We start from the raw sequence: 288,358 nt of genomic DNA on the forward strand, positions 1-288,358 counted from the left end.
CGGGAATGTGACGAAACCTCAATGGTCAAACAGATTCCAGTCGATCATTGCTGTTCTTGGCTTCTCAGTGGGACTTGGCAACCTGTTGAGGTTCCCGTATGTTTGTCAAAAGAATGGAGGTGGTAGGTATCAGGTCATCATTTGGATTGTTCCTTTCAAGTGATGGCTGCATCATATGCAGTTTCCCATGTGCGCTACATAAGTTTATCATAAAGCTACCACTAGTTCAGATTTCTTTTGTCCCTTCGCCGTGGTGCTGGAGGCATGCTTAAACGGCGTAAAAACCTACTCGTTCGATCATAAACATCATGATAGCCATATCATAAGCATTCCATGTTTGTATTCCATCTGAATGTAATATGTAGAATGCAAGCTATCGTAACATGAGACTCACTTAATATTTAACCAGCTGTTATATCACAGCTTTTAACATGGATATGTCCGTGATGCTTCTCTCACCTCAATTACAAATTAAATATGGCAATTTATTAATTTTTTGTAAGCTTTTGTATCCCTATTTCTACACAGGAGCGTTCCTGATTCCTTATGTCATCTCTACTACACTGATAGCTATCCCTCTCTTCATCCTGGAGGTTGCCATCGGTCAGTTTTCTGGCAAAGGCCCCATCAAGGTTTGGGCAATATGTCCGCTCATGAAAGGTAATGACACTCCTACATCTTGGATAAGGCTTTTGTGACTACTAATGTAAGATCTGGCCCCAGAACGGAAATATATTACAACTTGTTTATGACCCACAAACATGGTGCTAAGAAACCTAGAAACATAATCAGAGTGAATCTGCGATTCGAACCCACGATCATAGGTTTCTGGCGCATCTAAGGGACGCAACTCTTCACACTGAATTGCTGCAACCGTGCATTCAAATCCAAACGGCCTTGGTGTATGGCGGTATTACACTTTCTGTTTCATATGTACTTTTTTATAGTGTTATGATTTATGGGATATAGCGATAACCACACGCACGAAACACATTTAGAAACCTTTCTGACACGAGAACGAGAAAAGGCGATTCCGATACATAATATACAAAATTTATGTAGCTACTAAACGGTATGAAAAGAGTAATGTATTTGATGTATTATTCTCCGAAATGCAACTATGTATTCAAAGGAAACGTCGAAAACTGATGAAATCACAATCTAGAGCATATGCATACATACGAGTCAATTGTTTGCTTCTCATAAATATTCATTGAAACGAGTGAGCAGTATCCTTAGGACTATATTACGCAAAATGCACATGTTTCTCTCTACAAATCAGGCTTTTTTCATTACCCTCCCCATGTAGGAAATCTGCTGTCATCTGACAGAACAAGTGTGACAAGTGACAAGGTATCAATATTCTGGTGCTGGAGTTTTGTTTTGGGCAAATTGCGATTCAGTTACTGCTTCAAGACACAACTAAACAATCTGGAGCGGTGGGGAGACACGTTGTTTTCTTTCCGGAATTTACTGGAACAGATCCTCCAACCTCTCGCAGACTATCAAATAGTCGGCCCCTAATGTCAGTCTGAAAGTTGTAAGCGTGCGTCTGGACGATTTGTCTTCTTCTTTGACAATGTTTAACCTATTTATAAAGCGCCAATAATTCTAGGACAAAATGAAGCGTTGAATAGCATCTAGAAGAAACGACGTTGTGGTCATTTTAGTCCAAGAGCGTGTGCTCTTATTTGAAACGTGGTCAAGTTCGGAAACATTAACTTCCTGATTTACCTAATTTGTGTAATATGTTAAGAATAAATTATTGATATTCTCAAAAATTGCATTATTCAGGAAAATCATCTGGGCAACTTCTGAACCAAGGTATTAATGGACAAAGAAGTCTTTGAAAGGTAGTTGGAAGTTAGAAGTTGGAAGAACATGAATACATGACACCTTTTGTGGATAAGAAATTCTTGTATTCCTTGTAACGATGTTTAATAGTTATTTCCTGATGAAGGGCCAAGAGGTAGCACTGAAGCGTCGTAAGTTGTTATCCATAAGAAGTGTCATGCATCATGGGACAGTATATCACTGATCAACTCAACAATCCGTCTGTGATATTTTACGTTACAGTTTCACATTCCACATTTCTAGGTATTGGCGCCTGCATCCTGTCAATTTCGTGCATGGTCATCCCCTGCTACGGCGTGGTGTTTGCCTGGACCCTCTACTACATCTACAACTCCTTCTCCACAGTCCTGCCCTGGACAACCTGTGGCAACTCATGGAACACACCGCGATGTATTGCTGTAGGAGACACACGACGAAACAGCTCCATGTATGCACAGTTAAAACCTGTTCAAGCCATCAACACTACAGAATATCGACATGACGGAATTGGTTATAAGAATATTAACACAACCGAAAGGGTATCAAATGCGTTTGATCATACCTCAACTGAACAGTTTTTTCAGTGAGTATATTTACAATATTATGTACATTCAGGCAGGACATGAATCCATGTTCATGCAATGCTTGCCCTATATTATAATACACACATTCAGGCAGAAAGGGAGCTGATACTCACTAAATACTGACCATGTTTTAAGTTAGTGATTCGTCAAATCAGGCTTATGATTTAGTCGGAATCGTACAATGGAGCGCAAATATTCCTTTTTGTACTGAAATGATTAAAGCGTTAAGAAACGAGTGAGTGAAATAATGTTTGTTTAATGCCGCGCATAGAAATATTGCAGCTATATCACATAAGGTATCGAGTCTGGACCAGGGCCCACTTGCACAAAGCAATCATAGCGCTAAGACTACCGTAAACCTATGTTAAAGTTTGGACGTTACAATCATCTTAGGGCCCAGGTTACAAAATATGCTGACTGCATGAGCATGTGTCCAGGCAGTCGGGATACCATAATATACAACCTGCCTTGTAACACATTGTTACCAACCGATTCTCAGTAGGTAGCGTTTACAGCATCATGAATGCGACCAGAATGCAAACAGGATAATTAGACTATGAACACATCTTTCTGGGAATGCACTTAATCCTCCATCAGTTGAAAGTCTTCGACAATTAATCTGAATGAATAAGAACATGAATAAGAACATCATGCGTTTTTACAAAAAAGGCGTTGACATCACTCAAATCAGGACTGGACAGCACAGTGGTCGAAGGCGACGTGTTTCGCTGTGCTAAGCTGCGTCCACCGGTTGATCCACTGAATAATATATACGAATACACCTTATCCCCAATATCTGTGCTCGTGGTTGTCAAAACTGGTAACGTCTACAGCTGTGCTTTCTTTCACATTACTTGAAATACAGTCACTTAAGGTTGGTCTTTTGATCTAATAAAGTAGAAATGGCAATATTCAAAGTTGTAACTTACAGTACAGTAATGCATTCATTTAAGTTATTGTGACAGCGTGCATCCACGAATCTGCATTAATAGAGTTTGACAGACTCTATGGTTGTTGTGAAATGCTTTGTTCAGCTTTTGTTTAATTTTGGGTCGGCAGAATCAGTCTGTAATTGTGGGAAACAACTTATGTCATCACCTTTTCCTTTTATGTATGTGTGGAGGTGGAATTATTTATCCAGCACATCTTTTGAATTCTTGATATATTTTATTTGTTGTGTTTGTTCTTCTGAATTAGTATAATTCTGTTATACGTCATTCATATTGTTGTAATTCCTTTCCAATTTGACGTTTGAATATTCAATGATAAAGCATTTCAACAGCACAGTTATCCAGACAATGATGTATGTGTCATTATTCTCCAGGTATAAAGCTCTAGGTGTTTCGTCAGGGATAGAAGACCTCGGCTCCATGCAAGCTCATCTCGTCATCTGCTGGTTAATCACGTGTGTTGCCATATTCCTTTGTATCGTAAAGGGAATCAAATCGTTCGGGAAGGTAACAACACATGTTGTACAGTTTGTGATTGTCTTTTGTGTCATACGCATGGACTATTATTTTCAAAACAAAATCCAATTAATTTGGAAACAAATGTTTTAACTGGTCTTCCTTGTTACCAGATTGTCAGCAGCATCTTTGTAAACGTCTGCTCTCTAAATGCATAAATATTCTAGAAATTCAGTCCTTTTTCAGCAGTGATGACGATCCAACCATGAATAGGACCATGTCTGTTGTATTGGGTAAACAATTTGCTCGAATAAGGCAGATATTTTATTCAAGTGAAATGTGGTATACGAGGCTCGACAGATATGCCCCTTTATCTTGTATGTTACATTTTAACGGTGAACATACTCACTCTGCCAGTTTGTGATCATTAGTCTTCCATCTTTGAAGAACCATTATCTGGTATTTGGGCACAGTGTATACCGGCTTAACATTAATCTTGATGACAGCACATGGTAACAGCTTGAAGTTTTAGTTTGATTTGGATTTACTGTCTATTTGGATATTCTGAACAACAAAAGTCAGGGATCATGAATATGTTTTGGGACATTTTTGTAATGAAATTTTGTGCTCTTCACTTTAAAAAACGTATTCCTCCAAATACTGATGACCCCTACCTTTTTCGTGAAGTAAATGTGACTTTGGAACATAAATATGTATAGTGAAATGTAGAATCGACTGCATCTTTCCTTGCATCACTCATGTATGTTAATTTTTTATCAACCGTCTTTACCAATGTCACTGTCTAAATCTTTGTAGTTCAGGTATGCAGCTTATCAGTCATTTGTCCGATCAAGCACTCATCATGATATGTCTTTATTTGTAACTGCCAACAGGTGTTGTATGTAACAGCGTTGATGCCATACGTCCTACTGCTGGTGTTGCTGGTGAGGTCGTGCATGATGCCGGGTGCTGTGGATGGGATTCTCTTCTATCTCACTCCAGATTTCACCCTCCTTCAGCATCCTCAGGTGTGCGGAGGTCACGATTCTACGATGCATGCTTTCATTTGTTTCATGAAATGTTAGATCAATCTTTCAATTTAAATATTTGAAAGCATTTGTTTTACTATTTCTCTGACAGATATACAGAAAGTGCATGCTAAAGTGAAGTAAATAACATCGAATGAGGTCAATAGTCATGTGGAATTTCCTGGCATAAATTAATGCTTAACCACTGTTTAGTGTGGTTGAGGCATTTTAGATATAATCTGTTTGTGGAAATGGTTGAAAACATTCACTACTAACAGGCAATCACGGATACTTGGAAGTAGAATGTGGACAAGGCTTCCGACGTCGGATCAGAAAGTCCGTTTTTCGAACCCCATCACCGGAAGTTTATGGCCACTAAATTGGCCCAGCCTGACGTGGGCAAAATACGTCTCAGTGCCACACTATGCGGCCTTCTGTTGACGGGAAAGTATGTAGCAGGGCGTGGGGTCATCCCACAGATGACCCACTTGTACCTTGTCAGCTTGATAACAGGGGTTAACCTCTTTGGTCATGTGGACAAGGCGTCCGACCTCGGATCAGAAGGTCCGTGGTTCGAATCCAATCATATACGTCAGTTCTTATTCTACTTTCTTTCTGTTTCTTCAGGTGTGGCTTGAAGCTCTGGTTCAAGTGTTCTTCTCAGTTGGTACAACCTGGGGTGTCATTATTGCCATGGCAGGACACAATTGTTTTCATGCAAATGTTATCAGGTACATTTCCTTCTCACTTTGTATGATGCAGGACATGTGAGATGAAACGTACAGGCACATAGTGACCAACGAAGTGAAACACACGAGCAAAGTTGTAGAACAAATATGGAATTTGGAACTCATGTCATGGTTAAAGGACGCAAGCCTGCACAATAAATTGCTCCACGTCAGACGATTAGGCCACCCGTGCCCCAGATTTCAGTGAAGGAGAATATATTAAAATAATCATCAGTATGACAAAGGATCATGGCATTTAACATCACACTGTTACACATCACAAATTTTGAGCTCATGGTACGTTGTAAAAACAAAACAAAAGTGACCTTTCCTTTTTTCACAAAGATAAAGATTCAATGATCATTGTTTTGTCATCAGCCACAATTGGCCAACAAATCTTATACAAATTTTGATCAAATATTTGGTTGTCACCATGAGCAACGATCGTCCTTCAAAGTATGATGCCATACATTCAGCCAGGTCACACAGTTAAACCATCAAACCATTCTTTGCCACTTTTAGTTACAGCCATGGGGTATTGCCGACCATTGCTGCTATGGAATCCTAACCTTGGTCACTCAAGATCATCAAGTGTTCCCTTCACTGGGGGCATACCATCATTATAGATGTAATGCATGTCGTGATAAAACATGCAACGAAATTAAGAAAGTTTTCAAAATACAGGGACCCTATCATCGTGACGGTGATTGGCGAATTGACGAGTGTATTTGCTGGCTTTGTGGTCTTCGCGACAGTTGGGTTCCTGGCTCATGATCTACAACTACCTGTAGCTGACGTCATCACTCCAGGTGAATAAGCCTGGTATATTGACAAAATCGTAATACTCTGAATAATAGCTTTGAATAATGTTACTCACAGTGTACGAAACAGGTCATGACATTGATTCATCATGAAGCTATCAGCTCTTTGAAAGGCATTTAGACGTGATTCACATAAGGAAGAGAATATATGGAAGTCAACTTCTTTATTATGAGGAACACAACGTTTCGGAGTAAATGCTTACTCCTTCATCACCTGATATATACACCGAAACGTTGTGTTCTTCATAATAAAGAAGTTGACATCCATATATTCTCCTCCTTATGATGAGGGTTGTTGGAGACATGATTGTGAAGACTACCAATCACATTTAGGGTTGAATACAATATCTTACTGATGCCTTGAAGGAACTGTTCCAACAAGCACCAGCTCAACAAACCTGGTTAATGAATACATTCCATCAGGATCAAAATGTCATTACAGGGATTTAATTATAATTATGTTAAGAGACATGTTCGTGAAGGTTTCCCTGTTGTTTTTATTCGCGGTTTGTGTTGTAGTTTGAATGTCCAGTACACCGCTTACATGTCTTTGGCATCACGTATGCTGTTCATGCAGGTCCTGGCATTGCCTTCATCATCTACCCAGAAGCAGTTGCACTACTGCCACTACCTCAGCTGTGGTCTGTCCTGTTCTTCACTACAATGCTGATGATGTCCGTCGACTCAGTGGTAACAAACCACAGTAATATATGATAGGCTAACTCTGATAAAGCAATACATAGTCATTTCCCTCTTTAGCTTTATTGGTCCCCACTACCTCGTGCTTGTCGTAGGAACCGACTAAGTGAGTGGTCAGGCTATGTGGTTGCTCTCGTGCCTTGATGATGTGGGTCGATAGTTATGCCCTCAGTCCCTGGTTAACTGGGACGAGGCTCGATCATTTACTTGATGTTGCTGTTGTGGCTGGAATATTGCTGAGATTTGCGTTAACATTATTCACAATTCACTCACATATTCATATCTCTGTAAAACAGCAAGGATATGTTTTTTTTAAAACTAAATAAGCACACGTTTCATTGCTAAGTTGAATACAGTTCATTTGAACTCCCCAATGTGTTATTATTGCTTGCACTGAACCGAAAGGAGATGTGTCTTTCAACAGGCTGGAAACGTCGAAACAGCTATTGATTGCATAGAAGACATTCTGCCACGGCGGTATCACATCAGACCTGTCATCGCTGCTGTCTTCATGGGGGCCATGTTCCTTGCTGGCCTTGTTTTTACCACCAACGTAAGCTTTCTCTTATCAAACAGTACCAGTGCATACATTGGGCATTTATAAAGACAAAACGTCCGCTTTGTTCTGGAGATAAATGGCTAAATTTACATTAAATATCTTGAAACGAAATATTCATATTCATATTTATGTTTCTATAATGGAAACAGGTGAGTTTTTTATAACAGTTCCTGAAATTGCCCATAAGCAAAACTGTATTGTACAATAGTCCATCTGGTAGCTTTCAGAAAATTCGAGTTATATATAAATGAATGATTTTTGGAAAACTTTGGCGTGATGATATGTGTATATATTTAATAATACTGTCGCCCAAAAATAAAGGGAAGTTTAGATGACTTTGCACATATTCCAGGGTGGAGTCTACGTGTTCCAGCTGGTCGACTGGTACATGGGAACAATGGCCTGTTTCGTCATGGCCATTCTTGAATGTGTGATTGTTGGCTGGTGTTACGGTATTTTAAAATCAAATTATTTACACAACCTTTGTCATGTATGTTCACTCGTCAAGCTCAGTGTTAAGCTGTTTAGTGCAATATATGATCTGCTGCCACTGTGACGCTGGCACCTCAAAATGCACCAGTCGGTTTCAAGGAAGTTGCGTGTCAGCTTAATGTGAGAGGAATGCCCGAAGTCATGCAGGTCTCATACGTTTACCACTTCGGTGAAACCCACGAGCACGGATATGGTGCTGACAAACCTAGAAACATAATCGGTGCGAACCGGGATTCGAACCCACAATCATAGGTTTCTGGCGTGCCCAAGGGACACAACACTGCACAGCGAATCGCGGCGTCTTAGACGACCGGGCCACTCGTGCCTCCCGTTTAATAGGAGTAGTGGTAGTAGTAGTGGTAGTAGTAGTAGTGGTAGTAGTAGTGGTAGTAATAGTAGTAGTAGTAGCAGCAGTAGCAGCAGCAGTAGTAGTAGCAGTATTATTATTATTATTAATAGTAGTAGTAGTAGTAGTAGTGGTATGGTACTGGCACGTGCATTGCTATGTCCTGATTGTACATCGTCTGGAGCGTGTTACAAATTCATACATTTTCTTAGTTTCAAAGCATGATAAATGAACACAGATACATTTCTCGCAGTTTCTGTATTATTATTATCATATGTTGTTGACGCTTTATCCCTGTGCATGTTGACAGGTGCTGAACGTTTCTCATCTGACGTGGAGGCCATGATCGGGAAACGCCTGCCTGTAGTCTACAAGATAGTGTGCTTCACCATCCTCCCAGTTGTGTTAACTGTAGGTGTTGGAGGACATTAATATCTCAATAACAACTGTAGGCAACGAATGTACACATTCCTCTTCCAAAGGTTGGATTTGTCATCTAGTCACACAAATATACTGAATCAGAATAAACTGAAGGTTTTGAGCGAATTTGGCTCATGTCTAATATGCAAAGGTTTTTGACATTGAGGAACCTTTATGGTTTTTATGAACTAGGGTTATTTCTTTCAGCACTTCGTGACATAAGAAAGGCAAGGTCTTGGCCACTCAATGAAGAAAATAATATTAAAACTGTATCATGTATTGCCAGTTACTTTTGCACATTTACTGGTACAATCCTTTGATTTGTATTTTGTCATACGACTCTTGCATGTAAGTTGTCTGATCAAGGTTACAACATTCAAGGCCTCAGTAACGGTTTCCAATTTTTTTAGGGTAGACAAATTTGACGCATAAGTGACAAAAATGATACAATTCCCTATTTCTACTTGTATCATGTGTTTCAATGTTTTTACAGGTGTACAATTTACTTGGTACATCACTATTTGATAATGGTTCATAAACACGTGCTCATGATATAGTCGGTATCGTATTCATCAGATATTTGTGATGAATATAGAAAGGGTTTTGTGGCTCTTATTTGCAGGTTTGTTAAGATGTTGAATGGAGGTGTTGGCGAAGGGGCTGCTTCTGTATTCGACAGTACTTGCAGACACATGTTGTGTTGATTTATCTGTGTGACAATTTCATGATCAAGGCAGTCATCATGAACTGACCACATCCTTCAAGGACCCGTGAAGATGCGGGATAGAATAGGTCTTCAGCAACCCATGCTTGCCGTAAAAGGCGACTTTGCTTGTCGTAAGAGGCGACTAAAGGGATCGAGTGGTCAGGCTCGCTGACTTGGTTGATGCATGTCATCGTATCCCAAATGCGTGGATCGATGCATATGATGTCAATAACTGGATCGTCTGGTTCAGAGTCGATTTTTCACAGACCGCCGTCATATAGCTGGAATATTGCTGAGTGCGGCGTTAAACAATATACAAACAAAACATCCTTTCAGGTTGCTTTGGTTTCGACTCTGGCTTCCTACAAGCCGCCAACATATGGCGAGTATGACTACCCCAAGGTCGCTGTTGTCGTCGGCTGGTTTATTGCTCTGGTGACCATCGTTCCTATCCCAGTTACCATGGTGATACAAGTACTCATGAAGGAAGGATCCCTGAGTCAGGTATGTGTCAACCCTTGACACACTTGGAAGTTTAGATGTTGAATGAAAATTGTCACAAAGTTTAAAACAGCAAACAGTGGGTATTTCGTGATTTGCTCAGTTGATTAATTCTACCTCTGGAGTCAAACTCTTCGTACTCAATGCAAACAGTCAAATTAGATTTGCAATGATGATCTCTTAGGGATCACCTCAAGAGGCCAGTAATTTGATAACTTACCTGGGGCAACCGGGTGGGCAACCGGGTTAGTATTGGTTAAAAGCGACTAACGGGATCGGGTAGTCTTAGTGAAGACGATGAAGCATGTCATCGTACCCCAATTGCCTAGATCGATGCTCATGATATCAATCATTATAGAGTCTGGTCCAGACTCGATTATTTAGAGACCACCGCCATGTTGCTGTGGATATTGCGGAGTTTAACAACAAAGGGATGTAGGATATAAAAAAGGGATGTTTGTTCATGACAGAATATGGTATCGGGTTGATATTGACCACAAAAATCGGGGTTGTATCTCTGGAAAGGAAAGCCAAACCAGTTTTGGATCCCACAACGCATTTCTTTTCAAAGCATCCTGCATGACCAGTGACCGATTAATTTTGTATGGTTGAGTCACAGGACAAATTATTGTTTTAAAGAATTTTTGCTAACATCATGAATTTGTTTTTTCAAACGTCTCACTTGAAAATTACGCTTGTTTGCTTTATTATCAGTTTTGTCATTTCAGTAATTTGAATATCAACTGGTTCATAAAGAAATATGTAAAATATATAAACCGCTCTTGGACTGACAGATTGTCATTATGATGAACGTTATCTTCTTACATATATAAGTAATGGTTCTACGAGTTTCAGAGCTAAGGGGGCGGTCGGGTAGCCTAGTGGTTAAAGCGTTCGCTCGTCACACCGAAGATTTCATTTTTGGTGTCCCCCGCCGTGATGTTACTGGAATATTGCCAAAAGCGGCGTAAAACCATACTCACTCACTCCCTTCAGAGCCAAGGAAGCATATGGAATTTACATTACAAGCCGCCGGTCAGGCTGGATACGCTCTGGTCACCTTTTCACGAACATCTGATATCATAACAAGTTTAAAGTGTTTCATAAATACATGCGTAGGATAGTCACTTTTCCTGATGTTTCTCAATTTCATATATTGAACTTTATTCCCATTTCATCCTTCAATGTTTCATTATCTCTTACCTGCTGCAAATGTGTTTCAGCGTGTGAAATCAGCCATGAAGCCAAGCTCTAGTTGGCCAGGCACCAGAGTGCGACATGGGAGGAGGAAGACGATGGAGGCGATGAAGGACAACTTTCTGTTTATTATCGGACTGAAAAAATAACACAGTAGACACCCATATGTATGGTACACGTCGATGTTCCATTTCAACACAGGGCACCATTTCGCTGAGTAAAACAGTGTATAAACTCACATAAACATATCTCAGTTCTAACCTCTAGTATCAAATGCCACGTTCCTTATGACATGTATGATGCATGTGCTCACATCACTATCTGTATTTCGCATTACTTTGTAGTCGGAGTCTGCAGGACTATCGTTTAAAAACTGTATCCACGTTGAACCATCAGTCTACAATATCAAACGACATACGTTTTATAAACGTTAGCAAAACGCTGTGTATATTCTTTTCTAAAAATGAGGACTCAATTTACGTTATATAAACTAAAAAAAACCCGCATTCTTGTGATATTTGAAGGGTGCATTTAATTGGTCATCAGAGAGCAGCTGTATATTAAGATATGATACACGCTACCACATTTGACCCCTATTGCTGGTGTAGACATGGAATGTAAAAGGTCAAAGTCATCTGCAGTCAGTATGGTGGGTGCCCACCTATGGATTCTGACTGCCACACATAGTCTGCCCATGGGTATGAATGAGACCAGAGGGAACGATTGCCCAATCGGGCTGTGGTGGCAGTGAACGCTGTCGCAGTGTCTGCGGTTGTCGTTAACGCTGTCTCTTCCGCCTTTCCCACTCATCCTATAAATGTTCGATAACCTTCAAATCAGGCTTTCGACAGGGCAGGACCAATAATGTTGTTGTTTTGTACTTGTGCCATTGTGAGTCTTGATGTGTGCGGTCTGTCTGGATGCATTGGCCTTCAGTAAAGTGGGAGTGACGCCTGGCTGCAGAATTTCACATGGTACTTTTGTCCGGTGGCGCGAACCATAAATGACCTGCGGTCGCAAGCTAAATTTGTCACTAACCTGTTTTATATTAATTATGATATATGTCACTAACCTTTCCCCATACTTACCTAGCAGGTTATCTTATGTTGGTTTGCACATCCACCTCACCTGTGGTCTGGTGGAACACCCTGGGCGCTGGCACAGCAATCCCTGCAATTGCTGAAGAGGCAGGTCAAGTCCTCTTTACGCACTGTAGTGCATGGGACCTAGCACACACCAGTTCGGAGAAATACCCGTATTGCATTCAAGTTGTTGTATTTCAACAGGTGTGTCGAGATAATAAAAATTACACATCATTAAGCACACGACTTTGGTTGTTCCTGCGACACTGCAATTGAGTTAGATGACACGTAGAACAGGCCGTCTGACCTGCCTCCCGTAGGCGGTTCACCGTCGGGCTGAAGTCCAACACAAACGTGGCATGGCGGATGCTGTGGTGGGTCCGTGTCGTGCGTGACGAAACCGATGAAACGACGGTCCTGGACTATGGTGGTCACATTTGGATACCATGATACCCTATAGAACCAAACCACAATGACATCATTTTGAGATGTGATCCACTATCTGATCCGTATCTGGTGTTTAATGTGAACAGCACAAAATGATTGTTCAGCTATCATGTGCTAAGAAAACACTTTTGGTTAACTATAAATAACGGTTTCGGAATGCCACGGCTATAACAGGAAACACAATATCATGTTTCTGGAGACGTTTTCTACAGCAGTGCAACACTCATAGCGTGCCACGGGCCAGAGGTCCACCAGTTACCTCACGTCAACAAGACAACTGTATACGAGGGGTGCATCTACGGAACCGATGCCAAAGAGTTACATTAACAGCTTGGCCAATTCTCGGCTTGGATCAATTAGTTGCAGAACCGTACGCAACCAGTTAACCCAGCGTTACGCACAATTTTGTTTCCACGTCACTGTCAGGCACGCCTAGACAAGACTGGGACAGTATGCAGTTCACAGATCCAAGTTTTATCGGGGCAGCCTTGATTGTCGTGCTAAGGTCTACAGGCGTCCAGAAGAACGTTTAACGTTTTAGCAACGCTTGGGGGTGTAATGGTATTGGGTGGCATCACAACTCACGGGAGAACACATCCCAGCATTGTTAATGGCATTTGCAATTTCCCCCAAAGAACATGTCTGGAGGAGATGGATCGATGCCTACGACCGAACTAGATCCATCCGGTGACGCCAGCTCAGTCATGCTTACCTCTTTCTCTGATTTTAGTGATCTATTCATATAATTTTCACCGCTATTTCGTTGCTAAGCCCAATGGAGAATCTGTATTGGCAGATAATCGAGACTGGTTGTTCTCTATGGTGTTGACGTTTTATAACTTTTTATATAATATTTTGTTCTGCTGCAATACTGAATTTCATAAGAATTTTAAGGGTCGTGTCATTTATAGACTGTAAAAATGTGGTATGAAACAGGTTTCAAACATTCTTACCTCTAAGCGTGCTTTGGATTTACGTCCCTAAAAGGAACAAGTCTTTGTGTGTTTTACCTCAACACGTTAATGACATGTAACACATGTCAGGGGCTCAAAATCCGAAATAACATCTTTTGAACATAACATGTTCGCGAAAAGTGTTGAATAAAGTTATTGGTGTCATTCATTAGTTACCCCATCCCGCTTGCGAGTCAACACAAGGTATGTTTACATATATCTACTGTCGTAACACTCGTTACATCAAGAATCTAGAAGAGTCAGAAGAGAAATGTCAACCGTTGTGTGTTGTTCAATCGAAACACATTTAAACATTAAATATTTGATTATCTGAATAAATACAGCAACAAGCAAGAGTCTCGCAAGGTTTGTAGAAATGTACATAATTGAACAGACATGTTCAAGCTCTTGCTTGGTGTTGATGTTGTAGTGTAAGCATCGCAGAGCAAGATACACCCAGTACGAAAACTGTTTAAACGGTTAAGAGGGTTAACGAGAAGGATGGGTGGGTTTGTGGAGAGAGCCCACGACTAATACGAAGACAGAGATCATATTAGATGACTAAATGTTAGCTGAGGTAATGATAAGATCTTATGAAAATTATGTGACCTCACATTCTTGTATCACTTAACGACATACTGCTTGGGTCTTAAGCTTCAATAGCGTAATTGTACTGAGCTGAACCAATAGAGACTGGGTATTCTCTGTTATTTGTTTGTAAGTGAAACGGGGCAGGCAGTTGGATACTGGTAATTGTGATCTAGAAGAACATTGTGAAACGTGATATTCTCATGGTAATGTCTGGTTATAATTTCAAAGAAGACAGCTTTCTCAACAGTTGACACATGTTGAAATCTTGCAGAAATTGTCAGTTTGGATTGAACCTCCTAGAAGTGTCTCTAAATTCTGGTAGAGCATTCGTCCTCCTTCTATACATTTACTTTTGAACACCCTTGATGACCTAGTCTATGTCCAGGGTTCCAACACTGGCAGCTACAATGTTCCCACCTACGGAATATGCTTTCTAGCAACACATGTTGAGAGCCATGTTTCAGACGACAATTTGGCTGCAGATACATCACTCATAGTATACCAGTGACAGATCATACGTCGTCTCCAGAAAGTGTCCTTGCATCATGCCTGGACTGCCACGTACTGAACACTGCACCTGCTCTGGTTGCAAGAATGAACACATGATGATGAATCTGAAGGCATAAGTGGCAGTGGCAGTGGCAGTGACTAGATTATTGTATTGGAAAATATTTGTTGATGTAATGAGTTACGGACAAGATTGAAGCAATTGCAAATAAGTGCTCGACATGGACACTTCAAAGTAAGTGAATATCATCAGCAATTATAGTATATAACATCGGCGACAGTTATCTTATATATGGCAATAACACGATAGATGGATTTCCTGGTCGAAACCTAAATTTTGACATTTAAAGTTTTCACACATATTGACGTGAAGACGAAATATTATCATTTTCCTGTATTGGCGGCCATATTGGGAGGCCATTTTGTCCGCCATATTGGATAAATCAAATTTCTCAAGCTCATATATGTAAGATACATAATAGATTCATGTTTTCAAATGAAACAATTTGGTGTACAAGAATGTTAGTGTTGTCATTTTAAATCTTTTAATATGTAATTATATATATTTTTTATTTATAACAGGACAGGGTTGGGATAACGAGTGGTCAACAGTTTGGTGCAGTTGATGGAAAGGTGTTCAGTTCTTAAGAAAAGCAAGCCATTAACTATTTAATACTTAGTACTTATCTTAAAGTAAGAATTAAGTCTTAAATTATTACATCAGTGTAATGCTGCAGAACGTAGGATGTACTTATGGACCGAATTCAAAATATCTAAACAGATCTCAGTTCTAACCTGTAACACGTCCTCACTGCAAGAACGAGAGAGCAATCGGTTCTGTTTCATAACGCGAAACAGTTCAGTAAAGCTACCAAAACAATTAGTACATTTAATGTATGTATGTACAATAGTAGTTTCAGGTGATTGTGTTGAACACTGAGGCTCATATTTTACTTACATTCGTCCCATCTTCTGCTTATTGTTCTCAGCATAGCAAGCAAGGATAAGTGTCATGTAAATATCAATCCTACACCACCATAGCTCACACCACCTCTAGTTATAACACCGAGGGATTAACTCGATGTTGCACTCGCGTTATGATTACAAACAGAAAAAACACATCATACGGATGATCTAGTATTCGGAAATAATTGATCCACTTTAATTCGAAGTTCATAATATATTATGTTAGACAATGCTCAGAATAGATCTCAGTAGGAGCAGTACACGGAGAATGTGTACACAAGTTAAATCTTCATTCATCACATTCAAATAGTAAGGCTAAGATGAGAGCTTCAACACAAACGTAGAATGTGATTTTACCAAATACGGTGAAATGTGCTTACAGGTAAATACACAATGACACATATCACTACACTTAAATCACCCAACAAAAACGTGACTATAGTTTATTGAAAGGAGAATTGTGACATGTTCACTCACATGTAAATACCTTCACCGAATCTAGTGTACACGCGTACACACGACCACGCCCACAAACACACACTCCATGTGGATTCTGGACACCATCCAGCATTGTCAGTATGTTTCTAACAAACTGTCCTGACTCAGTCAGATGGAGGACTCTGTGCAGATGGTAGTCTGTCACCAGGATGTCGCCTGTGCTGGTACTTGTGATACCATGTGGATACGGGTATGCGTCTCCTGTAGGGCGGTAGGTGAACACCTCATCTCCCTCGGGAGTCAGACACACGACATACTTGGATCCACTGTCACACACCAGGATGTTTCCTGTCCTCGTGGTACAGAGGAAGTAGGGATACTTCAAGATGTATCTACTAGGTTTGCCTGGACAAATTGACCTCAGCACGTGTCCCGCCATATCCAGGATATCAACACAGGGAGGGGAGTTGGAACCTGCTGCTAGTGTTGATGGTGTCAGAGACGTTATACCCCAGTACTCTTTGCTGGTTGTGATGGTTGACAGCAGCACCAGGTCAGGATTGACTTGTACTGTTACAATCCGTCTGTTATCTGGCAGAGTGACAACCACCTGGTTGTCCTTTAACTTTGTTATAGCCCACGGACGACAACCCACACTGAGCCTGCTGTGACATGGCTGCTTGTTCCTGTTGTAGAAGGACTTCACACTGTTGTTCAAGTAGTCTGTGACTACCACTGTGTCTGTACCAGTCACCGCTAACACCGTCACGTCATTGGAGTATGCCCCAGATGTATCTCCTGCTACTCTGATGTTAATGGTGTCCTGTAACACAGGAGTAGCCTTCAGGTCCAGCACACACCCATACAGGACGTCTATCTCACCCAGCTGTAGATCGTCCAGTGCTCTACTCAGCTTGTCCGTGTCCTGTCTGAACATGATCCTGGCTATTCTTCCCTTCTCCTTCACGTCTGCGACTCCGACAGCCTCCACATCACCGGCCTCACATCCCTGGTACATCTCATACACACCCATGTCACACTCAGATTGTAGAGTCTGGTCTATCAGCTCTGCCTGTTGTTGGTACACCTGTACTGACATCTCACCTGACTTTATGTCTGCCTTCAGTTCTCCAATGTGTTTGTCAGACATTTCTTTCAGTTCAGCCAAAAGTTTCCGTTCCTTGACTTTGATCATCTCTATTGCTTCGAGACTTGCAGACTTGATATTCGATTCTATTTGTAAGTAAAGTGTTAATGCTTCATAGACTTTGGAGTTTTGTTTACCAATATGTGTTTTCATCTCGTCTTGTTTCTTCAACAAATCCTCTTTATTCCTTCTTAACTCGGTTTTCATTGCAGGAATCTCTGACTCAATTTCAACAACCAGGTCACATTTCTTGTGATGGATTGTGCAGCATGTCTGACAAACTGCTGTTTTACAATCTTTACAAATATATTTGATATTTTCATCTTTGTGAACTTTACACATGACCTTTCTCTTGACCCTAACCTTTGTCTCTCTAGACATATCAACTACGTCATGGTGTCGGGAAGATGGAATTCGTCTGTGTACTCGAATACATAGTTCACAGAGTGCATCGTCACAAACAGAGCACCAAGATGTAGCTGGAGTTGTCTCCCCTTCCTCCTTGCAATAACTGCAGTGAGTCGTATCTGAAATATGAATGTAATCATGTAGAAATAGTAACAGTTCTATATCACAATCTATTACAGAACTTATGTGGCATATCATGTACATCACTCACGTGGGTGAGACAACATGCATCAATAACATCCCAATACGACGTAATGTAAAAATGTATGTAAATAACATTGGATTTGTCTCACTGATAGAAATCGCCATATAGATATAGATTTCAGAAGAAAACAGCGATTGTGTCTGAGATAGACCTAAGACCATCTCCCTTTCAAATCACGTCAGAATAATCGTTGTTACTTGTTAAAACAGTGTACATGATACGAATTCATAGTCTACATACAGCCTACAAAGAACTTAATAAATGACTTTCGATATATTTTGAAACCATACAAAATATTTTCCTCGCTCAACACACATTCCTATAATCCAGTCAGGTGTGGAGTTACCTGTTTAGAAATAACATTTATATTCATACAAACCACAAACGCTCACCTTTATATCCGGGGCCAAACGAGTCCAAGAGTCCCTGGATGACAAAGCTAGGCTTGACGTCATCTGCCCACTCCTCCACTGGTCTCTCAGGGGCAGACACTTTCGTCATCTTGCTGCAGAATGGACACAGGAGAGACTTGGCACTGATGGCTTCTGATCTGGTTTTGGTGTAGTTGACGACACATTTCCGACAGAAGGCGTGATTACATACAAGTGTACAGGGCTTGTCAAACACCTCTGTACATATCGTGCATGTCAGAAAGTGTTCTGTTAACTTCTGTGAGGTCGCCATCTTACCTAGAAAAAGACAAACCAGTCGTGTATTGGCTGTATAAAACATGCACGTCTAATCCACAGCCCGAGCTTAACACTCTTAAACACTAAGGCCGACTTCGGTTGTGATAATTTACTCTCCCGATCAAAAATGTAAAAAAACGATTGTGTATTAACCTATTCCCCAAACTGGAATCTTCCAGATCTTGAAAACATAAACCAATATCCCGTTTAATAAAAACGTCATCGCACACATTTATAGATGAGTCCAACTTTTGCTTACTGTACCTGCGTGTGTGGTTTGTTTTTGTTATGTGTGTATGTGTGTGTGTGTGTGTATGTGTGCGTGTGCGCGTGTGCGCGTGCGCGTGTGTGTTTCTCATCTTTATAGCCACCCGTTCACCAGTCTGTATATATATATATCATCTCACTATGGAAATAAATTAAATATTTTCCGTTTCGTTAAAACCAATCTTCCCGATATTTTATCTGCAAGATATTCGAAGAAAATATATGACTGTAGTTTCGATTCTACACATCTTGTAAGCCCCCCGCCTTTCCCGACTTAAGCATGGATACAGGAACCATTGAACTACCCATATAACACATTAACAATGTCGTCAGTTCATCAAGACATGTACTTCTCGAGATTCATAACCAGTTTTGAACACATGAGGTGGTACCTAAGTAGTTTTGTTTGGTTGTTTGGTTGGTTTTAGTCCGCTTGCTGAAGTTGGAAAATAAGTAAAATATTGATGGCCTGACAGTACGCGTTTGTTATGCAATGCATGTCATGGTGACACCGAGAACTCAGAAACAGTGGCCTCACAATGGCAGCTCGTGTGTGGTGCTTGTCAAATCATTATCACAGGCTGGCTTTACAACATGAGGTGTGTGCACTTGTGAACCGTGTGCAGTGTATCGATCACGTGACATAGTTATGGGGTGACACCAACTCATTACCATATCGAAAGTAGGAGACATTATTACAGTTCACATACTATAGAACCATTTCAGATGTGAAATAATACAGTTATGTGGAGGTATTTTCCCGTATGGTTTACTGAAGCATTTGTCAGAGATTATGTCAGTAACAATAACTGTAACAGACACACGTGATTTATACATTCATATACTTCGGGATCGGTCTCAGTATTGAAGACAAGTGGCCGATCAGAGTATTTAATGACTGTGGATCTTTAAATTATCCCGGTTAGCCTAAATGTTATATTTAATTAGATACCCGGTCATGAGAATCTGGCAGGAGATGACTGTATAGTTAGATGAACCCTTGTGGTGTTACCAGTACAAAGCAGGACAGGTTTGTAGCGTAATAAGTGAAGCAGACACAAGCCTTGTGACAACACACTTACCCGAGACAAGCAGGTTACCGGTGTCCAGGGAAATTGAGCAGCCGATGAGATCTATCCTAGAGGGGTGTGGGCGTGATTCGTTCGTTACCAAATCGAGTCATTGTGGGACAAGCTGCTTGCAGGTCACAGAAATAGGGGCGAGTGGAGGCGAATGGGCGTTTTGTACTTGTTCTAAACACACTGGGTCAAGATTCGATTATTTAAAGGCCGCTTTCATGGAGCTGGAATAATCCCGAGTGCCGCGTAAACAACAAACAAACTTACAGACTGACAGCTGTAATATTGATGACAGGAAAACTACAATTATTTACTCGAGAATATGTTACGATACTCTCTTCTTGCGGGTTTCCTTCACCGGTTTAACGTGATTATTTACCAACATACAGTGGCTAATATCTCTGTAAGCTGCTCGCAAACTAATTCTTTCAAGCTCACTTGGTTGGTGCAATGTACAATAAGCACAAAGTCGTAAATGCTGTATGTTTCTGTACTTTGCATCAAGCATCGATAGCACAACAGTGATTACATTTCCGTGTTATCACACGCAAATCACAAAACATCGCATCACGATTTATTACCATCGAACCGCTCAGTTCCAGAGTGAATTTGGCAATTCCTCCCAACAACAAGAGAGCTATTGGTTCTGTGCTTCACAACACGCCACAGTTTAGTAAATTTAGCAAAAGAATTACTGTAACTATTACTAATGCTTAGCAGCCGTTGTGAACAACTGATCACTAATTTAGTCACCTTCTATGACGTACAGAAATCAGCTGACGGAATTTAAGTAACATTCTAGACTCGTTTGGCTGTTTTCGTGTTCCACGTCATATGATCCGCCTATCTAACTCTGACTTGACTCTCCTGGACCTGAATCCCCGGCAGGACACGTGGCAGAACAGTGGAACTTCAATCCGCATCAGTGTCGTCGGAATAACGTCTTTAAAACTGTAACAAAACAGTGTTGCTCATTTATGTTTTCCAGCATGACGAGCAAGGAATACTGTCTTGTAAAAATATTCATCATACACATACATATCTCACAAGATCTCCAGGATACAGGGTGGAAATAGCTCCATAACAACTGAAATTATGATTACAAACATGTCACATGGATTTATTTTCAGATATAATTCCATATCATATAAATATATAATTTATAGAATCCACATACGTTCAAAATAAGTACGGTCAATATTTAAAATTCCATCACAATTCCATATAAAATTCAGATGTGTTCTACTGTGCGATATGTTCATGTTAGATTCATAAAAGCAGTATGTGAACAGCTGTATCTGGCTATTTAGATTACATATAGATTGTGCAAACAATTACACACCTTGTCCAACTGGATATCTGTTCATATCATTCAAATAGTAAGGCTTGGATGAGAGATTAAATACTTAAGAAAAAAGTGGGAGTTGTTTATCGTACAATAAAACACTGCAGGGAGAATAAACCATGAGGCCAAAACAAGTGGTCAAAAGTTTGGTGCAGTTGATGGAAAGGTATTCAGTTCTTTAGAAAAGCAAGTCATTAACTATTTAATACTTAGTACTTATCTTAAAGTATGAATTCAGTCTTAAATTATTACATCAGTGCAAATCTAGCAGAACGTTGGATGTACTTAAGGACCGAATTCAAAGTATCTAAACATATCTCAGTTCTAACCTCTCGTAACAAATGCGTATCTGTAGGACTCTCGTTTTTAAAACTTTATGTGCGTTGAACCATCAGTCTACAATATCAAACGACAAACGTTTTATAAACACTAGCAAAAAATGTATATTCTTTTCTTAAAATGAGGACTTAATTAATTTCAGGGCTTACAGATACTGTGCATACAGAAGATTCTCAACTTAAAGTCCGGTTTATTAAGGACGTCCCAAAAACGAGGCTGCCAACCCCCATTTTGGTAAGTGGGATTTAGGGGTCTATTTAGAGTGTATTCGGTACTCAGCGATGTGGAAGAGAAGAAGAAGATCGTATTTGGTATGCAGGTTCAACATTAATTCCAAAAAATTGGTGTACGCAAATGTTTTCTTCATATATTTTATATTTGTTTCTATTTTTCAGTAATTTTACTTGAAATCGCACCCTTTTCTCAATGCTTTTGAGATTTGTGATGAGTTTCAGTAATAGGAAAATGAGACTGAAAACGGTATTCAGGACTCAGAAGAGAATGGGGTTGGCACCCTAAAAATGTAGAAAGGTTCATCCACATAACCGTGTCTGGCCCGGAGTGACCTGGAATCCCCACGGAATGTGTTGATATACTTCTAGGGTGTTTATGTAAACCCATTCTTGGCAGAGCTGCATTAGGCGTTGAACAAAGAGGCAAATGTCCATGTTCTTGTTTCAATACCCAAAATACTTCAAACTAGTTTCTAAAAACATCCTTAATAAACGTGGGACGCTGTTCTTACTATCAATCATAGGTTTGTCTGGTCATAGCTGGAATGTTGCGGAGTGCGGCGGAAAACAACAAGCAGCCTATTGAAGGTCTCACCGTGGTGATTCCGGGTTGGTATAGGTATTAGTATAGTCGAGGCGACCAAATGGATGCGATGTTCAGGCTCCACCACTTGGTTGATTCAGTGTCATCGTGACCCAACGACTTGAATGTTGCTTGTGATGTCAATCACTGGTTTCTTGCGTCCATACTCGATTATTTACCGTCATATACATGTAGCTTGAATATTGACCAACGTAGAAATACAGTGGATTCATTTATTTGTAACACACATAAACGGCACACTCTGTGGTAGAATGTTCATAGCTTCAAGTGCATTCGTTCACTGCATTTTATGGCGCTTCAAAAAACATTGCATCACGATTTATCTCCCTTAGACCGATCAACGGCCAAGTGAATATAACACGTCCTCACTGCAGGAACGGGAGAGCAATCGGTTCTGTGTTTCATAACGCGAAACAGTTCAGTAAAGCTACCAAAACAATTAGTACATTTAATGTATATATCTATATACATCTATATCATGTGATTTTGTTGAACACTGATACTCATATTTCACGTATATCCGTCCCATCTTCTGCTTATTGTCCTCAGCATAGCAAGCAAGGATTACTGTCATGTAAATATCCATCCTACACCGCCATAGCTCACACCACCTCTAGTTATAACACAGTAGAAATTAGCTCCGGGTTACACTCGCGTTATGATTACAAACATGAAAAACACATCATACCGACGATCTGGTATTCGGAAATAATGAAACCACTTTTATTCGAAGTTCATAATATATTAAATTAGACAATGCTCAGAATAGATTTTAGTGATACGAGCAGTACACAAAGAGCCATGTCTTGCTACTCAGATAACACATAAAATGTTTACACAAGTTAAATCTTCATTCACAATTCATTCAACGCAAATGTAGAATGTGATTTTACCAAATACAGTGAAATGTGCTTACAGTTAAATACACAATGACACATATCACTGCACATAAATCCCCCAACAAAGACGACTATAGTTTATTGACAGGAGACTTGTCACATGTTCACTCACTTACATGTAAATACCTTCACCGAATCTGGTCTACACAGGTACATGCGGCCACGCCCACCAACACACACTCCACGTGGACTCTGGACACCATCCTGTGATGTCAGCATGTTTCTAACAAACTGTCCTGACTCAGTCAGATGGAGGACTCTGTGTAGAGAGTAGTCTGTCACCAGGATGTCACCTGTGCTGGTGCTTGTGATACCAAGTGGATACTTCATTGATGTGTCTCCTGTAGGGCTGTAGGTGAAGACCTCATCTCCCTCGGGAGTCAGACACACGACACACTTGGATCCACTGTCACACACCAGGATGTTTCCTGTCCTCGTGGTACAGAGGTAGCGGGGATTCTTCAAGATGTATCTACTAGGTTGTCCTGGACAAATTGACCTCAGCACGTGTCCCGTCATACCCAGGATATCAACACAAGGAGGGGAGATGGAACTTGCTGCTAGTGTTGATGGTGTCAGAGACGTTATACCCAAGTACCGTTTGCTGGTTGTGATGGTTGACAGCAGCACTAGGTCAGGGTTGACTTGTACTGTTACAATCTGACTGGAACCCGGCACAGTGACAGCCACCTGGTTGTCCTTCAACATTGTTATACCCCACGGAGCACCACCCAGACTGAGCCTGCTGTGACATGGCTTCTTGTTCCTGGTGTAGAAGGACTTCACACTGTTGTTGTTGTTGTCTGTGACTACCACTGTGTCTGTACCATTCACCACAAACACCTTCACGTCATTGGGGCATGCTCCATGTGTATCTCCTGCTACTCTGACGTTAATGGTGTCCTGTAACACAGGAGTAGCCTTCAGGTCCAGCACGTTAATGGTGTCCTGTAACACAGGAGTAGCCTTCAGGTCCAGCACACCCAGCTGTGTGAGACGTCTATCTCACCCAGCTGTAGATCGTCCAGTGCTCTACTCAGCTTGTCCGTGTCCTGTCTGAACATGATCCTGGCTATTCCCCCCTTCTCTTTTAGCTCTGCGACTCCGACAGCCTCCACATCACCGGCCTCACATCCCTGGTACATCTCATACACACCCATGTCACACTCAGATTGTAGAGTTTGGTCTATCAGCTCAGCCTGTTGTTTGTACATCTGTACTGACATCTCACCTGACTTTATGTCTGCTTTCAGTTCTCCAATGTGTCTGCCAGACATTTCTTTCAGTTCAGCCAAAAGTTTCCGTTCCTTGACTTTGATCGCCTCTATTGCTTTGAGACCTGCAGACTTGATATTCGATTCTATTTGTAAGTAAAGCGTTAATGCGTCATCGACTTTGGAGGTTTGTGTTCTTACATGTGTTTTCATCTCGTTGTGTTTCTTCAACAAATCCTCTTTATTCTTTCTCAGCTCGGTTTTCATTGCAGGAATCTCAGACTCAATTTCAACAACCAAGTCACATTTCCTGTGATGAATAATGCAGCATGTTTGAGAAACAGCTGTTTGACAATCTTTACAAATATATTTGATATTCTCATCTTTGTGAATTTTATACATGACCTTTCTATTGACCCTAACCTTTGTCTCACCAGACAGGTCAACTACGTCATGGTGTCGGGAAGATGGAATTCGTTTGTGTACTCGAATACATCGTTCACAGAGTGCGTCGTCACAAACAGAGCACCAAGTTGTAGCTGGAGTTGTCTCCCCTTCCTCCTTGCAATAACTACAGTGAGTCGTATCTGAAATAGGAATCGATTCATGTAGAGAGATTAACAGTTCTATATCACTATCTATTACAGAACTTGATGTGACATACCACTCACACGGGTAAGACAACATGCATCAGTAACATTCCAATACGTAGGAAAGTGAAATATTATGTAAATAATGTTGGATTTGTCTCACTGATAGAAATCGCCATATAGATATAGATCTCAGAAAAAACAGCGATTGTTTCTGAGATAGACCTTAGACCATCTCCCTTTCGAATCATGTCTGGATAATCATACAAAATATCTTCTCACTCAACACACATTCCTATAATCCAGTCAGGTGTGGAGTTGCCTGCTTAGAAGTAACATTTATATTCATACAAACCACAAACTCTCACCTTTAGATCCGGGGCCAAACGAGTCCAAGAGTCCCTGGATGACAAAGCTAGGCTTGACGTCATCCGCCCACTCCTCCACTGGTCTCTCAGGGGCAGACACTTTCGTCATCTTGCTGCAGAATGGACACAGGAGAGACTTGGCACTGGTGGCTTCTGGTCTGGTTTTGGTGTAGGTGATGACACATTTCCGACAGAAGGTGTGATTACATACAAGTGTACAGGGCTTGTCAAACACCTCTGTACATATGGTGCATGTCAGGAAGTGTTCTGTTAACTTGTGGGAGGTCGCCATCTCACCTACACAAAGATCAACCAGCCGTTGTATTTCCGGTGTACACAAAAGACAAATTTTAGCCACAATCTGACTGGTAGAGCGTCCACCCGGAGAGCCGAAGGTCCGGGGTTCGATCCCCGCCCGCGTCACACAGAAAGACGTTAAAAGATGGTACTTGTTGTTACCCTGTCTGGCGCCCGGCATTAAGGGTGTAAAACAAGGACTGGTCGACTCGGAGTCAGTATACTGTGTCTGAGTGGGGTATTCATGTTAAACTGCGGCATGGTATCTCAGTGAGCTAGCACTATAAATCGGCATCAGTCACACAAACACACACGTACGCACATGCATGTCGCTATATCAGTGCAATAATCTTGAACGTGACGTTAAACCCCATTTTACCTCACCTCACAATCCGAGCGTGCAGTTCTTGAACACTGACACTAAGACCGACTGTAGTAGGGGGACTTATTTACTGTCCCGTTCAAAACTAAGAAAGGGTATATTGTATCCACCCATTCACCGACTGGATCGTCCAGATCTTGAAACAATTAACAAATATCCCGTTTCATAAGACCCATGAAGATTTGGGGTAGAATAGATCTTCAGCAACCTGTGCTTGCAGTCAAAGGCAACTGTGCTTGTCGTAAGAGGCGACTAACGGCATCGGGTGGTTTATGCATGTCATCATATCCCAATTGTGTGGATCAACGCTCATTATGTCAATCACTGGATTGTCTGGTCCAGACTCGATTATTTACAGACCGCCGTCATACAGCTGGAATATTGCTGAGTGCGGCCTTAAACAACAAACAAACAAAAGAAAAGTTATCTCAGATGTATGCATTTCTTATGAACAACCTAACATCCAGCTCTAATAGTGTGTATATATGTGTGTCTGTCTGTGTGGTGTGTGCGTGTTCTCTCTCTCTCTCTCTCTCTCTCTCTCTCTCTCTCTCTCTCTCTCTCTCTCTCTCTCTCTCTCCTCTCATTGTGCAGGTGCATTTACAACATGAAGTGCGTGCACTTGTGAACCGTGTGCAGTGTATCGATCACGTGACATAGTTATGGGGTGACACCAACTCATTACCATATCGAAAGTAGGAGACATTATTACAGTTCACATAATGGTGTTACCAGTAAACAGTAGGACAGGTGTGTAGCGTTATAATTGAAGTAGACGCAAGCCTTGTGACAACACACTTACCTGAGACAAGCAGATAACCGCTGTGGAGGGAAATTGAGCTACCGTCAGTTTCGTTACCAACTCGTGTCAAAGTAGGACAAGCTGCTTGCAGGTCACAGAAATAGGGGCGAGTGGAGGCGAATGGGCGTTTTGTATTTGTTCTAAATACACTGGGTCTAGATTCGATTATTAGATTACGTGTTAGCGGTCATTAAAAAAAAAGAAAAACACAAGAAAACAAAAGTCTTTACGGCCATTTGTCATGCCACGCCTTTCAAATGTGCAACGTGAACGTGCCAACGGCATGTTGCAGACGGGAACGTCCGTAGCTGAAGTCGCAAGGACGATGGGTTGTAGTCCTGTTTATGATTTACAGACGCGTCTACAGCAAACGGGTACCACCGCTGATCGCCCTCGGCCAGGTCTACCACGTGTAACGTCACATGCAGAGGATCGTCAGATTGTCTTACGTCACCTCTGTAACCGATTTTTGACGGCTACATCAACAAGAAACGAACTGTTTAGGGGTAGACTGAGTGCGCAAACCGAAACTGTTCGAAACCGTCTGAGAACTGCTCATCTTCAAGCACGACGGCCATACTGTGGGCCGATTCTGACTCAATTACACAGACGTCAACGTCAATTGTTGGCACAGTGACACTTACGATGGACTCTGAGGAATCAGGAATCAAGTCGTCTTCAGTAATGAATCCCGATTTAATCTTCGATTTGCTGATGGTAGGGCGAGGATGTGGAGGCGCCGTCATGAACGTTACGCCCAGTGTTGTGTACAGGAAGTTGACAGATTTCGAGGCGGAAGTGTCATGGTGTGGGGTGCTTTCTGTGGCAATGCACGTTCCAGGTTTCTTGACATCCGTGGCAACCTCATCGCTGCTGCTTGCCGCGACCGGGTACTAGCACCAGAACTTCTGCCTTTAATGGCAGCACATGGACCCGGTTTGATCTTCCAACACGACAATGCCAGACCCCACACAGCACTCTTGACAAGGAATTTCCTTCAGAATGCGGGAGTCAACGTCATGGACTGGCCGTCAAGGTCTCCCGACCTCAATCACATCGAACACGTCTGGGATGCTCTTGGCAGAAGTCTGCGCACTCTCTAGAACCAACCACAGAATTTGCGACATCTTGGCACCATTTTGCAGCAACAATGGCGTCGTCTTCCCAATCATGTGTTCACAAGCATCACAAGGTCCATGCGGAGGCATTGTGTGGCAGTTGTCAACGCACATGGTGGCCATACACGCTACTGAACTTGTGTGCCAACAGATTCTCGTGCTTGGGACTTGATTTAAACTGTTGATGTTATTACCAAATACCGTAGGTGCTTGGAACAAATTATGGTTACCTTCGTTAATTAAAATCCTTCTTTTGACATTAATGATAAACAATTACCTTCTCTGATACATTTGTCCGTTGTATATTATATATGGGATTACTTTTAAAAATGTCTAAGTTTTTAATTAAACTGGCTTCACAAAACATCGCATCACGATATATTACCCTTAGACCACTCAGTTCCAGAGTGAATTTGGCAATTCCTCCCATCAACGAGAGAGCTATTGGTTCTGTGATTCACAACACGTCACAGTTTAGTAAATTTAGCAAAAGAATTACTGTAACTAATGCTTAGCAGCCGTTGGGACCATCTGATCACCAATTTAGTCACCTTCTATGACGTACAGAAATCAGGCGACAGAATTTAAGTAACATTCTAGACTCGTTTGTCTGTTTTCGTGTTCCACGACATATGATCCGCCTATCTAAGTCTGACTTGACTCTCCTGGACCTGATTCCCCGGCAGGACACGTGGCAGAACAGAGGAACTTCCATCTGCATCAGTGTCGTCGGAATAACGTCTTTGAAACTGTAACAAAACAGTGTTGCTCATTTGTGTTTTCCAGCGTGACGAGCAAGGATTAGTGTCTTGTAAAAATATTCATCATACACATACATATCTCACAACATCTAGAAATAGCTCCTTAACAAACTGAAATTATGATTACAAACATGTCACATGGATTTATTTTCAGATATAATTCCATATAATATAAATATATAATTTATAGAATCCACACACGTTCAAAATGAGTACGGTCAATATTAAAAATTCTATCAAAATTCAATATAAAATTCAGATGTGTTCTACTGTGCGATGTGTTCACGTTACATTCACAAAACCAGTATGTGAACAGCTGTATCTGGCTATTTAGATTACATATAAATTGTGCAAACAATTATACACCTTGTCCAACTGGATATCTATTCATATCATTAAAATAGTAAGGCTTGGGTGAGAGATTAAATACTTAAGAAATAAGTGGGAGTTGTTTATCGTACAATAAAAAACTGCAGGGAGAATAAACCATGTGGCAAAAACGAGTGGTCAAAAGTTTGGTTCAGTTGCTGGAAAGGTGTTCAGTTCTTAAGAAAAGCAAGTCATTAACTATTTAATACTTAGTACTTATCTTAAAGTATGAATTCAGTCTTAAATTATTACATCAGTGCAATCCAGCAGAACGTAGGATGTACTTATGGACCAAATTAAAAATATCTAAACATATCTCAGTTCTAACCTCTCGTATCAAATGCGTATCTGTAGGACTCTCGTTTTAAAACTTTATCCGCGTTGAACCATCAGTCTACAATATCAAACGACAAACGTTTCATAAACCTTAGCAAAAAATGTAGATTCTTTTCTTAAACTGTGGACTCAATTAATTTCAGGGCTCACAGATACTGTGCATACAGTAGATTCTCAACTTTAAGTCCGGTTTATTAAGGACGTCCCAAGAACGAGGCTGCCAACCCCCATTTTGGTAAGTGGGATTTAGGGGTCTATTTAGAGAATATTCGGTACTCAGCGATGTGGACTCCTAGAAGATCGTATTTGGTATGCAGGTTCAACATTTATTCCAAAACATTGGTGTACGCAAATATTTTCTTCATATATTTCTTTTATATTATTTTTCAGTAATTTTACTTGAAATCGCACCCTTTTCCCTATGCTTTTGAGATTTGTGACGAGTAGTATTCTGGTTTCAGGAATAAGAAAATGAGACTGTAAACGTTATTCGGGACTCAGAAGAGGATGGGGTTGGCACCCTAAAAATGTAGAAAGGTTCATCCACGTAACCTTGTCTGGCCCGGAAAGATTAGTGACCTGGAATCCCCACGGAATATGTTGATATACTTCCAGCTTGTTCAGGTAAACCCAGTCTTGGCAGAGCTGTATAAGGCGTTGAACAATGGGGCAAATGTCCATGTTCTTGTTTCAATACCCAAAATACTTCAAACTAGTTTCTAAAAACATCCTTAATAAACGTGGGACGCTGTTCTTACTATCAATCATAGGTTTGTCTGGTCATAGCTCGAATATTGCAGAGTGCGGCGGAAAACTACAAGCAGCCTATTGATTGATGTCCTGGCTCCACCACTTGGTTGATACAGTGTCATCGTGACCAAACGACTTTGGATGTTGCTCGTGATGTCAATCACTGGTTTCTCCCGTCCATACTCGATTATTTACCGTCATATATATGTAGCTTGAATATTGCAGCGTTGACCAACATAGAATTACATTGGATTCATTTATTTGTAACACACATAAACGGCACACTCTGTGATAAAATGTCCATGGCTTCAAGTGCGTTTTCACTGCATTTTATGGCGCTTCAAAGATATTCCATCACGATTTATCACCCATAGACCGATCAACGGCCAAGTGAATGTATCACGTCCTCGCTGCAGGAACGGGAGAGCAATCGGTTCTGTGTTTCATAACGCGAAACAGTTCAGTAAAGCTACCAAAACAATTAGTACATTTAATGTATATATCTATATACATCTATATCATATCATACTCATATTTCACGTATATCCGTCCCATCTTCTGCTTATTGTCCTCAGCATAGCAAGCAAGGATTACTGTCATGTAAATATCCATCCTACACCGCCATAGCTCACACCACCTCTAGTTATAACACAGAAGGATTAGCTCCATGTCTTGCTACTCAGATAACACATAAAATGTTTACACAAGTTAAATCTTCATTCACAATTCATTCAACGCAAATGTAGAATGTGATTTTACCAAATACAGTGAAATGTGCTTACAGTTAAATACACAATGACACATATCACTGCACATAAATCCCCCAACAAAGACGTGACTATAGTTTATTGACAGGAGACTTGTGACATGTTCACTCACTTACATGTAAATACCTTCACCGAATCTGGTCTACACAGGTACATGCGGCCACGCCCACCAACACACACTCCACGTGGATACTGGACACCATCCTGTGATGTCAGCATGTTTCTAACAAACTGTCCTGACTCAGTCAGATGGAGGACTCTGTGTAGATGGTGGTCTGTCACCAGGATGTCGCCTGTGCTGGTGCTGGTGATACCAAGTTGATTCTTCAGTGCTGTGTCCCGTGTAGGGCTGTAGGTGAACACCACGTCTCCCTCGGGAGTCAGACACACGACACACGTGGATCCACTGAAAGACACCAGGATGTGTCCTGTCCTCGTGGTACAGAGGAAGAAGGGATACTCCAAGATGCATCTACTAGGTTGGTCTGGACAAATTGACCTCAGCACGTGTCCCGCCATATCCAGGATATCAACACAGAGAGGGGAGTCGGAACTTGCTGCTAGTGTTGATGGTGTCAGAGACGTTATACCCAAGTACTCTTTGCTGGTTGTGATGGTTGACAGCAGCACCAGGTCAGGGTTGACTTGTACTGTTACAATCTGTCTGGAACCCGGCACAGTGACAGCCACCTGGTTGTCCTTCAACTTTGTTATACCCCGCGGACGACCACCCAGATTGAGCCTGCTGTGACCTGGCTGCTTGTTCCTGGTGTAGAAGGATTTCACACTGTCGTTGCTATAGTCTGTGACTACCACTGTGTCTGTACCATTCACCACAAACACCTTCACGTCATTGGGGCATGCCCCAGATGTATCTCCTGCTACTCTGACGTTAATGGTGTCCTGTAACACAGGAGTAGCCTTCAGGTCCAGCACGTTAATGGTGTCCTGTAACACAGGAGTAGCCTTCAGGTCCAGCACACCCTCATACAGGACGTCTATCTCACCCAGCTGTAGATCGTCCAGTGCTCTACTCAGCTTGTCCGTGTCCTGTCTGAACATGATCCTGGCTATTCTTCCCTTCTCCTTCACGTCTGCGACTCCGACAGCCTCCACATCACCGGCCTCACATCCCTGGTACATCTCATACACACCCATGTCACACTCAGATTGTAGAGTCTGGTCTATCAGCTCAGCCTGTTGTTTGTACATCTGTACTGATATCTCACCTGACTTTATGTCTGCCTTCAGTTCTCCAATGTGTTTGTCAGACATTTCTTTCAGTTCAGCCAAAAGTTTCCGTTCCTTGACTTTGATCATCTTTATTGCTTTGAGACTTGCAGACTTGATATTCGATTCTATTCGTACGCAAAGTGTTAATGCTTCATTGACTTTGGAGTTTTGTTTACCAATATGTGTTTTCATCTCGTCCTGTTTCTTCAACAAATCCTCTTTATTCCTTCTTAACTCGGTTTTCATTGCAGGAATCTCAGACTCAATTTCAACAACCAAGTCACATTTCCTGTGATGGATAGTGCAGCATGTTTGACAAACAGCTTTTTTACAATCTTTACAAATATATTTGATATTCTGATCCTTGTGAACTTTACACATGACCTTTCTCTTGACCCTAACCTTTGTCTCTCCAAACAGGTCAACTACGTCATGGTGACGGGAAGATGGAATTCGTCTGTGTACTCGAATACATCGTTCACAGAGTGCGTCGTCACAAACAGAGCACCAAGATGTAGCCGGAGTTGTCTCCCCTTCCTCCTTGCAATAACTGCAGTGAGTCGTATCTGAAATAGGAATGTAATCATGTAGAGATAGTAACAGTTCTATATCACTACCTACTACAGAACTTCATGTGGCATATCACTCGCACGTGTGAGACAACATGCATCAATAACATCCCAATACGACGTAATGTAAAAAAGTATGTAAATAACGTTGGATTTGTCTCACTGATAGAAATCGCCATATAGATTTCAGAAAAACCAGCGATTGTGTCTGAGATAGACCTGAGACCATCTCCCTTTCGAATCATGTCCGGATAATCGTTGTTACTTGTTAAAACAGTGTACACGATACGATTTCATAGTCTACATACAGCCTACAAACAACTTAATAAATGACTTTCGATATATTTTGAAACCATACAAAATATCTTCTCACTCAACACACATTCCTATAATCCAGTCAGGTGTGGAGTTACCTGCATAGAAATAACATTCATATTCATACAAACCACAACCCACCTTTAGACCCGGGGCCAAACGAGTCCAAAAGTCCCTGGATGACAAAGATAGGCTTGACGTCATCCGCCCACTCCTCCACTGGTCTCTCAGGGGCAGACACTTTCGTCATCTTGCTGCAGAATGGACACAGGAGAGATTTGGCACTGATGGCTTCTGGTCTGGTTTTGGTGTAGTTGACGACACATTTCCGACAGAAGGTGTGATTACATACAAGTGTACAGGCCTTGTCAAACACCTCTGTACATATAGTGCATGTCAGGAAGTGTTCTGTTAACTTCTGGGAGGTCGCCATCTTACCTAGAAAAAGACAAACCAGTCGTGTATTGCCTGTGTACAAAACATGCACGTCTTATCCACAACCCGAACTTGTTTCGATTCTACACATCTTGTAAGCCCCCGGCCTTTCCCGACTTTAGCATGGATACAGGGACCATTGAACTACTCATATAACACATTAATAATGTCGTCAGTTCATCAGGACATGTACTTCTCGAAATTCATAACCAGTTTTGAACACATGAGGTGGTACCTAAGTAGTTTTGTTTCGTTGTTTGGTTGGTTTTAGTTTGCTTGCTGAAGTTGGAAAATAAGTAAAATATTGATGGCCTGACAGTACGCGTTTGTTATGCAATGTATGTCATGGTGACACCGAGAAGCCAGAAACAGTGGCCTCACGATGACGGAGGTTGGTGGTGCTTGTCAAATCAGTCACAGGCTGGCTTTACAACATGAGGTGTGTGCACTTGTGAACCGTGTGCAGTGTATCGATCACGTGACATAAATATGGGGTGACACCCACCTTTTACTATATCGAAAGTAGGAGACATTTTTACAGTTCACATACTACCATATCAGATGTGAAATAATACAGTTATGTGGAATTATGTTCCCGTATGGTTTACTGAAGCATTTGTCAGGGATCATGTCAGTAATAACTGTAACAGACACACGTGATATATACATACACATACATCGGGATCGGTCTCAGTATTGAAGTCAAGTGGCCGATCAGAGTATTTAATGACTGTGGATCTTTGAATTATTCCGGTTAGCCTACATGTTATATTTAATTAGGTGCCCGGTCATGGGAATCTGCCTGGAGATGACTGTATAGTTAGATGAACCCTTGTGGTGTTACCAGTACACAGTAGGACAGGTGTGTAGCGTTATAACTGAAGTAGACGCAAGCCTTGTGACAACACACTTACCTGAGACAAGCAGATAACCGCTGTGGAGGGAAATTGAGCTACCGTGACTTTCGTTACCAACTCGTGTCATAGTAGGACAAACTGCTTGCAGGTCACAGAAATAGGGCCGAGTGGAGGCGAATGGGCGTTTTGTATTTGTTCTAAATACACTGGGTCTAGATTCGATTATTTAAAGGCCGCTTTCATGGAGCTGGAATAATCCTGAGTGCCGCGTAAACAACAAACAAACTTACAGACTGACATACAGCTGTAATATTGATGAGAGGAAAACTACAATTATTTACTCGAGAATAAGTTACGATACTCACTTCTTGCGGGTTTCCTTCACCTGTTTAACATAATTATTTACCAACATACAGTGGCTAATATCTCTGTAAGCTGCTCGCAAACTAATTCTTTCAAGCTCACTTGTTGGGTGCAATGTACAATAAGCACAAAGTCGTAAATGCTGTATCTTTCTGTACTTTGCATCAAGCATCGATAGCACAACAGTGATTACATGTTCGTGTTATCACACGCAAACGTATATGTTCATTGGAATAATTAATGTGGAACATATATCGACAGCACGAACAGTGATGTCCATGTTTTCACATACAACATTCATCCTTGAAGCATGAATACTGAACCAAATTAAAAACTTCACAATCCTAAAATTTTAACATTTTGACCAGTTATCATTGTTGGCCCTTATTGTGTATTTAAACACTAATGGCCACGTATTGTCTTCAGGTAACACTCGTTTTTGTGCAGGTGAATCGATCAAAATCATGTGCACAGCACCATAGTGGAAAAAGTGTTTTTTCACGTGCAACTGGTCACGTGGCCATAACACCGCACGTCTTTTCAGCCATACTTGTTAGCAGTCATTAACACAAAAAAGAAAAACACAAGAAAACAAAAGTCTTTACGGCCATTTGTCATGCCACGCCTTTCAAATGTGCAACGTGAACGTGCCAACGGCATGTTGCAGACGGGAACGTCCGTGGCTGAAGTCGCAAGGACGATGGGTTGTAGTCCTGTTTATGATTTACAGACGCGTCTACAGCTAACGGGTACCACCGCTGATCGCCCTGGGCCAGGTCGACCACATGTGACGTCACATGCAGAGGATCGTCAGATTGTCTTACGTCACCTCTGTAACCGATTTTTGACGGCTACATCAACCAGAAACGAACTGTTTAGGGGTAGACTGAGTGCGCAAACCGAAACTGTTCGAAACCGTCTGAGAACTGCTCATCTTCAAGCACGACGGCCATACTGTGGGCCGATTCTGACTCAATTACACAGACGTCAACGTCAATTGTTGGCACAGTGACACTTACGATGGACTCTGAGGAATTGGAATCAAGTCGTCTTCAGTAATGAATCCCGATTTAATCTTCGATTTGCTGATGGTAGGGCGAGGATGTGGAGGCGCCGTCATGAACGTTACGCCCAGTGTTGTGTACAGGAAGTTGACAGATTTCGAGGCGGAAGTGTCATGGTGTGGGGTGCTTTCTGTGGCAATGCACGTTCCAGGTTTCTTGTCATCCGCGGCAACCTCATCGCTGCTGCTTGCCGCGACCGGGTACTAGCACCAGAACTTCTGCCTTTAATGGCAGCACGGTTTGATCTTCCAACACGACAATGCCAGACCCCACACAGCATTTTTGACGCTACTGAACTTGTGTGCCAACAGATTCTCGTGCTTGGGACTTATGACTTAAACTGTTGATGTTATTACCAAATACCGTAGGTACTTGGAACAAATTATGATTACCTTCGTTAATTAAAATCCGTCTTTTGACATTAATGATTAAAAATTACCTTCTCTGATACATTTGGCCGTTGTATATTATATATGGGATTACTTTTAAAAATGTCTAAGTTTTTAATTTGGCTGGCTTCACAAAACATCGCATCACGATATATTACCCTTAGACCACTCAGTTCCAGAGTGAATTTGGCAATTCCTCCCATCAACGAGAGAGCTATTGGTTCTGTGCTTCACAACACGTCACAGTTTAGTAAATTTAGCAAAAGAATTACTGTAACTAATGCCATCTGATCACCAATTTAGTCACCTTCTATGACGTACAGTAATCAGGCGACGAATTTAAGTAACATTCTAGACTCGTTTGGCTGTTTTCGTGTTTCACGTCATATGATCCTCCTATCTAACTCTGACTTGACCCTCCTGGGCCTGATTCCTCTGCAGAACACGTGGCAGAACAGTGGAACTTCCATCTGCATCAGTGTCGTCGGAATAACGTCTTTGAAGCTGTAACAAAACAGTGTTGCTTATTTGTGTTTTCCAGCGTGACGAGCAAGGATTAGTGTCTTGTAAAAATATTCATCTTACACATACATATCTCACAACATCACCAGGATACAGAGTGGAAATAGCTCCATAACAACTGAAATTATGATTACAAACATGTCACATGGATTTATTTTCATATATAATTCCATATCATATAAATATATAATTTATAGAATCTACATGCGTTCAAAATTAGTACGGTCAATATCTAAAATTCCATCACAATTCCATGTAAAATTCAGATGTGTTCTACTGTGCGATATGTTCATGTTAGATTCACTAAAAGCAATATGTGAACAGCTGTATCGGGCTATTTAGATTAAATATAAATTGTGCAAACAATTACACACCTTGTCCAACTGGATATCTGTTCATATCATTCAAATAGTAAGGCTTGGGTGAGAGATTAAATACTTAAGAAATAAGTGGGAGTTGTTTATCGTACAATAAAAAACTGCAGGGAGAATAAACCATGAGGCCAAAACGAGTGGTCAAAAGTTTGGTGCAGTTGATGGAAAGGTATTCAGTTCTTAAGAAAAACAAGTCATTAACTATTTAATACTTAGTACTTATCTTAAAGTATGAATTCAGTCTTAAATTATTACATCAGTGCAAATCTAGCAGAACGCAGGATGTACTTAAGGACCGAATTCAAAGTATCTAAACATATCTCAGTTCTAACCTCTCGTAACAAATGCGTATCTGTAGGACTCTCGTTTTTAAAACTTTATGTGCATTGAACCATCAGTCTACAATATCAAACGACAAACGTTTTATAAACGCTAGCAAAAAATGAATATTCTTTTCTTAAAATGAGGACTTAATTAATTTCAGGGCTTACAGAAACTGTGCATACAGAAGATTCTCATCTTAAAGTCCGGTTTATTAAGGACGTCCCAAAAACGAGGCTGCCAACCCCCATTTTGGTAAGTGGGATATAGGTGTCTATTTAGAGAATATTCGGTACTCAGCGATGTGGACTCCTAGAAGATCGTATTTGGTATGCAGGTTCAACATTAATTCCCAAAAATTGGTGTACGCAAATGTTTTCTTCATATATTTCTATTTTTCAGTAATTTTACTTGAAATCGCACCCTTTTCTCAATGCTTTTGAGATTTGTGATGAGTTTCAGTAATAGGAAAATGAGACTGAAAACGGTATTCAGGACTCAGGAGAGAATGGGGTTGGCACCCTAAAAATGTAGAAAGGTTCATCCACGTAACGGTGTCTGGCCCGGAGTGACCTGGAATCCCCATGGAATGTGTTGATATACTTCTAGGGTGTTCATGTAAACCCATTCTTGGCAGAGCTGCATTAGGCGTTTAACAAAGAGGCAAATGTCCATGTTCTTGTTTCAATACCCAAAATACTTCAAACTAGTTTCTAAAAACATCCTTAATAAACGTGGGACGCTGTTCTTACTATCAATCATAGGTTTGTCTGGTCACAGCTGGAATGTTGCGGAGTGCGGCGGAAAACAACAAGCAGCCTATTGAAGGTCTCACCGTGGTGATTCCGGGTCAGTATAGGTATTAGTATAGTCAAGGCGACCAAATGGATGCGATGTTCAGGCTCCACCACTTGGTTGAGGCAGTGTCATCGAGACCCAACGACTTTGGATGTATCTCGGGATGTCAATCACTTGTTTCTCGCGTCCATACTCGATTATTTACCGTCATATACATGTAGCTTGAATATCGCGGCTTTGACCAACATAGAATTACAGTGGATTCATTTATTTGTAACGCACATGAACGGCACACTCTGTGATAAAATGTTCATAGCTTCAAGTGCATTCGTTCACTGCATTTTATGGCGCTTCAAAAAACATTGCATCACGATTTATCTCCCTTAGACCGATCAACAGCCAAGTGAATGTAACACGTCCTCACTGCAGGAACGAGAGAGCAATCGGTTCTGTTTCATAAAGCGAAACAGTTCAGTAAAGCTACAATAACAATCAGTACATTTAATGTATAAATGTACAATAGTAGTTTCAGGTGATTCTGTTGAACACTGAGGCTCATATTTTACTTACATTCGTCCCATCTTCTGCTTATTGTTCTCAGCATAGCAAGCAAGGATAAGTGTCATGTAAATATCAATCCAACACCACCATAGCTTACACCACCTCTAGTTATAACACCGAAGGATTAACTCGGTGTTGCACTCACGTTATCATTACAAACAGGAAAAACACATCATACGGATGATCTGGTATTCGGAAATAATTGATCAACTTTAAATCGAAGTATATAATATATAAAATTAGACAATGCTCAGAATAGATCTCAATACGAGCAGTACACGAAGAATGTGTAAACAAGTTAAATCTTCATTCATCACATTCAAATAGTAAGGCTAAGATGCGAGCTTCAACACAAACGTAAAATGTGATTTTACCAAATACAGTGAAAGGTGCTTACAGGTAAATACACAATGACATATATCACTACACTTAAATCCCCCAACAAAGACGTGACTATAGTTTATTGAAAGGAGACTTGTGACATGTTCACTCACTTACATGTAAATACCTTCACTTCATCTGACATACACACGTACATACGGCCACGCCCACCATAACACACTCCACATGGATACTGGACACCATCCTGTGATGTCAGCATGTTTCTAACAAACTGTCCTGACTCAGTCAGATGGAGGACTCTGTGTAGATGGTTGTCTGTCACCAGGATGTCTCCTGTGCTGGTAGTTGTGATACCACGTGGATACTTCAGTGATGTGTTTCCTGTAGTGCTGTAGGTGAACACAACATCTCCCTCGGGAGCCAGACACATGACACACTTGGATCCACTGTCAGACACCAGGATGTTTCCTGTCCTCGTGGTACAGAGGAAGGAGGAATGCTTCAAGATGTATCTACTAGGTTGGCCTGGACAAATTCACCTCAGGACGTGTCCCGTCATATCCAGGATATCAACACAGAGAGGGAAGGCGGAACTTGCTGCTAGTGTTGATGGTGTCACAGACGTTATACCCCAGTACCGTTTGCTGGTTTTGATGGTTGACAGCAGCACCAGGTCAGGGTTGACTTGTACAGATAAAATCTGTCTGGAACCCGGCACAGTGACAGCCACCTGGTTGTCCTTCAACTTTGTTATACCAAACGGAGTACCACACACACTGAGCCTGCTGTGACCTGGCTGCTTGTTCCTGGTGTAGAAGGACTTCACACTGTTGTTGTTGTTGTCTGTGACTACCACTGTGTTTGTACCATTCACAACTAACACCGTCATGTCAATGAGGTTTGCTCCATATGTATCTCCTGCTACTCTGGTGTTAATGGTGTCCTGTAACACAGGAGTAGCCTTCAGGTCCAGCACGTTAATGGTGTCCTGTAACACAGGAGTAGCCTTCAGGTCCAGCACACCCTTATACAGGACGTCTATCTCACCCAGCTGTAGATCGTCCAGTGCTCTACTCAGCTTGTCCGTGTCCTGTCTGAACATGATCCTGGCTATTCTTCCCTTCTCCTTCACGTCTGTGACTCCGACAGCCTCCACATCACCGGCCTCACATCCCTGGTACATCTCATACACACCCATGTCACACTCAGATTGTAGAGTCTGGTCTATCAGCACAGCCTGTTGTTGGTACATCTGTACTGACATCTCACCTGACTTTATGTCTGCTTTCAGTTCTCCAATGTGTCTGCCAGACATTTCTTTCAGTTCAGCCAAAAGTTTCCGTTCCTTGACTTTGATCATCTCTATTGCTTTGAGACTTGCAGACTTGATATTCGATTCTATTTGTAAGTAAAGTGTTAATGCTTCATTGACTTTGGAGTTTTGTTTACCAATATGTGTTTTCATCTCGTCCTGTTTCTTCAACAAATCCTCTTTATTCCTTCTCAACTCGGTTTCCATTGCAGGAATCTCTGACTCAATTTCAACAACCAAGTCACATTTCCTGTGATGGATAGTGCAGCATGTTTGACAAACAGCTGTTTTACAATCTTTACAAATATATTTGATATTTTCATCTTTGTGAATTTTACACATGACCTTTCTCTTGACCCTAACCTTTGTCTCTCTAGACAGGTCAACTACGTCATGGTGTCGGGAAGATGGAATTCGTCTGTGTACTCGAATACATCGTTCACAGAGTGCGTCGTCACAAACAGAGCACCAAGATGTAGCCGGAGTTGTCTCCCCTTCCTCCTTGCAATAACTGCAGTGAGTGGTATCTGAAATATGAATGTAATCATGTAGAGATAGTAACAGTTCTATATCACTATCTATTACAAAACTTCATGTGGCATATCACTCGCACGTGTGAGACAACATGCATCAATAACATCCCAATACGACGTAATGTGAAATATTATGTAAATAACATTGGATTTGTCTCACTGATAGAAATCGCCATATAGATCTCAGAAAAAACAGCGATTGTGTCTGAGATAGACCTTAGACCATCTCTCTTTCGAATCATGTCTGGATAATCGTTGTTACTTGTTAAAACAGTGTACACGAAACGATTTCATGGTCTACATACAGCCTACAAACAACTTAATAAATGACTTTCGATATATTTTGAAACCATACAAAATATCTTCTCACTCAACATACATTCCTATAATCCAGTCAGGTGTGGAGTTGCCTGCTTAGAAGTAACATTTATATTCATACAAACCACAAACTCTCACCTTTAGATCCGGGGCCAAACGAGTCCAAGAGTCCCTGGATGACAAAGCTGGGCTTGACGTCATCCGCCCACTCCTCCACTGGTCTCTCAGGGGCAGACACTTTCGTCATCTAGCTGCAGAATGGACACAGGAGAGATTTGGCACTGATGGCTTCTGGTCTGGTTTTGGTGTAGTTGACGACACATTTCCGACAGAAGGTGTGATTACATACAAGTGTACAGGCCTTGTCAAACACCTCTGTACATATCGTGCATGTCAGGAAGTGTTCTGTTAACTTCTGGGAGGTCGCCATCTTACCTACACAAAGATCAACCAGCCGTTGTATTTCCGGTGTACACAAAAGACAAATTTTAGCCACAATCTGACTGGTAGAGCGTCCACCCGGAGAGCCGAAGGTCCGGGGTTCGATCCCCGCCCGCGTCACACAGAAAGACGTTAAAAGATGGTACTTGTTGTTACCCTGTCTGGCGCCCGGCATTAAGGGTCTAAAACAAGGACTGGTCGACTCGGAGTCAGTATACTGTGTCTGAGTGGGGTATTCATGTTAAACTGCGGCATGGTATCTCAGTGAGCTAGCACTATAAATCGGCATCAGTCACACAAACACACACGTACGCACATGCATGTCGCTATATCAGTGCAATAATCTTGGACGCGACGTTAAACCCCATTTTACCTCACCTCACAATCCGAGCGTACAGTTCTTGAACACTGACACTAAGACACTAAGGGGGACTTATTTACTGTCCCGTTCAAAACTAAGAAAGGGTATATTGTATCCTCCCATTCACCGACTGGATCGTCCAGATCTTGAAACAATTAACAAATATCCCGTTTCATAAGACCCATGAAGATTTGGGGTAGAATAGATCTTCAGCAACCTGTGCTTGCAGTCAAAGGCAACTGTGCTTGTCGTAAGAGGCGACAAACGGGATTGGGTGGTTTATGCATGTCATCATATCCCAATTGTGTGGATCAACGCTCATTATGTCAATCACTGGATTGTCTGGTCCAGACTCGATTATTTACAGACCGCCGTCATACAGCTGGAATATTGCTGAGTGCGGCCTTAAACAACAAACAAACAAAAGAAAAGTTATCTCAGATGTATGCATTTCTTATGAACAACCTAACATCCAGCTCTAATAGTGTGTATATATGTGTGTCTGTCTGTGTGGTGTGTGCGTGTTTCTCTCTCTCTCTCTCTCTCTCTCTCTCTCTCTCTCTCTCTCTCTCTCTCTCTCTCTCTCTCTCCTCTCATTGTGCAGGTGCATTTACAACATGAAGTGCGTGCACTTGTGAACCGTGTGCAGTGTATCGATTACGTGACATAGTTATGGGGTGACACCCACTCATTACCATATCGAAAGTAGGAGACATTATTACAGTTCACATAATAAAGAACCATATCAGATGTGAAATAATACAGTTATGTGGAATTATTTTCCCGTATGGTTTACTGAAGCATTTGTCTGGGATCATGTCAGTAACAACTGTAACAGACACACGTGATATATACATACACGTACATAGGGATCAGTCTCAGTATTGAAGTCAAGTGGCCGATCAGAGTATTTAATGACAGTGGATCTTTAAAGTATTCCGGTGAGCCTACATGTTATATTTAATTAGGTGCCCGGTTATGAGAATCTGCCTGGAGATGACTGTATAGTTAGATGAACCCTTGTGGTGTTACCACTACACAGTAGGACAGGTTTGTAGCGTTAAAAGTGAAGCAGACACAAGCCTTGTGACAACACACTTACCTGAGACAAACGGGTTACCGCTGTGGAGGGAAATTGAGCCATTGTGAGTTTCGTTACCAACTCGTGTCAAAGTAGGACAAGCTGCTTGCAGGTTACAGAAATAGCGGCGAGTGGAGGCGAATGGGCGTTTTGTATTTGTTCTAAATACATTGGGTCTAGATTAGATTAATTAAAAGCCGCTTTCATGGAGCTGGAATAATCCTGAGTGCCGCGACAACAACAAACAAACTTACAGACTGACATGATACAGCTGTAATATTGATGACAGGAAAACTACAAATATTTACTCAAAAATAAGTTACGATACTCACTTCTTCCAGGTTTCCTTCACCTGTTTAACATAATTATTTACCAACATACAGTGGCTAATATCTCTGTAAGCTGCTCTCAAACTAATTGTTTCAAGCTCACTTGGTGGGTACAATGTACAATAAGCACAAAGTCGTAAATGCTGTATCTTTCTGTACTTTGCATCAAGCATCGATAGCACAACAGTGATTACATGTTCGTGTTATCACACGCAAACGTATATGTACATTGGATTAATTAATGTGGAACATATATCGACAGCACGAACAGTGATGTCCATGTTTTCACATACAACATTCATCCTTGAAGCATGTATACTGAACCAAATTAAAAACTTCACAATCCTAAAATTTTAACATTTTGACCAGTTATCATTGTGGGCCCTTATTGTGTCTATAAACACTAATGGCCACGAGTTGTCTTCAGGTAACACCCATTTTTGTGCAGGTGAATCGATCAAACTCAAGTGCACAGCACCATAGTGGAAAAAGTGTTTTTTTCACGTGCAACTGGTCACGCGGCCATAAAACACCGCACGTTTTTTCAGCCATACTTGTTAGCAGTCATTAACAAAAAAAGAAAAACACAGGAAAACAAAAGTCTTTACGGCCATTTGTCATGCCACGCCTTTCAAATGTGCAACGTGAACGTGCCAACGGCATGTTGCAGACGGGAACGTCCGTAGCTGAAGTCGCAAGGACGATGGGTTGTAGTCCTGTTTGTGATTTACAGACGCGTCTACAGCTAACGGGTACCACCGCTGATCGCCCTCGGCCAGGTCGGCCACGTGTGACGTCACATGCAGAGGATCGTCAGATTGTCTTACGTCACCTCTGTAACCGATTTTTGACGGCTACATCAACCAGAAACGAACTGTTTAGGGATAGACTGAGTGCGCAAACTGAAACTGTTCGAAACCGTCTGAGAACTGCTCATCTTCAAGCACGACGGCCATACTGTGGGCCGATTCTGACTCAGACGTCAACGTCAATTGTTGACACAGTGACACTTACGATGGACTCAATTGGAATCAAGTCGTCTTCAGTAATGAATCCCGATTTAATCTTCGATTTTCTGATGGTAGGGCGAGGGTGTGGAGGCGCCGTCATGAACGTTACGCCCAGAGTGTGTACAGGAAGTTGACAGATTTCGAGGCGGAAGTGTCATGGTGTGAGGTGCTTTCTGTGGCAATGCACGTTCCAGGTTTCTTGTCATCCGTGGCAACCTCATCGCTGCTGCTTGCCGCGACCGGGTACTAGCACCAGAACTTCTGCCTTTGATGGCAGCACATGGACCCGGTTTGATCTTCCAACACGACAATGCCAGACCCCACACAGCAATTTTGACGATACTGAACTTGTGTGCCAACAGATTCTCGTGCTTGGGACTTATGACTTAAACTGTTGATGTTATTAGCAAATACCGTAGGTGCTTGGAACAAATTATGGTTACCTTCGTTAATTAAAATCCGTCTTTTGACATTAATGATTAAAAATTACCTTCTCTGATACATTTGGCCGTTGTATATTATATATGGGATTACCTTTAAAAATGTTTAAGTTTATGATTTGACTGGCTTCACAAAACATCGCATCATGATTTATTACCCTTAGATCACTCAGTTCCAGAGTGAATTTGGCAATTCCTCCCAACAACGAGAGAGCTATTGGTTCTGTGCTTCACAACACGCCACAGTTTAGTAAATTTAGCAAAAGAATTACTGTAACTAATGCTTAGCAGCCGTTGGGACCAACTGATCACCAATTTAGTCACCTTCTATGACGTACAGAAATCAGGCGACGAATTTAAGTAACATTCTAGACTCGTTTGGCTGTTTTCGTGTTCGACGTCATATGATCCGCCTATCTAACTCTGACTTGACTCTCCTGGGCCTGAATCCTCTGCAGGACACGTGGCAGAACAGTGGAACTTCCATCCGCATCAGTGTCGTCGGAATAACGTCTTTAAAGCTGTAACAAAACAGTGTTGCTTATTTGTGTTTTCCAGGGTGACGAGCAAGGATTAGTGTCTTGTAAAAATATTCATCTTACACATACATGTCTCACAACATCACCAGGATACAGAGTGGAAATAGCTCCATAACAACTGAAATTATGATAACAAACATGTCACATGGATTTATTTTCATATATAATTCCATATCATATAAATATATAATTTATAGAATCCACATGCGTTCAAAATTAGTACGGTCAATATCTAAAATTACACACCTTGTCCAACTGGATATCTGTTCATATCATTCAAATAGTAAGGCTTGGGTGAGAGATTAAATACTTAAGAAATAAGTGGGAGTTGTTTATCGTACAATAAAAAACTGCAGGGAGAATAAACCATGAGGCCAAAACGAGTGGTCAAAAGTTTGGTGCAGTTGATGGACAGGTGTCCAGTTCTTTAGAAAAGCAAGTCATTAACTATTTAATACTTAGTACTTATCTTAAAGTATGAATTCAGTCTTAAATTATTACATCAGTGCAAATCTAGCAGAACGCAGGATGTACTTATGAACCGAATTCAAAGTATCTAAACATATCTCAGTTCTAACCTCTCGAAATAAATGCGTATCTGTAGGACTCTCGTTTTTAAAACTTTATGTGCGTTCAACCATTAGTCTACAATATCAAACGACAAACGTTTTATAAACGCTAGCAAAAAATGTATATTCTTTTCTTAAAATGAGGACTTAATTAATTTCAGGGCTTACAGATACTGTGCATACAGAAGATTCTCAACTTGAAGTCCGGTTTATTAAGGACGTCCCAAAAACGAGGCTGCCAACCCCCATTTTGGTAAGTGGGATTTAGGGGTCTATTTAGAGCGTATTCTGTACTCAGCGATGTGGACTCCTAGAAGATCGTATTTGGTATGCAGGTTCAACATTAATTCTAAAAAATTGGTGTACGCAAATGTTTTCTTCATATATTTCTTTTTTCTATTTTTCAGTAATTTTACTTGAAATCGCACCCTTTTCTCAATGCTTTTGAGATTTGTGATGAGTTTCAGAAATAGGAAAATGAGATTGTAAACGGTATTCAGGACTCAGAAGAGAATGGGGTTGGCACCCTAAAAATGTAGAAAGGTTCATCCACGTAACGGTGTTTGGCCCGGAGTGACCTGGAATCCCCACGGAATGTGTTGATATACTTCTAGGGTGTTCATGTAAACCCATTCTTGGCAGAGCTGCATTAGGCGTTGAACAAAGAGGCAAATGTCCATGTTCTTGTTTCAATACCCAAAATACTTAAAACTAGTTTCTAAAAACATCCTTAATAAACGTGGGACGCTGTTCTTACTATCAATCAGAGGTTTGTCTGGTCATAGCTGGAATATTGCAGAGTGCGGCGGAAAACAACAAGCAGCCTATTCAAGGTCTCCCCGCCGTAATTCCGGGTCAGTATAGGTCCTCGGCACCCTGTGCTTGTTGTTCGAGGCGACCAAATGGATGCGATTGTCAGACCCCGTCACTTGGTTGATTCAGTGTCATCATGACCCAACGACTTGAATGTTCCTTGTGATGTCAATCACTGGTTTCTTGCGTCCATACTCGATTATTTACCGTCATATACATGTAGCTTGAATATTGCAGCGTTGACCAACGTAGAATTACAGTGGATTCATTTATTTGTAACACACATAAACGGCACACTCTGTGGTAGAATGTTCATAGCTTTAAGTGCATTCGTTCACAGCATTTGATGGCGCTTCAAAAGCATTGCATCACGATTTATCTCCCTTAGACCGATCAACGGCCAAGTGAATGTAACACGTCCTCACTGCAGGAACGGGAGAGCAATCGGTTCTGTGTTTCATAACGCGAAACAGTTAAGTAAAGCTACCAAAACAATTAGTACATTTAATGTATATATCTATATACATCTATATCATGTGATTGTGTTGAACACTGATACCTATATTTCACGTATATCTGTCCCATCTTCTGCTTATTGTCCTCAGCATAGCAAGCAAGGATTACTGTCATGTAAATATCCATCCTACACCGCCATAGCTCACACCACCTTTAGTTATAACACAGAAGGATTAGCTCCGTGTTACACTCGCGTTATGATTACAAACATGAAAAACACATCATACGGACGATCTGGTATTCAGAAATAATGAATCCACTTTTATTCGAAGTTCATAATACATTAAATTAGACAATGCTCAAAATAGATTATAGTGATACGAGCAGTACACGAAAAGCCATGTCTTGCTACTCAGATAACACATAAAATGTTTACACAAGTTAAATCTTCATTCACAATTCATTCAACGCAAATGTAGAATGTGATTTTACCAAATACAGTGAAATGTGCTTACAGTTAAATACACAATGACACATATCACTGCACATAAATCCCCCAACAAAGACGTGACTATAGTTTATTGAAAGGAGACTTGTGACATGTTCACTCACTTACAGCATGTAAATACCTTCACGCTATCTGGTGTACACACGTACATACAGCCACGCCCACCAACACATACTCCACATGGACTCTGGACACCATCCTGTGATGTCAGCATGTTTCTAACAAACTGTCCTGACTCAGTCAGATGGAGGACTCTGTGTAGATGGTAGTCTGTCACCAGGATGTCGCCTGTGCTGGTGCTGGTGATACCAAGTGGATACTTCAGTGATGTGTCTCCTGTAGGGCTGTAGTTGAACACCACATCTCCCTCGGGAGTCAGACACACAACACACATGGATCCCGTGTCACACACCAGGATGTTTCCTGTCCTCGTGGTACAGAGGAAGTAGGGATACTTCAAGATGCATCTACTAGGTTGTCCTGGACAAATTGACTTCAGCACGTGTCCCGCCATATCCAGGATATCAACACAGGGAGGGGAGCTGGAACTTGCTGCTAGTGTTGATGGTGTCAGAGACGTTATACCCCAGTACTGTTTGCTGGTTTTGATGGTTGACAGCAGCATCAGGTCAGGGTTGACTTGTACTGTTACAATCTGACTGGAACCCAGCACAGTGACAGCCACCTGGTTGTCCTTCAACATTGTTATACCTTACGGAGGACCACACACACTGAGCCTGCTGAGACATGGCTGCTTGTTCCTGGTGTAGAAGGACTTCACACTGTTGTTGTTGTTGTCTGTGACTACAACTGTGTCTGTACCATTCACCACAAACACCTTCACGTCAGTGGGGCATGCCCCATATGTATCTCCTGCTACTCTGGTGTTAATGGTGTCCTGTAACACAGGAGTCGCCTTCAGGTCCAGCACGTTAATGGTGTCCTGTAACACAGGAGTAGCCTTCAGGTCCAGTACATCCTCATACAGGACGTCTATCTCACCCAGCTGTAGATCGTCCAGTGCTCTACTCAGCTTGTCCGTGTCCTGTCTGAACATGATCCTGGCTATTCTTCCCTTCTCCTTCATGTCTGCGACTCCGACAGCCTCCACATCACCGGCCTCACATCCCTGGTACATCTCATACACACCCATGTCACACTCAGATTGTAGAGTCTGGTCTATCAGCTCAGCCTGTTGTTGGTACATCTGTACTGACATCTCACCTGACTTTATGTCTGCCTTCAGTTCTTCAATGTGTTTGTCAGACATTTCTTTCAGTTCAGCCAAAAGTTTCCGTTCTTTGATTTTCATCACCTCTATTGCTTTGAGACTTGCAGACTTGATATTCGATTCTATTTGTAAGTAATGCTTTAATGCTTCATCTACTTTGGGGGTTTGTTTACCAATATGTGTTTTCATCTCATCGTGTTTCTTCAACAAATCCTCTTTATTCCTTCTCAGCTCGGTTTTCATGGCAGGAATCTCTGACACAATTTCTACAACCAAGTCACATTTCCTGTGATGGATAGTGCAGCATGTTTGACAAACAGCTGTTTTACAATCTTTACAAATATATTTGATATTTTCATCTTTGTGAATTTTACACATGACCTTTCTCTTGACCTTAACCTTTGTCTCTCTAGACAGGTCAACTACGTCATGGTGACGGGAAGATGGAATTCGTCTGTGTACTCGAATACATCGTTCACAGAGTGCGTCGTCACAAACAGAGCACCAAGATGTAGCCGGAGTTGTCTCCCCTTCCTCCTTGCAATAACTGCAGTGAGTGGTATCTGAAATATGAATGTAATTATGTAGAGATAGCAACAGTTCTATATCACTATCTATTACAAAACTTCATGTGGCATATCACTCACACGTGTGAGACAACATGCATCAATAACATCCCAATACGACGTAATGTGAAATATTATGTAAATAACATTGGATTTGTCTCACTGATAGAAATCGCCATATAGATCTCAGAAAAAACAGCGATTGTGTCTGAGATAGACCTTAGACCATCTCCCTTTCGAATCAGTTCCGGATAATCGTTGTTACTTGTTAAAACAGTGTACACGAAACGATTTCATAGTCTACATACAGCCTACAAACAACTTAATAAATGACTTTCGATATATTTTGAAACCATACAAAATATTTTCTCACTCAACACACATTCCTATAATCCAGTCAGGTGTGGAGTTACCTGCTTAGAAATAACATTTATATTCATACAAACCACAAACTCTCACCTTTAGATCCGGGGCCAAACGAGTCCAAGAGTCCCTGGATGACAAAGCTGGGCTTGACGTCATCCGCCCACTCCTCCACTGGTCTCTCAGGGGCAGACACTTTCGTCATCTTGTTGCAGAATGGACACAGGAGAGACTTGGCACTGATGGCTTCTGGTCTGGTTTTGGTGTAGTTGACGACACATTTCCGACAGAAGGTGTGATTACATACAAGTGTACAGGGCTTGTCAAACACCTCTGTACATATCGTGCTTCTGGGAGGTCGCCATCTCAGCTACAAAAAGACAAAAGCACCTGTTGTATTTCCGGTGTACACAAAAGACAAATTTTAGCCACAATCCGAGTGGTAGATCGTCGACCCGGAGAGCGGAAGGTCCTGGGTTCGATCCCCGCCCGCGTCATACCGAAAGATGTTAAAAGATAGTACTTGTTGTTACTCTGTCTGGCGCTCGGCATTAAGGGTCTAAAACAAGGACTGGTCGACTCGGAGTCAGTATACTGTGTCTGAGTGGGATATTAATGTTAAACTGAGGCATGGTATCTTAGTGAGCTAGCACTATAAATCGGCTTCAGTCCGGACTATTACAAGCAGCTACACAAACAAACACGTACGTACATGCATGTCGCTATAAAACTCCAGTAATGTTGGACGCGACGTTAAACCCCGTTTTATCTCACCTCACCTCACAATCCGAGCGTACAGTTCTTGAACAAGTGACACTAAGACTTGACTGTAGTAGGGGGACTTATTCATTGTCCTGTTCAAAACTAAGAAAGGGTATATTGCATCATCCCATTCACCGACTGGATCATCCAGATCTTGAAACAAGTAACAAATATCCCGTTTCATACTTGACCCGTGAAGATTCGGGATAGAATAGATCTTCAGCAATCCATGCTTGCAGTAAAAGGCGACTATGCTTGTCGTAAGAGGCGACTAACGGGATCGGGTGGTCTGGCTCGCTGACTTGGTTGATGCATGTCATCGTATCCAAATTGTGTGGAACTGGATTGTCTGGTCCAGACTCGATTATTTACAGACCGCCGTCATATAACTGAAATATTGCTGAGTGCGGCGTTAAACAACAAACAAACAAAAGAAAACATTTGATGTATGCATTCCTTATGAACAAGCTAACATCCAGCTTTAATAGTGTGTATATATGTGTGTCAGTCTGTGTGGTGTGTGCGTGTTTCTCATCTCTCTCTCTCTCTCTCTCTCTCTCTCTCTCTCTCTCTCTCTCTCTCTCTCTCTCTCTCTCTCTCTCTCTTGTGCAGGTGGATTTACACCATGAGGTGTGTGCACTTGTGAAACGTGTTCAGTGTTTCGATCACGTGACATAGGTATGGGGGTGACACCAACTCATTACCATATCGAAAGTAGGAGACATTAAGTTCAGACGATATGGAATAATACAGTTATCTAGAAGTATTTTCCTATATTGTTTACTGAGGCATTTGTCAGGGATCATGTCAGTAATAACTGTAAAAGACACACGTGATGTATACATACACATACGCCGGGATCGATCTCTGTATTGAAGTCAAGTGGCCGACTGAAGGAAATAGTGAAAGTGGATCTTTGAAATAGTCTGGTTAGCCTACAGGTTACATTTAATTAGGTCATGAGAATCTGCCTAGTTAGATGAACCCTTGTGGTGTTACCAGTACACAGCAGGACAGGTGTGTAGCGTTTTAAGTGAAGTAGACGCAAGCCTTGTGACAACACACTTACCCGAGACAAGCAGGTTACCGGTGTCGAGGGAAATTGAGCAGCCAGTGAGATCTATCCTAGAGGGGTGTGGGCGTGATTCGTTCGTTACCAACTCGTGTCATTCCGGGACAAGCTGCTTGCAGGTCACAGAAATAGGAGCGAATGGAGGCGAATGGGCGTTTTGTATTTGTTCTAAACACTCTTGGTCTAGATTCGATTATTTAAAGGCCGCTTTCATGGAGCTGGAATAATCCTGAGGGCCGCGTAAACAACAAACAACTTTACAGACTGACATTACAGCTGTAATATTGATGACAGGAAAACTACAATTATTTACTCGAGAATATGTCACGATACTCACTTCTTGCGGGTTTCCTTCACCTGTTTAACATGTTTATTTACCAACATACAGTGGCTAATATCTCTGTAAGCTGCTCGCAAACTAATTCCTTCAAGCTCACTTGGTTGGTGCAAAATACAATAAGCACAAAGTCGTAAATGCTGTATGTTTCTGTACTTTGCATCAAGCGTCGATAGCACAACAGTGATTACATTTCCGTGTTATCACACGCAAATCACAAAACATCGCATCACGATTTATTACCATCGAACAGCTCAGTTCCAGGGTGAATGTGGCAATTCCTCCCAACAACGAGAGAGCTATTGGTTCTGTGCTTCACAACACGTCAAAGTTTAGTAACTTTAGCAAAAGAATTACTGCAACTAATGCTTAGCAGCCGTTGTGAACAACTGATCACCAATTTAGTCACCTTCTATGACGTACAGAAATCAGCTGACGGAATTTAAGTAACATTCTAGAGTCGTTTGGCTGTTTTCGTGTTCCACGTCATATGATCCGCCTATCTTAACTCTGACTTGACTCTCCTGGGCCTGAATCCCCTGCAGGACACGTGGCAGAACAGTGGAACTTCCATCCGCATCAGTGTCGTCGGAATAACGTCTTTAAAGCTGTAACAAAACAGTGTTGCTCATTTGTGTTTTCCTGCGGGACGAGCAAGGATTAGTGTCTTGTAAAAATATTCATCATACACATACATATCTCACAACATCACCAGGATACAGAGTGGAAATAGCTCCTTAACATCTGAAATTATGATTACAAACATGTCACATGGATTTATTTTCAGATATAATTCCATATAATATAAACATATAATTTATAGAATCCACATACGTTCAAAATAAGTACGGTCAATATTTAAAATTCCATCACAATTCCATATAAAATTCAGATGTGTTCTACTGTGCGATATGTTCATGTTAGATTCATAAAAGCAGTGTGTGTACAGCTGTATCTGGCTATTTAGATTACATATAGATTGTGCAAACAATTACACACCTTGTCCAACTGGATATCTGTTCATATCATTCAAATAGTAAGGCTTGGATGAGAGATTAAATACTTATGAAATAAGTGGGAGTTGTTTATCGTACAATAAAACACTGCAGGGAGAATAAACCATGAGGCCAAAACGAGTGGTCAAAAGTTTGGTGCAGTTGATGGACAGGTGTTAAGTTCTTTAGAAAAGCAAGTCATTAACTATTTAATACTTAGTACTTATCTTAAAGTATGAATTCAGTCTTAAATTATTACATCAGTGCAAATCTAGCAGAACGCAGGATGTACTTATGAACCGAATTCAAAATATCTAAACATGTCTCAGTTCTAACCTCTCGTAACAAATGCGTATCTGTAGGACTCTCGTTTTTAAAACTTTATGTGCGTTCAACCATCAGTCTACAATATCAAACGACAAACGTTTTATAAACGCTAGCAAAAAATGTATATTCTTTTCTTAAAATGAGGACTTAATTAATTTCAGGGCTTACAGATACTGTGCATACAAAAGATTCTCAACTTAAAGTCCGGTTTATTAAGGACGTGCCAAAAACGAGGCTGCCAACCCCCATTTTGGTAAGTGGGATTTAGGGGTCTATTTAGAACGTATTCTGTACTCAGCGATGTGGACTCCTAGAAGATCGTATTTGGTATGCAGGTTCAACATTAATTCTAAAAAATTGGTGTTCGCAAATGTTTTCTTCATATATTTCTTTTTTTTCTATTTTTCAGTAATCTTACTTGAAATCGCACCCTTTTCTCAATGCTTTTGAGATTTGTGATGAGTTTCAGAAATAGGAAAATGAGACTGAAAACGGTATTCAGTTACTCAGAAGAGAATGGGGTTGGCGACCTAAAAATGTAGAAAGGTTCATCCACGTAACCGTGTCTGGCCCGGAGTGACCTGGAATCCCCACGGAATGTGTTGATATACTTCTAGGGTGTTCGTGTAAACCCATTCTTGGCAGAGCTGCATTAGGCGTTGAACAAAGAGGCAAATGTCCATGTTCTTGTTTCAATACCCAAAATACTTCAAACTAGTTTCTAAAAACATCCTTAATAAACGTGGGACGCTGTTCTTACTATCAATCATAGGTTTGTCTGGTCATAGCTGGAATGTTGTGGAGTGCGGCGGAAAACAACAAGCAGCCTATTCAAGGTCTCCCCGCTGTAATTCCGGGTCAGTATAGGTCCTCGGCACCCTGTGCTTGTCGTTCGGGGCGACCAAATGGATGCGATGGTCAGACCCCGTCACTTGGTTGATTCAGTGTCATCGTGACCCAACGACTTGGATGTTGCTCGTGATGTCAATCAATGGTTTCTTGCGTCCATACTCGAGTAATTACCGTCATACATGTAGCTTGAATATTGCAGCGTTGACCAACGTAGAATTACAGTGGATTCATTTATTTGTAACACACATAAACGGCACACTCTGTGGTAGAATGTTCATAGCTTCAAGTGCATTCGTTCACTGCATTTGATGGCGCTTCAAAAAACATTGCATCACGATTTATCTCCCTTAGACCGATCAACGGCCAAGTGAATGTAACACGTCCTCACTGCAGGAACGGGAGAGCAATCGGAGTTTAGTGATAAGAGCATTACTCGAAGAGCCATGTCTTGCTACTCAGATAACACATAAAATGTTTACACAAGTTAAATCTTCATTCACAATTCATTCAACGCAAATGTAGAATGTGATTTTACCAAATACAGTGAAATGTGCTTACAGTTAAATACACAATGACACATATCACTGCACATAAATCCCCCAACAAAGACGTGACTATAGTTTATTGAGAGGAGACTTGTGACATGTTCACTCACTTACATGTAAATACCTTCACTCCATCTGGTGTACACACGTACATGCGGCCACGCCCACAAACACACACTCCACGTGGATTCTGGACACCATCCTGTGATGTCAGCATGTTTCTAACAAACTGTCCTGACTCAGTCAGATGGAGGACTCTGTGTAGTTGGTAGTCTGTCACCAGAATGTCGCCTGCGCTGGTGCTGGTGATACCAAGTGGAAACATCAGTGATGTGTCTCCTCTAGGGCTGTAGGTGAACACCACATCTCCCTCGGGAGTCAGACACACGACACACCTGGATCCCCAGTCAGACACCAGGATGTTTCCTGTCCTCGTGGTACAGAGGTAGAGGGGATTCTTCAAGATGCATCTACTAGGTTGTCCTGGACAAATTGACTTCAGCACGTGTCCCGCCATATCCAGGATATCAACACAGGGAGGGAGGCTGGAACTTGCTGCTAGTGTTGATAGTGTCAGAGACGTGATACCCCGGTACTGTTTGCTGGTTGGGATGGCTGACAGCAGCACCAGGTCAGGGTTGACTTGTACTGTTACAATCTGTCTCGTACCTTGCACAGTGACAGCCACCTGGTTGTCCTTCAACATTGTTATACCCCACGGAGGACCACCCAGACTGAGCCTGCTGTGACATGGCTGCTTGTTCCTGGTGTAGAAGGACTTCACACTGTTGTTGTTATAGTCTGTGACTACCACTGTGTCTGTACCATTCACCACTAACATCGTCATGTCATAGGGGTATGTATCTCCTGCTTCTCTGACGTTAATGGTGTCCTGTAACACAGGAGTAGCCTTCAGGTCCAGCACGTTAATGGTGTCCTGTAACACAGGAGTCGCCTTCAGGTCCAGCACATCCTCATACAGGACGTCTATCTCACCCAGCTGTAGATCGTCCAGTGCTCTACTCAGCTTGTCCGTGTCCCGTCTGAACATGATCCTGGCTATTCTTCCCTTCTCCTTCACGTCTGTGACTCCGACAGCCTCCACATCACCGGCCTCACATCCCTGGTACATCTCATACACACCCATGTCACACTCAGATTGTAGAGTCTGGTCTATCAGCTCAGCCTGTTGTTGGTACATCTGTACTGACATCTCACCTGACTTTATGTCTGCCTTCAGTTCTCCAATGTGTTTGTCAGACATTTCTTTCAGTTCAGCCAAAAGTTTCCGTTCCTTGACTTTGATCATCTCTATTGCTTTGAGACTTGAAGACTTGATATTCGATTCTATTTGTAAGTAAAGCGTTAATGCGTCATCGACTTTGGAGGTTTGTGTTCTTACATGTGTTTTCATCTCGTTGTATTTCTTCAACAAATCCTCTTTATTCTTTCTCAGCTCGGTTTTCATTGCAGGAATCTCAGACTCAATTTCAACAACCAAGTCACATTTCCTGTGATGAATAATGCAGCATGTTTGACAAACAGCTGTTTGACAATCTTTACAAATATATTTGATATTTTCATCTTTGTGAACTTTACACATGACCTTTCTCTTGACCTTCACCTTTGTCTCTCCAGACAGGTCAACTACGTCATGGTGTCGGGAAGATGGAATTCGTCTGTGTACTCGAATACATCGTTCACAGAGTGCGTCGTCACAAACAGAGCACCAAGATGTAGCTGGAGTTGTCTCCCCTTCCTCCTTGCAATAACTACAGTGAGTCGTATCTGAAATAGGAATGTGATCATGTAGAGATAGTAACAGTTCTATATCACTACCTACTACAGAACTTCATGTGGCATATCACTCACACGGGTGAGACAACATGCATCAATAACATCCCAATACGTCTTAATGTGAAATATGTAAATAACATTGGATTTGTCTCACTGATAGAAATCGCCATATAGATCTCAGAAAAAACAGCGATTGTGTCTGAGATAGACCTTAGACCATCTCCCTTTCGAATCATGTCTGGATAATCGTTGTTACTTGTAAAAACAGTGTACACGAAACGATTTCATGGTCTACATACAGCCTACAAACAACTTAATAAATGATTTTCGATATATTTTGAAACCATACAAAATATCTTCTCACTAAACATACATTCCTATAATCCAGTCAGGTGTGGAGTTGCCTGCTTAGAAGTAACATTCATATTCATACAAACCACAAACTCTCACCTTTAGATCCGGGGCCAAACGAGTCCAAGAGTCCCTGGATGACAAAGCTGGGCTTGACGTCATCCGCCCACTCCTCCACTGGTCTCTCAGGGGCAGACACTTTCGTCATCTTGCTGCAGAATGGACACAGGAGAGACTTGGCACTGGTGGCTTCTGGTCTGGTTTGGGTGTAGTTGACGACACATTTCCGACAGAAGGTGTGATTACATACAAGTGTACAGGGCTTGTCAAACACCTCTGTACATATCGTGCATGTCAGGAAGTGTTCTGTTAACTTCTGTGAGGTCGCCATCTTACCTAGAAAAAAACAAACCAGTCGAGTATTGCCTGTGTACAAAACATGCACGTCTTATCCACAACCCGAGCTTACCACTCTTAAACACTAAGGCCGACTTCAGTTGTGATAATTTACTCTCCCGATCAAAAATTAAAAAAATATCGATTGTGTATTCACCTATCTTACCTACACAAAGATCAACCAGCCGTTGTATTTCCGGTGTACACAAAAGACAAATTTTAGCCACAATCTGACTGGTAGAGCGTCCACCCGGAGAGCCGAAGGTCCGGGGTTCGATCCCCGCCCACGTCACACCGAAAGACGTTAAAAGGTGGTACTTGTTGTTACCCTGTCTGGCGCCCGGCATTAAGGGTCTAAAACAAGGACTGGTCGACTCAGAGTCAGTATACTGTGTCTGAGTGGGGTATTCATGTTAAACTGCGGCATGGTATCTCAGTGAGCTAGCACTATAAATCGGCATCAGTCACACAAACACACACGTACGCACATGCATGTCGCTATATCAGTGCAATAATCTTGGACGCGACGTTAAACCCCATTTTACCTCACCTCACAATCCGAGCGTACAGTTCTTGAACACTGACACTAAGACCGACTGTAGTAGGGGGACTTATTTACTGTCCCGTTCAAAACTAAGAAAGGGTATATTGTATCCTCCCATTCACCGACTGGATCGTCCAGATCTTGAAACAATTAACAAATATCCCGTTTCATAAGACCCATGAAGATTTGGGGTAGAATAGATCTTCAGCAACCTGTGCTTGCAGTCAAAGGCAACTATGCTTGTCGTAAGAGGCGACTAACGGGATCGGGTGGTTTATGCATGTCATCATATCCCAAGTGTGTGGATCAACGCTCATTATGTCAATCACTGGATTGTCTGGTCCAGACTCGATTATTTACAGACCGCCGTCATACAGCTGGAATATTGCTGAGTGCGGCCTTAAACAACAAACAAACAAAAGAAAAGTTATCTCAGATGTATGCATTTCTTATGAACAACCTAACATCCAGCTCTAATATTGTGTATATATGTGTGTCTGTCTGTGAGGTGTGTGCGTGTTCTCTCTCTCTCTCTCTCTCTCTCTCTCTCTCTCTCTCTCTCTCTCTCTCTCTCTCTCTCTCTCTCTCTCATTGTGCAGGTGCATTTACAACATGAAGTTCGTGCACTTGTGAGCCGTGTGCAGTGTATCGATCACGTGACATAGTTATGGGGTGACACCCACTCATTACCATATCGAAAGTAGGAGACATTATTACAGTTCACATAATAAAGAACCATATCAGATGTGAAATAATACAGTTATGTGGAATTATTTTCCCGTATGGTTTACTGAAGCATTTGTCTGGGATCATGTCAGTAACAACTGTAACAGACACACGTGATATATACATACACGTACATAGGGATCAGTCTCAGTATTGAAGTCAAGTGGCCGATCAGAGTATTTAATGACAGTGGATCTTTAAAGTATTCCGGTGAGCCTACATGTTATATTTAATTAGGTGCCCGGTTATGAGAATCTGCCTGGAGATGACTGTATAGTTAGATGAACCCTTGTGGTGTTACCACTACACAGTAGGACAGGTGTGTAGCGTTATAACTGAAGTAGACGCAAGCCTTGTGACAACACACTCACCTGAGACAAGCAGATAACCGCTGTGGAGGGAAATTGAGCCACCGTGAGTTTCGTTACCAACTCGTGTCAAAGTAGGACAAGCTGCTTGCAGGTCACAGAAATAGCGGCGAGTGGAGGCGAATGGGCGTTTTGTATTTGTTCTAAATACACTGGGTCTAGATTCGATTATTTAAAGGCCGCTTTCATGGAGCTGGAATAATCCTGAGTGCCGCGACAACAACAAACAAACTTACAGACTGACATGATACAGCTGTAATATTGATGACAGGAAAACTATAAATATTTACTCAAAAATAAGTTACGATACTCACTTCTTGTGGGTTTCCTTCACCTGTTTAACATAATTATTTACCAACATACAGTGGCTAATATCTCTGTAAGCTGCTCTCAAACTAATTGTTTCAAGCTCACTTGGTGGGTGCAATGTACAATAAGCACAAAGTCGTAAATGCTGTATCTTTCTGTACTTTGCATCAAGCATCAATAGCATAACAGTGATAACATGTTCGTGTTATCACACACAAACGTATATGTACATTGGAATAATTAATGTGGAACATATATCGACAGCACGAACAGTGATGTCCATGTTTTCACATACAACATTCATCCTTGAAGCATGTATACTGAACCAAATTAAAAACTTCACAATCCTAAAATTTTAACATTTTGACCAGTTATCATTGTGGGCCCCTTATTGTGTATTTAAACTGTAATGGCCACGTATTGTCTTCAGGTAACACTCGTTTTTGTGCAGGTGAATCGATGAAAATCATGTGCACAGCACCATAGTGGAAAAAGTGTTTTTTCACGTGCAACTGGTCACGTGGTCATAACACCGCACGTCTTTTCAGCCATACATGTTAGCAGTCATTAACAAAAAAAGAAAAACACAAGAAAACAAAAGTCTTTATGGCCATTTGTCATGCCACGCCTTTCAAATGTGCAACGTGAACGTGACAACGGCATGTTGCAGACGGGAACGTCCGTGGCTGAAGTCGCAAGGACGATGGGTTGTAGTGCTGTTTATGATTTACAGACGCGTCTACAGCTAACGGGTACCACCGCTGATCGCCCTGGACCAGGTCGACCACGTGTGACGTCACATGCAGAGGATAGTCAGATTGTCTTACGTCACCTCTGTAACCGATTTTTGACGGCTACATCAACCAGAAACGAACTGTTTAGGGATAGACTGAGTGCGCAAACTGAAACTGTTCGAAACCGTCTGAGAACTGCTCATCTTCAAGCACGACGGCCATACTGTGGGCCGATTCTGACTCAATTACACAGACGTCAACGTCAATTGTTGGCACAGTGACACTTACGATGGACTCTGAGGAATTGGAATCAAGTCGTCTTCAGTAATGAATCTTCGATTTTCTGATGGTAGGGCGAGGGTGTGGAGGCGCCGTCATGAACGTTACGCCCAGTGTTGTGTACAGGAAGTTGACAGATTTCGAGGCGGAAGTGTCATGGTGTGAGGTGCTTTCTGTGGCAATGCACGTTCCAGGTTTCTTGTCATCCGTGGCAACCTCATCGCTGTTGCTTGCCGCGACCGGGTACTAGCACCAGAACTTCTGCCTTTGATGGCAGCACATGGACCCGGTTTGATCTTCCAACACGACAATGCCAGACCCCACACAGCAATTTTGACGCTACTGAACTTGTGTGCCAACAGATTCTCGTGCTTGGGACTTATGACTTAAACTGTTGATGTTATTACCAAATACCGTAGGTGCTTGGAACAAATTATGGTTACCTTCGTTAATTAAAATCCTTCTTTTGTCATAAATGATTAAAAATTACCTTCTCTGATACATTTGGCCGTTGTATATTATACCTTGGGATTACCTTTAAAAATGTCTAAGTTTTTAATTTGACTGGCTTCACAAAACATCGCATCACGATTTATTACCCTTAGACCACTCAGTTCCAGAGTGAATTTGGCAATTCCTCCCATCAACGAGAGAGCTATTGGTTCTGTGATTCACAACACGTCACAGTTTAGTAAATTTAGCAAAAGAATTACTGTAACTAATGCCATCTGATCACCAATTTAGTCACCTTCTATGACGTACAGAAATCAGCTGACGGAATTTAAGTAAAATTCTAGACTCGTTTGGCTGTTTTGGTGTTCCACGTCATATGATCCGCCTATCTAACTCTGACTTGACTCTCCTGGGCCTGAATCCCCTGCAGGACACGTTGCAGAACAGTGGAACTTCCATCTGCATCAGTGTCATCGGAATAACGTCTTTAAAACTGTAACAAAACAGTGTTGCTCATTTATGTTTTCCAGCATGACGAGCAAGGAATAGTGTCTTGTAAAAATATTCATCTTACACATACATATCTCACAACATCACCAGGATACAGAGCAGAAAAAGCTCCATAACATACTGAAATTATGATTACAAACATGTCACATGGATTTATTTTCAGATATAATTCCATATCATATAAATATATAATTTATAGAATCCACATACGTTCAAAATAAGTACAGTCAATATTTAAAATTCCATCACAATTCCATATAAAATTCAGGTGTGTTCTATTGTGCGATATGTTCATGTTAGATTCATAAAAGCAGTATGTGAACAGCTGTATCTGGCTATTTAGATTACATATAGATTGTGCAAACAATTACACACCTTGTCCAACTGGATATCTGTTCATATCATTCAAATAGTAAGGCTTGGGTGAGAGATTAAATACTTAAGAAATAAGTGGGAGTTGTTTATCGTACAATAAAACACTGCAGGGAGAATAAACCATGAGGCCAAAACGAGTGGTCAAAAGTTTGGTGCAGTTGATGGACAGGTGTTCAGTTCTTTAGAAAAGCAAGTCATTAACTATTTAATACTTAGTACTTATCTTAAAGTATGAATTCAGTCTTAAATTATTACATCAGTGCAAATCTAGCAGAACGCTGGATGTACTTATGAACCGAATTCAAAATATCTAAACAGATCTCAGTTCTAACCTCTCGTATCAAATGCGTATCTGTAGGACTCTCGTTTCTAAAACTTTATGTGCGTTGAACCATCAGTCTACAATATCAAACGACAAACGTTTTATAAACGTTGGCAAAAAAAGTATATTCTTTTCTTAAAATGAGGACTCAATTAATTTCAGGGCTCACAGATTCTCAACTTTAACTCCGGTTTATTAAGAACGTCCCAAAAACGAGGCTGCCAACCCCCATTTTGGTAAGTGGGATTTAGGGGTCTATTAAGAGTGTATTCGGTACTCAGCGATGTGTACTCATATAAGATCGTATTTGGTATGCAGGTTCAACATTTATTCCCAAAAGTGGTGTACGCAAAGGTTTTCTTCAAATATTTCTTTTTTTTCTGTAATTTTATTTGAAATCGCACCCTTTTCCCAATGCTTTTGAGATTTGTGACGAGTAGCATTCTGGTTTCAGGAATAAGAAAATGAGACTGAAAACGGTATTCGGGACTCAGAAGAGGATGGGGTTGGCACCCTAAAAATGTAGAAAGGTTCATCCACGTAACGGTGTCTGGCCCGGAAAGATTAGTGACCTGGAATCCCTACGGAATATGTTGATATACTTCTAGCTTGTTCAGGTAAACCCAGTCTTGGCAGAGCTGTATTAGGCCCAAAATACTTCAAACTAGTTTCTAAAAACATCCTTAATAAACGTGGGACGCTGTTCTTACTATCAATCATAGGTTTGTCTGGTCATAGCTGGAATGTTGCGGAGTGCGGCGGAAAACAACAAGGCTCCACCACTTGGTTGATACAGTGTCATCGAGACCCAACGACTTTGGATGTATCTCGGGATGTCAATCACTTGTTTCTCGCGTCCATACTCGAATATTTACCGTCATATACATGTAGCTTGAATATCGCGGCTTTGACCAACATAGAATTACAGTGGATTCATTTATTTGTAACGCACATGAACGGCACACTCTGTGATAAAATGTTCATAGCTTCAAGTGCATTCGTTCACTGCATTTTATGGCGCTTCAAAAAACATTGCATCACGATTTATCTCCCTTAGACCGATCAACAGCCAAGTGAATGTCACACGTCCTCACTGCAGGAACGAGAGAGCAATCGGTTCTGTTTCATAAAGCGAAACAGTTCAGTAAAGCTACCAAAACAATCAGTACATTTAATGTATATATGTACAATAGTAGTTTCAGGTGATTCTGTTGAACACTGAGGCTCATATTTTACTTACATTCGTCCCATCTTCTGCTTATTGTTCTCAGCATAGCAAGCAAGGATAAGTGTCATGTAAATATCAATCCTACACAACCATAGCTTACACCACCTCTAGTTATAACACCGAAGGATTAACTCGGTGTTGCACTCGCGTTATGATTACAAACAGGAAAAACACATCATACGGATGATCTGGTATTCTGAAATAATTGATCAACTTTAATCCGAAGTTCATAATATATAAAATTAGACAATGCTCAGAATAGATCTCAATGCGAGCAGTACACGAAGAATGTGTAAACAAGTTAAATCTTCATTCATCACATTCAAATAGTAAGGCTAAGATGAGAGCTTCAACACAAACGTAGAATTTGATTTTACCCAATACAGTGAAAGGTGCTTACAGGTAAATACACAATGACACATATCACTACACTTAAATCCCCCAACAAAGACGTGACTATAGTTTTTTGAAAGGAGAATTGTGACATGTTCACTCACTTACATGTAAATACCTTCACTCCATCTGGTGTACACACGTACATACGGCCACGCCCACCAACACACACTCCACGTGGATACTGGACACCATCCAGTGATGTCAGTATGTTTCTAACAAACTGCCCTGACTCAGTCAGATGGAGGACTCTGTGTAGATGGTGGTCTGTCACCAGGATGTCGCCTGTGCTGGTACTTGTGATACCGTGTGGATACTTCAGTGTTGTGTCTCCTGTAGGGCTGTAGGTGAACACCACGTCTCCCTCGGGAGTCAGACACACGACACACGTGGATCCCCAGTCAGACACCAGGATGTTTCCTGTCCTCGTGGTACAGAGGAAGGTGGGAATCTTCAAGATGTATCTACTTGGTTGGCCTGGACATAATGACTTCAGCACGTGTCCCGTCATACCCAGGATATCAACACAGGGAGGGGAGATGGAACTTGCTGCGAGTGTTGATGGTGTCAGAGACGTTATACCGTAGTAGTGTTTGCTGGTTTTGATGGTTGACAGCAGCACCAGGTCAGGGTTGACTTGTACTGTTACAATCTCTCTGGTATCCGGCACAGTGACAGCCACCTGGTTGTCATTCAACATTGTTATACCCCACGGAGGATCACCCACACTGAGCCTGCTGTGACCTGGCTGCTTGTTCCTGGTGTAGAAGGACTTCACACTGTTGTTGTTATCGTCTGTGACTACCACTGTGTCTGTATCATTCACCACTAACACCGTCACGTCAAAGAGGTTTGCGCCATATGTATCTCCTGCTACTCTGACGTTAATGGTGTCCTGTAACACAGGAGTAGCCTTCAGGTCCAGCACGTTAATGGTGTCCTGTAACACAGGAGTAGCCTTCAGGTCCAGTACGTTAATGGTGTCCTGTAACACAGGAGTAGCCTTCAGGTCCAGCACATCCTCATACAGGACGTCTATCTCACCCAGCTGTAGATCGTCCAGTGCTCTACTCAGCTTGTCCGTGTCCTGTCTGAACATGATCCTGGCTATTTGTCGCTTCTCCTTCACGTCAGCGACTCCGACAGCCTCCACATCACCGGCCTCACATCCCTGGTACATCTCATACACACCCATGTCACACTCAGATTGTAGAGTCTGGTCTATCAGCTCTGCCTGTTGTTGGTACATCTGTACTGACATCTCACCTGACTTTATGTCTGCCTTCAGTTCTCCAATGTGTTTGTCAGACATTTCTTTCAGTTCAGCCAAAAGTTTCTGTTCCTTGACTTTGATCATCTTTATTGCTTTGAGACTTGCAGACTTGATATTCTGCTTCTATTTGTAAGTAAAGTGTTAATGCTTCATTGACTTTGACGTTTTGTTTACCAACATGTGTTTTCATCTCGTCCTGTTTCTTCAACAAATCCTCTTTATTCCTTCTCAGCTCGGTTTTCATGGCAGGAATCTCCGACTCAATTTCTACAACCAAGTCACATTTCCTGTGATGAATAATGCAGCATGTTTGACAAACAGCTGTTTTACAATCTTTACAAATATATTTGATATTCTCATCTTTGTGAATTTTACAGATGACCTTTCTCTTGACCCTAACCTTTGTCTCTACAGACAGGTCAACTACGTCATGGTGTCGGGAAGATGGAATTCGTCTGTGTACTCGAATACACCGTTCACAGAGTGCGTCGTCACAAACAGAGCACCAAGATGTAGCCGGAGTTGTCTCCCCTTCCTCCTTGCAATAACTGCAGTGAGTCGTATCTGAAATATGAATGTAATCATGTAGAGATAGTAACAGTTCTATATCACTATCTATTACAGAACTTCATGTAGCATATCACTCACACGGGTGAGACAACATGCATTAATAACATCCCAATACGACGTAATGTGAAATATTATGTAAATAACATTGGATTTGTCTCACTGATAGAATTCGCCATATAGATCTCAGAAAAAAACCAGCGAATGTGTCTGAGATAGACCTTAGACCATCTCCCTTTCGAATCATGTCTGGATAATCGTTGTTACTTGTAAAAACAGTGTACACGAAACGATTTCATGGTCTACATACAGCCTACAAACAACTTAATAAATGACTTTCGATAAATTTTGAAACCGTACAACATATCTTCTCACTCAACACACATTCCTATAATCCAGTCAGGTGTGGAGTTACCTGTTTAGAAATAACATTTATATTCATACAAACCACAACTCTCACCTTTGGACCCTGGGCCAAACGAGTCCAAGAGTCCCTGGATGACAAAGCTGGGCTTGACGTCATCCGCCCACTCCTCCACTGGTCTCTCAGGGGCAGACACTTTCGTCATCTTGTTGCAGAATGGACACAGGAGAGACTTGGCACTGATGGCTTCTGGTCTGGTTTGGGTGTAGTTGACGACACATTTCCGACAGAAGGTGTGATTACATACAAGTGTACAGGGCTTGTCAAACACCTCTGTACATATCGTGCATGTCAGGAAGTGTTCTGTTAGCTTCTGTGAGGTCGCCATCATACCTAGAAAAAGACAAACCAGTCGAGTATTGCCTGTGTACAAAACATGCACGTCTCATCCTCAGCCCGAGCTTATCACTCTTAAACACTAAGGCCGACTTCAGTTGTGATAATTTACTCTCCCGATCAAAAATGTAAATAAAGGATTGTGTATTAACCTATTCCCCAAACTGGAATCATCCAGATCTTGAAAACATAACCAAATATCCCGTTTAATAAAAACATCATCGCAGACATTTTTAGACGAGTCTCACTTTTGCTTACTGTACCTGTGTGTGTGGTTTGTTTTTGTTTGTTTGTGTGTGTGCGCGTGCGCGCGCGTGTGTGTATGTGTGCGTGTGCGTGTGCGTGCGTGTGTGTGCGCGTGCGCGCGCGTGTGTGTATGTGTGCGTGTGCGTGCGTGTGTGTGTTTCTCATCTTTATAGCCACCCAATCACCAATCTGTATATATATACATATATCATCTCGCATATTTTCCGTTTCATGAAAACCAATCTTCCCGATATTTTAACTGCAGGATATTCGAAGAAAAGATATGACTGTAGTTTCAATTCTACACATCTTGTAAGCCCCCCGCCTTTCCCGACTTTAGCATGGATACAGGGACCATTGAACTACTCATATAACACATTAATAATGTCGTCAGTTCATCAGGACATGTACTTCTCGAAATTCATAACCAGTTTTGAACACATGAGGTGGTACCTCAGTAGTTTTGTTCGGTTGTTTGGTTTGGATTTAGTCCGCTTGCTGAAGTTGGAAAATAAGTAAAATATTGATGGCCTGACAGTACGCGTTTGTTATGCAATGTATGGCATGGTGACACCGAGAACCCAGAAACAGTGGCCTCACGATGACGGAGGTGGGTGGTGCTTGTCAAATCAGTCACAGGCTGGCTTTACAACATGAGGTGTGTGCACTTGTGACCGTGTGCAGTGTATCGATCACGTGACATAGTTATGGGGTGACACCCACTCATTACCATATCGAAAGTACAGTTCACATACTACCATATCAGATGTGAAATAATATGGTCATGTGGACGTATTTTCCCGTATGGTTTACTGTGGCATTTGTCAGGAATCATGTCAGTAACAACTGTAACAGACACACGTGATATACACATACACATACATCGGGATCGGGCTCACTATTGAAGTCAAGTGGCCGATCAGAGTATTTAATGACTGTGGCTCTTTAAATTATCCCGGTTAGCCTACATGTTATATTTAATTAGGTGCCCGATTATGAGAATCTGCCTGGAGATGACTGTATAGTTAGATGAACCCTTGCGGTGTTACCAGTACACAGTAGGACAGGTGTGTAGCGTTAAAAGTGAAGCAGACACAAGCCTTGTGACAACACACTTACCCGAGACAAGCAGGTTACCGGTGTCCAGGGAAATTGAGCAGCCGGTGAGATCTATCCTAGAGGGGTGTGGGCGTGATTCGTTCGTTACCAAATCGTGTCATTCCGGGACAAGCTGCTTGCAGGTCACAGAAATAGGGGCGAGTGGAGGCGAATAGACGTCTTGTACTTGTTCTAAACACACTGGGTCTAGATTCGATTATTTAAAGGCCGCTTTCATGGAGCTGGAATAATCCTGAGTGCCGCGACAACAGCAAACAAACTTACAGACTGACATGAGACAGCTGTAATATTGATGACAGGAAAACTACAATTATTTACTCGAGAATAAGTTATGATACTCCCTTCTTGCGGGTTTCCTTCACCTGTTTAACATAATTATTTACCAACATACAGTGGCTAATATCTCTGTAAGCTGCTCGCAAACTAATTCTTTCAAGCTCACTTGGTTGGTGCAATGTACAATAAGCACAAAGTCGTAAATGCTGTATGTTTCTGTACTTTGCATCAAGCATCGATAGCACAACAGCAATTACATGTTCGTGTTATCACACGCAAACGTTTATGTACATTGGATTAATTAATGTGGAACATATATCGACAGCACGAACAGTGATATCACGATTTATTACCATCGAACCGCTCAGTTCAAGGGTGAATGTGGCAGTTCCTCCCAACAACAAGAGAGCTATTGGTTCTGTGATTCACAACACGCCACAATTTAGTAAATTTAGCAAAACAATTACATTAACTAATGCTGAGCAGCCGTTGTGACCAACTGATCACCAATTTAGTCACCTTCTATGACGTACAGAAATCTGGTGACGAATTTAAGTAACATTCTAGACTCGTTTGGCTGTTTTCGTGTTCCACGTCATATGATCCGCCTATCTAATTTTGACTTGACCCTCCTGGGCCTGATTCCCCTGCAGGACACGTGGCAGAACAGTGGATCTTCCATCTGCACCAGTGTCATCGGAATAACGTCTTTAAAGCTGTAACAAAAAAGTGTTGCTCATTTGTTTTTCCCAGCGTGACGAGCAAGGATTAGTGTCTTGTAAAAATATTCATCTTACACATACATATCTCACAACATCACCAGGATACAGAGCAGAAAAAGCTCCATAACATACTGAAATTATGATTACAAACATGTCACATGGATTTATTTTCAGATATAATTCCATATCATATAAATATATAATTTATAGAATCCACATGCGTTCAAAATTAGTACGGTCAATATCTAAAATTCTATCACAATTCCATGTAAAATTCAGGTGTGTTCTATTGTGCGATATGTTCATGTTAGATTCACAAAAGCAGTATGTGAACAGCTGTATCTGGCTATTTAGATTACATATAAATTGTGTAAACAATTACACACCTTGTCCAACTGGATATCTGTTCATATCATTCAAATAGTAAGGCTTGGATGAGAGATTAAATACTTAAGAAATAAGTGGGAGTTGTTTATCGAACAATAAAACACTGCAGGGAGAATAAACCATGAGGCCAAAACGAGTGGTCAAAAGTTTGGTGCAGTTGATTGAAAGGTGTCCAGTTCTTTAGAAAAGCAAGTCATTAACTATTTAATACTTAGTACTTAGCTTAAAGTATGAATTCAGTCTTAAATTATTACATCAGTGCAAATATAGCAGAACGTTGGAAGTACCCAAAATACTTAAAACTAGTTTCTAAAAACATCCTTAATAAACGTGGGACGCTGTTCTTACTATCAATCATAGGTTTGTCTGGTCATAGCTGGAATGTTGCGGAGTGCGGCGGAAAACAACAAGCAGCCTATTCAAGGTCTCCCCGCTGTAATTCCGGGTCAGTATAGGTCCTCGGCACCCTATGCTTGTCGTTCGGGGCGACCAAATGGATGCGATGGTCAGACCCCGTCACTTGGTTGATTCAGTGTCATCGTGACCAAACGACTTGGATGTTGCTCGTGATGTCAATCACTGGTTTCTTGCTTCCATACTCGAGTAATTATCATATCCATGTAGCTTGAATATTGCAGCGTTGACCAACGTAGAATTACAGTGGATTCATTTATTTGTAACCCACATAAACGGCACACTCTGTGGTAGAATGTTCATGGCTTCTCAAGTGCATTCGTTCACTGCATTTTACGGCGCTTCAAAAAACATTGCATCACGATTTATCTCCCTTAGACCGATCAACGGCCAAGTGAATGTAACACGTCCTCACTGCAGGAACGGGAGAGCAATCGGTTCTGTGTTTCATAACGCGAAACAGTTCAGTAAAGCTACCAAAACAATTAGTACATTTAGTGTATATATCTATATACATCTATATCATGTGATTTTGTTGAACACTGATACTCATATTTCACGTATATCCGTCCCATCTTCTGCTTATTGTCCTCAGCATAGCAAGCAAGGATTACTGTCATGTAAATATCCATCCTACACCTCCATAGCTCACACCACCTATAGTTATAACACAGAAGAATTAGCTCCGTGTTACACTCGCGTTATGATTACAAACATGAAAAACACATCATACGGACGATCTGGTATTCAGAAATAATGAATCCACTTTTATTCGAAGTTCATAATACATTAAATTAGACAATGCTCAGAATAGATTTTAGTGATACGAGCAGTACACGAAGAGCCATGTCTTGCTACTCAGATAACACATAAAATGTTTACACAAGTTATAATCATCATTCACAATTCATTCAACGCAAATGTAGAATGTGATTTTACCAAATACAGTGAAATGTATGGAATACTGTAAGGGACATTCTCGCGATCTCGCATTCTCGCGATCTCGACCTTTGGAAACGAGGTAAATATGCCCAAAACACGAGAATGCGAGATCGCGAGAACGCGAGATTTGGCCAAAATCTCGCGTTCTCGCGATCTCGCATTCTCGTGTTTTTGGTACATAGCACTTTTTGTCATAAGTCGACAACGCGAGAATGCGACATTTGGACATGATGCAAAATCTCGCAATCTCGCAATCTCGACTTGTCAAATTAGGCCACAAAATAACGAAATCGCGAGAACGCGAGAATGCGACATTTCATTTTCTCGCGATCTCGCGTTCTCGTGTTCTCGCGTTTTAGACGCTGTCCGTGCGCATGCGTAATATCACAAGGTCAAGGCCCATGCGCACGTTAGTAGTCCTTTGGTCATGCTTCTTTCATGCTCTTCATTCTCCAAGTAGCATTTAGCAAACTTATGACTTGAGCTTGAAAATGCTATGTAATTTACATACACAAAGTCTGAGTCATCTCCCGTTGTTACAGTTTCCTATGTTCTTTATGATAAAACCCTCAACATGCTCAATATAATTTAACAAAAGAAATTGTGTACATGAATGTCCAATGATGGTGAAAACATAAATGTGTCCGAAAGCTGGAAACAAAACTATTACCGTCAGTGAGTGAGTGAGTAATATTGCTTTAAGCCGCACCAGCAGTACTACAGTTACAGAAATAATCACAGGCCAGTGAGTTTCTCCATGAGGCAATGTTATACACGGCTAGCATATTCATGAAAGGCAAAATTCTCATAGACCAGTTTGAAATACAAAATTAATTATCATATTTTCATCCGCTCCAACCTGACTACAAAACATCCCGCTTTACATTATTTTATAGTTAAAATGGATAAAACTATCATTAAACCGCCCGCATGTTATCATAAATGAGCGGGCCACTGTTAAAGAAATAAACGACGAGTGGGAGTACAATAAAACACTGCAGGGAGAATAAACCATGAGGGGCTAGTGTTTTATTGTACAATAAACAACAACCACGAGTCGTTTAATGATTATATGAGATATCAACATTATGTACAGCCTCTTTAAGGATGTTGATAAAATGTACAAGGTTTAAAAATATTTACCCCTATTTAAGGCGGGTATTTCCCGCATATGCTCACACAATCCTCAGGTCGATTACACGTACCTTTTCTCCCAAACCGATTGTCATATTGTAACCGGGGATTGTGAAGGAAAATACAATTTCAAACATAGGCTACGGGTGTGAGTGTTTATTGCCAGAGTAGATAATGACATCCTTTAATGTACAAAACAATAACATTATAAAAAACAATACTGCATAGGTTTCATACACATACATATTCATACAATCATTCAGTTCATATAAACATACGTTTATATTCTGTACATGAACATAAACTTAATAATCAATGATATACAAAATCATTATCTTAACCCTATAATAAACAAACCATTCATCAAGGGCGATAACTCGATCCCGACATCACTCATAAGATACAATATAAACCTGGTCCATGTTGTAAAATACTCTTAACATTATAAATACAATTACCACTTTCTTGAAACTGCTGTATTTATTCAGTAACTCACCATATATTTGGCACGATACACTATTTACAATTCATATTTCGAGACACGACAAACATGTAAATTACCCGTACCCTGTGGGTGACACTGGGATGTTTATCGTCTTCATGCAGCCGCCATTACGGTAGAAGTGCCACAACATCCATTGAGAGCAAACTGACGGTCACTTCCCTTTCACAATTAACGTCGTCACTCACTGCGTTATAATGTTACAAGATCACAATCGAATCATCAGAAATGAGGTCATGAATAATCGTATAATACATCCCGCTTCGTTCTTCGATGTTCTTAGCGATTAAACGCGTAGTCATCTATAGAGTAAGTGCGAGAGTTGGGTTTAACACTGCTTTTATCAGTATTCCAGTTATATCACAGCGTGTCAGCTTAATATGAGAGGAAAGCCCGAAGTGATGCAGGTCTCAGACGTTTACCTCTTCGATGAAGCCCACGAGAACGGGTATGGTGAAACAAGAAACATAATCAGGGCGAACCGGGATTCGAACCCACAATCATAGGTTTCGGGCGTGCCCAACTGACGCAACTCTGCACAGAGAATCGCGGCGCCTTAGACGACTGGGCCACCCAAATGAGTGTTTATATATTTGATGTCAGACCGCCGTCATATAGCTGGAATATTGCTGAGTGCGGCGTTAACAACAAACAAACAAACAAACAAACTCTTTCTGAAAAATACCATTTGGCATCCATGTTGGTTATTTGACTGTTAGTTGTCAGACAATATTTGTCAAATTCAGTCAGTTCACAGGCAAGAAAGGGAGCGTGTTCTTGACTTTATTATGTTACCAGTCTACATATATATTTCTGTATAATCAAAAGACTTGGAAAATGTGCATTCTGACATTGTCAAAAGTCACGTGATTTTGAGCAGCCATTTTGAAATAAACTGCATTAATTTGCAAAGCAGAAATTTCTATGAACCTTGTGGTTTATTTCGTCGTTTTGATGTCAAAAGACACGAGCGTGAGATTTTATTCATCATCCAACATCATTCTTCCAACTTTTTGAGTTTGTAGACAGTAATAAGCAGTGTCTTAAAGATGTTGGATACAATGGTTTGTGCGCACCTCAGTTCACGCCGTTGCACGCGAGTTTACCGTGACGAATTACCTTACAAAATAGTTACATACAACTGTACAGGCAATTAGCACAAAAACACGAGAACGCGAGATCGCGACACTTGACCAATGTCGCAATCTCGCGTTCTCGCGTTCTCGTGTTTTTGAAAATAGTTACATACAACTGTATAGGCTATAAGCACAAAAACACGAGAACGCGAGATCGCGACACTTGACCAATGTCGCAATCTCGCGTTCTCGCGTTCTCGTGTTTTTGAAAATAGTTACATATAACTGTATAGGCAATTAGCACAAAAACGCGAGAACGCGAGAACGCGAGACTGCGACATTGGTCAAGTGTCGCGATCTCGCGTTCTCGCGTTCTCGTGTTTTTGAAAATAGTTACATATAACTGAATAGGCAATTAGCACAAAAACACGAGAACGCGAGATCGCGAGAATTGACCAATCTCGCAATCTCGCGTTCTCGCGTTCTCGTGTTTTTGAAAATAGTTACATACAACTGTATAGGCTATTAGCACAAAAACACGAGAACGCGAGATCGCGAGATCGCGAGATCGCGACACTTGACCAATCTCGCGTTCTCGCGTTCTCGCGTTCTCGTGTTTTTGAAAATAGTTACATATAACTCTATAGGCAATTAGCACAAAAACACGAGAACGCGAGATTGCGACACTTGTCCAATGTCGCAATCTCGCGTTCTCGTGTTTTTGAAAATAGTTACATACAACTGTATAGGCTATAAGCACAAAAACACGAGAACGCGAGATCGCGACACTTGACCAATGTCGCAATCTCGCGTTCTCGCGTTCTCGTGTTTTTGAAAATAGTTACATATAACTGTATAGGCAATTAGCACAAAAACGCGAGAACGCGAGATTGCCACATTGGTCAAGTGTCGCGATCTCGCGTTCTCGTGTTTTTGAAAATAGTTACATATAACTGAATAGGCAATTAGCACAAAAACACGAGAACGCGAGATCGCGAGAATTGACCAATCTCGCAATCTCGCGTTCTCGCGTTCTCGTGTTTTTGAAAATAGTTACATACAACTGTATAGGCTATAAGCACAAAAACACGAGAACGCGAGATCGCGACACTTGTCCAATGTCGCAATCTCGCGTTCTCGTGTTTTTGAAAATAGTTACATACAACTGTATAGGCTATAAGCACAAAAACACGAGAACGCGAGATCGCGACACTTGACCAATGTCGCAATCTCGCGTTCTCGCGTTCTCGCGTTTTTGTGCTAATTGCCTATACAGTTATATGTAACTATTTTCAAAAACACGAGAACGCGAGAACGCGAGATTGCGACATTGGACAAGTGTCGCGATCTCGCGTTCTCGTGTTTTTGTGCTGATTTCCTATACAGTCATCGTGGGGCTCAGTCGTCTGAGTTGTCGCAATTCGTTGTGTAGAGTTGCGTTCCTTGGATGTGCCAGAAACCTACAATGGAAGGTTTCCTCTCATTTTAAAGGGACATTGATCTACAGAAATGCCCCGAGACTGGTTGTTGCCTTAGTTATTGTCCCCCCTCCCCGCCCCCACCCAACCTCCCCCGTGAGTATCCGGATGATATGGCAGATATCAAGACTAGTTCGCGACCTGTGCTGCGCCATTCGTAAGCGCATGTATCGCTTTTATTGATAGTATTTCATTGTGGGTATATTGTTTAGCCAAAATGTATAAAGTTTCACGAAGGCAATTTTTGCAACGCCTAAATATTCAGTTATTTTACAAATTGACTGAAAATCGGTCAATTTCATCACCCAGTGACTGAAAATGATAGGATTAAAAGAAAACAAAATTCAAAGTACGTTTCTATAGTTTTGGCTTCTAATACTAGCGGGGCGGTCGGGTAGCCTAGTGGTTATTGCTGAAATAGTGCTAAAAGGGGGGGTAAAAACAAACACACTCACTCACTCTAATACTAGGATAAATAGTCTATTTTTAAGCCCTTTTGAACCTCTTAAAAATTGTTAGTCAATCTGGACTTGGATTCAGTCAATTTCTATATTACTGAAATATTTAGACATTTTATAAATTGCCTGAGTGAATCACTTTTTACACATTGAGTGTAATATACATGTATACACGCCTACAGGTACAAGAGAAACAAAACTGATTCTATCCAATGCAACAGCAAATGAATGAAAACAAAATGCAAATATCATAATTACGATCCACCGCAGTTTTATGTATACATTTGGGCAGCTTCCTTGTTCGAGGAATGTATCCGTGAATATTCACATACAGGAACAATATCCCATACGTCTGCTGCTGTACAAATAAACTTATTCGACGTCACATGGCTCTGTTACATTCAAATGTTAAAATATATACATAGAGCGTTTCTGGATATTATAACCCGTGTTCGTTTTGCAACTGATCACTAAGTTTCTTTCAGATGTTTTTACAAAGGTGGCAAGTCTCATCGGTCAGCTAAGATAGCACGTGTGACAATTATGTTCATGATGTCCATGGTGCTTTAAAAATATCCATGGAGTTAGAAAGCAATGAACAATCAATAAACGTATTATCGGCTAATCCTTTGAACCAAGTATGTTGTTTTTACATCGGCACTTCACGCCATGATATGAGTGTATTCTGTATGCTTTAGTAAACCTACACATGTAAACACTTACAAATCCACTGTGCAAGATAACAGTGATTAATCAATGAACGTATTTTCTGTGGAACTTTTGATGGCGAGGAATGATCCGTGTACAAAAAGGTAAATGAACTGATCACTCCTCTTGCTTGGCTGCCACGTGAATATTACATAACATACATTTCACCTCACTTCAAACCTGGATTCAGATGAAATAATTGCCCCAGACACAAGACATGCCAAATGGGAACCGTTGTCAGGTAATCTGAGTAGTGCTACTACTACCTATACCTGTAATAGGTTCATTAACTGAGCTTCTAGTGAATGGCAACAAAGACACTGGTGTAGGGTTATGCCCCAAAACGTGGATGACAACAAGAGATAGCAATCGTATTATCCGCGCAATCCAAAATCCGAAAATGCTTTCACTGCTCGGATACTATAAAAATAAACTGACGGCCAAAAGAAACGTTACCAACGATATTTCTAGGATAAAATATTACCAAAACAAATTGAAGCAGCAATAACAATTGTATTGTAGAAATATATAATTCAGAACAGTAAAATGCGAATTTACTAATTCAACAACAAAGTCCTTGACCTCCAACAGGGACATTTCTTGACAAGGGGTCATTCGTCCAGTATTCGATCAACAACATTGGTTACAACTTTAATGTGACGACGGCCCAGACCGTTCAATACGGGACATGACCTTAATGAGCGGCAATGCATCTTCGAATGCGGCGTCGCACTGAGTAGACAAGCGTCCTCACATCGACTGCAGGTTAACGATTCCATTCCTCACGGAGGGCAACGATCAACGCTTGTCTCGTGAAGGGAGGATGTTGACGTTTCCGAAGACGACGCCCCAGCTGGTCCCAGAGATGTTCTGTGGGTGACAGATCTGGTGTTCGAGCTGGCCACGGCAGGACAGTCACGTTGTTGGCGTTGAGGAAGTCTCTAGTAATACGGGCTTTATGGGGTGTGGCGTTATCTTGTTGGAACACCGTCCGTTGTTGACGCTGGGTGAAAGGAAGAACCACTGGCCGTAAGATATTGTCAATGTAGCGTTGTGCTGTCAGATTGCCTTCGATGATGACAAGTTCCGTCTTCTCGTCTCCGCAAATGTCGCCCCAGACCATCACACTTCCGGCCCCTAAAGGTTCCACCTCCTGGACACAACAAGGAGCCGTACGTTCACCACGTCGTCGATACACTCGCGTCCGCCCATCAGGTTTGAAGAGTTGGAACCTGCTCTCGTCACTAAACAGCACTCGCCGCCATTCCCTTTGTTGCCATCGCTGAGTTGTCTGCACCACGTCAATCTGGCACGTCGATGTTGACGGGTCAAGGTCATGCCTTTGAAAGGGCGATAAGCCCGGAGACCATAATGTCGTAGTCGTCTGGTCACTGTTTGTCTGCTGGCCGGATGTCCTTAGCTGTTGGCATCTGATGACGTCACAGTAAGAAATCTGTTCCTCAGATGACGTACCCGTAAAAAGCGGTCATCCTGCGGGGTCGTGACCTATGGTCTGCCACTCCGTGGTCTGTCTGCGGTTCTGCCAGTCTGTCGGAGACGTGAGACCAGTCTGGTAATGGTCATCTTGGAGCAGTTCATGTTAATGGCAACCGCTCTCTGTGTCGCTCCCATCTGCAGCATACCTATGGCTCTCTCCTTCTGGACAGCGGTCAGTCTTGGCATGTTCGTTGGTGTTAATCATCGCAACCATTGATAGGGAACAGATCCCTGCGTAATTTATACCCGGAAATTGCACGATAATTTGGGGAAGATTGTTTTAAAAAATTGCTGAAAAACACCAATATTTCCAAAAATCCGCAAAGCACGTGCAAAGAACGACAGAGAACATGAAGGCTGTATTCGTGAAATGTGTTCTTTACTGTTTTTGAACAGGTTGGCATCTTTGTTTCAAAGTGGCAAATCAGTTAATGTTGGTAACGTTTCTTTTGGCCCTCAGTTTATAACCATCTGGGCTATTTCCAAATAACGACATCCGATGAGCTTCCATCGTTCTTTTTGTCCGTTTGTTTAGGCTAGAGAAATTAATTAACATGCGCCCTTTGTCTGAGATTCAGAGAGTACAGGTAACCAATCAGTGTTCTTGAACACGGTAGTCCAGTCTCCTGTCACGCTCAGTTGCGTCAGTGAGCAAATCGGCAGATGGTGAGCCCCAGCTGGCAGTGTTAGACAGCCGAGAAGAAGATTAGTGCCCCTTTAAACCGACAAGCCGGGATAGAACTAAAATATACACACTGTTCAAAGCAGTGTTAAGCCAAACTCACTCACTTATTCAGAGTCATGCTGGTCCCCCAGGCTCGATATTGGGGGTACTTTTCCAGTATAAGCATGCCTGTCATTTGAATGTTAAGGCCGCAATAAAATTAATAGTTAGTTTGATTGATTTTTTAAAAACATGGGAGACAGGAGGCATTTTATTTTTAACGTTTTTAATTTGTTCTTATCGACCTACTTTAGGCATATGTGTACAATTGCTGTCGGCGGATGCGATTCGCATGCATCATGTGTGCTCAGTAGGGCTACGTGTACGGAGTATTTTATCAGGTAAAGAAAGTAGGAACACTCATATTAACGATACTTCTATTTCTAGGAATTTGAGGGCAATAGAATAATGTAAGGCAGGATGTTTTGTTGTCAGGCGGGAGCGGATGAAAATCTATTAATTAAAGTAGCGAATATGATATCGTATAAAAAACAACAACAAAAAAACATCGGACAATATCATTTTATCCGAATGCTACAAATTGGTCTGTGAGAATTTTATTTTAATGAATATTCTAGCCGTGTATAAAATTGCCTCATTGAGAAACTCACTGGCTTGTGATTATTTCTGTAACTGACAGTGTAGCCGCGAATAACTGCTGATGCGGCTTTAAGCAATATTACTCACTCACTCACTGACGGTAATAGTTTTGTTTCCAGCTTTCGGACACATTTATGTTTTCACCATCATTGGACATTCATGTACACAATTTCTTTTGTTAAATTATATTGAGCATGTTTAGGGTTTTATTATAAAGTACATAGGAAACTGTAACAACGGGAGATGACTCAGACTTTGTGTATGTAAATTACATAGCATTTTCAAGCTCAAGTCATAAGTTTGCTAAATACTACTTGGAGAATGAAGAGCATGAAAGAAGCATGACCAAAGGACTACTAACGTGCGCATGCGCTTGACCTTATGATATTACGCATGCGCACGGACAGCGTCTAAAACGCGAGAACACGAGAACGCGAGATCGCGAGAAAATGAAATGTCGCATTCTCGCGTTCTCGCGATTTCGTTATTTTGTGGCCTAATTTGACAAGTCGAGATTGCGAGATTGCGAGATTTTGCATCATGTCCAAATGTCGCATTCTCGCGTTGTCGACTTTTGACAAAAAGTGCTATGTACCAAAAACACGAGAATGCGAGATCGCGAGAACGCGAGATTTTGGCCAAATCTCGCGTTCTCGCGATCTCGCATTCTCGTGTTTTGGGCATATTTACCTCGTTTCCAAAGGTCGAGATCGCGAGAATGCGAGATCGCGAGAATGTCCCTTACAGTATTCCATAGAAATGTGCTTACAGTTAAATACACAATGACACATATCACTGCACATAAATTCCCCAACAAAGACGTGACTATAGTTTATTGAAAGGAGACTTGTGACATGTTCACTCACTTACATGTAAATACCTTCACGCTATCTGGTCTACACAGGTACATGCGGCCACGCCCACCAACACACACTCCACGTGGATTCTGGACACCATCCTGTGATGTCAGCATGTTTCTAACAAACTGTCCTGACTCAGTCAGATGGAGGACTCTGTGTAGATGGTAGTCTGTCACCAGAATGTCGCCTGCGCTGGTGCTGGTGATACCAAGTGGAAACATCAGTGATGTGTCTCCTCTAGGGCTGTAGGTGAACACCACATCTCCCTCGGGAGTCAGACACACGACACACCTGGATCCCCAGTCAGACACCAGGATGTTTCCTGTCCTCGTGGTACAGAGGTAGAGGGGACTCTTCAAGATGCATCTAATAGGTTGGCCTGGACCAATTGACTTCAGCACGTGTCCCGCCATACCCAGGATATCAACACAGGGAGGGAGGCTGGAACTTGCTGCTAGTGTTGATGGTGTCAGAGACGTGATACCCCGGTACTGTTTGCTGGTTGGGATGGCTGACAGCAGCACCAGGTCAGGGTTGACTTGTACTGTTACAATCTGTCTGGTACCGTGCACAGTGACAGCCACCTGGTTGTCCTTCAACATTGTTATACCCCACGGAGGACCACCCAGACTGAGCCTGCTGTGACATGGCTGCTTGTTCCTGGTGTAGAAGGACTTCACACTGTGGTTGTTATAGTCTGTGACTACCACTGTGTCTGTACCATTCACCACAAACACCGTCACGTCATAGGGGTATGTATCTCCTGCTACTCTGACGTTAATGGTGTCCTGTAACACAGGAGTAGCCTTCAGGTCCAGCACGTTAATGTTGTCCTGTAACACAGGAGTAGCCTTCAGGTCCAGCACATCCTCATACAGGACGTCTATCTCACCCAGCTGTAGATCGTCCAGTGCTCTACTCAGCTTGTCCGTGTCCTGTCTGAACATGATCCTGGCTATTCTTCCCTTCTCCTTCACGTCTGTGACTCCGACAGCCTCCACATCACCGGCCTCACATCCCTGGTACATCTCATACACACCCATGTCACACTCAGATTGTAGAGTCTGGTCTATCAGCTCAGCCTGTTGTTGGTACATCTGTACTGACATCTCACCTGACTTTATGTCTGCCTTCAGTTCTCCAATGTGTTTGTCAGACATTTCTTTCAGTTCAGCCCAAAGTTTCCGTTCCTTGACTTTGATCGCCTCTATTGCTTTGAGACCTGCAGACTTGATATTCGATTCTATTTGTAAGTAAAGCGTTAATGCGTCATCGACTTTGGAGGTTTGTGTTCTTACATGTGTTTTCATCTCGTTGTGTTTCTTCAACAAATCCTCTTTATTCTTTCTCAGCTCGGTTTTCATTGCAGGAATCTCAGACTCAATTTCAACAACCAAGTCACATTTCCTGTGATGAATAATGCAGCATGTTTGACAAACAGCTGTTTTACAATCTTTACAAATATATTTGATATTTTCATCTTTGTGAACTTTACACATGACCTTTCTCTTGACCTTCACCTTTGTCTCTCCAGACAGGTCAACTACGTCATGGTGTCGGGAAGATGGAATTCGTCTGTGTACTCGAATACATCGTTCACAGAGTGCGTCGTCACAAACAGAGCACCAAGATGAAGCTGGAGTTGTCTCCCCTTCCTCCTTGCAATAACTGCAGTGAGTCGTATCTGAAATAGGAATGTAATCATGTAGAGATATTAACAATGCGATATCACTATGTATTACAGAACTTCATGTGGCATATCACTCACACGGGTGAGACAACATCCATCAATAACATCCCAATACGTCTTAATGTGAAATATTATGTAAATAACATTGGATTTGTCTTACTGATAAGAACTCGCCATATAGATCTCAGAAAAAAAACAGCGAATGTGTCTGAGATAGACCTTAGACCATCTCCCTTTCGAATCATGTCTGGATAATCGTTGTTACTTGTTAAAACAGTGTACACGATACGATTTCATAGCCTCCATACAGCCTACAAACAACTTAATAAATGATTTTCGATATCTTTTGAAACCAAACAAAATATCTTCTCACTCAACACACATTCCTATAATCCAGTCAGGGGTGGAGTTACCTGTTTAGAAATAACATTTATATTCATAGAAACCACAAACTCTCACCTTTAGACCCGGGGCCAAACGAGTCCAAGAGTCCCTGGATAACAAAGATAGGCTTGACGTCATCCGCCCACTCCTCCACTGGTCTCTCAGGGGCAGACACTTTCGTCATCTTGTTGCAGAATGGACACAGGAGAGACTTGGCACTGAGGGCTTCTGGTCTGGTTTTGGTGTAGTTGACGACACATTTCCGACAGAAGGTGTGATTACATACAAGTGTACAGGGCTTGTCAAACACCTCTGTACATATCGTGCATGTCAGGAAGTGTTCTGTTAACTTCTGGGAGGTCGCCATCTTACCTACACAAAGATAAACCAGCCGTTGTATTTCCGGTGTACACAAAAGACAAATTTTAGCCACAATCTGACTGGTAGAGCGTCCACCCGGAGAGCCGAAGGTCCGGGGTTCGATCCCCGCCCGCGTCACACCGAAAGACGTTAAAAGATGGTACTTGTTGTTACCCTGTCTGGCGCCCGGCATTATGGGTCTAAAACAAGGACTGGTCGACTCGGAGTCAGTATACTGTGTCTGAGTGGGGTATTCATGTTAAACTGCGGCATGGTATCTCAGTGAGCTAGCACTATAAATCGGCATCAGTCACACAAACACACACGTACGCACATGCATGTCACTATATCAGTGCAATAATCTTGGACGCGACGTTAAACCCCATTTTACCTCACCTCACAATCCGAGCGTACAGTTCTTGAACACTGACACTAAGACCGACTGTAGTAGGGGGACTTATTTACTGTCCCGTTCAAAACTAAGAAAGGGTATATTGTATCCTCCCATTCACCGACTGGATCGTCCAGATCTTGAAACAATTAACAAATACCCCTTTTCATAAGACCCATGAAGATTTGGGGTAGAATAGATCTTCAGCAACCTGTGCTTGCAGTCAAAGGCAACTATGCTTGTCGTAAGAGGCGACTTACGGGATCGGGTGGTTTATGCATGTCATCATATCCCAATTGTGTGGATCAACGCTCATTATGTCAATCACTGGATTGTCCGGTCCAGACTCGATTATTTACAGACCGCCGTCATACAGCTGGAATGTTGCTGAGTGCGGCCTTAAACAACAAACAAACAAAAGAAAAGTTATCTCAGATGTATGCATTTCTTATGAACAACCTAACATCCAGTTCTAATAGTGTGTATATATGTGTGTCTGTCTGTGTGGTGTGTGCGTGTTTCTCTCTCTCTCTCTCTCTCTCTCTCTCTCTCTCTCTCTCTCTCTTTCTCTCTCTCTCTCTCTCTCTCTCTCCTCTCATTGTGCAGGTGCATTTACAACATGAAGTGCGTGCACTTGTGAACCGTGTGCAGTGTATCGATCACGTGACATAGTTATGGGGTGACACCCACTCATTACCATATCGAAAGTAGGAGACATTATTACAGTTCACATAATAAAGAACCATATCAGATGTGAAATAATACAGTTATGTGGAATTATTTTCCCGTATGGTTTACTGAAGCATTTGTCAGGGTTCATGTCAGTAACAACTGTAACAGACACACGTGATATATACATACACGTACATCGGGATGAGTCTCAGTATTTAAGTCAAGTGGCCGATCAGAGTATTTAATGACAGTGGATCTTTAAAGTATTCCGGTTAGCCTACATGTTATATTTAATTAGGTGCCCGGTTATGAGAATCTGCCTGGAGATGACTGTTTAGTTAGATGAACCCTTGTGGTGTTACCAGTAAACAGTAGGACAGGTGTGTAGCGTTATAACTGAAGTAGACGCAAGCCTTGTGACAACACACTTACCTGAGACAAGCAGATAACCGCTGTGGAGGGAAATTGAGCTACCGTCAGTTTCGTTACCAACTCGTGTCAAAGTAGGACAAGCTGCTTGCAGGTCACCAAAATAGGGCCGAGTGGAGGCGAATGGGCGTTTTGTATTTGTTCTAAATACACTGGGTCTAGATTCGATTATTTAAAGGCCGCTTTCATGGAGCTGGAATAATCCTGAGTGCCGCGACAACAACAAACAAACTTACAGACTGACATGATACAGCTGTAATATTGATGACAGGAAAACTACAATTATTTGCTCGAGAATAAGTTACGATACTCACTTCTTCCGGGTTTCCTTCACCTGTATAACATAATTATTTACCAACATACAGTGGCTAATATGTCTGTAAGCTGCTCTCAAACTAATTGTTTCAAGCTCACTTGGTGGGTGCAATGTACAATAAGCACAAAGTCGTAAATGCTGTATCTTTCTGTACTTTGCATCAAGCATCAATAGCATAACAGTGATAACATGTTCGTGTTATCACACACAAACGTATATGTACATTGGATTAATTAATGTGGAACATATATCGACAGCACGAACAGTGATGTCCATGTTTTCACATACAACATTCATCCTTGAAGCATGTATACTGAACCAAATTAAAAACTTCACAATCCTAAAATTTTAACATTTTGACCAGTTATCATTGTGGGCCCTTATTGTGTATTTAAACTGTAATGGCCACGTATTGTCTTCAGGTAACACTCGTTTTTGTGCAGGTGAATCGATCAAAATCATGTGCACAGCACCATAGTGGAAAAAGTTTTTTTTCACGTGCAACTGGTCACGTCGCCATAACACCGCACGTCTTTTCAGCCACACTTGTTAGCAGTCATTAACAAAATAAGAAAAACACAAGAAAACAAAAGTCTTTACGGCCATTTGTCATGCCACGCCTTTCAAATGTGCAACGTGAACGTGCCAACGGCATGTTGCAGACGGGAACGTCCGTGGCTGAAGTCGCAAGGACGATGGTTTGTAGTCCGGTCTATGATTTACAGACGCGTCTACAGCTAACGGGTACCACCGCTGATCGCCCTGGGCCAGATCGACCACGTGTGACGTCACATGCAGAGGATCGTCAGATTGTCTTACGTCACCTCTGTAACCGATTTTTGACGGCTACATCAACCAGAAACGAACTGTTTAGGGGTAGACTGAGTGCGCAAACTTAAACTGTTCGAAACCGTCTGAGAACTGCTCATCTTCAAGCACGACGGCCATACTGTGGGCCGATTCTGACTCAATTACACAGACGTCAGCGTCAAATGTTGGCACAGTGACACTTACGATGGACTCTGAGGAATTGGAATCAAGTCGTCTTCAGTAATGAATTCCGATTTAATCTTCGATTTGCTGAGTGTATGGCGAGGGTGTGGAGGCGCCGTCATGAACGTTACGCCCAGTGTTGTGTACAGGAAGTTGACAGATTTCGAGGCGGAAGTGTCATGGTGTGAGGTGCTTTCTGTGGCAATGCACGTTCCAGGTTTCTTGTCATCCGTGGCAACCTCATCGCTGCTGCTTGCCGCGACCGGGTACTAGCACCAGAACTTCTGCCTTTAATGGCAGCACATGGACCCGGTTTGATCTTCCAACACGACAATGCCAGACCCCACACAGCAATTTTGACGCTACTGAACTTGTGTGCCAACAGATTCTCGTGCTTGGGACTTATGACTTAAACTGTTGATGTTATTACCGAATACCGTAGGTGCTTGGAACAAATTATGGTTACCTTCGTTAATTAAAATCCGTCTTTTGACATTAATGATTAAAAATTACCTTCTCTGATACATTTGGCCGTTGTATATTATATATGGGATTACTTTTAAAAATGTCTAAGTTTTTAATTTGACTGGCTTCACAAAACATCGCATCACGATATATTACCCTTAGACCACTCAGTTCCAGAGTGAATTTGGCAATTCCTCCCATCAACGAGAGAGCTATTGGTTCTGTGCTTCACAACACGTCACAGTTTAGTAAATTTAGCAAAATAATTACTGTAGCTAATGCCAACTGATCACCAATTTAGTCACCTTCTATGACGTACAGAAATCAGGCGACGAATTTAAGTAATATTCTAGACTCGTTTGGCTGTTTTCGTGTTCCACGTCATATGATCCGCCTATCTAACTCTGACTTGACCCTCCTGGGCCTGATTCCTCTGCAGGACACGTGGCAGAACAGTGGAACTTCCATCTGCATCAGTGTCGTCGGAACAACGTCTTTGAAGCTGTAACAAAACAGTGTTGCTCATTTGTGTTTTCCAGCCTGACGAGCAAGGATTAGTGTCTTGTAAAAATATTCATCATACACATACATATCTCACAACATCACCAGGATACAGAGTGGAAATAGCTCCATAACAACTGAAGTTATGATTACAAACATGTCACATGGATTTATTTTCAGATATAATTCCATATCATATAAATATATAATTTATAGAATCTACATACGTTCAAAATTAGTACAGTCAATATCTAAAATTCTATCACAATTCCATGTAAAATTCAGATGTGTTCTACTGTGCGATATGTTCATGTTAGATTCACAAAAGCAGTATGTGAACAGCTGTATCTGGCTATTTAGATTACATATAGATTGTGCAAACAATTACACACCTTGTCCAACTGGATATCTGTTCATATCATTCAAATAGTAAGGCTTGGGTGAGAGATTAAATACTTAAGAAATAAGTGGGAGTTGTTTATCGTACAATAAAACACTGCAGGGAGAATAAACCATGAGGCCAAAACGAGTGGTCAAAAGTTTGGTGCAGTTGATGGACAGGTGTTCAGTTCTTTAGAAAAGCAAGTCATTAACTATTTAATACTTAGTACTTATCTTAAAGTATGAATTCAGTCTTAAATTATTACATCAGTGCAAATCTAGCAGAACGCTGGATGTACTTATGAACCGAATTCAAAATATCTAAACAGATCTCAGTTCTAACCTCTCGTATCAAATGCGTATCTGTAGGACTCTCGTTTCTAAAACTTTATGTGCGTTGAACCATCAGTCTACAATATCAAACGACAAACGTTTTATAAACGTTGGCAAAAAAAGTATATTCTTTTCTTAAAATGAGGACTCAATTAATTTCAGGGCTCACAGATTCTCAACTTTAACTCCGGTTTATTAAGAACGTCCCAAAAACGAGGCTGCCAACCCCCATTTTGGTAAGTGGGATTTAGGGGTCTATTAAGAGTGTATTCGGTACTCAGCGATGTGTACTCATATAAGATCGTATTTGGTATGCAGGTTCAACATTTATTCCCAAAAGTGGTGTACGCAAAGGTTTTCTTCAAATATTTCTTTTTTTTCTGTAATTTTATTTGAAATCGCACCCTTTTCCCAATGCTTTTGAGATTTGTGACGAGTAGCATTCTGGTTTCAGGAATAAGAAAATGAGACTGAAAACGGTATTCGGGACTCAGAAGAGGATGGGGTTGGCACCCTAAAAATGTAGAAAGGTTCATCCACGTAACGGTGTCTGGCCCGGAAAGATTAGTGACCTGGAATCCCTACGGAATATGTTGATATACTTCTAGCTTGTTCAGGTAAACCCAGTCTTGGCAGAGCTGTATTAGGCCCAAAATACTTCAAACTAGTTTCTAAAAACATCCTTAATAAACGTGGGACGCTGTTCTTACTATCAATCATAGGTTTGTCTGGTCATAGCTGGAATGTTGCGGAGTGCGGCGGAAAACAACAAGGCTCCACCACTTGGTTGATACAGTGTCATCGAGACCCAACGACTTTGGATGTATCTCGGGATGTCAATCACTTGTTTCTCGCGTCCATACTCGAATATTTACCGTCATATACATGTAGCTTGAATATCGCGGCTTTGACCAACATAGAATTACAGTGGATTCATTTATTTGTAACGCACATGAACGGCACACTCTGTGATAAAATGTTCATAGCTTCAAGTGCATTCGTTCACTGCATTTTATGGCGCTTCAAAAAACATTGCATCACGATTTATCTCCCTTAGACCGATCAACAGCCAAGTGAATGTCACACGTCCTCACTGCAGGAACGAGAGAGCAATCGGTTCTGTTTCATAAAGCGAAACAGTTCAGTAAAGCTACCAAAACAATCAGTACATTTAATGTATATATGTACAATAGTAGTTTCAGGTGATTCTGTTGAACACTGAGGCTCATATTTTACTTACATTCGTCCCATCTTCTGCTTATTGTTCTCAGCATAGCAAGCAAGGATAAGTGTCATGTAAATATCAATCCTACACAACCATAGCTTACACCACCTCTAGTTATAACACCGAAGGATTAACTCGGTGTTGCACTCGCGTTATGATTACAAACAGGAAAAACACATCATACGGATGATCTGGTATTCTGAAATAATTGATCAACTTTAATCCGAAGTTCATAATATATAAAATTAGACAATGCTCAGAATAGATCTCAATGCGAGCAGTACACGAAGAATGTGTAAACAAGTTAAATCTTCATTCATCACATTCAAATAGTAAGGCTAAGATGAGAGCTTCAACACAAACGTAGAATTTGATTTTACCCAATACAGTGAAAGGTGCTTACAGGTAAATACACAATGACACATATCACTACACTTAAATCCCCCAACAAAGACGTGACTATAGTTTTTTGAAAGGAGAATTGTGACATGTTCACTCACTTACATGTAAATACCTTCACTCCATCTGGTGTACACACGTACATACGGCCACGCCCACCAACACACACTCCACGTGGATACTGGACACCATCCAGTGATGTCAGTATGTTTCTAACAAACTGCCCTGACTCAGTCAGATGGAGGACTCTGTGTAGATGGTGGTCTGTCACCAGGATGTCGCCTGTGCTGGTACTTGTGATACCGTGTGGATACTTCAGTGTTGTGTCTCCTGTAGGGCTGTAGGTGAACACCACGTCTCCCTCGGGAGTCAGACACACGACACACGTGGATCCCCAGTCAGACACCAGGATGTTTCCTGTCCTCGTGGTACAGAGGAAGGTGGGAATCTTCAAGATGTATCTACTTGGTTGGCCTGGACATAATGACTTCAGCACGTGTCCCGTCATACCCAGGATATCAACACAGGGAGGGGAGATGGAACTTGCTGCGAGTGTTGATGGTGTCAGAGACGTTATACCGTAGTAGTGTTTGCTGGTTTTGATGGTTGACAGCAGCACCAGGTCAGGGTTGACTTGTACTGTTACAATCTCTCTGGTATCCGGCACAGTGACAGCCACCTGGTTGTCATTCAACATTGTTATACCCCACGGAGGATCACCCACACTGAGCCTGCTGTGACCTGGCTGCTTGTTCCTGGTGTAGAAGGACTTCACACTGTTGTTGTTATCGTCTGTGACTACCACTGTGTCTGTATCATTCACCACTAACACCGTCACGTCAAAGAGGTTTGCGCCATATGTATCTCCTGCTACTCTGACGTTAATGGTGTCCTGTAACACAGGAGTAGCCTTCAGGTCCAGCACGTTAATGGTGTCCTGTAACACAGGAGTAGCCTTCAGGTCCAGTACGTTAATGGTGTCCTGTAACACAGGAGTAGCCTTCAGGTCCAGCACATCCTCATACAGGACGTCTATCTCACCCAGCTGTAGATCGTCCAGTGCTCTACTCAGCTTGTCCGTGTCCTGTCTGAACATGATCCTGGCTATTTGTCGCTTCTCCTTCACGTCAGCGACTCCGACAGCCTCCACATCACCGGCCTCACATCCCTGGTACATCTCATACACACCCATGTCACACTCAGATTGTAGAGTCTGGTCTATCAGCTCTGCCTGTTGTTGGTACATCTGTACTGACATCTCACCTGACTTTATGTCTGCCTTCAGTTCTCCAATGTGTTTGTCAGACATTTCTTTCAGTTCAGCCAAAAGTTTCTGTTCCTTGACTTTGATCATCTTTATTGCTTTGAGACTTGCAGACTTGATATTCTGCTTCTATTTGTAAGTAAAGTGTTAATGCTTCATTGACTTTGACGTTTTGTTTACCAACATGTGTTTTCATCTCGTCCTGTTTCTTCAACAAATCCTCTTTATTCCTTCTCAGCTCGGTTTTCATGGCAGGAATCTCCGACTCAATTTCTACAACCAAGTCACATTTCCTGTGATGAATAATGCAGCATGTTTGACAAACAGCTGTTTTACAATCTTTACAAATATATTTGATATTCTCATCTTTGTGAATTTTACAGATGACCTTTCTCTTGACCCTAACCTTTGTCTCTACAGACAGGTCAACTACGTCATGGTGTCGGGAAGATGGAATTCGTCTGTGTACTCGAATACACCGTTCACAGAGTGCGTCGTCACAAACAGAGCACCAAGATGTAGCCGGAGTTGTCTCCCCTTCCTCCTTGCAATAACTGCAGTGAGTCGTATCTGAAATATGAATGTAATCATGTAGAGATAGTAACAGTTCTATATCACTATCTATTACAGAACTTCATGTAGCATATCACTCACACGGGTGAGACAACATGCATTAATAACATCCCAATACGACGTAATGTGAAATATTATGTAAATAACATTGGATTTGTCTCACTGATAGAATTCGCCATATAGATCTCAGAAAAAAACCAGCGAATGTGTCTGAGATAGACCTTAGACCATCTCCCTTTCGAATCATGTCTGGATAATCGTTGTTACTTGTAAAAACAGTGTACACGAAACGATTTCATGGTCTACATACAGCCTACAAACAACTTAATAAATGACTTTCGATAAATTTTGAAACCGTACAACATATCTTCTCACTCAACACACATTCCTATAATCCAGTCAGGTGTGGAGTTACCTGTTTAGAAATAACATTTATATTCATACAAACCACAACTCTCACCTTTGGACCCTGGGCCAAACGAGTCCAAGAGTCCCTGGATGACAAAGCTGGGCTTGACGTCATCCGCCCACTCCTCCACTGGTCTCTCAGGGGCAGACACTTTCGTCATCTTGTTGCAGAATGGACACAGGAGAGACTTGGCACTGATGGCTTCTGGTCTGGTTTGGGTGTAGTTGACGACACATTTCCGACAGAAGGTGTGATTACATACAAGTGTACAGGGCTTGTCAAACACCTCTGTACATATCGTGCATGTCAGGAAGTGTTCTGTTAGCTTCTGTGAGGTCGCCATCATACCTAGAAAAAGACAAACCAGTCGAGTATTGCCTGTGTACAAAACATGCACGTCTCATCCTCAGCCCGAGCTTATCACTCTTAAACACTAAGGCCGACTTCAGTTGTGATAATTTACTCTCCCGATCAAAAATGTAAATAAAGGATTGTGTATTAACCTATTCCCCAAACTGGAATCATCCAGATCTTGAAAACATAACCAAATATCCCGTTTAATAAAAACATCATCGCAGACATTTTTAGACGAGTCTCACTTTTGCTTACTGTACCTGTGTGTGTGGTTTGTTTTTGTTTGTTTGTGTGTGTGCGCGTGCGCGCGCGTGTGTGTATGTGTGCGTGTGCGTGTGCGTGCGTGTGTGTGCGCGTGCGCGCGCGTGTGTGTATGTGTGCGTGTGCGTGCGTGTGTGTGTTTCTCATCTTTATAGCCACCCAATCACCAATCTGTATATATATACATATATCATCTCGCATATTTTCCGTTTCATGAAAACCAATCTTCCCGATATTTTAACTGCAGGATATTCGAAGAAAAGATATGACTGTAGTTTCAATTCTACACATCTTGTAAGCCCCCCGCCTTTCCCGACTTTAGCATGGATACAGGGACCATTGAACTACTCATATAACACATTAATAATGTCGTCAGTTCATCAGGACATGTACTTCTCGAAATTCATAACCAGTTTTGAACACATGAGGTGGTACCTCAGTAGTTTTGTTCGGTTGTTTGGTTTGGATTTAGTCCGCTTGCTGAAGTTGGAAAATAAGTAAAATATTGATGGCCTGACAGTACGCGTTTGTTATGCAATGTATGGCATGGTGACACCGAGAACCCAGAAACAGTGGCCTCACGATGACGGAGGTGGGTGGTGCTTGTCAAATCAGTCACAGGCTGGCTTTACAACATGAGGTGTGTGCACTTGTGACCGTGTGCAGTGTATCGATCACGTGACATAGTTATGGGGTGACACCCACTCATTACCATATCGAAAGTACAGTTCACATACTACCATATCAGATGTGAAATAATATGGTCATGTGGACGTATTTTCCCGTATGGTTTACTGTGGCATTTGTCAGGAATCATGTCAGTAACAACTGTAACAGACACACGTGATATACACATACACATACATCGGGATCGGGCTCACTATTGAAGTCAAGTGGCCGATCAGAGTATTTAATGACTGTGGCTCTTTAAATTATCCCGGTTAGCCTACATGTTATATTTAATTAGGTGCCCGATTATGAGAATCTGCCTGGAGATGACTGTATAGTTAGATGAACCCTTGCGGTGTTACCAGTACACAGTAGGACAGGTGTGTAGCGTTAAAAGTGAAGCAGACACAAGCCTTGTGACAACACACTTACCCGAGACAAGCAGGTTACCGGTGTCCAGGGAAATTGAGCAGCCGGTGAGATCTATCCTAGAGGGGTGTGGGCGTGATTCGTTCGTTACCAAATCGTGTCATTCCGGGACAAGCTGCTTGCAGGTCACAGAAATAGGGGCGAGTGGAGGCGAATAGACGTCTTGTACTTGTTCTAAACACACTGGGTCTAGATTCGATTATTTAAAGGCCGCTTTCATGGAGCTGGAATAATCCTGAGTGCCGCGACAACAGCAAACAAACTTACAGACTGACATGAGACAGCTGTAATATTGATGACAGGAAAACTACAATTATTTACTCGAGAATAAGTTATGATACTCCCTTCTTGCGGGTTTCCTTCACCTGTTTAACATAATTATTTACCAACATACAGTGGCTAATATCTCTGTAAGCTGCTCGCAAACTAATTCTTTCAAGCTCACTTGGTTGGTGCAATGTACAATAAGCACAAAGTCGTAAATGCTGTATGTTTCTGTACTTTGCATCAAGCATCGATAGCACAACAGCAATTACATGTTCGTGTTATCACACGCAAACGTTTATGTACATTGGATTAATTAATGTGGAACATATATCGACAGCACGAACAGTGATATCACGATTTATTACCATCGAACCGCTCAGTTCCAGGGTGAATGTGGCAGTTCCTCCCAACAACAAGAGAGCTATTGGTTCTGTGATTCACAACACGCCACAATTTAGTAAATTTAGCAAAACAATTACATTAACTAATGCTGAGCAGCCGTTGTGACCAACTGATCACCAATTTAGTCACCTTCTATGACGTACAGAAATCTGGTGACGAATTTAAGTAACATTCTAGACTCGTTTGGCTGTTTTCGTGTTCCACGTCATATGATCCGCCTATCTAATTTTGACTTGACCCTCCTGGGCCTGATTCCCCTGCAGGACACGTGGCAGAACAGTGGATCTTCCATCTGCACCAGTGTCATCGGAATAACGTCTTTAAAGCTGTAACAAAAAAGTGTTGCTCATTTGTTTTTCCCAGCGTGACGAGCAAGGATTAGTGTCTTGTAAAAATATTCATCTTACACATACATATCTCACAACATCACCAGGATACAGAGCAGAAAAAGCTCCATAACATACTGAAATTATGATTACAAACATGTCACATGGATTTATTTTCAGATATAATTCCATATCATATAAATATATAATTTATAGAATCCACATGCGTTCAAAATTAGTACGGTCAATATCTAAAATTCTATCACAATTCCATGTAAAATTCAGGTGTGTTCTATTGTGCGATATGTTCATGTTAGATTCACAAAAGCAGTATGTGAACAGCTGTATCTGGCTATTTAGATTACATATAAATTGTGTAAACAATTACACACCTTGTCCAACTGGATATCTGTTCATATCATTCAAATAGTAAGGCTTGGATGAGAGATTAAATACTTAAGAAATAAGTGGGAGTTGTTTATCGAACAATAAAACACTGCAGGGAGAATAAACCATGAGGCCAAAACGAGTGGTCAAAAGTTTGGTGCAGTTGATTGAAAGGTGTCCAGTTCTTTAGAAAAGCAAGTCATTAACTATTTAATACTTAGTACTTAGCTTAAAGTATGAATTCAGTCTTAAATTATTACATCAGTGCAAATATAGCAGAACGTTGGAAGTACCCAAAATACTTAAAACTAGTTTCTAAAAACATCCTTAATAAACGTGGGACGCTGTTCTTACTATCAATCATAGGTTTGTCTGGTCATAGCTGGAATGTTGCGGAGTGCGGCGGAAAACAACAAGCAGCCTATTCAAGGTCTCCCCGCTGTAATTCCGGGTCAGTATAGGTCCTCGGCACCCTATGCTTGTCGTTCGGGGCGACCAAATGGATGCGATGGTCAGACCCCGTCACTTGGTTGATTCAGTGTCATCGTGACCAAACGACTTGGATGTTGCTCGTGATGTCAATCACTGGTTTCTTGCTTCCATACTCGAGTAATTATCATATCCATGTAGCTTGAATATTGCAGCGTTGACCAACGTAGAATTACAGTGGATTCATTTATTTGTAACCCACATAAACGGCACACTCTGTGGTAGAATGTTCATGGCTTCTCAAGTGCATTCGTTCACTGCATTTTACGGCGCTTCAAAAAACATTGCATCACGATTTATCTCCCTTAGACCGATCAACGGCCAAGTGAATGTAACACGTCCTCACTGCAGGAACGGGAGAGCAATCGGTTCTGTGTTTCATAACGCGAAACAGTTCAGTAAAGCTACCAAAACAATTAGTACATTTAGTGTATATATCTATATACATCTATATCATGTGATTTTGTTGAACACTGATACTCATATTTCACGTATATCCGTCCCATCTTCTGCTTATTGTCCTCAGCATAGCAAGCAAGGATTACTGTCATGTAAATATCCATCCTACACCTCCATAGCTCACACCACCTATAGTTATAACACAGAAGAATTAGCTCCGTGTTACACTCGCGTTATGATTACAAACATGAAAAACACATCATACGGACGATCTGGTATTCAGAAATAATGAATCCACTTTTATTCGAAGTTCATAATACATTAAATTAGACAATGCTCAGAATAGATTTTAGTGATACGAGCAGTACACGAAGAGCCATGTCTTGCTACTCAGATAACACATAAAATGTTTACACAAGTTATAATCATCATTCACAATTCATTCAACGCAAATGTAGAATGTGATTTTACCAAATACAGTGAAATGTATGGAATACTGTAAGGGACATTCTCGCGATCTCGCATTCTCGCGATCTCGACCTTTGGAAACGAGGTAAATATGCCCAAAACACGAGAATGCGAGATCGCGAGAACGCGAGATTTGGCCAAAATCTCGCGTTCTCGCGATCTCGCATTCTCGTGTTTTTGGTACATAGCACTTTTTGTCATAAGTCGACAACGCGAGAATGCGACATTTGGACATGATGCAAAATCTCGCAATCTCGCAATCTCGACTTGTCAAATTAGGCCACAAAATAACGAAATCGCGAGAACGCGAGAATGCGACATTTCATTTTCTCGCGATCTCGCGTTCTCGTGTTCTCGCGTTTTAGACGCTGTCCGTGCGCATGCGTAATATCACAAGGTCAAGGCCCATGCGCACGTTAGTAGTCCTTTGGTCATGCTTCTTTCATGCTCTTCATTCTCCAAGTAGCATTTAGCAAACTTATGACTTGAGCTTGAAAATGCTATGTAATTTACATACACAAAGTCTGAGTCATCTCCCGTTGTTACAGTTTCCTATGTTCTTTATGATAAAACCCTCAACATGCTCAATATAATTTAACAAAAGAAATTGTGTACATGAATGTCCAATGATGGTGAAAACATAAATGTGTCCGAAAGCTGGAAACAAAACTATTACCGTCAGTGAGTGAGTGAGTAATATTGCTTTAAGCCGCACCAGCAGTACTACAGTTACAGAAATAATCACAGGCCAGTGAGTTTCTCCATGAGGCAATGTTATACACGGCTAGCATATTCATGAAAGGCAAAATTCTCATAGACCAGTTTGAAATACAAAATTAATTATCATATTTTCATCCGCTCCAACCTGACTACAAAACATCCCGCTTTACATTATTTTATAGTTAAAATGGATAAAACTATCATTAAACCGCCCGCATGTTATCATAAATGAGCGGGCCACTGTTAAAGAAATAAACGACGAGTGGGAGTACAATAAAACACTGCAGGGAGAATAAACCATGAGGGGCTAGTGTTTTATTGTACAATAAACAACAACCACGAGTCGTTTAATGATTATATGAGATATCAACATTATGTACAGCCTCTTTAAGGATGTTGATAAAATGTACAAGGTTTAAAAATATTTACCCCTATTTAAGGCGGGTATTTCCCGCATATGCTCACACAATCCTCAGGTCGATTACACGTACCTTTTCTCCCAAACCGATTGTCATATTGTAACCGGGGATTGTGAAGGAAAATACAATTTCAAACATAGGCTACGGGTGTGAGTGTTTATTGCCAGAGTAGATAATGACATCCTTTAATGTACAAAACAATAACATTATAAAAAACAATACTGCATAGGTTTCATACACATACATATTCATACAATCATTCAGTTCATATAAACATACGTTTATATTCTGTACATGAACATAAACTTAATAATCAATGATATACAAAATCATTATCTTAACCCTATAATAAACAAACCATTCATCAAGGGCGATAACTCGATCCCGACATCACTCATAAGATACAATATAAACCTGGTCCATGTTGTAAAATACTCTTAACATTATAAATACAATTACCACTTTCTTGAAACTGCTGTATTTATTCAGTAACTCACCATATATTTGGCACGATACACTATTTACAATTCATATTTCGAGACACGACAAACATGTAAATTACCCGTACCCTGTGGGTGACACTGGGATGTTTATCGTCTTCATGCAGCCGCCATTACGGTAGAAGTGCCACAACATCCATTGAGAGCAAACTGACGGTCACTTCCCTTTCACAATTAACGTCGTCACTCACTGCGTTATAATGTTACAAGATCACAATCGAATCATCAGAAATGAGGTCATGAATAATCGTATAATACATCCCGCTTCGTTCTTCGATGTTCTTAGCGATTAAACGCGTAGTCATCTATAGAGTAAGTGCGAGAGTTGGGTTTAACACTGCTTTTATCAGTATTCCAGTTATATCACAGCGTGTCAGCTTAATATGAGAGGAAAGCCCGAAGTGATGCAGGTCTCAGACGTTTACCTCTTCGATGAAGCCCACGAGAACGGGTATGGTGAAACAAGAAACATAATCAGGGCGAACCGGGATTCGAACCCACAATCATAGGTTTCGGGCGTGCCCAACTGACGCAACTCTGCACAGAGAATCGCGGCGCCTTAGACGACTGGGCCACCCAAATGAGTGTTTATATATTTGATGTCAGACCGCCGTCATATAGCTGGAATATTGCTGAGTGCGGCGTTAACAACAAACAAACAAACAAACAAACTCTTTCTGAAAAATACCATTTGGCATCCATGTTGGTTATTTGACTGTTAGTTGTCAGACAATATTTGTCAAATTCAGTCAGTTCACAGGCAAGAAAGGGAGCGTGTTCTTGACTTTATTATGTTACCAGTCTACATATATATTTCTGTATAATCAAAAGACTTGGAAAATGTGCATTCTGACATTGTCAAAAGTCACGTGATTTTGAGCAGCCATTTTGAAATAAACTGCATTAATTTGCAAAGCAGAAATTTCTATGAACCTTGTGGTTTATTTCGTCGTTTTGATGTCAAAAGACACGAGCGTGAGATTTTATTCATCATCCAACATCATTCTTCCAACTTTTTGAGTTTGTAGACAGTAATAAGCAGTGTCTTAAAGATGTTGGATACAATGGTTTGTGCGCACCTCAGTTCACGCCGTTGCACGCGAGTTTACCGTGACGAATTACCTTACAAAATAGTTACATACAACTGTACAGGCAATTAGCACAAAAACACGAGAACGCGAGATCGCGACACTTGACCAATGTCGCAATCTCGCGTTCTCGCGTTCTCGTGTTTTTGAAAATAGTTACATACAACTGTATAGGCTATAAGCACAAAAACACGAGAACGCGAGATCGCGACACTTGACCAATGTCGCAATCTCGCGTTCTCGCGTTCTCGTGTTTTTGAAAATAGTTACATATAACTGTATAGGCAATTAGCACAAAAACGCGAGAACGCGAGAACGCGAGACTGCGACATTGGTCAAGTGTCGCGATCTCGCGTTCTCGCGTTCTCGTGTTTTTGAAAATAGTTACATATAACTGAATAGGCAATTAGCACAAAAACACGAGAACGCGAGATCGCGAGAATTGACCAATCTCGCAATCTCGCGTTCTCGCGTTCTCGTGTTTTTGAAAATAGTTACATACAACTGTATAGGCTATTAGCACAAAAACACGAGAACGCGAGATCGCGAGATCGCGAGATCGCGACACTTGACCAATCTCGCGTTCTCGCGTTCTCGCGTTCTCGTGTTTTTGAAAATAGTTACATATAACTCTATAGGCAATTAGCACAAAAACACGAGAACGCGAGATTGCGACACTTGTCCAATGTCGCAATCTCGCGTTCTCGTGTTTTTGAAAATAGTTACATACAACTGTATAGGCTATAAGCACAAAAACACGAGAACGCGAGATCGCGACACTTGACCAATGTCGCAATCTCGCGTTCTCGCGTTCTCGTGTTTTTGAAAATAGTTACATATAACTGTATAGGCAATTAGCACAAAAACGCGAGAACGCGAGATTGCCACATTGGTCAAGTGTCGCGATCTCGCGTTCTCGTGTTTTTGAAAATAGTTACATATAACTGAATAGGCAATTAGCACAAAAACACGAGAACGCGAGATCGCGAGAATTGACCAATCTCGCAATCTCGCGTTCTCGCGTTCTCGTGTTTTTGAAAATAGTTACATACAACTGTATAGGCTATAAGCACAAAAACACGAGAACGCGAGATCGCGACACTTGTCCAATGTCGCAATCTCGCGTTCTCGTGTTTTTGAAAATAGTTACATACAACTGTATAGGCTATAAGCACAAAAACACGAGAACGCGAGATCGCGACACTTGACCAATGTCGCAATCTCGCGTTCTCGCGTTCTCGCGTTTTTGTGCTAATTGCCTATACAGTTATATGTAACTATTTTCAAAAACACGAGAACGCGAGAACGCGAGATTGCGACATTGGACAAGTGTCGCGATCTCGCGTTCTCGTGTTTTTGTGCTGATTTCCTATACAGTCATCGTGGGGCTCAGTCGTCTGAGTTGTCGCAATTCGTTGTGTAGAGTTGCGTTCCTTGGATGTGCCAGAAACCTACAATGGAAGGTTTCCTCTCATTTTAAAGGGACATTGATCTACAGAAATGCCCCGAGACTGGTTGTTGCCTTAGTTATTGTCCCCCCTCCCCGCCCCCACCCAACCTCCCCCGTGAGTATCCGGATGATATGGCAGATATCAAGACTAGTTCGCGACCTGTGCTGCGCCATTCGTAAGCGCATGTATCGCTTTTATTGATAGTATTTCATTGTGGGTATATTGTTTAGCCAAAATGTATAAAGTTTCACGAAGGCAATTTTTGCAACGCCTAAATATTCAGTTATTTTACAAATTGACTGAAAATCGGTCAATTTCATCACCCAGTGACTGAAAATGATAGGATTAAAAGAAAACAAAATTCAAAGTACGTTTCTATAGTTTTGGCTTCTAATACTAGCGGGGCGGTCGGGTAGCCTAGTGGTTATTGCTGAAATAGTGCTAAAAGGGGGGGTAAAAACAAACACACTCACTCACTCTAATACTAGGATAAATAGTCTATTTTTAAGCCCTTTTGAACCTCTTAAAAATTGTTAGTCAATCTGGACTTGGATTCAGTCAATTTCTATATTACTGAAATATTTAGACATTTTATAAATTGCCTGAGTGAATCACTTTTTACACATTGAGTGTAATATACATGTATACACGCCTACAGGTACAAGAGAAACAAAACTGATTCTATCCAATGCAACAGCAAATGAATGAAAACAAAATGCAAATATCATAATTACGATCCACCGCAGTTTTATGTATACATTTGGGCAGCTTCCTTGTTCGAGGAATGTATCCGTGAATATTCACATACAGGAACAATATCCCATACGTCTGCTGCTGTACAAATAAACTTATTCGACGTCACATGGCTCTGTTACATTCAAATGTTAAAATATATACATAGAGCGTTTCTGGATATTATAACCCGTGTTCGTTTTGCAACTGATCACTAAGTTTCTTTCAGATGTTTTTACAAAGGTGGCAAGTCTCATCGGTCAGCTAAGATAGCACGTGTGACAATTATGTTCATGATGTCCATGGTGCTTTAAAAATATCCATGGAGTTAGAAAGCAATGAACAATCAATAAACGTATTATCGGCTAATCCTTTGAACCAAGTATGTTGTTTTTACATCGGCACTTCACGCCATGATATGAGTGTATTCTGTATGCTTTAGTAAACCTACACATGTAAACACTTACAAATCCACTGTGCAAGATAACAGTGATTAATCAATGAACGTATTTTCTGTGGAACTTTTGATGGCGAGGAATGATCCGTGTACAAAAAGGTAAATGAACTGATCACTCCTCTTGCTTGGCTGCCACGTGAATATTACATAACATACATTTCACCTCACTTCAAACCTGGATTCAGATGAAATAATTGCCCCAGACACAAGACATGCCAAATGGGAACCGTTGTCAGGTAATCTGAGTAGTGCTACTACTACCTATACCTGTAATAGGTTCATTAACTGAGCTTCTAGTGAATGGCAACAAAGACACTGGTGTAGGGTTATGCCCCAAAACGTGGATGACAACAAGAGATAGCAATCGTATTATCCGCGCAATCCAAAATCCGAAAATGCTTTCACTGCTCGGATACTATAAAAATAAACTGACGGCCAAAAGAAACGTTACCAACGATATTTCTAGGATAAAATATTACCAAAACAAATTGAAGCAGCAATAACAATTGTATTGTAGAAATATATAATTCAGAACAGTAAAATGCGAATTTACTAATTCAACAACAAAGTCCTTGACCTCCAACAGGGACATTTCTTGACAAGGGGTCATTCGTCCAGTATTCGATCAACAACATTGGTTACAACTTTAATGTGACGACGGCCCAGACCGTTCAATACGGGACATGACCTTAATGAGCGGCAATGCATCTTCGAATGCGGCGTCGCACTGAGTAGACAAGCGTCCTCACATCGACTGCAGGTTAACGATTCCATTCCTCACGGAGGGCAACGATCAACGCTTGTCTCGTGAAGGGAGGATGTTGACGTTTCCGAAGACGACGCCCCAGCTGGTCCCAGAGATGTTCTGTGGGTGACAGATCTGGTGTTCGAGCTGGCCACGGCAGGACAGTCACGTTGTTGGCGTTGAGGAAGTCTCTAGTAATACGGGCTTTATGGGGTGTGGCGTTATCTTGTTGGAACACCGTCCGTTGTTGACGCTGGGTGAAAGGAAGAACCACTGGCCGTAAGATATTGTCAATGTAGCGTTGTGCTGTCAGATTGCCTTCGATGATGACAAGTTCCGTCTTCTCGTCTCCGCAAATGTCGCCCCAGACCATCACACTTCCGGCCCCTAAAGGTTCCACCTCCTGGACACAACAAGGAGCCGTACGTTCACCACGTCGTCGATACACTCGCGTCCGCCCATCAGGTTTGAAGAGTTGGAACCTGCTCTCGTCACTAAACAGCACTCGCCGCCATTCCCTTTGTTGCCATCGCTGAGTTGTCTGCACCACGTCAATCTGGCACGTCGATGTTGACGGGTCAAGGTCATGCCTTTGAAAGGGCGATAAGCCCGGAGACCATAATGTCGTAGTCGTCTGGTCACTGTTTGTCTGCTGGCCGGATGTCCTTAGCTGTTGGCATCTGATGACGTCACAGTAAGAAATCTGTTCCTCAGATGACGTACCCGTAAAAAGCGGTCATCCTGCGGGGTCGTGACCTATGGTCTGCCACTCCGTGGTCTGTCTGCGGTTCTGCCAGTCTGTCGGAGACGTGAGACCAGTCTGGTAATGGTCATCTTGGAGCAGTTCATGTTAATGGCAACCGCTCTCTGTGTCGCTCCCATCTGCAGCATACCTATGGCTCTCTCCTTCTGGACAGCGGTCAGTCTTGGCATGTTCGTTGGTGTTAATCATCGCAACCATTGATAGGGAACAGATCCCTGCGTAATTTATACCCGGAAATTGCACGATAATTTGGGGAAGATTGTTTTAAAAAATTGCTGAAAAACACCAATATTTCCAAAAATCCGCAAAGCACGTGCAAAGAACGACAGAGAACATGAAGGCTGTATTCGTGAAATGTGTTCTTTACTGTTTTTGAACAGGTTGGCATCTTTGTTTCAAAGTGGCAAATCAGTTAATGTTGGTAACGTTTCTTTTGGCCCTCAGTTTATAACCATCTGGGCTATTTCCAAATAACGACATCCGATGAGCTTCCATCGTTCTTTTTGTCCGTTTGTTTAGGCTAGAGAAATTAATTAACATGCGCCCTTTGTCTGAGATTCAGAGAGTACAGGTAACCAATCAGTGTTCTTGAACACGGTAGTCCAGTCTCCTGTCACGCTCAGTTGCGTCAGTGAGCAAATCGGCAGATGGTGAGCCCCAGCTGGCAGTGTTAGACAGCCGAGAAGAAGATTAGTGCCCCTTTAAACCGACAAGCCGGGATAGAACTAAAATATACACACTGTTCAAAGCAGTGTTAAGCCAAACTCACTCACTTATTCAGAGTCATGCTGGTCCCCCAGGCTCGATATTGGGGGTACTTTTCCAGTATAAGCATGCCTGTCATTTGAATGTTAAGGCCGCAATAAAATTAATAGTTAGTTTGATTGATTTTTTAAAAACATGGGAGACAGGAGGCATTTTATTTTTAACGTTTTTAATTTGTTCTTATCGACCTACTTTAGGCATATGTGTACAATTGCTGTCGGCGGATGCGATTCGCATGCATCATGTGTGCTCAGTAGGGCTACGTGTACGGAGTATTTTATCAGGTAAAGAAAGTAGGAACACTCATATTAACGATACTTCTATTTCTAGGAATTTGAGGGCAATAGAATAATGTAAGGCAGGATGTTTTGTTGTCAGGCGGGAGCGGATGAAAATCTATTAATTAAAGTAGCGAATATGATATCGTATAAAAAACAACAACAAAAAAACATCGGACAATATCATTTTATCCGAATGCTACAAATTGGTCTGTGAGAATTTTATTTTAATGAATATTCTAGCCGTGTATAAAATTGCCTCATTGAGAAACTCACTGGCTTGTGATTATTTCTGTAACTGACAGTGTAGCCGCGAATAACTGCTGATGCGGCTTTAAGCAATATTACTCACTCACTCACTGACGGTAATAGTTTTGTTTCCAGCTTTCGGACACATTTATGTTTTCACCATCATTGGACATTCATGTACACAATTTCTTTTGTTAAATTATATTGAGCATGTTTAGGGTTTTATTATAAAGTACATAGGAAACTGTAACAACGGGAGATGACTCAGACTTTGTGTATGTAAATTACATAGCATTTTCAAGCTCAAGTCATAAGTTTGCTAAATACTACTTGGAGAATGAAGAGCATGAAAGAAGCATGACCAAAGGACTACTAACGTGCGCATGCGCTTGACCTTATGATATTACGCATGCGCACGGACAGCGTCTAAAACGCGAGAACACGAGAACGCGAGATCGCGAGAAAATGAAATGTCGCATTCTCGCGTTCTCGCGATTTCGTTATTTTGTGGCCTAATTTGACAAGTCGAGATTGCGAGATTGCGAGATTTTGCATCATGTCCAAATGTCGCATTCTCGCGTTGTCGACTTTTGACAAAAAGTGCTATGTACCAAAAACACGAGAATGCGAGATCGCGAGAACGCGAGATTTTGGCCAAATCTCGCGTTCTCGCGATCTCGCATTCTCGTGTTTTGGGCATATTTACCTCGTTTCCAAAGGTCGAGATCGCGAGAATGCGAGATCGCGAGAATGTCCCTTACAGTATTCCATAGAAATGTGCTTACAGTTAAATACACAATGACACATATCACTGCACATAAATTCCCCAACAAAGACGTGACTATAGTTTATTGAAAGGAGACTTGTGACATGTTCACTCACTTACATGTAAATACCTTCACGCTATCTGGTCTACACAGGTACATGCGGCCACGCCCACCAACACACACTCCACGTGGATTCTGGACACCATCCTGTGATGTCAGCATGTTTCTAACAAACTGTCCTGACTCAGTCAGATGGAGGACTCTGTGTAGATGGTAGTCTGTCACCAGAATGTCGCCTGCGCTGGTGCTGGTGATACCAAGTGGAAACATCAGTGATGTGTCTCCTCTAGGGCTGTAGGTGAACACCACATCTCCCTCGGGAGTCAGACACACGACACACCTGGATCCCCAGTCAGACACCAGGATGTTTCCTGTCCTCGTGGTACAGAGGTAGAGGGGACTCTTCAAGATGCATCTAATAGGTTGGCCTGGACCAATTGACTTCAGCACGTGTCCCGCCATACCCAGGATATCAACACAGGGAGGGAGGCTGGAACTTGCTGCTAGTGTTGATGGTGTCAGAGACGTGATACCCCGGTACTGTTTGCTGGTTGGGATGGCTGACAGCAGCACCAGGTCAGGGTTGACTTGTACTGTTACAATCTGTCTGGTACCGTGCACAGTGACAGCCACCTGGTTGTCCTTCAACATTGTTATACCCCACGGAGGACCACCCAGACTGAGCCTGCTGTGACATGGCTGCTTGTTCCTGGTGTAGAAGGACTTCACACTGTGGTTGTTATAGTCTGTGACTACCACTGTGTCTGTACCATTCACCACAAACACCGTCACGTCATAGGGGTATGTATCTCCTGCTACTCTGACGTTAATGGTGTCCTGTAACACAGGAGTAGCCTTCAGGTCCAGCACGTTAATGTTGTCCTGTAACACAGGAGTAGCCTTCAGGTCCAGCACATCCTCATACAGGACGTCTATCTCACCCAGCTGTAGATCGTCCAGTGCTCTACTCAGCTTGTCCGTGTCCTGTCTGAACATGATCCTGGCTATTCTTCCCTTCTCCTTCACGTCTGTGACTCCGACAGCCTCCACATCACCGGCCTCACATCCCTGGTACATCTCATACACACCCATGTCACACTCAGATTGTAGAGTCTGGTCTATCAGCTCAGCCTGTTGTTGGTACATCTGTACTGACATCTCACCTGACTTTATGTCTGCCTTCAGTTCTCCAATGTGTTTGTCAGACATTTCTTTCAGTTCAGCCCAAAGTTTCCGTTCCTTGACTTTGATCGCCTCTATTGCTTTGAGACCTGCAGACTTGATATTCGATTCTATTTGTAAGTAAAGCGTTAATGCGTCATCGACTTTGGAGGTTTGTGTTCTTACATGTGTTTTCATCTCGTTGTGTTTCTTCAACAAATCCTCTTTATTCTTTCTCAGCTCGGTTTTCATTGCAGGAATCTCAGACTCAATTTCAACAACCAAGTCACATTTCCTGTGATGAATAATGCAGCATGTTTGACAAACAGCTGTTTTACAATCTTTACAAATATATTTGATATTTTCATCTTTGTGAACTTTACACATGACCTTTCTCTTGACCTTCACCTTTGTCTCTCCAGACAGGTCAACTACGTCATGGTGTCGGGAAGATGGAATTCGTCTGTGTACTCGAATACATCGTTCACAGAGTGCGTCGTCACAAACAGAGCACCAAGATGAAGCTGGAGTTGTCTCCCCTTCCTCCTTGCAATAACTGCAGTGAGTCGTATCTGAAATAGGAATGTAATCATGTAGAGATATTAACAATGCGATATCACTATGTATTACAGAACTTCATGTGGCATATCACTCACACGGGTGAGACAACATCCATCAATAACATCCCAATACGTCTTAATGTGAAATATTATGTAAATAACATTGGATTTGTCTTACTGATAAGAACTCGCCATATAGATCTCAGAAAAAAAACAGCGAATGTGTCTGAGATAGACCTTAGACCATCTCCCTTTCGAATCATGTCTGGATAATCGTTGTTACTTGTTAAAACAGTGTACACGATACGATTTCATAGCCTCCATACAGCCTACAAACAACTTAATAAATGATTTTCGATATCTTTTGAAACCAAACAAAATATCTTCTCACTCAACACACATTCCTATAATCCAGTCAGGGGTGGAGTTACCTGTTTAGAAATAACATTTATATTCATAGAAACCACAAACTCTCACCTTTAGACCCGGGGCCAAACGAGTCCAAGAGTCCCTGGATAACAAAGATAGGCTTGACGTCATCCGCCCACTCCTCCACTGGTCTCTCAGGGGCAGACACTTTCGTCATCTTGTTGCAGAATGGACACAGGAGAGACTTGGCACTGAGGGCTTCTGGTCTGGTTTTGGTGTAGTTGACGACACATTTCCGACAGAAGGTGTGATTACATACAAGTGTACAGGGCTTGTCAAACACCTCTGTACATATCGTGCATGTCAGGAAGTGTTCTGTTAACTTCTGGGAGGTCGCCATCTTACCTACACAAAGATAAACCAGCCGTTGTATTTCCGGTGTACACAAAAGACAAATTTTAGCCACAATCTGACTGGTAGAGCGTCCACCCGGAGAGCCGAAGGTCCGGGGTTCGATCCCCGCCCGCGTCACACCGAAAGACGTTAAAAGATGGTACTTGTTGTTACCCTGTCTGGCGCCCGGCATTATGGGTCTAAAACAAGGACTGGTCGACTCGGAGTCAGTATACTGTGTCTGAGTGGGGTATTCATGTTAAACTGCGGCATGGTATCTCAGTGAGCTAGCACTATAAATCGGCATCAGTCACACAAACACACACGTACGCACATGCATGTCACTATATCAGTGCAATAATCTTGGACGCGACGTTAAACCCCATTTTACCTCACCTCACAATCCGAGCGTACAGTTCTTGAACACTGACACTAAGACCGACTGTAGTAGGGGGACTTATTTACTGTCCCGTTCAAAACTAAGAAAGGGTATATTGTATCCTCCCATTCACCGACTGGATCGTCCAGATCTTGAAACAATTAACAAATACCCCTTTTCATAAGACCCATGAAGATTTGGGGTAGAATAGATCTTCAGCAACCTGTGCTTGCAGTCAAAGGCAACTATGCTTGTCGTAAGAGGCGACTTACGGGATCGGGTGGTTTATGCATGTCATCATATCCCAATTGTGTGGATCAACGCTCATTATGTCAATCACTGGATTGTCCGGTCCAGACTCGATTATTTACAGACCGCCGTCATACAGCTGGAATGTTGCTGAGTGCGGCCTTAAACAACAAACAAACAAAAGAAAAGTTATCTCAGATGTATGCATTTCTTATGAACAACCTAACATCCAGTTCTAATAGTGTGTATATATGTGTGTCTGTCTGTGTGGTGTGTGCGTGTTTCTCTCTCTCTCTCTCTCTCTCTCTCTCTCTCTCTCTCTCTCTTTCTCTCTCTCTCTCTCTCTCTCTCTCCTCTCATTGTGCAGGTGCATTTACAACATGAAGTGCGTGCACTTGTGAACCGTGTGCAGTGTATCGATCACGTGACATAGTTATGGGGTGACACCCACTCATTACCATATCGAAAGTAGGAGACATTATTACAGTTCACATAATAAAGAACCATATCAGATGTGAAATAATACAGTTATGTGGAATTATTTTCCCGTATGGTTTACTGAAGCATTTGTCAGGGTTCATGTCAGTAACAACTGTAACAGACACACGTGATATATACATACACGTACATCGGGATGAGTCTCAGTATTTAAGTCAAGTGGCCGATCAGAGTATTTAATGACAGTGGATCTTTAAAGTATTCCGGTTAGCCTACATGTTATATTTAATTAGGTGCCCGGTTATGAGAATCTGCCTGGAGATGACTGTTTAGTTAGATGAACCCTTGTGGTGTTACCAGTAAACAGTAGGACAGGTGTGTAGCGTTATAACTGAAGTAGACGCAAGCCTTGTGACAACACACTTACCTGAGACAAGCAGATAACCGCTGTGGAGGGAAATTGAGCTACCGTCAGTTTCGTTACCAACTCGTGTCAAAGTAGGACAAGCTGCTTGCAGGTCACCAAAATAGGGCCGAGTGGAGGCGAATGGGCGTTTTGTATTTGTTCTAAATACACTGGGTCTAGATTCGATTATTTAAAGGCCGCTTTCATGGAGCTGGAATAATCCTGAGTGCCGCGACAACAACAAACAAACTTACAGACTGACATGATACAGCTGTAATATTGATGACAGGAAAACTACAATTATTTGCTCGAGAATAAGTTACGATACTCACTTCTTCCGGGTTTCCTTCACCTGTATAACATAATTATTTACCAACATACAGTGGCTAATATGTCTGTAAGCTGCTCTCAAACTAATTGTTTCAAGCTCACTTGGTGGGTGCAATGTACAATAAGCACAAAGTCGTAAATGCTGTATCTTTCTGTACTTTGCATCAAGCATCAATAGCATAACAGTGATAACATGTTCGTGTTATCACACACAAACGTATATGTACATTGGATTAATTAATGTGGAACATATATCGACAGCACGAACAGTGATGTCCATGTTTTCACATACAACATTCATCCTTGAAGCATGTATACTGAACCAAATTAAAAACTTCACAATCCTAAAATTTTAACATTTTGACCAGTTATCATTGTGGGCCCTTATTGTGTATTTAAACTGTAATGGCCACGTATTGTCTTCAGGTAACACTCGTTTTTGTGCAGGTGAATCGATCAAAATCATGTGCACAGCACCATAGTGGAAAAAGTTTTTTTTCACGTGCAACTGGTCACGTCGCCATAACACCGCACGTCTTTTCAGCCACACTTGTTAGCAGTCATTAACAAAATAAGAAAAACACAAGAAAACAAAAGTCTTTACGGCCATTTGTCATGCCACGCCTTTCAAATGTGCAACGTGAACGTGCCAACGGCATGTTGCAGACGGGAACGTCCGTGGCTGAAGTCGCAAGGACGATGGTTTGTAGTCCGGTCTATGATTTACAGACGCGTCTACAGCTAACGGGTACCACCGCTGATCGCCCTGGGCCAGATCGACCACGTGTGACGTCACATGCAGAGGATCGTCAGATTGTCTTACGTCACCTCTGTAACCGATTTTTGACGGCTACATCAACCAGAAACGAACTGTTTAGGGGTAGACTGAGTGCGCAAACTTAAACTGTTCGAAACCGTCTGAGAACTGCTCATCTTCAAGCACGACGGCCATACTGTGGGCCGATTCTGACTCAATTACACAGACGTCAGCGTCAAATGTTGGCACAGTGACACTTACGATGGACTCTGAGGAATTGGAATCAAGTCGTCTTCAGTAATGAATTCCGATTTAATCTTCGATTTGCTGAGTGTATGGCGAGGGTGTGGAGGCGCCGTCATGAACGTTACGCCCAGTGTTGTGTACAGGAAGTTGACAGATTTCGAGGCGGAAGTGTCATGGTGTGAGGTGCTTTCTGTGGCAATGCACGTTCCAGGTTTCTTGTCATCCGTGGCAACCTCATCGCTGCTGCTTGCCGCGACCGGGTACTAGCACCAGAACTTCTGCCTTTAATGGCAGCACATGGACCCGGTTTGATCTTCCAACACGACAATGCCAGACCCCACACAGCAATTTTGACGCTACTGAACTTGTGTGCCAACAGATTCTCGTGCTTGGGACTTATGACTTAAACTGTTGATGTTATTACCGAATACCGTAGGTGCTTGGAACAAATTATGGTTACCTTCGTTAATTAAAATCCGTCTTTTGACATTAATGATTAAAAATTACCTTCTCTGATACATTTGGCCGTTGTATATTATATATGGGATTACTTTTAAAAATGTCTAAGTTTTTAATTTGACTGGCTTCACAAAACATCGCATCACGATATATTACCCTTAGACCACTCAGTTCCAGAGTGAATTTGGCAATTCCTCCCATCAACGAGAGAGCTATTGGTTCTGTGCTTCACAACACGTCACAGTTTAGTAAATTTAGCAAAATAATTACTGTAGCTAATGCCAACTGATCACCAATTTAGTCACCTTCTATGACGTACAGAAATCAGGCGACGAATTTAAGTAATATTCTAGACTCGTTTGGCTGTTTTCGTGTTCCACGTCATATGATCCGCCTATCTAACTCTGACTTGACCCTCCTGGGCCTGATTCCTCTGCAGGACACGTGGCAGAACAGTGGAACTTCCATCTGCATCAGTGTCGTCGGAACAACGTCTTTGAAGCTGTAACAAAACAGTGTTGCTCATTTGTGTTTTCCAGCCTGACGAGCAAGGATTAGTGTCTTGTAAAAATATTCATCATACACATACATATCTCACAACATCACCAGGATACAGAGTGGAAATAGCTCCATAACAACTGAAGTTATGATTACAAACATGTCACATGGATTTATTTTCAGATATAATTCCATATCATATAAATATATAATTTATAGAATCTACATACGTTCAAAATTAGTACAGTCAATATCTAAAATTCTATCACAATTCCATGTAAAATTCAGATGTGTTCTACTGTGCGATATGTTCATGTTAGATTCACAAAAGCAGTATGTGAACAGCTGTATCTGGCTATTTATATTAAATATAAATTGTGCAAACAATTACACACCTTGTCCAACTGGATATCTGTTCATATCATTCAAATAGTAAGGCTTGGGTGAGAGATACAATACTTAAGAAATAAGTGGGAGTTGTTTATCGTACAATAAAACACTGCAGGGAGAATAAACCATGAGGCAAAAACGAGTGGTCAAAAGTTTGGTGCAGTTGATGGAAAGGTGTCCAGTTCTTTAGAAAAGCAAGTCATTAACTATTTAATACTTAGTACTTATCTTAAAGTATGAATTCAGTCTTAAATTATTACGACAGTGCAAATCTAGCAGAACGTTGGATGTACTTATGGACCGAATTCAAAATATCTAAACATATCTCAGTTCTAACCTCTCGTAACAAATGCGTATCTGTAGGACTCTCGTTTTTAAAACTTTATGTGCGTTCAACCATCAGTCTACAATATCAAACGACAAACGTTTTATAAACGCTAGCAAAAAATGTATATTCTTTTCTTAAAATGAGGACTTAATTAATTTCAGGGCTTACAGATACTGTGCATACAGAAGATTCTCAACTTTAAGTCCGGTTTATTAAGGACGTCCCAAAAACGAGGCTGCCAACCCCCATTTTGGTAAGTGGGATTTAGGGGTCTATTTGGAGTGTATTCGGTACTCAGCGATGTGGACTCCTAGAAGATCGTATTTGGTATGCAGGTTCAACATTTATTCCAAAAAATTGGTGTATGCAAATGTTTTCTTCATATGTTTCTTTTTTTCTTCTATTTTTTAGTAATTTTACTTGAAATCGCACCCTTTTCTCAATGCTTTTGAGATTTGTGATGAGTTTCAGTAATAGGAAAATGAGACTGAAAACGGTATTCAGGAGAGAATGGGGTTGGCACCCTAAAAATGTAGAAAGCTTCATCCACGTAACCGTGTCTGGCCCGGAGTGACCTGGAGTGAGTGAGTGAGTGAGTGAGTTTGGTTTTACGCCGCTTTTAGCAATATTCCAGCAATACCACGGCGGGGGACACCAGAAATGGGCTTCACACATTGTACCCATGTCGGGATTCGAACCCGGGTCTTCGGCGTGACGAGGGAACGCTTTAACCACTAGGCTACCCGACCCCCCGGAGTGACCTGGAATCCCCACGGAATGTGTTCATATACTTCTAGCGTGTTCATGTAAACCCATTCTTGGCAGAGCTGCATTAGGCGTTGAACAAAGAGGCAAATGTCCATGTTCTTGTTTCAATACCCAAAATACTTAAAACTAGTTTCTAAAAACATCCTTAATAAACGTGGGACGCTGTTCTTACTATCAATCATAGGTTTGTCTGGTCATAGCTGGAATGCTGCGGAGTGCGGCGGAAAACAACAAGCAGCCTATTGAAGGTCTCCCCGCCGTAATTCCGGGTCAGTATAGGTCCTCGGCACCCTATGCTTGCCGTTCGGGGCGACCAAATGGATGCGATGGTCAGACCCCGTCACTTGGTTGATTCAGTGTCATCGTGACCAAACGACTTGGATGTTGCTCGTGATGTCAATCACTGGTTTCTTGCTTCCATACTCGAGTAATTATCATATCCATGTAGCTTGAATATTGCAGCGTTGACCAACGTAGAATTACAGTGGATTCATTTATTTGTAACACACATAAACGGCACACTCTGTGGTAGAATGTTCATGGCTTCAAGTGCATTCGTTCAGTGCATTTTATGGCGCTTCTAAAAATATTGCATCACGATTTATCTCCCTTAGACCGATCAACGGCCAAGTGAATGTAACACGTCCTCACTGCAGGAACGAGAGAGCAATCGGTTCTGTGTTTCATAACGCGAAACAGTTCAGTAAAGCTACCAAAACAATTAGTACATTTAATGTATATATCTATTTACATCTATATCATGTGATTGTGTTGAACACTGATACTCATATTTCACGTATATCCGTCCCATCTTCTGCTTATTGTCCTCAGCATAGCAAGCAAGGATAACTGTCATGTAAATATCCATCCTACACCGTCATAGCTCACACAACCTATAGTTATAACACAGAAGGATTAGCTCCGTGTTACACTCGCGTTATGATTACAAACATGAAAAACACATCATACGGACGATCTGGTATTCAGAAATAATGAATCCACTTTTATTCGAAGTTCATAATACATTAAATTAGACAATGCTCAGAATAGATTTTAGTGATACGAGCAGTACACGAAGAGCCATGTCTTACTACTCAGATAACACATAAAATGTTTACACAAGTTAAATCTTCATTCACAATTCATTCAACGCAAATGTAGAATGTGATTTTACCAAATACAGTGAAATGTGCTTACAGTCAAATACATAATGACACATATCACTGCACATAAATCCCCCAACAAAGACGTGACTATAGTTTATTGAAAGGAGAATTGTTACATGTTCACTCACTTACATGTAAATACCTTCACGCTATCTGGTCTACACACGTACATACGACCACGCCCGACAACACACACTCCACGTGGATACTGGACACCATCCTGTGATGTCAGTATGTTTCTAACAAACTGCCCTGACTCAGTCAGATGGAGGACTCTGTGTCGATGGTAGTCTGTCACCAGAATGTCGCCTGTGCTGGTGCTGGTGATACCAAGTGGATACTTCAGTGATGTGTCTCCTGTAGTGTTGTAGTTGAACACCACGTCTCCCTCGGGAGTCAGACACACGACACACGTGGATCCACTGTCACACACCAGGATGTTTCCTGTCTTCGTGGTACAGAGGAAGTAGGGATTCTTCAACATGTATCTACTAGGTTGGCCTGGACAAACTGACTTCAGCACGTGTCCCGTCATACCCAGGATATCAACACAGGGAGGGGAGATGGAACTTGCTGCTAGTGTTGATGGTGTCAGAGACGTTATACCCCAGTACTGTTTGCTGGTTGTGATGGTTGACGGCAGCACCAGGTCAGGGTTGACTTGTACTGTTACAATCTGTCTGGTATCTTGCACAGTGACAGCCACCTGGTTGTCCTTCAACATTGTTATACCCCACGGAGCACCACCCAGACTGAGCCTGCTGTGACATGGCTTCTTGTTCCTGGTGTAGAAGGACTTCACACTGTTGTTGCTATAGTCTGTCACTACCACTGTGTCTGTACCATTCACCACAAACACCTTCACATCATTGGGGCATGCCCCATGTGTATCTCCTGCTACTCTGACGTTAATGGTGCCCTGTAACACAGGAGTAACCTTCAGGTCCAGCACGTTAATGGTGTCCTGTAACACAGGAGTAGCCTTCAGGTCCAGCACATCCTCATACAGGACGTCTATCTCACCCAGCTGTAGATCGTCCAGTGCTCTACTCAGCTTGTCCGTGTCCTGTCTGAACATGATCCTGGCTATTCTTCCCTTCTCCTTCACGTCTGCGACTCCGACAGCCTCCACATCACCGGCCTCACATCCCTGGTACATCTCACACACACCCATTTCACACTCAGATTGTAGAGTCTGGTCTATCAGCTCAGCCTGTTGTTGGTACATCTGTACTGACATCTCACCTGACTTTATGTCTGCCTTCAGTTCTCCAATGTGTTTGTCAGACATCTCTTTCAGTTCAGCCAAATATTTCCGTTCCTTGACTTTGATCACCTGTATTGCTTTGAGACTTGCAGACTTGATATTCGATTCTATTTGTAAGTAATGCGTTAATGCTTCATCGACTTACGGGATTTGTTTTCTAATATGTGTTTTCATCTCATCGTGTTTCTTCAAAAATACCTCTTTACTCCTTCTCAGCTCGGTTTTCATGGAAGGAATCTCAGACTCAATTTCAACAACCAGGTCACATTTCCTGTGATGGATATTGCAGCATGTTTGACAAACAGCTGTTTTACAATCTTTACAAATATATTTGATATATTCATCTTTGTGAACTTTACAGATGACCTTTCTCTTGACCCTAACCTTTGTCTCTACAGACAGGTCAACTACGTCATGGTGACGGGAAGATGGGATTCGTTTGTGCATCCGTGCATCATCACAAACAGAGCACCAAGATGAAGCAGGAGTTGTCTCCCCTTCCTCCTTGCAATAACTACAGTAGGTTGTATCTGAAATATGAATGTAATCATGTAGAGATATTACCAATGCATCAATAACATCCCAATGCATCTTAATGTGAAATATTATGTAAATAACATTGGATTTGTCTCACTGATAGAATTCGCCATATAGATCACACTTTTAATTCTGAGATAAACCGTAGATCATGTCACCTTTAGAATCATGTCTGGAGGATTGATGTGTACACAATAGGATTTCATATTCTACATAAAACCTACAAACAACTTTATAAATGACTTTCGATATAGCACAGAAACCATACAAAAAGTCTTCTCACTCAACACACGTTCCTATCAAATCAAGTGTTGAGTTATCTGCTTAGAAATAACATTTATATTCATACAAACTAGGGCTGGGTAACTCGGGTACTCAAGTCGAGTGGGTCCTGAGTTGGACCCGGGTACCCACAAGACTACCCGGACCCGTGGTTAGTCACGTAACATATTGTTTAATGACAAAAATTATCTAAAACTCTACGGTTACACTACAAGTCACTGATATTCCCATTTATTTCTGACTATGCACCCATTCCTGACTATTATATATTTAAATTAAGATAAAACTTCATGCAGTAATCTTCAGTGTATGCATGACCAGATCTTTACAGGTGTATCAAAATACATTTTGAAAGGGCTACGGTCAAACTTTTCCAAATCGGACAGTTTGTACCTATCTCTAGATATCTACAGCGGGTATCCGGGTAGGGTTGGGTAATAGGGTAATGGGTACCCGGGTAGTAAATTTGGACTCGTTCCAGCCCAAATACAAACCACAAACTCTCACCTTTAGATCCGGGGCCAAACGAGTCCAAAAGACCCTGGATGACAAAGCTGGGCTTGACGTCATCCGCCCACTCCTCCACTGGTCTCTCAGGGGCAGACACTTTCGTCATCTTCCTGCAGAATGGACACAGGAGAGACTTGGCACTGATGGCTTCTGGTCTGGTTTTGGTGTAGCTGACCACACATTTCCGACAGAAGGTGTGATTACATACAAGTGTACAGGGCTTGTCAAACACCTCTGTACATATCGTGCATGTCAGGAAGTGTTCTGTTAACTTCTGGGAGGTTGTCATCTTATCTCCACAAAGACAAAATCAGCCCTTGTATACTCTGTATCTGTAACAGACACACCTGATGTATACAAACGAATACATCAGGATCGGTCTCAGTATCAAAGTCAAGTGGCCGAGCGGCGTAAATAGGGGAGACCGGGGTGCTTCGGGACACAGGGTGCTTTGGGACACGGGGTGCATTGGGACACCCCCCAAAACTGCTATTTATAGGTGTACAATCACATGACTATTTATACTAAAGGAATTGACATCATACACTGGCACTTTTTGTAGCAGGGGTGGAAGCAGCACCTGCTGACAGAAATCAAATGTATTTTTTGCACTTCATTGTAAAACTCAGACCCCTATTGTTGAAGCTTTATATGCCAAAGTGTTCGACCTTTCAGTTGATGTATGAGTTTTATTCAAAACAGTGATATCTCAAAAGTATTCTGCCAAGAGATGAATTTCATTTTGTCACATGATTATGTCATGCAGCCATTAAAAACATGTGATTCTAAATGACCAGCATATAATCATGATTATGAATTGAAAATGTACAAATTACTTTGACATTTGCTTTGGATTTGTTTCTTGAACTTTGATGAAATATCAATGAAAGATACTTTTCTAGTAGGTTCAATGACTGGTCCCCTGCCTGGGGTGCATTGAGACGAATTTCTTTTCTTTTTTAAATCACTGTGTTTCAGTTAATTTCATGTTTGTGAAATATTTGTTTGTTCAGTGATTCATTATTAAAGTGTTGATTAGAAGATGTGTCTATTTCTTTATGAATCCATTTCAAGTGGGATATGGACTGGATAATACAAATTTTGTCCCAATGCACGCCGGTCTCCCCTAATGAAAGCGGATCTTTGAAATATTCTGTTTTGCTTTAATAAAATTTAATTAGGTGCCCGCAGAGACCATAAAATAGAGCATGGAATCTGCCTGGAGATGACTGTTTAGTTAGGTGAACACTTGTGTTGTTACCAGTACACAATAGGACAGGTGTGTAGCGTTCTAACTGAAGCAGACACAGGCCTTGTGACAACACCCTTAACGGCCGGTGTCGGGGGAAATTGAGCACCGGAAGTGATAGATCCAGGGGCGTTGACGACTGTGTTTTCTAGTCACTCTGAATGCATGCACGCGGGGTGTCTGTGGTGACCATATATCTTGTGGCTGCTAGGTTTTTTTACGTTACAATTCCCTGTGGAATTTTATTCTACTTCAAAGTGAGGGTTGAAGAGGAGGGACATATAGGGCGCAGGCGAAAACGGCACGAACGACTTATGTAGATCTTGTAGTATATATGCTTTATTTACAAGTTTCATTATGCTATGTTATTATTCATGTATTCGCATTGCCATTGTCTTGTTTTCCAGGTATTCACAGATTATTAATTCTTTTATAAGATAAAAAGAAATCAGGTGCCGTTTTCGCTTTAGGCAAGGTGATGTTTTCGCCAAACAGTGCCAAACAAGTCAATAACACGTCCCGGCCAATATGTTGTACTGCCCTGCCCCTCTTACTTGTATCATCATGTTAACAGGTCAATAACACGTCCCGGGTCAATATGTTGTACTGACCTGCTCCTCTCACTTGTATCATCATGTTAACAGGTCAATAACACGTCCCGGGTCAATATGTTGTACTGCCCTGCTCCTCTCACTTGTATCATCATGTTAACAGGTCAATAACACGTCCCGGGTCAATATGTTGTACTGACCTGCTCCTCTCACTTGTATCATCATGTTAACAGGTCAATAACACGTCCCAGGCCAATATGTTGTACTACCCTGCTCCTCTCACTTATAAAACTTATAAGGGTCAGTCGTGTAGGCTAGTGGATAAAGTGTTAGCTCATCATGCCTAAGACCTGGGTTCCATTCCCGATATGGGTGCAATGTGTGGAGCCCATTTCTGATGTCCCCTACTGTGATATTGCTGGAATATTGCTAAAAGCAGCGTAAAACCAAACTCACTATAAAACTTATAAAACAAAGTTATCTGGCTGAGAGTGGTCCAATATCATTCGTGAGACCACCTCATCTGTTTCACATTCAGGTCTAGGCGTATTGATTCAAACATTCTCCACAAGGCTGTATGATGAGTGGGAGGGCTTCAACTTTCGAATAGTGAACTTTCTCTTTATGTCGAGCAATATTCCACCTGCTCCAGGCATCGGTAAACACATTCCACAACTTTTGAAGTACAATCAAGCAGCTCTTACTACCAAGATTTCAAAGTGCGTAATATGACTTATTCAGAAATTGTTTGATTCAGATTTCAACATACAAGGCCTCAGGAATACTTACCAACAGTTTTTTGGAAGATATGTGGAGGACATTTCTAAATTAGAGGCTTCAGTGACAAAAGTTATGTCCGATGCAATTCCTTATTTTGACTTGTACCATATGGGTAAGGATAAGAATTTATGGATGAACAACTTCTTTGCTACAATTAAGAGCGTCGTTTCGCTGTAGGTCCTAACACAAGGGTTATTAAGCAAGTGTTATCTTGCTTGATAACGGTGTTAGAACCTACACCGAAACGTCGCTCTTAAATGTAATTTAGAAGTTGTTCATCCATAAATTCTTATCCTTACTTAGTTATTAAACTTCTAAATGCCTATCAAAGAAGTTGTACCATATGGTCCTGTGATTTTGCAGGTGATCAACTGACTTGTCTTTGCATGTGTTTGTGATAAATGCCACTAGTGGTATAGGATACACTTACCTTTTCGAGAACACCTTGTATCATCACTGTCTCACAGTGATTCATAAACATATGCTCATGATATAGTTTGAATCGTACAATCGACTCTGCTTTTAGCAGAGATTTGGTATGGATATGGAAAGGGTTTTGTCTCTCTTATTTAGATCAAGAATTGTTAACAGGTCAATGAAGTCATCAGAATATGCTTACTCCACGTTTTGAAACAGTTTGCTGATATAATCAGCAGAGGGGGGCACAGGTGGCCCAGTCGTCTAAGGCGCCGTGATTCGCTGTGCAGAGTTGCTTTCCTTGGGCACGCCAAAGTGGTAAACGTCAAAGACCTGGCTTTCCTCCCACATTAAGCTGACACGCCGTGATATAACTGGAATACTGTTAAAAGCGGCGTGAGTAGGCAGTCTATCCTATAGAAAATGTTTAGCACTCATAGCTCTCATATATATGTTCAGATGACATTCACAGCATAAACCATGGGATTCTGGGGTCAGAATGGATCCTCAATGTTTGTCGTAAGAGGTGCCTCTATGGATCGGTGGACAGTCCCAGTGACTTGCTTGATTGTGTTGTACCCTGACAGCGTGGATAGTTGCTCATGATGTCAACCACTGGTTTGACTGGTCCAGATTCAATTACAGACTGCCATCATATGGCTGGACTATTGCTGAGTGTGGCATAAAATAACAAACAAAACAAACATTCATAAAATGTGGAATCAGATAATGTCAGGAGCCATATTAAAAGATAAAGATAAAGTCAACAAAATGAGTGTTGAAAGAGTGACATAATTTATTACAATAGTGTACATGGTCTCATTGCATCTGATTTTGAATATTCAATCGGTCTGGACAAGACAGCCATGCTTTACAGTATCACACCTTCGAGAGTTGTCCTCATCCAATGTTCAGAGCAGATCCATGATGTGGGCTATCTAACACCACTGCATGGCCATCAACACTAGAAAACTGACAGCAAAATTGAAATATGTCCTTATGTACAGTGTAGGTCACATTAGCGTGCCAATCTCGTCACATCAATGTGCACTTTCTTCCATTTTTCCATATTTCTTCTCCCATCGTTCAATAAATTCCTTCTTGCGTATTTCCCTCTTGGCAAAGTATTCTGGGTACTGTGCCTTCTCTAATGGATGCCACGTGTCCAGAAGCTGTCAACACAACAAAGCAGAGCTCTGTTCAATACACAACAGAGTTTTCCTTTGTCCATTTTATACATTTGTGCATACATACCACAGTGACAATAAACTATGCTTTTAATTTGTTGTTTAATGTCACTCTCAGGAATATTCCAACTAAATGACAACTGTCAGTTAAATAGTTGAAGCCTGACCAGACAATCCAGTTGTTGACATGACCATCGATCAAGGCAACTTAGATACGATGACATGCAATCAACTGTCAGTGAACCTGACCCTCCGATCTCTTACGACAAGCTTTGGTTTGTAGATGACCAATTCTAACCTGGACCTTCATTGGGGCCTGTTTAATGATAGGTCTATTTACTGAATATCTGACATTGGTCTCATAGCATGTACAGGATCAATGTGACTTACCCAGTCAGGTACATGCTGAACTCTTCCAAAGGCAACACCTGCCGGCTGGTGTGGAACTGAAAACACAATACATGACTGTTAGTTTTTAAAAATTGCATTCAGAAATATATTCAAACTATATTACGCCGATCTGTAAGTAATCGAGTCTGATCAGACAATCCAGTTATTGACATCATGAGCAATGGTCTACACAATTGGGATACAATGACCCGCATCAACCAAGTCAGTGAGCCTGACCACCCTATCCCATTAGTCGCCTCTTACGGCAAGCATGTGTTGCTGAAGACCTATTCTAACCTCTTAGAGGGTCTGTTAGAAGATTCTCAAACTAGAATTAATATCTGTTGACACACCTTACAATAAAGAAAGGAAGGCCACAACAAATTCCATGATCAAAATTCAGGATGTTTTTGTTCATACAGTTGACCTGAAGTTCACGATAAATTGACACATGAGAAATTGTCTTTCTTCCTTGTTACCAAGGTGACACTCACATTTAAAGGGTTGAGGGTGTTGCTTCAAGAAGAGTTCTCTTTCCCCATCAAGAAGCAATTTCTTGGCTTTCCTCACATCCACTTCACTCTTGTTTTCATCGAAACGTGCTCGGAGCAAAACAGCTTGGTAACGAAAGATGTGTCTGTAACAAGAATTCAAATAGGCCTTAATTCAGTGTTAGGAGTAATTGAATGTTACAATCTGACAACTGTTCAGATGTAACTAATAATGTTCAGGAGCAGACCCAACTGTTTAGGGTTAGTGTGACATCGCAGCAATATTGCTGACTGGCACAAAATTACAAAACAACAACCAGCATACTTGGCAAACGAAAAAACAACACTTATGTTGTAAGTGTTGTACTGTCATGTGTTATTTATTTGAGGGCATATACTTTCTATAATGTTTCGTAAGCTCAAAGCAGAGAATTTAGACTATTCATGCTAATTAGGTAATTTTGATATGTTTTTCAAATGAAATATTGCATACTAACATTCTCATCATACCAGGAAACAATACTTTAATGAGTGTATACCTGAGCTACGGTGTACCAGATCTGACGTAGGACTGGCTAAAAGATCAATAATAAGAATTATCGTCAATGGGAAGAAATATTAACAAATATCGATATGAAACTGTTGTCATTGATAACTCACATTAAACTATTGTTATGAAATAAAGTTTACATTTACTGATTTAACAGACTGGTCATTGTCAATAATGTCAATTGTCGAAGACGGAAAGCAACAGTTTTTGTTAGACATTTCAAATGTCCACAAGGTAAACCATCCATAAATGTGTCACTGCTCACCAGTGGCGTGAAATGTGTTGATTTCTTTCGGGACTTACTTGCATATTTGCTAAAAGTTTCTTCTCCGATATTTATTGATAATTGATCGATATTTAGTCAGTGATTATCAATCTCTATGATCTATATCAATAGCCAGCCATAATCTGATGTATCACAATTGAGGGGTGTCAATACTTGGTATGGTGGGTATCCTTGCTTTATTCCCAACTTAACTGTTTTACATCCTGTGTATTTGATGCAGTTTTCATGCAAAATATTCCTGCTTGTATAAAGGCCATGTTTATACTGTACAACCACTAATCTACCATCAACAAGCACACTGGTGCTTTACATACTATGACGTTAGCAAGCCCTGCCATGTAAACAAACATCTCAGTAAATAAACAGAAAAATGTTTTTGGTTTTTGGTTTGTTGTTTAACGCCGCTTTCAGCAATATTCCAGCTATATGACGGCGGTCTGTAAATAATCGAGTCTGGACCAGACAATCCAGGGATTTACATCATGAGCATCGATCTACGCAATTGGGATCGATGACATGTATCAACCAAGTCAGCGAGTCTGACCACCCGATCCCATTAGTTGCCTTTTACGACAAGCATAGCCGCCTTTTACAGCAAACATGGGTTGCTGAAGACCTGTCCTACCCCGGATCTAAACAATGTACTGCAATGGGTACATACATGGTACAGACATTGCATTCTAATTATTCTGACACAAAATCACATCAAAGTTATATTTCCTTTACCCAGGCTTTCTGCTTTAGCCTTTGCATATTATTCTCAGACTATCTATTTCTATTTTGACAAAAAGTATTTTTGCTGAAGCAGAAAGCCTGGGTAAAGGAAATATAAGTTCTGAGATGACCTATATCATATCGCCTCTGCTTGACCAGCAAAAGGTTTCTTGTCTGTCAATATTTACCATCCAATCAGATTCACAGATTCTCCAAATTTGGATGGTGTGACATGTCCACCAGAAGCTCATCAGCAATAGCAAGAACAGATCTGTGATATTTGTGAACATTTTGAGTGAGTGAATGAGTTAGGTATTAACACTGCCATTAACAGTATTCCAGTTATATCGCAGCGTCAGCTTAATGTGCGAGGAAAGCCCAAAGTGGTGCAGTTGGTGAAACCCACGAGCACAGGTATGGTGCTGACAAACCTAGAAACATAATCGGGCCAAACCGGAATTCGAACCCACAATCACAGGTTTCTGGCGTGCCCAAGGGACGCAACACTGCCCAGCGAATCGCGGCGCCTTAGTCAACTGGGTTACCTGTGCCCATTTTGAAACTTGCAATCATTATTGTGTAACGCCCGAATCTCATTAAAATCAGTTCTTAGTTCTCGCTACCGCTAAACGAAGATCTGAGGACATCCCATTAGGGGTCACGTCATACATCATGGTGATCAGCGATAGAATCTAATATTCCTAATAGTCCTAATAATATATTTTAAGGAGTAGATGTACCAAAATTTGTATGTGTGCATTTCGTGTTTCCTGAATTTTACTGCAAATTAGGCAGCTATGTTGTGAAAGTCATCATCAGGACTGGGATAGACAAGGCCACAAGTCTGTTAGTTCGAGACTAGTGAAAATCTAGTTGTTTCTCCCAAAATCTAGTTATCAGCAGTTTGGCAAGGACTATTAGGACTAGAGCCAATTTCTATCACTGTAGATATCAGCCATTATTCACTTAAGTGTCATTCCACTAGAGGGTGGAGTTTTGGCTCTTTGAGTCAATAGAAACTTTTTGTTCCAACCTTCAACCAGCAAAGTTGTATTATTTGATAAAGTTGATCTGCTATATAATAAACAAAGCTTCAAGAAAATTAAACATGGAATAATATCTTACAAGAAAATATAATATCCTAAAGTGCTCTAGTTTTCAAATTTGTGACATGGCTGACACCCATTTTTCATAAACGAAATGGGCTAATATCATTGCATCCTGTTTTGATTCAGAATTTCATTGCTTTTTAAATTCTAAAAATATTTTGTACACTTTTGAGAAAAATAAAATTACATAACGGACATGACGCATTCCGTCTTCTGAAGAAAAGCACCGCTAAACCACTAGATGTTCCTAACAACATAATAAAATACATCAAAGAAGAGCGTTTTTTACATACCGTCTTGACGTAATAAAGGCCCCGTTCTAATAAGTGCCCACAGCGAAATTTGCCAATATATTGGCTAGTGAACAATACCAATTACCGTATTCGATGTAATAAGCGCCCCATCCTAATAAGCGCCCACGGCGATATTTGCTAATATATTGGCTAGTGAACAATCCCAATTAACATCCATTCCAACATGTCCAATTGATCATTGTACACAAGACTTATTTATTCGTGTATAATACGCACTTGTGTGTTATGTGCACACTTAATTATAGGCAATTAAATTCTGGAAAATATATCTGTCGTGTATAATACGCACACACTTTTCTTGTGTATAATTTCAGGCTGTCAGCATAAACCACGAAATTTACGATCTTTTCAACTCTCTTTTCTTTTCTCACCAAACTTATATTCTAATAAGAGCCTCCTATTTCTAATTTTGAGAGCGCCCGGGGCGCTTATTACGTCGAATACGGTAGCACCCCTTCCGATTGATCACTGTACACAACACTTATTTATTCGCGTATAATAAGTACTCGTGTGTTATATACACCCTTAATTATGGGCATTTAAATTCTGGAAAAATGTATCTCTTGTATATAAACATTTCAGGGTGTCAGCATAAACCACGAAATTTATCTTTCAACTCTGTTTTTTCACCAAAATAATATTCTAATAAGAGCCCCCTATTACTAATTTTGAGAGCGCCATGGGCGCTTATTACGTTGAATACGGTATCCTTTTTCACGTCAAGAATCATGCAATTTGATCATGTCCAAATGTGAAACTGATCTATCAAAATAATGATTTATGTTAGTGTAGTGTAGCGTGTAAAATGGCATCCAAATGATACGGGGTAAATTGGTTATACAACATGTATAAATAGTGTTAAAGCTGCACTGGTCATGCTGATGTTTTAGAGTTCTTTCTTTGGTTACAGACATGTTATCAATATCTGCAGTCATATCCTTTATCTAAATTCATCTGTGTGCTATCTGGTGATTGAAATTTTGAAATTCACTCAAAATAATTGTTCAAAGAACATTAGAAAGTAACATAACATAAAACTTAAATCTATATTGTCTGCGATGAAGACTGCAAACATCAGCACGTAATTGTAGACAAATGAAGGCCTTGCATCATGTCCTTACAAGACGTCATCTTGAATCATGTCCATGTGCAATTAAGCATTGTTGTTATATGCAGATTGGTACACTTTAGTAAATGCAGCATTGTCAAACTCTAGGGTTTTATTCATGGGAAATATGATAATCATATATATGACAATACATTTTCAGAATGACAATTTAAGATGTTGCATAGACATGACGCATCATGCCCATTACTGCAATGCATCATGTCCGTTTTTCTTTACAAACATCTGTCACAATAAATTCAACAGTGTTGGTTCATTCTTAAATATTTTTAACATAAGCATATATACAATTGAATAAAGTCCATTGGTGAAGAACTACACTGGAAAGAAGTATATCCATAGAGTTGCTGATAGGCCACTGACTGAAACACACAGTATTCACACAGTATTCACATTGTGTCAATTTTCGTCTTTGCATACTAATTTCAACTTCTGATGGTTAACATGGTTAAGCATAAGGAAATGTGATATTTATTGCAGAAACCTGAATGTCTGTCAGAATAATTACTCAAACATGTTTTTTGTAGGAATTTACGAGCAATTCTGTTCCTCTTGCATCATGTCCAGAAAAATGCTCACAAATGCTTTCCTATTTGTCGCATTTCCTCTTATTGTAACAAAACTGACAATTTATTAGATGGTTATATTTGCATATATTTAAAAATTTATGATGATATGGTATTTATGATGACATGGTATTTTGAAAAAACGTTTTGTGCCATATTAGCAAATAATTACCCATACATCGAAATGTACCCTGGGTACAAAACAGTGATACACAGGTAGAAAACGACCCCATCATTCGCAACTTGGTTCTGTTTATTGCACTTTTCTTCAGCCTGACCACTTCATCATTAGCGAAATGCAAACAGTTTGCACATACCGAGAAAAGCACGTTACATCTAACATGATTAACCACACAAAAACGTAGCTTATTTTCGAATCATGCTTCCGTATAACAATTCAATGATAAGTTTTGAATAAAAATGTTCCTAAAATGTCCTCTTGCCCTTGGAAATGTTTGGCTCGATCGCCGTCAAAATATATCTCATCATCTGAAAATTTCATGATAATTCCACTAAATAGACATTCTGTTTACCTTTGTTGATAGAAAGATTGCAGCTGTCGACATCCTTCCTTGTACAAACGCCGCACGCGTTGCGCGTGCGACAAGACATTCGTCTGCATGTACGACATCTTGAGAAAGGCACTTCCTGTCTCAGTAGGTCCGGACTTGAAAAAAAGCAATTACATAAATGGTAGTAATTATTAGTACTTATATCCAAGAGCCAATATTGTCACATATCAATAATAATATAGCAAAAATTATTCAGTGTGTGACGGGTCGAATTATTACTTGAATTCATTTCATGGCGCCTTCACACGGGTACGTTTTGGAGTCGCATTCGTTTAGTTTGAAAACATGTTCTTATATCTGTCGTGTAGTCAAGGGTCTTTTCCCGTAACATATTACAAAGTCATTGATGACAGATGTTCTAGTCATACTTTAATGATAGAAATAGGTCGACAGTACAATATTAACATAAATTTAAGATTTTGCCTATTTTGCATAGTGTTAATAGTAGAAACAGAATACCATTTCTGCCTCCAATGTCCATTCTATTCAGATTTAAGAGACAGCATTTTACCAAAGTATTATTCTGTCCATCCAAACCAGCAAAAACTTAAAATGCTATTCTCAAGCTCGATCCGCCTTTACTGAACAGTCTAGGGAAATATATTTTCTTAGCACTTAAGAAACGCAATAGATATGTTGAACATGTCATTAATTATCCTAAGTAGTATAACTGTCCACTGTTGTACATAATGAGGCAAACCTTTTGGCGCTCTGTCAGATATATATGTGAGTGTGTATATACTTGTATAATGGGCCGGTGGCCTCATTACGGAATAAACAACAATAAATTCAATCGTTACCTTCGAGACAAATGAGAAATAAGGACATACATATCTTGTTATCGTCCATTGTCCATAAGGGAACTGGACAATTCGTACCCACGGAGATCGGTACCCAAACGTTTTTGGCGACTGGTACCCTAATGTTGGATAACTCATACACACTCGTACCTAATCAACTGGGTGACTCTAACCTAAAAAAAAATGCGAATCCGCACCCAAAGAACATATTTATGATCTGAAACATCGTTTGTATTCTTACCTGTAGCCTTAGATGCGGGGTAGAATAGGTCTTCAGCAAACCATGCTTGCCGTAAAAGGCAACTATGCTTGCCGTAAAAGGCGACTTACGGGATTGGGTGGTCACTGGTCAGACACGCTAACCTGGTTGATGCATGCCATCGTATCCCAATTGCGTAGATCGATGCTCATGATGTCAATCACTGGATTGTCTGGTCCAGACTCGATTATTAACACACCGCCGTCATATTGTTGGAATATTGTTGAGTGCGGCTAAAAACAACAAACAAACAAACAACAACAACAAAATTATCTCATAACATAACACGAGTGGGCCGATCACCGACTGTGTAAACTTCTTGGTACACCGGCCAACTTCCAAGAACTTATTAGTTTAAATACTAAAACAACAATATGCCACCACGGTCAATTGAGGTTGATAGTTCCACAGTACCACAAACTTTTCAAACACGTGACAATACCCTATGACGTAATTTGTAGTATTTTGTTGGCAGTCACACCGGGGAAACAATGCCCTGTGACGTCAGGGGTCATTGAGTGTGCATAAGCTCCTCCCAGTGATCTATCATCTCTACATGAAATGCCATTGAATACGACAAACAGTGTGGAGAGTTTTGAATATTTCTTTACTAGATATAGCCTGTGGCGGCGCATTTTATAGCAAGCGCTTTTTTACGAAAGCACTTTTATTTTATATATATTTCATTTACCAACTAATGCATGAAACTAATGAATGGATGTTTGAAGTGTAAAACGAAGTAATGTTTGAAATGTACAAATGAATGAATGAGATTGGACTTAGGACTGCATCATATTTTGTCGATCTCCTCATTTTGAGTAACATCTTTTCATGATTTTTTTCTCAACTGTGATATTTACCATCAACTACTTGGTGTTTACAATTAGTAGAACATTCTCACCAACGCGTCCAGCACCGCTGTTCCCATTCACTGGCGTAAGGACTCGGTTTTATATTTCTCTAATAGAGGCATACTCTGTTTCGAGTTCCAGTCGTGTGTGCGGAGCTAGTCGCGGGGAATAAGAAATAGAAAATATAAACAAACATCGCGTGCCCACCATCAAGCAGTTAGCTGTTTACACAACTGCTTCAAGATGACATCATACCATTCTAAGAGAAAACGTTTGCCAGAAGAAGATTCTTCACGTTCGAAAAGATCTTTCAAAGATCTCATAAGTGAGAAAACTGAAATAGTGATAGGTTCAGTCAGTGTCGTGTCGTGATGTCCGTCTTCAACTTGAAAAATCTAGAACGAGAATGGCTCTATCATTTCAAGACCCATTCTCGTTCTCGATTTCTTAAGTAAGCGTCATGTAACCAATGTCCAAGCCCAGACAAGTGAATTCCCAGACGCTCAGTTGTCAGACTGTGAAAATAAGAAAATTGAATTAGATTTTGTCCGTCGCTGTTTTGGATATATGGAGGGTATATGGTCAGCTGATGGTCGAGTATCCTGAGTTCGTGACGTTATTTCACACGTATTTGTCTTGAAATAATTTTCAAACATCGTTTAAACGATATATACTCGAACCCCGTGGTACTGCAGCATTCATCGTATTTGTGATTTCTGGTAGTTCACGCGGGACACGCCTCTTAGCGGCGGTCTATTAATGCAAATCAGTAACCAGGAAATGCTTGCTTCGTAAACAATTTCAATTTCCTCGGAATGTTCCGTCTGCAGTAAGTAAGTAGTTATTAATGCGTTGATACCTACTTCTGGCATCTTTTTTAATATTGCCTGATCCCCATCTATCAATGGACAATGATATAACCTGCAGTTTCCCAAGTACACTTTCTCTATAGACCTGAATAAGATCATCTGCATTTTCATGGCATCTAATAAGTTAATGGAAGTTACATAGTACACACATTGTTTCCCAGTCTGTGGCTGGAATCTATTACGAGATCATAAGGGCCATAATGCCATACTTAGAAATACGTTCTTCACCAGTAGCCAAATGATAAATGAATACTTTTGGCATACTAGGGGTGTTTTTTTTATATATTTATTGTAAACCTTTAACATTAATCCAATTTTTTGACAAATTATTGTCATCCAATTTTTTAAACAAAAATCTTAAAATATCATTTGTGATATTTTGTTTGATTTTTAAACATATTTTTTTCTTACTTTTCGGTAAATTATATGCATTGAATACCTATAATCACGATACGAATAATCATAAAGGTTAGTGAGTGCATTTGGTTCCGTTAAGCATACATAACAAGTACCGCGATACCCCGAGGTTGCAGGCTATGAGTTTCCATTGGACGATAGGTCGGTCACATGACTGTGAAATTGACATTCATAAGTGTGTGAATGACATAATTTGACGTTCATATATTTTTTATGAGACTGTATTTTTGAAATGATGTAAACACTGACACACTACTTACACAACTCGGAATACATACAGAAGCATTGTTTCTGATCATTTAGACCCTTTAATCTTGAACTCGGCATTTTAGCATACATTGAGAAACCTCAGAGAGTTTGACTGCATGATCGTTTATGAATATCCTCGCTACGACCCATGTCCTAGTGAACAAAATGTAGAAGTGCACTTACAAGGTATCATAGTATTGACTCAATCTGTGTCTAAAATGACAGTGACAGTCTACAGCAATCTATGAATTTACATTAGTATCTATTGACACATCTTTATGATCACCTTTCAAGGATCAGCCTATTGATTAATGATGACCAACACATGTAAACGCCACAGGTTCATTAACAACTTTGGAAATCACTCCAATCACATTTACAGTGTCAGCCATTTTGACGTCGTGTTCTTGATGTAAATGTATTATGATGCACTGTCATTGTGACACTTGCTTAGTTCTTAACAGACCTTTCTCATTCAATGATGATTTTATTTGAATTTTGAATACATTTGTTGTAGACAAGTTTAGAACTACTTTGAACAGTATTTCAGTTGAAGCACAGCATGTCAGCTTAAGAAGGGAGCTAGGAAAGCCCTGGGTTTAGATGTTTAATACGTTGGTGAACCTTGGGAGCAAGAGAGCAAGTGTATGGTGCTGCAAACCAAGGATCCCAAATCAAGTTTAATCCACAGTTATATGGCAATCACAGTGTTAGCAATAAGTCTACTGAGGTTTATTAGTCATATTTGATCTGAAAACTACCCAGTTGAATTTAACTCTTGGTGTGTACCCCTGATCTGCAGGGTCTCGTAACCATGGTGACAGGTGCCTGTCAGGGGATAGCCGAGAAGTTCTTCATCAAGCTGTATTCCAGCTGGTCAGTCTCAACCAAGATACCCTGGCTGTTATCAGCGAGGTGAGTAATGATTGGTTGGTTGGTTTGTTGTTTAATGCCACACTCAGCAATATTCAAGCTATATGATGGTGGTCTGTAAATAATTGAGTCTGGACCAGACAATCCAGTGATTAATATCATGAGCATCGATCCACGCAATTGGGATCGATGACATGCATCAACCAAGTCAGCAAGCCTGACCACCCGATCCTGTTAGTCGCCTTTTACGACAAGCATAGTCGCCTTTTACAGCAAGCATGGGTTGCTGAAGACCTATTCTACCCCGGATCTTCACGGGTAAGGTTAGTAATGAACTACTGCACATTAATACAGGAAAATACTCACTCGTAATGAAACCAAGGAGAGGGCCTGGTGTAAAGCAATCGCATTAAAATCAGATTTTTGTTCTCGCTATTGCCAAACAAAGATCTTTGGACATCCCATTATGGTTCACTTCAGAACGACCTTTCAAGCGACAATAAAAGCATCACTTACGAGATCATGAAAGTGACAGTTGGAATGTGTTTTCTAATCATGCAACCTCGAAAACGTAAACACGGGGTATTCCAAATGACAGTTACGGCCCGTACGACTGATTCCGTCAAAATCATTGTTTATCTCTCGCTTCCATGGGAGAAACATTTGAATGGCAGGGGCATTTCACAGTACGTTGGAATCTCATACAATCCATACAATCTCAACCATATATTAGACATTCCGGAATGTTCGTTTGTTCAGTTTTCAAATTTTATATAGAGAACTGTGTCAACATATTTTTCAAGCATAGGAAGTCGCCAGGTTGAAACGAGTGCCGTAAAGCTTGAGAAAGGTGCTTACTAATTGGCTGATGTCGACTCCTTGTTACTCATTTCAGTGGTAGGTCAAAGTTTGCGATAGGTCGTTCTGATGTGACCCGTAATGGGATGTCCTCAGATCTTTATTTAGCGGCAGCGAGAACTTAGATCTGATTTTAATCAGCTTTGGTGTAAAGAAACTGTACATAAATGATCTTTTAATGCAATATATGAGGTGAAACACCTACTGCCTAAACAGATGATTGGTTTTTCCATCTATTCAATGCACAATTTAGATGTTCCTATGGTATATATTACTGGGTAATTCAGTGTTTTACCTTGAACTAAAAGCTAGGGGTCCAGGGGACCCCAATAACAAATATCTTTACAGAAGATATGATGGTCCTGTAAAGTAATAAAATAGTGTAGTGTACTGAATAGTAAGATTTGACAAATACTTCAGTACTTAATAACAGGACCTTTATAATTCTTGTCAAGAATTTGGTATAAAGAATATTATTGTTCATCCCTTGTGAAGTTCTTTTGTGTGTCCATTCATACACTGTGTACTGGATGCACAATGCTACGTCGTGTAAACCCTGGTAATTTGATTAGACAGCTGTGTTAAGCTTTGTTGAACCAAGCTGTGATACAAGAGAGGACCCAGGGTATTTATGACAGGAGGATGTAATGGCGGATGCTGTGTATTATGTTCACCAGGCACTAGGTAGGCCCCACGGCACCGTCAGTGCAGAAGCCAGGCAGGGAGGAGAGGACAACGTGGTGCTTCCTGCAGGTAGGTCCTGAGTGAGTGAGTGAGTTTGGTTTTACGCGGCTTTTAGCAATATTCCAGCAATATCACGGCGGGGACACACATTGTACCCATGTCGGGATTCGAACCCGGATCTTCGGAGTGACGAGCAAACTCTTTAACCACTGGGCTACCCGACCGCCCTAGGTAGGTCCCGAGATAACCGGTCATGATCCACACACGATTCTACACGTTTCACAAGTCTGACATGATTCTTTGGAGCACCATCATATACTAACTCCGGGATGTATTTTGTTTTAAATTGTGACACAGGGCACCCACAAAGATGTGCACTTAATTAAATGCGTCAACGCGAAGAATACTTTATATCCATTGCTAAACATGTTTAACTCAGGGAATGAAACATGAATTTGATTACTTATTAATTTAGAAAAATGTCTCATTCTGTTTTGTAAAGATTGATAAATCTCTTTTTCTTTTCTGAATTCACAGTTTCAGTTTATGAATATGAGGGACGGTGGGGTAGACTTGTGGTTAAAGTTATCGATTGCCCACATTTGATTCTGCACATGGGTGTAATGCGTAAAGCCCATTTCTGGCCTCCCCTGCTGTGATATTTGTGGAATATTTCTAAAAGAGGCATAAAATGATACTCACTATGGATCATGTTTTGTTAGTCCAGACATTGAAACTGGGAAGTATATGTCCACATTGACAAGGTTTTACTGTATGTGGTTTAATGTGGAGTGATGTTAAATGAAGCTTGTGTGTTTACTTGCATATTGTCCCCACTGTTCAGTGTTGAAGAGTCTGGGGCAGCTGGATAGACCCGCTGACCAATCTGTACCTCTCCTGATGAGTGAGAAGTGTGTCCAGCGCCTCCTCCGCTGTACCGGTCAAGGGGGAGACTCCAAGGGGGATCCGTCCAGGACTGTACAAGACAAGGTAATGGTTCCCTTCTGATGACCCCGCTTGACCTATGTTAGAATGGATCCTCAGCACCCCACTGTACATGAGACTTTGTGACTTGGCTTATTGTGTTCCTGGTCCCAAAAGCATAGATTGATGCTTATGTTTTCAGTTGTATTTTACTGGCTCTATGGTAAAACTGGAATGTTTTTTACAGTCTCTATGGTATAACTGGAATGTTTTTTACAAGTTCTATGGTATAACTGGAATGTATTTTACAAGTTCTATGGTATAACTTGAATGTTTTTTACAGGCTCTATGGTATATCTTGAATGTTTTTTACAAGTTCTGTGGTATAACTGGAATTTTTTTTACAGGATCAATGGTATATCTTGAATGTTTTTTACAAGTTCTATGGTATAACTGGAATGTTTTTCACAGGCTCTATGGTATAACTGGAATATTTTTTACAGGCTCTATGGTATATCTGGAATGTGTTTTACAAGTTCTATGGTATAAGTGGAATGTTTTTTCACAGGCTCTATGGTATAACTGGAATGTTTTTTACGGACTCTATGGTATAACTGGAATGTTTTCTACAGGCTCAATGGTATAACTGAAATGTTGTTGATAGATTAGATTTTGTTTGTTGTTTAATGCTGCACTCAGCAGTATTTCAGCTATGACAGCAGTCTGTAAATAATTGAGTGCATAGAAAATCCAGTGATTGATATTATGAGGATTGATCTGCACAATTGCGATATGAAGACATGCATCAACCAAGTCAGTGATCCTGACCACTTGATCCTTTTAGTCGTCTCTTACAACAAGCATAGTCACCTCTTACAACAAGCATGGGTTGCTGAAGACCTATTCTATTACAGATCTTCAAGTGGAACTAGATTTGGTCCCCAGCAACCTAGGCTGTTTGTAAGAGGCGACCAAATGGATCGGGCAGAAAGACTTTGTGACTTGGTTGATTGCGTGTCCTTGTATCCTGACGATGTAGATTGTTGCTTATATATCGACCCATGATGATCCGGGGTAGAATAAGTCTTCAGCAACCCATGCTTGCCGTAAAAGCCAACTATGCTTGTCGTAAGAGGCAACTAAGGGGATTGGGTAGTCAGACTCACTGACTTGGTTGATGCATCTCATCAAATCCCAATTGCGTGGATTGATGTTCATGATGTCAATTACTGGATTGACTGGTCCAGACTCGATTATTAACACACCGCCGTCATATAGCTGGAACATTGCTTAGTGCGGCGTTAAACAACAAACAAACAAACAAATGTTGCTCATATATCAATCACTGGATTGTCTGGTCTAGACTCGAATATTTCCATGCAGCCCTTATATAGCTGGAATATTGCTGAGTGTGGAGTTAAACAACAAACCGCTATATGTTTATAACTAGTGATAGTGTGTGACATGTTCCACCTGTCTGTCTGGTCAGAATGACAACCTGCCCACCTGTGTACAGACGATCCACCAGCTTCTGAGAGATGACCGACTCCAGCACCGCCACTTGACCAGTCTCCTCATCAAGGAGGTCAGTTCCCCCTCACCTCCACACCTGTCATTAGTGAAGCATTCTTTCATTCATTTCTTGCTGTTAAATGCTTTCTTGAACAATACCAATTTCTTTCAAGTTCCCCCCCTCTTTTTTTTTTTTTTGCTTGCAAAGGGGACTTAGTTTGAAATCCAAGTTTATCCCTGTATACGATACTATTCTGAATGGATTTTAACAATTAAGCCAGACTTGTTTTCAGCATATTATAACAACTAGCCAGCAAACTAATTAGGTTCAGTAGGTGCTGCAAATAAAATGATTTTGATTTGGGGATGTAAATCTAGGTAAATCTACAAAAAATGTTTGAATTTCTTTCAGGATGTCCTTCCACCAGAATTACTGTGGTGCCTTCATTGTGAAGACATCATGGGACTTGCTACTTATGTCTCCAGGTTGGTAATATCTGCTACATGACATTATGGGCTAGAATAGTTCTTCAGCTAGGTGGCTAACGGGATTGAGTGGTCAGACTCACTGACTTGGTTGATGCAGGTCATCGTATCCCAATTGCGTGGATCCATGCTCATGATATCAATCACTGGATTGTCTGGTCCAGACTCAATTATTTACAGGCCGTTGTCATATAGTTGGAATATTGAGGAGTGTGGCATTAAAAAACAAACAAACAAACAAAAACAAGATGATTGATTGTCAAGGGCTTTTCACTATTGCAAAACTTAAGAACAGTATTGTGATACTGTTATAATATTATCGCAATAGATTTCGTGTTCCTTTTCTGTCCGGGGGCAAGGTTGGCCCAGTTGTCTAAGGCGCTGTGATTCGCTGTGCAGAGTTGCGTCCCTTGGGAACGCCAGAAACCTATGATTGTGGGTTCGAATCCCGGTTTGCCCCGATTATGTTTCTAGGTTTGTCAGCACCATACCTGTGCTCATGGGTTTCACCGAAGTGGTAAACGTCTGAGACCTGCATCACTTCAGGCTTTCCTCCCACATTAAGCTGACACACCGCGATATAACTGGAATACTGTTAAAAGCGGCGTTAAACTAAACTCACTCACTCACTCACTCCTTTTCCGTCCCACATCATTCAGCAGAAGTTTTTGGGGAGTTAAGGAAGATAACTCTGATTATTGTGTGGTATGAATAACTTGTTTCGGAATGAATACTAATCTCTGTTTGAATGAGGTGTATTTGAAATTATTGGAAGAGATAATTATAAACAGTATTTTTTCACTTAAGAAATAAATGACGGATCGGAGTTGTTTATTGTACAATAAAACACTGTAGGGAGAATAGACCATGAGGGGCGCAGCCGCAAGTTGTTTATTCTTCCTGCAGTGTTTTATTCTAAGATAAACGAAAACCTTAAGTTGTTTGTTTCTTATGTGAGACATGTACATCATGTACAGCCTCTTTAAGGATTTAAATAATGATGACTCCCTCAAAAGACTCCAAACTTTTCGGATATTCCCACAATCCTCATGTCGATTACCTGTATCTTTTCTCCCAGGTCTGTTTGTCATATTTCTCCCGCTTGTAGATGCGATTGTTTGGCCATCGCGTTTATCTGCATTTCCCAGCTTCATCTATGGGGAACAACTCACTCACTCCAATATAAGACGTCATCAAGTTGTGATTGTATGTTCGAATCTCCAGAAATGACGTCATTACAATGTTTTTTCATGAAATAAACCACTCTTCGTTCTTCACTGTTTTTTTGCTATTTATTGCATAGCTATCTTATATTAGGCTATGGATAATGTAGCATGACGTCCATGTTGAAATTTGAACCTGTCATCAGTATATATTGCCATTTGGGTCATGAACGATTCAATCAATCGCTTCATCGTTACATGGAACGACAGTGACGTTGCTCCTATTGGGATAAACAGATAGAAAAGGTCCCCAGCATGCTTGTCTGGTTATAATGTTGTTGGTTGGTTTGTTGTTTTACGCCGCACTCAGCAATATTCCAGCTATATGACGGCGGTCTGTAAAATAATCGAGTCTGGGCCAGACAATCCAGTTATTAATATCATGAGCATCAATCCACGCAATTGGGATCAATGACATGCATCAACCAAGTCAGCGAGCCTGACCACCCGATCCCGTTAGTCGCCTTTTACGACAAGCATAGTCATCTTTTACAGCAAGCATAGGTTGCTGAAGACCTATTCTACCCCGGAATCTTCATGGGTCTGGTTATTATGTGTCGTCTGGCTAATGCAGGGATAGACTGTTCCTGTATTTGTTTTAACAAATGCCACAGGGCACTTCTATGGAGGTACAGGTGTGCCCTTTGGGATTTACCGTATTTGACGTAATAAGCGCCCAGGGCTCTCTCAAAATTAGAAATAGGGGGCTCTTATTAGAATATTATTTTGGTGAAAAAAACAGAGTTGAAGATCATAAATTTTGTGGTTTATGCTGACAGCCTGAAATGTTATATATGACAGATATATTTTTCCAGAACTTAATTACCCATAATTAAGAGTCCATATAACACACAAGTGCGTATTATACACGAATAAATAAGTCTTGTGTACATTGATCAATCGGAAGGGGTGCTAATTGGGATTGTTCACTAGCCAATATATCAGCAAATATCACTGTGGGCGCTTATTAGAGCAGGGCGCTTATTACGTCGAATACGGTATGTGTACCAACCAGAATACTTTTCAAAAAGTTCAATGAAACAAGAAATAGGCTGTCCATAATAATGTTCATTAAGCATGTTCAGATGTTCATCGGGGCGGTCGGGTAGCCTAATGGTTAAAGCGTTCACTCGTCACGCCGAAGGCCCGGGTTCGATTCCCGACATGGGTACAATGTGTGAAGCCCATTTCTGGTGTTCCCCGCCGTGATATTGCTGGAAATTTTGCTTTAAAAAAAAGCAGCGTAAAACCGTACTCACTCACTTAGATGTTCATCATTTCTATGTGTTTGTCCAGGCTGCTTGTGTGAATGTTTTTAAAAAGAGAGAAATTGCACAGAATATGTGTGTATTGTTTTCATGTTTAAGTGTTAAAATTCTATTCTTGCAGTAAAATGACTGAACCCCAGTTTGTTAAGAAGTTCAGTTCAAACCTGTATGAACTGTGTGAACACAAAAACTCAGAGAACACCAAAAGTGACCCAAAACGAAGACAAGCAGCAATTTCTGGTAGGTAGATTTGTCCATATTTACAAATTACACAACTTGTAGTTAAGTCTATATGAGAGAATTGCTAATGATTGTTTCAATATGCCCAAAGAAAAGTATTTTTTGCCAATCTCAGCTAATGACACCCTGAGGTCGGCAATATTCCTTTTTAAAACACATCTGTGACGTCATTCTATTGTGTGAGCGTTCCATTTTTTTTAAGGAATGGTGACTTGATTGTGTTCTCTGTCGCTGTTGCATGTGCCCCATCATGAGCTGATCTTTTCAGTGTATGTTTTATGGCTCTGTAGAATGTTTTGTCAAAATGTAAGAGTAGAGATGTGTTTTAAGTAGGGCAGCGGCTCCATTATTTTTAAAGAATGGAGAGTTACTCAGACATTGCCCTCTATATATTGTCTATGTAGCTCTGATATATTGTTTCAAAAGCTAAAAATATTAATTATAATATTGTTATTTCTTAACTAAAGTCTCAGTTCCGACACTGTTTCAATACATTTCTGGCATCCCCTACCCTTATATTGCTGGAATATTGCTGAAAGCAGTGTGGATGCACTCACTCACTCACTCACTCACTCACTCACTCACTCACTCACTCACTCACTCACTACTCACTCACTCACTCACTCACTCACTCACTCACTCACTCACTCACTCACTCACTCACTCACTCACTCACTCACTCACTCACCCACCCACCCACCCACCCACCCACTCACTCACTCACTCACTCACTCACCTATGTATTCCCAAGGTATATTGATCAATGTATTCCCCAGGTATATTGAGCTTCCTGATCAACTCAGGGTTTCCAGAAAAGAAGGACAAGGAAGTCGTGTTCAGGAAAGTAAGTACACACAACTTTCAGGATCTCCTGGATTATGTCCAGGTTTGCATGATTAAAATTCTTGTTATTTCTGCACTATGCTGGTTTAAGTAAGTGTGGTCCTCCCTCCCTCCCTCCCTCCCTCTGTCTTTTTTAAAGCCCCCGGGGAGCTTCTCATGGCAAATCAGTATTCTCATCTACAAAACAGGCCTCTGTAATCACCATAACACTAGTTTCTACTGTTACCATGGTTACCACCTGTTGCAGGTTTCCGCAGCTGTACTGGATGATGTCATCAGAGGTGAGTAAGATGATTTCTGAAGTAAAATTATAATACAGCGTGGAGGCTCCTCAACAAGTGCTTCGGTCAGTGACTCTAGTGTCTGCTGTCTGATGTGACAAGTAACACACAACAAGCACACTGATCTGGTGAAAGTGAAATGAGCAGGTCACTAAAAGCATGTTTACTTCACACTGCCCTTGACTCCAAGATGTTTTTTGGAATTTCTGTGCTGCATTTTAGAAGTCTTTGAAAGGCATTTAGAAGTGATACACATAATGAAGAGAAGTTATATATATCAACTTCTTTATGAAGAACACAATGTTTCGGGGTTTATACTTGCTTCTTCATCCTTGATCACTTGATGAAGGAGTAAGTTCATACTCCAAAACATTGTGTTCCTCATGATGAGGAAGTTGACATCCATTTATTCTCTTCTTTATGCATTTTAGAATTATTTAAAAATAAATAAATTCCTATACGTCTGGGCTCTAGGGGTCTAGGGGTCTAATGAAGATATACTCACAAGCAGCATTAACTGAACCGGGCCTCTGACATCAGTGAAGGCGTGTGTGTTTGTGACAAGATAAACTAAATACTGCGTGCTGATTCTGTTTTCTGCTGTGACATAATGAAATTCTTGAAGAGTTGAACCTTTGAACAATGTTTGAGTTCATGCTTTCTATGTTGTCATCATAATATTCTGCTTCCAACCTCGTGAGTATGCCTGAACATGGCTTGTTGGTAGGGCTGGGACGAGTCCAAATTTACTACCCAGGTTCCCACCTTCCTATTACCCGACGCTACCCGGGTACCTGCCGTAGATATCTAGAGATATGTACAAACTGTCCGATTTGGAAGGTTTGACCGTAGCCCTGGCAAAATGCTTTTAGATATACGTGTACAATAATCTGGGCATGCATACACTGAAGTTTACTGCATGAAGTTTGATCTTTATTCAGACATATAAAAGTCAAAAGGAATGGGTGCATTGTCAGAAAGAAATGGGAACATTAGTGACTTATAGTGTAACCACAGTGTTTTAGATATTTTTTTCCTTAAAAAATATATCACTTGTGTAACCACGGGTCCGGGTAGTCCTGATGGTAACAAACAATCTGACTTCGTTCGAAAAATATACTTATATGAATATCACAGATTTATAGGGTACTTTATTTGCCGGTCCACATGGACTGCCAGTCACCTGAATTACCGGTCCAAGCTTAATTTTACTGGTAAAAAACCTGGTAATTTCCGGTAAACAGGAACACTCTAACACACATTTTCTTTCTTTTACATACCTTCATACAGGCAATTAACTTCCAGACTTTTCTTTTAAGAAAAAATCCATATAAGGCTAAAAAAAAAATAATAGTCTTGATTCTCAGGCACCACCCGCATCATCATTTATTCTGCCACACATTTCATTTTTATTTCCATTTAAAAAAAATTTCAATAATCGTAATAATTAAAAACAGTGCGATCCAATATGGCACTCAGGTACTTCCCTTTAATGCGCACTGCTATACTGCAAATCTTGTGTTATAGTCATGGCAGTAGTAGGAGTTTGTAGGCTTGTTTATGGCAGGAGGCCCTTTCAGAGGTTGATGGTACACAACTGTTTATTTGGTTACATACGTTCTGTTATTTTCAAAAGTCATTGTCTGAGAACCAGTTCTTTTATTATTTTTTTATGTTTATGAATAATTCAATCAAAAGCCGACACTTTGGGAAGTGAAATTGCCTATGTTGGAGAACATGGACTTCACTTTGTCTGTGACATGACATTTCAGGCCTGGTAGATAGGGATGGAGAGCATGGACTTCACGTTGTCTGTGACATGACATTTCAGGCCTGGTAGATAGGGATGGAGAGCATGGACTTCACATTGTCTGTGACATGACATTTCAGGCCTGGTAGATAGGGATGGAGAGCATGGACTTCACATTGTCTGTGACATGACATTTCAGGCCTGGTAGATAGGGATGGAGAGCATGGACCTCTCATCGTATGTGACATGACATTTCAGGCCTGGTAGATAGGGATGGAGAGCATGGACCTCTCATCGTATGTGACATGACATTTCAGGCCTGGTAGATAGGGATGGAGAGCATGGACTTCACGTTGTCTGTGACATGACATTTCAGGCCTGGTAGATAGGGATGGAGAGCATGGACTTCACGTTGTCTGTGACATGACATTTCAGGCCTGGTAGATAGGGATGGAGAGCATGGACTTCACATTGTCTGTGACATGACATTTCAGGCCTGGTAGATAGGGATGGAGAGCATGGACTTCACGTTGTCTGTGACATGACATTTCAGGCCTGGTAGATAGGGATGGAGAGCATGGACTTCACGTTGTCTGTGACATGACATTTCAGGCCTGGTAGATAGGGATGGAGAGCATGGACTTCACATTGTCTGTGACATGACATTTCAGGCCTGGTAGATAGGGATGGAGAGGAGCAGCAGCTAGTGGCCTTTGTTGGGCTGACCTACATCGAAGACTCACTGAACCAAGTCAGCTTCAAGAAGTTCTGTACCCACTCCCTCTCTCTCCTCATGAGCCACAGACCCAGTTTGAAAGGTGAGACACACTTGCTATAAGTCCTTCAGGCATCTATATTAACTTGTCAAACATTGTTGTGGAATCAAGCCTTGGACTGATCATGATCAACTGAACATTTTGTTTTGCTGTTTCAGTTTCTCAAGCATTTAAACAACAGACACAGTGGAAATCTGCAAAAGTGTCAGAAAAGATTTCAGATCTTTACAAACAGGTACTGTGTCCTATTTGCTTCTACTCCTCTTGCTCAAATTGGTTTTGGTGTGGTTTAAAGCTGAGGATCTTCTTATATTATGATGTTTACTAAAACTAGTGAAAACAGAGTTATGGTGTATCACCTGTACATTGTATGAGTATGACCTGAGCTACATACACTTGTCGAAGGGGTGACCAAGTGGTCAGACTTGGTCACTTGGTCACATTGTATGACCTGTACACTGTATGATGTGTATGCTGTATGACCTGTATGCTGTATGACCTGTAAGCTGTATGACCTATAAGCCGTATGACCTGAATGCTATATTACCTGTATGCTGTATGACCTGTATACTATATGACCTGTATGCTGTATGACCTGTACATTGTATGACCTGTACATGATATGACCTGTATGACCTGTGCATTGTATGACCTGTACACGATATGACCTGTATGGCCTGTATGCTGTATGGCCTGTACATTGTATGACCTGTATGCTGTATGACCTGTATGCTGTATGACCTATAAGTCGTATGACCTGAATGCTGTATGACCTGTATACTATATGACCTGTATGCTGTATGACCTGTACACTGTATGACCTGTACACTATATGACCTGTATGGCCTGTATGCTGTATGACCTGTTCATTGTATGACCTGTATGCTGTATGACCTGCACACTGTATGACCTGTATACTATATGACCTGTACACTGTATGACCTGTACACTATATGACCTGTACACTGTATGACCTATACACTATATGACCTGTATGGCCTGTATGCTGTATGACCTGTTCATTGTATGACCTGTACACTGTATGACCTGCACACTGTATGATCTGTACACTGTATGACCTGTACACTGTATGACCTGCAGCTGTTCCTGCCATTTGAGTCGAGGGAGATCATGGAGGTCTTGCAGCGGATCTTGGAGAGACAGGAAGTGAACTGGCAGACCGTGCTGTCCTTCATCGCAACCTTCCTCGTGTGCTTCCCTGACGCACCCAAACTCTTGCAGGGTAGGAACTTATTTGTAGCTGACGATGTGATATGATGATGTTATTAGGCTATTGTCAGACAGATACTAGAAGCAACATGCATGCATTTGTGTATCACTCAGCTACATTAGATGCAACACATGACATACAAGTACTTTAGACTAAGAAAATATCATTACTGTATTCGGCGTAATAAGCACCCAGGGCGCTCTCAAAATTTGAAATAGATAATTTGAATATTAGAATATAATTTGTGGCCGCTTATTACGTTGAATATGGTATATCACTTTGTCTCATGTTTTTGAGCCCCAAACAATACATGACCTCACGCTTAATGAAGTAATCATGGTAGACAGTTCAAGCCCACTGAAGACATTAAAGTCTTGCCACTGAAGTTATTCTACAAATTATACTACACTATGCACACGAGGTAAGCTATTCAAATATTCAAACATACCTCAAAACGTACTTTTTTCACTGATGCTCATTTTAATCAAACTTGATCTGATGGTAATTTTGCACCATAACAATTGTATGCACCGATGATATATCTCTGGCTGTTTGTAATCGTGCTACTTGTAATGTCATGTGACTGATCATGTTTTGCATCTGTTTTGAACTTGAGTGAGTGAGTGAGTGAGTTGGGTTTAACACTGCTTTTAACAGTATTCCAGTTATAATGCGGCGTGTCAGCTTAATGTGGGAGGAAAGCCTGAAGTGATGCAGGTCTCAGATGTTTACCACTTCAGTGAAACCCACGAGCATGGGTATGGTGCTGACAAACCTAGAAACATAATCGGGACGAACCGGGATTCGAACCCACAATCATAGGTTTCTGGCATGTCCAAGGGACGCAACTCTGCACAGCGAATCGTGGCGCCTTAGACGACTGGGTCACCTGTGCCCCCAGAACTTTAGTGTGAAGGAGGGGCTCGAAATCATGTGACCGTAACAAGGAGGCAGGAGATCAACTCGTCTATTGGGATGGTTATTCGACACTTAATCAGAAATACTTCTTAGGTCTTGAAAACACAGTATGCAAGGATACCTTAAATGAATCGAGGCTTGAATTCAGTGAACAGTCATGGCAGATTAATCTGGTCACTGCAGTGTTTCCTGATGGGGATCAGAATGTCTCATAGGAGGATGAGTGGCCACAGAGGGAACTAGCCCTCCTGCTGCAGTAACCGCCATACTTTAACATGACGAGGAATGCCAACATACCCTGACAGCATGGATCAATGTCATCACATTGTGACTGTGTAGTCTGACACATGTTACTGACATATGTGACCAGCCATAGGATAAGGGACCTTATGGGTGAAATGTCACATTTTGACTTTTCATTATACAGTGATCGCTCGCTATTGCGCTCTTCGATAAAGCGCTACTTCGGTTATTACGCGCGGTAACTCATGGCTCCCAAAATTTATGTACACTTTTAATACTGAGAGTTTTACACAGACATGATTGCATTGTTGTTCGTTGTTTATTTGCACATAACGCTTCTCATTGCATAATCAACGGTTTATCGCTGAATGGAGTTCTAATAATCTGTTTGAAAATATCCGCGGCAAGTCCCGGAAATACGATTGTTCAACTAGTTAACTTTTCACACTATACATCCTTTGATCTTAGAAGCGCATGCATGCAATAAAAGAGAACCACAAGTGAAGTTTATATTCTTAATTAGTGGGCAATCCAATTTAAGGCTAAACTGTCACACAAATGTAGTTGCTGTCACAACACGGCGGTCATTCATTTCGTAATCGCGCTTTCGTAACATCGCCTGTTTTTTCCCCGTAGTTATAACAAGCGATTTCATTGGATTAAAATTTGTTTCTAATGACGCTTTCTTGCCGAAATCTGCTACAAGTTTCGTGATTGGTCAATTTTGAGCACGTGACCTCAGGCAGCCAATCAAGCTTTGATACAAAGCTCGTGTTTGATAAATTTCAGAAGTTAGCGAAAGATTTTTTGTTAAATCGTGTTATTCTGAACGTTTTAAGCAGGAAATCACGATATATATTAAAAATATGGAACTTCGCGAATGTATCGTGCTAGGTTACGAGCTGTGACAAAGATTTTTCATGCATATATTTTTGCATTAAACGTTGTGTCCGAGCCGAGAATTCAAGGCGACGAAAGCCGAGATGTCATTTGACTTACATTACACGCGATCGCACAAAACGATGGAAATAATAACTTAGATGTAAGTTTGATTACTTTTAGATATATTTTTGTTGATTTTATTTATCACTTTGTATAATATATTTAAAGATTTGCTTAAAATAGTCTTTATTTTGCTCTTTGACATGTTCGATGCGGACCCGTTGTCGAAATGTGTGTCCGAGAATTTTATTTTCAATAACATCGCGGGAAATAGTGAATAATATTTTAATTTATTGATAAAAAATGATAAATTAGAATGGAATACGTATTTCAGACATTGTGAAATATGACAGATTTAATAAATGAATGATATTACAGGTAGATCTAGGTCCATAAAAATATATACTATTTTGACGTGACGTGAGATAAACACATAGGCCTATTGATGATTTGAGATTTGCCGAGCGCGCTCCCCCGCCTCGGCTTCGGTTAAACGGCTCATCGTCTATAACGCCCACCAATTATTTGGACCCCATTGGTAGCGCAATAGCGAGCGATCACTGTATTTTAAAACTACATATAGAATACTAAACGAGCTCCCGTGTAATACCAATTTTATGAAACGAGTGAATAGTTCTGGTATCTGACGAGCAAAAGCGAGTTTCATAAAATTGATTTTACACGAGAGCGAGTTTAGTATTTTATTTATTACTTGTCATTTATAATGTTTTTAGAATTATACTGTTGAGTGTAAATAGGCTGACACCTACACGATCCATGGCATAATCCAATTGAGTTTAACAGAATAATACTTCAAACACGTCAAAAGTTGAAACGTATGAATTTAATATCATACAATGGTCCACTTTTAGAATTCAGGCGTTCGTCCCACAAAATTATCGTAGTGCTAAGGCTATCACAACTCACATAATTTAACTTAGACTAACGACTGTTGTTGCGCTAGAGTACGATCGCCTTGTGGAACGGGGCCTTGCACCTCAAAGTTTACAATCACGTCACAATACCCGATGACGTAATTTGTTGAATTTTGTTGCAAGATCCATCGGCGAAACAATGCTGGGGTCATCGAGTGTGCATAAGCTCCTCCCAGTGATCTATCATCTCCACACACAATGTCGTTGAATACGCCAAGGGATGTTGAGAGCTTTCAATATTTGTTCGTGAAACGTGTTCCGAGAGTACATAAGCACGCGTTTTGGTATTACACAATGTGTAATAAAGCTGTATGTTTATTAAACGGGTGATCTCTTCACGGGCAAGTAATAAAGTATCTTAGGAACTAGAAAATACAATTCACAAGCTTCAAATCATATTTATTACAGACACTCATGACATCCAACATTTGACTCAATTTCTGCCTTATAACTGTTTATGTAATAACTGCAGTTTTTATACATAATGTCTGCTGAATTGAAAGTAGACATGAATGCTGAAAGGTTCTGAAATGTTTTTATTACATTACAAACTAACAAAAGGAAAATAAGACATTTTTTTTTTAATTCATTACTTATGGTGATCTTCACTGAAGTAAGTTTACATCAAACATCTTATGACGTCACAGCATATTGCATCCTAGCACCCATAGGGTCCTATTTCTCCTGGTGGGTTCCATGTGTTATTGTGTTTTTTACTGCACTTGCAGGTCATATCCACAGCCTGCTCTCGGACGGGTTGGAGAATGCAGACATGGAGAGCACGATCATCGCCTTCCTGCTGGCCAGACAGAGCTGTCTGGAGGGCCTCCATGTCTTCCCACACTACCAGGACTGGTTCCAGGTAGGTTGCCTTGTCGTTGCCATGGTTATATGTCTTCCCACACTACCAGGACTGGTTCCAGGTAGGCTTGCTGGGTCATTGCCATGGTTATATGTCTTCCTACACCACTAGGACTGGTTCCAGGTAGGCTTGCTGGGTCATTGCCATGGTTACATGTCTTCCCACACTACCAGGACTGGTTCCAGGTAGGCTTGCTGGGTCATTGCCATGGTTACATGTCTTCCCACACTACCAGGACTGGTTCCAGGTAGGCTTCATGGGTCATTGTCATGGTTACATGTCTTCCTACACTATCAGGACTGGTTCCAGGTAGGCTTGCTGGGTCATTGCCATGGTTACATGTCTTCCCACACTACCAGGACTGGTTCCAGGTAGGCATCGTGGGTCATTGCCATGGTTACATGTCTTCCCACACTACCAGGACTGGTTCCAGGTAGGCTTCGTGGGTCATTGCCATGGTAACATGTCTTCCCACACTACCAGGACTGGTTCCAGGTAGGCTTCAAGGGTCATTGTCATGGTTACATGTCTTCCTACACTACCAGGACTGGTTCCAGGTAGGCTTCATGAGTCATTGCCATGGTTACAAGTCTTTCCACACTAACAGGACTGGTTCCAGGTAGGCTTCATGGGTCATTGCCATGGTTACATGTCTTCCTACACTACCAGGACTGGTTCCAGGTAGGCTTCATGGGTCATTGCCATGGTTACATGTCTTCCTATACCACCAGGAATGGTTCCAGGTAGACTTGCTGGGTCGTTACCATAGTTACATGCTTGTCAACCTCCAGCCGCCCGAGTTCCAGGATTGGCTCATTGCTTTCAAAAGGTTGTCTCAATAGTTACATGTATGGAGGTCACAAGTAATAATCACTTAGTTACACAACATTCATACTGTGACGTTTTCTAGTTCACAAGTCTGATTTGGTTTATATCTTTTTATCTTTTCAGCAAACATTTGGTGATGCAAACAGAAGCCCAGCTTCCTCCAAGAAATCCTTCAGTTTCTTTATGAAGTTCCTGACAAATATTGTCCCCTATGAGTCTGCTCCACACCTCAAGGTCAGAGAACACAGCTGTCATTGATCACTGAGCAATCTCACATTTCAAGACTGTTTCTATTTGACAATTATTTTTCTTAGTAACATATTCCAATCATAATATGATTCAATATTTATGCATGAGACTTGTGTCTGCTGTTATTTTACCTTGGCCTATTTTCCCTCTGTTAATCAATTACGATCTGTTACAGTGTCCAGAAATTATAAGGGACCTCGAGGTTTAGCAGTTTGAATCTGGTGATCCCTAAATCAAGGTTTATGACAAGGACCCCTTGACTTCTGCGTTTAATTTCTAACCCTGTGTTTTGTGGTTTTGATTGTCTGTGTTTTTGCTAACTAGGTGCATATTCTCAGGCCACCACACGTGCCCCCAAAATGTCGGCCATTCCTAGCTGAGTACATCACGCTTGCCAAAACGAGGCTGACAGACCTGAAGGTGTGTTGTGTGTTGATGCCAGGATACCTTCTTGACAAACACTTGGGGCTATTTTAGTTTGGAAATACAGATTTTGTATACACAGGCCAGTAAAATATGTGAGAGCTAGAGTTGGAACCACTGTCCAATTTGGAAACATTGTGAAAATGGCTACTTTTGGGCCATGAAGAGTAAATTATGTCATTACAGACTGTAGTGGTGGATTTCTTATTTCAGTCAGCCAAACTTTTCATTAGGAGAAGGTAGAGAGAAAACACCTCCAAATGTTGAATTAATTAATTAAAGGTTTCTATATATATATGTCATTTTGGAAGCTTTTCTTACCTCAAATCTCACACCTTGATTGAAAAAAATTGATATTTAGGAGATAAACATGGTGTGTTTTTAATGCAGAGATAGTTTTCCTTTAGATTAAACTGCACTGAATTTATCTTTTGAAATACTTTGTGTTAAGTTCTGAACTCAGTTTTGGAGGGTTAAGTCTACAGATGACTTAGCTGTACACTGAAACACAGTATACCTATCTCAATTCTACCATCACAAAAACCAAATCTTTGGTGTCAGCTGAGCAGTTGAGTGAAGTGACATGGGTTTTGAGTTTGTTTTTAATTTATCAAGGAAACACCGACAACAGCTCTAAACATATTTTGGCATCTTTGCTCATTTGTTTTTTCATATCATTACTTTACTCAGATATTGCACAGGCATTGAAAGTGTGTAGCACAGCTACTTCACCAGCCAGCATGAAGTGGGCACACCAACAGAAATTAAGCAAGCCTCACAAGATTTAGTTCGACACTGCATGTCACTATTAGTATCTCACAATGGTCATTGTTTCAAATCAGCCAGATTGTAACACATATGTTTTGCAATGGGTCATGATGCCCACGTGTAACATTAAACGAAGATGAAGACATGACAATATGGCTTGTATGAGACGTTTGTACCAAGGTTTTCCCCTCTGCAGGAATCATGTGAGATCAGTGGAGGAATATATGACAACAGTATCGGCATCACCACCACCACCAGCAGCAGCAAGGAGGTATGTGTGTCATCATGTCAGAAACTTGATGTGCAGAGTTGTGTCCCTTAGCTATCTGGTATGTGTGTCATCATGTCAGAAACTTGATGTGCAGAGTTGTGTCCCTTAGCTATCTGGTATGTGTGTCATCATGTCAGAAACTTGATGTGCAGAGTTGTGTCCCTTAGCTATCTGGTATGTGTGTCATCATGTCAGAAACTTGATTTGCAGAGTTGTGTCCCTTAGCTATCTGGTATGTGTGTCATCATGTCAGAAACTTGATGTGCAGAGTTGTGTCCCTTAGCTATCTGGTATGTGTGTCATCATGTCAGAAACTTGATGTGCAGAGTTGTGTCCCTTAGCTATCTGGTATGTGTGTCATCATGTCAGAAACTTGATGTAAAGAGTTGTGTCCCTTAGCTCTCAGAATCTGCCACAGGTTTATGACAAACCAGTGACAAGAAATACTTTAACTTGTATAATTTTAATTATCAAGAAGATTCTATTATCTTCCTGTTCTTTATTATTACATGACAACTAATTATTACATGTGTTGATACACATTTGTTGAAGAACTCTAGGCTGAACATTAAAGTGATACTTCGTTCCACTCCTGTTACAGGTAGATCCTGTGGAGGCTGACATAGAGAGATCCCTCACCGCCTTCCAGGCCACTGGCAAAGTACCAACCACTGTCATGGAAGCTAGGTGAGGCAGACTTAGGAGGGGAATACATCCACCATGTGGCATACAGGAGCCAGCAAGGATGACATTCAGCAATGTTTGTTTGTTTGTTGTTTAATGATGCACTCAGCAATATTCCAGCTATATGAAGGCAGTCTGTAACTTATCGAGTCTGGACCAGACAATCCAGTGATTGATATCATGAGCATCGATCCTCAGTATTGGGATATGATGACATGTATCAACCAAGTCAGCGAGCCTGACTACCCGATCCCATTAGTCGCCTCTTTTGACAAGCATAGTCGCCTTTTACAGCAAGCATGGGTGGGTGAAGACCTATTCTAACCAAGACCTTCACTGTTAGCATGTGCATAGATTGGATGGTCAGGTTGGGTGCTCAGGTGGCCGATTTCATGTAACGTACCCTGACGGTTTGGCTCATAAACATCAACCACTGCTCTACCTGGTTCCCACTCAATTGTTTACAGGTCACCATGATACAGTTGAAATTGTGCTGACAGCTGCATACAATCAATTCCTTCCGGCTACCCATTTACAGCTGGGTGACACATTCAGTCAGAGACATTGCCAATGCAGGCCTCACTCACCCTTGTCTGTATGTCAGTGTTGGAGAAGACCTCAAGGCTCTATGCCCAGTCTCCAATTGCACCCACTAGCCAATAGCCTGAGTAAAGTAACTGTTCTTCCTGTCTTTGTAAGCTTAGCTCATAAAAGCCCATACCTTCACATTCAAGCTTTTAAGTTTGTTGCCACTGGACCAGTTCGAGTGTTGCCAGTAGATGAGTTTATGAGTTTATGAGATTGCATAAGTCAGTCTATCAACAGATGATGAGGGAATGTCGTGATTCCTTGTGTCAAGGTCAGTCTTCCGTGCTGATAAAAAATACACACTGTCAGGTAGTGTCGAGACTCTTTACCTATGTTATCAGATTCTCCTGTATTCACTTTCTAATACTGAATTATCTTCATATGTTACAGCATCTTCAGGAAGCCCTACTTTGTTGGAAGGTATCTGCGATCACTGCTGAAACCCAGACATGTAAGATGATACGTATGGAAGACAACGTTGTCATGTCCCTAGCATCTGTCACCTATCTCTGTACGTCCACTTGTGATGTCTCAGCCATGGAGGTGTTAGTAGGGAGGTGATGTTTGAGTCACATCACCTTAGTAGATGCCCATGGTCATCTCGATTTTCAACTCCCTGGGGAGTATTCAGCCCAAGCGGCCTGTGAGGCGCTAGAAGGTTAATAGTCACTAACTCTAATGCTAATTAGGTACTAATTCTCTGCTTGGTGACCAGAGGTATATTTCGCACAAAGCCACTTACTTTCTGTCTTCCTTCTCTCTGAAACCAGGACATAGCTTGATTCCTTGAAAAAAGTGACTACACAAGAAGCACATATGTATTCATAGTAATGGAGGAACATTGTGTATACAATCCTGTAATGCACTGATGATGATGTACGGCAGGCTGTCATGGTTATATCTTCAACTGCCGTCTGCTTCAGCTGCCGGACAGACCAGACATCCGGATGAAGATGATCGCATCACTGAGGAAGGCTGACAAGATACCAGCCTCCATGTACACCAAGTACCAGGAAGCCTGCCGCACAGAGTCAAGGCAACTGCTGGAAGGTAACAGAAACCCATGGATCTAGTTTGAGGCCAGATTGATTTCACCACTTGTTGCGCCTCCTTCATGACTAGATGCGTACCCTTCTGTCAGTGGCCATTACCAAATACCAGGAAGAGCAATGGAAACGCTGTTGAATATCCAGCGCCAGGGATTCTTTTGAAAAGAGTTAAAATTGGTGTTCGAAATTAATCATGAAAGTTGATGAGTCCTTGTAATAGCCCTAATGATAAAAGGGGATTTAGGGGTCCTTAGATTCAAATACAAGAGGAGAAGACCTCAACAAGGGTTCATGTCCTGGAAATTTGGTTTTGAAGATGTTTTCAGTCAATGCCTCAAAACACAAAGTAGCACATTGTAATCATTTAGTCAATACCCATTCTTACAGTCTCTCATTTCAGTGAGGTACTGGGGATCTACTCTACCCTGGAATCCCTACAGGGGCCGAATAATGAAGCAGCTAAAATATTGATCAGCATGTTGGATGTTTACGTGACACTTATTCATGTTCCCATAGCCTAATTTATTCATGAGTGTTAAAGGAACTTTGTTTTGTTGAAGGTGTGTTTGATGCCGACAGTCAGGACGATGTCATGCAAGATGCCATGTTGGCGCCATTGGAGCAGCTCCGCTTCCGGCTGCAGCAACTCCACAATGCAGTGGTCAGCACGGAGGTACAAAACAAACCGACTGGACAGAGAGGTGAGGAATTGTTGGAGGTCTCTGCCTAATGCGTGTGAAGTAGTTCCCTGTGATTGTCACTTAAACCATCTAAAAGGATGATTGGATACACCGGGATCAATTATTCACAGAGTTTTCAGGTTTATTTAATTATTGACTTCAAAAGATTTTGCATGATACCTCCATAAACACAAAAAACATATTGAAGTCAATTGCTATATATAAATATGTTAATTATGAATAACTTCACTAACTGCTTATTTGATGATTAACATAAAAACTGTAGACATAAATACAAAAACAGGAATTTTTCAGGGTGGTAATACAACACAAGCCTGCCCACCCTGTTATCTGCCAATCAGAAAAAAGTAATCTGCTAGTGGGTGTGGCTAAAACATATTCCGAATATAGGAACAAAAACACAAAAACAGTTGCTTGGTTAGCTGATCAAATGCCATGGAATCTGTTTAAATGTATTTATTGTAATATAATCTCACTGTTGGTTCAAATGCAAGCTTCAGCTCTATTATGCTATGCTACTGATCTGTCAGCACTCGCTGGTGTTAACGTCTGTAAACGTCTGTATCCATCACTTAATGTTCAAAGCAGTTTAAGTCTCTACTTTCTCACACCTTGCACTCATAGTATGTGTCTTATGTATCAGTGTCTGAGGTGATATCTGTGATCAGTGACAAGCTTGAGGCCTTGTTGAAGACAGGGGGGAATATGAGGACAAACGAGGCCCCAGCTGGTGTGACCATCAACCCCGACAAGCCGGACATTGCCCCTCTCCACCTTCAGGTCAGTGCCCCGGGAGTCTAATGGCCCCTGGTACCCCCAGTTGGTGGACCTAAGTTAGGGAGGGGATATAGCCCAGTCACACCCAGTGTGACCATCCACCCCGACAAGTCAGACATTGCCCCTCTCCACCTTCAGGTCAGTCCCCCGGGAGTCTAATGGCCCCTGGTACCCCCAGTTGGTGGACCTAAGTTGGGGAGGGGATATAGCCCAGTCACACCCAGGTTCGATACCCTACATGGGTTACCAGGGTATTATGTTAGAAAGCCCTTCTTGTGTCTTCCGCTCTGATATTGGTGAAATATTGCTTATGCTGGTGTAGATCCAAACTCACTTACCCACGCACTATCGTTGGGTCACGTTGGTCACAATGTCTACTGAGTGTGTATTGTACATATTTTGTGAGCAGCAAAGTCATCATCATATACAAGGTTCCTCTGGAGTGCAATCGGTGGCCCCCTTGTGTGAGGGGCAGCAATTTGCTGTGCAGAGTTGTGTCCCTTGGGCTTGCTGGAAACTTATTTTGAATCCTAGTTCGTTCTGATTAGGGAACCATGATCATTGATTTTTACTGAAGTGTTAAATACCTTAGACCTGCATCACCTTGAGCTTTCCTCGCCCACCAACCTGACATACTGTGACATGAGTGAGAAACTGTCCAAAGCAGTGTTATTTTGTCTTTTTGCCTTGCCTCCCTTCAAATATTATGGGAAAATAGGTATGTATTGTCATTTCTAGCTGCCATTTTACTATATGCAATTCCTTGTTAGTTTGGGTTATTCATGATTTCTTAAGACTTTGTCCTTAACATTTGTGTTTTCAGATTGTGGATTGTTTACTGAACGCTATTTGTGGTACTGTGACGGCTGACCTGGGTTCTCGATGCCCAGTGATGACATGGCTGCCGGAGCTGGTCAAGATGGCCTCCCAGCACAGCACCTTACATGCACCGGTCATACAGCGGGTGGCCTTGCTGCTGCTGAAAGGGGTAGGATGTTCCAGCACTGTATAGTGGAGCTTCAAGCTGTGGTGTCAGACATGGGGATATTCTGTAGTTTGTGAATCTTAGATATAAAGATTAATATAAAGATATGGGTATAAAGATGTTATGGTGTGGTGAGTGTGGTTTGGTTTGGTTTGATGTGGTGTGGTGTGGTGTGTGTGGGTTGGTGTGGTGTGATGTGATGTGGTGTGGTGTGTATGGGTTGGTGTGGTTTGGTGTGGTGGGTGTGTGGGTTGGTGTGGTGTAGTGTGGTGTGGTAAGGTGTGGTGGGATGTGGTGTGTATGTTTGGGTGTACGTGTGGGTGTATGGGTTGGTGTGTTTGGGTGTGGTGTGTTTTGGTGTGGTGTGCTGTGTGTGTATGGGTTGGTGTGGTGTGTATGGGTTGGTGTTTGCTGTGTGTTATGTGTGCTATGTGTGCTATGTGTGTGTTGGTGTGTGTTGCTGTGCTGTGCTATGTGTTTATGGGTTGGTGTGTGTTGGTGTGCTGTGCTATGTGTGTGTGTGTTGGTGTGTGTTGGTGTGCTGTGCTATGTGTGTGTGTGTTGGTGTGTGTTGGTGTGCTGTGCTATGTGTGTGTGGGTTGGTGTGTGTTGGTGTGCTGTGCTATGTGTGTGTGTGTTGGTGTGCTGTGCTATGTGTGTGTGTTGGTGTGCTGTGCTATGTGTGTGTGTGTTGGTGTGCTGTGCTATGTGTGTGTGTGTTGGTGTGTTGTGCTATGTGTGTGTGTGTTGGTGTGCTGTGCTATGTGTGTGTGGGTTGGTGTGTGTTGGTGTGCTGTGCTATATGTGTGTGTGTGTGTGTGGGGGGGGTATGGGTTGGTGTGCTGTGCTATTTGTGTGTGTGTTGGTGTGCTGTGCTATGTGTGTGGGTTGGTGTGTGTTGGTGTGCTGTGCTATGTGTTGGTGTGTGTTGGTGTGCTGTGCTGTGTGTGTGTTTGGGGGTGGGGGGGGGGGTTTATGGGTTGGTGTGCTGTGCTATGTGTGTGTGGGTTTGTGTGGTGTGGGTTTGTGTGAGTGTGGGTTGGTGTGGTGTGTGTGGATTGGTATGGTGTGCTGTTTGTGTGTTGGTAGGTTTGTGTGGTGTGTGTGGGTTGGTGTGGTGTGTGTGGATTGGTATGGTGTGCTGTGTGTGTGTTGGTAGGTTTGTGTGGTGTGTGGGTTGGTGTGGTGTGTGTGGATTGGTATGGTGTGCTGTGTGTGTGTTGGTAGGTTTGTGTGGTGTGTGGGTTTGTGTGGGTGGGTGTGGTGTGCGTGGGTTTGTGTGGTGTGTTGTGTGTGTGTTGGTAGGTTTGTGTGGTGTGTGTGGGTTGGTGTGGTGTGTGTGGGTTGGTGTGGTGTGTGTGGGTTGGTGTGGTGTGTGTGTGGGTTGGTGTGGTGTGCTTGTGTGTGTGTTGGTAGGTTTGTGTGGTGTGTACAGGTTGGTGTTGGTGTGCTGTGTGTGTGTGAGTGTGTGTTGGTGTGCTGTGCTATGTGTGTGTGTGTTGGTGTGTTGTGCTATGTGTGTGTGTGTTGGTGTGCTGTGCTATATGTGTGTGTGTGTGTGTGTATGTGTGTGTGGGGGGGGGTTATGGGTTGGTGTGCTGTGCTATTTGTGTGTGTGTTGGTGTGTGTTGGTGTGCTGTACTATGTGTGTGTGGGTTGGTGTGTGTTGGTGTGCTGTGCTATGTGTGTGTGGGTTGGTGTGTGTTGGTGTGCTGTGCTATGTGTGTGTGTGTTGGTGTGTGTTGGTGTGCTGTGCTATGTGTGTGTGGGGGGGTTTATGGGTTGTTGTGCTGTGCTATGTGTGTATGGGTTTGTGTGGTGTGGGTTTGTGTGAGTGTGGGTTGGTGTGGTGTGTGTGGATTGGTATGGTGTGCTGTTTGTGTGTTGGTAGGTTTGTGTGGTGTGTGTGGGTTGGTGTGGTTGGTGTGGTGTGTGTGGATTGGTATGGTGTGCTGTGTGTGTGTTGGTAGGTTTGTGTGGTGTGTGGGTTGGTGTGGTGTGTGTGGGTTGGTATGGTGTGCTGTGTGTGTGTTGGTAGGTTTGTGTGGTGTGTGGGTTTGTGTGGGTTGGTGTGGTGTGCGTGGGTTTGTGTGGTGTGTTGTGTGTGTGTTGGTAGGTTTGTGTGGTGTGTGTGGGTTGGTGTGGTGTGTGTGGGTTGGTGTGGTGTGTGTGGGTTGGTGTGCTGTGTGTGTGGGTTGGTGTGGTGTGCTTGTGTGTGTGTTGGTAGGTTTGTGTGGTGTGTACGGGTTGGTGTGGTGTGCTGTGTGTGTGTGAGTGTGGGTTGGTGTGGTTTGTGTGGGTTGGTGTGGTGTGTGTGGGTTGGTATGGTGTGCTGTGTGTGTGTTGGTAGGTTTGTGAGTGTGGGTTGGTGTGGTGTGTGTGGGTGTATGTGTGGTGTGTGTGTGTGGGTTGGTGTGGTGTGTGTGGGTTGGTGTGGTGTGTGTGGGTTTGTGTGGTGTGCTGTGTGTGTGTTGGTAGGTTGTGTGGTGTGTGAGTGTGGGTTGGTGTGGTTGGTGTGGTGTGCTGTGGGTGTGGTGTTGGTGGGTGTAGAATATGCAAGTCATGAATAACAAATGTCATCTTGATTGATAATCCACAGGGTTCAACCCTCAACCATCAACACATGACAGGGTTGTCTGCCCTTGTGTGTCACCTCTCCAGTCTGCAGCATCTGTTTGGTCCAGTCACCGCCCACAACTGTCACCAGCAGGGAGATAACTCTGGCAGGCTTGTCGATGTCCTCGTCCATCATTTCCCTATGAGAACAGGGGACCAACTTCTCTCAACACTGCAGTGAGTTGATGCCCCATCCTTTCTTGGAGATACTGACACAAACAAACCACGTATGATGTATTCATTTGGTGATGACTTAGAGGTGACTGTTGGGTTCATGTCAGAAGCTTTGTGGTACCTTACAATAGCTGTGGCTCCTTTGTTGTAGTATTGTGGGGCCATTATCTTCGTAATTTCCTGACTGTATTTGACATGGTGTCAGGCCATGGTGTTTTTGTCAGTACAAGACAGCAATAGGAATCACACCCATAGTAATTCTCTGCAGCGATCAAGGACTTACTCATCTTCCCGAGGCAAGTGAGTTAACTGACTATAAATGTCCAGCATCAAGTATGATAATATGATTACACCATTACAAATGCCCTAAACTGAAAACACTGTATTTCAACACATCATGATGCTTGTCAAACATATCCCAACATGTGATGAAGCTTCTCAAACATATTTCAGCACGTGATGATGCTTGTCAAACAGAGGATAAAAATGTCAAAATCACATATTAAAACACTCAGAGGATAAATTTTTTCTGTGTTTTGGTGGTACGTCTAGCCACATCAGTAAATCACCATCAGCTGTGTAATGTTTCACGCAGGTTCTGCACCAACTATCTGGAGTACTCATTTCTCGGGTTTAAAAAATCTGACACCAAGTCATCCGAAGAAGAGTCTACAGCTGTGATTCCAAATGAACTTGTTAAAATGGTAAGTATTATTTTTCACTTGAGTTCAATTATTTACAAGTTGTAGAATATTGCTGACTGTTGTGTAAAACAACATTGCCTTACTCTACAAGAGACTGAGGCTATGTGTGGCCAGTGAATGTGTGCTTCAACTCACTCTGCAGTATGATAACATACAGCTGTTTTCTTGTGCTGCAGTGTCTTCTCTGTTGTCAGTTCTGCCTCCTGTGTTGGCGCCTCCTGCCATCCACACGGACCATGGTGACCTCAGATTCCCAGCATGCATCTGCCTACACAGTGTTCAGCTCGGACAAGTACCAACAGCTGCTGGGCCATTCACAGGTACGCACGTGCGACAGCAGGGAGTATTTAGATTATGACCAACAAACTGTGAGGAATTACAGATTAACTCCCATGTGTTCTCATTTCGACTCGATTATTAATAGACAGCCGTATATAGCTATAATATTGCCGAGTTTGGCATTAAACAACAAACAAACAAACAAAGATAAACTTTATCCACAATTTGTGAGGATGTTTCTGAAGCTGGTGTATTTTTCCAGGTGTCATTGGAGGACTGGGTCAGAAGGGAACTGGATGTGAATCCAGACCAGGATTGTCTCCCCTACTCTCTGAGGTAATCAGGACATCCCAGTGTTGTTCAGCACCATATAACAGTATTTGAAGGTTGTGGCTCACCATTACCCCAACTATGACCTGTCTTGATGTCTCGAAGATTTTCGGCTTGTACCATAAAAGAGAGTTACCAACGATTTTGCATTATCTATCCAAATTGAATGAATGGAATAAGCCCGGAGCTCAGGAATCCTATGAGAAAAGGAGGCCTCTGTCTGTGAGCTAGCCTACATCTATAGTTACTTACCTGGGTAACAACTCCCATGTAACTGTTTACAAATATGTCAGATGTACTTCAATGGTCTCCAAGGTTGGGAACCCATGGTGATTCCGGGTTAGAAAAGGTCCCCATTTTATGATACATTACAAAATACACCTACCTTGGAATCAATTCATATACAGACCGATTTGAAAATGCACCAACATGAGTTGTGGAGTAACGTACGATTCGAGGCCCATGATACAATACATTGATACCCATGTATCATGATACTTACAAGTATACAATACATTACGTTTTGTTTGTAGAAAAACATGTGAATACATGTAAAAACAGATTTAATTTTTTTTTAACAAAACTGTACAACAACCAGCTTGCGCAGATTCTGTGGTATTTCCTGGTTGGCTATAAATAGGAGACACATTCACATTCTACCCTATACGTTTCTGCCCTACAATGTCACATCTTCCATCTCTGAAAGTTAAGAACAAATGATTCAGGGTAACGATTCACCTTCGAAAAGGAAGAATATGATGACGCGACCCCACTGTATCTTTGCACCTCTTGAAGTTCGGGGGTTCAATTCCCCGCTGCATCTTACCAAAAGATGTTAAAAGATGTTGTTACCCTGCCTGGTGCTCGACATTAGGAGGATAAGACACTGTGTCTGAGTGGGGTGTCCATGTTTAACTGCGGCATGGTATCTCAGTGGGCCAGCACTATAAAATCAGCATTAGTTCAGTCTTGTACAATCATCCACCCACACACATATGTATGATATGAAAGTGCAATAATCTTTAAACCTCAATTTACCCCACCTCTCCAATATCGCCAGACAGGACTACTTCAGCTGGGCGGTGTACGGACATTTTCTGGCTTCAACGGACGGACACACAGATGTGGCAACTGTCTGCTCAGTTCTGCTTGACGCTCTCGTCAACAAGCACAAACAGTGAGAGAAGATAGTTTCAATATCAACATATTTATCTCATTCATGTTTTGAAAGAATTCACTTCAACAAAAAGCATGTTATTTCTCAAATGTTGCTGGCTAATATAATGCTTAACTGATCAAATACTTTTTGACTTGTTTCCAAATGATTATGATTGAGTTTACAAAAGTTGATGGATTTTCACCAAATGTTTAGACAGTGCTGTATATCAGATAATCATCCACATCAATAACAAGAGCAGAGGTCACATGGCAGTGAATAAAGTGGTCTTGAACTCTAGATCGTAACTTTTACAAACTTCAGTGGTTATCAATCTCATTAACATCAGATCTTATTTCTTGCTATCGCTAAACAAAGATCTGAGGACATCCCATTACGGGTCACGTCAGGATGACCTTTCATCCAACCAATCAGAGCGTCACTTACAAGATCGTGAAAGTGACAGTCTGGATGTGTTTTCTGATCATGCAACCACGAAATGTTTAACAAGGGGTATTCTGATTGACAGTTACGGGTTTTATGATTATATCCATACAATCTAGGCCATCTATAAGCCATTCCAGAATGGTCTTCTTATCAGTTTTAACATTTTAAATCGAGAATACGTCAAAATATGTTTCGAAAGTAGTCGCCAGTTTGAAACTAGTGTTGTAAAGCTCGAGAAAGCTGCCTTCTGATTGGCTAATGTGGATTTCTTCTCAGTCATTTCATTGGTCGGTTAAAATTAACGAAAGGTCATTCTGACGTTACCCGTAATGGGATGTCCTCAGATCTTTGTTTAGCGGTAGTCTAAGATCTTATTTTAATGAGATTGCAGTGGTTATTTACCAAGATCATGTGGATCGATCAGATCTCACCATTCTGATATGGAGGTATGACAATGAATATTATTGTTCCTCCCTCGGGAAGCAATATATATTTTTTCTGCATCCATTCTATGCATTTATGCATACTGGTCTGCTGGACTCATGGAATACATGAAAACATTTCACTTTGTGTCAGGGCTGTGTGCATGTTGGACAAGCCACAGTGTGGGAGATGTACAGGGGGAGACAACTCCAGCAGGGATAGCTCACCAGAGATCCTCTCACTTCTCCAGGTACTTGCTCTATTAAGAAACCATTGCCAGTAGCATTCATAACACGTATTGTTGTCTACTGGATGAGTGAATTTATAAATACTTATAAAAACATGCCAGCACCAATAAGAAATGTGACATCTATCAAAACATTATCAGGAAGTGGTAATGATGTCTGGCTATAGATCTATCTATTTGAGATATAGGACCAATCCAAAAGGATTTCAGGACTTGTCAAGTTCCAGCCTTGAAAAAGACTTAATTTTGAATCTGCCTTTAAATAGGTTTAAAATTTTATAATATTGCCATTAATTTGGCAAACATTATTATTTTTTTTATGAATTTCTTATTCTCTAATAATGTGTGATGAGACCATGTAGAAGAAGATACGTCTGTTAATAATATTGATAAAACTGACCCCTGTTCCACAAGGTGATCTTAGCGTTACAATATCCTCAAGCATATGTTAAAGTTAGCATTTAGAATCCCTTTGTGGAATGGGACCCTGGCTTGTGATTATGGGAATAGTGTAAATGGATGTGTATTCTGACAATGAAATAAGGTAACAATGTCTTTATGAAATGTGTTTGAAATTCTCCATGGGGTCTTATGTTTAGCCTTGAAATGTGTGATCATTGCCTTGAGTGAGTGAGTATGGTTTTACATCGCTTTTAGCAATATTCTATTCAAGCAATATCACAGCTGGGGACACCAGTAATTGGCTTCACACATTGTACCCATGTCTGGAATCGAACCCGGGTCTTCGGCATGACGAGCGAACGCTTTAACCACAAGGCTACCTGACCGCTCCTCATTGCCTTGAAAAAGCCTTAGATTTTGTTGTTAAGGTAAGAGCCATGACCCAACAAAGGTGATTATATGTGTACTCCCTGCATCTCATGTTTCCAGATGCTGGTACAACACCTCCCTCCATGCTCACAGCCCTGGCTGGTCAGCCATCTTGATTCAGTCACAGGAAGTGGAGAGGATGCTGGGAAGGTTTCATGTCAAACAGCAGTCATTTCTTTTACCAGGTGAGTGCACCGTGATGGATCCAATCAAACCATTGTTGAATCAAACTGTTCCAACATATGACTATATTTTTTAGTTTACTGGCATGACATTGTGTGGGAGATTTGTTTTGTGGGAGAAAATAATGCTCGTTGGGGCGAAAGTGTAAATAAATAAATTTCACTTTGGTTCAATGACATCTGTTAAGTTACTCTGAGCCAGGTTTACTGCTCTGTACAAGATAGTTTCCGGATTTCACTGTATATGCAGGGGTTTATCTAGACCTGATCAGAGGCTGATATTCATCCCGAAGTCTGCAGCAAATGGCAGTTAAAATTCCCAAATTGGAATTGCAAATTGTTCAATTCATTCATATAGTAATACTTTATGTTATGGCTTTGTAGAAGCTGCTTCCAACCAATTTGAGCAACATATCAGGGGAAAACTCCAAAATGCCTGCCAAGGGAAATCAGTTTGGAATCAGGGATGTAATCCCATGCCTGATATGTTTTGCAGCTTGCCTTACGTCATATTTCAGATTAATTTTATTTTGCATGATATCATACCTTTTTATTACCATTGTTTCTTGATATGAAACATTTGGCTTATTTCTCATGAACAACATTCCATTCCCAATAACCGGCCTACCAAATAAATCCAGCTGAGAGCAACCAAACTTAGGACATGTACCTTTAAATAGAATTACACCATGGCTCCTTTGTCTTTGACCATGGTCTAACTAACTGAATTGTTAGTTAAACACCTCTTGGCAATGACGGAACTTCTTTTTTCCCCTATCATTTGTCTTGATGATAGAACAAGTTCATGAAAAACGTTTGTCGCCAGCGGGATTCAGCACTGAATACTAACGAATGTAGTCTTCTGCCACGGCGACATGGGAAGATAGAGTATGAAATTAACAACTAAACATTTACTTACATCAGTACCAATTGCTTATCCCTTTATGAACTGCGAAATATGTTTTATGCATATTTTATACAATATGTTACTATATGCATTCTAATATTTGTACAGTACTTGTGATTTTGTAGCTTTTCGTTCAACAAAAGAAACAGATAGAAAAGACATTACTATTATCTCGATCAGGGCTATATTTGCTTATACATGTAATAGGCCCATCAACATGGGCAAGTAACAATGTTTTTTAAGCATTTTAGGTGCCATAAATGTTGGACATGGTTTAAGTATGTTAGACCACTCAGGCCCCAGTGTCTTAATTGTTGAAATGGGTGATTAAACCACTGGGCGCTGCGCGCCTCATGGTTTAATTAACCATTTCAACGATTAGACACTGGGTCCTCGTGGTCTAACCTATACATAGCCAACCAAATTACAAACAAGACACCTAAGGTGTGCATCGTTATGATCAAAGCCCACCATATTTTCAATGGAAACCGCAACAAACCGAATATGTGCGTGCTCAGTTTGTTGTGGTCTGCATGATTTACTGTGCACGGTTCCACTGAAAATGTGTTTGGCTGTAATCATTATGATGCAAACTTAAGGAGGAATTTGTGTGGCTGTTTCTGTTTAAAGTGTGTACTTGTTCCATAGTTTGATTGGACCCGTGAATATCCGGGTTAGAATAGGTCTTCAGCAACCCATGCTTGTTGTAAAAGGCGACTATGCTTATTGTAAGAAGCGACTGACGGGATGGGGTGGTCAGGCTTGCTAACTTGATGCATGGTTGATGCATGTCATCGTATCCCAGTTGCGTAGATCGATGCTCATGATATCAATCACTGGATTATCAGGTCCAGACTTTATTTTCAGACCGCCATCATTTAACGATAATAATGCTAAGTGCGGCATTAAACAACAAACAAACAAAACAGTTTGGTTGCTCTCTGCTTGTTTCCACTGGTAGGCCTGAATAACTCTAGTATAAGGGTAACGACGAAGGAGGGCAGTTGAAAAGACCAAGGGGTTCTGCAAATGATAATGCCCTGAAAAATAGCGTTACCGTTATTATAGCTAAAAATGGATGGAATTTGTTATCAGAAAAAAAGAAACAACAATATGAGTGGAAAGATTTACTGCAATCAACAGGAATGTCACTGACCCACTTTTACAAATATTGAAACGTCCCAGAACAAACCAGATGACGTTACTATTGAATGTGATGTCACCTATCCCTTTCTTATGATGTCACCTAACGACGTGTGTGATAATGGCCCGTAATCAAGCAATATGAGGGCATTATCAAGTTACAGTGGCCCGCTCATTTCTGATAACATGCGGGTGGTTTAATGATAATTCTGTCCATTTTAGCTATACTCTATGTTATTGTACAGTCAGTACCTGGGGTTGGTGTGTTTCAGGTTGGTGGGTCAGCTGCCAGCCTACCTGTGGGTGGTGAACACTCTCACAGACACACCCACCTCCCAACATGTCGCAGCATTCGTCAACACCCTGGAGCAAAGCCTGGTATGGCTAGTACACCGGATATGTCAATGAAATTGGAAGAAATGCATGTAATACGTTCAGGGATGAAAGAAGTTATGATAAACTCGATACATGTGTACACTACGCAGGAAGTGTGAGGGCTGGGTAGAGGGAGATGTAAGGTAGTGTTGACTTGCCTCAAACAGTAGACATTCAAGAGGCCATTGACCTTGGTTTGAGATAAAAAATAATCTTGAGTGTTTATCGGATATAATTTGTAAGCAGTACGTAGCTCTGCCTGATGGAGACATGCCTGGAGACAGCAGTAATACCAGGATCAACCAGTGGCAGCAAAAGCTGTAATAGCTTAGACAGAAAACTTTTGTATTGATTGAAATTTGCATGTATTATACTTGTGCCTAAAGCTGCGATTCCAAACTTGGCTCTTAACAATATTTTCAGTTGACTTTAATGTTATTTTGTGGGCTATAATTACTTGAACAGAATTTTACAAGACTTGGGCTTTAAAGTAGTGGCTAAGACAGAAATGATCAGTTCTCTGACATAGTTCAATTAAATAAGTCCATACCTCATTTCTAATAACATTATGAAACATATAACTAGATTTGGATAGAAAACCACCTGTCTTAGAATTTTCACAAGTATCAAACTGTAAGACAAGTTTTTGTATGACGTTGCACTCAGCAATAATATAACTATTAACAAAAATGACACAACAGTTCAGAAATTATGTGTGGGTGATCGACTCTTGCTTTTTGCCACAGTGTTACTGGCATATGACAGTGACCTGTAAATAATCAAGACCGACAAACCAGTGGTTGATGGCATGAACAGTACCGTTTGTCCCCAAACACACGATCAGCCAACTCACACTTTGTAACATGATGGTGTGCTGCAATCTGTTTCGTTGAAAAACATTATTCAAATGGGATTAGATCCCGGAAATGTTCAGAATTCACTGGGTGTGACATATTTTTTTCTCAATCTCTAATTTGAAAAATGTGCCATTCAGCTTGGTGAAACGGATACCGCGTTAATCAAATATTAATTTTGATTTATTTGATGCTTTTTGTAATTTGCTGACCAAGCGAGTTCAGTTATCACTGCGGCATGAGACAGTGCTTTCAGAAAATGATTCATAACTTTTGTATTTAACAATATCAATACACAGATTTTTTCAGATTTGTGGATGACACTGAGTACTGCATGGTTCCAAACAAAATTTTGAAACACATATTTTTATCCTAATTGTGGCACCGAATGGGTATTTAGCCTGCTCCTTGGAACGCTGCTAATATAAGCAGTCACACATAGATTTTGAGATCCGTCCTCAACAGTCTTGAATTTTTAAAAGAGTTGATATTTGGCCTTGACCTTTCTTGACCAATCCACATCTCAAGTATCTTACCTTATCATGACCCCATGAGGATTCTGGGTTAGAATTGGTCCCTAGCAAAGGATGCTTGTTGAAAGAGGCAGCAAAATGGATCAGGTGGTCAGACCTTTGGTTTGGTTGAATGCATGTCATCGTTCCCGGACAGCATTGGGCATTGCTCATAATATCAATCACTGGATTGTCTGGTTCAGATGGAAGTGTTTACAGGTTGCTGTAACATTGCTTGAAGAGTGGGGCATAAACAATAAACAGATAAACAAATGTATCAAGCCAGCTGTAAGTGTTTATGTCCGGTCTCTGTTAACATATCGGCTACATGGAACTCTGTGATTATTCTACTTCATAACCATAGGGTTAGAAATAACCCAGTTCCTGAAAATCCTTTGTGCGCTCGTCCGAATATCACTCCTGTTTTGTTTCCGTCATCCGGACGATGTCATTCAAATCTTATTGTGACGTAAGGTCAAAGCTGAAGATTGTTGACGTTATTTGACAAATTGTAGTTTTCCATGAAAGCGGTGGTGATCAGTGCATTTTTCTAAAGGGGAGCTCAAAAGGATTAAGAAAGTAAGAAAGCAATTATCACACTCGCATGTGTGTCATACTGATTTAACGAAACTTGTGTAAGAAATCATGTATTACCCTCGCTCTCGCTCAGGAACTACAAGAATTCTGACACACGTTTCGTAAAATTAGTATAACACACAAGCTGTATAATACTGTAAATCTTGAAATTAACGCGAGCGTGAATTAAATGCGAAAAATGCGAATGGTCTTGGCTCGCATTATTAAACATCGCATTTATATCAACAATAAGACATTTTGTTTAGCAGAAATACCAACTTAGACATACGCTAAAAACAAACAACTATGTTTTCCAAATCACTTTATTGAGCAGCACTTGTAACAAGTACATAAACAATCTCATTCAAACACTAAATACATCCTGTGAATTGTCACTGCTGGGGTCATGACAAAGAGTTCTACTCACTTATGTCATCACTGATCACACCTGCAAGTCCAGACAGACGCCACCCACGCAACACAGTGTCTTTGTTCTTTGCGACTGCGTCAAAGGCCGACACGAGCCAGCGCGCATGCATTGTTTTAGCGGAAGTACACTACTCAGCGCTAATAAGCAGTTCTATTTGGTGTGTGATTGGATTAATGTAAGGTTGGATTAAGGTGACGTTCTCCGGTAAACCTGACAGAGGACATTTTCTTTAGATAACATATCCACTGATGCTTTAGAGGAAGAAGTGTCTCATTCATATTGAGTCGCATTTTTGGCAAGGGGCCAGCGTTCGCATTCTTTTGGAGATGCATTAATTTCACGATTTACAGTAATCTCTGTATTTTCCCTTCAGGCCCTGTATGTTAGTGAGAGCAGTTACCTCCCCTGCCCGCTTACACTTCACATCACACAAGTAAGTATAGTTGTTGTTCCTATAACTATGTGTACACTATTGCATTATGGAGTTGTCACATGACTGTGTGGATTGTTGGACACTGTTTGTTGTAGGCCCTGTACAATGATAGGTTCTTCAGACTGTAGAATAGTACATCTGTGGGATGTCATGATATCCTTACTTCGCCTATTCATACATACATGTATTGCGATATTTGTGTCCTGTACAATATGTATCATGATACTCAGTGTAGTCAGAATGTATAGGGCCCTTCGATGCCCATATGATCAGAATGTGTGGATGCCCAAGTAATAATGATTCAGCCCTCAGACATCCTGTTATACAGGAATGAACTATTGGATGCCTGTTGAATAGTCATTGGACCTGTGGAGGCCCTGTTAAGAATTATTGGTCCCTTGGGCACCCATGTAATAAAAATGATTGGGCCCTTGGACACCTATGTAATAAGAATGTTTTGGCCCTTGGACACCTATATAATTTAGAATGATTGGGCCCTTGGACACCCATATAATAAAAATGATAAGGCCCTTGGACACTGTTGTAATAAAAATGATTGGGCCCTTGGACACCCATGTAATGAGAATGTTTGGGCCCTTGGACACATATGTAATAAGGATGATTGGGCCCTTGGACACCTATGTAATTTAGAATGTTTGGGCCCTTGGACACTGTTGTAATAAGAATGTTTTGGCCCGTTGGCACCTATGTAATAAGAATGTTTTGGCCCTTGCACACCTATGTAATTTAGAATGTTTGGGCCCTTGGACACCATTGTAATAAGAATGATTTGGCACTTGGACACCTATGTAATAAGAATGTTTGGTCCCTTGGACACCTATGTAATAAGAATGTTTGGGCCCTTGGACACCTATGTAATAAGAATGTTTAGGCCCTTGGACACCTATGTAATAAGAATGATTTGGCCCTTGTACACCTATGTAATAAAAACGATTGGGCCCTTGGACACCATTGTAATAAGAATGTTTGGGCCCTTGGACACCCATGTAATAAGAATGATTGGTCCCTTGGACACTATGTAATTTAGAATGTTTGGGCCCTTGGACACCGTTGTCAAAAGGATGTTTGGGCCCTTGGACACTGTTGTAATAAGAATGATTGGGCCCTTGGACACCGTTGTAATATGAATGATTGGGTCCTTGGACACCCATGTAATAAGAATGTTTGGGCCCTTGGACACCTATGTAATAAGAATGTTTAGGCCCTTGGACACCTATGTAATAAGAATGTTTGGTCCCTTGGACACCTATGTAATAAGAATGTTTGGTCCCTTGGACACCTATGTAATAAGAATGATTTGGCCCTTGGACACCTATGTAATAAAAACGATTGGGCCCTTGGATACCATTGTAATAAGAATGTTTGGGCCCTTGGACACCCATGTAATAAGAATGATTGGTCCCTTGGACACTATGTAATTTAGAATGTTTGGGCCCTTGGACACCGTTGTCAAAAGGATGTTTGGGCCCTTGGACACTGTTGTAATAAGAATGATTGGGCCCTTGGACACCGTTGTAATACGAATGATTGGGTCCTTGGACACCCATGTAATAAGAATGATTGGGCTCTTGGACACCCATGTATAAAGAATGATAGGGCTCTTTAATACCCATGTAATAAGAATGAATGGGCCTATGGACACCCATGTAATAAGATGGGCCCTTGTACACCTGTGTATAGTGTCCCCTGTTGCTGGAGTACAGGCAGTGAGGGCAACTTGGTGCAGTGCTGGTGTCTCAGATCAGTGCAGACATCTCCCACTTGATGTGTGCAGATATCCGCATTGCTTCATGTTCAACAGAAGGAGCCACTAAATATAGGCCCTGACACACCGTGTTGACAATCTGCACCATGAACAGCACAACACTTCACCTTATCTCAGTGTGCGGTCACTACAGCATCCGGTATTGCTCACATTGATATTCGTATTAGGTCTCCATGGAACTGCAATTGTAAAATTGGAATAACCCTACTGACAGGTCAACTGGTGAAGCAGTGAGTGAGTGAGTGAGTGGGTGGGTGGGTGGAAGGGTGGGTGGGTGGGTGGATGAGTGAGTGAGTGTTTTATGCCACTTTTAACAATATTCTTGCAATATCTCGGCAGGGGACGCCAGAAATGGGCTTCACATGACACCAGTGTGGCAGAACAAGCTTCCATGCAAAGCTTCAAAGAACCACACTAATGCTTCTTCTGCAAATTATTTCTGCCCAATAGGCAATTTAACCAAAAATTATTATTTTTGTATTTGGTGCAAACATATCTTGCTTCGGCAATAACTGTAGCGACCCAGTTATTCACCATATTGTGGTTCCATATCTTGAAATCATTTGATGATTGATAACATGTGCAAGCTACAAATCTAAGATTGAGACATTCATACAATGATTGGGCACAGTACTATTCTAGAACACAAGACGCCTGCATCAGTAGCATGTTGTATGATGGGTTCTGTGTTTCCAGTGTGTCCTCACCCTGAAGTCCTGTGGTGCTGAAGACGGACTTCTCCACAACCTCATTCTACATCCTCTACTTGCCATCTCAATACTGGTAGTTATCTTGTGATATACCCACTCACTCACTCACTCATACCATCACTCAATTACAGATTCATATACTCACTCACTCAATAACCCACTTACTCACATGCACACATTCTCACTCGTACACTCACTCACTCACAGATCCACTCACTCACTCACTCACTCACAGATCCATAAACACACTCACTCACTCACTCACCCACTCACTCAATCAGAGATCCACAAACTCACTCACTCACTCACTCAAAAATCACTCATACACTTAAGATCCAACCCACTCACTCAATCACAGACCTGATACCCCCTCACACACTCACCTCCAACCCACTGACTCCATCAATCCCCTCAGCCATGAACCCACTCACTCACCAGCCCCCTCCTCCCTCTGCCCTCCAGGTCCACTGGACAACCATCAAGTCTGTGCTTCATGCGAGCGGAGTGAAGGGAGACAACTTCCTCTTTGCTACCTACTTCAACACCATGGCCTGGGCAGAAAAGTGAGTACCATAACGTAATAATCACATCTGAGGTGAAGATCTCTCAAAGCCCTTATGCCACATCTGAGTTGAGAATGCAGAATGTTGACATTCTTCTGTGGTATTTCTCAGATGTGGAGGAAGGACGCATGGGTCAGGTCCTACAGTTCATCACCGACCAGTATTTTATGTAACATGACTGAATTTGGGCAAAAATGTTCTTCCTGGGATGTTTATTCCCACACTGAACTGTTATGTGACATAACTAAAAAACGCAATCTCATTTAAATCAGATCTTAGACTACCGCTAAACAAAGATCTGAGGACATCCCATTATTGGTCACGTCAGAACGACCTTTCGCAAACTTTGACCGACCAATGAAATGACTGACAAGAAATCGACATTAGCCAATCATAAGGCAGCTTTCTCGAGCTTTATGACTCTAGTTTCAAACTGGCGACTACGCTTCGAAACATATTTTGACATATTCTCGATTAAAAAATTTAAAACTGGTAAAAAGAACATTCTTGAATGGCTAAAAGATAGCCTAGATTGTATGGGTATAATTATAAAACCTGTAACTATCGTTCGGAATACCCTCAGTTAAATATTTCAAGGCTGCATGATTAGTAAACACATTCCGACTGTCACTTTCGTGATCTGGTAAGCGACGCTCTGATTGGCTGGATGAAAGGTCATTCTGACGTGACCCGTAATAGGATGTCCTCAGATCTATGTTAAGCGATAGCGAGAACTAAGATCTGATTTTAATGAGATTGCTAAAAAACTGTTCAAAACATTATTAAGCTCACGCTTATCTCACTCTCTTCTCCTAACAATGTATCACCAGTGGTCATGTCAATCCCTGCATCTGAATCTTCCCTTCTGAACTCAAAAGAAGCACGGTGGCCAAGTGGTCTTTAGGTGCCACAACCTGCTATGCAGAGTTACATCCCTTTGCCAGGTCAGCCACCTACTGTCATGTGTTTGAATCCCAGATTCACCCTGATTATGATTCTTGGTTTGTTGGTGTCACACCTTTTCTTGTGGTAGTAGATGTCGGAGACCTGCATCACATCCTACTACATTAAGCTGACATGCCCAGAAATACCTGACACACTACCAGCATAAAACCTAACTTACTTACCCTCTGTAGAACCAATACAAGCTGAAATTATGGGATAAGCAGATGAAATTAAGTACACAATTTGTTATTCCAAGTTTTTCATGTAACTGACATTGTTTGGATTTTGTTTTGTAGGCTAAATATAATTCTGCTTAAATATACAGGGATTTTCACAAGGAATATCTGTCGAAGCAGGTAGTTAGTAACAGCTTCCTTGTTATTAAATTTCTTATCAATCTCTGTCAGTAAGGTTTGCCTCCTTCATTTTGGCACATTGGCTGTGAATAAATCATCTATGAAAAGGGGAAATATGATTTGAAGCCTAAGCTTGATAATTATTCTTTCTACAGGTATATGGTTTATAATTTTTTTATTAATTTTTTTCCGTTAAATTAATTTTTTGCATGTTCATCCATAAAGCAAGAAAATAAGGTTTCATCTTAATAATAAAATGTGAATAAATCACTGATAATCATGACTCATGAGTTGTTTCTTAAGACTTGGATCTTAAATCGTTATAAAACATTAATAGCTCATAGTCCAGTGTAATTTCAGTGTGTTAAATACTTCTGTCTGTGACATTCCTCTAGGGTGGTTGGGTAGCCTAGTGGTTAAAGCGTTTGCTCGTCACGCCGAAGACCCGAGTTCGATTCCCGACATGGGTACAAAGCCCATTTCTGGTGTCCCCCGCCGTGATATTGCTGGAATATTGCTAAAAGCAGCGTAAAACCATACTCACTCACTGACATTCCTCTAACATCTACATACTGCTATTAGGTGTGACTGAACTGTACAAGAACAGCGAGTTAGTGAAAGATCAACCAGTTCCTGCATCCCCCATCTTTTGAAGTGTGTGTACTTGTGTTTACCAACTTGTGTTTACTGCTTCTAATTAAGCTAATCCATGAGAAATTGTAAGATGTGTGTATGTTTTCACCCTGGACTTTTTAAAGTGGTCCGACACTTGCTGCGCTTTGAAAGGAGAGAAACGGAAAATTGAATTAGCCATTTCCACTTAAAGATTTTCAAGAAGTTTGTGATAGTGTACACCAAGTACCTTTATTTATTGCTTCAAGTGACCGGAGTTTGTTATCACCGAATAAACTCAGATGAACATGTTTGGTAGAATTTGTACAACCTCATCAGTATTTTAATACGTTTTGATGTTTGGAAGTGTTTTCAAGAGGAAAAGTTCACATAGATTGAATCAAATGTCAGCTGAGTGTGCAATGGCTGTGTCATCTGGGTGTTTTCAATGTCATTTGACATAGACTGTATAATATGTATTCCATGTTCCTCTTCTCCAGCCTTTGGAGAACACAATGACGGCACTTTCCAGGTCTTGTTTTTCTGATTTTGTGAGACAAAATATTTTAGGGGTGAAACAATGTGATCAGAACTTATTAGAGGTCTTTTCCAAACAAAAGTTAATTGGCAGCAATTCAGTGTGTTATTATGAAAGTAGCCATTAATTAGAAGCTTTTGTTTCCTTTGAAGAAGGTTGTTGAGAATGAATGCTCATGGAACAATGCTAGGAAGTGTTTTTTTACAAAAGTTTACTTTCAATTATACTGGGATTTGGTTTTGTTTTTATGGGCAGCATTTAATAAATATGTGGCCATAACTTGGTTTGTGGATCTTAAGAGCCTGTGTTTCAGGGACCGCCTCCGTGGTCCAGTGGTAGAGCCTCTGCCCGGAGAGCGGAAGGCTCGAGGTTCGATCCACAGCCGCGTCATACCAAAAGACGTTGAAAGATGGTACTTGTTGTTACCCTGTCTGGCTCCTGGCATTAAGGGGCTAAAACAAGGACTGGTCGGCACGGAGTCAGTATACTGTGTCCGAGTGGGGTATTCATGTTAAATTGCGGCATGATATCTCAGTGGGCTAACACTATAAATTGGCAACAGTCCGGACTAGAAAAATCACCCACACACACACGTGCATGCACGTCGCTATATAAGTGCAATAATCTTGGATGCGATGTTAAACCCCATTCCACCTCACCTCTCCTGTGTTTCAGGGTCAAGTTAAAAAATAAGAGTGCATGAGTGAGATAGGGTTTGGGCTGTTTTTAGCAATATTCCAGCAATATCACAGCGGGGGACACCAGAAATGGGTTTCACACATAGTACTCTTGTGGGGAATCGAACCCAAGCCTTCGGCCAGACAAGCTTACATCATTATCATCTTAGCTAACCCACTGCTCATTACAAACAAGTAGAAGAAATAAACATTACTCAAATAATTGACCTCCAAATTTAAATCTGGTATCAAAAGCCCGAATTTACTTTCAGATGTATTGAGGCGCAGACCTTCTGCCCCTGTGTCCCTCCACCCTGGCTGTGTGGGGCTGCTCTCTTCTCACTGGGGCTGCGTCATCATGGTAACATGCACGCTGTGACTGGTCTGCTGTCCCAGTCCTGTGTGGACCAAGAGGTGAGAGTGTGGCTGTGTTGTTGATGTGGAGGCTGTGTTGTTGCTGTGGTGGCTGTGTTGTTGATGTGGAAGCTGTGTTGTTGATGTGGAGGCTGTGTTGTTGATGTGGAAGCTGTGTTGTTGCTGTGGTGGCTGTGTTGTTGATGTGGAAGCTGTGTTGTTGATGTGGAGGCTGTGTTGTTGATGTGTTGTTGCTGTGTTGTTGATGTGGTGGCTGTGTTGTTGATGTGGAGGCTGTGTTGTTGATGTGGTGGCTTTGTTGTTGATGTGGTGGCTGTGTTGTTGATGTGGAGGCTGTGTTGTTGATGTGTTGTTGCTGTGTTGTTGATGTGGTGGCTGTGTTGTTGATGTGGAGGCTGTGTTGTTGATGTGGTGGCTTTGTTGTTGATGTGGAGACTATGTTGTTGATGTGGTGGCTGTGTTGTTGATGTGGAGGCTGTGTTGTTGCTGTGGTGGCTGTGTTGTTGATGTGGAAGCTGTGTTGTTGAATATGGAGGCTGTGTTGTTGATGTGGAGACTATGTTGTTGAATATGGAGGCTGTGTTGTTGATGTGGTGGCTTTGTTGTTGATGTGGAGGCTGTGTTGTTGATGTGTTGTTGCTGTGTTGTTGATGTGGTGGCTGTGTTGTTGATGTGGAGGCTGTGTTGTTGATGTGCTGGCTGTGTTGTTGAATATGGAGGCTGTGTTGTTGCTGTGGTGACTGTGTTGTTGCTGTGGTGGCTGTGTTGTTGATGTGGTGGCTGTGTTGTTGAATATGGAGGCTGTGTTGTTGATGTGGTGGCTGTGTTGTTGATGTGCTGGCTGTGTTGTTGATGTGTTGGCTGTGTTGTTGATGTGCTGGCTGTGTTGTTGATTATGGAGGCTGTGTTGTTGATGTGGATGCTGTGTTGTTGCTGTGGTGACTGTGTTGTTGCTGTGGTGGCTGTGTTGTTGATGTGGTGGCTGTGTTGTTGAATATGGAGGCTGTGTTGTTGATGTGTTGGCTGTGTTGTTGATGTGCTGGCTGTGTTGTTGAATATGGAGGCTGTGTTGTTGATGTGGAGGCTGTGTTGTTGATGTGGAGGCTGTGTTGTTGAATATGGAGGCTGTGTTGTTGATGTGCTGGCTGTGTTGTTGAATATGGAGGCTGTGTTGTTGATGTGCTGGCTGTATTGTTGAATATGGAGGCTGTGTTGTTGATGTGGTGGCTTTGTTGTTGATGTGGAGGCTGTGTTGTTGAATATGGAGGCTGTGTTGTTGCTGTGGTGGCTGTGTTGTTGATGTGGAGGCTGTATTGTTGAATATGGAGGCTGTGTTGTTGAATATGGAGGCTGTGTTGTTGAATATGGAGGCTGTGTTGTTGAATATGGAGGCTGTGTTGTTGCTGTGGTGGCTGTGTTGTTGATGTGGTGGCTGTGTTGTTGATGTGCTGGCTGTGTTGTTGATGTGGAGGCTGTATTGTTGATGTGGAGGCTGTGTTGTTGATGTGGTGGCTGTGTTGTTGATGTGGAGGCTGTGTTGTTGATGTGGATGCTGTGTTGTTGATGTGGAGACTGCTCGCTCTCCAGGCTACCCCACCCCTCACATTCAGCTGACAGGTGATGCTTTAACCACCAGACTATCCCTCCCTCTCCCCTCCCCTCCCCTCTCCTCCCCTCCCCTCTCCTCCCTACCCTTGATGACAGTAAATTTCAGGCAAAATCAAAATGATTCACTCAGGACATAAACCTGATATGAAATTGAAGCTCGTGTAATTTCCTGTAACAGCAGCACAGCGGATTCCACTCTCTCACACAGATACAACTGTAATAATGCTCACAGCAGCACAGCAGACTCCACTCACTCACTCAGATACAACTGTAATAATGCTCACAGCAGCACAGTGAACTCCACTCACTATCTCACTCAGATACAACTGTAATAATGCTCACAGCAGCACAGTGAACTCCACTCACTCACTCAGATACAACTGTAACAATGCTCACAGCAGCACAGTGAACTCCACTCACTCACTCACTCACTCACTCAGATACAACTGTAATAATGCCCACAGCAGCACAGCGGACTCCACTCACTCACTCAGATACAACTGTAATAATGCTCACAGCGGCACAGCGGACTCTACTCACTCACTCACTCACTCAGATACAACTGTAATAATGCTCACAGCAGCACAGCGGACTCCACTCACTCACTCAGATACAACTTTAATAATGCTCACAGCAGCACAGTGAACTCCACTCACTCACTCAGATACAACTGTAATAATGCTCACAGCAGCACAGTGAACTCCACTCACACACTCACTCAGATACAACTGTAATAATGCCCACAGCAGCACAGCGGACTCCACTCACTCACTCAGATACAACTGTAATAATGCTCACAGCAGCACAGCGGAGTCCACTCACACACTCACTCAGATACAACTGTAATAATGCCCACAGCAGCACAGCGGACTCCACTCACTCACTCAGATACAACTGTAATAATGCTCACAGCAGCACAGCGGACTCCACTCACACACTCACTCAGATACAACTGTAATAATGCTCACAGCAGCACAGCGGACTCCACTCATTTACTCACTCAGATACAACTGTAATAATGCTCACAGCAGCACAGCGGACTCCACTCACACACTCACTCAGATACAACTGTAATAATGCTCACAGCAGCACAGCGGACTCCACTCATTCACTCACTCAGATACAACTGTAATAATGCTCACAGCAGCACAGCAGACTCCACTCATTCACTCACTAAGATACAACTGTAATAATGCTCACAGCAGCACAGTGAACTCCACTCACTCACTCACTCAGATACAACTGTAATAATGCTCACAGCAGCACAGTGAACTCCACTCACTCACTCACTCACTCACTCAGATACAACTGTTATAATGCCCACAGCAGCACAGCAGACTCCACTCACTCACTCAGATACAACTGTAATAATGCTCACAGCAGCACAGCGGACTCCACTCACTCACTCAGATACAACTGTAATAATGCTCACAGCAGCACAGCGGACTCCACTCACTCACTCACTCACTCAAACTCTCCTCTGCTACAAGAATTGAGACACTGTTTGGACATTGTATCTTTTTTTTGTCAATGTTGTATTTTTTTCTTGTATGTTTCAACAATACACAGACAGAAGATTTGTACATATATGCAAGCGATCTCAGACTCGGGGAAGGTTAATCGGGTTTAGTCTTTACATCACCAGCTTTATTTTTTTGCTCATCTTCTGCAGAGTTGAGGTGAAACAGTGCATGATCAAACAGCTCCATTCCTCCCTTGAATACATCAAGCAAAGCCAGTTTATGTTACTGCAGTGACAACTTACGACCTTTCAGAGTTTACTGAAGTAAACTGCTAATCAACATTGAACATCTACATTTCAAACGAACCTGCTCATTAACTCACAAGTTTTATTTTCAGGATGTATAAGCTTAATGAGATGTGATATATGTTAGCCACTAAGTTCTAGCATCTCTGCAGGAGCTACACCATCAGTAATCAAGTCCTGTTAAGATGATAGAAACATCGGTAGTGAAGACCATCTCTTTTTGTTATTTTCTATTTTTCACGTGTTACCAATGAAGCAAATACTACCTGAGTCTTCATATTAATAAAACATTAGGATTGAAGTTTGGAACATGTGGATTAAATTTGGTTTAATGGTAATAAAATGGTGTGTAAGAACTTAGTTTTGAGTGGACAATGTTAGAAAAATATTTCACAGATGTCCGAGGATCATGCATTTTTTTTTTTCAAGCAAAACTAGTTTTTTGTTTTATGGCTAAACCTGCCCTTAAGTTTTGTCATTGATTTAATTTTAATTCAGAATTTGTAAAATGTTGTTTATCCTTTCCATGGCCAATTTGTATTGAAATGTACCGATTTACGGGTTTCAAAATGCAGTTGGATTTTCGGGAGAAAAACCAATCAGGGATTAAACGTAATAAATATTATCCCTCGAAATGTAGGATTCTTTCCTTCTTCGGAGCGTCAGACATTTATGAACATATTGTCATTTAGTCATGTATAAGGATCAATATTTTCAAACATGTATATTTAAATGAGGCAGAACTGTGTCATTAGACCAGATAAAGTCGTATCATATGATTTGCAGCCTTCCAGTGTGTTGACTGAAATGTATGATGTGGGATGTCTATAATGGCACAAGAGGGAAATTGTTACAAAAAATACAAACCAGCAAAAAAAATAGTGCAAATTTGTTACGTTTAACCCGGGATAGGTGTCTCTGTGGTAAAAACTTACAAGTGTTTTGAAAACCAAATTTCCATTATATTTAAATACGATCTGGTTGTTTTGAAACTCATTATGTTAAAATATGATCTGGTTGTCCTCTCAAGAAAACATGCCGGCTGTGTTGAAGATATTGAATGAATGCTTAATTAAACTCCATTATTTAAATTATTGTTTTGATGTAAAGGTTTTGACCAGAAAGATCAAAAATCAAAAACTAAACTCAATGTGGCCTTATGTAGATATTGAAAAATACAACATATTTCCTGTAGGTGTGTATTTCCTTTGATGTAGGTCTGGGGGGAGATGGGTGTGTTGTGCGGAGCGGACTTGCCCTAGCTCCCATGTGGTACTGGTTACTGCAAGATGGAACTGTTCCCCTAATTATCACAAACATTTTCTACAAACTGGCAAACATTATTCAATTTATTTTGTAAACAAATGTAACTTTGAATATGTTGGTTTTAAAGTGTATCAAGCACGGTGGGAGAAAGATGGCTGATTGTCACCACATGTTGTTGGTGATGGATCCTGTAAAGTGGATATTCTGGCATTTTTACATGAAACAATTCTTGGATGCCTTCTGTAAAGATTTATCTTTCTGAGTAAACATTCAGAATTTGAAAGTTTTCACTAAATTTTAAATGTTTTGAATAAATGAAACCCATCCCAAATAAATCAACCTTTTTCATCAAAGCATTTATATATTAAAGTTGGTTCCAAAATTTCAAATGATATCCAATTTATAATGCTGACAGCAATACTTCAATGTTGAACAATTGAAATGCTTGTTTGATAGGCATTACTTAGAAGTTGACGGATGACAAGATAGACACAATATTTTTATGGATAACAACTTCTTTAATACTGTGAAAAGCGACGTTTCGGTATAGATCCTTATACCGTTGTCAAGCAAGACTGAATGACAACGGTATAAGGATCTATACCGAAACGTCGCTTTTCACAGTATTAAAGAAGTTGTAATCCATAAAAATATTGTATCTCAATTGAAATGCTGAAGTAAATTTACATACTGATATCTATAAATTAATTTTATTAGACTTTTCCCAAAAGTTCAAGATCCCCTCCACCGCATTCTTTTTCCAGAAATCCAGGAACTGTCCTTGAAAGATCCAAATGACTTTTTATCTAAATTGAAACAGTAATTCACTCATTAAATAATGTGGATGACTCACCTTGGTGTTTAATGTTATCATGAGAAATATAGGGCTTAACAAGGTTAGATTGATTAAAAGGAATATATGTGAACACACTACTTTAACCGAGACACCAGACGCAGGATACAACCATCCCTGTCACACAGACGTCACTGCGAGGAAAATGATGTTTTTTAGAAATCCGTGTGATTGAGAAAAAGCGACGTGAATTGTGCTGTGTGTAGAACATCATGTAGCTGATGAAGTGGCACTGCTCCCTTTGTGAGGGGGGGGACGACGTCCTGCTGGGATGGAGAGATGGAGAGGGGGGGTGACGTCCTGCTGGGATGGAGAGATGGAGAGGGGGGGCAGCTAATGAGGGTGTACAGGAAGACAGCTGGTCAGGAAGGACAAGGCATCAGGGCTTGTGCTTACTAACCTCAACAGGATCTTGCATCATAGCATCAACTCACCATAATACGGTCTAGGACAATAAATTCATACATAGAAATGTCTACATTACTATTTTAATGGAATCATTTTAATATGTTAAATTTGGCACCAAAGACATCATAGTTTGCACCAACTTCTCATAAAGTTGTGAAATTTGTCAAAAAACAAGTCATTTTGACTCGATTTTGACATAGCTAGTATTGCTAAATCATTATAAGCATTGTTTGCCATTGACCGTCGTTACTAAGTAAAGATTTCTAAATCACGTTATTGACGATCTCATCTAAGAAATTTAATACATACATTGCACGGGAGCATGACAAGGGATTTTAAAACTAGTCTCAGAAACTGGTTTCACTTCACAAAGCTTTCCGATGCAGTTTTTAGTTGTACTGAACATCCCATGCTAATGGTGATTGCTAAATATATTTTTAATTTGTTATTTAAGAGCCTAATTAATCCCAAATATTCCTAATTGCCACAATTTAGGGTTGGCATCTCTGCTACATTAACACTGGTAGAAGGGATGCTGTTGTTTTCGATGTTAATGCCCCCAGGGAACCCTTGGAGCCGACTAATGAGGATCCGGTGGCTCCAATGTGGGGGGACCTGTGAAGGTCTTCAGCAGCCCATGCTTGCCGTAAAAGGCGACTATGCTTGTCGTAAAAGGTGACTAACGTGATCAGGTGGTCAGGCTCGCTGACTTGGTTGATGCATGTCATAGATCCCAATTGTGTGGATCGATGCTCATGATGTCAATCACTGGATTGTCTGGTCCTGACTCGATTATTTTACAAACCGCCGTCATATAGCTGAAATATTGCTGAGTGTGGCGTTAAAGAACACACAAAAACCAATGTGGGGGTAGGAATGTAGTATACCGGCCACCTTCTGCCAGGTAAGGCATGTTGGTCATGGCCAAGTGGTGTGGATCCACGGTGTTTGTACAGTGACGTGGTTCTCAAATAACAGGACATGTATGGAGTATCCCGTGCTTGTCATAAGGCCCGGGTAGAATAGGGATCAGGAAAAACAATGTGTGATTTGTGTTTATTTTGTCTTTTGTGAACATTGCTTGTGTTTTCATCCATTTCTGGTGCCCCCCACCATGATAGGGCTGGAATATTGCTAAAAGGGCGTAAAACAATGCTCGCTCGCTCGCTCGCTCGCTTACTCACTCACTCACTCACTCACTCACTCACTCACTCACTCACTCACACTTTTCTGACAAGGCTACTGTTGAAGTGGCATAAAACAACATTCACTCCCTTTTTTCAGAAAGCACACAGTACCATCTGCTTGTTGTTGGAAGTGGGGCTTTGGAGGGCCTCATGGACTGACAGCTTACAATGGACAGGAACACTGAACAGGCCATTTGTTGAGCTGTGCTTTCTTCTCCCCAGGTGCTGGCTGCCTACTGTGAATTGAGTCTGCTGTCCCTGGCTGCCGCATATACACACACTGAGCTGGAGAAACAGGTGCTCTGTCCATCCATCCATCCATCATCTATCTACCCAGTCACAAGTCCATCCATCTGTCCATCCATTCAACCATACATCTATTCGTCCATCCATCCATCCATCCGTCCATTTGTCCATCCGTCCATTTGTCCATCCATCCATCCATCCATCCACCCTTTAATTCATGTTTTTCGCTTTTATTGCGATGTGCATGCACATGTGTGTGTGGCTGCTTGTACTGGTCTGGACTGATGCTATCCCACTGACATACCATGCTGAGGTTTAACATGGACACACCACTCGAACATGGTATACTGACTCCAAGCCGACCAGTTCTTGTTTTAGCCCCTTAATAGGTAGTTTAATCCATATAATAAGCACCAATGGTTATTCATCAAGTCTGAGATCAAACTGAATTCTTACTGGGATGGATCCAGGCTAGAATAGGTTCCTGTGTGGACCTGGGTTAGAATAGGTCCCTGTGTGGACCCAGGCTAAAATATGTCCCTGTGTGGACCAAGGCTAGAATAGGTCCCTGTGTGGACCCAGGCTAGAATAGGTCCCTGTGTAGACCCAGGTTAGAATAGGTCCCTGTGTGGACCCAGGTTAGAATAGGTCCCTGTGTGGACCCAGGCTAGAATAGGTCCCTGTGTGGACCCAGGTTAGAATAGGTCCCTGTGTGGACTCAGGCTAGAATAGGTCCCTGTGTGGACCCAGGCTAGAATAGGTCCCTGTGTGGACCCAGGCTAGAATATGTGCCTGTGTGGACCCAGGTTAGAATAGGTCCCTGTGTGGACCCAGGTTAGAATAGGTCCCTGTGTGGACCCAGGCTATAATAGGACCCTGTGTGGACCCAGGCTAGAATATGTCCCTGTGTGGACCCAGATTAGAATAGGACCCTGTGTGGACCCAGATTAGAATAGGACCCTGTGTCGCTCTTAATTGGATGACATTGTAGTAATACACCATTTACAGAGTTCCATTCAGGCCGGTTTATAAATATTTTCTCATTTGTAATCCACCTATGGTGGTTCATTTAGGATGGGTTGCAGCTCCGTGTTGTAATAGGATAGAAGATATGCCTGGAGAACGGAAGTTTGGTGGTTTAATCCCCAGCCGCGCCATATCCAAAGACATTAAAAGATGGAGTCTATTGTTAGACTGGGGCTCGGTTTTAAGGGGGTAAATATGGAATGACTGGCTCCGAGTTTAATCTGTCTTTGTCAGGTAATGACCCTGTTAAACTGCAGCTTGGTATCTGAGTGGGCTTGCACTATATAGTCTGGACTAGTACAAACAGACAAGCATACACATTGCTATTGAAGTGAAATATTCTTTAACTCGACGTTATACCAATCCCAACACAACCACAACCACAGCCACAGCCACAGCCACAACCACAGCCACAGCCACAACCACAACCACAACCACAACCACAACCACACAGATTAGGGACAGTCAAATCTCCTGTAAGGATTTGTTATGAAAAATATAATCCTGCCAATGAATTGCTGGAACGAAATAATCTTGCTTCACGCATGCCTTAAAAATAAACTGTCCAGTAATGTCTTGATACATGATTTGGTTTTTTTCGGGAAAAAGATAACTATATCTTTTCATCCTGATAGGATAAAAAATTGCTTGTTTTTAAAGCATGACTAAAAAAATAATGTGGCAAAAAGAAATGCCAGCAGCGTGGTGTACGAAGCCAATTAGATCCTGAAGAGGTTTATAAGATTTGTAAAAATTGAGAGAAGATGTCCCTTGGGAGAAATATTAGCCCTTGTACCAAATATCTCCGATCTAAGGTGAGTGTTGGGTTTCGGGATATTAGCATTGTGTCGACAGGAGAAGTGTGAGGGGAGCAAATCCGCCACCAGTGAATCGTTTCCTACACAGACACTGGGGAAGGGGTTGTTACTGATCACAGGCAGACAAGACAGAAGGGCTAGTTCACAGGAGGAACTTGTTCTCTATTACACTGACAGCAGTATGAAGCTTGATGTATTCCTAATGTATCTGCCGTGATGTTTGTACTCAAGTAACACAAGGATTCCACGCCAATCTTGTTGAACCTGCACTGGTTCTATTCTATATTATTAGTTGGTGACTGATTCAAGACATATAATTGATTTCCCAGACAAGAAATCCAAACTATTTCTTCAGGACATTCAGGGGAAAACATTGTAAATACCAGAGGTAAAATTACTGGTTCACAATGTTATCAGAAACGAAATATTTCATTAATAATATCACAGCAACTGCTGAACCCAGAAGAATGAAATGGTCATTCAGATTCGGGGGCATTTAGAGAATGACATACGTTGGTACATGTTCTATGGACACAGTCCCTGAAGTGATCAGGTAATTAAAAGGTTTATAAGCATCCACTTCAGCAGAGTTAGTGACTGAACATGAGTACTGGGGTGACACCCCCTCCCCATTTATGTGAAAACATTTCATGGCACGCACACACACACACACGCACACACACACCCATGCACCACACCCCTATATAAGTTACCAGTTATAAGTAATGGTTGTTAAATTTTGCCGACCCCCCTCTATCCCTGTGTCATTGTTTTAAATAACAAATGACCAGCCCCCTACAGGTCACCGGTATTATGAAAAGAACATCAGAGATGACTTGAGTTCATTCCTTCAATGAGCATATTTTGAACCGTGCAATAAAGATCATGAGAATATTCAGACACCTCCGAAAACAATGAATGCTAGACTACCAGACATTTGACTGGAAGAACTCTGACACCCTTCCTGGTCACTACATCAAACATGGGTACAATGTCCCCTGTTGTGATGCCGAGATAGGACAACTATCTCTTGCGGAGACCAGGTCGGACAAACTACACTCATACCAGATCTATTGTCTGACCTTGATTTGTAAACCAAAGCACAGTTGTTTGTTCAATATATACTTGCTAAGGATCAGAAGAGTCATATTTTGTCAAAGATGTGTTTCTCAGTAAATGTTGATTGATGTATGTATGGCTGACCATATCTCTGACTCTACCCTCTTATCTACACAGTATTAATCAAAATAGCAAATGTATGTTCTTCCATAAACATAATACTTCAAAACACTTTTACAGAAAGTACATATTTGGTGAAAAAACGATTAGGATGGGTTTACCAGCTCAATCTATTCTTAGGAAAACACAATTTGAGTACTTCAGCTTTCCTATCACCAATATTCAAAGAGACAATCAAATCTAAATTCAACTCCCTCTTCAAGGAATCTCTTCAAGATGTAAATGCAACAAGAGGCACAGGAAACAAACTTAGGACATACAGGATAGTTAAAAATGAAATAAAATTAGAACCCTATCTCAGTCACTGTAAAGTAAATTATGTATGTCTGTATATGTATATATGAATCATAATGTCTTGTCTTTTAAAATTGTATCTGTCCCGTAATGGAACGTTTCTGCAATAAATATTATCTTATCTTATTATCTTATCTTATCTGATGCAAGTTTGTAATGTGGAATTGCAGTTATTTTAATGTTAGAGACTTGTCAGGCAAGGAAAGTTTATATCTGGTTTTACAATTAAGACTTGACTTTCACTTTGTGTGAGTTCATTGGAGTATGACCATTCATCGAGGTGAGGGCCTAACTGTATGAACATCGGACCTTCCAACAATGTTCATACAATAAATTTCTAGATTCCTGTGGACTGTCACTTGTCACTAAACATATGTATTGCGTCAGTAGTTTGGGTATGCATTTCTTTGATTTATTTAATAGGATGGGTCGTAGCGAGGATATTTTTGAACAGGTGTTCAGTCAAACTCTTGGATTTATACCAATGTATGCTAAAATGCTAAGTTCAAGGGTCTAAATGATTAGAAACAATGCTTCTGTATTTATTCGTGCTGGGGACTTCCCAGACCCGTTTTATTACAATAAAGGTCTTTATTATAGATCAGATTGTCTTAACTGGGTGCCGCCATTTTATTTGAAGCAGTTGCAAGTGATATGAGAGGTGGAATCTGAATGGTCAATATGAGGGACATAGAAGGGACATAACTCGGAATAGACACTTGTGGCGCAATGGTCGAGCCCAGAAATTACAGCCTACTTCGGCAAGGGTGGAAACTGGACTATCACAGTTAGTTAACACCTTTGCTGCGGTAAGATGTGGAAAAGCTGGAATTGATGTATCCTTCACATTGAAAACATTGCTGTTCGCCAATGTTTATAGTATAAACTTTAAACTCTATACCATGCTGTGTGTAACTGTACATGTGCAATGCTTGTGGTTTGATTGTGTTACTTCTGCCTGTCAGTACCTCACTGATGTCCGGATGTCACTGACAAGCATCATCGCCACACACCATCATGTCCTGGTTGCTCTTGCTGACAAGGATCTGCTGGAAACAAGAGTTGCCTCCCATAGTGCAAGGACATTCAGGAAGACTGCATTAGTACAGTAAGTTCAAAACATGTGTTCATTTTATGGAGACATATTGTCATTTTTACATATTTGTTTGCAATGAATTCATGATTTGTGTCAGGGATGAGCCCCACCTTGTGTCATGATTTTCATGGATGTAAATTCCTTGAGCATACCTGAAAGAATATATATGTATTGGAACACCTCAAATGGAGATTGGTAGGTAACAATGGACGGGCAAGTGACCTGTCCATAGATGGGTAGCCATCAAGAAAGACAAACTGTCACCTGTGGCCTGGCCAGGTATGTGAGAATTGTTGCTCACCCTATCGACCACTGGTTTGTCAGTCCATTCATTTACCCTGTGCAGGCAGGGTCATGTAACTGTATTACCACTGACTGCAGTTTAAAACTCCATTCCTTCACTAATATTTATGTTTTACAAATCCAACAAAGAGTTGTATGGGTGGCTTAGTTTGTTCCCTCTATATTTAGATGTGTGGCTGAGATGAAGCTTAGTGATGCGTGTCACACGTTTGGGGCGTCTCCCTCAACTCTGACCAGTGTGATGCACACCTACAGCCAGGTGTGTCGGCAATTTGAGGACACTGTCAGGAATCAGGTAACGTGACAGGCGCCTGGATGAGGACTGATGGAAAAGTTACAGCATTAGGGACCAACCATTTGATGATAGCATCTTCCCTAGGCAAGGGAGTTAACTCACCATCAATTAACTGCCATCAATTGCAGGATTTGCAAAGCATGTGTACCGTCAACTTACTGTCAACTGACATTTTCCAAACCATTTCATGTTTTATATCAAGGTGCTCACGTGATTTGAAGCACTTAGCAAAGTTTATTACAATATAGATCTTGATTATCGATCAGATCGTCTTCACTGGGTGCCGCCATTTTGTTTGAAGCAGATGTAAGTGATATCTGAGGTGGCATCTGATTGGTCAATAGAAGGGACATACATGTAACTTGTAATAGCCACTGGTGGCACTAAGATCGAGCCCAGAATTTCCAGCTTAGTTCGTCAAGGGTGGAAACTGGACTTTTACAGTCAGTTAACTCCCTTGCCTCAAGAAGATGGATGATAGGGGATGGGATTATTCTGCACTGAGACAAAGCAAACTAACATAAATGGTCATGTAGAAAGTGGCCCAAGTAGTACTGGGTACTCAAATGTGATTATGAATCATCATGAGGATAAAGGACTAAATCGCTTTCTTCTGCCAAGATTAGGCAAGCAGGGGTTAAAATCTCAAACCTTACATTGGCCGTCATATGAGTAACTGTATTGTATTAGTTCATCACATTATTTTCCTCACATTGTCTCAAATATAAGTGACCACCTCTGTTGTCTGGTGGTTACCCTGCCCGGCACTCGGCATTCAGGGGACTGGTCAGCTCGGAGTCTGTATACTGTGTGTGAGTGGGGTATTCATGTTAAACTGCGGGATGGTATATCAGTGGGCTAGCACTATAAAATCGGCATCAGTCCAGACGAGTACAAGCAGCCACACACACGCACATGCATGCATGTTGCTATATATTTGCAATAATCTTTGACACGACATAAAACCCCATTTCAATTCACGTCACACAAATATAAGTAATAATTATGATGGTGAGTATTATCATCATAAAGTACAAGCAGCCACACACACGCACATGCATGCATGTTGCTATATATTTGCAATAATCTTTGACACGACATAAAACCCCATTTCAATTCACGTCACACAAATATAAGTAATAATTATGATGGTGAGTATTATCATCATCACTCTTGTTAATTTGCCCTTTGGTTTCTCCTGTTATTAATGTAGTGTGAAGTGTTGGCTGTGTTTTTATTTCAGAGCATTTCTCTGCTCCAGTTGTCAAAGTGTGCACAGTTTCTGAAGAATGTGCTCAACAGCGTCAGTCTGGAGAGTCTACAGTCAGTTGATCAGGTAGTTAGATTGACTTTGTAACAACAGGTGCCATCAAACAGGAACTGTGATCAGTGTTTGTTAGGGCTAACATGGGAAAGGGTCGACTGTAGTTGTATCCAGTGACAAGATAAGTTTTGTTTGTTACTTAACACTGCAATCAGCAATGTTCCAGCACCATGATGAGGTCTGTAAATAATCAAGTCTGGACCAGACAATCTAGTGATTGATATCATGAGCATCGATCCACGCAACTGGGATACAATGACATGCATCAACCAAGTCAGCGAGCCTGACGACTCGATCCCATTAGTCGCCTCTTACAACAAGCATAGTCATCTTTTACACTTGTCCAGTGAGGCGGCGGCACTGCTGCATGAGAAACGGCAGAGTAACCACTGAAATTTAGCCTGAAACATGTTTTCAAACTGAGTTTAGTCAGAGCACCAGCACTAAGTCTTGACCATGTTAAATGTTACTGGTTGTTCTGAAGTTGATGGGGGCACAGTTGTCTCAGGTGTTGCAATTCCGCGTCCCTTGGGCACGCCAGAAACTTGTGATTGTGAGTTTGAATCCCGGTTCGCCTTGATTTTGTTTCTAGGTTTGTCAGCACCATACCCGCGGCCGTGCTCATGGGTTTCCTCCCACATTAAGTTTACACACTGTGATATAACTGAAATACTGTTCAAAGCAGCTTTAAACCCAACTCACTCACTCACTCTGAAGTGACTCTACAGCTGCACTACTGAATAGAAAATGGAATAGCACTGAAACAGTTTTAATCTGAAAAATCTGATTTTGTGTAAATTTGTTTATGCACACACACAATAATAACCATTCTGAGGTGATGTAATTGTTTATCTATGTACAGTTATCCTACTCTTGCTTTCAGAATGAATTGTCATCTGCTGGCCCCGACTTCCAGCATCTTGTCTTGTCTCGACTGGCGGCAGGGAGGTAATGAATAGAAAACACCAGGCAAGGAGTTGTCCATTGGCATCCAGAGAACTAGGTCTGACTTTCACGGTCTTGTCTTGTCCCAATGGAGGGCAGGAAGTGTCCATCGGTATCTGGAGAACTAGGTCTGACTTCCACCATCTTGTCTTGTCCTGACCGACGACGACAGGTAGTGATAGATCACACCATGCAAGGTGTCCATCCATAACTCGAGAACTAGGTCTGACTTCCACCATCTTGTCTTGTCCTGACCGATGACAGGCAGGTAGTGATAGATCACACCATGCAAGGTGTCCATCGGTATCTGGAGAACTAGGTCTGACTTCCACCATCTTGTCTTGTCCTGACCGATGACTGGCAGGTAGTGATAGATCACACCATGCAGGGAAGTGTCCATCGGTATCTGGAGATCTAGGTCTGACTTCCACAATCTTGTCTTGTCCTGACTGATGACAGGCATGTAGTGAATAGATCACACCATGCAGGGAAGTGTCCATCGGTATCTGGAGATCTAGGTCTGACTTCCACCATCTTGTCTTGTCCTGACTGATGACAGGCAGGTAGTGAATAGATCATCCATGCAAAGTGTCCATCGGTATACAACAGCCGATCTGTACAGGTCATGAGTTTGTTCATCTTGTGTGAACGGTAAGTCAAGAACCTGGAAGGAGAGATGAATCTGCTGATGAAGAGAAGTGTCCGTTTATTTTAATCAAAATATTCATTAAACACAATTATACTCTTCTGCAAACACAAGATTAATCCTGTTCAATCTTGCAAATACTGGTTGTTAAAATAAGAAAGAGGACTTCCTGATTTCAACATGTTGACTTATGATCTGGTTGGTAATGCTGTGTGTACGTGAATGTAATACCTGAATCCCTGCTTAATCAGGACTCAACACTAAAGTTCCCAGTTAACAAACAATGGGAATGGAGTAATGCATTGGTATCAACATAGAAGCTCCAATGGTAATCTTCTAATAGCATGGTTTCAAAGAAAAGATTTGATAAATCCTGTCTCAATGTTATATCTCCATTTTATCTCCAAAGTTGAAGACCGAATCTGTCACTCACTACATCAACAGACCTCCCTTACTGAACTGTTATTTAGGGCTAAAAAAGTGAAACTCTTGACAGATGTTAAAGGTGAGGCCACCCACTTACACCCAGTCACTGCCCCAGGTGTAGTATCATTATCATCAGGAATACCTCATGCTATCTCATCCTGCCAGGGTTGTTATTGAATTGGATGTCATGAGTGTATATTCTGTGTAAACAGCTGGCTGCTTCTGGAGCAGAGTGTATTGCTGTCACTTCAAATATACTGATGGAAATAAGAAAGGGAACGGAACAAAGATTGACTTTACTGCAGTGTGCAGTCAAATGCTCCTCATCAAATCACTATGGTTGAGATATTGTTGATGAGATCCTAAACTTTACCTCATTGAAGTCATCCTTAATTTGTTTTTCCTGTATATTTCTCTGTCAGTGTGGGGATTCAGATTAGAATAGATTGGCAGCAACCTATGCTAGTAGGTCCCCAGGAATCTATGCTGGTCATAAGAAGCGATTAATAAATGAGGTGGTCTGACTCGGTGACTTGGTTGATAGTGTTTCCTTGTACTCCAACGATGTTGATCGTTGCTCACAGTATTGATCTCTGAATTGTCTGGTCAAGACTCAATTATCTACAGTTTGCCATCATATAGCTGGAATATTGCTGAGTTCAGTGTTAAACAAAACCCAAACAAATTTGTATATTCTTTCTTTTCTTTAATATTGGGGCCATCAGGTAGCCTAGTGGTTAAAGCGTTCCCTCGGCACGCCAAAGACCCGGGTTTCGATTACGGACATGGGTACAATGTGTGAAGCCCATTTCTGGTGTCCCCTGCCGTGATATTGCTGGAATATTGCTAAAAGCCTTGTAAAACCATACTCACTCACTCTTTACTTTATTGGGTATTGGAGATTAAATGTTGAAGCTATTCATTTCATAATGAAATGATGATTTGTTTAAACTGTTACTGTTATATTTTGTACATGTTATGAATAAATATTTTTACTTTCGCGGATTTTTATGTGTTTGTGTTGGCAGATCAAATGAACAAAAGTAACCCATGTTCAGCTCTATTTTTGTTTCTTTGGACGGTTTGGTAGCACCATGGTTAAAGTGTTCGCTTGTCCCTCCTGGGTACAATGTGTTGAGCCCTGATATGGCAGGAACATTGCTAATAGAGGTGTATATTCATACCCATGCGCTCTCATTCACTCACTCAACTGGCCACAGGTTACATAATGTGCATGTGTGACTCCACAAGGGGGATTGCAACTCTTTGGAAAAGGAAGAGTGCATTTTTTTCTTTGGCAGCTCGTCTGTTATCGTGTCATGTTAAAGATATATCACCAACTGGGTTCTTCATGTGATAAAGAAGAGGGACTGCAGCCTTCATCCCCTCAAGATCCGCATTTTCTCTGATATGGATAGGAATTGTCAAGCACTGTCAAGAACTGTCAAGAACTCTCCCATCAGTCCATGTTATTACCTCCACCAACGGGATGAGTGTGTGACAGTTACTATGATTCACAAGCAGCACATTTCTCGCCCCAGATGCAGTTCTGACATGCTTGCAATCCACGCACAGTTTACATTCACCAGGGAGTTACATAAGACCTATATAGATTCTCTACATCAGCAACATCTTTGTGATGGGGATGCTTTGCGTATCTTTCCTAATGATAAGCATGCCTCACAGGGTGTTGACAACATGCATAGGCTGTAACTTCATTGGTGCTACAAACATCAATATAACTCCAGATAATGTAAAATGGGTTATATATGTTTACAAGCAGGTCGTTTAATACCACAGGGAGATAACGCAATGTTAAAGCAGGTTTGACCTGTGGTCGTCCATCGTCAAGGATTCTGTCTTTAAGAGAGCTTATTCCACAAGAAGTCCTAATCTGTGTACAAATACCATGGAGACCCAGCTAAGCCTTTCTCATGCCACATGTGTATTGGAGCATATTTCTGCCGGAAAGGGGATCTGGGAGAGCAAGGAGGATTAACGGGTTCTGGAAATGCATCTAATTGGCCATTAATGCGTGGAGCGGTGGTGCGTCATGGTTTGACTGGGGAGTCTGGACAACCTGGGACGGAGGTTTGCTTCTGCCAGATAAAGAATTGGAATGCAAGACTTGTTTGAAAGACAAGCCGTAACCCTACTTAGCACTCGCGTAAACCGAGTATGTGTTTTATAAAGACGGCGAAACTGGAATAGCACAAGTTGGTCGTCTTATTGGAGATCTCGTATGTTTTTTTCTGATGACAACGTCAGCTGGAGTCGTACTGTAACATTAAACTGTTTCGTTTGTTGTTTAACGCCGCGCTCATCAATATACCATTTTGTTAGCAGCGTATAAATAATCGAGCCTGGATCAGACAACACAGTGATTGACATGTGCAATGATATCCACGCCGTCGGGTGACGGTGACACACGTCAGTGACCCTGATCACCCGATCCTTGTTGTCGCCTCTTCCGACCAGCGTTGGCTGAAAGGGTACACTAGCTCAAGTCTTAATGGCAATCATTATTAGTTTAAATCATAAATTCTTGATTATATAAATAATAAGAACAAGTTATCCATAGAAAAGACTAGCGTCGTTAGACTTTTCTGTCCGGTTTTTTTTAATACTTGTCTTTCACAAGGATAGAATTACTATATACCCGTGGTCTTTATATTCAGTATCGCCTAGCTAATCGGGAACTGTTCTAACCCGGAATCTTCACGGCGGGGAAAGTGTGTTTTGTAGAGCCATTGAACTGGCATCTTCCTGAGGCAAGGGCTTTAACTGACTATAAAAGTCTCCACTTTCCACCCTTGCCGAACTCGGCTGGAATTTCCAGGCTCGATCGTAGCGCTACCAGTGGCTATTACGAGTTATGTCCCTTTTATGTTCCTCCTATTGACCAATCAGATTCCATCTCTCATATCACTTGCATTTGCTTCAAACGATATGACGGCGCCCAGTCAAGACGCTCAACTCAATAATCAAGATCTATATTGTAATAAAAGTGAGCGACTTGATTAAAAACATGAAAGAATTTGCAAAATTTCTGTCGAAGCCCGGTTGGCGGTACACATGCTTTGCAAATCCTGCAGTCGACCGAAATCTTCACTTGAAATCAATGTTGTTTAGGAACCGGATGTCTTGCCTGTTGAACAATTTTGATTGGACTACGCATAGACTCGTTAGTCCAGCCAAAATGTCACTCCATAATTGCAGCCTAGTTCGGCAAGGGTGGAAACTGGACTTTTATAGTCTGTTAACTCCCTTGCCTCAGGAAGATGAGCTGGGGGATCAGGGCACCAATGTCCCCAGTCCTTGGGACAGTGCCCACTAAAGAGCACAATGGGCTCACATGGTTGCATTGAGTGACCTTACTGTCACCATCACCCGGCGTTTATCGTTCATTGATCGTGCTATCAACCACTAGTTTGACAGGTGCAGCGTAGGGCAACAACCAACCACGCGTATGTCAAGTATTGTACTACTACATTATATGTAACGATGAAAACTACATTATGAAAATACATAATAAGATCTCTAAATGTGGGCAGCGTCACTGAGTGAATGAGTTCAGATTTAGGGTCACATCGGCATTATTTCAGCCATATCGTGACCAAATCAAGTTGTACAGTAATAATACATGAAATAGACAATAAAACCTGTCGAAAAAGGGCAGTTAAAGCACTAAACTATCACGCATAGATCTTAAAACAGTATGTTACCTCTCCATGAAGATCCGGGGTAGAATAGGTCTTCAGCAACCCATGCTTGCCGTAAGAGGCGACTAAGGGGATCGTTTGGTCATGCTCGCTGACTTGGTTGATGCATGTCATCGATCCCAGTTGAGTAGGTCGATACTCATGATGTAAGTCACTGGTTTATCTGGTCCAGACACGATTATTTACAGACCGCCGTCATATAGCTGGAATATTGTTAAGTGCGGCGTTAGAAAAACACAAACAATCATAGTACGTAACCATAAAAAATTGACTTCATAACGATACATCATTAAAAAGGGCTATAGACCACCAGCAACCATAGTTAGGCCACCATACAAGGGACCATGGGGACTTACGGTACATCTGCCTCCTGCATGTTACCCCGTCACTTAAAGTGACACACTCCACTGCAATCAGCAGAAAAGTGCCCTATCTGGAAGGATGTTGTTTTGTAATAAAACTGTCAGCGGGTCAGTCACGTGTGGTCAGCAGCCATTCCAGGGCTCCTCATCCACTGCTGACCTTCACACAATATAACAACTGTTTCTTTCTGTAAACTAGTTTCATTTCAGAGACTAGATGTTGACCTGCTGTCTAATGGACAGGAGTAGACTAACACTTAGTCTATGAAAACATTTTTTTCAAATAATTGTATTTCAAAAGAACCTTTCCTCTTTTTCTGCTGTTTTCATGTGGAATGGAGAAACTAGACTTGGTTTAGTTTGATCAAGATTTGCTTCGGCATTTAGTAAAAATATATGTATACTAGTATATAAATTCCACAGTCGTGGCGCAGGACGAAGGCCAGAGCAGTGCTGTGGGATAGCTAAGGCGGGGAATTTTACACAGCTACATCAGAATGTATTTTGTAAGATAGATCATGCATTCTTAACAAATATCAATAGACAACAGCATTTGGAACGAATGGAAACACTTAATTTTAAAATGTTTGAAGACGAGTCTGATTTACTTAAAACATTGCTTTCTCGAGATAAACATGAGCTATTGATGACCACGATCTCTTCCCACAATATGTATAAACGAGAGAAAAAGATCGTAAGATATGATCATGTATACATATATATAATTGATCATGTATATATATAAATAACGACGATTAAATACAACGCATGTACGAATTAAGGCAATCGACTTTTCAGTAGAGGAAATGGATTGTTAAATGCTTTTAAATACACGAGTAACAAACAAGCGGATGATTCCTTTGAGGACCACTGCACACATGAGTGTGCGCACGTATACACGTACTGACCTCACGCACGCAGAACCCTGACGGAAAGACAGTTATTTATTCTAGCTGACATTGCGTCAGTTTTTTTAGAGCAATACTTATTGTAAAGTATTGAACTTTTAACACATCCCAAATAAGGCAAGCCATGTGCTAATGAAATAATTGTGGATTTTATACAGTCACCTAACATAAGACATAAGACTGCCTTCGTGGTCTATTGGATAGAGCGTTTGCCCGGCTTGCGAAAGGTCGGTAGTTTGATCCCCGGACCGTGTCAAACCAAAACACGTTAAAAGGTGGTACTTGTTGCCCTCAGGATTAAGGGGCTAAAACAAAGACTGGTCGTTCGGAGTCAGTATACTGTGTCTGCGTTAGGTATTCATGGGGGCGGTCGGGTAGCCCAGTGGTTAAAGCGTTCACTCGTCACGCCGAAGACCCGGGTTCAATTCCCGACATGGGTACAATGTGTGAAGCCAATTTCTGGTGTCCCCCGCCGTGATATTGCTAATCTAGTGATTAATATCATGAGCATCGATCTACGCAATTGGGATCGATGACATGCATCAACCAAGTCAGCGAGCCTGACCACCCGATCCCGTTAGTCGCCTCCTACGACAAGCATAGTCGCCTTTTACAGCAAGCATGGGTTGCTGAAGACCTATTCCACCCGGACCTTCATGGGTCTGCCACAAGTGCAAGTATTTGTGTGAATGTATTCATTTTTTTTCAGTGATTTATGACAACAAATTCCAACCCCTGTGTTATCCTGTCTCCCAGACTGAATGTGGAATTCCAGGCACGTTTGGAGTTCACTTCTGCCTAAATGTTATAGATATATTACTTATCTTTCCACTTGACTTTAACAGCTTCACATGAAGGTCATGTCCTGATATCTCCGTACCATGAGCCAAATTATTGTGGGACTGAATCACATTCAAGAACAATATTCTTTTGACAGTGACAAAATAAAATTCTACTTAATGTCAATGACAAGTCTATTGAAATTATACATATTGTACTTATATACGTGTTTTTCACACACATTCTGACCTTGAGCATCTGAGTTTTAGACCGTCATCAAGGCCGTAGTTTTTTTTTGACAGGTGGGGCAAATAAGATTTTTCATTTCTTATTCAAGTTTCACAAGGAAAAATGCTTTCTATAAAAAAAATCCAGGGGGGCAACTCCCCCCCCCCCCCTGCCCCCGGCTGGCTACGGCACTGGTCATGTGATATCGTAACTCGTTCAGCATAGTCACTTGATTCAGTCAGTATAAAAACCCTGCACAACTTTTGTCTCCTGCCAATTAAAAATTACATTTCAGTAATTTGTGACATTTCGAGCTTTTACATACATATTAAAGTCATTATCTGCGAGACATCTACCATTTTAACACAAACCTCCATGTTGATGAATGACCGTTAGCTGGCATGTGTTCTTCTGAAACGATAACATCTTGTCTAAATTCGGGTAATGATTCATTCAGAAAGAGGCCCGGACGTACACCTAATTGGGTGTTCTGACATTACTGATTATTTTTGCTGGGAAACAAAAAACAAGCTGGTTTTCCTATAGCAGAGTTTACTGTCGCAGCACGTGACAAGGGCCACCTGTCCCCGCACTGCATACGCGAAGCAAGCTGGGATTATAAAGCTAATATATACAGACAGTGTTGATAAGACCACTGACGGCTTCGAAAAACAGGAACCGGCGACAAGGTTCATACCTTATGCTTAGATGATAGGTTTGATGTGGCAAAAAATACAAAAGATACCTTTATTCATGGTATACATATCTGTCATATTCCGACAGTTACAACGGTCGGCTGTGTATGGTTAAAATGAACCTTTCTTGAGCAGACGGAATCCATGGTATCTTCAGATCGCTTCAGACGACCAACAACAGTATATCTTTGTCAAAGCTGGAACTATATCCACCATGGTATTTGAATGTTCACAGTGACTCCGTTCTGTAGTGGGCTCGCGATAAGCAGGCTGTGGAATGTGGTCATGTGGGTCGTGTTGAGCAATACATGTACTGTTTACCATTAGAATGAAGGTCAAGGGGCCTTGTAATAGTTCTCGTAGATTGAGGGATCCCAAGATTAAAGAAAAATTATTTTTGCAGAAACCTCAAGGATTTGCGAAGTTGCACTTTTGAATGCTCATTTTGAAGGGAAGGATTACATCGTGACAAATATTTTTCATATGCTAGAGACTGGTACTGGAATAGAAGCAATTGAGCATCAGAGCAGCTTAGTAGTATTACATTATATATAATAAACACAGGAAGCATTCATTGCTTTTGTAAAATTAAACCCTAAACTAGATTGAAGTTTGGCAGTTCGATATTAAATAGTCCGAAGACACACGTCCCTAGCTCCAGGGGGCACGGGTGGCCCAGTCGTCTAAGGCGCCGCAAGTCGCTGTAAACCTATGATTGTGGGTTCGAACCCTGGTTCGCCCCAATTACGTTTCTAGGTTTGTCAGTACCATACCCGTGCACGTGGGTTTCACCGAAGTGGTAAACGTCTGAGACCTGCATCACTTCGGGCTTTCTTCCCACATTAAGCTGACACACCGTGATATAACTGGAATACTGTTAAAAGAGGTGTTAAACCCAACTCACTCACTCACCCTAGCTCTACCCCGGCCCGTGCCACATGTCCAAGGTCCCGGTAATGTTTGAAGATGGTACTTGGAGCGTGCTAGGCTTCATTGGAAAGTATATCGCAAAGGGTAGTGACCAGTTGAATATCACATAAAGAGTCTCCGCCTCTTCACTGGTTTAAGATCTCCGAAGCAGAAAATGCCTTTGAACACAGGACCATGTAAATAATAATAATAACAAACAAACAAACTCACAGACGATTTTTTGGCGAATTTGATTATTTTATTATCAGTTACATGGTCCTGTGCTTTGAAGTACAGCCCTTTCCATAGTTCTTTTACAGTCTCCATTACAAATGCTCAACTGTAATAAGAAGTCACAATTAGTGGAGCCTGGAACTAGCAAGGGACGCAACTCAGCACAGAAAATGAACGTGATTACCAATGTGGTTAATGTTTTCATATTTACTCGAAATCACAACAGACGACGTGACGATGGGTGTAACGAGAATCTCATACTGTAGAGTGAGTGAGTTGGGTTTAATGCCACTTTGAACGCTAGTACTTCAGATATATCATTGCATATCCACTCACTGTATAAGGAAAGCCTGTAGTGATTGACCATTGACATTTTTACCACTTTGGTGAAACCCATGAGCACGGGTATATTGACGACAAACTAAGAATCATATCTAGGGCGAATATGAGAATCGAACGCACGATCATAGGATTCTGGAACATATAAGGGGCACAACTCTGCATATCGATTATGCTTCACCTTAGACGACTGGGCTACCTATTTTAATGTGAGTTAACAAGTTAGTCTGACACGGAGATGACGTGGGGTTTCCAGGCTACGAAATGTTCCCAGTCTTCCATGTGAGTAAGTGCCCGCTCGAGGTACACCAATGGACCAAAATTGTTACAGTGTGTGACCTGGCTGAATGTGATGCATCGTTATCAGATCGTTAATCATGATATTAATCACTGGTTTGTCTGGTCCAAACTCGATTACTTACATGTAGCGTCATGCAGCTAGCACAATGAGTTTTAGCTTCTCAGACTGTCACACTGGTTCATCAGCCGCGTGTCTACAAAGTATGTGACACTATGGATTGTGTGCCAACGTGACGGCGTAGATAGTTGCTCAGGCTATCGATCACTGGTTCGTCAGGCACCGAGTCGATTACCGACCAATGTGAAAAAGCTGATTGCTCGATTGTCACTCATTTGACAAGTATAAAATGTACAAGCATAAATTATATGTTACGATAAAGGTTACATTTAGTTCCCGAAATAAAGTCATTTTATTTAAAAAACAAACATATATCTACAAAATAAGTAAAATCCAAAAGGAACCCAGACCAATACTTGATACCTGGAGTTGAGGTAATCTAGACTTGCCAATCATTCTAGACTTGAGTTGGATTCATTTTTTAATTTATTCTTAAGGGTCGGGGAGACAGGCTAGATAAGACGGGTTGTAAACTTATGGGTCTTTTTGAAATGAAATCATTATTAAAATTGAAACAGTAATGATTGCATAGTAAGATAAGTGGCATATGCACGTAGAGAACAAACAAACTAACATGACAATTTAGAAAATAAGAAATAATAAACAGTTGATTGATGTAACTTCTGTTCCGTACGCCATGTGTTCAAACAGTCATAATGTTTAAAACACACAACCCAAATACAACAAGTAATCATTACACCGTATAGATCTAATAGACATCACATAAGCCCCTCGAACTCGCCGCCCCTTCAAGTCATTTGCCATTACTATCGTTCAAGGTTATCGAGTCTCCAATCGAAAAAACATAACAGGATTGCACCAGAAGTATCATTATCTGACGTATACTGCATGAATGATAAACTAGAGTTTGATTCACAAATACAACAATCTGCAAAGGTGATTCCATCTAACTGTATGTCTCCGCCCATCCATCTGGGAAGATGCTACAGAGATCTAACAGTAACGGACGTTTGACGAGCGGTTCCGATGTTTGGTAACAGAGTTCCACGGCTGTGAACCCGAGACGAGTGATTATTTAGTCAGGTGACAAGATATGGCGGCCTGGTGTTTATGCTTGGACCATGTACATGCTTCCCTAAGCCTGTATTATTGCTCCAAGAGAAGAGCTAACAACCCGGATGAGAGGCGGGTCATATTGAGCGACCAACTAACACCAGACAGCATACACCTGCTCCTTAGAATTCTGAATTTGAAATTTCCCAAAGAGAAAAAAATTAATCCCCCGAGGCAAAAAGCAGTATGGAATGACGTATTAAAACATTATTTCAGCTGCCAATGTGATAAAGTTATGAACGAGTAAAATAGTAGCTCATATTTCATTTTGTGATATAATGAAATCCTTTCAGGACGAATTGCTTGAAGAAACTAGTCACACAAACTAGAGTGACATCAGTGTATGTTCACCGAGTAACACATTCAAACCTGGTTCTTTTAGGATCAAGGGACCATTCTTTCTGCCACCATATTGAACGTACATCAGGTTTTCGTCCAACTAATGTAAAATGAATCGGTGAGCAGGGTTAAACGCCACTCTCAGCAATATCCCAGCAAGAATGGCTTCACACGTTGGACCCCTAGGGGGAATCGAACCTTAGGACTTCGGCTTGACTAACCACCACAGAGTGTGCCAATATGAAGGAATTGGGGGATTTCTCGGTCTACGAGGGACGTGCCAAGGTCATGTTTGATTAATTTCTCCATCCACCATCTCTTATAGAAAAAATCCATCACTTTGATTTGTTTGACACCTCTTATCCTCCTGTGACCTCAACTGACCTGTGACATTCCTTCAAGAACTTTAAGAAAATATGAAATGCTCCCTGTCTCAGCTTTGAAAAGAAACATTGATGATCATATGTTTGTGTTTAACATTATGTCATTTGTAAAAAAAGTGTATTTATGGTTTCAGATTTTTACCTTACTTCTGGCCCGAGGATAGGTGAAAAACATATTTTGAAAATATGAAATTAATGCGTTACCACATTAATTAATTCCCACGCAGGCCTACAGTACGTTGGCAAGTCTCGATTTCTTCAGTTTCTGTTTAGAAAATTGTGATATTCTTTGGACGTCCTTCTACTATATACTAAAAGATAGGTTCACCAAAAATTCTTTAAACATTTCATTTCATAGGTTAAATAATATTCAAAAAAATCTCCACTTTGAAGATTGAGATTTTGAACATATTTTGTCCAAACTTCAAAGTTGGCATTTACACTGCTATATTGTTAACTGAATCTGCGGCCATTAGTCAGCTGTAGGATTCAGATGGTTCTCCTTATATAATTCCCATCATGAATTCAAAATGGCCGCCGTAGAAGGCATATTTAAAACTCAAAAAGCTAAATCTGCCACGTTTGCGGGAACGTTTGTACCATACACGTTTGTATTGATCTAACATATGTGAATCAGTTTGTACCAGTGAGTACCCCGATCTGGTCTTTACACGCTCCGCCGTGATCTCTTATACAAGTAACTGTAAACGGGAATCTGAGTATGAGTGAGTGAGTTATGTGTTGCGCCGCATTAAGACAGATTTTGAGTTATATAACGGCCAGCTAGAAGAAAACACCGTCGTCGTGGTCGTTGAATATACCACAATATTGAACTCCTATAGCCCGAGAAGATGCCAAGGATCATAATGGGGAAACACCAGAGTTGTCGTGGTCGTTGAATATACCACAATATTGAACTCCTTCAGCTCTAGAAGATGCCAAGGATCATAATGGGGAAACACCAGAGTTGTCGTGGTCATTGAATATACCACAATATTGAACTCCTTTAGCCCGAGAAGATACCAAGGATCATAATGGGGAAATAACAGACTTGTCGTGGTCGTTGAATATACCACAATATTGAACTCCTTCAGCGCTAGAAGATGCCAAGGATCATAATGGGGAAACACCAGAGTTGTCGTGGTTGTTGAATATACCTCAATATTGAACTCCTTCAGCCCGAGAAGATACCAAGGATCATAATGGGGAAATACCAGAGTTGTCGTGGTCGGTGAATATACCACAATATTGAACTACTTCAGCTCTAGAAGATACCAAGGATCATAATGGGGAAACACCAGAGTTGTCGTGGTCGTTGAATATACCACAATATTGAACTCCTTCAGTCCAGAAGATGCCAAGGATCATAATGGGGAAACACCAGAGTTGTCATGGTCGTTGAATATACCACAATATTGGACTCCTTTAGCCCGAGAAATGCCAAGGATCATAATGGGGAAACACCAGAGTTGTCGTGGTCGTTGAATATACCACAATATTGAACTCCTTCAGCTCTAGAAGATACCAAGGATCATAATGGGTGTCAATATGGTATTCAAACTACACGTAGTTAACACTGTCATCAGTTGTGGCGCCTTAGATCGATGGACTAACCGAGTGACGATTTAATATTCCGGAGGGATTTTTGTCTGAGACAGAATCTATTTTCGGTCGGCGCTTCAAGACGTACCATTTCTTTTGTCTCAGAGAAGGAACCAAACAACTCTAGATCTACAACACATTAATGATTTTTCAGAACATCCAGCGTGTCCTACGAACGCTTTTTGTGCGTAAAATCTCACGACAAGTTATTGTTTTCACGTTTTGGGAAATGTTATATTTTCCCCCCAAATACACATGTACCAGCACCCCCACCCCTACCTAATCCCACCCCCGGCCCCACAATATCAAGGGATCGACCCCTTGCTGTGTAAGGAACACGGCATTTAGAGAAGTAGACACACACTACAAGCCACAACTTCATCGGCTCTATTCGGGAAGCAAACACACTGTTGAAGAAGTAATAGAACCCCCTACACATTTGCCTATATATTTCCTTTACAAGAATATCTGATGGTTGCGATAAAGCTACGGTGATATGCCTATCTTTGAATTTCATCATCCCTCCGTGAGTACCCTTCCGTATTGTGGGATGTTTTTATGCAAATTCCATTTGTCACAATATTGTTCCACAGATAAGAATCCCTCAGTCACACCAACAACAGTTAAGCTATTTCCACGACATCAGTATCGTTTCGGAACACTGCAACTATTTACACGAGGTGTTCCCATCAGGACGCCATCTTCCTTTCATAAACTACCTATCTGAAAATCACGATGTAGTAGCAAAACACACACAACCGGTTATTCTCTTCAAAAAAAGAGTTATTTTCACTAGTTCTGTTTATAGACCCACCCACTTCGCCAGCGCTTCAAGAAACTGTCACTGTACAGATATTTTCACTTTCTTTGTTCAACGAAACATGATTCGTATTTAATATGTACCTCCCATGCAGCGATGTTTGAAGTGATATTACGCCGATAACCATCTGGCTTAGTTTAGCTGCACAAGCGTCTTGCCCCCTGCGTATGACCAGCGCTCTGTGCTTCGGTACTACCTGACCTGGAGAATGTCCACAGATCCAAATGTCACCGCTCGGGTCACTGAGAATTGGCTTGTGCGGATAATTGGTTACAGAGGCAGTGTGTTTGAGCTCTGACGTTTCATCAAGTATTTCCTTGCGGGGACACATCCCTGACCTATACATGATGGCTTCTGGCATCTTCTCAAGTCGCCACCAAATCACTTCACAACCTCTCTGGGTTAACCATGAACTAAATCTGCTATATAATTAGGGCGTCAGTTGTAAACCAGCACAGTAATTAATATGAAGGCTATATTTAACGTCATTTTCTAGAGTCACACCAAAAGTAATTTTTACGAGATTAACTAACGGATATAAGTATCTTAACGTCCTTCGTGTTTGCTTTGAAAGGAGCTTAAGTTTACCTTCAATGTATGACGCATTGTGTTTGGTCTTTTCGCGAACACCAATTGTCATTACTTATTTTCAGTGATCCATTCATATAATTTTCACCGCTATTTCGTTTTTACGCCCAATGGAATCTGTTTTGTGGATAATCTAGACTGGTTATTTTCTGACATTGACGTTTTATATTTATATGTTAGACCATATTTATGGCTAGACCATTGTTAGAGCCCTCATAGGCTGGGGGTTCCCTAGATTATATGAAAACGTGTTTTTTTCAGAAACCTCATTTTGGAAGGATGTTTAGAATATGTACCCAGCAACAAATGGTGTGTTCGTGGATGGGGTGGGTGGGGGTTGGGGTTGGGGTGATTTGATGGATCGGGTGATCAAGCTCGGTGATTTGGTTGATTGTGAGTCATAGAGCCCGATGACTAAGATCGTTGTTCATTTTATCAACAACTGGGTTGCCTGGTCCAGACTCGACTATTTAGGGGCTATATAGTCATATAACTATATTATTGTTGAAAGCGGGTTTAAACAACAAACAAACAGAAATCTCATTCTAAATTTCGGATAAACCGAAACAGATAGACAAAGGAACAGTCGCCGTTCAAGAGTTATTGCAACTAGTGGAATAAACTCATTTCCTGATAAAATGAACGTGAATTGACCTTAGATAAAAATCCCCCCCCCCCCCCCCACACACACACCAGACACACACACACACCAGACACACACACACACACACACACACACACACACACACACACACACACACACACATTCATCACAAACAAAGTGTCTTCAGTAACCCATGCTTGCCGTAAAAGGCGGTTATGCTTGTCATAAGAAGCGACTAACGGGATCGGGTGGTCAGGCTCACTGACTTGGTTGATGAATGTCATAGTATCCAAATCGCCTGGATCGATGCGCATGATGTCAATCATTGGATTATCTGGTCCAGGCTTGATTATTTACAGACCGCCGTCATATAGCTGGAATATTGCTGAGTGCAGCATAAAACAACAAACAAACAAACAAACAAAGTTAGTAACCTCAGAACTGGCTTCGTTTTACCCGAAGGTTCTCTGTATCACTTTAAAGAAAAACAGACAAAATATGTATCGTCATTGGTTTTAATCATGCATGTTCCCACAACATTCATACCTCGATAAAGTAAAGGCACATATGTCTACATATAATTCGTTATTACTGGAAATGCATCGTGTTGGAATAAAACAGTTGTTGATGTTACAATGGATGGCCCATGCAGTGATGGTATTGTAATATGTAGCCACATCAGTGTCATACAGGCTGATATATTGGTCCAATAAGTGATGTTTGACGTTATGTGATTGGTCCACAAAGGGATAGTGATGTTATGTTAGTGATACACATTTCTATGGTGATGTTAAATGCTTGGTCCTCATACTGATGGTTAACGTTGTGGTTTTTCAGTGTTCAGTAATATCACGACGGAGGACACCATTAAAAAAATTCACACATGGCTGGAATCGACCCGTGACGGCGAATGCTTAAACCACGAGGCTACCCCACTGATGGTATGTGATATGTCCACGTGATGATGATGTAAATGATTTCATCATGTAGTGATGCGGGAATTATATGATGGTCATGATGGTGCTAAATGCAGCCAAGAGGGACGAGGCTGCCACACAGGATACACACTGCGTGTGAGGCTTTCTTTATTGCAATTGGTTGACGGATTATTTTCCAAAATAAAATCAAATCTTATGATGTCTTAAAATACTGTCGGGGGATGAATTTAAAAATTGAAATAAAAGAAAAATGTGTTAATAAAATTGTTAATACTAGTTAGCAATAAATCTATTTATGGCGAACTTAGGATGTACGGAAGCCTCTTTGCCTTCATAGAAAAGTTATAGACCTGTCATAGGTTGACTTTTCTTTTCATTTGAAAATAGTTCATAAAAGTGACAAAACCATTTCCATTAGAAATTGCTACCAAAAGCAGTGTCCATTGTACGATTCTGACTATATAAGAATGTGTTTATGAATCACTATTAAATAGTGATGATACCAGGTGTTTGCGAAAAGATAAGCGTATCCTGACCCACCAGTGGCATCCGTCACAAAATCATGCAAGGGCAAGTTAATTGTTAAAAAAAACGGAAACACATAGTACAAGTCAAAATAGGAAATAAATTTTGTCACCAGTACGTAAAATTTCGAAGTTTACTCCACATGTTAAACTTTTGAAACCTTTACTGGGGCTTTGAATGTTGGAATATATTCGACGAAATGTTTTGATTTTAGTTTGACGGGTCCGTAATCCAAGTAATAGAAACGCCTCAGTTACAAACAAAAATACAGAAATGGAAGTCTGGTATAAGAAATAAGACGGTATAGCACAAAATTACAGATCTCACACAGTATACACAAACACGTACACACCACATTAAGTCCTAGCACATCCATGACTATTTACATCTATGTACAGATATTGCACATTACGTGTCCGAGTTTACATTCTGGGGTAAGACTTTCAATCGTCTCACTCTTTTACTGTTTGGGATATTCCTAGACAATTCATGTATCGACCACTATAGATCTGTCACCACGTTAGATGTTGGTCTGCACTGTTGATGTTAATGACTCTTCCCAACATGGCTGCTGTGATGAGGTAGTGGGCAGCGCCTGTTTGGATGGTTCAAAGGTCACCGTTGGGTGTTGACCATTCCAATTGGCTCAACGGTCTCTGTCCTTTTATAGAAAGACATCCTTTCCATATGATATCACCTCTGCTATCAATAAATAACAGGAGTGTCCTGTCTTAAACAGCATCCGAGTGCTCCCACCTGTCTTCCGTTTTACAGCAACAGCAGCAACAGCAGACTCGGACCACCTTCCTCAGTAGGTGCTTGGCATCCCTCCTGAAACTGGCGTTCAGGAAGCTGTAGATGACGGGGTTTATTGCATTGTTAATGAAGAAGGATTTTACACAGAACTTGTACGCTACCTCGCCTGTTGGGGACAGCCTCCCCTCGAAGTCTTTGATGATGCTTCTGAGAACCATGACGATGAGGAACGGGAGGAAGCTGAGGATGTAGGCCAGAGTGACGGCAAACAGAACAGTGGTGGTCTTTCCCACCCTCATCTTCTGGCGCTGCTTCAGCGTGTCCTTTCCCAGCGCCGGCATAGCTTCCTTAGTGTGCTGGCCCTTATGACATCCGTGTTCGTCAACTTCCGACGACACCTCGGTCGACGTGGGGTCGGATACTTGGCTGTTGATGCCGGACTTGGACACGGCGATCTTGGCCCCGATGGTGGTCTTCTTCCTCCGCCAGATGACAATCCCGATACGACTGTACAGCACGACGAAGAAGGTGACGGTGATGAAGAAGAGGGTGAAGAGGAAGCCGTAGTAGAGGGTCGGGTAGATGGTTCCTTTCGCCCAGTCTGCCGTGGAACAGTCTACGCCTTCAACACCAGGAATCCCAAAATGGATGGTCTCGCGTCCAAACAGAAGGCAAGATGGCCATGAGGTGAGTATTCCCAGCGAAATGGCCAAAATACACAGCATCTTTGCCTTGTGGACGCTGTACTGACGGCCGAGTTTGCAGATCCGAAAATATCTGTCAAAGGCCACCTCGATGAGGATTGATGATGAGGCAATGATGGTTGAGGAATGCACGAATCGGAGGAGTTTACACGCTGCGGGGGCATAGAACATGTACGGGTATCGGAGGTCGGCGATCTCGGTGGGGATGCCGATGACGCAGCTGAAGAGGTCAAGGATGGCGAGGGAGAGGATGAAGTAGTGGGAGGACGCCTTGTACGGCTTGTTCCAGTAAACACAGCACACGAGGATGTTGCCAAACGTCCCCACGACGACCAGAATGATGAGGAAGACGATGACGGGGATGTATAGAAACGCCTTGGCGTCGTTGAGACGTTGCAGGATCTCACTGGTGTCGTTCCAGAGGATGAGGTGAGCGATCTCTCCACGAGCTACCAAGTTGGCCATGGTTAGAGGATGGCTGACGGAGATTCTGAAATGACCAAAAATATTCAATATAATATCAAGCATGATGATGATGAAAGTTGGTCAATTTGGGCAAACAGAACATTTTGTCGGTTATATCAAGGCGCGTCCGCGCATGCTTACTGTGGGAGGAAAGTATTACAGGTGCTCGCTGTTTACCACTTTGATGTGATGAGCACCGTATGGTGGCGACAGCCATTATCAGGGAAATCTGGGATTCGAACCAAGATCAAAATTAAAGAGGTATATAGTGCAAGTACAATCTATGACTGAGTATGGCCTCACGCCGCTCATTCCAGCAATTTTCTAGCAATTTTCCAGCACTATTACGGCGGAGGGCATCTGCGATGGGCTTCAAACATTGTACCCAGTACACGTAGACTAACTTATCTTTAGAGAAACTCTATTTGAATTGAATAGGAGGCGCAATGAGACGAGAGATCCTACACCTGAGGAAAATCTAGACTTGCTTCATTTGGTGTTTTGCATTACAGAAAGGGCTGGGAGGAAGGGAAACTAACATGGTTTAAGGACTGTGAGCGAGTGAGTATTGTTTTACGCCGCTTTTAGCAATATTCCAGCAATATCACGGCGGGGGCACCAGAAATGGATTTCACATATTGTACCCATGTGGGGAATCGAACATGGGTCTTTTGTGTGACGAGCGAACGCTTTAACCACTAGGCTACCCCGCCGACCCTTTCAAGGACTGTGAAACAGACTACTAGTACACGCTGTGAAATACACACAGTGACACTGTAACATATTTGCAAGTCACCACCAAACTAATCACAAATAAAAAGAACCCACATTACCACGCGCAAATGGACAATCTAGGTAAGGATTTACAGGTAAATAAAATGGTTAGTCCTCAAAGAATCCAGTCGATTTAAAGAAGTGATTACATAATCGTTCATTATGATCCGCCTAAATAATGTTCACATAGTTCGAACTTCAAATTTAAAACATAATTAACACGTTACCATAATAAATTATTATGAATTGTATCCGATAATAAATGGAATATCACTCTGGTGTCTTTTGATATCTGATAATTCTATTATTGAATACTCCAATCTTCGGAGCTTTACAATGTTACCTGACAGATGGTGATTTTCCAACGGGCAAGAGAATGTACGTGTCAATATAAAACATATAACAGTAAAGGGACGGTCATCTTCCCGAGGCAAGGGTGTTAACCGACTACAATAGTCTAGTTAAAACTGGACTTTTATAGTCAGTTAACTCGCTTTGAGTTGAAACTGGACTTTTACAGTCAGTTGACTCTTTTTGAGTTTAAACTGGACTTGCACAATCAGTTGACTCCCTTTGAGTTGAAACTAGACTTTAACAGTCAGTTGACTCCCTTTGAGTTTAAACTGTACTTTTACAGTAAGTTGACTCCATTTGAGTTTAAACTGGACTTTTACAGTCAATTGACTCTCTTTGAGTTGAAACTGTACTTTTACAGTCAGTTGACTCCCTTTGAGTTTAAACTGTACTTTTACAGTAAGTTGACTCCATTTGAGTTTAAACTGGACTTTTACAGTCAATTGACTCTCTTTGAGTTTAAACTGGACTTTTACAGTCAGTTGACTCCCTTTGAGTTTAAACTGTACCTTTACAGTAAGTTGACTCCATTTGAGTTTAAACTGGACTTTTACAGTCAATTGACTCTCTTTGAGTTTAAACTGGACTTTTACAGTCAGTTGACTCCCTTTGAGTTTAAACTGGACTTTTACAGTCAATTGACTCCCTTTGAGTTTAAACTGGACTTTTACAGTCAGTTGACTCTCTTTGAGTTTAAACTGGACTTTTACAGTCAGTTGACTCCATTTGAGTTTAAACTGGACTTTTACAGTCAGTTAACTCTCTTTGAGTTTAAACTGGACTTTTACAGTCAGTTGACTCCCTTTGAGTTTAAACTGGACTTTTAAGGTCAGTTGACTGTCTTTGAGTTTAAACTTGACTTTTACAGTCAATTGACTCTCTTTGAGTTTAAACTGGACTTTTACAGTCAGTTGACTCCATTTGAGTTTAAACTGGACTTGTACAGTCAGTTGACTCCATTTGAGTTGAAACTGGACTTTTACAGTCAGTTGACTCCATTTGAGTTTAAACTGGACTTTTACAGTCAGTTGACTGTCTTTGAGTTTAAACTGGACTTGTACAGTCAGTTGACTCCCTTTGAGTTGAAACTGGACTTGTACAGTCAGTTGACTCTCTTTGAGTTTAAACTGGACTTGTTCAGTCAGTTGACTCCCTTTGAGTTGAAACTGGACTTTTACAGTCAGTTGACTCTCTTTGAGTTTAAACTGGACTTGTACAGTCAGTTGACTCCATTTGAGTTTAAACTGGACTTTTACAGTCAGTTAACTCCCTTTGAGTTTAAACTGGACTTGTACAGTCAGTTGACTCTCTTTGAGTTTAAACTGGACTTTTACAGTCAGTTGACTCTCTTTGAGTTGAAACTGGACTTTTACAGTCAGTTGACTCACCTTGAGTTGAAACTGGACTTGTACGGTCAGTTGACTCTCTTTGAGTTTAAACTGGACTTTTACAGTCAGTTAACTCCCTTTGCCCCGGAAAGATGATGGATGGTGGCACAAGACCAATTTTATTTAATTATGAAAAAATCGAGGAAACTAAACTCAAGTATTTCATACTGCATCCAAACACTTGAATCGGTTTCCATCACGGACATATGTCATTTCTTAAAAAGAATTACCACAAAAACAAGCCCACATTTTTTATTGCTGTTTTTTTCTTACAGTAAGTTACCCTTCACATGTCATGCGTATAAAACACCCCATGTATATTCCATGGCGCGAAACAGACCCCCCAAATATCTATGAAGGGGCTACGACCCGGGGTGATGTGATGACTTCCGCAGGCCCAATATCCCCCAAAACGAAGCAGAAACAGAGTGTGTGGCAGCTATCAGAGTACTTGTTAGTTAGTAAACCCCCTGAACCAAAAATGTTTAAATGTCGTTAATAGCATTTACCTCCATCTTTTACTATTTCTATGTTTTCTGCTATGTCGTTTTGTAGGGCCTAGCTGTGCCTGGCACTAGCATGACATCTTAAGTGCCACTTGAATTTTTTTATCGACATCCATTTTCCACAAGACGCTAGTCAATACAACTGCGATTTTCTCAGAGTATCCCTGCAACCTTGTCTCTCCTGGTGTTTACATGCTTGTTTAAGATTAGGTTTTATCGTGTAGTTTAAACAAAGTCCTTGTCTCCCGTTCCTGGAGAATGTTCCCGCTATTTTTCCAACCTCTTTGGAGTGTTTTCAAATTGCATGTATCAGGGGTCAGCGATGTGTGGATGACACGAAAAGATGAAGCTAAAATGGCAGAATAAAGTTAGCAAAACACATTTGAGGTCAACAAGACGGCAAGTGGAAATTCTTATCATCGACAAACTGTTTCAAAACAGATCCTAACATCGCGGTAATTGAAAACAGTCTGCAAAAACAAAGGGTTTGTGAGGTCGTTGAAGGGAGCGACTCTCTCAAACCTGCGTTTTCCTCTCGTCAGTGTTTGGATGTAACCTGTTTTTGTTATTTCAATTGTTTTATTGTGTTCTTGTAAAGTTCGGTAAACAAGCGAACTGTTTCCCTCGTCAATAATGATAAACAGTATATCAGTAGAGTGAGTGAGTGAGTCGGGCTCTACGCCGTTTTTAGCAATATGTCTGCAACGTCACGGCGGGGCACACCAAAATATGCTTATGGATTTCAACTCCTTAATTCTTTCAATTTGTTTGTTTGTTGTTTAACACCGCACTCAGCAATATTCAGCATATAATACGATGGCGGTATGTAAATAATCAAATCTGGACCAGACAATCCAGTGATTGATATCATGAGCATCGATCCACGCAGTTGGGGTACTATGACATGTATCAACCAAGTTATCGAGCCTGTTAATTCTTTCAAATCAAATCAGGGAATACCAAAGACAAAATGTCAACTATATTTTCATTCTTCTTGTGTGTTCATTCCCATGGGGCAATTCAAATCAGTGCAAAAATATACAGTCAAGCTTTCAGTCCCCGGCCTTCACCAGGCACACCATGTTGGGTTTGTACAGCATCATTTCGAATGGCCAAAAAGGGATCTCGAATGATGAATAAACGTGCTTTACTGTATAATCCAGTCTCTTTTTATGTCTTACCGTTCATCTATATTCTTTCATAATTGTTAAACTAATTGCTATAAAATGACAAATATGAATAGTTAACTATGACCGATTGTATATTCCTATATGCTATTGTGTAGGGGTGAATATTGGTCTGGAAATCACTATTGCGATAACTATTGATATTGAAAGAAACTATTGTGATAACTATTGATATTGTAAGCAACTATTGCGATACATATTGATATTTTTCATTTTCATTTTCATTTAGATGGATTTTAGAGTTGAATTAAACCTTGGAAATGAAGTTTCCTTTGAATCTGATAACCATAACAACAAATAAAAAGTAAAGTTTGAGAAATGACTGATTTGTTTTTTCTTTACCCTAATAATTTAAAAAAAGAAATTTCCACATTATCATGTGTAATTTAATATCATTCATGATCAAAAGAAAAACAAATTTGAACAGCATTGCATATATTTTATTGAAACTGTAAAACTATGGTAAATAGTAGAAAATACGACCGAAACTATCGAGATTCCTACCTGAAATCGATACTATTGATCGGAAACCGATTTAACAATCGATTTATTGACTTTAATTGTTTACCAATAGCAATATATCGATATTTCGATTTATCGTGACACCCATACTATTGTGTTAGCCAAGTCGTCAGTGCGCGTTAAAGAATGGCCCGAGTTCGATTGCCAATATTAGCACAGCCTTTTAAACAAATTCTCCGTTGCCATGGTATCGATGCATTATTCCTAAAAAAAACGTATTTTTGGAACAAGCTACTTTGGTTTAAGTGTAACCAAGCCGATCTGACCTGTCATCGTACACTGATGGATCATACAGATCAGCCACAAGATAATATACCGACAGCTATGTGATTCTTATGTATTTTGCTTTTAAAAATAGAAATTGAGATAAGACTGCAGACAGAAATTCCCTCAGGGAATATTTCAAAATACGTTTCTTAATTCTATCAAAACTTTTAATGAAGTCTCACGAGTTTTAGTTTGCGAGACACGATAAGAATGTATTAAATGTACAGTGAGCACCAGATGCCTCGTGCAGCCGACTGTCTATCAGTCGATGGTGCGATCTCATCCTCAGCAGTTCACAAGTTTCGTGCTGATAACAGAGGACTGCAACACGACAAGAATCTTGATACACATGGGGCTTGTTCTTGTTCTGAAATCTGCTTGTCGTCTATGTGTTACTACTTGTCGTCTGCTTATAACAGTCTGTCTGGGAGTGCTGATCTATCCAAGTACGGCCAACTATTATTTCACTCCATTTATTACAGGGCCGGTTCTGTGGTCTAATGGATAGAGCGTCTGATATTATAAGATGTTATAAGATGGCACTTGTTGTTACCCTGCCTGGCGCCCGGCATTAGGGGCTAAAACAAGGACTGGTCGGCTCGGAGTCAATATACTGTATCTGTGAAGGGTATCCATGTTAAACTGCGGCATGGTCTCTCAGTGGGCTGGTACTATAAAAACCGGAATAAACCTGGACTAATACACACACACACACACACACACACACACACACACACACACACATAGAGGCGTACAGTTGTGGTGTCACTCGTAGGGGTGTGCCTCCAAGAGGACTGGGAAGGGTGTGGGTTCTTTGGGATTGTTGAACTGCTGTTGCATGCATACCTCCCATTCATCACCTTTACAGCATAATATCAGCATGTGAAATATCTGCTTGAAATGATGTATTATTACAGACCAAATTCGGTTTGGTAAAAGTGTATATTTGACTGAATAATAAAATATGTATGTTGGGGTTTAATTTTATAAGCCAATTATATCCCCTAGAAACGTTCTGACAACGTTTGCATATTTTTTGTCCTGCACTTTACTAATATTTGGTGGGTCGTGTTATGACATATTCCTGCAACAGGGAGATGGAACACAAATATAATTTTATTGCAATTTGTCACGTCTGACTGACAAGGCAGAAGAGAGTAGTCTTGAAAACCATGTTAATCATTCACCCCTGAAATATGCACAAGACTGGAAATCAAAGTAATACTTTCGTACAATATCGTGGTACGCCCCACCCCAACAACCTTTCTAGCCCCCACTATTCAATGTCCCCTTGCCCAAATCACCAGTCCTGACAGTCCTCGCTCCAGCACTCCCAAATGGTTCCCGTTTTCCCAATAATGCCAACAGCAGACCACCACATGGTTGGAACGAAATCTTTTTATTCCACAATACATTCCTTTCCACTAATTGTTTTTCCTGATACCGATTCAAAGACTTTTTCATAATCTAGATTGTTTTTTGGTTTCATAAAATACATAAATTCCACAGTCATGGTGCAGGACTATGCCACCAAGTCATGCCTAAAACTGGTAGCCCCGCCCCTCCACTCCCCCCAACTGTCGTCTGCTCAGCGTGATAATACGATGGCCCAGGGGGGAGATATCCCAACTCATATCACCCAGTGCGCTGGCTCCAACGTAAATAACTCGCATACTCTTGTCGCAGTCGGCAGAGACAAAACCCAAGCTCGCGTTTCAACGGATATTTCGACTGATTACATTAAGATATCATGTTATTAGTTTTGACATGGGCGCTGCCGACACCAGCAGTAGCAACATGACTGAGTGATCGCTTCCTATCAACTGTTGTGCAAGTGGCGGACTGCTGCGGTCTTCTGTCTGCATGTACGAGTGTGATGAATATAAACAATAACCACTCAGAATAGCAATGTTGGAATGGTTCAACCCCACTTGAAAAGTCAAGGACCATTGTTAACCGCTCAGTCGAAAAACTGCTGGGTAATAAGGCCTTTTTTATAATTTTAATATTAAAAAATATTAACAATCATACAGATTAGAGATAAAGGGATGTCTTGAATCTGCCTTGCTCCAGATTTTGTTATTAATACTTGCATGAGACTGTGACATCGCTTCGATGTCGTTTTGTTTGTTAGATGGTTTGTTTGTTGTTTAATGCCTCACTCAGCAATATTCCAGCTATATGACGTCGGTTTGTAAATAATCTGGTCTGGACCAGACAATCCAGTGGTTGACTTCATGAGCATCGATGCATCCAATTTGGATACGATGACATGTATCAACCAAGTCAGCGAGCCTGACCACCCGATCCAGTTAGTCGCCTCTTACGACAAGCATAGGCGCCTCATATGACATGCATGGGTTGCTGAAGACCTATTCTTTTCCGGGATCTTCACGGGTTCGGTGTATTTTTTGGAACATATTAATTCTTAAACTCATATAATTATAAATGTTGAACTAACAGACACACAGATTGGTGTTTGGGGATTTTTCCTAGGTCTGTCAATCTATCTTACTGTGCCCCTTTTTTATAATGAATAAACGCCCCTTCCACATTAACAGTAAGTTGTCAAAGACCTTTTGAACACAAGTGTATTACAATGTAAAATGTACTGAGTGAAACCGTTATTCCAGGCTAAGAAATCCAGGTAAACAAATATATTCATTTTTACCCTGTGTAATTATACGTGAAGACATTATCAACAGTAAGCGTCCAGACACTGGGGTTTCCGGACAGACGAGGTTTTACTGTATCATCACAAGTCATTGCTGTATTTACTGGTTCATCTGACTTTATTTCCCTTTCACGTACAGGTGGACTTAAAGCTAGTCTCTCAAATGAAAATGATTTAAGATTAAAAAAAACCCGATCTTTTTTTAATTGTCTTTTAATACATTATCGAAAGGAGCTCATGTAATCTGTTAATGCTCAGCCTAAAGCTGAAGAAATCTAGACTTGCCAAAGAATTGTTGACATGTTGAGTTTTGGATGTTTTTGTCTGTGTGACAGCATTTCTGGTGTCCCCCGATATTGCTGGAATATTGCTAAAAGCGGCGTAAAATCATACTCACTCACTGTATGACTAAGGTACACGCATGCATTAATGTAATACTTAACCAGTGCAATATACACAACTAGAGTTCAAAGTCAGACTTAACTATCACCTACGTTTATTTCATGCATAGGGAACAGTGTTCAAATCAATGTAGTTTCGTTTGATACACATTTTTAGTTGATTACCTTGAATAAAACTTGCTAGTTTTTGTGTGAGCTCGTGGTCTAACGGTCCGCGACCTAACCTTGCTACACGTCACTATTGAACGATAAGTCCATGGATGTATAATAATTCTAACGTTATTATAGGCAAGTCTAGATAAGCGGACAGTACAAAGACACCACACTTTTATGGAGACAACTTGTTCTTAGTATTTAGATAATCTAAAAAATATGATTTAAACTAATACTCATTGCTTCGGGACTTATGCAAGTCTATACGCGACCCTCCAAGGCATGTCTAAAGGTCACGGGAAACGTTTGGTCCGGATATCTTAACCTGCATCGTTCCGCTCATTGTGAGCTGTGAATCAGCTCGTGACATCTTCAACTTAATGTCACAACGGAATTCTTCACATATCGGTCACAATCCACAGGAAACGGCTGTATCCGATCTTAAGAGACGTTACGCATGACCTTGTAAACAGCGACGTCCGATTGCGCACTCCGAACAACGTCTCTGGCAGACCTCGGCTCTCTTGCCCGGATTGAACACAGGAAACGATGAATTAAATGTTTATGTCTAAGGCTATGTCGTGCTCGAATGTATTGCTTAACTTGTAAACAGTTCGGTGAGATTTGTTAACACAGAAAAGCCATTAGAAGATAAATGATATTGTGAAAGATACTGTCTGTCTCAAGAGGACAGCCTGGCGTCGTTTTTATTTGGTTTTATCGAAACGGTTTTCCTTTTCTGCAAAAACGCAACAACGATAGGAAACGTATTCTATTTTATCTTTTTATCTTGAAATCTCAAATGTCAGTAAAGCGCGTGGAGTAGTAACCGACATTGGCATTTCGTTCCTAGGAGCCACATATCTCATTTCTGTGTCTTCAGGACCGCCACTTGGTTTGGTGGATAGAGCGTCTCCTCGAAAGGCGGAAGGTCGGTGGTTCGAACCCTTGGCCGCATTATATATCGAAAGACTTTAGATGACTTCTGTTGACCCTGACGCTCGACATTCAGAGGATAAAACAAGGACTGACCTGCTCGGAGTCAGTATATATATGAAAAGCATCTATCTATCTATCTATCTATCTATCTATCTATCTATCTTTATTCTGTGGCTGAGTGGGGTACCCATGTTCAATCTATCTATAAATCTATCTATCTATCTAGAACAAGCAGCCACACACACGTGCATACACGTCAGTATATATATGAAAAGCACAGTAAAGTTCTAACTCTCAGGCACAATATAAATTTAGTAAAAATTAAATAAGTGGAGTGCTATCTATCTATCTATCTCTCTATCTATCTCTCTATCTATCTATCTATCTATCTATCTATCTTTATTCTGTGGCTGAGTGGGGTACCCATGTTCAATCTATCTATACATCTATCTATCTATCTATCTAGAACAAGCAGCCACACACACGTGCATATAATATGAATAAGTGAAATAATCCGCGACGTTAAACCTCATTTCACCTGTGTGTACAAGGCTTTAGATTGAACACTCGTGCCGACATGATGGATCGATATTGATAATTACTTTATCATTAAATATTTTTTTCACAGAATTATGACGTGCAGCATTGTTGTAGGGACTGATGAAGTAAATGTGACATAAACTTGGAATTCTGAAACTACACAACTGCAGAACGCATTCACCCGATGGCTAACGATAGGGCCACAGATGCAAGTGTTTGTTAGGTAGCCAGCACCCTACTGGTTATCAATGGCGGTGACTGCTTTGGAACATGTTCGGTTCGGTGACGTTGTTGATTACGAGTCATCGTTCCACGATATTATTTGACCCAGTATTGCCGAAATTGGCCTCAACACAAAATTCATGTATTTACAAGAAGAGCGCCACCAACTGCCTCCCAACAAATCGACACAAACAAATTTAGACTTCATGTCGAGTAATCAGAAGTTTCGAGCTGTACGTGACCCATGACAATGATGATAATAGAGACCTTTAAGGGTGTCACCGATATTCAGCATAAATCTAGACGTTGTGATGTCTGCCTTGTTTGAAACAACGTCTGTATGTAAGTAGGAACTTTAACTGCCAGATTGGTATTTTGTTTTGATTCATAAAATTTGACTCAGCAGATAAACAAAGTGGTTTTGGTACGACTGAAATTGAACTGTCTGGGGTTGCCTCCTTTACTTCACCTTCCCGTTTGAGAAAAAAGAAATAACATGTGTTTCGAGTTCAAGAATAGTTTTATGACCAGAGTTTACGATGCAGTTACGAACTGTGCACAGGTGTTACAGCGTTATGGTTGTTCATTCACGTGCCATGCAGGTTCAGGTAATCTGAAGGTTAATTAAGCTAATAATAATGTTAGTTTCCCACGCGGTGATAAAATTATACAATCTTAATATGCGTCACGCCATCTCTCGCTTGCTGTGCGGATACATGCAGTGGATTCCATGCGATAGAGAAGAAGAGTGCGTCAGCTAGTCCTGATAAGGATCCTCATGCACAAAACGATCTTAGCTTACGACGATCGTAACGTCCATACTTTCATATCGACTTACGATAGATGTAGCGCTAAGATGGCTTTGTGCAAGAGGGCCCGGGGCCATTTGCACAAAGCAATCTTAGCTCTAAGGCCATTATAAGTCTATGTTAAAGTATCGGACTTAAGATGGTTTCAGCACTAAAATCGCTTTGTACAAGTGGGCCCAGGTCTCTTGCACTCCCCATTACACTGACTGACAATGAAGCGCGATCGGTATCCCGCGAATACTTAAACCGTCCTTGAATAAATGTCTGGTGAACAAAAGCTGGTGTAACGTTAGATGGACAAAGAGACTTGGAACAAACTAGATGCAAACGCCGCTCTGAAAAATTAGTTTTTTAAATATACGACTGTCCTGAAAACGCCTGGAAAAAATGAAAACAAATTTGATGCAAACGTTTCTCTGAGGAGAAACTGCCTGCTTCGAATTAACGTCGGACCTGAGGACCCTCTAAAATGAATTCTTGACGCTTATTTAACGATTTAACCTACATCATATGCGATTATGGGAAGTTGATTATCAGCATGTAATAGTATACTTATAGTGGAGAGTTAACGATTTATCTCCAACTGTACCTATACGCAGCGCCTGTATTGAAAAACGTAACGTCATTAAATGACGTTTGCAGCTGAAAGACTTCACGAGCTCATGCGCAACGTAACGGTTATCGCAATATTTTTCAATAGACATGTCGAACCGCTCTGGTTAGCAAAAATAAAATCAATGACTTTATCACCTGGTAGTCGGCAGATAATATACCAGACCTGATCTATTCACCACGTTCATGGGATACAGTAAATACACCCTTCCATTCATGCTGCCAATCGTCGACAGGGCGGCTACACACAATTCATTCACACTCTCTCGAATAACCGCGATCTCTGACCTACAGCGTTTCCATATGTCGCTACTCAGAACAAACGGTACATTTCCACACAGTTAATATTGATCATAACTTAAACCATTTTGCGCGTGGTAATGTTTTTTTTAGTTTCAACGTTCGCCAACAGATGGCGTTGAGAATGACGACTTAAGGGGTGATTAGATGATCACTTGATTCTCCTCGCGCCCACATGTCGGGGTAGGAGATCGCAAAATGATAACACGGCTGAAATTATCCTTCGTCCCTTGATGCTTCCAGGCATTTTCTTTATGTAAAGGAAAATATGAAAAAAACAAAAGAAAGCTAGAAGCAAGAAGCCCCTAACAGATGCGTGCTCGCTACTCTGACTCGAGGAAATTGTTGGCATAAATCTTATTTTCTTTCAACCTTATCACCATGTCGCAATAAAAGATAGATTTCTTTCACGCATATTTAATGCTCAGAAAGAATATTGAAGTGTGTATGTTTATGTCTTACAGTAACAGCGACTCGTGAACATTATGTTTATCGATTAAATTAAAAGATAAGATTTAGGTTTTGTTAACGATGTTATGAAATGTTAAGTACCACGTTAATTAGCTTTAACGAAACAACGAAGAGGGAATATGTTTCTTTACTATGTTGCTTAAATCTTTAAATTAAATTAGTGTCACTTATTTGTTGAAAAATCAACTATTTAGTACCTATTTGCCTGAATATCTAAAAGAGAACGATACAACCTAAAACATGACATTTTAAAGGAAAATATATTTGCTTGTTATAAAATATATTTTTTTCGTTGCATTAAGTACTGACATGTTCAATGCATTAAACTGTAGTAAATCCCGCAAATTTAAAACAATCCAGTAAAAACGATTAAATTAAAAGAATTATCTGAAAAATGAATAAGTTCATAACTTACTTGTTGAGATTTGAAAAAAATGATCCGATGATTTACATCCAACAATTGACAAAGTGGTGGAATATTGTCCCTCCGTTGATCAGTGTTTATGTATCAAGTTGTCAAGGAAGACTGTTTCAAGCCTGTCGAACTCGGCAATAAATAGATCCAAGCTGCAACACTGGCTGGGCGAGTCCACTAATTACAGTTTTTAGCGGCATGCTACTAAACCTCGTGCTGTGAAGGGAGGTGTGTCTTCGATGGATGGACTGTGCGCCTCCGCACGTTACCCTACCAACTGTTCTGAGTCGACGCGCGGTTCTACGCTGACATGCGCACTGCATTGCCTCTTATCTGCGCATCAATTGAAATGAAGTGTTTTAGACTTGTCTATCAGTTTACAAAGTTTAGAGTGCTATGGGTCGGTTGTTGGAAGCCAAATCATTTCCTACGGCTAATTAAAGAGCCGCAATTGACGGACCCAGCTCAGTGGGTTTAATTGCCCCTTGCATGATGCACTCCTGGATCGACGAAGGTCGTGCATAGCGCAACGTCTTAAGTTCTATTTCTCAGATGCCCTGAGATAGTTTAACCGCTTTGACCTCAGTAATGAAATGGAGTACGTATCTATAAATCGCGTCACACTTCTGTAGTGGTCTATGTGATTTGTGCACACAGCTACACCCATTCTTTAAGTGGTGACGTAACACGAACACTAGAACGTCTACGTAACAGTGGGGTGAATAGGTGCAAGTCAGGTGGAGGCAGGTTGCATGTACGTGGCATGTACATGGCATGTACGTGAGAGACTTTACACGTGCACTTGTCACAGACCATAGACATGAACTTGTCAGAGACTATATATGAACTTGTCAAAGACTATACATGAACTTGTCAAAGACTATACATGAACTTGTCAAAGACTTTACATGAACTTGTCAAAGACTTTACATGAACTTGTCAAAGACTATACATGAACTTGTTTGAGGCTATACATGAACGTGTCAAAGACGATACATGAACTTGTCAAAGACTATACATGAACGTGTCAAAGACTATACATGAACTTGTCAAAGACTATACATGAACGTGTCAAAGACTATACATGAACTTGTCAAAGACTATACATGAACGTGTCAAAGACTATACATGTCCTTGTCAGAGACTTTACATGAACTTGTCACAGACCATATACGTGAACTTGTCAAAGACTGTATACATGAACTTGTCAGAGACTGTAAAGATGAGATGAGATGAAACTGGGTTTAACGTCGCGTCCAAGATTGTAGTTCTTTATTTCACATACTGAAGAGGCCACAGGCCTATAGTACAAGTTGAAGAATATACAGTTTTATACAATTTATGTACCTATCTCACCAGATCACCTCACGTCATTCCACCTCGCATTTCAACGCAGTCACATAATTTCACACATTCAGTACAATACCATACCCTGTAATTTCATAATTTCTATATTACCATATCACAACTTGTTATATCATACAACATATCTATAACATCATATCATATTGTATCATTATTATAAGATCATACTATATAGTATTATTTCATATAACATTATCATAACATACTATACATACCATCGTACCATATATCACAACTATATTGTATCACATTTCAACATGCCATATCACACAACACATTAGCAATGTCAAAGCTTGTCCCATCATATCTTATCATATCATACCATATAATGCCATGTCATTCCATGCCAATTTATTTCATATCAATCAATCAATATTTATTCAACATTGGAAGACCGCAAGCCATATAATATGTACACTAAAAAACAGTATTTACACAATTTCTATAATACACATAATATATTGCATCATATCCCCTCATGTATCATATCACACCACATCACTTCATATCATATCACATCATGTCATGTCACATCATATCATTTCATATACATATAACTATACTTAACCATTTGTAATATCACGTCCCACAATATCATATGACAGCCTAGTAGTTTAATACCATTTCTAACTCTTTTGTTTGTAGTTTATTCAGATAGCAAATATCTATAAATATGTACTTAATGTATATACACAATAGTTTCCTAATACCAAGCAGCTAAGATTATTCTTTCATAAGGTTCTGTCGGTATAAAGAGGCATAATATATGAACATGGACACATTTTGTAAGATACATCTTTTTGTGTTTGACAGCAATGTAACAAATTTAATAATATTAGGGTACCTGTAATACCTGCGTCCAAGATTATTGCACTCATATAGCGTCGTGTGTGTGTGTGTGTGTGTGTGTGTGTGTGTGTGTGTGTGTGTGTGTGTGTGTGTGTGTGTGCTGCTTGTACTAGTCCGGACTGATGCCGATTTATAGTGCTAGCCCACTGAGATACCATGCCGCAGTTTAACATGAATACCCCAGTCAGACACAGTATACTGACTCCGAGCCGACTTGTCCTTATTTAAGCCCCTTAATGCCGAGCGCCAGACAGGGTAACAACAAGTACCATCTTTTACAGTATGACGCGGCCGGGGATCGAACCGCGGACCTTCCGCTCTCCGGGCGGACGCTCAACCACTCGACCACGGAGGCGGTCTCAGGCACTGTATACATGAACTTGTCAGAGACTGTATACATGAACTTGTCAGAGACTGTATACACGAACTTGTCAAAGACTGTATACATGAACTTGTCAGAGACTATATACATGAACTTGTTAGAGACTATATACATGAACTTGTCAGAGGCTTTACATGAACTTGTCAGAGACGATACATGAACTTGTCAAAGACTATACACGAACTTGTCAAAGACAGTACATGAACTTGTCAGACATGAACTTGACAGAGACTATATACATTAACTTATCAGGGACTATACATGAACTTGTCAGAGACTATATACATGAACTTGTCAAAGACGATACATGAACTTGTCAGAGACTATATACATGAACTTGTCAGAGACTATATACATGAACTTGTCAAAGACTATACATGAACTTGTCGAAGACTGTATGCATGAACTTGTCAGAGACTATACATGAACTTATCAGGGACTATACATGAACTTGTCAGAGACTATATACATGAACTTGTCAAAGACGATACATGAACTTGTCAGAGACTATATACATGAACTTGTCGAAGACTGTATGCATGAACTTGTCAGAGACGATACATGAACTTGTCAAAGACGATTCATGAACTTGTCAGAGACTATACGTGAACTTGTCAAAGACTATACATGAACTTGTCAAAGACTATAAATGAACTTGTGAAAGACTATACATGAACTTGTCAGACATGAACTTGACAGAGACTATATACATGAACTTATCAGGGACTATACATGAACTTGTCGAAGACTGTATACATGAACTTGTCAGACATGAACTTGACAGAGACTATATACATGAACTTATCAGGGACTATACATGAACTTGTCAGAGACGATACATGAACTTGTCAAAGACGATACATGAACTTGTCAGAGACTATATACATGAACTTGTCAGAGGCTATACACGAACTTGTCAAAGACTATATACATGAACTTGTCAGAGACTATATACATGAACTTGTCAGAGACTATATACATGAACTTGTCAGAGACTATATACATGAACTTGTCAGAGACTATATACATGAACTTGTCAAAGACGATACATGAACTTGTCAGAGGCTATACATGAACTTGTCAGAGACTATATACATGAACTTGTCAGAGACTATATACATGAACTTGTCAGAGACTATATACATGAACTTGTCAGAGACTATATACATGAACTTGTCAGAGACTATATACATGAACTTGTCAGAGACTATATACATGAACTTGTCAGAGACTATATACATGAACTTGTCAGAGACTGTATACATGAACTTGTCAGAGACTATATACATGAACTTGTCAGAGACTATATACATGAACTTGTCAGAGACTATATACATGAACTTGTCAGAGACTATATACATGAACTTGTCAGAGACTATATACATGAACTTGTCAAAGACTATACATGAACTTGTCAGAGACGATACATGAACTTGTCAGAGACTATATACATGAACTTGTCAGAGACTATATACATGAACTTGTCAGAGACGATACATGAACTTGTCAAAGACTATACATGAACTTGTCAAAGACGATACATGAACTTGTCAGAGACTATATACATGAACTTGTCAGAGACTATATACATGAACTTGTCAGAGGCTATACATGAACTTGTCAAAGACTATACATGAACTTGTCAAAGACGATACATGAACTTGTCAGAGACTATATACATGAACTTGTCAAAGACGATACATGAACTTGTCAGAGACTATACATGAACTTGTCAAAGACTATACATGAACTTGTCAGAGACTATACATGAACTTGTCAAAGACTATACATGAACTTGTCAGAGACTATACATGAACTTGTCAGAGGCTATACATGAACTTGTCAAAGACTATACATGAACTTGTCAAAGACTATACATGAACTTGTCAAAGACGATACATGAACTTGTCAGAGACGATACATGAACTTGTCAAAGACTATACATGAACTTGTCAAAGACGATACATGAACTTGTCAGAGACTATATACATGAACTTGTCAAAGACGATATATGAACTTGTCAGAGACTATACATGAACTTGTCAAAGACTATACATGAACTTGTCAAAGACGATACATGAACTTGTCACAGACTATATACATGAACTTGTCAGAGACTATATACATGAACTTGTCAGAGACGATACATGAACTTGTCAAAGACTATACATGAACTTGTCAAAGACGATACATGAACTTGTCAGAGACTATATACATGAACTTGTCAAAGACGATACATGAACTTGTCAGAGACTATACATGAACTTGTCAAAGACTATACATGAACTTGTCAGAGACTATACATGAACTTGTCAAAGACTATACATGAACTTGTCAAAGACTATACATGAACTTGTCAGAGGCTATACATGAACTTGTCAAAGACTATACATGAACTTGTCAAAGACTATACATGAACTTGTCAGAGGCTATACATGAACTTGTCAAAGACTATACATGAACTTGTCAAAGACTATACATGAACTTGTCAAAGACGATACATGAACTTGTCAGAGACGATACATGAACTTGTCAAAGACTATACATGAACTTGTCAAAGACGATACATGAACTTGTCAGAGACTATATACATGAACTTGTCAAAGACGATACATGAACTTGTCAAAGACTATACATGAACTTGTCAAAGACTATACATGAACTTGTCAGAGACTATACATGAACTTGTCAAAGACTATACATGAACTTGTCAAAGACTATACATGAACTTGTCAGAGGCTATACATGAACTTGTCAAAGACTATACATGAACTTGTCAAAGACTATACATGAACTTGTCAGAGACCATATACATGAACTTGTCAGAGACTATACATAAACTTGTCAGAGACTATATACATGAACTTATCAGGGACTATACATGAACTTGTCAGAGACTATATACATGAACTTGTCAGAGACTGTATACATGAACTTGTCAAAGACTATACATGAACGTGTCAGAGGCTATACATGAGCTTGTGAAAGACTATACATGAACTTGTCAGAGACTTTACATGAATTTTTCTGAGACTACACATGATCTTGACAGAGACTGTACATGAACTTGTCAAAGACTGTAAATGAACTTGTCAGACATGAACTTGACAGAGACTATATACATGAACCTATCAGGGACTTTACACATGAAATAAGGTCCTTGGTCGCAAGTGTCGGCTCAGGTGCCGCAAGCCATAACGCTATGATCGTGAGTTGTTTCTTAAATTCGATAAAAATGTAATTCAAATATTTCTGCAATTTTATTCTATCTTAAAGTCCAATTTTCACATAAAGTAAAATTACTGAGATTACGTCTTTAACAATAACCGATTGCTACAGATGCATGTCGAGAGATATATTCGGTTACACAGCGCGTGAACGCACGTGGCTGCAGTACAAAAAGTGCACCTCTAGTGTCGAAGTGTGAGTATTATTTCACGTAGTTAACTAGAAAAAATTCTCTTAACAAATAAGCCCCAGCGTCTTTAATTAACGCTTACATGTTACTTGCTAAACAATACAGGAAATAAGTTGTGAAAAATAGCACCGCAGGCACTTGTAATAAGGCGACCCCTCCGATAGAATTATGGCCATGGCCGAGACCGTGGGAATAGTGTGTGTCATGCTGGGCTGGTAGCAGGCCCGGGCGATGTAACCGTAGTCTCAGGAACAGGGGCAATTGTAACGGGAAGTTATTGCCAACCATCTTATCTGTCTTATTTCCGAGGTGGTCAAGTGTGTTTAAAGATATGTTTGTCAACCCGTGACTTTGGTTTAGGATTCTTAGTGTTTGATATTATTTGTTTGTTTGTTTGTTTGTTGTTTAACTCCGCATTCAGGAATAATTCAATCTCTATGATGGCGGTCTGTACTTAATGGAGTCTGGACCAGACAATCCGGTGATTGACATCATGAGCATCGATCTACGCAATTGGGATAAGATGATATGCATCAACAAAGTTATCTGATGGTTCTGATGTTAATAGCGAAGTTCTGACTTTAAGAGCTGTCTCTGGTTTTAATAGGAAAGTTATGACTTAACGAAATGGTTCTAGTGTTGATAGCGAAGTAATGACTTCAAGTGCGGGTTGGGTTTAACTTAGGACTTAAAAGAACTGTCTCTGATGTTAATATCGAAGGTCGGACTTAAACAACTGGCTCTGATGCCAAAAGCGGCGTTAGGAACTCAAGAACTGATTCTGATGTTAATAGCGAAGTTAGCACTTAAAGAACTGTCTTTGGTGTTAACAGCGAAGTTCGGACTTAAATAACTGATTCTGGTGTTAATAGCGAAGTTAGTACTTAAAGAACTCTCTTTGGTGTTAATAGCGAAGTTTGGACTTAAATAACTGATTCTGATTAACGCATTTCGGGCATCACGGACTGACTTTGATGCTGAATAGAGTTTCTAAAATGAAAATATATTTGAAAATGTTTATGACGGAGTGACAGCGAGTACAGCCGACGAAGTCCGACAACAACCACGTCGGAGCGTGCAGCGCCGGTAATTACCCGTGCACCCTGGAATGGTTCCATTCATATCAGAGGCTGTCAACTGTGCTCAGCTGTTCGTTGATACAGAGCTTGACTGACATGCAGGCTGCCGCTTGCAGTAGTCTAGCCTTGCTCCAAGGTTGTACTGAAAGATAAGTCCATGGATGTTCAGTGATTCTATCCTCCTAACAGGCAAGTCTAGATATGTGGACAGTCTCTTATGGGTACAAGTTGTTCTTATTATTTACATAATCTAGAAATTATGATTTAAACTAATCATTATTGCCTTGGAGACTTTTGCAAGTCTAGCAGTAGTCTCTCGTTCCCTTGTGCTTCAATATGCAATATCAGAGAGTGCCAGCTTATGTGTGTGTGGGAGAAGGAACAAACTACAGCTGGTACAATATTATTGTTAAATTTATTATTTTATTCGTATTTTATAAAAGTGGTGGTCGGGTAGCGTAGTGGTTTAGCGTTTGTTTATGACTTCGGAGGTTCGATGCCGTCATATTGCTGGAATATTACTTAAAGTGACGTAACACCACACTCACTCATTCATGCTATATAAAAGTACAGTTACCACCTAGATCTTATTGACATACAGTAAACTACGGTTATAACCAACTCAAAGGGACCACTAATTTTTTGTTCATCATAACCGTAGTTCGTTATAAGCATATATACAGCAAATGGACGGGATCAAAACACATTTCGTTATATCCGTCAGTTCGTTATATGTTCTTAATTTGTTCTTTTATGTAGTGTTTTCATTTCAAATGACACTTGTAAAAGTGGGCTTAACATATACGAAGGGTGGTTGTAAAAATGTCACAAATGTGTCATCTTTAAAACTTTAAAGGCCTCATGCCATCTAGTTTTATCAACGCTGTGTACAAGCTGAACGCATGATTCTCTCATCACACCATTATTTTTAGAAAAACCTAGGTGTACTTTGTTTCGCTGTTTCCTAAAAACCTGGGCTTTCTTTGTGTCAAACGGATGAAAGGGTAACACGAAGCTTAATGCAAAAAGTTTTATTTTTGCAAAGCCTGAAGCAGAACCAACACACTTCTTCTTCTGAAGAAACTCTATACGTTCACACTGACAAAAGTCCAGATTGCAACGGCCCAGGGGCTGGATGCGTTTTTTTAAGTAAACAGAATCGGGTTGCAGTGTTATATTTAAACCTTCATATCACAGAGTTGGTTTACATTATGGAAATATCTATCAAGGCTCGTGAGTAAGATCTGAAGATGTTCCCGTAGATGACGCCGCTACCGCGTGTAGTGTGGTCAAGACCCGCCACATGACCGACCCTCCCTTTATCTGTGATCTGGCAGGAGATGTTCGTCCTTGGCATCCACTGGGAGTGTATACGCTGTCGTTTGACGCGGAAGGGGTATAACATTTAGTGCAGGAGGTTCCCCTCGTGGAGGTCTATACAACAGATCTTATCTCCATCATTGCTCACCAATACTTGATACTCCAAATTGTTACTCAGTTATAGCCTGTCTTACAGACTCTGAAACAAATACTTCCAATACAGCCCATGCAAGTCCATAATGTTTGGCAAGTCTAGATTACTGTATTATCAGGATCAGAAAATGAAGGGAGTCTCTGGGCTCCTTTTTGTTATATTTTCATTAAGATAATTTAACAGCTTTTTTTTTCAGTAAGATATGATCATTTCAGAAACAAGATGTAAGTCTAACTCAGTTACTACCCAGTCGTGTAAGATGCCGCAAATTGCTGTGGGCAGAGTCGTCCGTACGGTGTGCCAAAGACGTATGGTTGCGGGTTCGAATCTCGGTTCGCCCTGACGTTATTTTGGGGTTGGTCAGCGCCATACCCATGGGGGGTGAAACCCAACTCACTCTCACAAGTGCAAAACAATGCACTACACATAACAAGACCACTTATAGTTTAACCAAATGTACTATATTTAGTTGGTTTTCTTTGTTACCGTATTTGTTCTATTTCATTATATATCTGCTCCAGCAAACCGATTCATCGATAGAGTGAGTGGGTGAGTATGGTTTTATGCCGCTTTTAGCAATATTCCAGCAATATCACGGCGGGGGACACCAGAAATGGGCTTCACACATTGTACCCATGTGGGGAATCGAACCGGGTCCTCGGCGTGACGAGCGAACGCTTTAACCACTGGGCTACCCTAACGCCCCTTCATCGATAGAAGGCCCGCTCTACGACAGTCATTAACTCAAGTTTTATATGCTCTATATTATGTTTTGTGCAATTCAGACAAAAGTAAACTGTCATTATCATCACCACCACCACCTTTATCACCATCATCACCATCATAATCATCATCATCATCATCATCATCATTATCAAACATCTCATCAGTGCTCGTGGATTTCTGCATCTATTGGGCCTCAGATTTAGGTTAGGTTCGGGATATATTTCGGTGGCTGCTTGAAGAGATATATTAATCTTTTGTTGGGGACACACACAAAAATAATAACATAATGTGCGTGTGTGCAAAATCTGTGACAAAAGATAATAATTTCGGGTACAAATTACAGGTTTTACCCCTTAAAGCCGATTACTTTCCTATTCACATAAAAATGTCCATATAATCATTTTTCATTACAACCGCCATAACGTTAAACTCGCAATGATTTCTTTTTTCATATTGTACATGGGCGGTAGAGTAGCCCAGTGGTTAAAGCGTTCGCTTGTCACTCCGAAGACCCGGGTTCGATTCCCGACATGGGTACAATGTGTGAAGCTCATTTCTGGTGTCCCCCGCCGTGATATTGCTGGAATAGTGCTTAAAGCGGCGTAAAACCATACACACTCATTCACTCACAGTCCTTAGCCATGTTAGAAGCAAGTCTAGATTTTCCTCAGGTTCAGGATCTCTCATCTCCTATCGGCTCCTATTCAATTCAAATAGAGTTTCTCTAATAAAAACATACTCATTCACTCACACAATACACAACACTATTCTTTATTTCAATACTATTTCTACGTTCCGGGTCTGCTGTGTTCCATGAAGTCGGGAGTGTACCGCTCAACTCCGTTCATCACCCGCATCTGTGCCCGACCGAGGCCTCTCTTATTTCCCACACCAGCTGATGAGAATCAAAACACATTAGTGTCGTTTTCACACGATGTAATGTCCAGCGAAGCACGCGACGTTGTGTCAAAGGTCGTGACCGTGACCTTCTCATTCACTCTGGTCCAGCCACTCAGTATCTTGAAGAGCAAATATCCCGAATCTCATGTGTCAAGCTACATCAAAGCAAGTACATCTGTGAAACATTCTGCCATTGTAAGTCGCTGAATCGTCAACGTTTTCATTTTATTTTGTAACTCTACGAATTTTATGACAAGGAATATTATGAATTGTTTGATAGGCATTACGTAGAAGTTGACGGATGACAAGGTAGACACAATGTTTATGGATAACAACTTCTTTAATACTGTGAAAAGCGACGTTTCGGTATAGATCCTTATACCGTTGTCAAGCAAGACTGAATATTATGGATAGAAAAGTCTTTATAATGCACACACGTTTAAGACCTACGTCTTGCCCGTTCATCGGGAGGAGCCCTTTGATACCGACAAAGACTCTCCACGAATGATATACTTTATTATTCATTCTACCATGAATTCGGAATTTACTCGATTCTGATTGGTCAATCAGAGGCTATTAAATCACAATAAACCCCCTCTGATTGAAACAGCTGGTTTGACGGCCGCATCACTGCGGAAGCTAAAATTGATAGAATAGTACTATTTTCAGTCATTGTCGGTAGGCACATTTAAATAATTATATCTACAATTACAGGTTACAAAATGCACAGATGCGGTTACTACAATATTCAAAGGATATGTGGCAATACATTTCGTGCAGAAAAATACGACAGAAATCAACAAAGGGAATGTATTTACGTTTTGGAGACAACAGAGAGCTTGGAATTTTGGCGCTTTTCTATATACGACTGTGACGTCATATCTTTTGCGTCACAATGAGCGATATGACGTCATAATGGTGACGTGCGATGTAGATCGAAAGCCTTGCAAAGCTTGCTTTGTTTTCTTTAGGGATGCCCACCTCATGTTAGCTTACCAAGTTGCCGTGATTATATACTTTCAATGCCTGTCATATGTTCGAGCGAAGTATTACGGTGTAAACAAACTGCTTGCGTATATACAGCACCATATTTTGTTCGGTGATTCCGCAATTCAGATCGATAACCCACTCAAAACACTGAACTCAACCCATGCCGCGTCACTCAGTATATTTGCTAACACCAAAGAGTTCGCGTTTTATTTAGTCATGGTAGAATGGAGATAAACATACTGTGTTTTCAATGTAGAGCTAGGTTACCTGTAGATTTAACCGCGCTAAATTTAACATTTGAAACCTCACGCTGCGCGTTCGGTTCCAAATTCAATTTAGCGGGGTTAAATCTACAGGTAACCTAGCTCTGCATTGAAAACACAGTATGTTTATCTCCTAATTAATTGATGATCGGTTTGATTGCATATATCCAAAAATGTTACATCATAGATAATATGAATATGAATATTCGTCTTTATCAACACTCTGACTCTTTAGTAATATAAGCGACATATTCCTTTCCATAGCAAAAACAAATCTTGATTCCGACTTCATCATGAGCATATGTTGATGAATCACTAACAAATAGTGAAGATACCAGGTGTTCGCGAAAAGGTGAGCGTACATGTGCGCAAGTGGAATCTATATTTTAATAATATTTTCCTCATTCCGTTTCCGCACAAACTAAGTTGCGTATTTCAGTTGTTATTGCCTGGCCCAGTTTTGCATAAACACCCATCACCAAGCGCGCTGCCTAATTTACATTCCGCCTCAAATACATTCCAATTTTTCTACTCAGATGCAGGCTTAGTGTACTACCGCCCTTACCTAACCCTGTAATTCACAAATTCTTATTGGTTATTCTACTGATAAACAGATATAAAATTGAAATGATGTGTGTTCTAACTATATGGTGGACCTGGCTACATACACAAACACATGCAAAGGCAAATCAATCATTTACCTAAAAATGGACACGGGAACATATGGTACAAATCAAAATAAGGAATTGCATCGGAAATAATTTTTGTCACTGATGCGTCAATTTTGGAAATGTCCTCCACATGTCTACATGCCAAGAAATTAACACACCACAAAAAGAACTCATTATTCAGATTCATTGTGATGTCTTGTGATCATAATTTCATTCATGTGCCCTGATCTTAATTATTCACTTTCACTTTCCTTGCAGAATTTTAAGAACCCACTAAATTAAGAATAAAAAACCACAAACAAACAAACAATCATAAATAAATAAATAAAAATAAATGAATAAATAAATAAATAAATAAATAAATAAATAAATAAATAAATAAATAAATAAATAAATAAATAAATAAATAAATAAATAAATAAATAAATAAATAAATAAATAAATAAATAAATAAATAAATAAATTTGCCAGCTGAGATGTGTGCCTCCTGTACAATGTCGTGTAACAAATCTCAAACAAACCAGAATATAAATTCGTACTGATATTTCTTTTGTTCATTTATTGATATACGATCGCTTAACTGCAGCAAAGATATCCTTTGAACTGGTTGTGAATGACGTAAGGTTCGAAATATACATGTCAGCATTTTGTGAGAAAGGTGACGCAGGGCCGAGTTGAATGGTCGGCTGTTTGATAAACCTGTAACCTAACGGTAATACAATGATCCGGTTATTTAGGTAAGTAAATTAAAAAATGTCTTCATATCAGGGCCAATGTTTACATGTATTATGTGCTAAAACTGGAAAAACATATTCTGATGCTATCATGCTTCCAGATGATAGAGTGGGATGAAAGTGTCAAAGAGGCTGCGCGCAATCGTGAACGTTTTCAATAACCACCACAACGCAACCCTATACTTTAATCATTAAATTCTGTATGTAAATAATCATCCGTCTTTCAACGAAACCATTTTGTTTGCTCCAAAATCACAACTTTTATCAAATGTTAAGAGTTTTTCAGTACAAATTCTCAGGCCCCCGCTAGTTGGGCCATTATTCCTAAAGAGCAGTATTTGAGCGATGAGAGATTAGGCATACGTTTTACAAATTCCCCTTCTTTGCGAGACCCGGGGCACGAATTTCACTCAACGGCAATTTAAACGAGTTTTTTAAGCGACAAAACTATCTGTTGTATAAACCATCAGATATGGGGAATATTTGATACGGGGTCATGAGGAGCGATATGTCACCCTAGCGATAACCGAGGCAGCGGATTGCAGGGAAAACAAATGTCCCCGGGATAAGACGAAATGCACAGCTTTCTGCCAGGCAGCAAATTGGGCTAATTCTTATATCATTAAGGAGCGGTGCCATTCTTGGCATTGGTATAGTTTTCATTGTTGCAGTGAACCCAGACCCCCGGTACAAGCCTTACTGCATTGTTTCATCGGAGTTATTCTACACAAGGGAATTGGACTGTCATAGGAGGAAGGTCGAACGTATCTTGAGGCTTGTATCAAGCGCTTCTCGCGTTACTTATACCACCCGCCATTTGTAACGCTATGCGAGGAGACGTGTGTGATTGATGACGACAACGATGAAAGAGCTTGTGTTTCTGACTGTGACATTCGGACCATTATTCATTTGTAAAGTACACTTCTACAGTAAAAGCTTAACGGATGTCAGATGTTATGTATCTAGCATGGTGGCAAAAATAGCTTAACGTTACTCTGAACTCATTTATTCACTGTCATACAGTGGTGAACAACAGCTAAAATAGATGCATATATGTTTCTTTAAACATGATCCATTTTTTTCTCATTTGTTTTCTAAAAACGTTTTTTCTTTCTTCTCAAAGTACAAACGACATTGCATAATCATAATCATACTCAAAGGGACCAATATGGACCCGTGAAGGTCCGTGTCATACTGACTTGCTTGATGGATGTCATCGTATCCCAATTGCGTGGATCGATGATCATGATGTCCATCACTGGACTGTCTGGTCCAGACTCTCTTATTTATAGACCGCCGTCATATAGCTGGAATATTGCTAAGTGCGGCGATAAAGAGCAAAAAGTATATAAGAAAGATAGTTGTTCAACACAGATTATCACTTCAGGTTGACATCGACAAAAATCGAGGTTTTATCTCTGGAAGGAAAATCCAAACCAGTTTGGGATCCCACAACTCGTAGTTTTTCCAAGCCGATTCATGAACGATAAATGTTTTTGGTTCAGTCACATGACAAATTATTTTTTTAAAGAATTTTCGCTAACATCATGAAGTTGTTTTTTCAAACGTCTCACTTGACAATTACACTTGGTCCCTTGAGTATCAGTTTTGTCATTTCAGTAATTTGAATATCAACTGGTTCATAAAGATAATATAAAACAACAAACAAACAAATTAAAAGAATAAGGGAGTTGAAATCCATCAGTATGATTTATCTCCGCTGTGACGGGCCCTATAAGTCTGTCTCCTAGACCTAAGAGAATAAATTAAATGAACAAATCGTAATCAAGTCTGGAATGATTTGACAAATCTAGATTACCTCAGACTTTCAAGTAAGCATTGTTCTGTACTGCATTTGAATTTTATTTTATTTTTTCTTAGATATATATTTTTTAATAAGACTTTATTTATGGTACTAAATGTTAGTCTAAGGGCCGTACCTCAACGGTATGGTATAAGGGAACTGATACGACGGTTGAAATTTGAAATGCAGCTCTTCATTATCCTTGTCATAGTGTTTAAGTAACCGACAGCTCAAAATCTTCCGGAAAGTTGTTAATATTAATGAGGGGATACGGGTGGCCCAGTCGTCTAAGGCGCCGCAAGTCGCTGTGCAGATTTGTGTCCCTTGGGAACGCCAGAAACCTATGATTGTTGGTTCGAATCCCTGTTCGCCCCGATTATGTTTCTAGGTTTGTCAGCACCATTCCCGTGCTCATGGGTTTCACCAAAGAGGTAAACGTCACAGACCTGCATCACTTCGGGCTTTCCTCCCACATTAAGCTGACACGCTGTGATGTAACTGGAATACTCTTAAAAGCGGCGTTAAACCCAACTCACTCACTCACTAATGTTGAGGAAGAAGATCAGAAGAGGAGATTTTGTTTTAAAGCTAACGTTGATGTTTTTGTGCTTGGAGATTGACGTTCCTCAATCCATCAGAGAAAGAAGAGCTATTACGTGCAGATAAATAATCATGCACGGTGAAAAAGCCTTTGAACCAGCGATTTTGATCAGAGGCATGTTATTTGGATTTGAAACCTCTGATGGGGCAAGGATGTTTATGTTAGCAATAAACACCAAGAAACATGTTGATGGATCAGTCACGATTTACTATTTTCCAAATTAACCATATACTTTTGTGACCATGCACTCTAAGACCTTTGTTATAGAATGGTAACGTCAGAAACTGGACTCTAACCATGTTGAAATGGGAACACACGCAAATGTCCCATATAGCGCACACGGGTCCAAGGTTCCAGGATTTGACTGACATACGGTGTCAAGAAGTGCATGTTTGTGATAAACACATGACGGTCTTGTGTCCGTTTGTGCTGAAGGTCGCCGGTCCCCCGGAAACATACCCACACGACAGCTACTATGACGTCATCTCGGCATCCGCCATGCACGTATTTATTAGCCGTGCAGCACCCGGATGTAAGCTATATCTATTTGCTTATGTCGCGCGTGATCCATTGTTAGCCCACACAATCAAATATTGTTTTCATGAGTACATAGGTCAGCTGCCACCATTAAATCGTACTATAAACATACCTAACCTGGATCTTCTTATTATAGCGGAGGCACGCCCCAGTCGTCTTAGGCGCCGCAATTAGCTGTGCAGAGTTGCTTCCCTTGGGCACGCCTGAAACCTATGATTGGGCGTTCGAGTCCCGGTTTGCCCCGATTATGTTTCTAGTTTCAGGTCTGAGACCTGCATCAATTCTGCTTTTCTCCCGCATTAGGCTGACACGCAGTGATATAACTGAGATACACTTCTGCAGGAGAATAGGTACACAATACCGTGCACGAAGTTCTCGTGAAATGTAACAGGGCGTCAGGTGGTAGAGCTCGGTCACGTGACTAATTGCGTGTCATCCTGACCTGATAGCATGGATGGAATGGTCATGACTTTAATCACCGGTTTGCCTGGTCCAGACTCGATCATTTACAGGACGGCGTTACATAGCTCAGATGTTCCTGACTGGCGTTAGCTCACACATATAATAGATTTGTCTGTAACAGGAAAGACAAAAACATGAAACTGTATATCTGGAATCTGTTCTAAAAAAGGGGCGAGCAGACAACACCTTGTTGATAAGTGCACCCTGCTTTAATGACTTTAATGACTTTAATGACTAGAGGGTTAACGGCTACAACATAAACGTTACAGCTTTCATGCATTAGCGTGTTGACGCCTAAGTGAATCATTCAAACGTTTTGTAGGATGTGGAGGACACTCTAAATTTGACGGGGCTGTGGGAGAGCCCAGTGGTTAGAGCGTTCGCTCGTCGCGCCGAAGACCCGTGTTCGATTCCTCACATGGGTACAATGTGTGAAGTCAGTTTCTGCTGTTCCCCGCCGTGTTATTGCTCAAATATTGCTAAAAGCGGCGTGACACCATACTCACTCCAGGTTTAACGTGTCCGCGACCAAAATGAGACCCAATGCAATTTCCTATTTTGAATTGTATCACACATGTTCCCGCGTTTGTTCAGGAGAACATTTGACCTGCCTTTGCGTGTGTTTGTGATGGGTGCTATCGATGGGGAAGGACACGCTCGTCTTTACGCAAACACCTGGTGTCATCACTATTTGATAGTGATTCATGTACACATACATCGTCGGAATCGAATGATGGACTCCGATTTTAGCAGCGATTTCTAATGATTATGGAAAAGATTTTGTTATATTCACGACCCGTGAAGATCCAGGGTAGAATAGGTCTTCAGCAACCCATACTTGCCATAAAAGGCGACATTGCTTGTCGTAAGAGGCGACTAACGGGATCGGGTGGTCTGGCTCGCTGACTTGGTTGATGAATGTCATCGTATCCCAATTGCGTAGATCGATGCTCATGATGTCAATCACTGGATTGTGTGGTCGAGACTCGATTGTTTATCATACCGCCTTCATATAGCTGGAATACTGCTGAGTACGGCGTTAAACAACAAACAAACAAACAAATCTTCTCTTCACATCTGGTGTGGGGCACGGTTCACACATATCCCTGGATCGAGATTAACATTACTGCACCGTCCAATAAGCTAGAGAGACATACATTGTATTAAAATATTATAGTCGAATTGGAGTGTATCAGTGTTTGTTTTGTTTGTTTGTTTGTTGTTTAACGTCGCACAGCTTTTTGACGTCTGGACCAGACAATCCAGTGATTGACATCATGAGCATCGATCCACGGAATTGGGATACGATGACATGCATCTACCAAGTCAGCGAACCTGACCACCCGATCCCGTTAATCGTTTTACGGCAAGATTAGGTTGCTGAAGACCTATTCTATCACGGGGCTGACCTCATACAGACTTGATATTATTATTTAATTATTAGTTTAACAATTAAAACAATCTACGTTGAATTGTAACTCGAGAAATTCTGGCAGTCCCCATCATAGATGAACATCAACTTGAAAGGTGAGGTGAGGTGAAATGGGGTTTGACGTCGCGTCCAAGATTATTGCACTTATATAGCGACGTGTATGTACGTGTGTGTGTTTGTGTGGCTGCTTGTACTAGTCCGGACTGATGCCGATTTATAGTGCTAGCTCACTGAGATACCATGCCGCAGTTTTAACATGAATACCCCACTCAGACATGCATCCACCAAGTCAGCGAGCCTGACCACCCGATCCCGTCAGTCGCCAACATGGGTCAAGTGTATCAATGACAATCACGGTATTGCAATGACATTACATGTGTTCTGATCTGGGCATTTTGTGGCGGGGTTTATAACAAAGTGGATGCCCTTGTTTGCAACCCCATCTCCTGTAAGAGAGGATTTCGCTTTCCCATGTGGGTATGTTCTTGATGTCACCGCCCTGACGTTAACTAGCAACGCGGCAGGAGTTCTAATTTAGATACATGTATTACCATGCATTATTCTGTCAACGACAGCAATTCCGTCTGTGATTGCATTGTGTTTAAAAAACGTGCAACACATATTGTGTTCTCGTCAAAAGGAAACTTGATATGTTAGCAATTACAGCTTCATTTTGTGGAACAGTCGTATAGCAAGTTGAGACGTATGCGATGTTTGTCAATAAGTCTTATTGATTTTAGTGTATTACAAATGTATATAAACACTTTCTGCTTGTTCGTTACACAATTGTATGATATTATTTATTATACATTTCATGATGTAATACTTATCTTGAAATATGAAACCAATATTTCACTAAGGTGAAATAACAATTTATACGGGAATTAGTTTCAGTGGCAACGGGGCTATCCAAATAGAATTATGAAAATTAGAAGATTAGACATAATAAATAGAACACTGTCTTTACTTGTCAAATGATATTTTATCACATCGAATAAGCTGATAAAGTTTATAATACCATGCATGACTGGCGCAGTAATATTTAATACCACTCCAGGTAAATTGGTTCATTATATTTTCACTGTCTCTTCATCAGTCTCGCTGCACGTGACTTGAATCCTTCCGCTAACTTGGTTCACTGGACCGAGTCATCGCGCGGCGCTGTTCATGTTCCCGAGTCAAGGGAGTTATAAAAGACTATAAAAGTCCAGGTTCCACCCTTGGAATTCCTGGGCTCGATCGTATCGCCACCAGTGGCTATTACGCGTTATGTCCCTTCTATGTTCCTCCTATTGACCAATCAGTTTCGACTTCTCATGTCACTTGCATTTGCTTCAGACAAAATGGCGGCGCCCAGTCTAGACGATCTGATCGATAATCAAAATCTATATAGTGATAAAACGGGTCTCACTTCGCGAAGTGCATCAAATAACGTGAGCGCCTTGATTAAAAAAACATGAAACGATTTGGGAAATATATGTTGACGCTGAGTTGGCGTTACACATGCATTACATCCTGCAGTGGATTGAAATCTACATAGTTTACCAACAGGTTGTTGATTTCGTCACGCGATTTGATTGGACTATGCATAGACTCGTTAATCCAGCCAAAATATAACAGTACTCCATAATTCCAGCCTCGAGAAGATGGGCCTTGTTGCACGCTTGTGAATGAAGAATCGCACTGTGTAACACGTGCATCGGCCATAAATCGAGCTATCGCTCGACGTGTCTGATAAAGCTTTACGGCATGCAATAATTTCTAGTTAGGAAACAAATCTCAATCAAGATACAGAACTACTTCTGATGGCGCGCTTCGGTCGTCAGGCCGCGGCATGACTCGTCTTTAAACCGGAATCAGATTCGCAGACAAAAAGCCAACATTGATAAGCATCTCCTGAATGAGAGGTTCAGAGAGTAGATAGGCAATGTAAGATCGTGTTGATGTGAGCCATTGTGTACGTCATTCATTCATTTATTGAGTAAGATATACGTCTATGAGATCTCAGCGTCTGATTCTCTTCTATCAGGAATTATGAGAGCCAGGTGTTTCTGAGCGTAATGTTATACGGGGTGTATGGGTGTAAGTTGCTGTTGAGGAATGTCTCCCGCATAGGGCGCCTACAGCCACCGGTACCAGTGAGTGTGTGAGTGAGTGAGTATGGATTTACGCCGCTTTTAGCAATATTCCAGCAATATCACGGCGAGGGACACCAGAAATGGTCTTCACACATTGTACCCATGTGGGGAATCGAATCCGGGTCTTCGGCGTGACGAGCGAACACTTTAACCACTGGGCTACCCGACAGCCCCGACACCGGTACTACCATAAGGTACGACCAATATCCCTGAAATACAGTTATTTCAATATGTTTTTGCGTTTATGTTTGTTTATTTGTTGTTTAACGCCGCACTTAGCCATTTTTAAGCTATATGACGGCGGTCTGTAAAGTCTCGTCTGCCGCGACCAGATAATGCGTTTATGAAGATGTCAACACTGTGTAAAACAGATTTACGATTTTATAAATCCCCCTCCCCCCCCAAAAAAAAAGAAGAAAAAAAAGAAAAGAATAATAATAATAATAATATAATAATAATAAAATAAATAAAATGAAAAAATAAAAAAAATAAGGCATTTCTTATAAATACATACTTCAACAATAATAGCTGTACGGGCGGATTATTTAATCATTAACATAAAAATAACTATGAAATCACCACAATAACACCAGTCCCGCCCATTCTATCAGCCAATCAGGAAACAGCCTATTTTATTTTATTTTATGGTAACAAAAACGCCAAACAACTTGCTCAGTTTGCCAAACATATGCCGTTGATTTATACAGCAGTGTCAGTCACAGTTCACAGTAAGGAGTATGTGAGTTATTTTCAGGCAGCTGTAAACAGTATACACATAGTATCATGTCTGTTTGGAGAGAAGGAAATACAAAAGCCACGAAAGTCGTTGATAAACGTATACGTCCACAGGCATTGTCCTCAAATACCATGATTACAATTTGGATGAACTTTGGATTAAAATATCTTTCACGCCTGTGTGATGGCACGCATTGTTGCGCCTGTTGCGCCTGTTCTCTTCTCGTCAGACGTGACAGATCAAGAAATGATATTTGAGCGATATGTGGAAAAACGAGTCAAACGTTTGTGCATCCTCGATGATCAGGTGTATTATATCCCTCCATTATGACATACCCTGGACCCTCCAAAGCTTAGTTTCGGATGCGACCATTTCCAGTTCTCTTATCACTAGCTTTGCACAGGATTTCTCTCGCCCATGAATGTAATCTGATTGGACGGCTATATTTATCGTCGTGTCCTTGGAGACGGCGAGGTGAGGTGAAATGGGGTTTGACGTCGCGTCCAAGATTATTGCACTTATATAGCGACGTGTGTGTGTGTGTATGTGTGTGTGTGTGTGTGTGTGTGTGTGTGTGTGACTGCTTGTACTAGTCCGGACTGATGCCAATTTATAGTGCTAGCCCACTGAGATAATACCATGCCGCAGTTTAACATGAATACCCCACTCAGACACAGTATACTGACTCCGAGCCGACCAGTCCTTGTTTTAGCACCTTAATGCCGAGCGCCAGACAAGGTAACAACAAGTACCATCTTTTAACGTCTTTTGGTACGACGCGGCCGGGGATCGAACCCCGGACCTTCCGCTCTCTGGGCCATTAGACCACGGAGGCGGTCATTTGGAAACGATTGTGGTGAACGGGTCCAGTGTGTCTTATCATAATAGCATAGAGATGTAATATTCTTGGACACTGAGAATGACATATGTGATGTCGGGGACTTGACCTCTAGCAGGGCTAAAACAACAGCAACATCGAACCAGAGGGCGAATAAAACCATGCCTACATATCATTGGGCCCGTGAATGTCCGGGATAGAATAGGTCTTCAGCAACCAATGCTTTCCTTAAAAGGCGACTATGCTTGTCGTAAGGCGACTAACGGGATCGGGTGGTCAGGCTTGGTTGATGCATGTCATCGTATCCTAACGGAATGCTTATGATGTCAATCATTGGGTTGTCTGGCCGAGACTCGATTATTCACAGACCGCCGTCATACAGCTGGAATAGTGCTGAGTGCGGCGTTAAACAACAAACAAACAAAACAACAACATATCATTGAACTGAAGCAGCGGTGAAACCGCCAATAACCAGTCTATGTGCGAAGTTCGCAATTACAGGACTTGATACGTTCGTTCGCTTTCGGTCGATGTTGAGAGGTAAAGGTAAATGAAACCGAAAAGCGTTGTTCCAATGTTCTGGAATTATACACGTCACAAGTGGCAGCACCTGCAGATTATGCCCCTTACTCTCCTGGCCCCGTTCCACAAAGCTATCTTAGCGCTAAGGTTATCGTAACCCCCATACTTTAACACTGGCTTACCCTAGTCCTAGCGCTAAGATCGCTTTGTGGAACGGGGCTCTGGCCTTGCAGGGGGCGATGGGGCAGCCTAGGGGTTTAAACCTTTGCTCGCCACGACGAAAACCCGTGTTTTATTCCCCAAATGGGTACAGTGTGTGAAGCCCATTTCTCGTGTCCTCCGCCATGATATTTCTGGAATATTGCTAAAGCGGTGTAAAACCATACTCACTCACTCACCCAACATCCTCTTTCTTTTATCTCTTCCCGAAAATAAAATCACACCTGCTTGGAAGAGTTTTTACCAGTGACGATAAGGTGATTTCGTCGCCATCGAGAAAACAGAACTGGAGCATCGCAGGACCAAGTGTATGGATTACTTGTCAAGGGTGATTATATTGAAAAATAAATTGCAAACAATTTTGATTCTGAACTATCTTCTATGTGAGGCCACAAACTTTCCGATTTACCCTCGAAATATGAACGCCTTGGCGATATTGACTATATTTATCCCTACTTTAGAAATACGTTTTCAAATTTGTACTTACTGAAAACTGGTTTTCTTCCTCTACCGGGCTGTGATGGCGAACACTTGCTCTCTTTCCCGCCTAAACCGCTATTGTCAAGTGTCGCGAGCGGTGAGTATTCCCATTTGTCCTGTGGTTTGAGCGACGGGAAATGTGTAAATATCTTGTCAATCACACCGACCTTCACGCTCATTGGTTAATCTACTCCGCTTGCACGATGCATGTTTACAATGATCTCAGTAGAATTGCGATGCTTCCTGAATTATTGACACACAACTCACCATCTGGGCCGAAAAGAGATGATAATGATAATGTTGTTTATTTAAAATAATTGAAATGGGGGATAAACTTTCGTTCAAAGGCAATTCGTGTTATCTCTTGATTCTTTGGAGTGAATATTCAAATAGCATGGGATTCTGTTTAAGTAAGAACTATTTCCCCAATTATGAGTTTATAATCGGAATATTAACTTTAACGCAGAGTCCGTGCTGTGACATAATGGCAGTTTGCGCGTGCATATTTCATATTAAGATGTCACAACAAATAAATAGACAAATTAATAATCGCTTCAAGTTTTATGCATGTGCGTTGCATGTGTTTGTGTAAGATTTTGCAAGCGTTTAAATTGCATGTGTTTGTGAATGGCTGTTGTATGATTGTGCTTGTGATTGTTTATATGCAGTACTGGTCTTAGTCATGTCTCATTACGAATACCTGCCTTAAGGCTTGTACCCGTTAGAACTGGGGCGGTATTCATAAAGAAACTAAGATTTTTCTTAAGTCTAAACTTAAGTTTTAGAAATCTGACTTAGCTAAGTCTGAGACTTAACTTGATATTCATAAAGATGCTAAGTCAGTTTTTTTTCAGACTTAAGTTCTTTTATGAATACCGCCCCTGGTCTTCAGCAACCCAAGCTGCTGACTTGGTTCATGCATGACATCGTATCCCAGATGCGTGTATCAATGCTCATCATGTCCATCACTGAATTGTCTGTTCCAGACTCGATTATTTACAGAACCCCGGACGCGTGAGGATCCGGGGTAGACGAGGTTTTCAGCAGCCCATGCTTGTCGTAAAAGGTGACTATGCTTGTCGTAAGAGGCGACTAACGGGATCGGGTGGTCAGTCTAGCTCACTTGGTTGATGCATGTCAACGCATCCCATTTGCGCGGATCGATGCTCATGATGTCAATCACTGGATTGTCTGGTCTAGGCTCGATTATTTACAGACCGCCTTCATATAGCTAGAGATTTGCTGAGTGCGGCGTTAAACAACAAACAAACAAAATATTCCCTATTTGTGTAAACGACAGGTTAACAGTTTTAATAGTTCATTTGATATCTGATTATCACAGTGCTCCTTACACAGTTTTGAGCCATTGAGTACTTTCATCATTCACATTGGGTATTTGGTAATATTCTTTGGGTATTGACTATGTTTTACTCCCTTGATTCCAGACTATTGGGTATTCATAAACTCATGTTTAGACAATTTAAAAATAATAATTCTGCTTAAAATGCTGTTTCCGGTAACTTTTAATGTGCTGCCCCAATTCATGTGTCCATGTCTCATAAGCTCACAACAGCGACACACGTGGCCGCTACCATGAGCGAGACGAAGCGTTTTGTGCAGTATGCACTGCAGTAGAGTTTATGTATAAATGATGCCAGCATTCGATCAGAAAATCGAGATGTTTAAAGATTGTCGGGTAAGCAGGCTGAAAAGGTACGGGAAATAAACTAGGACATACTAGATTAGTGGAAAATAAAATAAAACTAGAACCGTATCTCAGCCACTGTCATCTCAGAAAGTAACGTGTCCATTTTGCCAAACTACGTCTAAGTGACCAAAAACTAAACATAGCATTAGGAAGACGCTCCCGACCTCCAGTACCTTTAAATCAATGGCTTTGTTCTAATTGTGCCATCATTGAAGATGAAAAACACTATATATTTCACTTTACCTAACATAATCCTCAAAGATTTCTTCTATATAAAGCGATAGAGAAAGATTGATGAATGCCAGACAAATTGACGAAAATGATTTATTCTTATACGTTTTAGCAAATAATGACTTTAACACCATAAATAATATCTGTCACCGTGTTTACAATTTCAGACAATGATGTGCCAAATTATGTATCTTACAAGAGATATACATGTATGTATGTACATATCTTATCCTTTTACTTCTATAAATACTAGTGAGTGAGTATTGTTTTACGCCGCTTTTAGCAAATTCCAGCAATATCACGATGGGGGACACCAGAAATGGGCTTCACACATTGTACCCATGTCGGGAATCGAACCCGGGTCTTCAGCGTGACGATTCGCGAGCGAACGCTTTAACCACGAGGCTACCCGACCGCCCTTCTATCAATACTACATGTAACATGTATGTTTATGTCAAGTTTTATGTGTATATCTACAACATTGCCTCTGTTCCGTAATGAAATGTTTCTTGCAACAAATATAAGTCATCAGTGGGTAATTCCGCAGCGCTGTTAAACTGTTGTTTTTAAATGTTTCATGTGTGTTTGTACGAAAACAGCTCAAAACTAATTGGGTGATGGAGATATATTTTGTTTATTTTGTGCAAACACGCAGCGTATCTTGACCTCTGTGGGAGTATCAGCATCGAGATTCTCACTTCCGAAACGGAAAAAACAACATTTGTATTTGTGGTGACCGCATGACAAACATGTCCGGTGATAACGCGTCCTATGAGTCTGTTGTGTAGCCCTCGCCACTTGAAATAGAATCACGAAATATCGCGATGATTAATTGACAAAGAAAGCTGTATGAGTGTTTATACTTATAAAGTGAAAACAAGCCATTCCACCGATAAGGAGTGTAACCTATAGTAAAGGCAAAAATTGCAAAGAAAATCGAGAAATGTGACTTTTCTGAGCGTTGAACAGCATTATTGAGTTTTTATCACGTGGTTTAAGAATCGACAGTCCGGCGAATGCGAGCGGTTATTCAGCAGTGACCTTGTCAGTAGCGTTTTTCTTTTAGCTCGTGCTGGTAATGTTCTAGTCCTGCACTATGACTGTGGACTATATATATTTTATGAAAAAAAAAAAATATCTAGAAACTCATACAAAAGCAAGTCTAGCCAGATTTAGCTAGCTCTATTCCACAGCACAGGGAATTTTTTAAGAGTCAAGGATATTGTGTAATATAAGTGTCATAGACTAAATGTTCCTCTTGTAATGCACACGCTACTAAACATAGTAGCCCGGAGCGACCTGACTGCAGATCCTCTGATTGTAACCACGTGATCAAAACTCAATGACAATGGTTATCGCTAAGAAAATGGACATTTCTTGAAAAGCGCATTTTGCAATTTTGCCATCACTGAAAGATATATTCCATTTCGGCGGAATGGCTTCTTTTCAATTAATAAGAATTAGCACACATAAACATGTAGCTGCCTTCGTTGATTAATATTCGCTGTAGTTCTTGATTATATTTCAAGTGTCGAGAACTAAGTACCTGAGATGAACATGCAGCATGCATGCACACTTCCCACCAGTCAACTTAATATTTACTATTATACCTTCAAAACAATCCGTTCCATCTCTTTAAAACAGCTACACAATCATTAATTTGTGGCGGGCTAAGACTACACGGGGTTGACTGTGAATCTCAACACATGTTATGAACATTGACCGGTCGTATAGGTTTGTTTCTGCTAGACGAGCCAATTACCGTTCTAGTGCATGCTGAAGATAAGAGCTAGGGAAATAACACTCAAGATCTTAGTCGTCTACAGAAACATGCTCTGTTTGGATTTCGAACCACGTCGACCCCGTGACCGTGCATTAGAGGCTGAGAACTTTAAAGAGGAATAGAAAGATCTGAGGTTAAAGATTTCGTTGATACATTTGTAGAATTAAAAAAAACCACATGGGACAAAGAAAAGACGTTTATATTTTGGCACGTTGCCAAAGAACGTTACACAAAACACAAGGGATCGTTTCATTCGACTTGATCTGTCTTGGTCTCAGAAAAGTAATATTGCCTATCTTAAATCAGTCTGTGATTGATGTGACGTTTGTGCGAATTACTGAGGATAATTGTCTAGCTGTCAATAACTGCTATATTTGTTTCCCGGTGTGTGTGTGTGTGTGTGTGTGTGTGTGTGTGTTTGTGTGTGTGTGTGTGTGTGTGTGTCCGCGCCTATCTCTGATGTGTGGTTTTATAACTAAAATACTGCTCGGAGCGGCAAAATTTATATATTTAAGATTATATATATATTTGACCTATACGATCTGACCGTGCTCTGAAAGTTCTCAAAACGCTTTCTAGGATCCAGCCGTAAGCATCATTTCCCCAGGAACCATCTTGGCAGACATATTGCAATTTGTGGCTAATTTCGTTCAAACTTTGTATGCGCGTAGTTAGTAGTGGAACTCAACACACACGTTCATTTCACGTCATATTGTAAACTCACCTTGTTTTGACCTTTACGTTTTGAACAAGCTCTTAAATTCACTCAAAATGCATGTTTGTGCTGTGATGAGGAAGCTGCACTTTGGCTTGTTTGTTTTCTTCTTGTGGTTCAAATTTTTGTTCAAATGAAGAATTTATTGTCAGTTTTTTCACGAACACCCATTTATCTATGTACGTCTTTGTTTTGTTCTCAACCATGTTCAAATATTGTATTATGAATCATAAGCCTTAGGTATAAGACATTCAAGTCATCATGAAAGGCAGTTAACACAGGCGATGTTTCAAAAACAGTTTTTCTAGGATTCTGTTGAACCGCATTAAAAAACCAGCAATGTTTGCCTCAATAATAACGGCGAATTCAACAACAAAACATGAAATTACTTGTTACAAAAGTAAATTGATAAAAAAGTGTACATTTGGCTGCAGATAAATAAAGAAGCGATGTAGTTATTTGATTTAATATTTATCATTTAGTCCTCATAATTTTTTAAGAAAATATTTCAAATTGGCACAGTGCTACGTACATGACTTCCCTTACATTTTAAACTGTTAAGTCGTTACAGTGCCGTGGCATTGTTTAATATTCATACATTGTTACTCATTTTTCATATTTTTTATTTTTCCATTTGCTTGGTTTTTTTAAGTGGCAGTGACTGATTTGTATATTTGTATACCACGTATTTCATTTCGCGTGGACTTTGGCATCTCCTCGTGGGATCATTCTGGCTGTGGAAGGGTGACACACGCGCTATATCTTTAAGATTAATTTAACAAAGAAGTGAAAGGATCTGCCTGTCCCCTGTTATCGAGACTAAACATAGATCATCCCTGGAAACATTAGAATCATTGTCAGTATGTGTTATCGGTAGCGAATGTAAACACAATAAATCCAGTAGTTAAAACAATACAACCGTCGGCTGGGAATGCCTTTGGAAATCTTATGACAATATATCAGTACTTTTCAAACCATATCGTCGTTTCTTCTAATATTCCCGACCCTGCGTTAATGGTAACCGTTTTGAGACATGGTATACAAGCCATGTAATGTGGTCACCTGGTTAGTTTGCTTGCTCCATATGGAAAACCAAACACGCCCAGCTGGTGTACACGAAACGCGATGCCAGTTACTAAGTCTGTGTCTGAATATAGGGCGTCCCGCCTAAAATGTATATACCATAGTGAATTTAGGAGACTTCTAATACAATGTTATCTGTAAGACACAAAATGTCAGTGTCGTTCTCTCTGCTTGACGTATGATATGATAGGACATATAGACATATATAGCCTGTTTGCCATAGAATCTGAAGAACGCGGTTCCTTAAGCTGTAGTTTGGCGTTTTCTTTTCAAGACATCTCAATCATCCAAACCCCGCAGAGAAGGTAATATGGTGCTTGGAAAACAAGTCTTGGAATCCTGGGAAAACTATTTGATAAATAGGCATGACATTGCTTTAGCTGTGACTGGTTTATAGAACGGTTATGACAATGCCACACCAATTATTCTGGAAATGCTATGTTCCTAATGACTGTTGTGGGGTCCTGGTGGGTATATAATTGTTTAGGCTTGTTTTAATTAACTTCTTGTTTATCGTGACCCCAATCGTTGCTTCCGAATCTAATATCTTTTAAAATTCATAAGCACTTGTAAGATACTTTTTCAATTCAGACTTCGTTTTTACATCGGATTCCGTCTTTTCACCTCGAGTCGCAGAGAACGTCACCAAATGAGTCACTTAGTACATTAGAAATAAATTTAATTCTATAGATTCGCAAGGCACTTAGGAAAAAGAACATGTAAACCCTCTCTATCGCGTAACTATCGAAATGAAAGTAATGAGAAACGAGAACTATTTTAACTGGCTAAATCGGGAACTGCCTGGCTGTTTAACGGGTTGTAACTAGATATCACATTGTTTAAATACAACATCTGTCAGCATTGTCTGAGACACGAAGCCGCCGTGGCGATTCCTGGTGATAAGTGGTCCCGCATCCCCAATGCATAGCTGACAACAATGGGTATCGGGTGGTTACAATGTGGGGATTTTGTGTCAATGATTTCCGATGGCGCTGGTCGTCATTTATGCTTTGAGCTTTGCTTGTCGGGCAAAAGAAAGCATACACTTGAAAACTGGATTTTACCAAAAAATATCAAACGTTATCAAAACTACTTGGCTGAAAACAGTCGCCGAAACACTGCAAGCTTAAGGTAAAAAACACTGTTATGATACCCTTATCAAATACACCACCATCGAAAAACAATTTCTTGTTTGTTTCATTTTTAGCCTCAATCAAAAATAGGTGTATACTTACGTTTGTCTGGCAGTGTATAACTACGGAAGCCTTTTCGGGCCATGTGTTTTTAAAAAAAAAATCGATACTATCTTGAAATTTCAAGATACTCAGTTGAAATTTCAAGATACTATCTTGAAATTTCAAGATACTATCTTAAAATTTCAAGACACTCAGTTGAAATTTCAAGATACTATCTTGAAATTTCAAGATACAGAAGTTGAAATTTCAAGATACAGAAGTTGAAATTTCGGGGGAAACTAAGTTGAAATTTCAAGATACTATACTTCTATTTCAAGAAGTTGAAATTTCAAGATACAGAAGTTGACATTTCAAGATACTAAGTTGAAATTTCAAGATACTATCTTGGTATACAAGATACTATCTTGGAATACAAGATACTACATGTATCTTGGAATACAAGATACTATCTTGAATTTCAACTTTATATCTTGAAATTTCAACTTAGTATCTTCAAATTTCAACTTAGTTTCTTGAAATTTCAACTTAGGATCTTGAAATTTCAAGATAGTATCGAAAAAAGAGAGAAGAAATTACCCTAAAAGGCTTCCGTAGTATAACTACACAGTATGGTAGAAAATATCTACAACCATATCGCAGATTTATAAACTAACCCGATAATGAATACTAACACATAAATAGCCAATAAGGTAGTGACTCGGGTTATTGGCCATATAAGCATGTCACTAGGGATGAAGGGGACCTACATTGCCTGTGTTTCCTGCATGATACCCAGCAGGATTGGCTTCATCGTGCAGTCCTGCAGTACACGCATGGAACTCCAGATATACTCTTAGGCAAGAAGTTACCGACAGTGTGATAATCTACTTCACCTTATTGAAATTGTACGAGAATTTTCTGAGCTGACCTCATACAATTTGTTTGTTTGTTTCATTGTTGTTCAACGTCGCACTCAGCAATATTCCAGCTATTTGACGGCGGTCTGTAAATAATCCAGTCTGGACCAGACAATGCAGTGGTTGACATCATGAGCATCGATCCACGCAATTGGAACACGATGACATGCATCTACCAAGTCAGCGAACCTGACCACCCGATCCCGTTAATCGTTTTACGGCAAGATTAGGTTCTATCACGGGTCTGACCTCATACAGACTTGATATTATTATTTAATTATTAGTTTGACAAATAAAACAATCTACGTTGAATTGTAACTCGAGAAATTCTGGCAGTCCCCATCATAGATGAACATCAGCTTGAAAGGTGAGGTGAGGTGAAATGGGGTTTGACGTCGCGTCCAAGATTATTGCACTTATATAGTGACGTGAATGTACGTATGTGTGTTTGTGTGGCCGCTTGTGCTAGTCCGGACTAATGCCGATTTATAGTGCTAGCTCACTGAGATACCATGCCGCAGTTTTAACATGAATACCCCACTCAGACACAGTATACTGACTCCGAGCCGACCAGTCCTTGTTTTAGCTCCTCAATGCCGAGCGCCAGACAGGGTAACAACAAGTACCATCTTTTAACGTCTTTTGGAATAACGCGCCCGGGGATTGAACCCCGGACCTTCCGTATTAGTACAAGCAGACACACACACGCGCACGCACGCACATGCATGCATGCACGTCGCTATATAAGCGCAATAATCTTGAACGCGACGTTAAACCCCATTTCACCTCACCTCTACGTGGAAACAAATATATGCGGGGTCAAAACCAAATTGGAAGAAGGGTAGATAAAGACACTAGGTGTTATACTAATGATCTAATGGCAGAAAAACTATATACTGGCCCATAAGGGAAAATATGTTTGTAGCGGAGCTTTCGTTTCCGAAATTATACGAGCGCTTCATTCCCTTTGACTGAACGAGTTACAAGTATTTTCATCGGATTACGCTTTATTTCTTAATTGCCCAGTGTGATCTTTTATATACAGCAACAGAAAAGCTGGCTTGTCAAGATAAGACATTTTCTGTTAAACGCTTCGACACTGGTCATACATGAAAGGCAGTAAGCCATCTCACCTTTGTTAATGTACAGTAATACTTTCTATTGCATAGGTTCTGTTTGTATACATGTATGAGAGGATGTGTCATCATGAAGCAGATAAAACATCCCACATATGCAAGCCGATATCTTTGGTTAGGACGGGATGTGGATAAGCAGCATGGTGGTTTGTGGTGGCGTGATTTATTCAATTAATGACAGGCTCATCTCAAATTATTTAAATGTCGTAGGTGTTGAATATAGCGCGCGCGCACGCGCGTGTGTGTGTGTTGTTTAACGCCGCAATATCAGAGCTATATGACGACCGCCTGTAATATATCGAGGATGAACCAGACAATCCAGTAATCTACAGCTCACAGGGTTCCAAAGCTACATTACGATGATTATACAAGAGCTTCTCACCTTCTGTGAAAATGCTTTTCCGATTTCCGACATAATATGTTTTTCTGTTGCGAAAGATGATAACTTAACTTTTCTGTTTCCTAGTAAGTTTGGGCCAAATTATACTGTACGCCCCTTTAATCAAAATGGAAGCCTACATTTAGTGCTATACACTTATTATTAGTGGTATGCATTAGCATAATTTTATCTCCCTTGAAACTCTTCAAAGAAGTCACGATTAACTACTACCTAATATTCGTTTATCCATACACTGTTGGGGCTTGATTCAGATATGCAAAGTCTGTAAATGGTTAAATGAAAGCATAAACAAAATGGTCCTCACGTGGGAAAAATGAAGAGATGAAGTAGTGATTATTGTGGATATATTCCTTCATATTTGACAAAATCTAAACAACATGTTGACAAATAAAGTATTTGTCAAGAAGACGAAGAAAGGTAGTGTGATGAAAATAGTCAGGGAGCACTATCTCCGTGATGACATCACATGTGGATCTGAAATTTGTAAATCTTGTGAACATTCTGATGGCTCCCAAATTCTGGTATCGGAACCATCACGTGACAGCAAACTGTGTCCGACACGCCACTACATTGTACCCGATACAAACGTTGTCTTGCATCAGGTAAGCAGCGCACACGAGCTGTAGAGTTGACGGTGTGAACAGTGTCATATATCCGGGTTATAGCTAAAACGGCACCTCAGCAAAACGTCACCTGGCGAAAACGGCACCGATTGGCGAAAACGTCACCTCGCCTCAGGAGAGAACGGCTACTATTGCCTGGCGAAAACGGCACCTTATGTTTTTTTAACCTTGATAAAATAAATGATATTAAATAACATGGTCGCTTGCAAACACCAATAATTGTGAAATGTTACAACTAGCTTACATTAGAATTTAGCCTCTACTCCAACTATAATCCAACTTAGCCTATACGCAACTCAACTTATTGTGAAAACATAACATGCCTTGAAGTAAAATAAATGAAATTAAACTCACATCGTCTCTTACAAACACTAATAATAGTGAAATGTTTAAACAAGTTTACAGTAGAAATTAGCCCCCTACTGTCCAGGACATTTTTTGTGAGGCCAAGAGAATATTCTCCTGGTAAATAGAGGTGCCGTTTTCGCCTGTCACATAGTAGCCGTTTTCGCCAAATGCGGTGCCGTTTTCGCCAGAGAAATCGGTGACGTTTTGCTGAGGTGCCGTTTTAGCCTGCACCCCATATATCCCTGATAAAACAATTAAATCACGCTAACCATGCTGGTAATCATGTAATACAAAAACAAATAGATAATTCTAAGTGAAAAGTAACTTCCAGCCCACTCACCCACGGTTGGTAACATTTCTGTCAGAATCGGTGAAATTTATTCCAATAGACATAATTGAAAATTTCATTTCTACACTGACACTGACATTTTTTAATGAGACATTGATATATGACTCAACAGATACCTTATGATTATAAACCTGGAAATGTTAAAGGCACAGAATAAAGTAAATCTGATAAACATGATATTGATTATCTACTCTGGTATGTCGTTACTATTGTGGGCCTGCACTTTCGAAAATGGCTATTTACATATTTAAGTCACCAGCCTGCCTGGTTTGTTGGGAGTAAGCATATTTCAGACACTGACTGACACAAATGCATGATTTTTTTAATGCATGATGCACAAATGCATGATTTGCTGCAAAACCATAGGATACACCATGTAAACCATATTGTTGGATACAGAGTTACATCTCAAGTAGCATGGTTTGGTCAATTCTGGAAGACAGCTGAAATATGTTCTGTTATTCAAGACAATAACTAGTTACCATGGTATTGTCCTCAAAACTAATTTTGTGTTTGTTTTACAGTTTGACGTTCTGGAAGATAAAAGCATTCAAAATGCTATAATTCTTCAAACAGTCATAGAAGAGGTAAGACATCAAACTGACATTTTCTGATCATCATAATCACAACAAACTGTATTGAATTACTTTGCAATAAACATTGCATTGCATGTTGCTGTGTTTGCCATTATGACTACAGCATGTATAAGTTTACTTATAATGATTTATGTGAACATGATCATGATGATGTAAGGATTATTAATGATTGATATAATTTACTGCACAATTACTTTTCAGGTCAAACATAAGAGTATTCCTGTCTACAAGAGGTTAAAAGATCAGCTGGGAAACTCTGACAAGCATTTCTACACATTCTCCAATGAATACCACAGGTAGGAGAGGCTGTGACAGGAATAATTCCTACCTTGAACTTGTATCATGAGTTCAGCCCTTGAACATGTGTCATGGGTCTGTCCCTTGAACGTGTGTCATGTGTCCATCCCTTGAATGTGTGTCATGGGTCCATCCCTTGAATTTGTGTCACAGGTTCATCCCTTGAATTTGTGTCATGGATCCATCCCTTGAACTTGTGTTATGGGTCCGCCCAAAAATCCTCTCCAAAATCCAAAAAGTCCTCTCCAAACATTCTGTATACGACCTGGCTACATTATAGGATGGTTTTCATTTCAAAATTCAAAATCCCAACATGTGCAAGGCACTGCAGTGTTTTCACGGATGCTGAAATAGTGCCTTGAATTCATCTTAATCAGAACTGTTGGACAGAGTCTTCATCTACAATGAACACGATGAAGTAAGATTTTCACTTTGAAAAATTCAAAACCAAACTTATATTGATAATGTTTCAATGAGCCCCTTGAATTAGGAGCTTGTAAAGAAATGTCAAACAGAGTATTTGTCATGTGTTTAAAGCTTCATGTTGTTTGACCCCAGAGACACATTTGTGGAGAGGAAGCCAGGCGAGTCTTCCAATGACCGGAATGACCGCGCTATCCGCACAGCGTGCACCTGGTACCAGAATCATCTGCAGGGGGTCTCCCCCGCCATCAACATCGTGCTACTCACCAACGATGTTGACAACAAGGTCAAGGCCACTAAAGAGGGGATAACCTGCTATGCTTGTAAGTTGTGATGGAACTGTGGGAGTGGATGTTGTTTTTTACGTCAGTCAGCTATGTCATGGGTCCATGCTAAATAATGGGGGCATGGCTGGCCAAGTAGCCTATGTTACAGCAATTGCATCAGATGTTCAGCTTGCACCATCAATGGACAAATTAACTAACCACAAACCAAGGAAAATAATATAGATTTTATCACCTGCCATCAGCCTTCGCTGACTGCAAGATGTAGGATACTATCCAAAGAAGTGACCTGTGTTCCCTTGGTCAAGGTCACAGAAGAAATATTGTACCCTGATTGGCTGAATTGTACGTACTGTCAGGTTTGATTGCCCTTAAGCCAGGTCTTGCTTTGTATCCACCAATCTTCATGTATGTAGTGTTGCCACCAGTCTTCATGTCAGTGGGTAAGTGCTTTGAATGGATGGATTATAGCACATCACAAATTTCCATTATTGCTGTTTTATGACAAGATTTGGGCACTTAGGGTCTATTCCAATCAGTGTCCTGATTTGTATCATCAGTATTATATAAAGCAGTGATACGTTATAGATGTCAGACAGAACAAGGACATGAGAGGAGTGTATTACACCTGATTATGATATATTGTTGTTTCAGTTGAAGACTATGTAAAAAGTCTGAAAAATGGATCTGAACTTGTAGACAGACTGGCAAGCTCGGATCGATCCATGGTAGGTGACTTCTTTCAGAGGGAACAAGAGTTGTCAGTGAAAACAGTATGGGAAGATACTGCGTTTGATGCATTCAGATGTTGCCATGGTTTCAGTATCATGGAACTACTGGTACTCTTATCCTCTTGTTCTTTTTCCAGAGTTGTTGCTTTTGTTTGTTGTTTAATGTCGCACTCAACAATATTCCAGCTATATGTAGTTGGTCTGTATATAATCGAATCTGACCCAGACAATCCAGTGATTGACGTCATGAGCATCGATCCACACAGTTGGGATACGATGACATGCAATCTACCAAGTCAGCGAGCCTGACTACCCGATCCATCTAGTCGGCTCTTACAACCAGCAGAGGTTGCTGGAGACCTAGATTCTTACCTGGAATCCCTACAGGTGTGTTCCAGAGGGGTATCCCTGTAGTTTAACATGAAAAGTGTTTAGTCAGCATGTTGACGGGCACAGGTGCTCGGGTCATTAAAGGTGCTGGACATTGCTGTGCAGAGTTGCATCCCTTAGATGTGGCAGAACCCTATGATTGATGGTTCAAATCCTGGTTTGTCCTGATTGTGTTTCTAGGTTTGTCAGCACCATGCCTGTGTGTGACAACTTGAGTAATGACAATAACTAAATTAAACTTTGTCATAACAGTTTTATTAATGAACACTAATTCACAGGAATATATGTCTTTCTTTTAAGGTTTGTATCAAATTACAGTGTAACATGTAACCTGTATCTTTGACCTTGGCCTGATTAAACAATAAACATAAATTACTGGATGAGTGTAAGAGATGTAGTGAAAGGGATGTGGAGTGTTGAGATGGTCCCTGTTGCAGGTCGGAGACAGCCGTGTGATGTATCCTGAGCACCTAGGGCTGTCCGAGATCCAGCGCGGGATCAAGTCCGGGAAGTATCACCAGGGCAGCTTCCTGGCAAGCCGGGAAAACTACAAGGAGGCCAATGTCAGCGCCCATGACCAGGACAGGATGGTGGGTAGTCTGCATGCACAACACTGAAACACAAGGGGCGATGGGGTGGTTAAGGTGTTCACGTGTCTCGTCAAAGATCTGGGTTTGATTCCCCACATGGGTACAATGTTCCGAAGCCCATTTCTGGTGTACCCTGCCATGGTTTCCTGGTATGTTGCTAAGTTTGTTGTGAAACCTCACTAAATCACACAACCTCACTCAAACACAAAATCTGCTTCTCAGGACTTTTCTGCATAATTATAATATCTATTTCCTTCTCAACATTTTGACTCTGATCACCTGAATGTTATCAGCTTATATTATTGCACAAAAGAAACTTTATATCTTATGGCACTGTGCCATGGCCACTTCCGTGGTCTTGTGGATAGAGTATGTGCCAGGAGAGCAGTGGGTTGGTGGTTTTATCTCATGACTGCCTCTGTGGTCTTGTGGATAGAGTGTGTGCCCGGAGAGCAGTGGGTCGGTGGTTTTATCCCATGACTGCCTCTGTGGTCTTGTGGATAGAGTGTGTGCCAGGATAGCAGTGGATCGGAGGTTTTATCTCATGACTGCCTCTGTGGTCTTGTGGATAGAGTGTGTGCCAGGAGAGCAGTGGGTTGGTGGTTTTATCCCATGGCTGCCTCTGTGGTCTTGTGGATAGAGTGTGTGCCAGGAGAGCAGTGGGTTGGTGGTTTTATCTCATGACTGCCTCTGTGGTCTTGTGGATAGAGTGTGTGCCCGGAGAGCAGTGGGTCGGTGGTTTTATCCCACGGCTGCCTCTGTGGTCTTGTGGATAGATTGTGTGCCAGGAGAGCAGTGGGTCGGTGGTTTTATCTCATGGCTGCCTCTGTGGTCTTGTGGATAGAGTGTGTGCCAGGAGAGCATTGGGTCGGTGGTTTTATCCCATGGCTGCCTCTGTGGTCTTGTGGATAGATTGTGTGCCAGGAGAGCAGTGGGTCGGTGATTTTATCTCATGACTGCCTCTGTGGTCTTGTGGATAGAGTGTGTGCCAGGAGAGCAGTGGGTTGGTGGTTTTATCCCATGGCTGCCTCTGTGGTCTTGTGGATAGAGTGTGTGCCAGGAGAGCAGTGGGTTGGTGGTTTTATCCCATGGCTGCCTCTGTGGTTTTGTGGATAGAGTGTGTGCCAGGAGAGCAGTGGGTTGGTGGTTTTATCCCATGGCTGCCTCTGTGGTCTTGTGGATAGAGTGTGTGCCAGGAGAGCAGTGGGTTGGTGGTTTTATCTCATGGCTGCCTCTGTGGTCTTGTGGATAGAGTGTGTGCCAGGAGAGCAGTGGGTCGGTGGTTTTATCCCACGGCTGCCTCTGTGGTCTTGTGGATAGATTGTGTGCCAGGAGAGCAGTGGGTCGGTGGTTTTATCCCACGGCTGCCTCTGTGGTCTTGTGGATAGAGTGTGTGCCCGGAGAGCAGTGGGTCGGTGGTTTTATCTCATGACTGCCTCTGTGGTCTTGTGGATAGAGTGTGTGCCAGGAGAGCAGTGGGTCGGTGGTTTTATCCCATGGCTGCCTCTGTGGTCTTGTGGATAGAGTGTGTGCCAGGAGAGCAGTGGGTTGGTGGTTTTATCCCATGGCTGCCTCTGTGGTCTTGTGGGTAGAGTGTGTGCCAGGAGAGCAGTGGGTCGGTGGTTTTATCCCATGGCTGCCTCTGTGGTCTTGTGGATAGAGTGTGTGCCAGGAGAGCAGTGGGTTGGTGGTTTTATCTCATGACTGCCTCTGTGGTCTTGTGGATAGAGTGTGTGCCAGGAGAGCAGTTGGTCGGTGGTTTTATCCCACGGCTGCCTCTGTGGTCTTGTGGATAGATTGTGTGCCAGGAGAGCAGTGGGTCGGTGGTTTTATCCCATGGCTGCCTCTGTGGTCTTGTGGATAGAGTGTGTGCCCGGAGAGCAGTGGGTTGGTGGTTTTATCTCATGACTGCCTCTGTGGTCTTGTGGATAGAGTGTGTGCCAGGAGAGCAGTGGGTTGGTGGTTTTATCCCATGGCTGCCTCTGTGGTCTTGTGGATAGAGTGTGTGCCCGGAGAGCAGTGGGTTGGTGGTTTATCTCATGGCTGCCTCTGTGGTCTTGTGGATAGAGTGTGTGCCCGGAGAGCAGTGGGTTGGTGGTTTTATCTCATGGCTGCCTCTGTGGTCTTGTGGATAGAGTGTGTGCCCGGAGAGCAGTGGGTTGGTGGTTTTATCTCATGACTGCCTCTGTGGTCTTGTGGATAGAGTGTGTGCCAGGAGAGCAGTGGGTTGGTGGTTTTATCCCATGGCTGCCTCTGTGGTCTTGTGGATAGAGTGTGTGCCAGGAGAGCAGTGGGTTGGTGGTTTTATCTCATGACTGCCTCTGTGGTCTTGTGGATAGAGTGTGTGCCCGGAGAGCAGTGGGTCGGTGGTTTTATCCCACGGCTGCCTCTGTGGTCTTGTGGATAGATTGTGTGCCAGGAGAGCAGTGGGTCGGTGGTTTTATCCCACGGCTGCCTCTGTGGTCTTGTGGATAGAGTGTGTGCCAGGAGAGCATTGGGTCGGTGGTTTTATCCCATGGCTGCCTCTGTGGTCTTGTGGATAGATTGTGTGCCAGGAGAGCAGTGGGTCGGTGATTTTATCTCATGACTGCCTCTGTGGTCTTGTGGATAGAGTGTGTGCCCGGAGAGCAGTGGGTTGGTGGTTTTATCCCATGGCTGCCTCTGTGGTCTTGTGGATAGATTGTGTGCCAGGAGAGCAGTGGGTCGGTGATTTTATCTCATGACTGCCTCTGTGGTCTTGTGGATAGAGTGTGTGCCAGGAGAGCAGTGGGTTGGTGGTTTTATCCCATGGCTGCCTCTGTGGTCTTGTGGATAGAGTGTGTGCCAGGAGAGCAGTGGGTTGGTGGTTTTATCCCATGGCTGCCTCTGTGGTCTTGTGGATAGAGTGTGTGCCAGGAGAGCAGTGGGTTGGTGGTTTTATCCCATGGCTGCCTCTGTGGTCTTGTGGATAGAGTGTGTGCCCGGAGAGCAGTGGGTTGGTGGTTTTATCTCATGGCTGCCTCTGTGGTCTTGTGGATAGAGTGTGTGCCCGGAGAGCAGTGGGTCGGTGGTTTTATCCCATGGCTGCCTCTGTGGTCTTGTGGATAGAGTGTGTGCCCGGAGAGCAGTGGGTCGGTGGTTTTATCCCATGGCTGCCTCTGTGGTCTTGTGGATAGATTGTGTGCCAGGAGAGCAGTGGGTCGGTGATTTTATCTGATGACTGCCTCTGTGGTCTTGTGGATAGAGTGTGTGCCAGGAGAGCAGTGGGTTGGTGGTTTTATCCCATGGCTGCCTCTGTGGTCTTGTGGATAGAGTGTGTGCCAGGAGAGCAGTGGGTTGGTGGTTTTATCCCATGGCTGCCTCTGTGGTCTTGTGGATAGAGTGTGTGCCCGGAGAGCAGTTGGTCGGTGGTTTTATCCCATGGCTGCCTCTGTGGTCTTGTGGATAGATTGTGTGCCAGGAGAGCAGTGGGTCGGTGATTTTATCTCATGACTGCCTCTGTGGTCTTGTGGATAGAGTGTGTGCCAGGAGAGCAGTGGGTTGGTGGTTTTATCCCATGGCTGCCTCTGTGGTCTTGTGGATAGATTGTGTGCCAGGAGAGCAGTGGGTCGGTGATTTTATCTCATGACTGCCTCTGTGGTCTTGTGGATAGAGTGTGTGCCAGGAGAGCAGTGGGTTGGTGGTTTTATACCATGGCTGCCTCTGTGGTCTTGTGGATAGAGTGTGTGCCAGGAGAGCAGTGGGTTGGTGGTTTTATCCCATGGCTGCCTCTGTGGTCTTGTGGATAGAGTGTGTGCCAGGAGAGCAGTGGGTTGGTGGTTTTATCCCATGGCTGCCTCTGTGGTCTTGTGGATAGAGTGTGTGCCCGGAGAGCAGTGGGTTGGTGGTTTTATCTCATGGCTGCCTCTGTGGTCTTGTGGATAGAATGTGTGCCCGGAGAGCAGTGGGTCGGTGGTTTTATCCCATGGCTGCCTCTGTGGTCTTGTGGATAGAGTGTGTGCCCGGAGAGCAGTTGGTCGGTGGTTTTATCCCATGGCTGCCTCTGTGGTCTTGTGGATAGATTGTGTGCCAGGAGAGCAGTGGGTCGGTGATTTTATCTCATGACTGCCTCTGTGGTCTTGTGGATAGAGTGTGTGCCAGGAGAGCAGTGGGTTGGTGGTTTTATCCCATGGCTGCCTCTGTGGTCTTGTGGATAGAGTGTGTGCCAGGAGAGCAGTGGGTTGGTGGTTTTATCCCATGGCTGCCTCTGTGGTCTTGTGGATAGAGTGTGTGCCCGGAGAGCAGTTGGTCGGTGGTTTTATCCCATGGCTGCCTCTGTGGTCTTGTGGATAGATTGTGTGCCAGGAGAGCAGTGGGTCGGTGATTTTATCTCATGACTGCCTCTGTGGTCTTGTGGATAGAGTGTGTGCCAGGAGAGCAGTGGGTTGGTGGTTTTATCCCATGGCTGCCTCTGTGGTCTTGTGGATAGAGTGTGTGCCCGGAGAGCAGTGGGTTGGTGGTTTTATCTTATGGCTGCCTCTGTGGTCTTGTGGATAGAGTGTGTGCCCGGAGAGCAGTGGGTTGGTGGTTTTATCTCATGGCTGCCTCTGTGGTCTTGTGGATAGAGTGTGTGCCAGGAGAGCAGTGGGTTGGTGGTTTTATCTCATGACTGCCTCTGTGGTCTTGTGGATAGAGTGTGTGCCAGGAGAGCAGTGGGTTGGTGGTTTTATCCCATGGCTGCCTCTGTGGTCTTGTGGATAGATTGTGTGCCAGGAGAGCAGTGGGTTGGTGGTTTTATCTCATGACTGCCTCTGTGGTCTTGTGGATAGAGTGTGTGCCCGGAGAGCAGTGGGTCGGTGGTTTTATCCCACGGCTGCCTCTGTGGTCTTGTGGATAGATTGTGTGCCAGGAGAGCAGTGGGTCGGTGGTTTTATCCCACGGCTGCCTCTGTGGTCTTGTGGATAGAGTGTGTGCCAGGAGAGCATTGGGTCGGTGGTTTTATCCCATGGCTGCCTCTGTGGTCTTGTGGATAGATTGTGTGCCAGGAGAGCAGTGGGTCGGTGATTTTATCTCATGACTGCCTCTGTGGTCTTGTGGATAGAGTGTGTGCCAGGAGAGCAGTGGGTTGGTGGTTTTATCCCATGGCTGCCTCTGTGGTCTTGTGGATAGAGTGTGTGCCAGGAGAGCAGTGGGTTGGTGGTTTTATCCCATGGCTGCCTCTGTGGTCTTGTGGATAGAGTGTGTGCCAGGAGAGCAGTGGGTTGGTGGTTTTATCCCATGGCTGCCTCTGTGGTCTTGTGGATAGAGTGTGTGCCCGGAGAGCAGTGGGTTGGTGGTTTTATCTCATGGCTGCCTCTGTGGTCTTGTGGATAGAGTGTGTGCCAGGAGAGCAGTGGGTCGGTGGTTTTATCCCATGGCTGCCTCTGTGGTCTTGTGGATAGAGTGTGTGCCCGGAGAGCAGTGGGTCGGTGGTTTTATCCCATGGCTGCCTCTGTGGTCTTGTGGATAGATTGTGTGCCAGGAGAGCAGTGGGTTGGTGATTTTATCTGATGACTGCCTCTGTGGTCTTGTGGATAGAGTGTGTGCCAGGAGAGCAGTGGGTTGGTGGTTTTATCCCATGGCTGCCTCTGTGGTCTTGTGGATAGAGTGTGTGCCAGGAGAGCAGTGGGTTGGTGGTTTTATCCCATGGCTGCCTCTGTGGTCTTGTGGATAGAGTGTGTGCCAGGAGAGCAGTGGGTCGGTGGTTTTATCCCATGGCTGCCTCTGTGGTCTTGTGGATAGAGTGTGTGCCAGGAGAGCAGTGGGTCGGTGATTTTATCTCATGACTGCCTCTGTGGTCTTGTGGATAGAGTGTGTGCCAGGAGAGCAGTGGGTTGGTGGTTTTATCCCATGGCTGCCTCTGTGGTCTTGTGGATAGAGTGTGTGCCCGGAGAGCAGTGGGTCGGTGGTTTTATCCCATGGCTGCCTCTGTGGTCTTGTGGATAGAGTGTGTGCCAGGAGAGCAGTGGGTCGGTGATTTTATCTCATGACTGCCTCTGTGGTCTTGTGGATAGAGTGTGTGCCAGGAGAGCAGTGGGTTGGTGGTTTTATCCCATGGCTGCCTCTGTGGTCTTGTGGATAGAGTGTGTGCCAGGAGAGCAGTGGGTTGGTGGTTTTATCCCATGGCTGCCTCTGTGGTCTTGTGGATAGAGTGTGTGCCAGGAGAGCAGTGGGTCGGTGGTTTTATCCCATGGCTGCCTCTGTGGTCTTGTGGATAGAGTGTGTGCCTGGATAGCAGTGGGTTGGTGGTTTTATCCCATGGCTGCCTCTGTGGTCTTGTGGATAGATTGTGTGCCCGGAGAGCAGTGGGTTGGTGGTTTTATCCCATGACTGCCTCTGTGCAGATGCATATGCATGCTCATCTCTTTAGAAGTGCAGTAATCTTGAACCTGACCTCATGTACGAGATACCATTGTTTACTAATAACCATGGTGTCATCTGTCACTGTTTCAGATCTTTGTGCAAGGTCTGCAGAACATGAACCGTGCTGTCCATGACGATATTGTCGCAGTAGAGATGTTGCCAGAAGAGGAGTGGAGTTGTCCATCATCCCTGGTGCTGCAAGACGAGGCTGACAAGACTTTGGAAGAGGAGGACCTAGCAGATGTGAGATACTGACGGGTGAACCATTCATCCCTGAGGGGTGGGGATCAGTGGGTCACTCCCGAAAATATCAAGCTGTGGCCATTTAGGAGAAAAATGTAGAATTATGTTACAGTACTAAATTGAACGACAGTTACCACCAGTACGGCTGATTCCTTTGAAATTATGGTCTATCTCTCGCTGCCCTGGGATAAACATTTGAACGGAGGATGCATTGCACAGTACGTGGGAAGCTCTGTTACAATCGCAACCATATATTAGAAATTCCGGACTGTTTGTTTGTTCAGTTTTCAAAATTTTAATCCGGAACTTTGTCAACATATTTTTCAAGCGTAGTCTGAAATGGAAGTTGCCAGGTTGAAACGACTGCTGTAAAGCTCGAGAAAGCTGCTTTCTAATTGGCTGATGTTGACTTCTTGTCAGTAATTCCATTGGTTGGTCAAAGTTCGCGAAAGGTCATTCTGACTTGACCCGTAATGGGATGTCCTCAGATCTTTGTTAAGCGGCAGCGAGAACTTAGATCTGATTTTAATGAGATTGTTACATACATAGACTTAAGACAATCGGAACGTGACAACCATATTTTTTAACGAGGCCCTTATGCTAAGCATCATTGTTTATATGAGTAAAAGATCTGACTTTATTGTCCCTTTGGGTTTGTAATATCCCGAGTTGATGGATGTGATGCAAAGTTCATTAGATAAAATTACAGATATATGTCCTGATGTAATAATGGGTTTTCAAGGAAAAACTGGAGAAGAACAAAGTTCCAAAGGATCTGCGACAGCCGACCGCGAGGATTGTGGGTATTATCCAGAGAAAATGGCGTCAGTACTGTGGGATGCTGAGACCGTCACAGCTCAAGGAGGTAGACATCCATATCAGTTTCATTTTGTCCTGTGTCACTTGTTGTTGAACGTCCTGGGAAGATGGGGATCAAAATGATGAACTACAAAATATAGTGGATGCTTACAGTGTATGGGATAACTAAGTGTGTCATGGCTCCCAGAGTGCGGATCATTAGTCGACATTGGCATGTTTAATTATTTACAAGGCTGATAAAGCTGTGTTGTTGCTGAATGCTAACCAGTTTTCGAAATATACATTGGCCCGTAGGCCTGAGGCAGACAGATTTGTTCTCGGGCTGATAGTTTTAAATTGCAGCAGGCCCTTACACCCTGCAGTTTATTTAAGTAATTATTTATTAAGCATTATTTTAGTAATGTGATAAACATAACTTTCATATTTATAAACAGTAGGGTTAGACCTTTCAAATGGTGTATGACATCGCTGATAATTTGATAAGTTGATAATTTCCTGATAAATGTAGGCTTCATTTATCACCACTGAGTCTCTGGGAACTCAGTGTGATAGCAGTGAAAGCTTCTGGTTAACTGGTTGTGTAATTTATATTGCAAAAGTATGTCTTCCTGCTTCAGCTAAAATGTTTTGGCCTACAGTTTTTCAACTTAAGGCTCTCAGCTTACTCTGCTGAGTTTCAGACACTGTTGCTAACCTTATGTCGATATCCATATCAGGGCCCGATTCCACAAAGCAATCATAGTGCAAAGATCATCATAACTCCCATGATAGACATGCGTAATCATAGCGCATAGATTGCTTTGTGCAACGGGGCCCAGGGTCATAGCTAAAGGAAACTGAGATGTAAGCAATCACGTTACAGAACATTTTTTTCTTTAACCCTAATGGCGCTTATTATCGAACACAAGTAGGCCTGTACAGTACATGTGACACAGAGATATCCCTAGAGACCCGTGAAGATCAGGGATAGAACAGGTCCTCAGCAACCCATGCTTGCCGTAAAAGGCGACTTTGCTTGTCGTAGGAGGCGACTAACGGGATCGGGTGGTCAGGCTAGCTAACTTGGTTATGCATGTCAGCGTTTCCCAATTTTGTGGATCGATGCTCATGATGTCAATCACTGGATTGTCTGGTCCAGACTCGATTATTTACAGACCACCGTCATATAGCTGTAATAATGCTGAGTGCGGCGTAAAACAACAAACAAAGATGTCACAAGAACTTATGCAACAAGCCAACACAACAATATCTAACCAAATCCTCGATGACAATTTTCGCACTGCTAGCCGGGTCAGTTTGTTAATTAACCAAAGCTTTTGTGACTATAAGCATGATAACAAACGACTGAAGGAACACACAAGGATACATTTTTAAAACTATATTCTATTTTACTTTTGTAACAAATTCAAAGTGTTCGCACTTGCTTTTTGTGCTATGTTGTAGCTATAACACTGGTCACTATATGTCAATATTTCAGAGTCGCCGCCACCTGTTTGTCCCTGCGGAGAAACGTATTCCCAGGATACGTATAGAGACCCGTCAAGCTGAACAGCTAGCAGGTCAACGGATCATTGTTGCCATTGACAACTGGCCCAAGAACTCCCGGTATCCACAGGTAAAATGTGAAAACATCTTTCTGTCTTATCATGGGAGGGGATGTAGAAACACAGGAATACAGTTAGAAACGTAATACAATTGGCTCTTAAGTGACAGACAAAAATTCTGCTATATGGATGTATCTGAATCAATATCAAACAGGATCCTGTGACTTGCTGAACAAGTAACAAGGGACCCTAACTAGCTTGACCATTACAGCTTCAGACCATTCCTGTTTTGATCTTTCATGTGTGACTCCTGAATAAGAATACAGTGGTCCCTCGCTACAACGCTACCAATGGGGTCCAAATAATTGGTGGGCGTTATAGACGATGAGCCGTTTAACCGAGGCCGAGGCGGGGGAGCGCGCTTGGCCAATCTCACGATCTTCGCCTTGTCTCGCACATTGCAATGATACAAGTTGTTTACCGTTCATAGTATAAAAATATATATCCATTATGTTTTCGCCATTTGTTATTATTTACAAGCCTTAACTGTCACATTCAATGTGAATGTAGTCTACTTACATGAAAATATCGATCGATAATGGTAGTAACAGATGCTATGAGTGAAGAGCCAATCACAATTCATTACACAAGTACAGAGTGATGCAGTGGCATTGATTGGTCACGTTGCTTAAAATACGGAAAACGAGAGTTTTGACCAGGACTACGCGCATTCATACACATTCATGCAAATATAGATACACATTCAAGCCAGATTAATTGGTTTGATACGGTTACTTGATCCGAATCAAAAGGAATGACCGCCGTGTTGTGACAGCAACTACATGTGAGTTGACAGTGTCGCCTCAAATTGGATTGCCCACTAATTAAGAAAATAAACTTCGCTTGTGGTTCTCTTTTATTGCATGCATGCGCTTCTAAGATCAAAAGGATGTATAGTGTGAAAAGTTAACTAGTAGAACGATCGTATTTCTGGGACTTGCCGCGGATGTTTTCAAACAGATTATTAGAACTCCATTCAGCGATAAACGGTTGATTATGCAATGAGAAGCGTTATGTGCAAATGAACAACGAACAACAATACAATCACGGCTGTGTAAAACTCTCAGTATTAAAAGTGTACCTTTTTTTTTTTGAGCCATGCGATACCGCGCGTAGTAACCGAGGTAGCGCTTTATCGAAGAGCCCAATAGTGAGGGATCTTGTATTACATACAATGTTAATACTTAATTTTTTAATTTTTTTTATCGAAATAGTTATTTGTTTGACAATTTGCACTGAGTTACTGGTGGAGGGGGTGGGGGGAGCTAGTGAGGGGGTGAGGGGTAGGTGGAAGGGGTGGGGCGAGCTAGTGAGGGGGCTGGTGGAGGGGGTGGGGGAGCTCATGAGGGCAGCGTTAGAAATTGGCACTAATCCTGTAGTCCTTACCAAACTGCCCAATAGTAAAGGTATCCTAAGGACTAGTAGAAATTTGCCCATTTAAGGGTTTTGCTATATGTTATCATTATTAGGACTAGTGGACAAAAACTGTTAGTTTCTTACCCTGGAGGGGGATGGGGGAGGGGCTGGGGGTAGCTAGTGAGGGGGCTGGAGGATGGGATGGAGGGAGCTAGTGAGGGGGCTGGGATTTTATAAAAAAACAAACTGTCCCCCATAATTCTTGAAAACAATAAGTAAGCTTGAGACTGTTGAAAAAGAAAAGAAATTGCCTCCCACAAAAGTCCATGGCAGCAAAGTGTTCAGGCTCATGCTGCATGGATGTCTACAGGTGGAAGTATATTCCTCTTGTACAGATGTGTTTAGGATATGTGTGGTGCCAGTGTGTCAACAGTCGAACCAGCCTGGCTCGCTAGATTATGTCAGGCCACTTTTAGACTTGAGTAGCCATGTGTTGTTTTTTAAACTACCAAATACAAGGGGAAGGTTGGTTGAAGAGAGAGAACATTATTTTCAAATTTCAACAAGATTAGAACTTCAATCTGGATCGATATCAAACAGGGTTCTGTCCCTTGCTGAACTAGTAACATGGGACCCTAACTAGCTTGACAACAATATAGCTTCTGACCATTCCTGTTTTGATCTTTCATATGTCACAGTTGAAGAACAATATTACATAGATACAATACTAGACAGAAAATTTAGCTAGCCAGTCAGTCAAGTTTGATTTGATTGTCGTTGGCCAGAAAGAGAACGAAATAGCCATGGGAGTCCGAGCAGGTGCTTAGTTTGCACCCTGTGTGGTTCGGAATACAACACATTTTTTCATTATCTGTGTAGATGTATTGGGGACATTTCAATGTAAAGTAAACATTGTTAATGAAAATAAAACCATGAGCTAGTTTGCAATTGTTGTACCAGGTTTAATGTTATTGGGACAGTTAAAGTAGGTTTTGAATACTAGCATGGCTGTTGCAAGAGGTGTACCAAAGTTTAATGTTAACATGAATACATGACTTTTACAAACACACTGCAATTGTTGAACCCACAGGGGTTGAAATCAGTAATTATGTAGCTGCAGATGAAAACATGTCTTTTCTCAAAACAACATCCAAGGTCAAGGTCAAATATAAAATGGTGGTCCCTTAGTTTGGCATCCTAGATAAATCATCATCATCATCGTCGTCATCATCATCATCATCATCATCATCATCATCATCATCATCATCATGATAATGATGATGTAAGTAAGTGAAGCCTGTCGACCAATACATGCTTCTCTGTGTGCAGGGCCACTTTGTGAGAAAGCTGGGTGCTGTGGGGGACAAGGAGACGGAGAACGAGGTGCTACTGCTCGAACATGATGTCCCACATTCCAACTTCTCCGAGACTGTGCTCAGCTTCCTGCCCAAGGTGCCCTGGAGTATCTCAGAGGATGTGAGTTGATTCACGTGCGCATGCGCAGCTCAAGGGGTGCATTCGGGTCCTTTCTATCCTCTGGGGACACAGTTCTAAAATTTTCCCTACCTTTTCCCCCCTAAAGAGGGAGATAAGGAATTAGTATAACTCTAAAAACTACAATTCTGTATCATGGTATATATTGTGTCATGACATCAGTATCATGATAGCCCATTATGATCCAGGGTAGAATAGGTCTTTAGCAACCCATGCTTGCGGTAAAAGGCTACTATGCTTGTCGTAAGAGGCAACTAACGGGATCGGGTGGTCAGGCTCGCTGACTTGGTTGATACATGTCGTCGTATCCAAATTGTGTGGATTGATGCTCATGATATCAATCACTGAATTGCCTGGTCCTGACTCAATTATTTACAGACCGCCATCATATAGCTGGAATATTGCAAGTGCGGCATTAAACAACAAACAAACAAACAAACAAAAGTATCATGATATGCTCTGTGTCAAGACTTGTGTCTTTCCCAGACCCAATGGACCCGTGAAGATTCCGGGGTAGAATATATCTTCAGCAACCCATGCTTGCCATAAAAGGTGACTATGCTTGTCGTAAAAGGCGACTAACGGGATTGGGTGGTCAGGCTCGCTGACTTGGTTGATACATGTCGTTGTATCCCAATTGTGTGGATTGATGCTCATGATATCAATCACTGGATTGCCTGGTCAAGACTCGTTTATTTACAGACCGCCATCATATAAATTAAACAACAAACAAACAAACAAACAAATCATGATATCATGATATGCTCTGTATCAAGACTTGTGTCTTTTCCCAGACCCAATGTCATGTTGCTGTTGTCTTCCATACAGGACATGAAGCATCGCCAGGACCTGCGTCACATCACCGTGTGTAGCGTCGACCCTCCCGGCTGTACCGACATTGACGATGCTCTCCACTGTCGCAACCTGGACAACGGCAACCTGGAGGTATGTTGATCCCTCAGTCATCATCATGATCATCATATGATCATTGTTATCATGGTTAGTGCGCTAAATTACAATATTTGCATCTTGAAGACGTTTGCAGTCATCATACTGTCAGCCTATATATATGTAGAGATCAGAGTTTGCAAGGTTTATGTACTCTGTAGGATATCAAACTTCATTCACCAAGTTCAAGGGGAGGTAAATGCCGTTGCACCTTCAGTGTGCATTGTGTGGGGTGTGTGAGATCTCATTGCATGGAGCTTGGGGAATTGCATGTGCACAATAAAGTCTTGATTGTTGAAATGCTTGGATGAAATGGGTGCTTGTGTTTGTTATACAAAAAGTATGCACTGAAAAAGAATCATTCACGATGCAACTTTGAATTTGTTATGTCTAGAAGGCTCAATGTTCATATGCCAGCTAGTGCTGTATTTTTCATGCATGCCCGGCTACCTTCACATTGGAATATTTGTCCTGTCCTTGGTGGGTAAACAGAAAAAAGTAGATGTTCAGAAAATTTCATTTATCTGTTTGGTGAGAATTACCGTCCGGTGCTAATTGCAGTATTTCCTATGATCAATATAAAATGAGATTTTTTTTCTCCATTTCTAGGTTGGAGTACATATTGCTGATGTGTCACATTTTATCCGTCCTGGCAATGCACTGGACAAGGAGGCTGCTAACAGGGGAACCACGGTTTACCTCACTGACCGGGTGAGTAGAACTCAGTAGTTGGTAGGCGGGTGAGTAGAACTCAGTAGAAGTAGATCGGGTGAGTAGAACTCAGTAGTTGGTAGGCGGGTGAGTAGAACTCAGTAGAAGTAGATCGGGTGAGTAGAACTCAGTAGTTGGTAGGCGGGTGAGTAGAACTCAGTAGAAGTAGATCGTGAGAGTAGAACTCAGTTGAAGAAGATCGGGTGAGTAACACTCGGTAGAAGTAGAATGGGTGAGTAGTTCTTGTAGATCGGGTGAGTAGAACTCAGTAGAAGTAGATCGGGTGAGTAGAACTCAGTAGAAGTAGATCGGGTGAGTAGAACTCAGTAGAAGTAGATCGGGTGAGTAGAACTCAGTAGAAGTTTGGCAGGTGAGTAGAACTCAGTAGAAGTAGATCGTGAGAGTAGAACTCAGTAGAAGAAGATCGGGTGAGTAACACTCGGTAGAAGTAGAATGGGTGAGTAGTTCTTGTAGATCGGGTGAGTAGAACTCAGTAGAAGTAGATCGGGTGAGTAGAACTCAGTAGAAGTAGATCCGGCTAGTAAAACTCAGTAGAAGTAAATCCTGTTGAAGTGTTTGTCAAATTGGTTGTTTCAATGTGGTAACTGTGATTTGATATAAATCTTCCTTCCAGAGAATCGACATGGTGCCAGAACTACTCAGTTCCAACCTGTGCTCCTTGAGGTGCAATGTAGACAGGTCAGTGTAACCATGGTAACTGATGCCAAATTTGTTGGCAATGCCTCAGCCAAACATCCATGAATATCATGATTTAGTTTTAATGGAAAATGTACTTGAGAAATGCACTTTTTTGGCTCCGACAAGAAAACAATTTTCCCCTTTTCCGCCTTCAAACACCAATGAAGCAATAATTTAGTTAATACCTCTTACATTAAAATATTAATTTTAGTCATGTTGGCATGTTATATACAATATGTAGACTCTTCTCTGAATTGAATTGACCAATGTGAGGCGACATATTATGTGGGAGATATTTCCCTATTATCCCGTGTACCTGTTGATAACGTGAGACTGTTGTTCTCTGGTCAGGCTGGCCTTCTCTGTGCTGTGGGAGATGACTCAAGATGGGAACATCCTGAACACCACCTTCACCAAGAGCGTCATTGACTCAAAGGTACACACCAACTCACTCACTCACTCACTCACTCACTCACTCACTCACTCACTCACTCCACCATCTCACTCACTCACTCCACCATCTCACTCACTCACTCCACCATCTCACTCACTCACTCCACCATCTCACTCACTCACTCCACCATCTCACTCACTCCACCATCTCACTCACTCACTCCACCATCTCACTCACTCACACACTCACACACTCACTCACTCCACCATCTCACTCACTCACTCCACCATCTCACTCACTCCACCATCTCACTGTCGTTCCTTCCTTCCAGGCTTCCCTGACATATGCCGAGGCCCAGATGAAGATAGATGATCCGACTTTGACGGATGAACTTACAGTCAGTTTACGAGGCTTAAACAGACTTGCCAAAATCTTGAAAAGACGAAGAATTGAAAATGGGTTCGACAATCATTTGTTATCAGTACTTATCGCCCAGCCAAATAATATCTGACAAGGGATATAGACGTGAGCTCTGTTTTCCCTTCAGGAAAATATCTGATAAACCATTCAGTATTGTTTTGTCAAACTTTGTACACAAATTAGAGCTGGACAGTGTCTTTTATAGTTAGAGTTTTTTTCCTACATTTGTTGACTGGTGCCGCTCTTGACTAGTGAGTGAGTGGAGTTTAACGCCGCTTTTAACAGTATTCCAGTTATATCGCTGTGTGTCAGCTTAATGTGGGAGGAAAGCCCGAAGTGATGCAGGTCTCAGACGTTTACCCCTTCGGTGAAACCCACGAGCATGAATATGGTACTGACAAACCTAAAAACATAATTGGGGTGAACCGGGATTCGAACCCACAATCCTAAGTTTCTGGCATGCCCAAGGGACGCAACTCTGCACAGCGAATCGTGGTGCCTTAGATGCCCCGCTCCCCCCTCCTGACTAAAATTCTACGCATTGTTTCAAGGTTTGTTATCAAAGCTGTATTGATGGTGTTAGTGTATATTTTCAGTGCACTGAGTTTAGCCTCCACAGAGATCCGCTTCTATGTGGACAGTGAAACCCACGACCCTATAGAGGTGCAGACTAAGGAGCTCAGGTGAGTCTGGAGAGTAGGACAGCCACCTCAATTGAGGATTGGGTGGTTATGATGTCAATTGCCAATTATTGATGGCTGTCCCCCATTCTTTTGTCAAACTATGTAACACTGTGTATGTGATCCAATTGTAACAACTGATTTGAATAAATAAAAAAAATAAAAAATGTTATTGATGGCTGTTAAAGAAATCAACCACTGGTCTGCTTGGCTGAGACATTGCTGGAATATCGCTATTGTGGTGCTGAACAGTGTTGATACTTTCATAGCGATGGGGTAGCCTAGTGGAGGGCTGCATGAAAGAAATACACGAAAGAACGAATCTGATACAGTGTGTGCTGACATCAGGCAAAGTATGTACTTGTTGTGTGTTGGCTCAGTGTCCTATGTCAGCTGTAAGGAATGCATCCTATCTGTGTACAGCTGTTAGGAATGCATCCTCTCTATGTACAGCTGCTAGAAATGCACCCTCTATGTACAGCTGTTAGGAATGCACCCTCTGTATACAACTGCCAGGAATGCATCCTCTATGTACAGCTGCTAGGAATGCCTATCTATGTACAGCTGCTAGGAATGCCTCCTCTATGTACAGCTGTTAGGAATGCCCCCTCTGTATACAGCTGCAAGGAATGCATCCTCTATGTACAGCTGTTACGAATGCATCCTGTGTGTGTACAGCTGTTAGGAATGCATCCTGTGTGTACAGCTGTTAGGAATGCATCCTGTGTGTGTACAGCTGTTAGCAATGCATCCTCTGTGTGTACAGCTGCTAGGAATGCATCCTCTGTGTGTACAGTTGCTAGGAATGCATCCTCTGTGTGTACAGCTGCTAGGAATACACCCTATGTACAGCTGTTAGGAATGCCTCCTCTCCAGTTAAAGCTGTAATTCAGACACTGTGTACCATGTTCCACAGGGAGACCAACTCCATGGTTGAGGAGTTCATGTTGCTGGCTAACATATCTGTTGCGGAGAAGACCCTCCAGGAATTCCCGGACTGTGCCATGCTCCGACGCCATCCTGCTCCTCCTCCTTCCAACTTCGAACCCGTCATCAGAGCTGCCAAGTCCAAGGTAGGGGAGAAGACACCAGCCACAAAAGTCCAACTTATTCTAGTCTAAACTGACATTGTTTAGAACCACATGAAAAGTTCATACACCAAGATGTAATCTGTTTTGTTTCTGACCAATCACCTTGTGTGCTATTTTAGGTACTGACAAATATTTTTAACTTTTGTTGTGTGTTTTGTTGTTTTTAGGATCTGGACCTTGTTGTGTCATCGGGGAAGGAACTTGCAGACAGCCTGGACAAAGCTGTGTTTCCCGACCAGCCGTTCTTCAACACCATGCTGCGCATCATGACCACACGCTGCATGATGCAGGCCGTCTACTTCAGCAGCGGGACGCTGCCAGTCGAGGAGTTCCAGCACTACGGCCTGGCTACCCCCATCTACACCCACTTTACGTCTCCCATCAGAAGGTACCCCCATCTACACCCACTTTACGTCTCCCATCAGAAGGTACCCCCATCTACACCCACTTTACGTCTCCCATCAGAAGGTACCCCCATCTACACCCACTTTACGTCTCCCATCAGAAGGTACCCCCATCTACACCCACTTTACATCTCCCATCAGAAGGTATCCCCATCTACACCCTCTTTACGTCTCCCATCAGAAGGTACCCCCATCTACACCCTCTTTACGTCTCCCATCAGAAGGTACCCCTATCTACACCAACATTACGTCTCCCATCAGAAGGTACCCCCATCTACACCCACTTTACGTCTCCCATCAGAAGGTACCCCCATCTACACCCACTTTACGTCTCCCATCAGAAGGTACCCCCATCTACACCCACTTTACGTCTCCCATCAGAAGGTACCCCCATCTACACCCTCTTTACGTCTCCCATCAGAAGGTACCTCCATCTACACCCACTTTACGTCTCCCATCAGAAGGTACCCCCAGCTACACCCACTTTACGTCTCCCATCAGAAGGTACCCCCATCTACACCCACTTTACGTCTCCCATCAGAAGGTACCTCCATCTACACCCACTTTACGTCTCCCATCAGAAGGCACCCCCATTTACACCAACATTACGTCTCCCATCAGAAGGTACCCCCATCTACACCCACTTTACGTCTCCCATCAGAAGGTACCCCCATCTACACCCACTTTACGTCTCCCATCAGAAGGTACCCCCATCTACACCCACTTTACGTCTCCCATCAGAAGGTACGCCCATCTACACCCACTTTACGTCTCCCATCAGAAGGTAACACAAATATAGTGTTCTATTTATTTCCAAAAAAGATGTCTACATACAGAGACAAATTTTAGCAAGTAGCAACAGCAGTGAAACCACAATTTGTCAAATGACGTCAACAATCTTCAGCTATGACGTCGTTTCTAGTAGGACGTCATTCCCACCTCACGTCACAATAAGATTCGAATGACGTCAACAATGCCATCAAGATGACGGAAACAATACACTGTTGTAGGTAATAAATGTACAGAATGTGACATGCTTTTCACCTTTTATAAGCAATAGGCTATTTGAATTTTGATTCGAATAGTTTGACAGATACCTGATGCTGTTCCTGTCTGCCTGTAATCTATTGAATAACAAGATAACTGGGTGCCTGCAGTGGTATATCTTTACACTCATCCTTGCTTGTGTGCCAGGTATTCCGACATCATCGTGCACCGGCTGCTGGCAGTGTGTATTGGAGCAGATGCTTCGTACCCAGCACTCCTTGAAAAGCACAAAACACAGGTATGGTGTTCCTAGCTCACTATGACAAGGTCATTGCCCTTGGCAGCAACAATGAAACACGGTCAATGGCATACCTGTTAAATTAAATCAAGGGATGTGGAATAGATGTAATATTACTGGTCATGACTTAATGTAACATTGAATCACGGGCCATGGAATAGATGTAATATTACTGGTCATGACTTAATGTAACATTGAATCACGGGCCATGGCATTGATGTAATATTACTGGTCATGACTTAATGTAACATTGAATCACGGGCCATGGAATAGATGTAATATTACTGGTCATGACTTAATGTAACATTGAATCATGGGCCATGGCATAGATGTAATATTACTGGTCATGACTTAATGTAACATTGAATCACGGGCCATGGCAAAGATGTAATATTACTGGTCATGACTTAATGTAACATTGAATCACGGGCCATGGAATAGATGTAATATTACTGGTCATGACTTAATGTAACATTGAATCACGGGCCATGGCATAGATGTAATATTACTGGTCATGACTTTATGTAACATTGAATCACGGGCCATGGAATAGATGTAATATTACTGGTCATGACTTAATGTAACATTGAATCACGGGCCATGGCATAGATGTAATATTACTGGTCATGACTTAATGTTACCTTGAATCACGGGCCGTGGCATTAAGCAACATTCCTTCCCTCCCTTACATTGCCATTCAGGGATGTGTTTTTCTTCCAGTCCTTGTGTAACAACTTGAACTTCCGTCACAAGATGGCGCAGTATGCTGGCCGGGCTTCCGTCAACCTCCACACACATGTAAGTATTGTCACACTGAAGAATGGACTGTCTACCTCACATACCCAAACACTCGCATGCCATGGTTACAGTAGTCTATCAGTTGTTCTTCATGATCATGACTGTCTTCATGACATACCTCCACACAACTCTGTCATGTTACCATGGTTAAAATTGTCTATCAGTTGTTCTTAATGATCATGACTGTCTTCATGACAAACCTCCATACACCTCTGTCGTGTTACCATGGTTACAATTTTCTATCAGTTGTTCTTCATGATCATGACTGTCTTCATGACATACCTCCACACAACTCTGTCATGTTACCATGGTTAAAATTGTCTATCAGTTGTTCTTAATGACTGTCTACCTCACATACCTCCATACTGGTCTGTGGTGTTACCATGGTTAAAATTTTCTTTCAGTTATTCTGAATGACTGTCCACATCACATACATCATGTCTAAGGCACCGCGATTCGCTGTGCAGAGTTGCGTCCCTTGGGCACGCCAGAAACCTATAATTGTGGGTTCGAATCCCGGTTCGTCCCGATTATGTTTCTAGGTTTGTCAGCACCATACCCGTGCTCGTTGGTTTCACCGAAGTGGTAAACATCTGAGACCTGCATCACTTCAGGCTTTCCTCCCACATTAAGCTGACACGCCGCGATATAACTGGAATACTGTTAAAAGCGGCGTTAAACCCAACTCACTCACTCACACATACCTCCATACTGGTCTGTAGTGTTACCATGGTTACAATTGTCTTTCAGTTGTTCTTAATGACTGTCTACATCACATTACTCCACACTGCTCAAACTGGTCTGTTGTGTTACCATGGTTACAGTTGTCTTTCAGTTGTTCTTAATGACTGTCTACCTCACATACCTCCACACTGGTCTGTAGTGTTACCAATATTACAATTGTCTTTCAGTTGTTCTTCAAGAAGCGAGTTGAAGATGAAGATGGCTATGTGTTATTTGTCAGGAAGAATGCGTTGCAGGTTCTTATCCCAAAATATGGTCTTGAGGGGACACTCTTCCTCAAATCAGATGACAATGATGTCATGTTTACATTTAACGAGGAGGTAAGTGATGAAGTTCAACAACAGACTGACACAGATGATCTGTGTGTCATGGTTACCCAACAGCATGGGAAATAAAACGAAATGTGCGGAGTATGATGCAGGTGCATCTCCCTGAGGCAAGAGTGTCCTCTAGTCTTTTTATCATAGTCTTGTTTCCACCCTTGCCACATCAAGCCCACTTTTTCCTGTGCTAAATATGATTGGACTATCGCATATATCGACAGTCCAATCAGAAATCCCTTCACAAAATCAACATCCACGACTGGTACACTGATTTATCGCTGCCTGTCTTCGTTGACACCCCCACTCCCTTCCGAAACGATTGCCTATATTTTGAACTCGCGAATGTTTTTGATATCTGATCGACTTGGCCGTCGCCTATGGTAGTTGCCATCTTTGTGAAGCTGTTCGAGATAAGAACAGCGATCTGATTGGATGACGCGTTTTCATTATAAGGGGCACCACTCGTGATCTACGCGAGGTGGCGCCAGGGTCGAGTCAAGAGAAGTGGCCTTGATGTGGCAAGGGTAGAAAAAGTGGACACGCTTGCCTCAGGAAGATGGATGCAAGTGGTACCTGAGAACCAAGACCATTAATCTTTCTATCCCTGTCATGTTTTCAGATTTTCAGATTTTCAACAGACGTCTTCTTTACTGTCAATTACACAACTAGTTATTCCCAATTAGCATCGTTCTGGTGTCCCCCCTGTGATATTGCTGGAATATTGCTAAAAGCGGCGTAAAACCAAACTCACTCACTCACCAATTAGCATCGTAACCAATCAAGCTATGACGTATGCAATGGTGGGAACCTTCACTTATTCCCTGTGTGGGACAGTCAGGTAGCCTAGTGGTTAAAGCATTTGCTCGTCACGCCGAAGACCCAGGTTCGATTCCCGACATGGGTACAATGTGTGAAGCCCATTTCTGGCGTCTCCCGCCGTGGAATATTGGTAAAAGCGTTGTAAAACCATTCTCACTCACTCATCCCTGTGTGTGCTAGAGTCAACACCTATTATATATAGTTGCAATGATCTAACACTTGGTAGTTAGTCACATTAATCTAAGGTTATTCTAATAGTTTTCTATGAAACAGACACTGTAAGTACTTATTAATAAGGCTGTTTATAAATAATTGGAGTGACGATCACAGGCACATGAGTATAAGCTGGTGTTGGGTGCTTGCCGTGAGGTCATAATGGAGTCTCCCTCTACTCCCGGTTGCAAGAAGTATGGTCAGTTCATGATCACAGGAGATCCTCATCTTAACTGCACGAGGTGCAGAGGTACTTTATGTACCGAGGAAGTTAGGTGTTAGCAGTGCACCAACACTTCTAAGAAGACCTTCCAGAAGATAGCTGAGGCTATAATGAAGGCTAAGAGGCGGGAAGCAGCGAAGAAAAAAATAAAGGTCATCACGGCTACTGACACTGTTCAGGCCCCATCCGCTTCCCCAGCGCCTCCTTCCTCTACCCCCAGTCGACCAGCAGATCCATCTCCAGCATTCTCTATGAGCTTGATACATGATTTACTAAAACAGCAACAAGATATGATGAAAATTATGTTTGACACAAAGATTTCACAAATCAACAAAGAATTGGAGAAAATAGCAGCTCTGGCTAAGAAGAGTCCCCAGGTCAAGGGACCGCATGGGGGACAGCCATCTGCTACGGCCGTAGGGCCTACCCTAGCCGACCTTACCAACCAGACAATTAGCCAGCTAGTCAACCAGCCAGTACCACCAACCGATCAGCCATATGGCCGGCCTATCGACCAATCAGCCGTATGGCCAGCCGACTGATCAGCAGTCCGACCAGTCATCCGACAAGCCGGGTATTAGCCAGCAGACTTTTCCCTACCATGATACACGGTCAGATAGATCTTCGCTTGGGTCCCAACAGGGTACCGCAAGGCCAAACTCCCCAGCCAAGACACTGTACGGTCGCAACACGGCACCGACCGACAAGCTGTTCAATCAGCCAACCAGTAGGTCACAATACGGCTACAGCATGGACTCCATGGCTAATCCACCAACCGTCCAGTCGATAGGCTTAGCGTATGATCTTCATTAACAGACGGTACCCAAGCCAGCCGCACAGACTACACGGGACCGTCCAGCCGAACGTTATACTGGCCGAGAGGAGGATCACTTACGGGCAACTATCATAAACCGCACGGTCTTTGATCATACCAGAATCCAGGACACCAGCAGAGGATGAACTGCACTGGGATTACGTGGCGGATTACCATGATTATCCACAACCCACGGGAGCTACCCTATCGGAGGTTGAAGCAGAGTACTATGAAGATACCGACCAGCCTGACGACTCACCCCATCAGGATTATACGGAGGGATATACGTTTGTGGAACTCATCGAGGAATTATGTCACCTCCTGCCTGTACTCCAACCTCCTTGTGACAGACAATTCGCCAGCTAAGATGCCAGAAAATGGGGGATGTCAAGCTCCCTTTTCTTCTCAACACATCCACTAGACATTACCTTGGTCGAGCTATGCAGGCAAAGTTATAGACCAGATGTCTGAAAGTCTGCTCAAGCTTAGACATGAGGAACGCCATTGAAACAGAAGTTTTATAAGACACACAATGATCCAGTTCCGGATTATCCAAGTTTGGATGAAGATTTCTTGAAGCTAGTACGCAACACTGGTACCAATGTCCCGTTACCTGCTTTCGGTCTCCAGATATTCTATGGAAATGATGCCTTTTTGAATAAGACCTTGAGAGACGTCATTATCCAATAAAGGAGGTGACAAACCGGAAGTGACACACAAGCGGTAGTGATGTAAGCACCGGAAGTGACGTTAGCACCGGTATTAGTGTCACAAATCCAAATTTAACAAGAAAAACATCATTGGGTAGAAATAGATCAGAAATGACTTTATTATTACCAACAAGATCAGCAAATATAACTGTAATTCTAGTGAAGATATCACATATTTGACTGATTCCAATCTCATTAAAATCAGATCTTAGTTCTCGCTATCGCTAAACAAAGATCTGAGGACATCCCATTACGGGTCACGTCAGACCGACCTTGCGCGAATTTTGAACGACCATTTGAGGGACTGACAAGAAGTTGACATTAGCCAATCAGAAGGCAGCTTTCTTGTGCTTTACGGCACTAAATTCAAATTGGCAACTACACCTCGAAACATATTTTGACAAATTCTCGATTAAAATTTGAAACCTGAACAAAAGAACATTCTGGAATGGCAAATATATGGTCTAGATTGTATGGATTCAGTCGTTAAACCCGTAACTATTGTTCGGAATACCCTGTGTTTAAGTTTTCAGGGTTGCATGATTAGAAATCACATTCCGACTGTCACTTTCATGATCTGGTAATCAACGCTTTGATTGGTCGGATGAAAGGTAGTTCTGACGTGACCCCTGATGGGATGTCCTTAGATCTTTGTTAAGCGGTAGCGAGAACTAAGATCTGATTTTACTGAGATTGGACTGATTCTTGGGACTTTCTGATTTTCAAGTCCTTTAGGGGGATTCTCAGATGAAAATTATCTTGAGTTAGGATTAGAATCAGAGAATAATGGTTTCCAGAAGAGGATTACTGTCAATTACTGTCAGTTACTAGAGGCAGATCCCACCGGGTCCCTCTGGTATATTTGGCAAAGATGTTATAGAGGTAGTAGTTTTGCGAGAATTATCAAACAATAGTTATCATTGTTAATAATTCTAAGAATACTACCTCTATTACATCAGAAGCACTCCCACCCGCCTCCCCATTTCATCTACCTCTAGTGGTGAGATGTGGGAAGAAATGAAGGTTCCCGGCAATGCATACGTCATAGCTTGATTGGTTATGATGCTCATTGGGAACAACTAGTTGTGTATTTGACAGTGAAGAGGACGTCTGTTGAAAATCTGAAAATTTCAGTTATATGACTGAAGCCAAAATACAGGGGTAAGGCAAAGATGTAATAGAGGTAGTAATCTTAGAATTATTGACAATGATAACTATTGTTCGATGATTCATTCACAACTACATTAAAGTTATTTTCTGATAGGGAGAGCCAAAGAAATTTGTATTTTGGAGCAAATTACTTTTTTCTAAGAGATCCCAGGCCTCTCACCCCAAAATAAGTGGTAGGAACCTAAGAGGCGAATCCATTCTACTCCCTCGCTCACCTGTTTTAAAATTTTTCAGACCAGGCCCGGCGAGGATAAGACATTTTCACAAAATCCACCCTCTCTGTTGATTTAAAGCTATCTCACCATTATTTTAAGAATAGTTGTAATTAAAGCCTCACGATTTCTGACAGGGGCAGACTCAGACTGGAGGAGGTCACACGTTCCATGTGTTTGACAAGGTGGTGATACAACTCAGCATCGACCGATCCAACGAACAACACATGAAACTCAGCATCAAGCTGGTCGAGCCTCCGGTGGGTAGCCATAAATTGGTAGTCTAGCAAGCTGGTTCAGCCGCATATGGTTAGCCATAACTGGTTCAGCCTCAGATGGGTAGCCATAACTTCGTAATATAGCAAGCTGGTTCAGCCGCATATGGTTAGCCATAACTGGTTCAGCCTCAGATGGGTAGCCATAACTTCGTAATATAGCAAGCTGGTTCAGCCGCATATGGTTAGCCATAACTGGTTCAGTCTCAGGTGGGTAGCCATAACTTGGTAGTCTAGCAAGCTGGTTCAGTCTCAGGTGGGTAGCCATAACTTGGTAGTCTAGCAAGCTGGTTCAGCCTCAGATGGGTAGCCATAACTTGGTAGTCTAGCAAGCTGGTTCAGCCTCAGATGGGTAGCCATAACTTGGTAGTCTAGCAAGCTGGTTCAGCCTCAGATGGGTAGCCATAACTTGGTAGTCTAGCAAGCTGGTTCAGCCTCAGATGGGTAGCCATAACTTGGTAGTCTAGCAAGCTGGTTCAGCCTCAGATGGGTAGCCATAACTTGGTAGTCTAGCAAGCTGGTTCAGCCTCAGATGGGTAGCCATAACTTGGTAGTCTAGCAAGCTGGTTCAGCCTCAGATGGGTAGCCATTACTTGGTAGTCTAGCAATCTGGTTCAACCTCAGGTGGGTAGCCATAACTGGTTCAGTCTCAGGTGGGTAGCCATAACTTGGTAGTCTAGCAAGCTGGTTCAGTCTCAGGTGGGTAGCCATAACTTGGTAGTCTAGCAAGCTGGTTCAGCCTCAGATGGGTAGCCATAACTTGGTAGTCTAGCAAGCTGGTTCAGCCTCAGATGGGTAGCCATAACTTGGTAGTCTAGCAAGCTGGTTCAGCCTCAGATGGGTAGCCATAACTTGGTAGTCTAGCAAGCTGGTTCAGCCTCAGATGGGTAGCCATAACTTGGTAGTCTAGCAAGCTGGTTCAGCCTCAGATGGGTAGCCATAACTTGGTAGTCTAGCAAGCTGGTTCAGCCTCAGATGGGTAGCCATAACTTGGTAGTCTAGCAAGCTGGTTCAGCCTCAGATGGGTAGCCATTACTTGGTAGTCTAGCAATCTGGTTCAACCTCAGGTGGGTAGCCATAACTGGTTCAGTCTCAGGTGGGTAGCCATAACTTGGTAGTCTAGCAAGCTGGTTCAGCCTCAGATGGGTAGCCATAACTTGGTAGTCTAGCAAGCTGGTTCAGCCTCAGATGGGGAGCCATAACTTGGTAGTCTAGCAAGCTGGTTCAGCCTCAGATGGGTAGCCATAACTTGGTAGTCTAGCAATCTGGTTCAACCTCAGGTGGGTAGCCATAACTGGTTCAGTCTCAGGTGGGTAGCCATAACTTGGTAGTCTAGCAAGCTGGTTCAGTCTCAGGTGGGTAGCCATAACTTGGTAGTCTAGCAAGCTGGTTCAGTCTCAGGTGGGTAGCCATAACTTGGTAGTCTAGCAAGCTGGTTCAGTCTCAGATGGGTAGCCATAACTTGGTAGTCTAGCAAGCTGGTTCAGCCTCAGATGGGTAGCCATAACTTAGTAATATAGAAAGCTGGTTCAGTCGCATATGGTTAGCCATAACTGGTTCAGTCTCAGGTGGGTAGCCATAACTGGTTCAGCCTCAGGTGGCTGGTCATAGCATCAAGCTGTTTCAGCCTCAGGTGGGTAGCCATAACTGGTTCAGCCTCAGATAGCTGGTCATAGCATCAAGCTGGTTCAGTCTCAGGTGGGTACAACAGCACCACAATCTGACTTACTGGAGGAGGATGTGGTGGATACAGTATCTGACTGGCCCATTGAGTCGTACCGCAAAGACATGGATAATTTATAGTTACCTTCATACAGCAGCATCTAACAACACTTACTCCCTCACTCCAGATCCAGGGCTTCAGTGTACCCCCAGCTGCCCCCAAGGGACCTGATGATTCAGAGCCACCCAGCAAGAAACACAAGTCCTAACCCAGGGGCAGGAAGTCCTTCAGTGTTGAAGTGTGATGGAGCCTGCTTGTGGTTTCTGGATACAGAAGGAACCACCTCACTCATCTTGTTCATGATGGGATGTGGCCAGGGTTCCATTCCTCACAGCAATGTAAGCACTACAACCATCGTAATTCTTTGATGAAGTATGGGAGTTACGACAGTCGTAGTGCTGAGATCGCTCTGTGAGATGGCCCTGGTTCCACTTATAGAGCAACAATTTCTATACAGCTTTGAAGCATAAATATAACATACCTGAAGTACAATCAGGTACTTTGTACTATGTGACTTGGCATCCTGACTTTGAAAATACATGTATTCCTTCATTAAACAAACAAATTAGGCTAAAGAATTACGTGTACTTTGAGCAGTGGCAGCAATCATAAGAATGGGCTAGACGTGTATTTGTTTTTAATTTTCAAAATGTTGGCTTCTACGAGGAAGAACTGGGTTTTTATCCGAAGAATTTAAAAGATTTTTACCCTATGGTAATTTGTCAGCTGTATTGGTGTTATTGTTTAGATAAAGAATATGGTGTATATTACAGAAAGTGCTTGTTACAGAGACCAATTGTTATGTTTTCTATGAGGACCAGGATGTGTACAGTTGCACTTCTTCATCATGCAGTATGTTGGTACATGTGCTCTCAGAACAGCAGTGTAAATAAACATTTACAATGTCATACTGGTGTCATACTTATTATTGTCAACCTCATTATTATCCAGCATTTTCAGGAATAATCCACATCCAACAAGTTTCACTTAGTTTCAAAGTAGGGTTCGTTTCTGGAGCAGAAAAACACTCACACTGACACACACAGAGACACCCACACCCACACACATAGAGACGCACACAAACTCACAGACACACGCAGAGACACACACAGAAGCACACAGACATTGAAATCCGTAGGTCAGCTGATGTCTACAACTATAATAAAGAACAGATGTAACACTCACATTACAATTTTTCACTGCTCCTCGGGAGATTTTTATTTGAGGAACTATGGTTACCTGACGAAACAGGGACATTATGATTCTTCACGTCTTCTTCACTCCTCGTTGGGAGACCTTTATTTGAGGAACTATGGTTACCTGAAGAAACACTGACATTATGATTCTTAACCACTTCTTCACTCCTCGTTATGAGATTTTTATTTGAGGAACTATGGTTACCTGACAAAACAGGGACATTATGATTCTTTACTTCTTCTTCACTCCTCATCTGGAGACTTATATTTGAGGATCTATGGTTACTGACGAAACACGGACATTATGATTCTTAACCACTCTCCACTCCTCGTCGGGAGACCTTTATTTGAGGAACTATGGTTACCTGACGAAACAGGGACATTATGATTCTTCACTTCTTTTTCACTCCTGGTTGGGAGATTTTTATTTGAGGAACTATGGTTACCTGACGAAACACGGATATTATGATTCTTAACCTCTTTTTCACTACTCATTGGGAGACTTTTTTTTGTGGAACTATGGTTACCTGACGAAACACAGACATTATGAATTTTAACCTCTTCTTCAATCCTCGTCGGGAGACCTTTATTTGAAGAACTATGGTTACCTGACGAAACAAGGACATTATGATTCTTCACTTCTTCTTCAATCCTCATCAGGAGACCTTTATTTGAGGAACTATGGTTACCTGACGAAACGCGGACATTATGATTCTTCACTTCTTCTTCACTCCTCGTTGGGAGACCTTTATTTGAGGAACTATGGTTACCTGACGAAACACGGACATTATGATTCTTCACTTCTTTTTCACTCCTGGTTGGGAGACCTTTATTTGAGGAACTATGGTTACCTGACGAAACATGGACATTTTGATTCTTCACTCCTCGTTGGGAGACCTTTATTTGAGGAACTATGGTTACCTGACGAAACACGGACATTGTCATTCTTTATTTCTTCTTCACTCCTTGTTGGGAGACCTTTATTTGAGGAACTATGGTTACCTGACGAAACACAGACATTATGATTCTTCACGTCTTCTTCAATCCTCATCGGGAGACCTTTATTTGAGGAACTATGGTTACCTGACGAAACACGGACATTATGATTCTTCACTTCTTCTTCACTCCTCGTTGGGAGACCTTTATTTGAGGAACTATGGTTACCTGACGAAACACAGACATTATGATTCTTCACTTCTTCTTCCCTCCTGGTTGGGAGACCTTTATTTGAGGAACTATGGTTACCTGACGAAACACGGACATTATGATTCTTCACTTCTTCTTCACTCCTGGTTGGGAGACCTTTATTTGAGGAACTATGGTTACCTGACGAAACACGGACATTATGATTCTTCACTTCTTGTTCAATCCTCATCGGGAGATTATTATAAGAGGAACAAAACTTACGCAGGTAATACAGTCTAACCTTTAGTTTGCATGCAAGCTCCAAAACACAAATTTTGAGTCAGCAATTTCAATAACTCATAAAAACAGTTTTCATTCACAGAAAGAGACAACTGCAAACGCTATGACAGCAGATGGGTAGTTAAGTGACTGGAGGTCCGTCACGGTCCAAGAGCCGCCTGGTCATATGACGTCTGCGCGCGTGCGTGCGTGCATGCGTGCGTGTGTGTGTGTGCGTGCGTAAGTGCGCGTGTGTGTGGATACCTAAGTGTTTGTCAATAGACATTTCAAGTGTTGTTTATAGACACCTAAATGTTTGTTTACAGACACTTTGTGCCTATGGACACTTTTAGTGTTTGTTTTTAGGCACATTTTGTGTGTATGTATAGAAACAATAACTGTTTGATTATGGATACAATTAGTGTTTGTTAAGTGACACATTTTGTGTGTTTATAATCACCATTTGTGTTTTTATAGACCCATTTAGTGTTGTGTTTATTGTGTGTGTACAAACACCTTAAGTGAATGTGTATAAATCACCATTACTGCTAAACAAGTTCATAATGGGTTGTGGGAAGGTATTTACCTTAAGTGTGCAAGCACTTGTGTATCGACTGCAGGTCTCAAGAATGTCTATTGCATCTCCGAGGTTCCATTGATGCAATCAATTCTTCCAATGGTCCCGGCGGCCTGCGTGAGAGCAGCACCACCCGCCGCCACAGAGCCCCGCATCCGTCAATAATGAGACTCACTAGCCAGCAGGTAGCGAAACATCTGTCTACATCACACTTACAAGACTTTGTCAGACATGATGCCAACCGCGAATGTATGGACTCAATCGGACACGCCTTGTACTTTGAGATTGCTGTGTCAAAAGACGGTACAAAGGTGAGTCGTACTCTACTCCGATGGGGTGGGGGGTGGAGGGTTGTGGAAGCTGGGGTGGGGGGATTGAGAACGTTTGCAGGGATGCGCATTCCACCATTTGTATATTGTTTGCGTCTTTTAACTGGAAAGAAATCAGCTCACATATGCAAATTTATTCCCCAAATCATTATTTGTTTCCTTATTTTCATCTATTTTTATTTATGTTTCTTCTGCAACAACTTCCCAACCGCCAACCCCCATCCAATCCACCAAGACACACATATTTCAAAGTAGCTGTGTCCCCCAACATACACCTACTCACACCCTGTTTTAGAACAAGTTATGTCCGCGCTTCTGATTGATGATTAATATATTAAGTAGTCGTGTCACTTAAAAGGGCAAGCATATATGACCAGATCCTTTTCAATTGCCTACCTAATTTAATATGACGCGTTTGTACATTATGAAATTTGTGAATGACCACACAAGACCAACGAATAAAGAACCACTTACTATATTTAAATACACTGTTATAGGTTTACGATAAAGTAGGCTATACATTGGACAAACAGCAACACGTAACATACCTGAGAATTGATATGTGCACTCACGAATGTTAGATTATAGTCACTATTGTCATGATTAATGTCATCACAGTGCTTGAATCCAGAAAAGCGTTGAAAGCTGTCAGGTGTTTCCAGATAGGTATCAGAACTTGGCAAGTAAAGTCCGATCAAAAAGCCTCGTAGGTTTTTATATAGGTACATCCTGCATTCTAGAAAATGTCACAGCCAGAAACTTCTTGAATGATCAAGCCTGTCATGTTAGTGTTTGCAACCAGGAACAGATAGAATTAACTCACGTAGGGGCGGTGAGGTTGCCTTGTAGATAAAGCGTTCGCTGTTCACGCCGAAGACCGGGTTTCGATACCCAACATGGGTGCAATTTGTGAAGCCCATTTCTGGTGTCCCCCTGCCGTGATATTGCCAATCTCATTAAAATCAGATCTAAGTTCTCGCTGCCGCTATACAAAGATCTGAGGACATCCCATTAAGGGTCACGTCAGAATGACCTTTCGCAAACTTTGACCGACCACTGAAATGACCAACAAGAAGCAGCCAATTAGAAAGCAGCTTTCTCGAGCTTTACGGCACTCGTTTCAACCTGGCGACTTCCATTTCAGACTACGCTTGAAACATGTTGACACGGTTCTCGGTGAAAACTGAACAAACGAACCTTCCGGAATGTCTAATATATGGTTGAGATTGTATGGCAGTGCTTCCCACGTACTATGCAACGCCTCCTCCGTTCAAATGTTTATCCCACGGAAGCGAGATACAATTGTGACGGAATTAGTCGTACGGGCCGTAACTGTTGTTCGGAATACCCCGTGTTACCGTTTTCGAGGTTGCATGATTAGAAAACACATTCCGACTGTCACTTTCATGATCTGGTAAGCGACGCTTTGATTGGTCGGATGAAAGGTCGTTCTGACGTGACCCGTAATGGGATGTCCTCAGATCTTTGTTTAGCGATAGCGAGAACTAAGATCTGATTTTAATGAGATTGTGATATTGCTGGAATATTGCAAAAGGCGGCGTAAAACCATAATCACTCACTCACTCTAATTGATGTAAAAAGCCCTTCCAGCAAGCTCAACCTTCCACGGTTCAAATCATGTGGTGACAGCACTTATTTGTTTTATTAGTATTTCTATCAGTTGCTGCAAGTACTACAAATATATTTACACAATACTTCGCCATTTACACCATGTACACACAGCACCGTTACAACCCTTAATGTAACATTTACTCTTAATGTAAAAACAATTACATTGAGGGTTGCGGGTTAACCCTTGTTCCAACCCTTAATGGAAAAAATACTCTAAATGTATAAATCTTTTACATTAAGGGTTGCGAGTGAGCCCTTGTAACAATTTTTTATGTAAAAAATACTCTTAAAGTAAAAAAAATACATTAAGGGTTGAAGTGACAGAAAATATGTTTTTCACATTAAGGGTTATAACTAAAAAAACTTCGCAGATTTAATTGATCGTTACTTTGTCAAGATGTGCAAATGACTAATCATTTTTAGATTCCCTCTCTACAACGACCACCAAGATGCTATATGCAGGTTTTATATAACGGTTTATGACCCCTAACTCTTTTAACCGATTTCTATCAAACTTACTGTTTTACAAAGGTTATCTTTCGATACTCTGCAAGGTAACCTAATTTCCGTCACTATCCAAATACGATAACGACGGAAAGGAGGACTCGGACCTAGCAGATAAGACCATGTCGTTGATGGTGGTGGGTTGTTAGAATGGTCCATTAACAGAGTTTTAGGCATAAAATAATGGACATTTTGAAGCAGTATTGCGCATATGACAGTTGAGCATACACCAGAACCATATGCTATTACAAACGACAGGAATTCAAATGCAATGATGTTTTTGTTATATAAAAAACACCCCGTCGGTTTCACAAGTATCGTGTCGAGGCAAAAATAGCCATGAGAAGTTGTATATTTTTCGGATATGAAGTCTATACCTTTTCTATAGCAGTTTAGCATACCCTGTAGTAATACCATTGTTGATTAAAAACAGCGAAAAATGAACATTCATACGACCTGGAGTGTATTTTATGTCAGTCAGGGACCGACCATTCGATCTTCTGGGGAAGATGGCCTAAGCTCGCCGTGGAACTTCGTACCAGAGTAGCTATAAATGCTGTCTTTCGACATATTTTAAGAATAAATCGTATTGGATTCTGAATAGATTTCGCATGAAGGATGACGAATGGCAATACGTCACATAAGTCTTTCGGCCATCGTACATGTATGGATAAAAATTAAGCTAACTAGAACTGTCCTATGGGGAATGAAATACCTCCCGCAGACGTATGATAATATTAACATGAGTATCCCAACATCCCTCTGCAATCATCTGTCTTTTTAAGATTATTCGAAATAGGGTAGAGTATTTTAAGGAGCAATTGACATGGTAAAAACAAAACCTATGTGGTTGATTTCTGATAACAAGTCGTCAATATACAAAATGTGAACGAAATAGGACAATTTTTGAATTTCGGCCAATCAGAGGCCTCCGTTCCGTTGCCATTGTACCCAAATGGTAAAGGTTATAAAGGCATGTCGTACAGTGTCCATAGCAACACATTCGTACATATCTGAAAGAAATCGATGTAGTTCTTAAGAAGATGTACAGACAAATTGAAATGAGGAAGTAATAAAAGGCAATTACTCCGCCGAAATGAAAACAACAACTGCAATGTGCCATACAACATGCTGAAGTGGTCACGTGCGCAAAGGTTAATTGAAATCAGTCTATTAGTTTAGAAGGAATTGTCCGAAAAGTGATTTTCTGCGGGCAGACCGACAGACAGGCGGACACGCTGATTCCATTATACCCCCTAACTTCGTTGCGGGGGAACAATGAACTAATAAGCTGATGAAATGATATTCACGAGGTTTTTCAAAAGGAATTCATCAATAGATATTTACTCATTTTGATGTTTGAGACCTGTAAATTACAAAATGGCGACTGTGAGACCATCTTTGATTTCAGAATGAGGTTATATTACTGGATGTTGTGCTGGTCATCCACACCTAGTTTCATAAAGAGCACTTATTAATATGGGAAAATAGACTTAAAAAGGGTTAACTATCTTAATTTCGACCAATCAGAGGACTCCATTCCATGTGCTCTGTGTGCATAAATATATCAGAATATCTTTCAA

General features: G+C 41.4%; 16 protein-coding genes and 1 long non-coding RNA gene across 22 annotated transcripts in view; 4 read left to right on the plus strand and 13 right to left on the minus strand.

Annotated features, from left to right (window-relative positions):
* LOC125371629 (sodium- and chloride-dependent glycine transporter 2-like) overlaps positions 1-11,469 on the plus strand; it is a 13,114-nt gene extending 1,645 nt beyond the window's left edge. The window contains exons 3-15 of the mRNA XM_048398712.1: positions 1-122; positions 529-660; positions 2,098-2,416; positions 3,742-3,874; positions 4,717-4,851; positions 5,479-5,582; positions 6,264-6,388; positions 6,978-7,090; positions 7,524-7,652; positions 8,011-8,110; positions 8,807-8,907; positions 9,959-10,126; positions 11,347-11,469. The exon at positions 1-122 is cut by the window's left edge and continues 29 nt beyond it. Of these exons, the coding sequence (XP_048254669.1) occupies positions 1-122; positions 529-660; positions 2,098-2,416; positions 3,742-3,874; positions 4,717-4,851; positions 5,479-5,582; positions 6,264-6,388; positions 6,978-7,090; positions 7,524-7,652; positions 8,011-8,110; positions 8,807-8,907; positions 9,959-10,126; positions 11,347-11,469 (1,804 nt within the window). The remainder of the gene's footprint in view (positions 123-528; positions 661-2,097; positions 2,417-3,741; positions 3,875-4,716; positions 4,852-5,478; positions 5,583-6,263; positions 6,389-6,977; positions 7,091-7,523; positions 7,653-8,010; positions 8,111-8,806; positions 8,908-9,958; positions 10,127-11,346) is intronic.
* A 4,552-nt stretch (positions 11,470-16,021) lies between these two features.
* On the minus strand, positions 16,022-20,117 carry LOC125381667 (protein wech-like). The gene is made up of 3 exons (XM_048399022.1): positions 20,103-20,117; positions 18,457-18,753; positions 16,022-17,978 (listed from the first exon to the last, which is right to left on the minus strand). The coding sequence occupies exons 2-3, from the start codon at positions 18,746-18,748 to the stop codon at positions 16,336-16,338; spliced, it is 1,935 nt and encodes a 644-aa protein (XP_048254979.1). The 5' UTR covers positions 18,749-18,753; positions 20,103-20,117; the 3' UTR covers positions 16,022-16,335.
* A 2,157-nt stretch (positions 20,118-22,274) lies between these two features.
* Positions 22,275-24,498, minus strand: LOC125381622 (tripartite motif-containing protein 2-like). Its single transcript, XM_048398713.1, has 2 exons — positions 23,646-24,498; positions 22,275-22,298 (listed from the first exon to the last, which is right to left on the minus strand). The coding sequence occupies exons 1-2, from the start codon at positions 24,225-24,227 to the stop codon at positions 22,275-22,277; spliced, it is 606 nt and encodes a 201-aa protein (XP_048254670.1). The 5' UTR covers positions 24,228-24,498.
* Positions 24,499-24,514: 16 nt separating this feature from the next.
* On the minus strand, positions 24,515-25,983 carry LOC125381623 (E3 ubiquitin-protein ligase TRIM56-like; the record flags this gene model as incomplete). The annotated part of the gene is made up of 2 exons (XM_048398714.1): positions 25,692-25,983; positions 24,515-25,320 (listed from the first exon to the last, which is right to left on the minus strand). Coding segments are annotated over exons 1-2 (1,098 nt in total), but the record flags the coding sequence as incomplete, so codon positions are not given.
* A 2,948-nt stretch (positions 25,984-28,931) lies between these two features.
* LOC124135393 (protein wech-like) lies at positions 28,932-35,156 on the minus strand. The gene is made up of 4 exons (XM_048398715.1): positions 35,048-35,156; positions 33,532-33,828; positions 31,400-33,072; positions 28,932-29,039 (listed from the first exon to the last, which is right to left on the minus strand). The coding sequence occupies exons 2-4, from the start codon at positions 33,821-33,823 to the stop codon at positions 28,932-28,934; spliced, it is 2,073 nt and encodes a 690-aa protein (XP_048254672.1). The 5' UTR covers positions 33,824-33,828; positions 35,048-35,156.
* Positions 35,157-36,894: 1,738 nt separating this feature from the next.
* LOC125381624 lies at positions 36,895-40,305 on the minus strand. The gene is made up of 3 exons (XM_048398716.1): positions 39,956-40,305; positions 39,583-39,862; positions 36,895-37,002 (listed from the first exon to the last, which is right to left on the minus strand). The coding sequence occupies exons 1-3, from the start codon at positions 40,303-40,305 to the stop codon at positions 36,895-36,897; spliced, it is 738 nt and encodes a 245-aa protein (XP_048254673.1).
* Positions 40,306-40,322: 17 nt separating this feature from the next.
* Positions 40,323-40,593, plus strand: LOC125381672. Its single transcript, XR_007221969.1, has 2 exons — positions 40,323-40,383; positions 40,429-40,593. It is a non-coding gene; the product is annotated as an uncharacterized LOC125381672 (long non-coding RNA).
* A 7,313-nt stretch (positions 40,594-47,906) lies between these two features.
* On the minus strand, positions 47,907-48,829 carry LOC125381671 (tripartite motif-containing protein 2-like). The gene has a single exon (XM_048399030.1). The coding sequence runs from the start codon at positions 48,827-48,829 to the stop codon at positions 48,227-48,229; it is 603 nt and encodes a 200-aa protein (XP_048254987.1). The 3' UTR covers positions 47,907-48,226.
* A 9-nt stretch (positions 48,830-48,838) lies between these two features.
* On the minus strand, positions 48,839-52,160 carry LOC124135358 (transcription intermediary factor 1-beta-like). Its single transcript, XM_048399029.1, has 3 exons — positions 52,118-52,160; positions 50,383-50,656; positions 48,839-49,920 (listed from the first exon to the last, which is right to left on the minus strand). The coding sequence occupies exons 2-3, from the start codon at positions 50,489-50,491 to the stop codon at positions 48,839-48,841; spliced, it is 1,191 nt and encodes a 396-aa protein (XP_048254986.1). The 5' UTR covers positions 50,492-50,656; positions 52,118-52,160.
* A 2,147-nt stretch (positions 52,161-54,307) lies between these two features.
* LOC124125748 (protein wech-like) lies at positions 54,308-67,993 on the minus strand. 3 transcript variants are annotated; one of them, XM_048399020.1, is made up of 3 exons: positions 59,362-59,504; positions 57,424-57,720; positions 54,308-56,964 (listed from the first exon to the last, which is right to left on the minus strand). In XM_048399020.1, exons 2-3 carry the CDS (start codon positions 57,713-57,715, stop codon positions 55,283-55,285), a joined length of 1,974 nt encoding a protein of 657 aa, XP_048254977.1. In that variant the 5' UTR covers positions 57,716-57,720; positions 59,362-59,504; the 3' UTR covers positions 54,308-55,282. The 3 variants fall into 3 exon arrangements, with proteins under 3 accessions (XP_048254977.1, XP_048254978.1, XP_048254976.1); XM_048399021.1 differs by lacking the exon at positions 59,362-59,504 and adding an exon at positions 67,927-67,993 and having other exon boundaries at positions 54,310-56,964; XM_048399019.1 differs by lacking the exon at positions 59,362-59,504 and adding an exon at positions 59,673-59,805 and having other exon boundaries at positions 54,316-56,964.
* LOC125381670 lies at positions 63,474-65,416 on the minus strand. Its single transcript, XM_048399028.1, has 2 exons — positions 64,965-65,416; positions 63,474-64,874 (listed from the first exon to the last, which is right to left on the minus strand). The coding sequence occupies exons 1-2, from the start codon at positions 65,316-65,318 to the stop codon at positions 64,062-64,064; spliced, it is 1,167 nt and encodes a 388-aa protein (XP_048254985.1). The 5' UTR covers positions 65,319-65,416; the 3' UTR covers positions 63,474-64,061.
* An 11,604-nt stretch (positions 67,994-79,597) lies between the features above and the next one.
* Positions 79,598-92,272, minus strand: LOC125381669 (protein wech-like). Its single transcript, XM_048399026.1, has 3 exons — positions 92,206-92,272; positions 81,854-82,150; positions 79,598-81,388 (listed from the first exon to the last, which is right to left on the minus strand). The coding sequence occupies exons 2-3, from the start codon at positions 82,143-82,145 to the stop codon at positions 79,707-79,709; spliced, it is 1,974 nt and encodes a 657-aa protein (XP_048254983.1). The 5' UTR covers positions 82,146-82,150; positions 92,206-92,272; the 3' UTR covers positions 79,598-79,706.
* LOC124124902 (E3 ubiquitin-protein ligase TRIM56-like) lies at positions 88,071-115,930 on the minus strand. Of its 3 annotated transcripts, none has more exons than XM_048399015.1 (3): positions 115,425-115,930; positions 104,760-105,667; positions 88,071-89,258 (listed from the first exon to the last, which is right to left on the minus strand). In XM_048399015.1, the coding sequence occupies exons 1-3, from the start codon at positions 115,714-115,716 to the stop codon at positions 88,341-88,343; spliced, it is 2,118 nt and encodes a 705-aa protein (XP_048254972.1). In that variant the 5' UTR covers positions 115,717-115,930; the 3' UTR covers positions 88,071-88,340. The 3 variants fall into 3 exon arrangements, with proteins under 3 accessions (XP_048254972.1, XP_048254973.1, XP_048254974.1); XM_048399016.1 differs by lacking the exon at positions 88,071-89,258 and having other exon boundaries at positions 103,877-104,789; positions 104,835-105,667; positions 115,425-115,929; XM_048399017.1 differs by lacking the exon at positions 88,071-89,258 and having other exon boundaries at positions 103,877-104,771; positions 104,817-105,667; positions 115,425-115,928.
* Positions 115,931-119,200: 3,270 nt separating this feature from the next.
* LOC124135359 (NADH dehydrogenase [ubiquinone] 1 beta subcomplex subunit 9-like) lies at positions 119,201-125,847 on the minus strand. The gene is made up of 4 exons (XM_046500661.2): positions 125,691-125,847; positions 120,496-120,638; positions 120,002-120,057; positions 119,201-119,596 (listed from the first exon to the last, which is right to left on the minus strand). The coding sequence occupies exons 1-4, from the start codon at positions 125,786-125,788 to the stop codon at positions 119,465-119,467; spliced, it is 429 nt and encodes a 142-aa protein (XP_046356617.2). The 5' UTR covers positions 125,789-125,847; the 3' UTR covers positions 119,201-119,464.
* A 1,956-nt stretch (positions 125,848-127,803) lies between these two features.
* LOC124135394 (Fanconi anemia group A protein homolog) lies at positions 127,804-188,964 on the plus strand. The gene is made up of 39 exons (XM_048399031.1): positions 127,804-127,964; positions 129,977-130,089; positions 131,583-131,658; positions 132,434-132,579; positions 134,003-134,098; positions 134,438-134,511; positions 137,124-137,242; positions 138,019-138,086; positions 138,333-138,366; positions 140,788-140,934; positions 141,051-141,127; positions 141,994-142,135; positions 145,890-146,023; positions 146,975-147,085; positions 147,425-147,520; positions 148,488-148,562; positions 149,164-149,249; positions 150,225-150,285; positions 150,758-150,884; positions 151,444-151,584; positions 152,228-152,364; positions 153,185-153,349; positions 155,946-156,139; positions 156,732-156,840; positions 157,035-157,160; positions 157,382-157,455; positions 158,510-158,626; positions 159,629-159,725; positions 160,614-160,738; positions 163,058-163,163; positions 165,906-165,965; positions 168,448-168,534; positions 168,924-169,024; positions 172,425-172,566; positions 179,840-179,914; positions 184,206-184,348; positions 184,808-184,934; positions 186,178-186,270; positions 187,142-188,964. Exons 1-39 carry the CDS (start codon positions 127,883-127,885, stop codon positions 187,208-187,210), a joined length of 4,152 nt encoding a protein of 1,383 aa, XP_048254988.1. The 5' UTR covers positions 127,804-127,882; the 3' UTR covers positions 187,211-188,964.
* Positions 188,965-202,781: 13,817 nt separating this feature from the next.
* On the minus strand, positions 202,782-240,922 carry LOC124135365 (orexin receptor type 2-like). Of its 2 annotated transcripts, none has more exons than XM_046500670.2 (2): positions 240,830-240,922; positions 202,782-205,693 (listed from the first exon to the last, which is right to left on the minus strand). In XM_046500670.2, exon 2 carries the CDS (start codon positions 205,666-205,668, stop codon positions 204,475-204,477), a length of 1,194 nt encoding a protein of 397 aa, XP_046356626.1. In that variant the 5' UTR covers positions 205,669-205,693; positions 240,830-240,922; the 3' UTR covers positions 202,782-204,474. The 2 variants fall into 2 exon arrangements, with proteins under 2 accessions (XP_046356626.1, XP_046356625.1); XM_046500669.2 differs by lacking the exon at positions 240,830-240,922 and adding an exon at positions 218,203-218,483.
* Positions 240,923-250,232: 9,310 nt separating this feature from the next.
* On the plus strand, positions 250,233-282,041 carry LOC124135366 (exosome complex exonuclease RRP44-like). Its single transcript, XM_046500671.2, has 23 exons — positions 250,233-250,572; positions 251,815-251,877; positions 252,088-252,182; positions 252,742-252,929; positions 253,545-253,618; positions 254,449-254,601; positions 261,052-261,204; positions 261,947-262,069; positions 263,501-263,638; positions 266,313-266,459; positions 267,306-267,422; positions 268,035-268,136; positions 268,771-268,835; positions 269,187-269,271; positions 269,561-269,688; positions 270,246-270,332; positions 271,246-271,402; positions 271,588-271,808; positions 273,019-273,109; positions 273,830-273,907; positions 274,819-274,971; positions 279,273-279,395; positions 281,261-282,041. The coding sequence occupies exons 1-23, from the start codon at positions 250,348-250,350 to the stop codon at positions 281,339-281,341; spliced, it is 2,847 nt and encodes a 948-aa protein (XP_046356627.2). The 5' UTR covers positions 250,233-250,347; the 3' UTR covers positions 281,342-282,041.
* The last annotated feature ends 6,317 nt before the right edge of the window (positions 282,042-288,358 follow it).

This window comes from Haliotis rufescens, unplaced genomic scaffold (genome assembly GCF_023055435.1).
Source record: "Haliotis rufescens isolate VD_foot unplaced genomic scaffold, xgHalRufe1.0.p SCAF_19, whole genome shotgun sequence".
NCBI classification, from domain to species: domain Eukaryota; kingdom Metazoa; phylum Mollusca; class Gastropoda; order Lepetellida; family Haliotidae; genus Haliotis; species Haliotis rufescens.

Excerpts from the sequence above, each read along its gene's own strand:
- LOC125381624 (XM_048398716.1), bottom strand. The coding sequence starts at position 40,305 with ATGACGGTGTTAGTTGTGAATGGTACAAACACAGTGGTAGTCACAGAC. Across the intron at positions 39,863-39,955 it reads ATGACGGGACACGTCCTGAG|TGGATCCAAGTGTGTCATGT; the intron begins GTGAATTTGTCC and ends GGTGTCTGACAG. Across the intron at positions 37,003-39,582 it reads GTATGTCAGATGAAGTGAAG|CTTCAAAGACGTTATTCCGA; the intron begins GTATTTACATGT and ends GTTTTGTTACAG.
- LOC124135393 (XM_048398715.1), bottom strand. The coding sequence starts at position 33,823 with ATGGCGACCTCCCAGAAGTTAACAGAACACTTCCTGACATGCACTATA. Across the intron at positions 33,073-33,531 it reads GTTTGGCCCCGGGTCTAAAG|ATACGACTCACTGCAGTTAT; the intron begins GTGGGTTGTGGT and ends TTCCTATTTCAG. Across the intron at positions 29,040-31,399 it reads GTAGACCAGATTCGGTGAAG|TTTCAAAGACGTTATTCCGA; the intron begins GTATTTACATGT and ends GTTTTGTTACAG.
- LOC125381670 (XM_048399028.1), bottom strand. The coding sequence starts at position 65,318 with ATGATCAAAGTCAAGGAACAGAAACTTTTGGCTGAACTGAAAGAAATG. Across the intron at positions 64,875-64,964 it reads AGGATGTGCTGGACCTGAAG|GCTACTCCTGTGTTACAGGA; the intron begins GCTACTCCTGTG and ends CTGGACCTGAAG.
- LOC124135366 (XM_046500671.2), top strand. The coding sequence starts at position 250,348 with ATGTTGACAAATAAAGTATTTGTCAAGAAGACGAAGAAAGGTAGTGTG. Across the intron at positions 252,930-253,544 it reads GGGGATAACCTGCTATGCTT|TTGAAGACTATGTAAAAAGT; the intron begins GTAAGTTGTGAT and ends TTGTTGTTTCAG. Across the intron at positions 268,836-269,186 it reads TTGAGGTGCAATGTAGACAG|GCTGGCCTTCTCTGTGCTGT; the intron begins GTCAGTGTAACC and ends TTCTCTGGTCAG.
- LOC125381622 (XM_048398713.1), bottom strand. The coding sequence starts at position 24,227 with ATGTTGAAGGACAACCAGGTGGCTGTCACTGTGCCGGGTTCCAGTCAG. Across the intron at positions 22,299-23,645 it reads GTAGACCAGATTCGGTGAAG|GGTGCCAACCCCATTCTCTT; the intron begins GTATTTACATGT and ends CTACATTTTTAG.
- LOC124124902 (XM_048399015.1), bottom strand. The coding sequence starts at position 115,716 with ATGACAACCTCCCAGAAGTTAACAGAACACTTCCTGACATGCACGATA. Across the intron at positions 105,668-115,424 it reads GTTTGGCCCCGGATCTAAAG|ATACGACTCACTGCAGTTAT; the intron begins GTGAGAGTTTGT and ends TTCCTATTTCAG. Across the intron at positions 89,259-104,759 it reads TGTTACAGGACACCATTAAC|GTGCTGGACCTGAAGGCTAC; the intron begins GTCAGAGTAGCA and ends CTGTATGAGGAT.
- LOC125381667 (XM_048399022.1), bottom strand. The coding sequence starts at position 18,748 with ATGGCGACCTCACAGAAGTTAACAGAACACTTTCTGACATGCACGATA. Across the intron at positions 17,979-18,456 it reads GTTTGGCCCCGGATATAAAG|ATACGACTCACTGCAGTTAT; the intron begins GTGAGCGTTTGT and ends TTCATATTTCAG.
- LOC124135365 (XM_046500670.2), bottom strand. The coding sequence starts at position 205,668 with ATGGCCAACTTGGTAGCTCGTGGAGAGATCGCTCACCTCATCCTCTGG.
- LOC124135358 (XM_048399029.1), bottom strand. The coding sequence starts at position 50,491 with ATGACGAAAGTGTCTGCCCCTGAGAGACCAGTGGAGGAGTGGGCGGAT. Across the intron at positions 49,921-50,382 it reads GTTTGGCCCCGGATCTAAAG|ATACCACTCACTGCAGTTAT; the intron begins GTGAGAGTTTGT and ends TTCATATTTCAG.
- LOC124135394 (XM_048399031.1), top strand. The coding sequence starts at position 127,883 with ATGACATCATACCATTCTAAGAGAAAACGTTTGCCAGAAGAAGATTCT. Across the intron at positions 142,136-145,889 it reads CGCACCCAAACTCTTGCAGG|GTCATATCCACAGCCTGCTC; the intron begins GTAGGAACTTAT and ends CTGCACTTGCAG. Across the intron at positions 152,365-153,184 it reads TTGCCCCTCTCCACCTTCAG|ATTGTGGATTGTTTACTGAA; the intron begins GTCAGTGCCCCG and ends TTGTGTTTTCAG.
- LOC124125748 (XM_048399020.1), bottom strand. The coding sequence starts at position 57,715 with ATGGCGACCTCACAGAAGTTAACAGAACACTTCCTGACATGCACGATA. Across the intron at positions 56,965-57,423 it reads GTTTGGCCCCGGATCTAAAG|ATACGACTCACTGTAGTTAT; the intron begins GTGAGAGTTTGT and ends TTCCTATTTCAG.
- LOC124135359 (XM_046500661.2), bottom strand. The coding sequence starts at position 125,788 with ATGTCGTACATGCAGACGAATGTCTTGTCGCACGCGCAACGCGTGCGG. Across the intron at positions 120,058-120,495 it reads ACACCCTCAACCCTTTAAAT|TTCCACACCAGCCGGCAGGT; the intron begins GTGAGTGTCACC and ends TTGTGTTTTCAG. Across the intron at positions 119,597-120,001 it reads TTCAGCATGTACCTGACTGG|CTTCTGGACACGTGGCATCC; the intron begins GTAAGTCACATT and ends TTGTGTTGACAG.
- LOC125381669 (XM_048399026.1), bottom strand. The coding sequence starts at position 82,145 with ATGGCGACCTCCCAGAAGTTAACAGAACACTTCCTGACATGCACGATA. Across the intron at positions 81,389-81,853 it reads GTTTGGCCCCGGGTCTAAAG|ATACGACTCACTGCAGTTAT; the intron begins GTGAGAGTTTGT and ends TTCCTATTTCAG.
- LOC125381671 (XM_048399030.1), bottom strand. The coding sequence starts at position 48,829 with ATGTTGAAGGACAACCAGGTGGCTGTCACTGTGCTGGGTTCCAGTCAG.